This window comes from Nymphalis io, chromosome 25, assembly GCF_905147045.1.
Source record: "Nymphalis io chromosome 25, ilAglIoxx1.1, whole genome shotgun sequence".
Lineage (NCBI taxonomy): Eukaryota > Metazoa > Arthropoda > Insecta > Lepidoptera > Nymphalidae > Nymphalis > Nymphalis io.
Genome location: NC_065912.1, coordinates 2353372 through 2621056, shown reverse-complemented (window position 1 = coordinate 2621056; position 267685 = coordinate 2353372). Strand labels below are relative to the sequence as shown.

The 267685-nt window shown below is 33.4% G+C and overlaps 3 protein-coding genes across 4 annotated transcripts; all 3 read right to left on the bottom strand.

The window, feature by feature from the left end:
* Nucleotides 1-9289: 9289 nt before the first annotated feature.
* Nucleotides 9290-20287, bottom strand: LOC126778037 (uncharacterized). The gene is made up of 12 exons (XM_050501385.1): nucleotides 20159-20287; nucleotides 18434-18519; nucleotides 17222-17303; nucleotides 16376-16457; nucleotides 14774-14945; nucleotides 12472-12697; nucleotides 11799-12024; nucleotides 11311-11443; nucleotides 10836-10953; nucleotides 10175-10224; nucleotides 9818-9860; nucleotides 9290-9382 (listed from the first exon to the last, which is right to left on the bottom strand). Exons 1-12 carry the CDS (start codon nucleotides 20285-20287, stop codon nucleotides 9290-9292), a joined length of 1440 nt encoding a protein of 479 aa, XP_050357342.1.
* An 8605-nt stretch (nucleotides 20288-28892) lies between these two features.
* LOC126778330 (attractin-like protein 1) lies at nucleotides 28893-52364 on the bottom strand. The gene is made up of 26 exons (XM_050501839.1): nucleotides 52059-52364; nucleotides 49619-49831; nucleotides 48800-48966; nucleotides 46193-46273; nucleotides 45641-45896; nucleotides 45217-45360; nucleotides 44530-44675; nucleotides 43900-44018; nucleotides 43601-43750; nucleotides 42911-43019; nucleotides 42408-42522; nucleotides 42188-42295; nucleotides 41811-41958; nucleotides 41450-41519; nucleotides 41032-41156; nucleotides 40785-40889; nucleotides 40373-40458; nucleotides 40013-40133; nucleotides 39275-39507; nucleotides 39029-39192; nucleotides 38733-38879; nucleotides 34062-34287; nucleotides 33522-33732; nucleotides 32641-32746; nucleotides 32112-32307; nucleotides 28893-29881 (listed from the first exon to the last, which is right to left on the bottom strand). The coding sequence occupies exons 1-26, from the start codon at nucleotides 52289-52291 to the stop codon at nucleotides 29854-29856; spliced, it is 3807 nt and encodes a 1268-aa protein (XP_050357796.1). The 5' UTR covers nucleotides 52292-52364; the 3' UTR covers nucleotides 28893-29853.
* Nucleotides 52365-59316: 6952 nt separating this feature from the next.
* Nucleotides 59317-258399, bottom strand: LOC126778110 (mushroom body large-type Kenyon cell-specific protein 1). Of its 2 annotated transcripts, XM_050501497.1 has the most exons (7): nucleotides 257568-258399; nucleotides 182524-182635; nucleotides 98727-99109; nucleotides 84143-84259; nucleotides 83440-83552; nucleotides 72346-72486; nucleotides 59317-65164 (listed from the first exon to the last, which is right to left on the bottom strand). In XM_050501497.1, exons 2-7 carry the CDS (start codon nucleotides 182615-182617, stop codon nucleotides 63817-63819), a joined length of 2196 nt encoding a protein of 731 aa, XP_050357454.1. In that variant the 5' UTR covers nucleotides 182618-182635; nucleotides 257568-258399; the 3' UTR covers nucleotides 59317-63816. The 2 variants fall into 2 exon arrangements, with proteins under 2 accessions (XP_050357454.1, XP_050357455.1); XM_050501498.1 differs by lacking the exons at nucleotides 182524-182635; nucleotides 257568-258399 and adding an exon at nucleotides 166854-167829.
* Nucleotides 258400-267685: the final 9286 nt, after the last annotated feature.

The following is a 267685-nucleotide window of genomic DNA, read 5'->3' as shown; positions in this document are numbered from 1 at the left end:
CGTAAGGGAGGTGGTAGGTTATTCCAAATTTTTGCTGCAGCATATTTGAAAGAACCTTTAAATCCTACTGTCTTATGTTTAGGAATTAATAGTTTAATCTTCTCATTTTCTCGGACACTCCTATCTTTTCTATTCTCTAGCCAGTCTATATCACATCACATCTAATAACACATTTGCTAGTTTCAACTGTAGATCGGTGAAACGTTCCGTTGAAAATATTAGAGATCTCTGCGCTAACCTGGATTTAATAGCGCTTCAGGAAACATGGTTACTACCATACGACATCCCATATCTTGGAAAGATTCATAAGGATTTTGAGTATACGGGGAAATCAGCTGTCGACATATCTGCAGGTATCCTGAAAGGACGCCCGTATGGAGGTGTTGCAATTTTATGGCGTAAAGGACTTTTTCAATCTGTCTCTGTTGTTCAATGTGTGAGTGAACGTATTTGTGCTATACAGGGACAGCTTGGTAGCCGATCCATCCTGGTTATATGTGTCTATATGCCTACTAATAGCTATGAAAACTTGACGGACTTTACTCAGTGTTGTAGTGAAATTGTGTCGATAGTTGAAAGTAGTGACACGGAGGCGGTATATGTTCTAGGTGACTTTAATGCCCATCCTGGTAACCTATTTGGCAATGAACTTAACACATTGTGTAGTGACCAAAATTGGTTATGTGCTGACTTAGAAATATTAGGAGTGAGCTCTGACCATTATACATATGTAAGCGACGCACATAGCAGTAGGCGTTGGTTGGATCACTGTGTTGTAAGTGAGGCAGCATGGAGGACAGTGGTTAATGCTTTCATCGCATACGATGTTTATTTTTCAGACCATATGCCACTCATAATCGAATGCTGCTTAGATTATGTTAACCTAAGATCTGAGAAAATTATGAGAACGCAGAGCAAGGTCATTTGGGGAATGCGAAGTGATAATGAAATTCAAAAATATCATACCCTTGTACATAACGCCCTTAAGGATGTGCATCTTCCAAGTGAACTTGCCCCGTGTTCAAATACAAAATACTGTAACGACCTATCGCATAAGAAAATAATAGACAACATGTACAGTGATATTGTTGCCCTCTTGTCCAGTGTTGCTGTGAATAGCTATGTAACTCGTAAAACGTCACAGAGTGGAAGGAAATTGATTGGTTGGAATAAGCATGTACGAGACGCACACAGGGAAGCGAGGCTTAATTTTCAAACCTGGCTCCTATATAACAAGCCGAAAGCTGGCAGTATATACGAGTCTATGAATACCAGCCGTAGGATCTTTAAGTCCAAGCTGAAGTGGTGTCAAAATAATCAAGATCAAATCCGAATGGATATTATTGCTATGCATCGTGCTACGAAAAATTTTAAGAAGTTTTGGAATTCGACAAACAAACTAAATATTAAGCCTAGTTTTCCTGTGTGTGTCGATGGTTGTTCAGATCCCTCATCCATAGCCAATTTGTTTATGGAGCAATTTCGAACGAGCTCTTCATTAGGTCCATCACAGCGTTCTCTTGACATTAAGAACGATAACTATAAATCTGGTGATTTTATTACATTCACATCGAAACAAATCGCCTCCGTTATCAAAAATATGAAAAGAGGTAAGTCACCGGGATACGACGGTCTAAGTGTCGAGCACTTGAAGCATGCTGGTGTACATTTGCCGCGAGTATTGTCTTTGTTATTTTCGGTATGTTTGATCCACGCACACTTGCCCTCAGATCTGATGAAAACAGTTGTCGTTCCTATACTAAAAAATAAAACAGGTGACGCATCTGATAAAAATAATTACCGCCCTATATCTCTGGCCACAGTCATAGCAAAGGTACTGGATAGTTAGGACTTAATTAATAACGACCTGGATAAGTACCTTCATATAAATGATACCCAATTCGGTTTTAGACCAGGTCTGTCAACGGAGGCTGCTATAATGTGCCTAAAACATACGGTGCGATATTATACGGATAGGCAGACACCAGTTTATGCCTGCTTTCTCGATCTTTCCAAAGCCTTTGATTTGGTCTGTTATGATAAGCTATGGGGAAAGTTAGAGAGAGCTGGTGTACCTGGTAATATAATTAGTATATTTCGATACTGGTATGCTAATCAGCCTAATTTAGTTCGTTGGGGACAGGCATACTCTAAGGAATATATCCTTGAGTGTGGTGTTAGGCAGGGTGGGTTGTCATCTCCAAAGTTGTTCAATATATATATAAATGACTTAATTGTTGAACTAGGCAACAAATACCTTGGTTGTTATATAGATGGCACCGCCGTGAACAACATCAGTTACGCAGATGATATGGTGTTACTAACGCCATCTGTTAGTGCCCTTAGAAAACTGTTATCTGTATGTGAAACATATGCGCTTGAACACGGTTTAATATATAATGTTAAAAAAAGCCAATACATGATCTTTAAGGTTCCTGGTAAATGTACCGAAAACACACCCCCAATCACCCTGAATGGAAAAAATCTGTGTTCAGTAACAAAATTTAAATACTTAGGTCATTATATAACAGACGACCTCACGGATCATGTAGACATAGAACGCGAGCGAAGAGCGTTGGCGATTAGATGTAATATGTTGGCTAGAAGATTTGCACGCTGTAGTGAACTCGCCAAAATTACGCTATTTAAGGCGTACTGCCAAACTTTCTATTCATGCAGTCTGTGGACATCTTACACTAAAAAATCGCTCAACGCTCTTCGTGTTCAATATAATAATGGGTTTAGGATACTGTTGGGTCTGCCTCGATTCTGTAGTGCTTCAGAAATGTTTGCACAAGCACGCACAGATGATTTCTATGCGATCATGAGAAAAAGATCTGCATCTCTGATACGTAGAATCAGAGACAGTACCAACACTATCCTAATGATGATTGCAAATGACGTTATTGGCTATATGATGAGGCGGATGATCCAGAAGTCATTGTAATCATCTGGTTTATGCGCCTCGTACATAAACAATTATTTTTACTTAATTTCTAGTCGTATATATATATAAAATTGTATTTGTTATGTGTTTAATTAATCTATAATTCTTATATATTTTAATTGTAATTTTTATGATTCTAATTTTAATTTTAATTATTAATGAATATTCTGTAATTATAAATATGTAATCTGTAGACAGTTGTGGGCCTCGATGCCTGAATAATAAAGTTATTATTATTATTATATCGCTTATTTATTTAGTTTCTCCATTTAGGTATATGGTATATAACTGAACGCCGCGACCCTATAGAGAGAGCCATTAATATCAATCATTATTACACGAACAACTGTAGCTATATCCAAACAGCGGGTCTCTTTTCGCCGCCGATGCAATTTTCGCTTTAAAGTTTTTTTTAAATACCTTGATAATTTAGATTGTATAATTATATATTTAACGTGTTGCATTTATTTTATCTAGTACATGTTGTAGCTTTAGCTATATCGCTGGTTATATATATATGTGGCGTCTGTTATGTCGCTTGGCGTTGAAAGATCAAAGGAGATATTGTACAAGACTCTCCCCAAAAGCAATCCGGTACTCCTCTTTTTTCACGCAGTGGAAACCTTCAAAAAGGTACCTAGCTCCCATGGGGGGGGGGGGAACTGGGTTATGTGGGATTCTTACCCACTAAAACCACTGCGATGGCCGTCCTCGGCACAGATCGGAGAGGCTACGGGATCGTGTTGATATAACGCATTCGCGGCCCCATGGTTACGCCCTATCTTTTAAGCCCCGGGCGTCGGGGCTGTCAATCCGGTACTCCTGTATCAACCCTGTACAATAATATATCTATTGTGTCCCATTTGGCCTTGAAGTAATAATTATGCTAGATAAGGTATTATTTCCCACCAATAAATAATAAATTAATGCATTGAATTCTTTTATGGATTTCTTAATTAGAAGAATTTTAATCAGTACTTAACGTTTTTTTTTAATCTTTTTAAACTATAGTCTGCGGCAACAGATTTCAGAATGATTATTATGTGTCGTCTAGTTCATTTTTCAATTGGATGACTTCTTCTTACATCCTGATTACATTATAGTTAATATTCCGTTTACTCAAACATATATCGTATAAAAAATCGTGTTGATAACAAATTTTAACATGATAAAAAATGAGTCAATGTAGGAGCGTCGCCTTTTATATTAGCTAACATACTGCCATTTATATTCAAGGTAAGTAAATTAATATTCTATGACACTCGGTGTATATCATATCAGGGTAATAAAACTATGAAATGAAATTGAAATCGTTTGATCAACGTATGATACGTACGGCGGAATATTTGTTCAAAATAAAGTCTTAGATTTTCATTATCTGAATATGACTTATCAATTTATGTCGCTTATTATGTTAATGTTATTATATAGACGACTGCCTCGTTGGTCCAGTGGCTTGATATTAGGCCACTGCCCGGGAGGTCTTGGATTCAATTCCCAGGTCGGGCCAATAGAAAGTTATTGGGTTTTTCCTATCAGAAAATTCTCATTAGCAGCCCGGAGTCTAGAAGTTGGAAGTGTGTACACTCCCGTGCCTCGGAAAGCACGTAAAGCACTTTAGTAGAACAGAGACTGCACCTGTGTTAGCGCACATCCTTGTGCACTATAATATCTCCTGCGCAGTTGGCTAATCTCTCTTGAGATTGGCATTTGAAAAATATATTCTACTTTTTTTGAAAAAAATTCTTATCGTTAGTAATCTAGAGTTCAAAACTTTGTTAAGCACATAAAGTCGAGGGGTCCATCGCCTGATCTCTCTCTGGACGAACGGGAGTATACATATAAGATTTAGTGGTGGTTGTATTATTAGTAGTAATAACTTAGCAAAATAACAATACATGATTCAATGATTACTTTCGAATACTGACATTTTCTATACAATTAAAATTTAAAGAAATTATAGTATGTCTTACGCACATGAATTCTACTCACAACTCAGATTAAACACAATTGTTTTATTCCAAACCATAAAATAAACACGGAGAGGAATTAAAAAAAAAACATTTTTTTTTTTATATAAAAAATATTTATTACATATAATTATCAATTACTGTTCATCATCACCACCACAGCAGTGTTCGTCCACTTCAACGCCGCAACACCTCAACAATTGCACACAGAGCCCCACGCAGAGAAGGCATCTCAGAATCTTGCAACAGGGCTCGCAGCAGCACATATTGATTACTTTATATCAATTTGAATAACTTCGTAAACAGATAGAGTACACTTTACAATTCAACAGAACGCTCTCACTATTTAACTTTGTTTATTGCACGAACAATTCGAATACAATGGGCTGTTTATTGTCCGTGATTGTCACACTTAACGCTTGAATGGTAGTGATGTAATAATAGAATGTCCCTTGATATATAAAGAAGTACCTTACATAGAATAGTTTTGTAAAGATGGACGATGGTTCAGCTTGATTTAAATATATGGAATGAGTGTTCTCAGCTATGACTGCATATTTGATTTCGTCTTATCAACGCTGATAAGATCGACATGGTTTTGCGAGTTTATTTCGTCGGTGTCGTAATAACGATTTGGGAATGACTAATGCTGTGTATAATAAAATCGTTTTTTTTTTCAATTATCTGTCTGTATTAGTAGAAACATGATATTTTCCTAATGTTTTCTCTTTACCGATTTTGGGCAGATATTCTTCTAATTTCTACCTCCATTGAGGAGGATATATTGCAGACCACATAAGCTCAGGACGACTTCACGTGCATTTATATTCTAGGCTGTTGATGAGAAGTCATTGACAGACCCAATATTAAAAATTAACTTACAAGCTTTGTATAGAGATAAATAGCTACACATTGATTTCTCTTGTCTTGTTGATTGTCTTTCTGACAACAGTAATTTTACATTCGAAAGAAAAAACAAATCTGGATTACGTAACTATACAATCGCTATATAATTCTTATTAATAAGGCCATTACAGTAATAGATATTAACGATATGATTGATGAGGTAATTAGGAGGAGTGTATTTAGTATACGTAGAACTTTGATTTTTTAAATAATATACATAGGTAACGGACAGATGGTAAGTGGTCACCACTACCCATAGACATTAGGAATTGGCGTTGTAAGAAATATAATGGGTACTAAGTTGTTGTCGCTTGTGCCCAGTTACACTGGTAACATTAATTAAATATGTCACCAACGTTTAAGCATATGGGAGTTTTGGGACGATGAAACATGGTTCCATAGTTGTCCGGCTGTTTGATCTGCCGAACCAGTTGCTGTACCCTAAAACCGCAACACGACGTAATCTATCGATCTTTATCACTGTTTATGGCCAAACAGTAATCTTTTCATGGTTCAATTGTCAAAATGTTACTCACTATTAAGCCCGCTACTCAACAGTTATCTTACCGCAATATACTTTTTGTTGTTGCTTCTGATTTAATAAGTAAGCCAGTGGAAGACATATAATATTTAAGTCCCATCTCGTTGGTGGCGATGGTTACTGTCAACGCAACAACTAAACTTAAACGTACTTAATTAATTAATAATAGCAAAAGCCGTGTCTTCACCAGCTTAGAATTCATTTTGTGACGTAAATCCTGCAAAATCTGCCATTTTAACGTACTTAATGCCTATTAATATTAAACATATACGTATTTTAATTATTAGACAACAGCGGTATTTAAAAAAAATTATTGTTCAGGTTTTGATAACTCACGAATAGTCACATTAACTTACAAAAGAGGCAATTATTTTGAAATAACCGACAGACACTTCAACTTTAATTATGTGTATAAATTTATATATTATCTTTATCGCTGAGTGTATATACAATTTGTTTGTATGTATAATGTCTAAATTTAAAGATGTATATGGTATGAAAATATGATAAGGAATAACTATATATTATAAATAATTTCCGCATCGGCACAATAATGATAAAAATATTGATGATCTAAATCTGACAGTATATTAAAAGTCATATCAACAGTCACGTATTTATGCCTAGGCCTACAAGGCCTTCCCCAGCCAAAAATAACTCTAACCGCTTTGGAAAAAAGAGGCTTCAAATGCTTAACTAACCAGTAGAGGTGGCCTTGGATCTCTTAGTCCGGGTCTTGGACCATTAGAAAAAAAAGTGTATATATTTTTAATCGATTCAATCACATTGCTTACAATATTATCACAAATCTCAGATAATTACCAACTGCGCAGGATATATTACAGTACAGACGCACTAGCGAGATTAAATATGTGCATTATTAGCTACGTTGATTACAACAGAACAACTAAAAACAAATTGGAATTTTATTTCATTCATTTATTAAGTCTATTTATATAATATAAAAGGAAAACAGATTATAAAGTCTGAAGAGGCGGCCTTATCACTAACAGCGATCTCTAGCGCCGGTGGGGCCCCACGGGTGACCGGCGCCATGTAGGCCTAGGCATAAATCCGGGGTTGAAATGGCCACATGACTGTAACTAATCAGCTTCGCCCATTGAAACTTGATTATATAACACTGCAACTATAGATACAGCCGCGGAACCTAAGCAGTAGCATAGCTAGGCGGATAAAGGCCCCGGTGCAGCATTGCATTGATTGCTACAGATATCGCAAAGTATATAAATGTTAGATGACATTTTTTCCCTTTTTTATATTTAATAAAGAAGTTGGAATAAGAATGAAAGAGACGCAAAACATATATAAAATGTTGTATTGCTAGTATAGAAAATAATCTAATTCATATTTGGCTTCTAGGTTCCCCCTCACCTTAGGAGCCCTGCACCCCACTATCTAGGCCTATGATAGCTACCACTGGACCTAAATCATTAGGTGTTTCGTACCTGTTATTACACTGGCATCGGCGCTTCAAGCCGCAAAACAATAATACACACACTCTCTGAAGAATAATTAGTGAGTCGGTGCACCGATACACCTGCACAAAGTCCTATCACTGGTTGTTATATGTTTATATTATACACACGATATTAAACTTTATGAACTTGACAACATTTATTTTTAAAAATATTGAACTATTCATGATTTAAAACATTAAAATATACATGTCTCAGAAAGTAAAGATCAATCGTCTGCCACCGTACATTCCTCGCAGCATTCATCACACCCGCACAAGTGCAGTAGCCAGATGCAGCACGACAAGCAGCACACCACTCGTGCACAGCGCCAGCACCAATCGCAGCAGCAACAGCACATTATCGATTTTCACATCAATTTTATAAAACTTTTAAATATGTACATTTTATTCTTTCTATTCTTTATGAAAGTAAAAGTTAAAATTGAATAAAAACATATTTTCAACGACGATACAAAATGCGTATAAAACTGTAAGTTATTGCTTTACGTATATAATATGTCAAAAAGTATATAAGCACGTCTGTCATATGATATATGACAAGTATATTTCAAGCATTGGATTGAAAGAATATTTAAGTATAAGGCTGAGACGCACTTTTCTTTTATTATTATTTCATTATTTTTTCCACAGACAAAAGTCCGTGTCACTTTTTGAGTGGTCGTTTTTTTTCCTTTTCGCTCTATTAGTAATTCGTTTCTAACACATTATATTACATCTATTAATCCTTATTATATTACGTTTTAAACATTTCCGCCCTTTGCTTAATTAAAAACTGTCTCTTTTGTCATTATTGACTGGACATACGAAAGAAGACATATTGTTGAACTAACCATTCGCAAAAAAAAGTTTATAAGTAAGATTTTATTGCGTATTTTTATTGACAGTCTTCGATCCCGCTAGAAGTATCATTGTACAGTATCACACCCAGCAGTTTTTCGATTGCCATGATGTTTCTGTTTTTTTTACATTTTTGTCGTTATAATCCGTTAACGCGTAACTTGGAACAGTCTAGTCTAGACCTTCCGGCTGAAGGCTGAACACACTTACGAATTTGTATTTCATAATTTACTTATTTTTTCGTTTTATATTATTTAATATGATTCCAATTAATAATAATCACTTCCTCGCATTTTGTGCTTAGTTCAGTAAAACATTTAGGTATGTGTTATATTAATATGAGAAATATAATAAGAAGATATGTCCCTTATATCTACAATTTTATATATTGTTAATTGTTACATAGCGATCTAACCACGAATAATTTTATAATATTTATCTATGTCAATTTCATTACAATCAGTTCGGTGGTTTTGTCGTGATAAAAACATACAGGTTATTACTGCGTTTGTGACATAAGTCTGATTACAAAAATGTGTGAATGATGCTTGAATTAATTAAAAGAGATTGAATTAAAAACAAATGTTTATTTATCGAGGTGAGGACTGGTGCCTCCAATTGACATTGAATCCAGTGTCGCGGTATAGTTGGTCCACATCGTCTTGATCCAGCTTCAAAGAACCCTACATTGTTTGAAAATTATAATAAATATTTTATTAATAAAAAGTCGATGATAGACCTGTGGGTGCAACCACCACCCATAGACGTTGGCGCCGTAAGAGATACTATCCCTTGCATCGCCAATGCGTAATCAACCTTGGGAGTAAAGAAGATATGTCCCTTATGTCTACAATTTTACTAGCTTCCTTACTTTTCAAATCATTAAACAGCAATTATATTAGTATAGCTGTTTCACGGTAGAATAACATGAGGTGATGTGGGTGGGACCACATTTTAATATTGTGACTACTTCAATGTTGCATGTCGCTTTCTGATATTTTCCGACCGTTGCCCATTGTTAATCTAAATTAACAACACAGCCGTAGTCATGACCATCCACATAAAAACGGCACATCTCAAAGATAAATGAAAACACTTGCCACTGATGATCGACTTACAGATTTCTCTGGCGGTCTTTTTATAAGCGCGTTCACACCAGGCCTAGAAAAATAGCACATTATATATATCTTTTAATCATTAATGTCCTGATCGAACTTCGGCCACAACAGCTACTAAGTTTGGAAACAAAGATGTTACGTCTTCGTGCCTGGCTCACTCACCCTTCGAACCGGAGTATATTCTACCGCCACATACCAATACTAAATATTGCTATGTGGCGGTAGAATATGTGACGGGTGGTACCTACCTTAACGGGCTTGCATAAAGCCCTACCAGCACGTTAAGCTCAACAGTATCTCCGTATCGTTATATATAATTAATATAAATAGGTGATATTTTCTCAAATATAAACCAACCTTTGAGGTCTTAATCTTGTCTGTCTCCACCTTTGCCTCAAAATTGAACTCTATAACATACACTTATATTAATTACAATATTAATAGGTTAAATATAATAATTAATATATATATATATTTATCATGATCAGAATCTAATCTAATTTAAAGCAATTTCATTTTACGTATCTTTTTTACATAGTATAAAACAAAGTCGCGTCTTTATATTTGTCCGCTAATTTCTGCTAAAGTACATTGTTCATTTCAATGCAATTTTCAGATTTTTTCAAGATAATTTCCTTGGAAAGGTTTAGATATATAATAATTTTATATTTAATTTGATAATATAAGAAACATTTGATGTTTTTTAATCAAATCGTTTAAAGTTTCTTTTAAGTTCGTAACTTATTACGCTGAGCTGATAAGCAATTTACAGGACTACTGAAAATTCGATGACGGCATATATCTATCTTTTATAGTTAAGTCACAGTAATTATTTTTGGATTTAAAAAAAGGCCAAAAATAAATGGTAAGTAACTTAAGCTATTTACTAGCTTTTGTAAATAGAATTCACCATTCGCGTTTTGTATCTACGTTTGCACTAATCTCAGGAAATATTGCGCCCGCACATTACGTTTTTGGGTTGGTTAGGTCGCTATTAGAAATATTAAAGACATCATACCTGTTTCGTCATAAAGATTAGTGCTGTTGTAAACTTCTTGTAGTATATACGGCTAGGTTGTTCTTCTTCATCAGTTTCGTAGGTATTTAGCGTATTTCTTACATTTTCTTGATCTTCTCTAACATGGAATTATTTATATAAATTTAACTATTGGGTTTGTTTACCATTCAATAAACAAACTATTTTTATTTCTTTATTCACCAAAAAGAAACAAAGACAAAAAATGTTTTTGTAAATTTCTATCTGCTTTTGTAAATTTATTTCTCAAACGCAATGGTTTCTGGGCCGTCTAGCGATGTAAAAATCGCAGATTCAAATCTGACCACGTGCACTAACACAAGCTGTACACTTAATTGGATGGGTAAATAGGAATATTAGTAATTCCTTAAACAAAAAAGGGAAATTACTAATATTTCAAAAAAAGTCTTAATCCCACAGATATACACAAAAATCTAATATTATAAGTTATGAATACCTCAGTCTTCCAAAATAAGGCCTCTTTGTTACCCACTCCTGGTATTTAGTCATCGGAACTACCTGCTTCTCATTGTTGCTTAATTCTAACTCGTCTTGTAATTTTTCTAATATACGTCGACTCGTTGGTCCTTCTGAATTAGATTCGAAAAAAAATGTCAGGGTACCAGCCTGAGCAGGTTGAACAAATACCCCCTCGCGTAGCGAAAAATGCTTGTAACCTTTTTCGCCATGCTACTCCACATGTGACAGAACTCCAAGTTACATGTGTTGATTTCCTCGCGACGTTTGCCTTCATGGCAGAGCACGAGATAATTTATAAACAAAAATTAACCACATGAAAAGTTAACGGTGCTTGCAAAAATTTAGAGCCACAATCAATACTATTCTAGTCTCCGAAATAATATACAATTTTTCTTACAACAAGATTACTTGAACTACGTTAATTTTAGAAAGGGAATATAAATATAATTTTAGAAAGGTTTTTACCTAAATAATTTATTCTAGTGTTAAGATTCATAGATTCATTGTTATATCCCGATAGTGTTACTTTCAAATATTTATAAGACATAGCTGTCTCCACAATTTTGATACGAGACGTGGCTTCTGATTGTTCAGTTGTAACCGAATATTCATGACCAAAATCGTCATCGTAATCATCTTTATATTTTTCTTTTTCGTAATTATCGTTTTCCGATGATATTTGTCGTCTTACCTATAAAGAATGATTGTAAATAAATTATTGGCAACATTCACGTGATCGCCTAAAATGCCTTACTGCCTTGATATTTATCAAGAAGAAGACGTCTCATTCTATCTTGTCAAAGTTAATTTCAGTATTGCATTAAACACAGAGTCAAACATAATAAAACAGGTAATCTTACATGTATGTATGTACCTGTATGTATATGATAAAAGTACCTGGAGTTATTAATGGTAGATTGTATACTTATGTATATATTTAAAAAAATAATTGATTATGATTATTACATGTATATAATTGATGACAAAGAGGAACTAGGGAACGATTTCCGAGTTTTTTGCCAGTTTTCTCTGTAGAATCTACATAATATTGCACCTACAACAATCTATATCTACAAAATATACCTAATAACTTCATTCAAAGATTTCAAAGATCTTGAAATAAAACTTCAAGACTCACTGGTGCACAAAGTAACGGATAAGCGGTTCTTGGCCGTCTCATTGTGTGTGCCGGACACGGTGCTAGTGGGCCAGGAATGAGCGTTCTTTGACCAAGCATGTTGGTGTGGGAGAAATCACAGACCAAGAGCATTTTAGTGTGTTCTAATCCGTGGCGCACTGCCCCGCAACCCACCGCGCGGAGAGTCCACACTGCCAGCTGACTGAAGTGACCCCAAACTGATCCTCTATGGAAATTTTTAAAGTGTTATCGTGACAAAAACATTTTTAATTGATGTATTCATTCATAAGTCAAGGTGCGACCAAACGCACCGTGACTTATGTTAAAACTACATATTTCTAATGCAAAAATGTTGTCACATTATTTAGAGTTGTCCAATATTACTTTTTAGTATTTTAATACCTAATATCGAGTCAAATCCTTTTTTGGTGATTACTATTATTTTTTTACAGTAACAGCCTCTGAATGTCCCACTGCTGGGCTAAGGCCTCCCTTTTTGAGGAGAAGGTTTGGAGCTTGTTCCACCACGCTGCTCCAGTGCAGTCGGATTGCAGGACACATACACATGTGGCACAATTTCAGTGAAATTAGATACATGCAGGTTTCCTCACGATGTTTTCCTTCACCGTAAAGCACGAGATGAATTATAATTACAAATTAAGCACATGAAAATTCAGTGGTGCTTGCCCGGGTTTGAACCCACGATCATCGGTTAAGATTCACGGGTTCTTACCACTGGGCCATCCCGGCTTCCGGCATTATTATTTTTTTACCGTAGGTAAAAAAGTAGTAGATTCGATGGTTTCTCTAAATTTATAAAAATAAAAAATATATTAAACTTTCAGTGTTAGGCACAATCTCTTCTCTTAAGGAGAGGGTTTGGAGGTTTCCTTAAGTTGTTCCAGAGTGATGTTTGTTCTACCGGGAGGCGGCCTATCGCGCCACGGCTGGGGTGGCGCACGTGGTCCACCGAATCCGCGCGTTGGGCCTTGAGATGGCCCTACACAAATCCGAGGCCCTCGTTTTTCGCGGGCCTCGGAACGCGCCACCTCCGGGGGCAGCGATAACGGTGGGCGGAACTTCCATCGCCGTCGGGTCAACGATGAAGTCCCTGGGACTCGTCCTCGACGGCAGGTGGAAGTTCGAAGAGCACTTCCGGCGCTTGGCCCCAAAGTTGGTGGCTGCAGCCGGGGTGCTGGGGAGGATCCTCCCGAACGTGGGTGGGCCAGGAGGCTCTTGCAGGCGCCTGTGCACCGGCGTCGTGCGCTCGATGGCACTCTACGGGGCGCCGATATAGGCGGACGCTCTGAGCACCCGTAACGTCGCCTCGCTGCGACGTCCGCAGCGAGCGATGGCGCTCAGAGCGGCTCGGGTGTACCGCACGGTGTCGTATACCGCGACGTGCCTGCTCGCCGGAAGTCCGCCATGGGACCTCGAGGCCGAGGCTAACTCGAGGATCTATTGGTGGATCAACGCGGCAGTGAGAGCGGAGGAGAACCGGCCCAACCCACGTGAGGTTCGGATGTGGCGGGAGGAGGCCCGCGAGAGGGTATTCGCCGAGTGGTCGGAGAGACTGGGTGTCCCGGGTGCTAGCCGGGACCTCGTTGCGGCCATTCGGCCGGTGCTGAAGAAGTGGGTCGAGCGCAAGCACGGCCCACCCACGTATCACCTCACACAGCTTTTGACCGGCCACGGTTGCTTTGGCCGGTACCTGTGTGAGGTGGTCGGTAGAGAACCGACAGTGGAGTGCCGCCATTGTTGCGGAGGAGCCGTGGATACGGCGGAACACACGCGCGTAGAGTGCCCGGCTTGGGCGGAGCCTCGCGCGGTCCTATCCACGGCTGTAGGTGGAGACCTGTCGTCGAGAAGACGGCCGGAACGGCACGGTACGGGATGGAGGTAGAGAGGAAGAAGGCGCGCCCTACCATCCTGGCGCGCTTTCGAGTTAGGTCGCTTCAGGAATAGCGACGACCGCTGGCGGGGTTGCGGTTGTAAGTTACAAAGTTCCCGTGACCCCGTCGCCTTACGGAGAGGCGGAATTCCGGGGAGGTTTTAGTAGGTAGGACGGGGCCTTCTGCCCCGTGAGTCCCACATACCCGTCCCGGTCCCCCTGGACCGGGCGGGAGGCGTAAATGCCTATCCTCCTCGATAAAAAAAAGGGTGATGTTTGTTGTTAACTCACGAAGGAAAGGGAACAAATTCAATCGGGCAACCTTTTTTCTACTTCTATTATATTTTATTATTTATACTCTTAGAATCAATCTTTATAATTATATAATGATAATGACTTAGATTTACAAACTTCGGCTTAAGTCTGAAAGGTGCAACCAGTTGTTGGATCTGCACACGTCTCCGCTCGCCCCACCACGCGTCCAACACGCGTCGTATAACACGCTGTGTACTCAGCTTGTCCGAGTCGCTCGAACGACGCCAGCGAACCTCGCCGACGCTTTGGCCAGCGTACGGAAAACGTACTAAAGTATAATTCATACAAGTTATTTAAAATATTTGTCTTTTATACAATAAATAAAATTATAACCAATTTGTCTACACTAAATATTTGTACATAACTTCATTTCTTATATAAAAATCAAAAAGGGTAGCGATCCGAATGCATGATCTAATGGTAAGTAAGTGGTCACCATCACCATCGATATTGCAACTAAGAAATGTTAAGCATTCCAAGAGGAGCGAATTTGATCAGGGAACTTCCCCGAAGAGTGGGTTATACATATATTTAGTAATTAAGTTAAACAACGGCACGGGCGCCCAAGTCTGTGACGATTTAATACAAAAAATATGAAAAAAAATATTAACAGCTCATCTTCATATAAATAAAAATAAATCTGTTGGCAATTGGTAATATGCCTTTAACTGTGGGAACTAAAATATTATTTTCCTTGTGCCTGTAATTATATTTTCTCCTCAAACCGAATTCTATTACTGTTCGGTGATAGAATAAGCGAATGGTCTTATATATATGATAGAGGAGGTAAAACAAAGTTCCTGTTTGGCTATCAGCATTTATTTCATATAAATCACCTTTTTGTTTTTAATTTAAAATAGATAAGTAAAATAGCAAATATGGTAAATGCTCACATACATCCGTTATATTTTCAACGTATTAGCAATCTTTGGAAATGAGATTAAAAATTAAGATTTAGTATCATGATAGTTTATTTTTTTAGTATTTTTTTATTCAGTTACGTCTCGTCCCGTTGTTTTTATACAATTCGAAAGATTAAATAATTCATATCTTTGCCTCCTTAACATATTTTGTTTAAAAAAATTACATCATAACTATATTTGTGATATGTTTATAATATGAATGTATTTGTTATCATATGACCTCATTCAATGATTGCGTTATAGATTATCGTTCTGATAAACAGTTTTGGTAAACAAATGGGTGAGCGTATTCTATGAAACGAAAGATAATTTGTAAATCAATAGTTTTTTGACCAAACGAGTGATGTTTCACGTGCGTGCAGTATCAATTAATATTAATTGTGCACCAAATAATAAAAAAGAAATGGCACAAACATTTATTTGTTATTAGTCGATACGAAATATTGCTCAATAAACATAACGAAAGATATAATATATTTAAACACATACAAACATACTGATATGTGAAAAATAATTATATATGTACCTACATATTATATACTGGCATTGAGACAGCTAATCAATTTATGTTTTTATTTGCTCTATAAAATATGAAATAAAATATCGACTAACGATAAGTAATAAAAATGTCAGATAAACCGAGAATTTTTTATGGGTCGACCAGGATCAAATCCAGGACCTTCGGACCTGCAACTTTATAAGGCATCTATAACACAAACGAAGTAATTATAAAACAAGCAAAACGATAGACTTCATATAAAAACTACCACCTTACCAGTAGCTCGACAACCATCGTGCACGAATTCACACTGGTCTGCCAATCGTTGGGCCAGATAAGCCAACTCCCTGTCCCAACTCTGAAAGAAGTTCATAAGATAAGAAGCTGTCACGACATGACTGGTGGTAGGGTTTTGTGCAAGCTCGTCTGGGTAGGTACAACCCACTCATCAGATATTCTACCGCAAAACAGCACTTGATATTGTTGTGTTCCGGTGCACTTACCCTTCAAGGGTGAGTGAGCCAGTGTAATTACAGGCATAAAATCTTAGTTCCGAAGGTTGGTGGCGCATTGGCTATGTAAGCGATGGTTGACATTTCTTACAATGCCAATGTGTAAGGGCGTTTGGTGATCACTTACCATCAGGTGGCCCATATGCTCGTCCGCCTTCCTATTCTATAAAAAAAAAGCTTACCGGGTGCGTCATAGTTAAGAATACCTGGCGATTATGAATACCTTATCTACACAAGAACTTTATAAATGGACATAAAAACGCGCGCTCACATTTAATTCTATAAGCACCATTATAATTTATTGTTTTATTACTTAGCGCATTAGTATCAATTTTTTAATATGAGTTTTGCATTATTTGTTCGAAGATGAGTTTTGCATTATCTGTTGGATTACCTACGTTATCAAAAAGAATAGAAAGGTCTGCATTACGGAGGATACCGTAACACCGTAACAGCCTGTGAATGTCCCACTGCTGGGCTAAAGGCCTCCTCTGTCTTTTTGAGGAGAAGGTTTGGAGCTTATTCCATTTCTTATTATCTTATGGAGGATAAAAAGAAGCAATTATGAATATGGCTGAAGTCTGTGATTAATTTGATATATTAAACTTACAACTAACATCATAATTTCAGGTCTCGGGAGTTGCGCGCCGCCGCGCACGCGCTCATTTCCTGACGCTACCCGCTGACGACGCCTTAAAACACTCTATTTAAATTATATATATTATACGTGAGATTATAAGGGAGAGCCATGGCCCAGTGGTTAGAACATTTGAAGTTAAGTCAAAGATTCTGGATTCGATAAGCACCGCTTAATTTTCACGTGATCGTGAGGAAACCTGCATGTGTTCGATGAAATCTATCACATGTGTATCTATTGAACTACATTGGAGTTGCGTGGTGATACTTTGACCTCCTCCTCGATCAAAGAAGTCCAGCAGCCCAGATATATACAGGCTGTGACTTTATGAGATTTGTTCCGAACTGGAATAAACTTCTAATTAATTTCTTATCCGAATTTATACTAAAAATATAATTATTAATTTCTAAGACAACAATCTTTAAAAACAAGATGAAAAACTAGAGTTTTTTTTCCTTTTTGGGAATGAGTTTGAGTACTTTCTCCATTAATAATAGAGGAAACCGAACAACGTTAAACGTTCTTATTAGTTAGACGCGCGACTACAGAGCCACATACGTTGAACTACCCTGCTGATGAGGGTAGGTGCTTAGGCTGTTGTGTTGTGTTCCGGTTTGAAGGGTGAGTGAGCCAGTGTAATTACAGGCACAAGGGACAAACCATCATAGTTCCCGAGGTTGGTGGCGCATTGGTGGTGTAGGCGATGGATAACATTTCTTACAATGCCAATGTCTATGGGCGTTGGTGACCACTTACCATCAGGTGGCCCATATACTCGTCCACCTTCCTATTCTATAAAAAAAGGTTTTAATTTCCTATTATACGTTACAAGATAAAGATAAAAATACAATGATTTTTGTTCTAGAACTGGACTACGTATGCCGTATTGTTTGGAAATAATAGCCTTGCAATCCTATTCTGCATTTGAGCATTAATGATGAACTCATACCATTTTGTAATGTGTAATATTAATCTTTATACATATATATAAGCGAAATACCACTCATCACGAAATCTCCTAAGCTATCCGCCCGATTGACTTGAAATTTGTCACAGTTACTTCCCCGACTGAGACGAGTACTTAGAAAGGACTTTACGCAGATCCTATCAAAAATACATGATTTTTCCTACCTATCCGTGTAAAGCCGGGACGATTAGCTAGTATAATAATAAAATATAAGTTACCTGTTAATATAATTAATGACAAAATGCCTTAAGTCACTTTTGAATTCAATTTTAGTGTAATTCTGGCACAAGTTGCCTGGTCCGGGCTGAAAACATCAGTATCACATTTATTGTAACACAGTCATGTCTTGAATGTTTAATTCATGTGAAACAATAGCCGAGAATGGCTATGCGGATAAAACACGTGGATCTTTAAAGAAGGTCACAGGTTCAAATCGGATCAAGCACCATAGACTTTTTTGTGCTAATTTGTTTATAATTCATCTTGGCTGAAAAGGAAAACGTTATGAGGAAGCCTGTATGTAACGGAAAAACTAGTCACCACATCTGTACCAATGCATATTGGACTAGCGTAAATCATATAAATCAATAAAGCTCAGCAGTGGGACATATACAGAGATAGTGGGTGAATATAAAATACATATATTCAATGTTTTATGCAAATTCTAAACTAAATAATTAAATCGAATTCAATCAAATTATATTAGGACCTTATATATGAAATTGTCGAAAATTCCAGTACGAAAACGTTGAAACCAAAAACGTACCGTGCTTTCTTTTGCGGCACCAGCGCCGTACACATCATTAATCCTTCGTTGCTGTTTCTGCAGCACTGGTGCCACGGTAGAACTCGTACTCGTAAATGTACCGATATTTCAAGTTTTCCGTTGTGCGGTAATAAGCGACGCCAAAGAAAATAATAATGAGGAAAAAACAAATGGATGACTGTTTTCAAAACTCAAATGTACCAGCTAAATGAATTTATAAATTTGTATTTGGAAATCTTAACCAAAGAGGAGATATTTCAGATCAAAGTGGTCAGTACGACAAAACGCTAATTTCATATGTGAGGACCTACTATTTCATTCACGAGTAATTATTATTAGTCGTTTTACAAGATTAATTTTAATTGAAAGGTACCAAAACCAAGGACCAAAATCTCTGTCTTATCTTTGCTATCCTTTTAAATTCCATACATGATGAAACAGTAGCAATATTTTCGTCAGTACAATCATAGGAGCAATTGTACTAATCTATAACGATAACGATACGTTCCCGATTCAATTTCAATCTAACTTTGACTATTATATATTTATTCGGATCGAAACCGAAATGATATGATTTTAACAAATACCGTTACGTCAAAACCTATTAATTTTATAACAATAGTCGATAATTGAATTACAAAATAGAAAAACGGATAAACGGCAACGATCAGATTGCGATAGAGTGACAATTTGTTAATAGAATTGGCCTCCTATGTTCTTAGTGGTGTATTTACTTTATGACAAAGGGGGCGCGTGCCCGGGGCCGAAAGCCTTGTATTGTTATTGCAATTTGTGTTTTTTTTTATTCAAACTTGAAGAAATAACCTAATCACAATCGCACAAATAATCTTAAGCTAATTATTACATACTCTTGATTAACTATAAATAAAAATTAACTCTATAAACTGTCTTTTTTCTTAATTTTTTTTTCGCATGTTCTCTAAATTGTATGTTCTGAAATGGTATGGTAATGGTAAATACGCCATAACCATATAATAGCCATTACGCCTGTGACTCAATGGCATTGTCACAGACTCGGACTCAGAGGTCCAAGGCCCCTAGGCATTTTGACATTAAGATTTTTTGATAAGCCAAGTTAGGCAAGTTACATCTTTGTGAGGCTGACTGTACCTCGAGCTTAACTGAACGGTATGTATATAAAGTTTTATCAACGTACTGATGAAAATTGGCAGGCGACATGCTGTCTTTTCCCCTGACACAGGCGCTGGTATCGTAGAGCACAGTACTGCTGGTCGTCCACTTCAGATGCGGTTAAATCCAAAAGTATCAGGATTAGTAGCAACATGAATGTTAAACTGGAAATATTTTAATTTTTTTTTATATTAAAGGAAGGCGGACGAGCATGGCCACCAACGTCCAGACAGACATTGGCATTGTAAGAATTTTAACCATCGCTTACATCACCAATGCACCACCAACCTTAGGAACGAAGATGTCATGTCCCTTGTGCTTTAATTACACTGGCTCACCCACCCTTCAAACCGTAACACAACAATACCCAGTATAGCTGTTTTGCGGTAGGATATCTAATGAGTGGGTGGTACCTGCCCAGACGACCTTGCACAAATCCCTACCACCAGTATATGTTTCATGTATAAAAATTCATCAGCTTTTTATTATGAAATCCTTATTAATATTATTTGCGAAAGTGAGTTTGTTTGTTTGTTACGTTTTCACGTCTTAACTGCTTAACAGATCATAGAATTTTGCATATACGTTGTTAGGGATACAGAGGACATAGGGCACCTCGCTCAAATCCCCTCTCTCATACAAGCTGAAGCTGCGGTAACTAATTATTGTATATTGGTTGATTCAATACTGTTTAAAGTCTTTCTTTTCATCTGTTTGTATGAGGATATCATTCAAAACGAATAATAATAACAATTAATGCTAATTATTGCAATATCATAGAGCGAAATGACCCACATGTATGTCTCAACATTGCGGGTTCAAACTCGGGGCAAACCACTAAATTTTCATGTGTTTAATTTGTATTTTTTTTTTATAGAATAGAAAGGCGGACGAGCATATGGACCACCTGATGGTAAGTGGTTACCAACGCCTATAAACAATGGCATTGCAAGAAATGTTAACCATCGCTTACATAGTCAATGCGCCACTAACCTTGCGAACTAAGATGTTATGTCCCTTGTGCCTGTAGTTACACTGGCTAACTCACCCTTCAAACCGGAACACAACAATACCCAGTATTGCTGTTAGAATATCTGATGAGTGGGTGATACCTACCCAGGCGAGCTTGCACAAGCCCTACTACCAGTAGTATATTTGTATAAAAGGTAAATATTGAAATGAAAAAGTTACTTACTTTCATGAAATTAATTTATATTTGAAAAACATGACGTACGCACACAAACTTTTCACAAATAAATTGTTATAATGTTTACATAAATTTTATAAAAATGAATAAAATACGAAACGGTGGTCAGATACATAATACTTCTATCGTTGACATGATTGTCAAACTTATGTTTTTTTTTTAACAAATAAAAACAGATCTACACAATAATATATTTTTCGCCCAGCGATTGCAACTTCAATGAGAAAATTGCTACTATTCCTGTCAAGATTTAAGGAAAACTATAAAAAGTATTAAAAAATGTCTATGATATCATCTCGATATCTTTCATATTGACAGTCCGTCAGCAAGGTATATGTCAGTCAACTTATTGACTAGTAATACGTTACTAGTACATAGGTGTATATACACAGTTTAAATACCAATTATAACAATAATACAAGTGGTTCGGTATAAAAAGCCTATCTAACGAAATGGTCGTGTTGTGGTTTAAACTTGCTTCATATTAAATTTCATCAAAATCGGTTCAGTGATTTAGCCGTGAAAGCGTAACGGATATATAGACCTTTACGTTTACGCGTATATTAGCATAGATTATATTGATGACATGATGCTATCTTGCCGTTACGATATCAGCATTCAAAATTATAAATTCCCAAAACGGCATTGCTATTCTGTAAGAATTCATTTCATCACTAACCCGTGAAGTGTTAACAACCATACCATTGCGTGTATTCTTGAAATGTTATTATTATTATGGTCAATATCGCATATCACTTTCTGATATTTCACGACCGATTTCTGCGGTGAGTTTCGAGTCTGCTCTTAGAGGAAAGCCCTACTGGTAATTGATTAAATTCACTCAAGGCGCAAAAGGCAAGGTTTACCTACCTTAAGCCTGCCTTTTTTATTTTTTTTATCGCTGGAAAAACGCGTTACGCGTTTCCCCCACGGGAACAGTGGGGGGAGGGGGGAGGTGTCCCCCTGTGTGGGCCTCGCCGGTGTCCAAGGCGCCGAGTGGGCCCCGAACATCGGAATACCCACTAAAAGACCAGCGGTACCTTTTCCGTCTTAACGAGGAGCGCCACGGGATCGCTTTCGCATGCTACCGTGACGCTCTGACGTAGGTAAGCCTGCCTAGCCTAGCCTCATGTGTTAATTCTTCGAGTAGGATTTAGGATTTAGAAGATAAAAAAATCACAGATTTATAGTTAAATTTTATTATGAAATACAATAATTTATATGTCAGGATATTTACATCGTTCGTTACGCCTTAAGCTACTTATGTAGTTACCTACTCCGACTTTACATTTATATATATAGATATATATGTATATATACTGAGGTGTGGACAAAGTATTATAATTTCATAGGCATTGAAAACAGTCAAATGATTTATTTTTTAATATATATATAAAAAAAATACCTTTAAATACTTTTCAAAGCTATTTTTCGGACTTTATTCTGACTCATTGTTATCGTTCGTTTCTAAGGTCTATTAAAATAAATAATATGAATTTATAGACAATTTCATTGTCTGAGTTGAGATAAACCAACAACTTCGAACTTGAAACCATTGGTCGAGATATAAATAATCTGTGGTATTTTCATTATAGATTCGTGATGTCGGCGAAGTTTTTATCTTTTGAAGTAAAATTAAAATTGATATTTAAGTGGAATGGTTTTTTATTATAAGTAATTATATATTAAACATATATTTATAGCAGACAAATTAAATAATGTTGTAGTTCTCGTTTAGTAGCATTTTATCTTAAAACCCGACACCGATACATTTTATAAATATATTTGTTCAAAGTAACGATTAGCTGGCTTCTGTCATGTCTATGTACATTTTGCCTAAAGCTATTTGTTTTTAATTACAATCAATATGTATCCAAACGAGTCAAATTATTTTTTCACGTATTTTGTCCATATCTAGTCTTTGAGGTTTAGTCTTAATATGATAACAAACAGCCAGAGTTACTTTCACATTTATATTTTAATTGGATTAGTAGGACTGTTTCATTATTATTATTTTTTAAACTTCATGATAAAAGACAATATGCCCTTCATACTTTACAATTTTATTTATTTGGTCATATATATAAATATACTTTTCAAAGTTGTCGAAGAAAATTTATTAATTTTATAATGTTTTTAATACATGAAACTATAACAACTATGCCCACAGTGTTGCCAGGGTCAACAATTGTATATTTAACTCGTGACAATTATTAACTGTAATTATTTAATCTGTATTTACACTTTTATAATGTAATTACATAAATCAATAGTTCAATGTCTCTATAAAAATTATAGATGTTTAATTAAGAAACAACATTAAAAATATACAAATTGCGACCCTAACATACCCCTTAATATATTTATATATGTCTTGATATCATTCATTTAATACAAATAATAGTTTATTGTTACAATATTCCGATAAAATTATTATTAGTCTTGTTGAATTCAGGTCGTATTAAAACTTTTATAACGCGTGCAACACCAACAAGTGAAACTTTGCGTCAGAAACGTTACGTGACGCACGTTGCACTCGGATTCGAAATTCTAAGCACACTCTCGCTCAAAGAAGTTTCACTTCGAAAATTATTTTGCTAATTTTGAACTTTCCTTCATTAAACACGTCTTTCATATGAAATGGCATTCAAGTCACGTTTGATTTTATATTTAAACAGATAATAGAAGAATACGACACCAATATATATTGCTTTGAACTGAGCACGAAGATTGAGGTAGCTATTGAACTACAGAATAATAAAAAATAATATATATTACGTATGAAAAACAATACTTCTGAAATTTTGAATACACAATACATAGCCGATTCCAATGGCAGGAGCAGAGACAACTTGATAATGAACTGTCATTATATCATTGGTCGAGATTGTCTGTGGTATTCATTGTGGCTTCGTAATAAAATGGCGCTTTGGATGTCGGCAAGTTATTCGAACTTTGGAAAAAGTTCAGTGGAGTGGATCATGAAATATATATATAACGAGAACTGTTTAGTGCACAATAAAGAGCTTTTAATTATCAAATCGCACGTAGAAGAAAATCTTAGGTTTGTCTATCTTTACTCCTGCTATTGGAATATAATAGTACATTATTGTGATTTTATTTATTATTCAAAAAAATCATAATTAAATGCTATTATTTCATAGGAATTTCGGTATAAAATCAGATTAAGATTTTTTTAAACTGATTTCTATAATTAGATAAGGTAAAAAGCGATTAATTATTACAATTATTGTTTTACGTATTTCTCCTAAAAGAATAAATTTACACTTGCAACGAGAAATTTTAAAACACATAAAAAACGAAATTTTGGCTAATCACTTATCCATGCAGATGAAAAAGATAATAATAACATTGTAAGTAATATTAGCTTGCCATGAGCATCTTAATTTACATATAGCCGTCTCTTTTCCGCTTATCAACACAACTTGTGAAAAAGAAGATGACAATACATAGCTACAATATCATACTAATAATTTGACGTTCTATTGCTATCCTTCTCTGTCATAGGTCACGTTAACACGCCAGAAAGAGACAAACGATTCAATAAAAGTGAGATAGTTTTACATTATTTTTTAATACAATATCATCGTGTCTTTCATGAACATATATATTAAACATGATTATTAATAAAACAATATATTTTTTTAATATTATTAAATATATACTAAATTGTCATTAGACTAATAATCATCACCATGATCATTATTCCTGAGATATCGCACGTTAAACGTTTTCAATCGATTCATATTTTAATCGTTTGAAGAACATAACTAAATGTTCTAAACAACTAACGAAATAATCGATTCAAAGAGAGAAAAAGTAATAGCTGCCTGGATTTTGGGTATTGGCACTTTTTACTATCCCTTGCCTCGGAGAGCACGTAAAGCCGTTTGTCCTGTGCGTGAACTCTTTTCGATCCGGAGTAGCTGCCCTATAGGTTTATGGAAATGACCTGAGAGAGTTCACCTATGTTTGCACACACTTGTGCACTATACTGACCTGGGCACAGGTCTAGACTATCTTGAGCTACTATGGCCGAAATCAGTCAGGAATACATCATCATCATGTTTACTATGTTACTATATTCACTTCGTAATGCCATGTATTTCTTAAAAAGGCTGTAGCCATATCCACATGGTGGTAGATGGTCACCTAACCAGAAAGGAGTTGGTCCGTTGTTTAACCGTTGCGCTAGCAGCCATGGGAACTAAGATATTACGTTCCTAATCGTATGTTCTTTACTAATACTACAATTTTTTTATATTAAGACCAAAATGTCCTAACCGTAATAATTAAGAAACGCTTCAATTTGAAAATTTGAATTTAGTAACAATTAAAATATCAATCGATTATGAAAACAATGTGCGTATTATATGAATGTAATAATTACACGACTTACATTTAACGAGGACATATTGCCATGTATATATACCACTTAATTTTTAATTAAATTAATTGTAATGACGCAAATATTTCTATATAGGCACTTATATATTGGAATTAAACAATTTGAAAAAAAAATTACATTTTGTAACACATTTGAAATAATATTTGATTGAAAAAAAAAATATAGATTATATAATATAAAAGAAAAAACAAAGAGATCATAAAGGATTAAAAACGTGATGTCATAGATAAAGTTTATAATATAATTTACAAAGTCTTTACATAACTTTATTTAGCTTACTTCCTTACTTGGAAGCAAATTTTGACACATCGGATTTTTTTTTATTAATTGAATTAAAAATAAACACGCTAGCAACATTACCAGTACACGCTCGAACATCGTCAAAATTTGCTCATCTATTAATAATGATCAAACATGCAAACACGACCACATAAGTTTCAGTGTCAGCAATAAAGCTAGGGCTAGACCTGTGTTAAAATGTACCAAAAAAAAAAAACTTGTTAGCATACTTCGGGATTTAGCTGTACAGCTAATCTCGAAGTTTCGCATTCGCTTAGCTTGGTCGTGCATGTGTGTCGAATCCCTTATATAATAAAATACTCATAAAATTATATTTTAGCTAGATATACAGGTTATTGGCAGTAGGTTTAAAAATATTATACCATTCGATATATAAAAAAAAATTACGTAAAGCTAACGTCTTCTAATAATTGATATTTATCTTCTCCGTTACAATACTTTTTATTACTATGACTATACAATATAATATCTATACTAACGATGCTGTGTTCGAATCGATTAAACTTTTGTGGAACAAGTATATCGTGAAAAAACTTTAGGAACACTTTTAATTGATAAACTGTATTTTGAAATTATTCATAGCTAGAAAAGAATACGATTTAGTCGGTATTTCATTTAAATATATAATACATATATAATAAATAAAGAAAATGTTATTGAAATGAGATGAAATTGAGATTTAAGCAATAATATATAAAAAAAGGAAAAATAAAATATTTGTTACCGATTCTGTGTAGACAATGTCGAAACTAAAACAGGTCGACAGGAATAAAAATATTTCTAATTTTTGTGAACGGTGTGGGTTTGACTTAAAAGTACAGCAGTGCTATTCCGTAAGAACTCACTTCATTACTCACCCTTGAAATATTGACAGCCGTCTTATGGTGATATACCGTTTTGATAAGTGTATTTTTGTAATTATAAGGTAATAATGGTCAATATCGCATTTCACGACCGTTTTCTGCGGCGAATCTCGAGTTTGTTTTTACAAAATAGCCCTACAAACCGTATGTTATATATTATTTATTTTTGTTGTAAAATTGTATTATATAATACTAACCACGAATAAACATTGCGGACGGCCATTTGCATGCTTCATCTTTCATTAAACAAGGTTACGTAATTTTTATCTGAAGGTGAAATAGCAGAAAAAACACGACAAATGAGATAAATTACTGATAATAGGCAGGGGGGGGGGGGTTGGAAATGTTTTGATATGCGATGACGACGATGATGGAAGTTAGAGGAAGCTGAAAGAAGCTACGAGTATCATGTCAGAAGAGAAAATCGAATGTCATGAAGATGTTCAGGATACCATCAAAAAAATTAAGCAATTGTATGCGAATAAAGATTAATAGTTCGTTTTAACGCGTTTATCTCAAGATCTTAAAGTACGATTTGAAGAAAATCTTATTGCGTTTGATAGCCCCTTCATTGAGAATGATAACATCTATACTAATATTATAAATGCGAAATAACTGCCTTTTACGCTTTCACGGTTAAACTACTGAGCAGATTTTAATAAAAAATTTGTTATGAAGCAAGCTTGAACCAAAAGGAAGGACTTTTTAATACCTAACACCTGACAATAAGACCACCCGAAACACGCGGACAAAGACTATTTAATATGATAAAATCAAGCTACAAGCCTATGGGGCGCAAGAGTAATGTTTAACACGGGAAAAACTACTATAATATACAAAATGAATACTACGATGAATTGTCGAGGACAGCGATTCCTCGACAATTCATCGTATCTAATAGTACAATTTATATTAGTTTCGGAGTCAAGAGGTCCACCACCAGTGTTGCTAATGTAAAAAAAAAACCTAGATCTAGATAATACTGCAAACAAATTGTGTATATGATTATTTTTGGTGTAAATAAAATTTTATCATTTTTATTATTATTATAATATAACAATTGAGTTACATTTATTTTTTTGTGGGCTATTCGTTATCAGGTACTTTAAAAGCTTATATTCTTGAAATGCGAACGAACGAATGATATATTGCAATTATTAGGCATGAATGTTAATAGATTCAAGGCAACGATGAAGAAAAGTGTGCGATGACGTGTACAGCGGGGGGGGGTGGTGTTAGTGAATGAGAGTATGACTAGAGATAGAGATGAGTGGAAGAGGTAAAGCGGATGATTATAATGATGACTTGAGATTACTTTCCTATAAAAACATCTTAGTTAAGAGGTCACAACAGATTCGACAGCAATATAAAATTGAGAACAAGAGAGAAAAGAAATGTCTTTAAAAATATTTAATGCAATTCGACACAACATCGATAAATTAAATGCCTTCACGATAAAGACTTTATACACGATTTTTTTTTTTTACACTTCAGTCGTATGAAAAAATATAATAGTTTTGTCTGAACCGCCTTATATACAATTTAATATAAGTCCTAGCGACGTATTGTGATATAGGCTATATGTACACAATACAATAGCCCCGCACGTCCATCTTGTATACAATATCGATAGAACCGTACGTATATAAAGTTAATTTGTGATGTTTCATATCACATCGTTGTTGTTACAGACGAAACAGTTACAATTAGTCGGAATAATATTCTAAATTTAAATTCAAATTTGTTTTATAAGTGTGTGTTTGTGTGCAATGAAATGTGTATGTGTTGAACTTAATCTATAGATTTGCTGTTTTTTTTTTAATTTAAATAAATTTTTATATTTAGAATTTCGTGTATGTGGCTAATAAAAATGTGTGCATTATTTTTATTATATCTATTTCGATTGTTAAAAATAACATTCTAAATTCAAATTCAATATTCTTATATTGGGTAAGTATAAAATTGCATGTGTGTTCAACAACTTACATAGTTTATTTTTTCATATGGTTTACGCTGATTGATAAAAAATTAAAATATAAATGTGACATAAGCTTCCGACTAAGAGGGAACTATTTCATTTATATATTTTAATATCTATTAAATAGGCGCTGAAAAAGAACATTGTTTTAACAAGCACCTTATGTAGTAGAGCCTAAATAAAAAAAAAAAATAGATAATAATTTGCAACTGTCTATATATTTCTCGGGAGAAAACAATTTCAGTCAAACATTTTAAATGAGATTAATATTTAATGTATAAAAAAAATGTCATTTTATTGGCATAAATGCATTTGGCAATCTCTCGAACGGAAGTTTTCATAATAAACTATATCCTATTATTATTTCGCGTATTTAATATTTAATGAATAAAAAAACACGTTGTTTTACAATGTAGATTTTGTTTGTAAATAAAAAAAAATACTAAATACATTCGAATTTAAATCTTACGACGCTTTAATTATAGCTCATTTTTAAAATTTCCGATTCAAGCGTTATATAAGCGCATTTGAAAAATCACTTGTATATATTTAACGATTTTACAAAACATTAAGCGTTCTTTATTACCATAGACCAGAGAATATTTTAGAAGTGTCATTTATTTTTATGAACAATTAATTTGTAAAACCGCAAAACAAACATATTCTATGTCTATTTAAATCTTTAATTTTTTTTTAATTAATGCAAATAATTATATTCAATGATATTAACGTACGTCATATTTATTACATGTCAGCTCTATTACATTCCCTTTTCTATGGTCATGTTACAGTTCGTTATAAAATATCGTTTATTTTCGTAAACGTCCATTTTAAAACTTATCCGTATTAATTACATTACACGCACGAAGCGATTGAGTATTATGGTCCTAACTCCATTGAGCAATGCACTAGAATGTCCTATGTACACTTACTTCATACAATCCTATTTACATTGGTTATCTCTTCGCCATCTGAAACAATAATTTCGATTATCACCACTTTATTTATTTATGTAAAAACATTCAAAAACAAATGCTTAATAAGAATTAACAAGTCAAAATCATATGAAGAAAAATCAATCACCAATCTTATAAATTTATATTATTATAAAGCGCCATCTAGCGGCCGAAAAATTCAAAACACTTTCTACGCAAAAAGATGCCATATGAGCTATGTATGTATGGTATTAATCTTTCATTGTCGTATGACATATTTAATAAACCGTATTATATTATAATCAAAATATTCATTATTCAAGTAAACTGTTATAAGCATTTTTGATAATGATAAACTAATAAGCTTATGATTTGGTTACAGGATTAAATTGATAGTAAAGCTATCACCGGTTCGGAACATATATTCTACTGAGAAGACCAGGCAAGCGAGACAGTAGTTACCCTTTTCCACCAATAAAATGACATGGAATACCGTTAGTGCAGTTGGTGCGCTTGGTGCGATGGATAGTTTATGTGGAGTTAGCTGTTAGCTTACCTGTTAGTATAAGGGTTCGGCTAGTGCGCGAAGGGCTGAGGTTGGAGCGCGGGGACCTGAGACTCCGAGCGGTGTTGCGTATTTTAAAACGCCTTAGGACCAACCAAAATTAGTTTATTACCATGCGCACTAATGACGCTGCTAGGTGAGGATATGCGTTTGGTGCGCATAGTGCTACTGAATGTTAATGTTCAAAATATTTTAAATAGAAATGGACTACGGTTGTTTTGTTATAAATTAGTGCATTTTGTAAATATCGATATATTTTAATAAGCTTCAATTGCTTCATTGGTATAACATTTTGTGATTAATTGTTATGTTTATTTAGGATGTGGTCAAAATCTGGGAAGCAAGTAATGTGTTTGCAAATACACACATTGTTCTGGATGACGTGTGATCGACAGGTTAGTTCAATGGTTATGAGAATATGAATAGCCTATCTGCAAGCATTTGATGCACATAGCAGAGTTAGTGGAAGAGATGTGAAAAAAAAATTGGGTCGCCTATTGATTAATAGTATTTTATCTCAATTACAGCGAATATGTTGCTAAGGCCTTGTAGTTCCTTATGTCTGCCGACTTCACACATCTTTACCTTGTGTGAAAATTAAAGACCGTATCTAAGCTAAACATCGACGGAGTTCTACTAGCGTTTAACTACATAACTTGACCGGTGTGCACATAGTTGACTAGCGACTTGTTGATATGAGGCAATCGGTGCAAGTTAATCTATGATTGCGTGCAAGTGGTGTGCGCGGTGCATGCTTACCTGTCAGCGAAGACACAGTGCGGTGTTTGCGCGTGCGCACGTGCGGTCCCAGTGTACCCATCGCACTCAAGTGCGCGAAGGAGTTCTCACCTGTCAGTGTGCGTGCGTCGCGTGCGTCACGTGTTGCTGGTGGCCGAGCGTGACGTACGCGCAGGCGTGCTCACCTGTCAGAGTGTGCGTGCGTCGCGTGCGTCGCGTGCGTCACGTGGTGCTGGTGGCCGAGCGTGACGTACGCGCAGGCGTGCTCACCTGTCAGAGTGTGCGTGCGTCGCGTGCGTCGCGTGCGTCACGTGGTGCTGGTGGCCGAGCGTGACGTACGCGCAGGCGTGCTCACCTGTCAGAGTGTGCGTGCGTCGCGTGCGTCACGCGGTGCTGGTGGCCGAGCGTGACGTACGCGCAGGCGTGCTCACCTGTCAGAGTGTGCGTGCGTCGCGTGCGTCACGCGGTGCTGGTGGCCGAGCGTGACGTACGCGCAGGCGTGCTCACCTGTCAGAGTGTGCGTGCGTCGCGTGCGTCACGCGGTGCTGGTGGCCGAGCGTGACGTACGCGCAGGCGTGCTCACCTGTCAGAGTGTGCGTGCGTCACGTGGTGCTGGTGGCCGAGCGTGACGTACGCGCAGGCGTGCTCACCTGTCAGAGTGTGCGTGCGTCGCGTGCGTCACGCGGTGCTGGTGGCCGAGCGTGACGTACGCGCAGGCGTGCTCACCTGTCAGAGTGTGCGTGCGTCGCGTGCGTCACGTGTTGCTGGTGGCCGAGCGTGACGTACGCGCAGGCGTGCTCACCTGTCAGAGTGTGCGTGCGTCGCGTGCGTCACGTGGTGCTGGTGGCCGAGCGTGACGTACGCGCAGGCGTGCTCACCTGTCAGAGTGTGCGTGCGTCGCGTGCGTCGCGTGCGTCACGTGGTGCTGGTGGCCGAGCGTGACGTACGCGCAGGCGTGCTCACCTGTCAGAGTGTGCGTGCGTCGCATGCGTCACGTGGTGCTGGTGACCGAGCGTGACGAGTGCGGAGGCGAGCGCCAGCCCGCCGAGCGGTGGCGCGCGGCCCGTCCCACCGGTGGGCAGGCGCACGAGCAGCGACAGCACGGCGGCGCGGCCCGAGCGGCACGGCTCCAGTGCGACCGGTGCGGGGACTCCGCTGCCTGGGGGCGGGTCAGGACATTCAGTTAAAATCTATACTATGGTTACTTTAAATATAAAAGCTACCTTTTATTAATCTCAAGCAGATTATAACAACACCCATTTTTAAATATAATATAGATGAGACGAATATATAACGAAAGTTTTTTTTAAATATGTAAATTCGAACTGAAATCAAAATAAAATAAAATCACGAAATTCGTTTCGATAATCTTATTTTTGTCTGTTTTACTATTTATTGTTTTGTGTTTATGATCCCTGTTTGGCCGAAATAAATGATTTTATTATTATTAATACTAACTTATTGCTTCTAAGTAAAAAGTTCATTCACTCACCCCCACCTCCCTTCTCCAGTTCGATACTGACTTGACTAAAAGGTCTAGATGCCATTTGTTCCATTTCTACAAACAATCGCTGCCTTCTTCTGTACAAATCGTATTTCTGAAAGACATTCATTCTAAATAAAATCAACATAGAATATATATATTTTAATGTGAACATGATTGTGTTGTATATTATATTACTTATGAGATTTCCTCAATGGTCTAGTGGCTTGATGTAAGGTCGCCGACACGGAGGTCCTGGGTTCAATTCCCAGGTCGGGCTAATAAAAAGTTATTGGGTTTTTCTGTCAGAAAATTCTCAGTAGCAGCCAGGAGTCTGGAAGTTAGTTGTGTGTACACTCCCGTGCCTCGGAAAGCACGTGAAACCTTTGGTCCTGCGCCTGAACTCTTTCTGGTCGTGCCGGATTGCTGTCCCATCGGATTATGAGAGTTAGGAGAGAGTGCACTTGAGTTTGCACACTATAATATCTCCTGCGTATTTGGCTAATCTCTCTTGAAATTGGCCGCCGTGGCCGAAATCGTTCTGGTGGACATTATTACTTATGAGATCATAATGCTCAGTTGCTTAATTTGTGTTTATAATTATTCTCGTGCTCAGCTGTAATTTTTTTTTCACATCATGATGAACCTTCTGCTATAAGTGTACAATGCTATTGCCTGCTATATATAGCTATATATATATATATATATATATATATATAGCTATATATATATATATATATATATATATAGCTGCGGTGACCTCTTGACATCCCACTTGATACTCAAGAGCATACTTGAATAAGTCACTTATATTTTTTATTATTCAATTTGATTTAATATCTCAACTCTTTTGTCTTATTATTCGTTTATTAAATTCTTTATTAAAATACCTGTTTTATTTTCCACAAAGCGGCAGCGACCAGCAACAAAAGTAAGAAACACGATGAGAACGTAATGAAAAACTGTTGTAAATTCAACTTCGGGTATTGCGAGAACGATATCTGTATCCACAATGGCGGCCGGAAGTCGTACACGTACACGAAGAACGTGGTCAGGGTCACATTGTCCTCGACGCCGAAAGCGTGTTCCGACTTAGCGAACCTGTATAGGAAAGGCCTTTGCGTCATTATATCAAAGTTTTATTTGTTGTACAATAATTTAACAAAAAAAAAACACATTTTGAATCAAAAAAGTAATGCGGGTAATTATGTAGAAAGAAAAAGTAAATTAAATATTCGGAATAACTTACATTCCGAAAATTTAAAGTGTACAACTAACCTATACTTATATCTATTGTGTTACTACCCAAATAATACAGAGAAAGCAGGATATTTTGTACTCAAACTAGCTACCCGTCCCGTCTTCGCACTAGTAGACTAAGGGTCAATATAAAGCACCGCAACCAGTAATATAGTATTGAGTGGACTCACTTGTATCGGAAGTTGGTGCAGTTGACGTCGCTGAACAGCGTCCGCTCGGCGACGTCGCTGCGCGTGCGCACGGTGAGGTTCATGCGCGCGTGCGCGGAGCACGTGATGCTGAAGTCGGCGTCCACGTCCGGCTTCACGGGCGCGTTCCGGAAGTTGATCGCGGACAGGTGCCGGTCCTCCTTCTTTGATAGATTGAACGTGAACTGGTAGTCGACTGCTAGATCGTCTGTTATGTACGAAATTACTATTTAAACACATAAAGTATTCTTGTTAATAAATATAAATAAAAAATTAAATCGAATTTGAAAACTAATAATATTAGGTCCGTATATGTCATATTGGCGTTTTGTACGGGAGGAATATAAAGTCTTTTTTTTTTTTGTAAAATATATTTAATTAATCAAAGTATGCACCGTTGTTATCTATGCACTTTTGCCATCTCAGATAGTTAGTTAGTAGGTAGTTCACTGATCCCTTTACTAAAAAAAACCATGTGGGCGAGAATCAATAAATTCTTTGAAGGTGGTTTGGACTGCCGCATCGGAGTTGAATTTTTTTCCTTGTAAGAAGTTGTCCAAATTCCGGAAAAAATGGTAATTATCCGTGCAGTGACGGAGAAAGAATACATTTCACTGCCCCTCTCTTTCCCATGGGTGTCGTAAGAGGCGACTAAGGGATATCTGAGCGACCATCTGCTCATCTGGTGGTAGGATGCTAACATCCTCCTGGCTTGTTACCACCGTACGCATGGTGAAAAACTCGTGAAGTGGCTTGCAGCCGCGTTTCGAGGTCAGCCAGCGTACAGCCAGAGCCCGAGCGAGTATTGCCGCGATGGGTGTTGGTCCAATTGGAGACGGCTGTTGAACCAATGCCGGGGGAAACTGTATTGACCTGCCGGTCAGGGAGACCCGAAGAAACGGCTGTTCCGCTGGCCGCCCGTGGCATAGTACAGGGGCCCGAGCGTGCCTAACCAGCTTGTGAGGCTGCCCCACCAGGCCACGCATAATCTCGGGGTGGACCGTCGTGCCGGTTGGTGACCGGTAGGTGGGGTCCCGGCGGCCACTTCCGGGGGGGTTCGGGGGCCCTTCCGTCCGGCGGGTCAGTGTATTTTTCCTTTTGGCAACCACTTGGGGAAACACGCCTCCACACTTTGCCCATCCCTATCGTGGCAATACATCGCTCGCTTCACGTCTCTTTTCCATTTCATTTTTCCCAAATGGCGCAACAAATAAGAAATAACGGTCGTACAACGGTGCACACCCCCACCATACCCTCGCTGTTTGAGGTCGAGTTCCCTAACATCCGAGGACTCCACACTAACCTCAACGCTGTCCACCACCATCTCGAGACAGCACGGCCAGCAATGTTGTTTCTCACGGAGACACAAATACTCCGTCCTGCCGATACCAGCTACCTTAATTATCCCGGCTACACGCTTGAAGAATCCTTCAAAGCGAAAGCCGGAGTATGCTTGTTCGTCAGGACGGATGTTTGCTGTCACCGACTGCGCTGCTTGGAGGACCCCTCCTTCTCCATGTTGGAGGTACGTGTGGACCTGGTTCGTCAGAGCCGAGTCTACGTGTGCCTCTACAGATCCCACAATGGTGACTTGGAGACAAGCCGATTATTTGACCATCTTAGTCGGGTGGCAGATGCTGCGCAAGAGCAATTTCCTAACGCGGAATTGGTGTTTTTGGGGGATTTTAATGCTCACCACGAATCCTGGTTAAAATCCCTTAAAACTGACCATGCTGGAAGGACTGCTCATGCTTTTGCTCTCACACATGACTTGACCCAACTGGTTGATCAGCCCACCAGGATCCCAGACATTGATGGGCAAGCACCTTCTCTACTGGACCTTCTGCTGACTTCTCACCCGGTGGAATATCAGGTTGTGGTTCAGGCTCCTCTTGGCTTTTGGATTTGGACACAGCCTTATTTCTACCAGAGTGCCACAGGCCAAGCTGCCGCCACTAGCGGTATGCAAACGTCGCGTTTGGCACTATAAGTCGGCGGATTGGGACGGTATGCGCGATTACTATGCGTCGGTCCCTTGGAAGGAACGTTGCTTCAGTGGGAATGACCCGACAGCTAGTGCCGCTGCTGTTGCTGGCGAGATCATGCTGGGAATGGAATACTACATTCCTAGCTCAGATCTCGTCAATAGGAGTATGCGTAACCGTTGGTTCACTCGTGAATGTGCCGATGCTGTATCATCTAAGCAGGTGGCATATCGCAAGTGGATCAACGGCTGTATTAGCGGGGCATCTAACATTGACTCACTGAAAGCAAACTATAATAAAAATTCCAAGTCCTGTAGAAAGGCATACACGAGAGCGGATGCACAGCGCATTGTACAGATTGGTTCGCATCCTAGGGGCTCCCGTAGCTTCTGGCGTCTGACCAAGTCTGTGCAAAACAATTTCTGCCAACCTTCGCTGCCACCGCTCAGAAATCCGGACGGATCGCTAGCTCACAGTCCGCAAGAGCTAGCTGATCTCCTGGCTAAACTCTTTGCCGACAATTCCGTCATCGATGATTGTAGTGCACTGCCACCTACAATACCTGCATGTGGCCATACGATGCCTGACATTAAAATCAGGCAACGTGATGTGCGTGCGGAGCTGCAATCACTTGATGTACGGAAAGCTAGCGGTCCCGATGGAATACCACCCATAGTGCTGAAGAAGTGCGCAGCGGAGCTGTCTCCTGTGTTAACGCGCCTGTTCCAACTTTCTCTCTCTTCGGGAAGTGTGCCGGAGGCTTGGAGAAGAGCTAATGTGCAAGCGGTTCCCAAAAAAGGGGATCGGTCTGACCCAGCAAATTATCGGCCAATAGCTATCACCTCAGTACTTTGTAAGGTGATGGAACGGATTTTAAACAACCAACTGATCCATTACCTAGAAGATCACTGTCTGATTAATGATCGTCAGTACGGGTTTCGACCAAAACGGTCCACAGGTGATCTTCTAGCGTACGTAACACACCTTTGGGGTGAAGCTATCGACAAGCATGGAGAATCGTTGGCTGTCAGCCTCGATATCTCCAAGGCTTTCGACAGGGTCTGGCACAGAAGTCTTCTCTCCAGGCTACCGGCATATGGTCTGCCTGCTCAGCTATGCATCTGGATTGCCAGCTTCCTACACAAGCGTAGCCTTCGTGTTTTAGTAGATGGTTGCGCTTCACAATTCTATGTAGTGAATGCTGGAGTCCCCCAGGGATCTGTGCTATCTCCCACACTCTTTCTTTTGCATATCAATGATATGCTCTCCCTTGGGAACATACATTGCTATGCAGATGATAGTACAGTGCATGGTGGATACCACGGACGCGCAGTGGCTGGGCGGGCGGAAACTGAGGAGAGGCGGGAGAATCTTGTCATTGAACTCGATAGGACGTTAGATCTCATCGCCAAATGGGGCTCTGATAATCTTGTTGAGTTTAATGCCAAGAAAACACAGGTATGCGCTCTCACGGCGCTGTCAACATTTTCCCCTCTTCCCTCCCTCTGTGGTACTCCGCTGGTGATGCATAGCAAAATCGCCATGCTGGGGATTGACGTTCGCTGCGACCTTAGTCCAAGGGATTACATTGAGGCTGTTATAAAAACAGCTTCACGGAAAATCGGAGTTCTGAACAAGGTGCGGCGCTTTTTCACGCCACAACAACTGTGCCTGCTGTACAAAACACAGGTACGGTCTTGCGTGGAATATTGCTCGCACCTTTGGGATGGCTCCGCTAAGTACCTACTTGAGGCCTTGGACCGGTTGCAGCGACGTGCCGTACGCATTATTGGCGACGTAAAGGTCACAAACACCCTTGAACCTTTACAATTGCGTCGTGAGATAGCAGCACTGAGCGCTTTCTATCGACTGTATCACGGCGAGTGCTCTGAGGAATTATTCTCTCTAATTCCTGCTTCCCCCTTCCTTCTTAAGTCCACGCGAGCTGGTTCTCGATGTCACCGCCTAACTGTGACATAAATTCCATCGCGAACAAAGAAATTTGGCAACTCCTTTCTTTGTCGCACTTCCAAAAAATGGAATTCCTTACCAGCTCACGTGTTCCCCTCCTCTTACAACCCGGGTTCCTTCAAACGAGGAGTGAAGAGGCATCTTGCGGGCCGGCAAGGCGAAGGCGGCTAGTGCAGAACGTTTTTCCCGTCTGTACTGGCCGTCGTCGCGTTTGAACTCTACTACCACTTACCATCAGGTGGAGTAGAGTCATTTGCCCTCCCGGCGAATATAAAAAAAAAAAAAATCTGTTGGAACAAGGTCCGGGAGTACTCTGGATGTCGCAGACATTCCAATTGTAGCTCATCTAACTTAGTGTAATATATAATAATAAAATAAACGTATTTCGATTAGAATAAAAATGTGTAATATTTGAAGAGAAGAACAGCCCGGGTAGGGTGTAAAATTAATTTGCAAGATTTGATTACAGGTACCAAGACAGACGAAACGAGAGAAAGAGTCAAATCAGTTGCAGAAGTTTTTGCGTATGTAGTAGTGAACCGTCAGCATTTAAATATTAAATATATTTGTGTGTGTGTGTGTGTGTGTGTGTGTGTGTGTGAAGGTTTTTTTTAAAGTTACCATAACTATTTTTTAGAGTCAATACATAGTAAATATAAAATGTCGTTGTAAAATGTAATGGTGTGGAGTAACTCACAGTAGCAGCCCTTATTGAAGAGGTCGGCGTGGTAGTGGTTGGTGTTGTCGCACTTGTCGCAGCGGTCGCCCGCCAGCCCCTTCGTGCTGCAGTAGCAGCGCCCCGTGTCCACGGCGCACGACACCGCCTGCGCGTTGCACTCGCACGCTGCGCACGCGTAACACGTCGTATATTGTGATACACAGTATTTTATTCTAAATCATTATAGTGCACAGTCGACACGTGACACATAGAAAACAAATTTGTCGAAAATTTAACTGGGGGTGGTCATTCTAATAGAGTTAAGCAGGACTCACGTTGACAGAGGCCACCGTTGAGCGGCGACCCCCAGTGCGCGGGCGCGCACGTGTCGCAGTGCGCGCCCACCGCGCGCGCGCCGCACGGCTGCACGCAGCGCGCCGCGCCGTCGCACACCGCGTGCCCGTTGCACTGGCACGCCGGGCAGCGCGTGAAATGCCACCTGGCAATTATTAAGCACGTTATTAGTATGATATAGTTTTCTGTAAAACGTCGAATGTGCGCTCGCGTGGCGCGGCCCCCACCTGCGGTGCGGGCACACGTGCGGGTGGTGCGGGCGCCGCTCGCCGCCCGGCAGGCAGGCGCCGCGGCCGCCGCCCGCGCCGTCGTCGCACCAGCCGCACGCCGGCTCCGCCAGGCACGCCGCGCACGACGCGTGCGCGCCGCAGCCCGCGCCCGCGCCGCCCGCGCCGCCCGCGCAGCCGTTGGTGGACCACGCGCGGCAGCCGCCCATGGGGAACGACGCGCCGTATGCGTTCTGGGGGACGAGACGTGGCTCAGTAAAAGACTATATTTATGCATTCTACTACACATTACTGTAGCCACTTATAGTGCTTCTTCTAGTAACAGCCTGTTAATGTCCCACTGCTGGGCTAAGGCCTCCTCTCCCTTTTGAGGAGAAGGTTTGGAGCTTATTCCACCACGCTGCTCCAATGCGGGTTGGTAGAATACACATGTGGCAGAATTTCAATGAAATTAGACACATGCAGGTTTCCTCACGATGTTTTCCTTCACCGTTAAGCACGAGATGAATTATAAACACAAATTAAGCACATGAAAATTCAGTGGTGCTTGCCCGGGTTTGAACCCACGATCATCGGTTAAGATTCACGCGTTCTTACCACTAGGCCATCTCGGCTTTGCTTCTAATAAATGACAAATATTAATCGTTCCATGACCGACTCCTACACCATCTTCCGTGGAAATAAATATCAAGGGCAAATAGTAAATTTATTATACTGTAAGGAACATAAGATGCATACCTTATCGACACATCGACCAGCCGAAGCGCACCAAATACACTCCTCTGCGGTACAGTTCGTACATGAGCGGAACGTGGCACACGCTGCACTACACACTCCAGTCGCCGTCGCGGCCACACTTCTGAATGATAACAACAAAATTATCATGACATAGCAGTCTTGAAAATTGGGCATCATTTAAGGCAATTTGCATACAATTTTGATTTGCAATACAACTTTTCATTTATTTTCTAGAATGTCTTTATTAATGACACTATTAATTGTTTTAGTTTTCATCAAAATCAGATTGGAGTATAAAAAATCAGCCTGTACAAGATTATTTGTTTTATCAATTATTCTTTAAGAATATATGATACTCACCTAATGTCGGTGGAAGAATTAGCAGGTCTACATTTAACTGTGTCGTAATCCCAGTAACACGCTCGTTGACTCAACTCTTCTGAACCCTGTAAATTAAATAATTATATAATAAGCCCATTCATAAATGAAACAACTTTTCTTACATTGAGAATGTTTATAAGAGGTGGTGAGCACTTATCATCAGACTCATTTGAGAGTATGCTCTACTTGAAACAATAAATTAAAAAAAAATATTAATTTGCGCTTTTCCAATTTTTCCAATTCGAAAACAAATTCCATGATTATATTCATGACGTTTTACAATTAGCTTATAAAAATAATAATAAAATCAAACATTCGATCAGCTGACGTTAATAACTTTACAAAGAAATCTAAATTTGAAATCAGACGGAAAACTAGAAGTAATACTTACGTGCGGGTGTCGGTGCAGGTGCGCGTGGCACGCCGCGCACGAGTGGTACCGCCCACACACCTCGCCGCCGCCACCGGACTCGCACTCCTCCACCGACAGCGACAACTGCCCACACAAAATCATCGATACATTAAATATGTTTCATTTTCCTGATGTATATCATATAATGTTTGCAAGTTGGAAGCTTTTCATGGCAAAAAAAAATGTGGGCGTCGTGTTGTGTATCGGCAGTCGGGCTTCGCCGTACCAGCGCGTGCTGCGCGTGCGCGCGGCGCAGGCAGTGCTGCGCGGACGGCAGGCAGGCGCCGCACCACGCGCAGCCGCTCGCCACGCACGCCGAGCAGTACTCCGCCAGCGCGCAGCGACGCTCGTCTGCGGGGACGTCATGCGTCTTAATCAACTATCAAAGATAATCAGGAAGAAATATCAAGTGATCCCCCTGTAGTTGTTGTTAAGACGTTATATTGAACCATGTCGTGATTGCATGGCGGGAAGTAAAAAAATAGTATAAGGCCTATTCCATTAGCAAAAACCATTTGTATCCACTTTATTTTTACTTCCAAATTTCCGATAATAACAACATTCAAGACGCCTATGAATTACATATTTTGATTTAATTTAATTTGATAATAATGTAAGTAATAAATGAATATAACTAAACTAACCAAACACCGGATCATCCAAACACGCCTTGAGACTTTCATTGAACGATTGCTTCCACCCGATCTCTTCTATCTGCAATTAAATTATTATTAAATGCATTAAAACTTTTTGTATGGTCATCGCGCTTTAAAAATAACAGTATTAACTATTTGTCGCGTATATAACCGGACAGAAACGTGTTTACGTTTAAAAATCATAATATTTGTCACAATATCAAATGCTATTTTAATAGGATTATGGAAAAAATATAACCAAGGATATTTATGTATATGAAGCCACACTATTTGATTAGGATTCAGGTGTTCTGATCTCCACCTCGACTCGTACTACACTCAAGCAGAGCCCGGCCCCCCCAATACGTACGGCGACGCACGTGCGGTCGGCCGCGCGCCACACGCACGCGGTGGCGGCTCGCTGCGCGCTCTCCACGCACGACAGCTCGTCGCGCCGCGTCGAGCACTTGTCGCCCGTCTCGAACAGCAGCGCGTCCGAACGGAGCCGCCCGTCGAACCTGAAATATACCGACAATGATCCGTTCAAAAACACTTCTATCGCTCTTAGTAATATTAATTTTAGAAATTTCATGGATTTTAAAAATAATTTATTAAAAAAGTGACAAATTAGTAATTTCAAGTCACTTATCTATGCAGAGGTAAAATTAAGACTACCCAATGGCTACCTAGTGCTTAGCCTACAATACAACAGCACCAACAGTCGCCGCTGTGCGCGCCCACACTCACCCCGCGTGCACGAGGGCGGAGGCGCGCGCCGCCAGCGGCAGCAGCGCCGCCGCGTGCGCCGCGCGAGCCGAGCCCGCCAGCCCCGGCAGCGAGTACCACGTCCTGCATCTGCTCAACAAATTTATATTCAAAGCATAACTTCTCTCCACTCTCGACTCTCTTCTATTCGTCATTGAGGTAATAGAAACGGCGACAATAAACGGCAGGAGGTACCACTGACCGAGCGTGGTAGAGGTGCGCGGCGGCGGCGTAGCAGCGCGCCGAGGCCGCGATCGCCACCGGACCCGCGCTCGCACTGTCGTTGTGGGTGTTGCCACCGAACACTAGCATTATGCCTGAAAGATAACACTTGTTAATAACTACACTTCATCAATCTGTGTAATGTCGAGCTACGCTTTTTATATAATTTATATAATGTATCTTATTATAAATAATCGTTTAAAAAATGCACTCATTGTCTCATTAGAAACAATTCAGAAATTCATCTTATTTCAAAAAAGGAACGTTCAATTAGTGATTTGAACACATATATATTCTAAATTAATTTTATTTTCATTACTAAATAATATAATATTCACATAGATGTTTTCGATCTACGAATAGAATTAACAAAACAATAACTTTAACAAGTAAGGTTAGCAAAACAAAACTATTTCGAAAAAAATATTAATGATTATTTTTCAATATGTGTTCTTATTATAGTAAAAAATTCAACCAGCTCACCGGGCGATACAAAGAGCGCCGTGTGTAGATACCTCGGCGTCGGCGCGGACGGCAGCGGACGCCAGATTCTCGTCTCTATCTCGTACTCGTACAGTGCAGCGGACGGCGCCTGCAATACACTACAACTCACTTTCTGAAGCCACACACCTATAACCACATATCTATAGATTCCCGTATTTAATACCAATATAGACGTAAAAAGGTTACGTACCCGTATATTTGCGTGACTAGAACAGGTTATAAGATTGATTGAGTAGATTTGGCTAGTGTATTTACATCAATACATCGATCACACTTATTATACGGAAAAAACTATCCCCTCTCCTTACTGTCACACGCGAGTATTGTCCTATATTAAAAATGCCATTTGTATTTCAATTACATAATTATGAATTTAATTTAAATTGTTTAGATTCGTTTATTTTTAATTTTAACTTATGAAATGATTTAACTATTTATGTTGAATTTAAATGAATATATTTTTTAACTGCTATAAAATTGTGTTTTGGATTCTATATAATAGTTTTTATTAAATGTATACAGTACCGAGGTGACATTATAAGGTGGGAAACAATTTTACAAATATTTATAATTATTAAAATATAATGAATTTAGTTATTATTAAAGATGGCGGTCCAATAGATGACGTCATCGTTAAATCTGTGTAGTCTGCGTTGTACGCGCACGCACCTGCGTGGCCTCCGACTCGGACACGAGGCCGGCGTGCACGTAGACGCGCGCCGACAGCGCGTCGTAGGCGGCCGAGTGCGCGAACCCGCCGCGCGCCGCCGCGCCGCGCGTGCCCGCCGCGCCCCACCACCCCTCCTCCACGTAGTACTCCTGCAACGCCCCCGACGCTATTAATACTGTGCCTCGCTAATACTATATAGCTTTTTAATTCAACAAAAAATATCTAGCTTCTGCAAAAGTTCAGATGAGCTGATGTCGTGGGCGACCCAAAAACTAAACAAAAAAATAAATAAACAGACCTGGACGAGATGGAGGTATCCATAATACGGAGAATGTCCAAAAAACACTAACATGACCGGTTTCTTCGTCGGACCCATCTGTACCATGACTGCCGTGTGACCGGACAAATGGAGACCGCCTGCGAACAAATCGACTTTAATTATATAAAATAAAACTTTTCTTTACTAAAACCATAACTAAAATTGCTTTTGACTTTTAATCTATGTCATTAGATAGCCTTACGATAAATTATAAAATAGGTTATATTTGTTTGAGGAATCCAATATAAATAGGTCAAAGTCAATTGATTGAAATAGAATCCGCGACCTTAAAATTAGCTATTTGCTGAGTTGAAACTGTAAAGTTGAAACTAAAAACCTGGTTGTTAAGTTAATTAAGTAAAGTAACGGCGCATAACCTAACACTACTCAATTTCTCAGCTGAAAAAAATCTGGAACTAACTACACGGAGTTTTGTAGATATATGTACATACATGACGTTACTTGACATATGCAAGTCACGATGGAAATAAAATAAAATATAAACTCAAAAAAAAAAATTAAATCTGCGGTTATCGGTAAACGATTCACCAGTTTCATTTTGTAAACAAAGTATGATTCAGAATATGTCCCGTAAATCGAGAATCTAACCGCAATGCTTCAGCGGCGCCGGTCGGTGCGGCGAGCACGCGGTGGGCGTGGCGTTCCGCCAGTCCGCGTGCGTCACGTCCAGGCGCGCGCGCCACACCTCGTTCGTCACCTCCCCCGCGCGCCCCTCCAGCCCCGCCAGCCCGCCCCTGGGGACGCTCAGCTATCAGTGACGTCACACGGTGCAACGCACCAATATAATCGTTATTCAAGTGGGCTCTCATGAGCATTATTGAATTGTCATGTTTAATTTAATTGAATGTTGCGAATGGAGATTCTATCTCCATTCGCAACATTCTGTGAATTATTTAATTACATAAATAACCTTGAATTCTATTGACTGTTATTTGGTACCACAATTATTTGACGATCGCACGTCAACCATTTATATTACTGTGATCCGATTTGTTAAGTGAGTGAGTCAGTGTAATTAGGCACCAGGGACATCTTAGATGTCCTGTTTGGCAGCGCATTTAACGTCCAAACTTCCTGCAATATCAGTATTTATGGGTGAAGATGACTTACTATAAAATGGAACATTTGCGTACATATTTTTGATTTGATTGCCAAAATACACTAAGAAATAAATTATAGTAATTACATCAGCCCAAAAGTGCAAAAGCCGTGGTTTTACTTCTTTCACTCTCAATATATTTGGGCGAGGGACTACCGTTTAACATATATGCTCACCCCCTCTCTGGCTCGTCCGAGGCTACAACACCTCCATATACTATTAACTCATTGCCGTAGATCACAGCAGAGTGCGCGAAACGTGGCAACGGGGCTTCTCCTCTCGCTTCCATGGCTATCCATTCGTTTTCCACTGTTTTATATCTGAAAAAAAAAGAAAGAAACTTTAAATTGTGTAATGAGACATATTGGTGATAAAATGAGTTCCCTTTTCACGAATCGAGTAAGATGAACGACCAGTTTTATTTTATTGAAAAGTAAATATTATTGAAAGAGCTTATTGGGTGTCGCTATGAACAAAATGTACAACAGATACGAACAATAGCAGTCAATAAAACAAATCAATATTCTATAGGCACCGCAGGCACTTTATTTTAGAGGTCAGACATTCGAAATCTCTTCTAGTAACTAGAGCCCGGCGCACCTGTGGAGGAAGGGCGCCTCGGCGAAGGTCTCCCCGCCGACGCGCAACAAGTCGTCCCCGTGCGCGACGAGCGCGTGTCCGGCGGCGGGCGGCGGCGCCCCCCGCGGCCGCGCGCCCCCCTCCCCCTCCTCCCGCCACGCCCACCGCCAGCCCGCCGCGCCGCCCGCCACGTCGCACGCCGCGCCCGCGCGCCCCGCCGCGCACACGCAGCCGCCCGCCGTGCACAGCCCGCCGCCCGTTTCCGCGTTGCAGTCGTCTGAAATTCGATTTACTTTCTTATTTGGAGTAGAATCACTTAACATTACTTTTGCTACCAATATAGAATAAAAATGAATTTAAAAAAAAAACATTAAAATTAATAACGTGTTATTTAATAAACACAAGCTAAGTGGCACGTGAAATTGAATAAAACTTTTACTATAAAAACAATGGTCCTCTGTTAATATAATATAATTATTCTATTTAGTCGTTTTAGCCATTAAATACAAGTTTACTTTTCAAAATAGGAAGGCAAATGTGCAAATGAATTTTCAGATGATTACACACACTCACTTGGGCATAAAGGCTGGTCACACGCAACACCGACCCAGTTCGGTTCACATCTACACGAGCCCTCGTCACACTCGCCATGATCTGGAATTAACGTATCGATCCAATTAAACTCAATAACCAACAATATACGTGAATGACATTTTAATGTGAATTTTTGAATTGAACTTTTATTTATTATATGTGTCGGTAGCATGATTTGGCTATTAATAATAATTCATCTCGTGCTTGCCGGTGAAGGAAAACATCGTAAGGAAACCCGCTTGTGTCTAATTTCATTGAAATTATGTCACTTGTGCATTCTACCAACCCGCATTGGAGCAGCGTCGTGGAATAAGCTCTAAACCTTCTCCTCAAAAAGGGAGAGGAGGCCTCAGCCCAGCAGTGAGACATTTACACGCGGTTACTGTATGATTAATCAAAATTTTAATTTAACTTGTAAAGTTAATATTTAATACTGCTTGTAAGAACCCATTAAAATAATGTATAATTTATATTTGGAATATAAAAACTATGTTTACATAAACATATATTTTACACCTTGCTTCTCATCATGGTAAGCATCCATCCAATCTAATGCAAAAGAATGATTAAATTGTAGTCCCTGAGATTATCGCATTTAATCAACAACCATACAAACTCACTCACTTTATAATAGCCTATAATTTTTCTCAATAAATGGCCTATCTAACGCTAAACGTTTATTTCAAATCGGTTCAGCAGATAGACAAACGAACCCTTTATAACAATATTATATAGATACAAAAATAACACAATCTATAAATTAATGCACCGAAAAATTTAACTATACACTGCTGTATAAAATAATATTATTTTTATATAATATTGAACAGGGTAAGTAGTGTTTAAAATTTGTGTAATGCAAACCCTTGAAGACAGTTCGATTATTTTATCAAAGGGGTTGACGTGGAGTTATTGAAACCTCACAAGCGCACGATGTCTGTCGAAAGCTACATAATCCACAGTTTACGAATTCAACACATTCTATAACTGGCTTTTCTTTATTTTATATTTGACACAGAAAACAGTCAACGATATATAATATAAATAAGTATGTAAGTAATCCAATTTTTATTATTATTATTATATATATGCAGACATGAAAATGAGCAAACTGATAGTAAATGTCGCACAGCCCTTAGACACTAAGAAATATTACCAACAATCCCTTACATCGTCAAGCGCCACCAACCTTGGGAATTAAGGTGTTATCAACCTTGTAGCTGTAATTACACTGGCTCACTCACCCTTTCATAGGAAAGTAACAGCAGCATTGCTGTTTGGCCGTAGAAAATCGTACCTACTCAGACGGGCTTGCCCAAAGCCTACCTTCTACACTAAGATGCCGCAAATATTTTTAACTCGACTAATTAATAAATTTAAATCATTAGATTTAAATTTATTAATTAGTCGATAAAAAAGTAACTTCAAATAAGGTCGAAAAACATACTAAATAGATGACAAAAATGAGTGAAGTTATTATATAAATAATAATAATTTAATTGTATCCAATTAGCATAATTAAGTAAATTATTGGATAAGTGAGTTCCTTGCCGGTTCTTATCGGTAGAATTCTTTTGGGGAACCGGTTAAAACTATCATGACGTAATATTCACAAGTACGTATAAATTAAAAGCCTGTTTAAATAAAGAATATTATTGTAACACCGTATTCGTTTGTAAATCAATTCTTATGAAAAGGTTTTTGATGACGTAGACGATCTTTTATTAAGTAGATAAATAACCTCTTTGGTGATTTAAATGTATACACACACACACACACACATCTTTTGTTGTTGCTATTGCCTATTGTTTTGTCAATTACATAAATAAATAGATACAGTAGTGATTTTCATTAATAATAATCGCCGATTTTTGTTGGTGTTTTAATCGCTCAACCAAATATGTGTTGATCAAGAACAAAAGGTAAAAGTAAAGTATGTTGATGTCCCACAGCTGGGCTGTGACTCATCATTTTCATCACATCTTTTTGAGTGTGTGTGGAGCTCATTTCACCACGCTACTCCGACGCGAATTGGTGGATACAGATTTCATCACGGTGTTTTCCTTTACCACCGAACACGCAAAAATTAAGCACATGAATATTCAATGGTTTTGCCAGGGTTTAAACCAGAAGTCTACGGTTAAAATTCACGTGTTTGAACCATTGGGCCATCTCAGTTCTTGTATTTATTTCCTACAAGTCATTTGGATATAGTTCCGCAACATACTTCATTGGTCGAGATCATGAATTTTTTTTTTTATAGAGCATATGGGCCACTTGATGATAAGTGGTCACCAACGCCCTTAGACATTGGCATTGTAAGAAATGTCAACCATCGCTTACAAAGCCAATGCGCCACCAATCTTGGGAACTAAGATTTTATGATCCTTGTGCCTGTAATTACACTGGCACACTCACCCTTCAAACCGGAACACAACAATACCAAGTACTTCTGTTTTGCGGTAGAATATCTTATGAGTGGGTGGTACCTACCCAGACGAGCTTGCACAAAGCTCTACCACCAGTATTAATAATTTGTGGTATACATTATATCGCTAATTAAAAAGGAAGTGATATATTACTCACCTGAACAATTCGTACGATGATCGTTCGACGGGCACGAGTACGCCGCGTACGTTACGTTGAACCCCTCCATTGCGTACGCGTCATCCGAAAAGAAATGTAAAAGTACGCTCCCAGAACGAGCTATCACTTGTCGAGTCCAACCGGAATCCTTATTATCTAGCACACCACTGAAATTATTAAAAAAAAAAAACATTATTTCATTTTTAACTTTATTTCTTATATTTATGATTATATAGTCAAATCTTAATTAAAGCTCTGTTCGTGTATTGAGTGTATATTTATATTATTATTATTTATTTCAGTTATTATTTATGTAGCCTGCCTTCTAGTATACGAAAGAATATGTAATAAAAAAAGGACAACGGTCTACTATCCTCTCGACGAGAACGTTCTTGGAGATTATTCCACCACGCTGCTCCAACACGATTTAATGATAGATACAAATATGACAATTTTGTCATCTGACACATACACATTTTCTCGTTTCCTTCACCGTCGAGTAGATCATGAATTATAAACACAAATAAAGCATATGAAAATTTTAGCGGTGCTCGCCTGATTTTGAAAAGTCTTCGATTCACCTGTTCTATAAAGATACACAATTATACATTTTAATATAATGTAGACCTTTACCACGTATGTACATCATTTATTTATTACTGGTATAGCAATTACAACATTACGCCATAGTTTAAAGAACGCTAAGGTACTGTAAATGCACATACATACAAAGAAGCGTACGTTTCTAATATAGTACCAAATAGCAACAATCGCGTTTTATTACATATGTAAATATATATATATACGAAATAGACATACCTAAAAACAGCCAACAAACGCTCCGCTCGTACACTGTCACCGTCGTACACGTACAAATGGTCCCAACCACATTCCGTGGCGAAGCTTTCGAGTCGTACACGCAGCGCGGGTGGGTTCGGCCCGAGCCGCGGCGGAACTATCAGCCACGAACATTGTGTGCTGACGCTGTAGTTACCCGGACCGTCGGTTATTATACCCGTTGGTTCGGTTAATCTGATGATGACAAAAAAAAACACACTTAAAACACTTCTTATTATTTTACAGCAATCAGCGATGATTCAATATTATTTAGTAACGAATTATTAGATGGTACGACTACAGTCAGAAAATAAAACGCCTTGTGACTTCCACTTTAAAATTTTACATAAGGACAATGCCAGTTATCTGAGGTCAAAATCAAAATTTGAAAAAAGAACCTACAAGTCAGTAGTTACTCATTTCTACAAATTAAATAACATACATATGAAATACCAATTATATTTATATATCCAGCAATGAGAAAATCTGAAAATACTAATTGTTTATTATCATCGATATAATCTTGATTAGAGTAAATAATTAACGGTGACCACTTGCCACCCTAATTTAGTTCTCCAGATTTGCTATACAATATAAAAGTCTAAACAATTCTATCTAATACATTCAAAAATTTCAACTATTTAATAAAACATAAAGTAAAACAGAAACACTAAGAATTATATTTAAGAACAATATGTACGAAACAGCTAACAAAATGAAAAATAATTACAAACAAAAGTTGTTCTTTAGTCCTATTATATACTAATTATATTAGTATACTAATTATATTAGTATATAATAGGACTAAAGATATAATATTAGACATAACAATAAAGTTACAATACATCATGTTAATATAGACATAAATAAAACAACTGTATCTATACAATATCTGTTTGACAATGAATCACTTTTATTATGTTGTCGACAATCATTGTGTTATAAAAAAAAAGATGTTATCCTAAAATCACGAACCATTAATGTGGAAGCTTTTATATCAATCCTGTTCCAAAAAAGATACATTTTATCGAACATATTATATTGCATTTCACGATATCATAATTCAAATTGCATTTGATTGATTCAACTACATATATTAATAATAAGAATGTAAATAGGATTATGCATCTTGACAATTGATCACCTTGAACGTGAAACAACGTGACAGTGCTCTATTTTTAATTTACAGAATGTGTATATTATTGTGGGCACTTGTATTATAATGATGATTTCCTCTACGACTAACCAACTGCGTAGATTTTATAGTTTACAAGTGTACGAACAGAGGTGCAACTTCTATATCTTCTCTTTAATAATTCAATGAATCTGCAACCCTGTTGGGTTGCAGATTTATTGAGATTTTGTGCCTGAACTGTCACAATAGTGTTCTATTGTGACAGTTCAAGCACAGGATCAATTGTGTTACATCAGTTAATGGCCCAACCCGGGATTAAAACCCTGACAACTAAATCAATTGTATCATAAGGTATTTGTTTTTTGGTGTTAAATTCTCACATAGTAATAGCAATTTTATTTATATATCATGGCTTCTCTTGAAAAATGGCTTTTCTTTTTCTTTTTTTTATTGCATTTGTATTTTCTTTTTTCCTTGTGTGTGCGATAAATTTGTTTAATAATAATAATAGTAAACTTTGAAAGACACAAAAAAATATAACTTGGGTTGGCAAAATTATGTTAATTGGAAAATAACTGATCAAAGGTGTAATCCATATCTAATGCATTAATGAAATTAATATTATTATATAATCTTTAAAGTTTCTTAATGTGAATACTTTTTTGTTTATTCTTAAAATAGTTTATCATCAAATACCAAACAGTACTTATTATATTGTAGAATTTTTGATTAATTTGTATCACATATATAAAATAATATACTTCATTTACAAGATTTTCATAATTTATCCAATAATCCAATAAGACAAAAGGTGAATATAGCAGATAAAATTATTATCTCAACCATAAGAAATAGTTTTACTACATGTAAATACACAAAACAAGTGGACACATCAACAATGATTTTACAACATTTTATTCAAAATTACTCCTTTCTACCTGATAACATTTTCTTTATATTTTTATTTACCTTTATGAATTAATCGTATAATCAGTGTATTATGTATACTCCAGGTTTACTGATTAATTATTTGTGGTCTTCCAATGTTACTTAGAGAACATATAAAGACATACATATATTTCCTTTACAAATGTTCATAATAGTTTTATAGATAGATGCGACCTTCAAGCAGAATGTCAGGATGAAATAAAGAAGCCAAAGAAGATAATTGGATAATCCTGCATCGATGTTTTCGCGAAATCTACCTAGATGACATGACGTCTGACAATTAGGTCACTGAACTAGCAATGTGAATTCGTAAGTAAAAATCACAAAAGATACACTCACTTTATTTTCCCGCCGCAATGCTGGCATTGGGGACCTTGCCAGCCCTCGTAGCACACGCAAGTATCATTTTTACACACACCATTTAAGCAGTTATGATCACTACACTTAGCTAGAACTCCGTGACAAAACAATAACACTATGAGCACTGAACATAAGAACGGAGAGAACCATGACCATTTTCGTCTGTATTTAGATTTGAAAAGAAATAAAAACATTTGCAGAGATTCTACCATTTTGATGTATGCATTTTCAACGAGTTTTGTTAACTTATCGCGGACGTTAAAAGCGGTCGTGCGTCGTGTAGAATCCGACAATTCGTACGGTACTAAACGCGGTGTTGTTATACTCTTAAAAATAATTACCCTGTTTATATTATGACGTTAACAACTATATAAAATGAACTTAGTAATAAACAAAAAATTAAAAACTTGGTGAAGCACGCAAATGTATATTTGCGTTTATCATAAAAAAAAAAACAAAATTGTACGTAACTTATTACGTTAATTTTAGTAAAATTAAATGTAAAATTTGTTAATATTATAATTTTAAAACTTTTTGGAAAGTATTTTTTTTTTATTTCTGTTAAAACCGTAAAAGTGTATATGAAATTTTAAATTTATTCCAAACCTTTAATAGTGGTAAATGGCAAATAATAGTAGCACTTATTTGACATTAAGCTATTGCCATTAGTAAAATCATTATTATATGTTGTACATATATTTTTTCTATCGTCGTTAGGATAAAGCTACAAATATTGTTAAAAAATGAGTTAATTGCAAATTAAATTATTAAATATTATTGACTATGATATCCAAAAGTCAATATTCAAAAAAATTGTATTATCATAGTGATGACATCTGTTGTATGGCTGATGAACCTGTACAAAGTAGCTTGTGTTATTGTTTTACTAGATGGCGCACTATGACACTATTAAGAAGGTTTTTATGCAAATTCAAGTTTATTACGGACAAGAGAGGTCACTAGCGTATCATTATAAAAATATAAACTTTAACCCGTAGGTCTAGTGGTTAGCTTATATGGCTGCGGATCGTAAGGTCTAGAAATCGTAATAAAATGTCTATCTTGTCTATTGTTTTTTTTAAGTAAAGATTTTATAGCATGTCGTCGAGTTCTCATTCGTCCCAATATTATTTTTATTCAATGGTAATATTCTTATATTTGATGTTTATAAAAATTTTAAAATGTTACGTTCGCGAAATTTAATTAACGTATTTTCTTATTATGTTTTATAGTATGTTTTATTTCAACGTCAGTCCATCTGTAACAACCTTAATTTAAAACGAGGGTCGAGGGGAGTTGGTCTCGGCAAAAAAAATATTTTCCCTAACAAAAGAAAATTGCAGTACCTAATTTACGTGATGTTTCGTTTTCTTAAAACAATGTTTTGTTTTAGTATAACAAAAAAAAAACAACGGGGTTGTTCTCAATTACCCCTTTTTATCATCAACTTTTGTTAGTTTTCAGTTTACATTTTAGGTACACTATTGTTTCTTTAACTTAGGAGTAGGAATTCTTAAATTTAACAAAAAAAAACGCTCCTAGGCTTTTGCTTGACTAATGAATAGCGAAGAATACCTAAGCTTCGTTCTTTTTACGACATTTTCTAGGTCTTTGGACTTCGCACATGTGTATTTTAAGTTTTTTTTTTTATAACATAGGTAGGCGGACGTGCATATGGGCCATCTGATGGTAAGTGGTCACCAACGCCCATAGAAATTGGCATCGTAAGAAATGTTAAACATCGCTTACATCGTCAATACGATGCAACCTTGGGAACTAAGATGTTATCTCCCTTGTGCCTGTAATTAATTAATTAAGTTTTAAATCATCTCGGGCTCATCTTGTTTAACTACAATCACTGCTAACGATCTTTTACCTTCTGAATCAAGGGCTTCCTGCATCTTTAGATCGTCAGTCCATGTAGTCAATACATACTGTGTTCATTTTTCCTCCGTGGCCTCTTTCCAGGGCTTGTCTACACCAATTTTTATGTAAGTTCAACTTTTAGAATGTCTCATACAATTATCCCATAATCTTGCAACATCGTTTTTTTTCAGCTTTTCACCGTCCACTGCTGGATGAAAGCCTCCCCATAGAATGCTAAACATCCCGTTCTTGGGCAGCCCGCAACCATCCCATACCTGCCACCTTTTTCAAATCGTCGGTCCACCTTGCCGCAAGGTGTCCTACACTACGTTTGCCTAAGCGAGGTCTCTAGCACGCGTCTGCTCCATCGGCCATCAATGCACCTAGAGACATGACCATGACATGACATATTATTTGTACAACGTAGTTGGTACAAAGTAAAAGCCAAACAGACAATCAAGCTTAAAATTTATTTCCGGCTTTTAGATAATGCAATATGATGTGTGATTACTTAGTTCACAGATTAAATAAAAGTTTGTTAAAAGATTAAATAAAAGATTGCAATGCTAAAAAAAATAGATTGTGGCAATATATAATATACATATGCAAGCACATTAAAAAAACGTGAATCAATTCACAAACAAGATACTCTACAGACAACACGTCTGTGAAGATATAATAATAATAAAAAAAATGTCTTCTGTTGAGCTAAGGTCTCACCTCCCATTGTGAAGGTTAGAGCTCACTCCACCCAGCTCCAGTACGTGTTGGTGGATACAAATGTGGTAATTTGTCTTTGACATGCAGTTTTCGAGATTGTGTTTTTCATCGCCAAGCACGAGTGGAGATGGAGATGTGCTTATCAAAGTGAAAATGCTTTGCTTACCTGACCTTGGATGCTCAATCTTCGGTTCAGACCCACGTCTTCTAACCACTGAATCATCTCGGCTCATAAAATAAATATGGTTAAGTTTCATTCATTACAATATAGAATATATAAATTAATTATCTAGGTACGAGTATAATTATTAAGAAGGTATGTTGAAGTTCTCAAATTAATAAATAATGTATGAAGTAAGTTTATTTTCATTTTGATTTTAATTAAAGCATTAGTTACCTATTACATCAAATCTATTTAAAGTTAACAAAAAATACACGAACAGACAAAAGAGCGAAGCATCGCGTGACTTACGTGACATTTAACGGTAATTATTTTAAGCTATTTTTATATACGTAATTACGTTAGAATTGTATATAAAACATTTCACATTATATTTAATAAAATGTGATTTCTTCGTCTTATGTATTTAAGTCAATATTAACCTAGATACACTTTAGATTTTGAGACTCTAGACCCCTAAGCAGTGACATTTGAGGCCCCTTTCTGAAGCTTAGAGTAAAATTATATTAGTTTTGGTAGTAAAACCTCGGCTGACGAGGCCTCGACGCCTTGTTGGCCTAGTCATAAATCTGAAGCTGCCTAGAAATCAAATCCGGGTAAGCACCACAGAGCATAGAAAAGAGAAAGAAAAACATCGTGAGGAAACCTGCATGTGCAAACGGATGAAATTTTGTTACATGTTGGGATTGAAGCCGAATCTTCTAGCGAGTAATAAGCCTTATTTATTTATGTTTTTTTAAAAATGATGTTTATTGATATGCCAAGGCCGTAACATATCCACCTATGTGTCAACGCGTTGTTTTTTTTTATATTATCAAGTATTTCACCAAGCATAAAACTAGCCTCTGTTTGATGATGGTTTGAAATGGTTTACCTTATTATTTAAATAAAATCTTATATCAATTAACATTGATAAATAAGGTTTATTACTAAATAAAACTAGATAATAAAAAAGCGTTTAGTTGGTTTTATTTGATTTTCATACATGGTAAATAATAATTGAATTGTGTAATTAATTAACATTGGTTACGTGGTGGAAAAGAGATCTAGTGACCTTCTTGTCGGATCATCTAGAAAGATTGACGGGCCGGTTTGCGTGGTTGGTAGATATGCCTTTCACACCAAGGTTGTGGATTCGATTCCAATCCAGGACAGACATTTGTGTGCATTAACATGTCTGTTTGTCCTGAGTCCTGGTAGTAATTATCTATATAAGTATGTATTTACAAAAGAAAAGTAGTATATGTAGTATGTCAGTCGTCAGGTTTCCATAATACAAGCTCTGCTTAGCTAGGGATCTGATGGCCGTGTCTGAATAATGTCCCACGATATTATTTATTTATATAGATATTTATATTCTACATTCATTCTACATACTGGTGGTAGCTTGTCTGGGTAGGTACCACCCACTCATCAAATATTTTACACCAAAACAGCAGTAGGTACTTGGTATTGTTAAGTTCCGGTTTGAAGGGTGAGTGAGCCAGTGTAATTGCAGGCACAAGGGACATAACATCTTAGTTCCCAAGGTTGGTGGTGCATTGGCGATGTAAGCGATGGTTAACATTTCTTGTATTGCCAATGTCTATGGGCGTTGGTGACCACTTACCATCAGGTGGCTCATATGCTCGTCCGCCTACCTATACTATAAAAAAAACCAGATCAGTGGTAGCTTTAAATTTTATTAAATCCTGTAACGTGACGATTCATCGCTGTTTATTATATATTTGTGCCTTCTTGAATAATATTTTGATTTTGATAATTGTAGTCACCAGTGTCTAAAGGTGACCATTTACCATGTCTGTATTTCTAACATAAATTAAATAATAATAATACGCTATGAAAAATACAGACAATGGAAATCATGTATGTATGAAACTTAATTAAATATCCTATAAAAGTGCATAAGTGATCATAAAATGTTATGATTTTAATAACTTTACACTTCAAGTTTCAAAATGTTAAGGACACACTAAATTATATACATTTTAGTGTATTTTTGGACGAATTCCGGCCAACGCCCAACGTTGGCACAGCTGCGTGACCAAGGTCAGTATCGTTGAGTGCAACGTCCACTGACTCACACAGACATCCTTAAATGTATACATAAACATACAAGTAACCGAAATATATGTGAAAGATAAAAGATTAAGCGATTATATTACGAAGAGTCATATATGGATACGGTTCCTGTTTATTTACTCTAGCGTTGGTTCAACGTAATAAGATATATAATTTATTTACGTCTTGTTTGATGTATTAGACTATTTATATATTTGAGATGAAAAATACTATTATGGAAAATTGGTTATATATTTAAGAGATATCTTCCAGCCCCCTTAAAGAGCCGAGATGCCCCAAGTGGATAGGAAACGCAAATATCGTCTTTTTTATAAAAGTTAATAATTGAGTTTGGTTTAGTCATAACGGTATATGTTAACATCATATCGGTCCGGTTACCATCTAAATAGTTACAAAATAGTCAAAGTTGGATTATATCGTAATTGTTATAGACTAATAAAATTGGACCCCTGCCACCGACAAATACTACTGAATTTTCATTTGCGTTTATAACTGTTTCCGTGTTCAGTGATGAAGGAAGACATTGAGGAAACTTACATTTGACAGAAAATCTGTCTCATATGTTTGTACCGATCCGCATTGGAACAAAGGCCCAGCAGTGAGACATTAACAGACTGTTTACTTTTTTTACCGTAGAGTGTAAGTAATATTAGGTACATTATTGCAAAGGTAGGACCACTAAATGGCTCGTGTTTGTCTCCTTTGCTCTTATAAAGTGATAATCGCTAAGGATCTTGCTCATTATATTATAGTGCACAGATGTACTTCACCTTCCTCACTCTTATAATCCGATGAAAAGACTGGCAGGCTTTACGTGCTTTCAGACTTCGAAACGGAACATCCTATCTGGATATCCTATAAATTGCTGCTAAAAACTTAATTATAAATGTTACTCATTTATAACAATGTCCTTAAATGATTGATATACTCTACGTTAATTTATTCAACATAATTTCATACTTATTTTTTTTAATTTAACATTATAATATAACAAACGCTAGACAACCAATTCAACGTACAAAAAATACATGAGAAAATTATGAATTAAAAGTTTACTTACTACACAGATAAAATCAAGATTTCAAGAGTCAAAGTACCCGAATTACATCGATACACTTCATGCACACTATCAAGTAAGGTTTAAGTAAGGTCATGGTCATTGACGGCGATTCGGCCCTTTTCGGACGATCGTCGCCTGTTTGTTCTTTTCTTTTTGAGGCGTGCCATTTTTTTTTAAATTTGCGAATGCACATTATATTTTAAAATATACAAGGCGGGTCTAAATTTAAAACGAACCCGTATTGAGTTATGTACAAAGAAATTAATTCTTATTCAAATCAGCTTAATATCTTTCCATATGAAACAGAGTTAGGTTGTTTTTAAAATAAGAGTGATAGTATTAATTATTAAGCAGGTAAGTATATTATAAATATTGCATATACAAATGGACTCGTTTCCTACTTTTTGTAATTATATTACTTCTCAGCTAACTTGTTCCAACAAAAAATGATCATAATAAACCATTCTTCTATCGAATGAAAAAATAGAAAGTCTTTAAAACAATCGCCACCAATAACTATTTATAGAATAACAAATAAATAAGTAGCTAGTCAACGTATAACAAGCCTTTATATGGAAACAAGATTTAAGAAATTTCACTCTCGACGAAAATATGTACAAAATTGTACCGCTTCGAGAACTGGTTATTTTTTCTCATTTCGACGGCTTGTAACGAATTTACTTGCGGCCATGTTGTTTATTGTTTATTTTTTAAACGGCCTTGTGACCAAGTGGCATCGGCCTGCGGGCTGTACGAAAATTTTTTTTACAATTCTCACAAACGGATCTGCTAAACCAAAAAATTATTTTACTTGTGTAATTTGCGGTTACAAATAATATTTTTCGGTTTTGTTACAAATAAAAATTTGTAAGACATTTCTTTCGTAACAGTTTCTGAACGAGATTAACATATGGCCGATGTTAAAGGAGTTTTTTTAAATTGGGTTTCGAGGTTATGACATAAATTATTTATGTCCTGGTTTGTACATGGATATTGCGGTTAATATTTTTTGTAAATGAGTATTTGCCATATACTTAATTTGAAATATTATAGTGAATGATTTTTTGTTTAATACATTTTATTATCTGTTATGATTGTAGGTATGACAATTAGTCTTGTTAAGTATTGTATTGAAGTCATTATGGCTTTATACTTATTATAATATTTTTATAGGTGAAACAAAAAATATTTAACCTCATTTAAAATAAAGAGTAATAAGATAAATTCATTGATTTTTTAGAATTTATTGGGCATTACACATAATATTTTTTTTTATAGAATATTAAAAACTTAACCTAAAAATTATGTGATAAATAAAACAAAATAAATTTCAACAAATGAAAGAAATTTATTGTATACAGGTTTTAAATACCCTTGCATATTCTTACACCTGCCTAATCAGCCACTTCATTAAGATAACGTAAGATATAAAGATCTTATAGATAAAAGGTCATTACATAATATGAAAAAAAAAATATTTCCACTTCAAATGATGCTACGTAACATTATAGTAGTTATACGTAAGAAACAGTTACAAACATACACGTGTACAATTCCACAATTTCAAATCAACTTTTTATGTCGCCAAGCGACGTTTTTTGGACGTTAATTCTTTTTTACAAAAATGTCAGTCGAATCGCCGTAAGCTTAGCTTTCCAATTATTTTTTTCTCATCTAAAAATTTGACTAGATTCAATACAATAGTGTTGTGCCAATCACTTTTACCGCCAAACTTTACTTGTTTTTTTAATTTCCGCAACAGGTGTGAGTCAATGTAGAAATAGTGTAAAAACATCACTTTACTACTGAGGAAGTGAATAATATACGTCTATAATAAAAAAAATAATTATTGAGTCGCTTAAATTAACGAATCCATCAATCTGTAAACTAAACAATATCAATAAAAACTAAAGGAACAAAATAACAAAAAAAAAATTAAAGAGGCGAGTAATGTATATTGAAAAAAAAAATATTCCATTAAACTTGTACTCAATAATTAAATAACAATATTATAATTTGATCTCGTTAGCTCCTTTCAGTTAATATAATATCAAAAAAAAAAAAAACATGAGCTGTTCAATTGATTATTTAGGAAATAACAGTGTCTATCTTATACATTGGTCCATTACCTAAATCATTATAATTTTCTTATCCAATCACAAATAAAAAATATTTCTTTTTTTTTACGCTGACAACATTCATAAAAGCAATGTTCCCCAGTATGTGATGTGAATTTCGTAAGCGTTAATCTTTCACAAATAAATACACCATGAAAATATTTCGAATAACACTATCATTTTCAATAAAGATAACATTATATTTAATATGTCTAAAATTAAATGCTTTGTGTTGTACATATTTTTAACGTGGCAACCCACGTCCGAGAACTGCTTCTAGCTTTGTTTAAAACAAAATCTCCCGTCCGTTCCATAATTATAATGTAATAAGGAATTATTGTTAAAAAAGTACAATAATTATTTTTTTTTTTTCGTTTAAAATTAATCTTCTAGACATAAATATCGATATAGAAGGAAAACAATTAGGTGAAGCTTACATTAAGATCATCCTATCCGCTCTACGACCGGAGGCACAAGGGACACGATGTCACTCTGTGTCATAGTTTACATAGCGTGATACACGTGCCGTGTCGCTTTGCCTGCAGTTGGAAAACGGCTATATACAAAGATACAGTCACACAAACGAACAACATGTGTTTACGAATGCTTAGAAATAAGATCTGGCAATGTCTTTTAAGGTATATAACGACCAAATTAATATTTTGACTACAAAATCCGTCTAATATGAAAAAATAACGTGATTTTTTGATTCTGATAGCGTCAGGCATTTTATTATGTATTTCGTTTATCTATTCGTTTATCTTACGGATTGTGCAGTCTATATTATATTGGTATGATAAAGGTATTCGCCTTTGATTAGCGAATAAAAAGCGATATTGAGCGACGATTTCGTTCAGAAACGCGTGTTAAGATTAGATTGCACTCTAGATCACGTCGTCTCGCGGAATCCTAAAGAATGTTTTTTTTTTTTTATTTAAAAAAAATGCAACTTCCCTTCATTGTCTTTTTGTTCCTAGACCAGTCGAGGACCGTTCAAGTTTAACCTAACCCTTAAGAAATTCATTACAAATACGAAAAAAAATTAACAAAATATTAAAGAATTACTACCGCCTACCTATTAATTCAAAATTACACTACATTATTAACTAAAATTCTTAAAACTATGTGGAAAAAATGATTGAACAATATACAATAAAAACGATTCACTAATAAACCAGTGATCTCATCGAAAAGCGATTAATTTAATAGTATAGCAACACTCAAGACCGGTTGAGTTGCCAGTGGAAAAAAGTCTGAAGGCAAAGGCATGATATCTGATTTTTATTTAAAGTATACAAAAAATCCTTTGCAAGTTAAAATGGCGTGTATTCGTTACATTGTCTCGTGTAGGAAAGCTGATATTTGCGGAGATCACTGTTCATAACATTAAAATGTTAAGGTGACGTATACGATTTGTACAGACCGACCGAGCGCGTCCAATCGGCATTTTTCTACTACATATCAGTCGCAACTCTCTTTTAAACCGGGAATCGAACCCCAAACACTTCGCACAAAACAATGACATGTATAACATCTCAATATAATATTATAATCATATATAGGGTTATTTTAAAAATAAAGCCACTTAAAAATTAACTAACGTTACAAAATAAGATTAAACAACATAATGATTTGTTCCCGATGTGAAAAATATTTATATTATTATTTAAAAAAATCTAGTAACATTCTAAACGGAATGTTTTATTAACATCTAAATTATCTTTGCAAATTGTCCCATCCTATTATTTCTGTACAAACTAACACAAAATAACTTTTTTTAAGCTATCAACAAATGTCAGGCATAACACACAGATTTGTGTACGTATTAAAAAAAGTTGTTCGATTATTTAAAAAATTTGAATTTGGAAACGTTTGAAATGCGGTCTGGTGGGCTCTCGCCGACGCGACAATCTTTTGTCTTTTATATACTTCTTACAAGTCTTTTACTAATATAAATGCATATAACAGTTATTATAGATTTTTGAGGATTAAACGCTAAAAAGACATCAAAAATTATACACAGAGAAAACGAAATGAAGGTGAAAACATGCTATCGACTAGTTTAAATTTCGAATATAAAAATTTTTGTTTATTTTTTTTTTAATTTTCGTAGAGTAAGTGTTCGACATCTCGGCTTTGGATATGTATGAGAATTTCGATACTTACAGATTATATAAACATTTATATTTTTTTTATAATAAATTACAATTTTCGGGTCCTTTTGAAATTATGATATTTTACGTCGAAATGTCGAAGTCAGACTCTATAGTATTTCTATTTTCACATCATTCGTGGTCTCCGAAGAAAAATGTACGACAATATTTATTTCTTTAACTTGTATATAATATATGTATATTTTAATTACATACACAATACAAAGACTTCTTAAATTTTCATGAGGCGCACATTTACACGTAACTTACTAAGTAATCGTATGATAATTTTTATATCCAAATATTTTACCTAAATTTATTCTGTGAGAGCGTATACATTATTTACCTTCGTACCTCCGTTATATACTTCGATTGAACACCAAAAAATGTCACAAATGTGGAGATATCAATTTTTTTTGAGGAATTTTTTTTTGGGCTAGTTAAAGTTGACGAGAATATAATATTGATTATCCATATTTTTGTATAGTCGATAAAACATTTAAAACTTGGACCATGAAAAATAAGAATATATTTTCTTAAGATACAATAATAGTACATAAAATATATAAGTTCACTAGATGTATGTACGTCGGTGTAAACACCACGCCACGCAAACCGCACTCGTAATACCTAAATATCACATTTAGTAATATGGAAATCCACGTGTCAGCACACACACACATTAAATTACTATTTTTTACAAAATAATAATTGCACAAGTCCGATTTAGGCTTCGTGAAGCCACGGAAATACGCCTGTCCCTCTCTCTCACATATCTAGCCCACGCGACAGAAAGAGATGGTGTGACCGATCCCGCCATAGCTAATAATTTCATTCAATATATTACCTATCTAATTATAAAAACACCGCACAAAATCTGCGTTTATTCACTTAAAAATCGATAACATTTACACTCATAGCTAGCTTTATAATTAATTTGTTACATTGTTTTTTATTTACTTAAAAATATTTAAATAGTTGATTTCATAACATTAACTTTTGGTTGTCTTTTACTTAAAACAAGGTCAAAACGTGAGGCTTCCGGATTTAGGAAAATAATTTTGGACAACCTGGTGGTGGGGGGGGATTCAGCGTTACCATGGAATTATACGACACGACCGGTCGAGGTCGTTCGGACCCACGGAAATGAAGTAAACATTCGTCGAACGGAGACGTCGTCCATCTAAATGTTCATCGTCGGGCGAGCGAGTAGTCGCACTAAATAATATAACTACGGTTCGAGGAGTTGAAATAAATCCAGAATAACCCTGAATCCCCTAGGAGTACAGAATGCGAACGGTCTACTTATCACGGGCGTCTAAACACTATTTAATTGTGATATTGCATTAGTAAAGCTGTGTTATATTGAATTGGTTGTGACTTTAGGTAACTATTGTGATATTTGGTGATACATCGTGTCACGGTGAACGTTCGGGGAAGCGGAACCGAGGACTACTCGCGGGAGCGCGTAAACGCACGAGCCCGGGGAGGGGCGGCGGGCGCGCGGGGAGCGGCGACGCGGAATGTACTGTACATTATCACAAGCGGGCGGCGGAGGCTAGGCGCGCTCCCCCGCGCCCGCCCCCGCCGGCGACGCCGCGGGCGGCGGCGTGGGCGTGCCGTTGCGCGGCCGCAGCTTGTCGGCGCGCAGCCGCTGCACCGCCTCGCGCATGTCGGCCGCCAGCTGGTGGTCCGAGTCGAGGCGCGGGCGGCGCGCGGCCGGCTCGTCGCCGGGCTCGCCGCGGCGCCGCAGCGCGCCCGCGCCCGGCGGAGACGCGGGCGCACCGCTCAGCCGCTGCAGCAGCGCCGCGCCTGGCCGCTCGAGGCTCGAGCGGATGATGCCCTCGAGGAACGAGCCGTTGGCCGGCGGCGGGGCTTCCTCGCGCAGGCGCCGCATCATGTGCGACGCATACAGGTCGGGCGTCGGCGGCGGTGCGAAGCCGGCACCCGGCCAGAACGGGTAACCGGCCGGGTAGCCGCCGCTCTCGGGGCCGTTGAGCCCGTTCGTGAAGGGTTTCGTCGGGGGTTTCGGGGCAGGCTTCGGTGGCTGCGGCTTGATGTCTTGCTGCGGCTTCGGCTCCCTTTTCCTGGGTCGCATGAGATGTCGCTCCTTTACCTTGTACTCCAGTGTAGAGTGAGGTACTCCGTAGTAGGAGCCGGCGCGGTGTACCGACATTTCGCCTCGCTGCACCGCTTTCACGGCCTCCACCAAACTGTCTCTGTCGTAGTTGCGATACTTTCCTCGCTTGGGCCTCGTGCCCTTACCACCAGTCGCCGGCTGCCCGTTGTTATTGGGCGTCGCCTTGGAATTGCTTGGCATCGCGTAGTTCCTCTGGTTATCGGGTGGAGTTTTTATCACGGATACGTGTCTGTCGGGCGCTCGCATGAATTGCAGGTCCGAGGCCTGCGGCGGTCTATCGAGAGGCTGCTGGAACTTTTGGCTGATACTTTTCGCTATTACGTCACTCAGTGACGTAAAAAGATGCTGACTGGAGGGTGCATCAGCGTAGACCGATGGTGGAAGTAGCAGCGAGGTTGCATTGAGCGGTGGCTGTGGCGGTAGGATCGGCGTGATAGGCGTGACCGGCGTTGTGACGGGGGTTGCCGGTGAGGGGCTCTTCTCGTCGGGGGGCGGGAATGTCGGTATCTTGAGGATAACGGACGGGGGTGACTCCGGTTTATCGGGCTCGCTGTCCGGGTCTGACTCCTGGCCAGTGTCGGACATGAGCCCAAACTTGTTGACCTTGTTGCGAAGCGTGGAGCGCGGGATGCCGTAGACGACAGCGGCACGGCGGGTGCCCAGTCGGCCAGATTGGATATCCCGCAGAGCTGATTGCAACTCATCTTCCGTGTAGGCACGTCTCGTAGTGCTATTACTGGTTCCTTCGAGGACTGCACGTTTTAATCTGCAACAACATCAAATTTTCGAAATCATTTAAAATTTCATGATTTAAATTGCGAATTGTTTAATAACCTTTTTAGATATCACAACATGAGACAATTATTGAATTATTAACGTGAGCAAATAGACCTAACATATTATAGCTTAGTAGACAGTCGTACGAATATAAGAGAACAAACTCATAAAACAAATAATTCTCTGCAATTCTTTGCACATTAAGATAAACAGAGGCTCGTATTTACCCCCACAAGTCAGACTTGCGTGAATCATTAAACAATATGGGTCAACAGCTGGTCAACAACCGGCAATCGGTCGAAAACTCTTCTAAATTCAACATTTCAAAACGGCCGCTGTATTAATTCCAGATAACGCGAAATGCGAAATATTTACTCGTGGACTCACCGATAACGGACTACTATGAATACGTCTTTATCTTTTTCCCTTCGTCTTTTATTTCCTGGCGTCCGTATCGCGAAATTGAACTTTATATATTCGTTTTACGGCGCGATTTGCAATGAATCGAAACGGTCGTCTTTAGTTTCATCTTGGGTTTTACTTTCTTATTTTTCGATATCGTTGACAGGGAATATCGGACCTTATTATTCAGTGGGAGGGGGGTATATCGCTTGGTGTTTTTCGCGTTCGGAGCGAGGATGCAAGGTCGATGCACTGTCGACTATCGCTGCATTTTTATTTGTTTTGGCGAGTCGTGCGACCCACATCGCGGTCCCAGAATGAATTTATTCTGTTATCGATTGTATATCGCGCATAATATCGGTGCTGAAATCGAGACTGTGTCTTATTCCTTTCTGGTACGCGCTTTGAGCTTAGTTCATGCGAACATTTCGAGTAACGAGGGTCCGTTTGCTGGTTCAATGAAGCGGGGGACATAACAATATGGATTTTATTTTGCTATTTTATTCGTAACGTAAAATGACCGTTGAGAAAACGTCGATCGACATACGAGTCATTAAGTTACAAGTTGCAGTTTATAGTCCTATATATTATATAATTGAATTGTACAAGACATCGCAGCCATTTCTTTAAATCGAATTGTTATACATATCACAATATATATTAGGGGAATTATATGCTTCTTATAATAATATCCTGGGACATTATTCACACACGGCCATCTGATTCCAAACTAAGCAGAGCTTGTACTATGTAAACGAGACAACTGATATACTACCTTTCTTTTGTAAATACATACTTATATAGATAATTACACCCAGACTCAGGACAAACAGACATATTCATGCACACAAATATCTGTCCTGGGTGGGAATCGAACCCACAACTTTCGGCGTGAAAGGCAAGTATCTACTAACCACGCCAACCGGTCCATAAAGTTATATCATCGATGTATATAATATGCATTGATGTATGTGTTTGTTTGTTTAAGCTTTAACATATTATGATCTCCAAAACAAGAGCTTAGACACGAACCAACAACAAAATCAAAATTCCAATCCAATCGTCAAATGCTCTGAAATAATTCTTACTAGAGTATATAATGATTTATATGTATTACTAGCATGTAAACTATAGAAAAAGAATAAAAAAAAAAACAATACGTTATCATAAAATATACGAAAATACTTAGATGTTCAGAAAACATTGAATTAAATTAAATCCGAATTTTACAGAACATTATATCAAATTACAGCAAGCGAAATCGATTCAATAAAAGTTTTCTAGTTTTCAACTTTTATTGATTTTTTAATTGATGGGCAATTATTCTCATGCTATGGTAATATATGTAACGTAGTTAATTAGAGTAATATATGTACTGAGCGTTGTTTCTAAGCGGCTTTCAATGAAAGGGTTCCTCTACTCTTGAGGATGTTTGAAGTAATGCACCACGCTACTCCAATGCCGATTGGTGGATGAAAGCTCAGTGGTGTAAGTCTAAGTTTGCTTCTAAGTTTCACGTAGCCGCTCTGCTATCACGGCTGTGTAATACGTTATATATAATTTCAACTGACATAAGACTCGTAAAATTATTTAATAATTCTTGTCAAATATTTCATTTTAACCCACCTATAAATATTTATTTAATGCTAAATAAGATCTCCAATTTGTTCCCTATCGAGAATATATACATATATGGGTATATAGGGACGTCAATTCACAACTTTATGTAATTAACGGTAGAAGTATTGAATATATCTTGCTATCCCTCCGGGCCCTTCATCGTGGGAGATTAAATAAAAGCAAATAAATAAAAAATACTCTCGATTAAATCTCATCTCCGTATTTGAGGGGTTTATACAGCAATGTAAAGGGCAATCGCTATTGTAGGATTACTCCTGAATATAGGTCAAATGAAATGGACGCGTGGTCTCTCGATCGTGTAATTTATCGTGTTGTCTAATAGATGGCGCTATCTGTCTTTTAAATCGCGCTTATAAATTGTCGATTTGATTTCTTGTTACATTGATTTAATGTAAATCGATTTATGATAATGCTTTGCACGTCTGTCCGGCTAGATACAAACCACTCAATTATTCTGCCACCTATTGCTGTGTTCTGGTTTGAAGGATGAGTGAGCCAGTTATGAAGTACAACTTATTTCTTTTTTTCTGATTTTTTTTCTGATTTCGGTACGATTTAAAATCCGAACCGATGGTAGACATTTCAATTAATATAATCCTAAATGACGATTGAAAAGCGCTTGTATGATTTTATTTTGTTGGCGTTTTTTATAGTGTAAGGCTTAAGAATGATTTATACTTACAGTGACAATGTCTATGGATAGAGGTGACAATTGACTATGAGATAAACAAAGGCGTTACTTAATAAAAAAAAATCATACTAATATTCCTAATCTAGTCTATGTAATGTCTAATATGTATAAATGTCTAGTATCAAAATTTTGAATTTCGATACATTTAGTTTTACACATGTTAAAAATAGGTCGCATTAAAGAATTATATATAAATACATAGTTTAAACTCGAGCGGCCGTTGCGTTATTTAAATCAAACGAGTATACTTGAATTTCATATGCGGATGACTCACTAATAATAAAATTGTTTGTCCGTAAGTAAACAACTTTCTTTCGTAATCTTAATATTATGACGATGGAGGGCGTTGTCGTGTGATATGAGTTCTTTGACACGAATATATTCATTTGTATATATATATATTTGCTGGCTTTTACGGTTTCATATGTATTTTTAATAGAAATAAAATATAATTGTTATATATAGCCATAGATGGCTGTCCTATTGATAAAAATCGCCGTTTTTTGGGTTCAGGCACATAAATTGATTTGCGGGATTTTGCGCGATTTACGGGACTCAATAAGGGACGTTTTTCAATCATAAAACTGAAATAAACTCTTAAAACCCCCTTAACTACATACCCTTCAAACTGAACACAGATCAATATAAATTATTGCTTTTCGAAAGTTATGATGAATCCAACCTCCATAGGAGCGGTGTCATGGAGCTCCAAGCCTTATCATCAAGAGCGGGCAGCGTTCAGCAATGAGATATTTACCGGAACATTACCCCGATATAATGGCAAAGTGGCATCGATGAAATCTTTAATTTTAGGATGCCTTTATATAATAAAAAGTAGCCTACTTAATTTGGCCCAATAACTATATACAGTTCATTATGCTTATGTGTCGAAAGAACGATTTACCAACACAAAGCTCCTTTTATATTATTACTATGGCTTGTATTCGATTATATATTTTTAAATGTGTTCATAGGTATCGAGCACACGTATATAAAATAGTGCACATTTTATTATTTATAAAATCAAATACCCACAATGGCTAAGTTCATTGACCGGTTGTTTTGTTACAAAAGTTAATGGGTGCGTTCACATAAGCCATTGTTTGTGTAATCCAGAGCTATATTTCAATAGGAAGTGAACGCTATGAATGTTATGGGCAGTATACCCCATAACGAATCGACTTTTCCTTAAACTTATCCACTTTAATCATAAAAGTCGTTAAATGTTAGTCGATTCCATTTGCCTCAATGTTTTACACTTGATATGAAAGTACTATAAGTACGCATTTTTAATAAAATTCCGCAGTCTATACTTGAGTCGCTACAAAGCAGGCTTCAATTAGTTATACAAAAATGATCTTATTAGTAAAGCCTATTACTATGTTACTGAGTATATGTCTGACAAAAATGCGCGCATTGAATGATAGCTGGATCTCGTGCAGGAATTAAGTGTATGTAATTGATACAAATTTGTCTTTTTGTAAAAAAAAAGAGTACCTACTGAGTTTCTTGCCGGTTCTTATCGATAGAATCTACATTCCGAACCGGGGGTAGCGCTTGACAATTCATAAGAAATTGTAAAAGTCTATTTGAATAAAAAATATTTTGATTGATTTGACTGTATTAACTTCTGAATTATATTGACGTTTGGTGTGGTCGGTAGACACTTGCTTTTCACGCCGAAGGTTATGGGTTCGATTCCAACCCAAACCCACATCCAACATCTCTGTTTGTCTTTAATCTGGGTCTAATTATCTATATAAGTATGTATTTACAAAAGAAAAGTAGTATATGTAGTATATCAGTTGTCTGGTTTCCATAGTCCATTTCCGTGTGTGAATAATGTCCCAGGATATTATTATATAAAGAATATCCTTTCTTTTAAACGTTTAACGAATATTATGTTAGACGCTCATTTATCTCTTTTCGTCATCATTGATTTGACATTCGAAAGAAGAAGATACAGCGTTGTTTCTAACTTTCTAATCACCCTCTAAAACAATAAATTTACGTAAATTTTTATCTTCATCGTTTAAGATTTTAAAAGTTAAGCGTTTTATTTTTAATCTGTGTATAATGTGGTGCAGTGCGTGCATATAATGTATGAAATCGTGTACATAAGGCTGTCATGTCACATCGTAGGTATATTTATAGGTATAATTTTAGAAGAATTTTATTATCCAACGCTTGATATTAGATCAACTGGTTTTATAAAGATATGGAAATTAAATCGACTTCATATATATAATTTAATAAAGGAATTAAAACTGAAGTTATGCTCAGTTGTTTTAAAGCTGTTTAATAATAACGTCCATGTAACTAGAACAATTAAATAGGCAAAATCAATTTAGCAATACGCGTTGTTGACTAAATGTTTGAAGACGAACTTCGAAATCAAAACGTCTACTAATCGTAACTTTCTATGAGCAGAGCCGAGTGTATACATACAGCTATATTGTAATTGAATTTCTGCTAAACTAGCTCATATTTATGTATTAGAAAATTGATATTTAAGAGAGTGCGTATGGATGTTTATTAAACCTCTTTAAACAATCTCGGTGTTGAGGTTTATCCCGAGAGTCTGAGTGCAAACCCGGCCCAGTGAAAAGTTTATGAAATTTTCTGCTGATATAAAATTTTGTAGTCAAAGTCTTGAAGTCGGATAGTGTAAAGTCACTTACAGCCTTGCGCTTTCTGATCGTGTCAGATTTGCTGTCCCATTGCGTTATAAGAATAACCGAAAAGAGACATCTCTGTTTTCACACGCACATGTGCGCTACGATATGTCCTGGGGGACTTATCGCAATCGAATCGGAACGTTATCGTTGCCGTTTATCCATTTTCCTATTCTTTAATTTTATTATACACCATGGAAATAAAAGTTTATCGTATAGTATATACTATATGGTAACCATAATATACCATATGTAACGTCATATCGGTTTGCTTCAGATCCGAATGGATATAGAACAGGCAAAGTTGGACTGGAATTCAATCGGGAACGTATCGTAAGAAGATACCAATATATGATATATGTATGAGAAATAATGAACAAAAATCAATATTTCTTTCGTATGATATCTTAAGTTATTTATCCCATATAATACAATCAACTTATGTATTGAGGACGTACGAGTCGTATCGAATATTATTCTTAAAAATCTAAACAGTTATTCCATTTCCATCAAGTATTTGTAGCAAAAAAGAACCTTATTATTAACTAAATAGCTACTAAAATTTGTAATGCGAACGAGGTAACATAGCTAGATAGAAATCGATAATATTTTTTAAATAGATTAAGAAAACATGACATAATCTATTTTAAAAGATCATACATTCAACTACATCCCCTACAGGGGATTCTTCTTCCCACTTCTCTTATCGGAACTACTCCTCAGGGTTTCGCTCTAATCTTAATTAGGTTATATACATATATCATTAACACGTTTCCGCTCGCAATTTCGCATATGTTATATACAATATGTCCTATTCTGTTTCCTGGCATAAATACAAAATTTCAACATACAATAACAAACAAACCCACATTCACATTTATAATATTAGTTAGGATTATATTTATAGATACCTAATGATATTTTAGTATTGAAAACGTACTTCGATGTAATTTATGCATTACTCAAGGATAATCGTTGCAGAACATTTTGAACACGGTAAATGGATTAGAAAAAAGTGTCTGACCTTAATTTGATGCAAATTTTCTAACCCGTATCTGAATCGGCCATCGAGTACACTTTGCAAATAGTCTATTTCGTCAGGTGAAAATACTACCCCTTGGGGAATGTGCGATCCATTATTTTAATTGGTCTTTTTCAAGCTCTTTTTACGAGCTATTTTCAGGAACATTAGCACTTTGTTTTACAAGGAATAGTATTTATTTTAAAAATAAAGAAAAGATCTCAAAACATTTCGGGGATGGTTTACAAACATCTTTGCAAGAAGTGCCTGGGGTTATACTCTAGTGTGATATATCACACGCTAAGTGCATTTATTTAAAGAGATTTTCATTGAAATGTGATTTGAAATTTTAACTTTAATTATTTAGTTTTTTAATAAATATTACCAATATCATCTCTACGCGGTTTTTACCGCGTTGAACGACACTGATACGCGTCTATAATTTTTCCTTTTATTTAAAGAAAACAAACAAAATCTTATTTATATATACAATATAATAATCCCTTATAACTTCATTCATTTTAAAGCGGTTTTCTTCAAATATAAATGCTTCTAGTTTATGATTAGTTCACCGGAAATATTAATGAAGGTATAATTTGAAGTTTTTTAAAAGTAATTATACACATTTGCTCCACATATAATAAAAATGGCATCTAATGATGCATTTGTTGTTTGGGGTAAATTTTAGAATCTATATAGTTTTTTTTGCTTAAAATATTCGGTAATGAGTGCTAGCTCACCTGGCGTTATCCAGATTCTTGGCGTCGGGAGGCGGTGTACCGCTGGTGCTGGACGTAGACTTGGCACTCAGATCCAGGGGCTGTTCCGCGACGGTGGGGGACGAGCTGGGGGCTGCTACCTTGTCGCTTTCTGATAGCCTGCTGTAATTATATACTTTCATTATCACATTTTTTCATTATATTAAATTTATGTAACCATTGCAATCAAAGAATGGGCAATATATAAATAACTATTATTATAACTAAATATATTACACAAATTATACTTTGATTGTTTTTACATAAGTTTTATGAACAAAATACATTCCGAAACAGCCTGTGAATGTCCCACTGCTGGGCTAAAGGCCTCCTCTCCTCTTTTTGAGGAGAAGGTTTGGAGCTTATTCCACCACGCTGCTCCAATGCGGGTTGGTGGAATACACTATAACTATTTAAAGCTTTCTTCAAGGTGGATATCGTTCTATATTCAAATTTCACAAGTCAACTGCGCAGGAGATCTTACTGTGCAGCTGTGTGCGTCAACACAGAAGCATTATTTCCTTCTCTCTCGTAATCTATTGTCAAAATAAGTATCACAATATAATCCAATGTTTCTAAATGTTTCAAAATATCCCCGATATTTCATATTTTGCCTGCGTCATTTTTGTATCGGAGTTAGCAATATGATTGTTTTTACTTTTAACTATGTGAATATTTTTATATTCTACGTTAGTTTTGTAAATCGTGATTGCTTAAACATAGTTTAGATATTTTTATAATTATAAGAATGCAATCTAAACAAGGAAAAAAGAAATAAATCCATCATGGAAAACTAAAAACAAATCGCGGACGCAGAACATCCATATTAACCAATCATCTACAAGTTCTCTCATTATAGTATTCCATTTCCATATTGTATCGTGTTTTTTTAAAAATAAACAATAAAAACTTCATTTTCTATGATAAAACTCATCAAACTCATCTTAGCCGGGGGCCGAATTCTACTAACTTATAACGATTACGTTATGTTCCCGATTCAATTCCGATCCAACTTTGAATCATCTGTATTTATTCGATAATATATTAAAATATACTGTTATGTCGAAACCAAACGTAATTGTAAACTTTTATGGCAATAGTCGATAATTAAATTAAAGAAGGAAAACGGAAAAAACGGCAACGATCACGCTTCGATTCGATTGCGATAAAGTGACAATTTGTTAGTAGAATTTGCCTCCTGTTAAATTTCATGATAAAAACTTTGATTAATAAGGCATTCCTGGATTTAAAATTATATACAGATAGAAAAGTATGGAGTTAGCATTCATATATTTCGATGGAAGATAAATAATAATTGAATTGTATTTAATTATCGTAAAAGAATAACAATTGAATTCTTTGTACTTTGGAGTAATATTGCAAACTTTAAAAAAAAAAAAAACTACTCGTCGTTTTGCCTCTAATGGCGACAGAAGGAATGATTAATATTTATTTGTAAGTAAGTAATTCTTAATGAATTTATTATCTGTTTTTTTCAGAATCTAAATTCAAAAGCTGGGTAACATTAATTTAATTTTATTCTTTTAAAATAACGATTCAAAAGTGCTTGTAGAAAATATATTTTTATTGATTGGTCATTGAACATTATGATTATTGACCATGGTTTTAACACAGTCCTAACTTTAAAGCTGAAACATGAACAATTCCAAATAGTTACTCAAAAACCCCACCAAGAAAATAACGAAGCGAAAACGAATATTAGACATCAAACTACACCACAATTTTCGACTTGAAAATTTAAAGTTCTTCAATAACGCACACAAACAAAGCGACACGTACACACAAAGGGCCGTGTTTGTATTTGTAAAGATAATGATGCGATCTGAAGAATGCTGTGATTACACGATGGATCATAACGTATATAGGGAATCGCGTTTGCCGCCCTTTGTTATCGCTCCCTCGTAAAAACCTAAGTGCCTCGGAAAGATTTAATGTTTTCTGACTGACAACCAATGAACTGCAAGCCCGTGAGGTTAAATGAAAATTGGAAAATACGCTGTCTTTTTCTTAATGGACTAGTCGTTTCTTTTGGATTCGTTTGACACAGCTCTCTGTATAATTATAGTTGCTATACCGACGGACACAAAATTCTATGTAAATATTGTATGAGTTTTTGCCCGTATGTTTTATAATGATTATTTGTACGTTCGATTTTTTCACTCGCTGGAATCTATGACTTTCAAAAGGTTTTATAACGACAAAATTGTGTTTGTATTTAATCACAAAAACAAAATTATATTCTTTGAACTGTATTATTATATACATACTGTATACAGACTTTTCAATACATTTTTTAAGAGTTTTAAAATGTATGAATTTCGTTTTTATCATAAAGTACATCCGACGGTGTCTTATAATAATAGTGGCCGAAATTATATCTAGAAAGCTTTATAAAAAATGTAACGTTTAATAAAAGAAAACCCACCCATGTAAGATAATTCTAGCAGCCCTAAATCGTAAGTAATGTAAGTTTATAGTTAAATAGTTATACATAAAACATACTACATAACTACCACTGATCTTGTTACTATATACTATGTAAAAGCAAAAGTTTTATCGCAATCGCATCAGCAGTTGTATTTACATAATAAATGTCTCAAGATAATTTGTTTGATAGATTTATAGCTTTAAAATACGCGCAATTGAAATATATCGCAATTAGACTTATTTATTTGAAATTGAAATGTTTATAAGGAAATTAAAAAAAAAAGCTTGTTAAATTATAAATGGAAAAAAACTACCATTACATGAGCCGTGAATATGAGTAACGACGTGACGTAACCGTCGGCATGTCCATTTTTGGGATTGTTTTACAATAAACCATTGCTAATGGGTTTTCCAATGGTTTAAGACTTCAAATTAATCGCTATTTTTTTATAAACCGTCATAGTTTATGGACGTATCACTCACCAGTAATGCATTTAAAAAGTTAATTCATTTTTATGTTGCAATATTATTATGTTTATGGAATTATTATGTTTGAACGCGATAACACTGGCCACTAACAGTCCCATTAAACATATATTTATATACCTTATATGGGATATATTAGATAGTTATTAAGAAAGTTTATATATTGACTCTATGACATTACACATCATGAAATCGCGCAGAGCATCTAGTTGAGTTAATTTATTTTAACATGTATTTTTCTCATTTTTTAGTTATACTTGGTAGGCAGACTGGCAAATGCGTCAACTGAAGGCAAGTGGTCACCACAACGCATAGATGTTGGCACTGTACGTAATTAACCATCCCTTACATCGTCATTGCACCACAAACCTTGGGAACTAAGGGCCTCAACTTATTTTTGAATCAGACGAATAATATATATATTTTTTATTTTTTATTAAGTAACAGTGGTTTTTGTTAATTCAAAATATTGTTAAGACCTTTTGTGAGCACTGAGCTGATGCATCACTGATGAGCCTAAATCTAGCATCTTAAACATTTTTTATTAATTATTCCATTGCTAAACTTAACTACACCCTATTCACTTCACTATAACTCTGCCCTTCTGAAACAAGAAGCTTTCATATATATTACATTCGTATTAAATTTTTATTATTATAAATAAGTGTTAACGTTTTATAAACAAGTTGTTAAAAGGCACTTACATAACTTACGCTAACAAAATCATATGACATGAAAAGAACGTACAGCAGTGCTATTCTGAACGCACTTCGTATCTCACTCGTGGAATGTTGAAAACCGACTTACAGTAATACGCTATTTTGATGCTTGTATCCTTTAAATGCTATTATTATTACAGTCAATGTCGTATATCAAATTCTGGCAGTTTTTGATTTTGGATTTCGCGTTCTGCAGTTTCAAGTTTGTTACAGAAAATTCTACTGAATCTCTACTGAAGCTCACTGAATCGTGAGCCTTGAAAAGCCTACAGAAAACCATACGTGCATACTCGTCGCAGTAATACATTTTTCTAGTAATAATAAAGTCGTTAATTTTGAAATTAATATTATTTAATTCAAATAATCGACAACACACAGATACAATAACAGATATCAACAGCGACATGAATACAAGATTTTAATATTTGAATAAACGCATGTGAAAATAAATTATATTGACATTATTATATACTTAATAAATACATGAAGTATATTGTGTGAACAAGGATATAACCCTATGTATCCCAGAACCAAAGGTTAGATACCACTTAGCTTAGCTATCTACAAATCTTAGTCTTACATTACAATTTTCCTGTTTGAAAACTTCATTCTATTCACTCTAAGGAAATATCTCAAACATGAAAAAAACGACGCTTAAAAATCAATGAAAATTATTTTTCTCCGAATCTATCTTCGGCTTGAACACGTCACATTTGTTTAATCCATTAAGCTGCGTAATCTTATACACATATCATGATCAATAATAATTAATATATATTAATTTATTCATTTCAAACGTAAGAAAAAACAGCAATAATTGATTACGTAACAACAATGTAAGTACGTACACAATTTAAATATAATAAGACCTTTTTTTTGATTCGATTCAGTGTAATGTAAAAAAGAAAAATTCATTGTTCTATCTATAAGGAAATCGGATTCGAAACACGAAGTCGTTACAGATCAGGAAATTGAGTTGAAATTCAACAGACAAGGTTATTACATCTTACGTATAAAAGGTTTTCCATATAAAATTTTCCATATAATAGGAGGTTTAATAGTTAAACAATGCTGTTTCTTCTTTTGAACGTCAAATCAATGATGACAGAAAGAGATAAATATATATGTGTTATTTTACATAACATATCTACTCCATAGTATTAATTTCCAAAGGAAGGTTTTTCCTCTCCTTGTTAATATTGGTAAATTAATAATTTTCGCACGCAAGCCCGAAAAAAGAAAAAAAACATAAGATACAAAGTAAAATTCTGCACTACTCGAAATATGAAATGATATATTATCAGCTAGCAGTACCGCGCCCGCATACAGCCGTAATTAAATATACCAACTTTTTTGAAATAAAAAAACAAAACCTTTTCAATAACGATACTCTTTTGTTACATAAGAATCCATCCAGTACATAAATATAACAATATACACAAGATTTAAGAATCTTGATATTTAAAACCGTTAAACCAGAATACAGTTTCAGTATCGTTCCCGAACGGATGTGACACAGGCGGTTCCGCGGAGGCTCTGACGTGGTGCCACAAAAGGCCTCTGACGGTATTGTCGTCTTGAGTATTGAAATTATTTGATACAACTTCAGGTATTGTGTTCATTCGAACGTTCTACATTTTCATGTTAGGAAATGTGTTTTGATTGACGTGACGTTATAATGTATTGGCTGCGTTAAGTCATGTTTAATACTACTAGCAGCATCATGTAACTAGCATGCTTATTTAGTTATAAGACGTTCAAAGTTACTGCTACTTGGGACTGCTACTTTACCGTAGCATTAATTTATACATAATCTTATATATACAATAATCTTCTTAAGAAATTAATTGTCTTTTAATTCGATACTTTTAATTCGATTTGTAGTTTAGATTAGTGCATTAAAACATAAAATCTCTACATATTTAATAAAAAATAATGATTCTCAAGATTTAACAAGCGTTCAATCTAGAATATATATCTTAGTTTCATTATATTGTCATATAAAAATGTTATTATATGAACTTTATTTATAAGCAATCGAATGTAAAATAATTATTCATTTGGATTTCTAGTTTCTGGACTTGTGCATACAATCACATGGACTTACACATTAATATATTCTGTTAAGCAGTACTGTAGTATTTTTATGGGCTGTAAGAGGTTTTCCCTTATTCAAAGTGAGAACAAATTTATTTTTTATATATTTGAATCCATTGTTAATATTTATAGATATACAGTACAGTAACAGCCTGTGAATGTCCCCCTGCTGGGCTAATGCCTTTTCTCCTTTTTTGAGGAGAAGGTTTGGAGCTTATTCCACCACGCTCTCCAATGTGGGTTGGTGGAACACACATGTGAGAGAATTTCAGTGAAATTCGACACATGCAGGTTTCCTCACGATATTTTCGTTCACCGTCAAGCACGAGATGAATTATAAACACAAATTTAGCACATGAAAATTCAGTGGTGCTTGCCTGGGTTTGAATCCACCAAGCCATCTCGGCATATTATCTACAGACATTAATAAATATGTTAGATTCAATATGGTGATGTGTATTGGAGTATAAGAATAATTTTATAAATGCTCGACGTATCCCCGCAGTATTAAATAAAAGTCTGCCATGTAATACATAATCGAAGTTCATTATTATATATTTATATATACTTTTTTTATTCGTTTTTAAACAACATATGTTATATTGCAATATCAAATTTTACAACGAATATCGTTGTAAAATTTGAAAAGATTTGTTAAATTTTAAAGATAATTTAAAAAATAAATACTCAAAACTATAAAAAAATATTTTTTTCTTATCAATTATCGTTCATTTATATTATTTATATATATTAATTAATATGTTATATAACGTAACAATGTTACAATGTTGCATACTTTTAAAGCTGTACGTTTCCTACATAAATAAATAAATAATATGTAAACATCATCTATATACTACTTAAATACATAAACGATTCGTATAGTTGTTCATAAATACAAGAAAATAGTCAGGTAAGTTCTGGAAGAATCGTGATTAAAATTCCGTTAAACTCCAAAGCCATCTCCGCGTGAAAGGAACGAAAGATTGTCGGCGCAGCATCCGTTGAGATAAAGACGATTGGATGCACATGTATACGGGTTTCGATGCTGAAGTTTAACAATCTGTCGAACGTTTCCATATTTCGTCTCGAGTATAACTGTTCATTTTTCTAGGCTGTTTTTTTTATAAAGACCGTCGTACGTTCGAAATTGTTACAACGGAAAAAAAACCATACGGATTATATTTAAAAGATATTTTTCTTTATAATTGCTATAAGTACTTATAACCTTTTATCAGTTTGATGAAATGTTTGGTTAGATTACGTCATCGCTTAATTTTATTGGATAAATCCTTATCATATATTCAATCGTTCTCAAAATACATCACGAAAAATATATGAAAATGTTAAATTTATATTTATAATAATAATAATATCCTAGGACATTTTTCACACACGGCCATCTGATCCCAAATTAAGCTTGTACAAAGCTTGTGCTATGGAAACCAGACAACTGATATACTACATATACTAATTTTCTTTTTGTAAATACATATTTATATAGATAATTACACCCAGACTCAGGACAAACAGACATGTTCATGCACACAAATGTCTGTCCTGGGTGGGAATCGAACCCACAACCTTCGGCGTGAAAGGCAAGTGTTCTACCAACTACGCCAACCGGCTCGTCTATTTGAATATTTGAATATTTACTTTATATCGCTTCAGCTTTTTAATAAAACAAGTACGAATTATTTACACACTTTACATCGAGATAAGTTATATAATGACGAACTAGCTGTGCCTCGTTCGTTCATTTAAATTTGGTTTACGCTTGTGTCAAACGGTTAGCCATATGTTGACATTTGTGTTTTCTGCTCCACTCCTTAAAGTCGTATCGTGATAAATAGTTTATACATAAGTATATAATCTTCCTAAGTAAATGGACTATATAGTACACAAATGATTATTCAAATCGAATATGTAGTCCTTGAAATAAGCGCGTTCAAACATACCGACTCTTCAGATTTACCGTTATCATCAGAACTGCTATTCGTTTCATTTGAATATTTTCAAAACACACAAAGTAGCCTTTGCTAATATAAAAAAAATCGACATCGTAACGCTACGTTTAAATTTAAAAGAATCAAACGTAATTAGTTACAATACCATTCAATGTATTCCTAAATAACATTATAAATCAGCACTTACGCTATAATAGATACCAAAAGTATAATAACATGACCTAAAAACACGTACCTGAAGTAAATTCACTGTCATTCTAATTACTGCCCTAGTTGCAATCCAAACAATAGCCGATACCAACTGATCGCATTTAAAATTCAAATTTAAGTAAATATTCAACCTTGTAGCACCCCGCTTTAAATTTTTCGATATGCTATGGATCTGTGGTCGTTAACTGTCTTACTGTCCTTTAGTATTCTAAATGACATTAGGTTTTATATATATATAATACAAAACTAAAACACACAACAAACAAAATAACACAAATTAATTGAATGATGTTGAAACGAATCGTTTATTAAAAACTTTTTAAAATGTCTTGTAATTTATACCGATATAAAAAGTAATTTGTTTTATCGTCTTATTTAAATATAAATTAATTAAAATCTACTAAAACCATATTGAAAGGTTAAATTAAAATATTTAATTTATATGTTACAATTGTTCACACGACGCCACCATGTTTTTCCGATCGAAATATTAATAAGTATATTTAAAAAACATATTAATATGTGCGTGCATGAACGTGTTACGTGTTACGTGACAATGCTTTTGACACATATATAAATGTTTTATGTATATTAAAAGTACTTTAACGTATATTAATAAGAAATACGAGTATGTAAGTTTTTGTGAATCTTTAAATAATTTTCGTTCATAAGTAGGTATCTATGCTTGTGACATAAGTAGTATATAATATGCTAACGATTATGTATTTTAAAATGACAAACGGTGATTCAGACGCTTTTAACATTCTAGAAAAAAATTGTCAACGAATTTCACACGAAAATTTGTCGATACATTTTTTCTGTTTAAAGTAATAATTTAAGTGTGACATTATATAATATACATTTTTATCGCATCGATTTAAACTACAACTATAATCGTCTAGTAATATAATATTAATATTAAAGAAAAATAAAAACACTAATTATGTAATTAACTCTTGAAATAGTTAATGTTCTGTCATCGAATAACATATATATATATATTATAGTGTAGGTAGGTGGACGAGCATACGGGCCACCTGATGGTAAGTGGTCACCAACGCCCGTAGACATTGGCATTGTAAGAAATGTTAACCATCGCTTACATCGCCAATGCGCCACCAACATAAAGACCTAAGATGTTATGTCCCTTGTGCCTGTAATTACACTGGCTCACTCACCCTTCAAATCGGAACACAACAATACAAAGTACTGCTGTTTTGCGGTAGAATATCCGATGAGTGGGTGGTACCTACCCAAACGAGTCATATTATTAATGTTACTTATATATAGAATCATCTAGTATGAAAAATCAACGCCATCGAATAACATCAATTTGTATCACATAAGAAAGCAATTCATGTTAATGTTTGTGTATGTGATACAGTTCGATTTGATAGGAGTATCACAAGCATCTCCGAGTCTCGCTGATCGAAGGTTATTAGAGCTCGTGAAAATCAACGTTTGTCTATTTGTTGTAACACACAACCGATTTGCAATTTTATATCTCCATATATTATACGTGTTCTTTTCAAATAATATGCAATATCATGACTTATATACTCTTATTATGTAATCCTAGCAGTTTTATATTATATATATTAAATCACATAACTTGATCTATATAAGAGTATGATACAATGAACAATTATAATTACTCATTTTAAATGAGGTAGTGATTTGATCTGGGACCAGTTAAAACCGGTTTACCGAGTAAAACCGCGTATCTGAGCTAGTTCCGTATTGAGTAACGATTCATTGCACGTCTCAAGGATTCATCTTTATTTATAGGGACACACGGTTACCTACATGCCGGTGAGGTCGATAATGAACCTTGGGAGCTCGGGGATAGAGTTCTTTTTTATTCAACGGAAATGTTACATTAATCGTAATGACACTGATACCAAAGGCATTAAATTTGCTGTGACGATCTTCATATGATTTACTTATTCCTTCGCAGCAACAGGTCGTGTTATGGCAGTTGTTTTAAACGTCATTCTTATTCATTTATTTTCTTATATAACACTTTAATATATGTAACGGAAATATGTCCTCGTCCTCATCCAAATACGTCAAATAAGACTGAAGTAGAAGTCGTTGAAGAAATATTATCCAGCAAAAAATGATAGACGGGAAACTAATATGGAAACTAGTTAGATAATTTGGACTCTACATTTGCTCTCGTGATATTTAAAGAATGTATTAATTATTATACAATTGTAATGTAATACGGTTGATTATTATACAGTTGAACTAAGAATCGATTACTATTTAGATGCCACTCCTATGTTTAACCGACATTTTTATTTCTTACTTAAATTATTCTTCGAATGAAACCTTAAGTTAACCTTATCAAAGGTTATAAACAGTTTAAAATGTCCCTTATATAAGTCATCAGAGCTTGATAGTATCTTCGTGATATGGTATTTGAAAATTCAATGCCATTAGAATGGCGTTCTGAATAGTTGTTTTCGAACTATTTTGTTATTTCATCAATAAATAACGTCTGAACCTGTGATTTTGTTGCATTGCAAATTAACTGAGCTATCGTTTAATTTATGTGTATTGATTTTACAATTCTAGCTCGTTTATTACAGTACAGTATCTAGCTTCATCTAGAATATTCAAATGTGATTTGAAATAAGAACTTTTGTGTGTTTCAAGTAAGTTTTTATTAGGTAAATAGCGTTATTTAATAGCAATTTAAATGCATTTACCTTATAAGTATATCTGACGATGTCGTATTGTATCATGTTTGTTTTTTCGCGCGAGCGATATTTTTTTTTACATCCTTTTAAGTTTATACCGTCATACATTTGGCATTTACTTGTTTACCTTGGATTATTGCGTTGTCGATTATTTAACTAATATGAGATTTTATTTGAATGATAAGTTAGATAATGATTATATTATTAATTAACAAATTGCTATGAGAACTTAACTTCCAATAAATTTTACTAGGTTTAACTTTTTTTTTTATTTTTACAAAAACTACCTGTAAATAACAATTTCGTTTACATTTTATTTTATTATTTCAACGTTAAATAGGAATCATTAATTTGCTTAATATATTTAATGTTAATTTAATCATAGTTTACTAATTTCTCTGTTTTTTTAAAAAAAGTTTGGTTCGCTTTTTCGCTTTTACTCACCTCTCAGTCTGCGGTCTTGCCGTCGCCAGCCGCTGCATCATCCAGGCCTGCGACAGCGCCGGCGGTATCAGCCCCGTCCCCAGCGCCGTCAGAGCAGCAATCATCTGCTGGAACTGCACACACATCTCCGTGTACGCCTGCTGTTTTATCAACCAACTTATATAGCTAGTTGATTAGCAATTGTACTCGACCAATATATTTATGATGAAAGAAAGTGGTAGGTTGGATGGCTATGAAGAAATAGACTGAAATATTGAATGGTCTGTGTGAGGGATGACGTTTACAAGGGAGTAGCTTCGCAGAGATAAAAAAAAACAATTAACGCCTCAATCAAAGAAATAGGATGGTAGCAAATTGATGATGATCGCGAAATGGAATCGAAAGATCGATTTTGACGAAATCGTTAACTTTAAGATTATTTCAATATGATCGACAAGATAATTATTTTATTCAAATATAGTATTTTCCCATGTCATCGTTTTCTTTCTATTGAATTGTATTAGTCCAATATTTTTTATATGTTTATTATAAGGAAACGTTTGATTTATACTGAAGAAGAAGAAATAATATGGATCACTTTTCTGTGTCTTCCGTCTCGTTTTTCTAAAGATTACTTTGTAGTGACAGTTTTTGTAACCGATGGTATCAATTTTTTAATTTAACAAATAATTCTCTTCATCTTTTACATATGTCAACTGCAAACCTGTGCGATCGCTTGGGGATTCTGGTTCTGTAGTTGCAGAAGGTGATGCAGCAGCGGTGGTCCAGCTGGACTCTTCGCCCCCGACACAGAACTGCTGTCTGATTCTGACGCGGGACTCTAGAACAAGAAATAAATTGAATGAATTGAACATTTATTTTGGTATCTATTTAGTTGTCACGTAAATCAAATATTTTATTAACAAAATACATAGTTTTAAGAAGCTTACAACATTTCTGTTTAACATTTGATTCATTTCAATTCAAAATGAGACTATAACAAAACAAATGAGAAAATAGAAGCCTTTACCATATGTATATATATATTATATGTATATATATTTACCAAAAAATGTTGACTTTTATATATTTTATAAATCGTTAAAGTGGTAAGTAGATAAGTGGTAAGAAGTTAGGCTATGAAGAGGCAGAATATTAAATGATATTTTTTTTTATTTTAATGTAAAGTTAGCCTATAATTGGTATATATCTTGTAACACTTTTTTTATATACGCAATAAGAAAATGTATTTCTTAAAATCTGTGTGTATAACGTTGGCTCCCTAATTAACCAAATAAAATAAATCTATGTATTAAAGATGTTATTGATTTCATGAAGTACATGTATCAAATAAATACGTTAAGAAATATAACAAATGAATGAGTTTTAATTAGATACAGATAATTTGCTGTTAAATTTTATTGAGTAATAAACAAATATTCAGTTTAATCATTATATTAAGATATCTACACTAGTGTAAAGAAGCTGCTCGTTTTGTTTCGACGCGCTAATCTTAATACCGATGTGAACAAATTTTATTGCAATAGCCCATTTATTGAGAAAGGTCTAGACTATAAAGTCCAGGAATTATAGCACCAAAAATGCGTTTGATCTGCAAAAAATCCCCCTACTCGATTTTTCCATTGGATTATGTTAAAAGGTGTCTAAGTATAAAACCGAGTTTTTGTCATCCCAGACCATAAATACGTATTTTTGCAAATATCTCGAAAACGGAAAGATCTAAGTTAAAAACAATAGCGACCTTTTTTATTTTATTTTATTTTATTTGGGAAACAAACAGTAACATAATACACAAATATATGATTGAAAAAGATAATACAGATACCAATTAAGTTTCCACTTACAAATAATACAGAATTAGAGCAATTTGAATACAATGATATGAATTTAATTAAATATATTAATATATCTAACCTAATATAAAATCTGAAGAGAAATTTTTTTGTAGAAGATAAAATTTCCCATCTTTCTTATTCTTAACCTAGAAATAGGCTATTGTTAATATTTTCCGAGATATGTTTAATTAAAAAAAACAAATTTTGGTGTTCGCAAAATATCACGTCACACAGAATATGCGAAGCAGTGATGTTTAAGATTTGTGAGATTACAAGCAGCTAGTCCTATATATTTTTTGATTTTTTATCTTAAAATACTTATTTTATGCGTTCACGCATTATTTATATGATTACGTTAAATCTTGGCACAGTAATTGTTGGCTCTAGCGTGGAGGTTACCTACCATATTACCAACGAAACATTCATAAAAAATTAGAAGGATTGAAACGTGTACAAGATATGAGACGTAAATATTATTCAATAATGTATATTACGTGGACAGCTATAGCTATTGTTGGTAGATATATATATGAAATATTAATGGCTGTCAAAAGAACGACTTTGATCCAATCCGATTTTCCTGTGAGCAATTGAGGCGTCAACTTTCCGCTAATTTAGCATCAAGCGTTTAATAAATAAGGATAAACATACATTTAATGTATAACCTTGTTTTTTGCACTCAATTTACTTTAGTATATAACGTTTTATGTATGATTTCCTTGTTGAAGCCAAGAAGACATTGTTATTATTGGGTTAATTCAAGTTTGCAATAAAAATAAAAGCTTACTAAGGCTACAAGCTATAAGCTACAGGGCTTAGGTTATAGGACTTTAATATAATAATAATAAGTAGGTATAGGTTCACATTTTTTTTGTTTTTATACAAATATTATATACCAGCTTATTATAATGGGTATAAATTAAAGTATGTTTGGAAATAATTTTAACAAATAAATAAATAAAAAACATTATTAAGGACATTTTTAATGTTTGAATCAGATTTTATTTTTCTACCATTATATTTACTTTTGATTGAGACAATATAATTGCAATACATAAATTCTAGTGCTAAGTACACAGAAATCAGTCAAAAAACCACCAGCCTATTACAATATTACCATATTAAAAAACTAAATATTCTTGGAAAATTACAAAAAATAAAGCTATTATATATGCACGTATTTTAAGTTTTAATAGAAAAATATAGGAAATTATTTTGACTAAAAAGAATATCTAAAGGCTTTGCTTTTATTCTTATGTAGAGTTCAGACAAATTAAAAAATGACTGTACAAAAGAGGTCTTTGTTACTCAGGAACATGAAGCAGTAATAATATATATTATATGGCACATGCAATAACCCATCTAATTCTTCATGTAATAAATTAGGTAAAAAAACCATTGTTCTCGTAACGTAACGAACTCGTTAATAAAAAATGCTATTCTAAATTCAAACGGCCCATTAACCGGTTCCCACGACCGCCATGTTTGCTCGTCCTCGGCCGCCATTGGTCGAGGCCGCAAGTTTAGAATTAGAATGTGTAGACCCCACCATTTGGCGAGCGGTAAATTATGTGTAGTTTTTTTTTTCAAGTTCAAATAATGGGAGCAAGGGAGCAGCTGTGTTCTGCCGGCCTGGCTCACGTCTGTCATCAGCAACAATGGAGTTAGAAAAAAAAATAGAAGCATTGATTGTTACATACAACGTCCAATTAGATGGCCGTTAGTTATTATTTATTTATCAAAGTGCTGGTCGTCGAAGCGGTTTGTGCGTCGTAGTCGGTCATTTGGCGTGCATTAACCAGCCAGTGAACTGTTTATCGATGCGATTATTACATTGACTTAATGTCAAAAAAAATGTCAAAATTAAATGTTCCATGAATATAAACTACAATTGGTTTTAAATATACATAATACAACCACATATGTAGCTATAAAAAGTGATAATAGCATTTTTAATTGACGCGATGTATTTATGTACAAATATTAACTATTCATTTACATTTTGACATAATTTATGGGTATTATATACATAAATAAATATTTAAATATACAGTCCATATGATAAAGGTTAGTTGGGTATATACTTAGCTTTTTTTTTAAATATGTAAGCGAAATGAGTCACCTAATGGTAAGCGGTCACCACCCATAGACTTAAGAAATGGTAACAATTCCTTACATCGCTAATCCGCCACTAATCTTGGAAACTAAAATTTTATGTCAGCTATATTAAAATATACCATATTTTAAAATATATCAAAAAGAACTGGCAACACCGTAGTTAGTATCCACCAAAGATATATAGAATATGTTTAAGTTTTATTGCGAAACGACTCATTTTCAATTTTGTCTATTTTATATTTATCATATAAGGAATATAATATATATTATCCTACTAGTAAGCTAGTAGTCCAGGCTTCGCAAAATGTATTTTGGATAGGATTTGCGTAAAAACCGTTTTTATTGAGCGTCTACGTCGGGGAAGGAGTAACTGTGACTTCCAATTCAATCGGGTGGATAGTTTAGATCTGGTGATGAGTGGTATTTCGTTTATATATATTTTATAGGCCTTAAGGGTACTAGTTTTCTGGCTTTGGAAAGGCTAAAAAGAAAAAACCAACGCAACGACTGTTGTAACAATTTGTGGGATTTATTTATTTCAATAACATTTATCAGCTTTAATTGAAAATTATAAAAGTTTCATAAGACATAACGTATGTATGTATATATGTTTTAATATATAATAAATTATTTACTTGAATTAAACTTGTAAAAATAAGGTAAGATTTGTCGACTTATTTCGTGATTATAAGTTTCTATTTGATTCGAGTGATCCTTCTTACGACAGTGAGTGTGCTGTTCGCTGGTAGATTAAGGTCTAGTGTAATCGTACGGTACCGTTGACCATATATTCGACGGTTATACATCAAAGCTACGCTTAAAGATGAGCTAGTGTAATTCGATATAAACATTAGATTCGTAAGAAGTATTTAATTGTGAATTTTAAAAGAATCTTTGAGGAACGCTTGTGAGCTAAAGTATACCAATGACTTTCGAGATGATTGCACAACTCAGGAATGAAACGATCGCTTCAAGACATTTGAAATAAAACATAAAATTCTTGTATTGTATATTACCTAATATTGTAAAATACCAGATAAAAAACCAGCTGTTATTTCTTAGTCGGTTCTTCTCATGTCCGAGTTTTTTATTTCCGAACCAGTGGCTTGGGATCAATAAGTAAGTGTAACGCTTGTATATAGAATAAAATTTTTTGACATTTTTACCAATTAACTATTCCTGATATTGTCAATGTGACAGCCATAGGAACTAAGACGCTAAATCCCCGGGGCATTTAATGTTTTGCCTTATATTGTTTGTTTCATTAGACGAGATACGTAAGACTATGGTTATGTAAGTCACGTGTAGAATTATTAGATTCTGGATAAAATGGCCGGTTCAATATGTATGGTTTTTAAAAAAAAATCACCTTCAATAAATTCCATTTAGCGAAGATACTGGGTTAAAATTTTATTCGATAATCTAGTTGTTGACGAAAATTTACAGTCGATCCATTTTGTTTATATATTCTTTATTTATCTTACTTAATATATAATATATGTTTAACCGGATTTGAATACCTGTCCACTGGACTTATATACAACGAAAATTAATTCAAAGTCAACACACATAGACAGTTTTCCTCAAGGAAGTTCGGTGGCTAGGCCAGCCTAATACCTCATACACAGGTCTCACGTGGCTAAACAATCGAGTTAACATTCAAGGTGGACGTGATTAGCGAATAGTCAAGGTGAACCGAACTGGTCGGTTTGGACGCCATATTTGTTATGTGATGTTTATCATATATAATACGATTCAGTTTGAATTATTTAATTATCGTTATCGTTATTATTGAAGACTGCGACTTATCGGGGGGACAGGAATCAGGTAAAAAAACAGGCGTATATCCTTCACTGAGGCTTAAACTTGTTCCATATCAAATTTCATCACAATCGACTCAGTGGTTTAGCAGTGAAAGCGTAACATACAGACAGAGTTACTTTAGTATAGATGTTATTGTATGTTTGATCGTTAATTAAATAAAATTTTGTACAAGACGTTATTATAGAATTTTTTTTAAAAGAAAAACAATGTCTTTTAGCTCTAGATTTGCAAAATAAAATGTAGTGTGATGTTTTCGTATCTCAATACAATCGTATGTCAAGCGTTCTAACGAAAAAGTTTCAATTACAAGTCATTGAAACGAGTCCAGAAGAAATAAAGTTTTACATAGATAACGTTATTAATTTTATTTATCAGTTACTTAATATGAAAAAAGCTATTATTGGTTTTTAAAACGGGAGCAGTATGTTATCAATTTTTTTTTATTAATTTTTTTTATTAATAAAAAAAAATTGATAACATACTGTTCCCTCCCTCCGCAAATTAGCTCCTTATAATATGGAATGCTTTTTATTTTTAAATAAGAGAGTAGCCAGTAATGGTCGGTTCGGGTATTGATATTAATATTTAAAAAAAGTGAAAAATTGATGAAGACAGTCTTGCTTAATATGAAAAAAAAAATTATAAATTTGATTAATATATTGTTATCATCAAGTCTTGATTTCTACATTTATCATATCATTATGTTCCTGTCATTAGTAGTAAAAAAGCACGTATTTTTTTTGTCAAACGAAATTAAAGAACAAGGTCTGAATTTTTTCATCCTAAATAGATTTTTGTAAATAACATTACATCGGTTGGAATTACACGAGTACCAAATAATTACAGTGAAAATGTCCTCGTGGAATGTACAGACGTTAAGTCTTTTGTTCATATTTTTTTGTATTACACAATAAAGCATTTTGAAATAAGTTTCCTGGTAAAAAAGCGCTTTATTTGTTTAGTATGAATTTTATTTTTAAACTTTTTATAATCTGTAAATTAAAACTAATTGTATAATATATTTATCATGTAGTTTATAATTGTTATGTATTTATTTATTCGTAGTTTATGTACTTTTCACCATTGTATTTGTTTTTCGTTTAATTAAATTAGAAGTAGGAGCATACTGATTATCTCTTATGTGTCGTTTAAATTTTTATTTAACATTTTTTTTCATTAAAATGTTTGATTATTAAAAAAAATATATTATAAGTATTTAAATAAGATAATAACTATAAATTAAAAACATACCTTTATCAGTAAATAGAATTAAGTTTTAATTAATTATATTGTATTTATATAATAATAAGTTTAATGGAAATAATTTATAGAAATGATCAATGAATTTTAAAAGTAAATAAGCAACATATGTTCTTATTATATAAAATATAAACCAAAAAATTATCGTATGTAAAATTAAATGAATTCGTACTTGTAATGAAATAAGATGTGAAACACACATTTCTAGTCCATTAAGCAGCAAAGGACACTCGAAATAAGAGGCTTTTGAGTTGAACTTCCTTTTTAACTCATTCTGCTCACTATTTATTAAAGTGTATTAATAGTTTATTAAAAAACGCTGTGTTATCTGTGGCAGATAAATGTGATCATAAGTCATGTCATAAATTTAAAAAAGTAAATCCAATGATCGAATTCCGAGCACAATAAATTCAACTAACCATGAAATCGCCTCATGTTCTGTTCCCTTCCATTTCACACTTTAAAAAAAAACAAAGAACACTCAAACCGTAAAAGCCGGTTCTCATTTACAACATTTCCGCCACTTTTAAAACGCGATCAAAAAATAAAAAATTCCCGCCAACCGAAACCAATGCGCGCTATTTTCGAAAATGGAATCGAAATGTCAAAAGCGCTCGCTCATTTTTCTTTTTTTTTTACGAGCGGCAATGATTAGTAAAGGCGTTCGTACACTGAGGCTATTTGGCCGCACGTGTTTCGCTAAGGGGTGGGTCTAGCACGTGAATTTTCCGAGGTTTCCACCCTCTGCGGACCGCCCCTATAGGCTTTTCTGTCCGGCCTATGCTGTTTAACCGATCGGCTTCGGCGCGGAATGGAGTCGCTTCAAATTTTTTACTTCTTTTTTTTTCGGATCACAAAACTAAATGATATAGTTAAGTGGATAAATAATGCGTTTTAAAATAAGTTATACTGTTTCATAAGACGCATTAATGCGAAGTATTTAATAACGACTTAAAAATTAATTCCACGATGGTTTATTTCGCTAGAAAAAGTAAAATATTCAAACAATAACTATACTTAATTGCTACAATTTCGCAGTATCCATGGCTATAAATTCTGGGGCCAATTAGCTATATGCACTCTTTGGAATTTTCAAGTGTTTTTAGACAGTTAAATTCCATAGATGGCGATGTATTTCAATTTTTAGTTGAAAGAAATAACGTATAATTACAGTTGGGCGCAGTCAATCATTAAGGTAACATTGCATTTTGTGTAATAATATGAAAAATTTAAAACATTACAACGTACAAATAGCATGAATTTATTTTACGCTTGGAGTAGTTTTCAACTCATAATTATAGCTTAGCTGTACTCTAAGTTTTATATCAAATGCTTTATAATTCTGATTTATACTAAGTGATTTTATAACTGTGAACAGGATCACAATTTATTGTTTTTTTTTTTTTATATTTTAAATAATTAAATAAAGTTTATTAATAAACAGAGTGAAGCAGTAAACTTTGATCTTTAACGGCTGAAGATACATTTCGAAATATATCTCTCGCGTCACAATGGAATTAGCTTACAACGTTAGTTAAAATTTATTCACACAATTTTATTGTTTATAATTACTAAATAGCATCATAACTCATTTCCCTCTAGTGGTTCTTGTAGCTCATTCTCTCAAATTAACTATTATATAAAACAACACTTGAGTTTAAAAAGCACAATTATACAATCGCCACTCCGCGCCACTCTCTGTTCAAACACTGCCTACTTTTCATGCTCTACGCCTACACGCTCACTATTTCAGTAACAAAACCATCCGATGAGCGAATATGAACTCTAAAACGAGAACAACAGAGTCGATATTCGAGCGTAATTAAAAAAAACGCACGCACCCCATCTCTTTCTCGCGTATTAATCAAAATACTAGTTTTCTACTTTGACGTGGAATCCTAGCAAATGGATAAGGCATTGTTTCGTAAATTGAAACTATGGTTAGCCGTATCGCCAGCCAACTAAGACCCTTCCTAGTCCCCCGGGTGAGGAGAGCGCCGTACGTTTAGACGGTTCGTACGGTGTCCCGGGGGTCAAGACGGGTGGTCGCTCTAAAGCTTGGTTTAGACAAGGTACATAATTGCTATTGTAAGCTAAAGGGTTTACAATATACTGCAATTATGGGCAAACAATGATTAGAAACGTTGATACGGATGCAACGGTCTTATTAATTAGTGGAGAACGGTTATATTTTATCATGAATGGCCTTTGTTGAGCTACCCAATTGTTGAAACTTAACCGCTTGCCCGATAATGGGTTAAATGCATTACAAGAACCCATTAAGTCGATTAAAAAAAACCAAATGCATTAAAAATAATTTATTTAATTACTGTCGATAATTTAAGACGAAGTATTTTTTGTGTTTTTAATTTAACCGTAAATAATGTCAACTCATAGTTTTATAATAATTTATACACTTGATAAAATAATGTTTAAGTTAATTATATATAATGAAAATATATATTAATTTAATTATTTGGTACATTTAGCATATATTGAAGTTGTCTGTGCGTTGAAATTATGAATAATATGAATAAAAATATATTTGATGTGATTTTAAAGTGGATTCATTCATCGAAATGAATTGTGGAATACAAATGTGGTCTTACTTAACTTAATAAAATTATGTTTATAGAAATATTGCATGCAATCAAAGAGGGTATTTTCAAATCACATAGAGAAACTATAGATTACCTATAAAAAAAAAATTATATTCAATTTTTTTTCATTATTATCATTATATTTTAATTATGAAATTCATACAAATATATATATATATATATTACTGTAACTGCTATATGTAAATACGGCGCATGTTTAAATGATTTTCGTATGAAAAAAATAAATGTTCGCGTGTTCAAAATTCTTACACAATAAATAATAAAATGTAGGGCTTATTTTGATGAGTCAAGATATAACTGTATTTATTACTTGCATTTTATTTACATGTTAAATAAATTTAATATTAAAATAATGTATAGCATACGAAGTGTAACATTTTTTAATTATTATTAAATATTAAATGTTGCTACGCATTATATTGAACTATATATATATTTTTTATATAGTAAAGTTCATAAAAAAGCATCCTAAGTTATTCCAGAACATTCTCGACCTAAGTATCAATTTTGGCTTAAGTTAACTGTAATTGAGTAAGTAACGCGATAAAATATTTTTTTATAAAAGTCCAACGCTTAAATTAAATTAAAAAATTAAGAACTGTCTGGTAATGTCTTTATATTTATTAACAATTAAATATATAATATTATGCATGTGAAATCTGAATAAATAATTACAATCTTTGAATTATGTATTATAAATACATATATACACACAAAATAAAAGAGTTATTACATAATTAGATTAATTATTTATAAGGATTTTTTTTTAAATATCATTAATTGTTAATTTCACATCAATTCCGAATCAAGCTTCAGCAATGCTTCTATTAGAACTGACTTCTTTACTTCCCCGTGAAATGTCGACAACCGTCTTATCGTGATATACTATTTTGATGCGTGTATTCTTAAAATGTTATGATTATTACGCTCAATTTCGCGTATCGCTTTTTGACATTTCACGACCTTTTTCTGCGGTGAGTTTCGATTTTGCTCTTACGGAATAGCCCTAATGATTTGAGCCAAAAAAATAACAGAAAGTCAGTTTTTTACAAATAAATTTATATTTAAGGTTCTATTTATGTAGGTATAACTACATTTTTTTACATAATAACTTAATGTCTCAATCTACTAAAACAACAAAATAAGATGTATTAAAAAAAACTTAAGTGTTGCCATTAAATAAAAGTTCTTGAGTTCTAAACAATTCTGTGTAGCGGTAAAATGAATAATAACCGCCACTTTTAAAGAAAATAATTCGTATGTGAATGCATCGTGAGAAACAATGACAATGAGAACGAGTGATTCGGTTTTTTATTCACATTTTTGAACTAATTTATAAATTATAGCGTTATTTATATCTTTATTATTAATTTACGAGATGCACGATTTTTTTTCTTTTGAAGTCAAATTATATAAGTGTTGCCAGATTAAATAAAAAAAGCAAAACGTGTTTATTTTTTAATTACGCACGTAATAGTAGTTTTGTAGAGACATCTAGAATGTACCATCAAATGATCAGTCGTTTTGCCGCCAGCATTAATGTCGTGTTTCGGTTTGAAGGGTGAGTGAGCCAGTGTAATTACAGGCACAAGGGACATATCCTAAGTACCGGTGAGCGTCGTTTTAACTGTAGAAGTTAAACCTCTTTTAATTGTAATGTCCATGTATGTAATCTTTTAGCGTCATCTCCTCTCCCTTCTTACTATTCATAACAAATAATAACTTTGTAATGCAACGTAAAGTAAAAAAGTAAAGTCTATGTGTCCCACTGGTAAGCTAAGCTTCTCAATAATTTATATTTAAATTATAATATTCTGAAAGAAATCGCTAGTTTCTTTTTATTGCCTTTTTTAATACTAAAATATTTAAATAAATAAAATAAACAATCTTCGTTTCGAGTATTTAAATTCAAGAAAATATTCATATAGTAAACCTTATATATATATACTTATACATACTACAATGGCTACAAGTAAATATTAAATAATCCACTAAACTATTTTTTTTTTTTAAATCTGACGCTAAACTTACCGTCATCCAAAAAACGTTTATTAAGTAGGTAACGTTAGTAAAATTTCCTAGATGATGGTTGATATAAATAAAATTTTTACATTTGAATATATAATATATTATAATATTTCATATAACATTTTAGAAGACTAGAAGATGTCTAAAAGGTACATAAAATAAAATCTCTTCTCTATGGCCATAAAGGCATAGATCGCCTGATACATATCGATAATACTTCGATAAATAACTTACATATGAGAAACCAGATAAATAATACAATATCAAAAATCATTCGTGAAATTAGCTTAACTCGCTATAAAAACGACTAGCTCTTAAACCGACCTATATAAAGTTATACCTATATTTATATTATATGACTATGTATTTCATTTGAGAAAAAGAATAATTATCCAATATCTTGCCGGTTTATATCGATATTTTTTTAATTAAAAACTATTTATTTCATTAAAATAATAAGGTCTTATCTTCCTATATATGATAATATGTTAATTTATATCATAATATAAATAATACTAATACATACGATTTTTTTTAAAATTCGATATAGTTATGAAACATCACGATTCAAAAGTGCTTATAAGATCCTACTTGGTTAAGTAATTGAAATCAAAGTTATAATTAAAAATAAAATCAAACAAAATTGATCTTTGATATTAATAATAATATTATAAATGCGAAAGTCTGTCTGTGTGTCTTTACACTTTCATGGTTACAAGTGAACCGATTTTAATAAAATTAAACAATATTAAACACCAATGAGGCACCAATGAAACATAGGCTTTTATATACCTAACACGGATGAACTAATATACAATCAATTTATGATTACAAAGAGCAAGGATATTTTTGACTCATCATTTAAGATGACGTGATTTACACCTGCTCACTGAGAAATATTTAACGTCGATCTAATAGACAGCTATTGACAAAGGTGATCAATTACATGACTGAATAATTTTATATCTAGAATACTAGAATTCGATATACAGCATTATAATAATATACTTAGAAGTTTACTCGAATAACATTGTAATAAAAATCATATTTAATCCTTAACCTTTCTGTTTAATAGGTTTGTAGTTTACAATAAAGTATAATATGTACATGTAATAATTAATTTTGTTTAACTTAAATTAAAAAAAACTGTTTAACTTGTTTTTGATGAAAATCTCTTTAGATTTGACGAGCCGGTTGGCATGGTTGGTAGATACTTGCCTTTCACGCCAAAGGTTGTGGGTTCGATTCCCATCCAGGACAGACATTTGTGTGCATGAACATGTCTGTTTGTCTTGAGTCTGGGTATAATCTATATAAGTATGTATTTACAAAAGAAAAGTAGTATATGTAGTTTATCAGTTGTCTGGTTTCCATAGCTCAAGCTTTGTACAAGCTTAATTTGGGATCAGATGGCCGTGTGTGAAAAATGTCCTGATATTATTATATTATTATAGATATATAAATACCAGCAGTTGCAATTAGGCAAAGATCATTTAGGTTTTTTTTTTCTTGATTAAAATGTTAAATGTATTGATAAAAGCGGTATTCTTTCTGAAGAATTTTCTGTATTGTAAAAAAAACACCTCTTATAAGAAAACTGTTTAATTTTTTAATATGGCACTGTTGACATACGATTAAGTGGCGTCATATTTATTACACTTTTATACACGTTTTTCTTCGTAAATTTCAGAACTGATCCAATTATTTTCTCAATGGTGGAAGGCAAGCGATCTAGGGTAGCCACCCATTGCCTTTAGGAATCTACAGCGAATCGTTATCAGCTCGAAAATTCCCCTCTACTGATGAAGATAAGGTACAGCTACTTGGAGGAAGAGCTTTGTGCAAGTTAATCTGAGTAGGTATCCATCACACATTACCACCAAAGAGTAATTCTTAGTATGGTTGTGATCCGGTTTAAAGGGTGAGTGAGCCAGTTAGCTAAAGGCACCAGGGGACATAACATCTTATCTGGATGGCCCATTTGCCCGTCCGCCTACTTATTTTATTAGGAAAAGCTTATTCCAAGTTACTTCAGTAAAATTTGTGATGAAACCAACCTTCGTTTAGGATGGTATTTTGCATTGCGATTGCATTTGTTTTATCCACTGAATCAAAAGTAAAATAATTTAAAAAAGTAGATTAACAGCCTGTTAATGGCTCACTGCTGAACTAAGGCCTCCTTCCCTTTGTGAGGAGAATGTTTGGTTTGGTGGAACCATACATACAGTTTGTTAATTACTATACGAGAAAGGGAAACCGTAAGACAAATAAATAATATTCTAATATGTAAACTTCACTTGTATAATTTATAATAATGTTTTTAAATTTATAACTGCCATTTCAAACATAGATTGTGAAATTAAAAATACTAATTAATATTAAAAACGATTTAGCATTCTTGCACTCAATTTTGCGTCAATTTTTGAAATGTTATAAAATTATGGGTGATGAAATAAATAGCGAGTGGTACCACGATTGTCTGATTAAAGAGATAAATCGTATTATTGGCAAAATTATTTGTCTTAATATTTTCACTAACTTTTTCTAATCACAGATTATTATAAAATACAAAATAATGATCGTATATGATTTAATTTGAATTAAAATATTGTTACAATCATATTTTAATAAAAAAATATAAAATTATATCACCATTTTCGCATTAAATTTCGTTTAGAAAGAGAGAACTCATTTTTCAGTTAAATACTTATTTTCTCTTTCTGTCATTATTGATTTGACATTCAAAAGAAAAAGACAAAACATTTATATATATAAATATATAGTTTATAAGCAAGGCATTTAGTTATTTATATATTTAATTTTAATAAGTTTTAGTTTATATAGATAAATTCTCACATACATAAATTCTGAATAAATAAGTAATTCCTTGTTTTTTTTAATTATTCCAAGTTTGTATTAAGCTCTCAGTTCACATATAAATAAATATAGTTATATATAAATAAATGAAGTTGTCTGTTGATGCGCGATATATAAGTATATATATACAATTAACAAGTAATGTGTGCTGAGCGAAACATCTGGCAAATAATCACTTGAAATCCGGTTCTGGAAGAGTACAGTCAGCAGCTGACTCGGATAAATGTATTAATTATAAAAAAAAAGTATATTTTTATTTGTATATGTAAATGTTTTGCTATCATTAGTTATTATGTGTTTTTTTTGTAATTAATTAAAAAAAAAACTTTTTACAAAAAATTACGGCTATTGAGATACCAAGCCGCTTAAATAAAACTTAAAATACTTGTGTATATAAATGAAATATGTTATTTGATATAGTGTGAAAATTTAAAGGGGTTATTCTTAAAATCAAATTCTGAATATAGTTTTTTTTTTTATTTCTATAAAACAAATTTAAAGGCACTGACAATAAAGCTTAAGAAAGGTCACCACCGTCATCATCTGAATGATCTCAGAAGGTTCAACAAGTAATGCAAAGTCACAATACCTAGATAATTAAATGAAAAACTGTAACATCAATAAAAGCAGGTCGAATCATCAATCTGTCACGGGGCCCTCAACGCCGACCTAAATAAACTGATAATATCTATGGCATATTGCCAAATATAAGGGCGTTACTTACCGTCGCGCCGCCCGCCGCCCTCCCCTCCGCCTCACCCCTCTCCCCGTCCACGCAGAAGTAGCACCTCTCCGCCGGCTTCCAGTCTGCTGGTTCCTCTTGGACCTCCACTTTGGGTTGTGTGGCGGGCCTCTTTATCAAACTCTCCAGTATCGTCTCCGGCCGCCGGGGTTTCTCCTCTCCCTCCTCTTTGTCTAGCTTCTCCGGTCTCTCCGGGGCGTTGATCTGTTCGATCGTCTTGATCTTCAGCGCGGGAGGGGGGTCGGAGGCAGCAATGGAGTCTTCGTCGCTCGACTGTTCGCCCTCTATGCGCTTTGGTATTAATCCGTCTTGATATAGTTTCCATTTTCTGCGACCCATCAACTCCTCTGCCACCCGTTCTAGACCTGGAATAAGAAATTATTCTTATTGTTAAATAGAAACTAAAACATTTATTAATAATAATAAATTTTGGATTTTGTTACAAATCCTTTTCGAAACGAAAACGCTCACCACTGAAGACGTTATTAATATAAATCGAATTTAAATAATTTATTTTAATTAATATTCATAAATAATCACATTTCCATTATTAATTTGATTTCAAGGATTTTATGTTGAAATATTTAAAAATATAATTAATATTCCATTCATGAAAAACTGTCTTCTAAATTTAAATAACAAAGCGATAAATTGAAATTATTTATTATTGAATCAAGTGACAGCGAAAACTGTCTCTGACGAAAATGTCGTCGAACTCAATCGTCATAAATTATTGTTTTCGTCCGTCATATAATATAATTATCGAATATTAATTGTCGATATTTAATGTCCACGATAAATGTGCATGTGTTGATTGCTATTTGAGCATGTGTGAGTGTTCAAACTTATTCTATTTTTGAATTATTCTATATCTAAAATTTGAAATATGAAATAAAATGCATGTTCTTTTTAATTAAAATAGAATTTATTGTGTAATTTGAAAATGTTTACAATTGAATAAGTAAAAATTTGAAATTGTATTTTAAAAATAAGATAATTTTATAAACAAACTCACTGAAACTGTACTAATGAATAGTTCCGAATTTAATATAATTTTGTATGTGTGTGTGTGTCTGTGTGTTATTAAACAGAATAAGTCAGCGTGTCTACGTGTGAGTGAGCGATAGTGGTTCGACGGCCAAGGCTGGTATTACTAAAATTTATTTTTCTGCCGATATCGATTGTCAAGCGAATGATGAATGGTATCAGAGTTCATTGTATTGATGTTTCGTTTACCCAACGCTATTTATATAACAGTTTATTTGTTCGATTATAACTGAATTAAAGTTGATATTAATGTCAGGATATATCAATTTAGGCAGAAATGAGGTATAAAAATGTCAAAGCCTGACCTTACTTGAGTGCCTAAACTTGCTTTATAACAAAATTTTATCAAATTCGTTTCAGTCGTTTAGCCGTAACACAGAGACAAAGTAACTTTTGAATTTATAATATTAAGATAGATTAAGCAGTTAGCTTAATAAAAAAAATGGTACGAATTTAGCAAATATATAAGAGTATTACTTTGTGATATATATTGATATTGTTAATGAAAAATGTTGTTTGTTTGTTTAGATTCCACGTCTTAAACTAAAGTAATAATTGAAATTAAATAAAGTAAAAACGAATGCTATTTACTAGGTTTCAATTGAACGTAATATTATACATATATAAAATAATTAAACATGACTTATCTTTATAATAAGATTATTAATGCTAGTGTTTTAGTAATTATTAATTAATAATTCAATTGTGATAAAAACACAATCTATTAAAATCAACGTCTAATTAACATACTAAGATGTATATTATATATGTCGAAAAAAACAAAAACATACTATGAAAAAAAAAACGGCACACGCGTAACAGTAGCGCCGGGGAACTGAGCGTGAAGTCCGGTGATTAAGACCAACAGAAACAAACACAAACATTCAATAATTCAAGAGTAAAAAACGACCACAGAATATATCTCCATATTCCACTAGTTATGCTGATCGTCCATCACTATATAGCACAACAAAGCGCTATGTCCAGCGATTTTTATGTGAAATGTCTATTGAAACGCTTTTGAGGACCGCCTCGCTATCTTATGCTAATCAATCAAATAATATATAAAAAAAAATTTTTTTTATAAAGCGATAAATATATAGATTTTGTTTTTAAATCGTTAATAAATAATAAAGTATATTACATAACATAAGACAAAAAAAGCGTGGATATTTATTGATTTTCAGGTAGAATATATAATAATTAAATTATATTTAAATAATATAAATATGTAATTTATGAGGATGAGAGTAACTTATGAGTTTTCGGTAGAATCAATCCGAAAAGCTACCAGCTTTGTACGTTTTGATTTAAAGCGCTGTACAGCCACTGAATTATCAGCCTAAGTCAATACCATTTAGAAATCACATGGAAAACCAATGACCGCTGATGTTCGTATCGGCATTAAATCATTCGTATTAACATAAAATATCGCGCAAAAAACGGCAAACGTTAAATAATCAACTACCTTTTCAAATGAATACATTTAAACTGTAAATTTGAACGCACTTTTTATCTCTATTTAAAAAAAAGAAAAATAATCCTTTGACGTGCAAACGTCAAAAGAAATTTGGATCACTTTTTTTTAAAAGCAATTTCGTAGTTATTTTCGTATTGAAACAGATTTCGAGTAAAAGTTCACACAAAAAAGCGTATGCTTATTTATAGACATATTTTTTTTAATTTATTTTCAATTTAGTTATAATTTTAATTATTTTACAAGTAAAAAAAAATTACTAAGTTTAATGAAAAGTTTATAACCTCGTGGTCAATGAAGAAGGTCGTGAGGAAACCTGCATGAACATTTGTCACGTGTATATCAAACATCCCAGGCTGGAAATGTGTGGTCGAAATAACTTTAAAACTTTGAGAGGAGAACCTTTGCCCAGCGATGGGACGCAATTATCCGATAATCATTAATATTACCATCGACTGCAGGTTCATACTAGAACAGATTCACGCTCTGTACCCAACACAACGGTTTAAAGTAGCAACTCAAACGTTGTGCGAATTCATAGAATACGAGCAGAAATAGACTTGATGGTAGGGCAAGTCCACCTGGGTAGGTACCACTCACTCATCATATATTCTACCAAACTGCAATACTTTGAATTGTGTTACGATTTGAAGGGCGAGTGAGCCAGTGTCTACAGACACAAGGGACATAACATCTTCATTCTCCAGGTTGGTGGCGCATTGCCGATATAAGGTAGTTTGTGTTAATGTTTCTTACAGCGCCAAACTCTATGGGCGGTGGTGACAACTTGTAATACTATCTGCTCATCCACTATTATACATAAATACACAGAACAGGCACAGGCAGGAAATCTGCCGGAATTTGTTATACATAAGTTTTTTTTTTTTTTTTAATTATTTTTCATCATCATTGCTTGATCTAATCTAACCTAATCGCTTAATAAGATAAATATATAATTAATGTATATTATATACAAATGATAATCATAAACGAAACGTGTATTTGACCTTTATTATATTATTATATAAAGATGAGCTTACTTATTATGTAATGGTAATACATTATATAATGACTTTTACTCGCATCAGCGTGATCTTAGATTTCTTATCGTAGTAGTGATTGATTGTAAAATAAAATATATTTATAGATAATTATAATTGTATATTTCAATTAAACGAAGACAAAAAATATTGTCTTGGACTAGAACTTTAAACGGGTTTTTTGAATCGAGCATGTGTATTTTTTTATTTCTCAGTTTTATAAATTTAAATTTATATATTAATTCACTTCGTTTTTTTTTTTTCAAATTGTAATAATTTTGATTTTGCATCGAAGGTAGAAAAATGATTTTGTTCTTGTTATTAATGAGAAATAAATTATTTAAGCTATAATATTTATTTCGCTTATTTAATTTCACTTTGTGAACAAAAATCGCCTTAAACGATTAAGTTATGCGGAATATGGTCAGTGTTTTTAAGATTAATTCGAATAAGCAAAATAATATAAACGCTATGTTGAAATGTAATAAAATCATTGATAGTAATAGTTCGTTTAGGATCTATATTTTATTACCCAATAAATTTTTCGTTAAGACTTAATTGATATTTAATTTTTTTTCCAAACAAGTAAGTAAAGTTCATAAATTTATTCGTTTGGATTATAAGTTTAATCGACTTTAATATTAGTGTTTCGACTTTTTATTTCATTTTTCAGACAAAAAACTTTTTATTTTTCGAACATATTAAATTGTTTAAAATTGGAATATTAAATATCGAATTACATTTTTTATTAATCAACGTAGTTTTTTTATGTCGTAAGTACACGCGAGTGTTGTCGTGTGTACAGCTCGTTGATATTATAAAAAAAAATAACGAATTTTGGTTTTATAGTTTTGGATAATTTTATAAAATTAAGATACTTTTTTAAGCATTCGTGTTATTTTAAAGTTATAATAATTTTTAATAAAGCTCTTCTATTCGTTCATTAATATTTATTTTAAGATTATATTAATTGCTGTTTTCTGTATAATTTTTTTGGAACACATATTATTTAAGCCGATGTATGAACCTAATATCTACATTTTGCTGAGTTTCAGTTAAATTATTGAAACAAAAAGTTAATATATAATGTTGGAAATTACGATTTGTGATGATGATAAAGACGCTAAGATGCCAATTGAATAGTTCGAGAACCACAAACCTTGGAAACTAAGATGTTATGTCCCTAGTGCCTGTAGACACTGGCTCACTCACCCTTCACTACTAAGCATTGCTGCTTAATAGATTATCTGATGGTCTCACTAGGTGCTACCAAGTACAATTTATAATAAAGCTGTTAACTTTGACATTCAAATATTGCGAATAACAATGACCGGTGTCTAATTGAATTATAATGACCGTAAAGTTAATAATTTGTACCGTTACCATATAATTAAAATAACGAATCGCTTTTTGCTAAGCATTTTTATTACTAACTCCACAAACTGAAATGCTAAATCATTTTTATAACATAATATATCATATATGTTTCATATAGGCCCCTTGTTGCCTGGGGGCCTAGTTTTTTAGAAAATATAACACAAAGTTTAGCTGCGAAGTTTTATTGATTATAGGAAGTACATAAACAGTAAGGTCACTAAATATGTTTAACATATTATTAAAAGTGTTTCTTTGTTTTTTTTGTATTATATAATGTATATCAGCGTAAATCGTCTCGATGTCGTGTCGTGGTCGTATGTATTTAAACGGTCTATAGAGCCAACTGGGCGTTACAATGCGACACTGACGAATTAGTATCACAATTAATTATTAAGATATAAATCTTTATCGTTTCATGTTAAATGTTATTTTTTTTATTAATGCATTCATTTTATATATTTTATTATATAATGCAACGTATTTTTATTATTTAAAATACATAATGTCGGTTATAATGTAATTTTTGTGTTTAGCGTTTGTTGATAGAATTATTCATGAGGGATTTTTTTCGTGTTTAATGTGGTGTTCAATGACTTCGAATTACTTTGAAGTAATATTTATACAATAAATTAAGAATATTTGTAAAAAGTTTTTAATCTATATTCAAGTTATCTGTACTGTGTGATAACATATTACAGTACAAAAAAATATCTATGGTTATTTTTTTTATTGAGATTATATTGTATCATTTATGATTTGTGTAGAATCAAATGATACTCATAAAGTTTCCTTCAAAGTAACACGCCATTACGATGATGTTGAGCTTCCTGAATGATTACAGAAACTGACAAATCAGGACATACTATTAGTGCAAGTACAAGTCTCATAATGATGGGATGGCAATCCAACACGACCGGAAATAGTTCAGCCGCAAGATGGCGTAACGTGCTGAGCGTTTTCTTTCTCAACACTAAAACTCGATATATTTTTAATTGTTCCAAACCCGGATAGTAATCATGGCATCGAAATCTGCTTTATAAACTTGCTTATATACCAACACAGCAATTTATTTATCTAAGTAAAGTGAAGTATACATCATAAACATTTAACTTTACGACAGTGTGTCCCACGAAGTTATAACTACTCATAATTAAAAAAAATCTTTTAACATTATCAAACAAAAACGAATTCTATTACTTCGTAAATAAGTAAAATAATCAAATGACCATGACTAGAAAGCATATTCCCTATAATTTCCATTTTCATAGAATTTTGTGCCAAGACAGTAATCAACGAGCTTGGCCAACTGAAGCGGTACCTCCAACAATTAAGAGTCAACGGCCTGCCAAGCTTGGCGTAATAAAAAAATAATTATCTATACGGAGTATTATTGTGTTAACGTATGGATTTTTATTTTTGTTTATTGTTTTTTGTAATTTGAAATTTTGATTTGGCTTATATTTGGATTTCCTTTCGTGCTATAATGTGAATGCCGCCTTATTGTCCATGTTGTTATTGCCTGTAATTGAGGTACCACTTCTCATTGTCTTTATTTTGTCAATTGTGTGCTTTCATGTATTTATGTGTGTGTACCTTGTTAGTGATAAATAAAAAAAAAACATGAATACACAATACAATAGACTTCATAATTTTTTAACTTAAACTTATTTCGATAATAAATTGTATTGGAAGTGAAATTCTAATTATTTATTTTTTTTAGACGGTTGTTGTATTTAAAACTTGAGGAAATGTAATATTAATTTATATGTTTCAAAATAATTATTTTCCCACGATTACATCTGATTTTTTTTACTGACAACACTGAAGCTCGTCAATACCAACCAAAAAAAAAGAAAATCGTTTGACAAACAGAAGAGAAGTTACTGAACTGTTCTTTGCCTTTTTAATTATCAACTAAAATCTTGGACAATAACATATATTGTATCAGTTTTATTGACATATATATTTATATTTATTTAAATTAAGATATATTTTTTTAAAATATCCTGGTACATTTTTCACATACGGACATTTGATCCCAAATTAAGCTTGTACAGAGCTTGTGCTATGGAAACCAGACTACTGATATACTACATATACCATTTTTCTTTTGTAAATACAAACTTATATAGATAATTACACCCAGACTCAGAACAAACAGACATGTTCATGCAAACAAATATCTGTACTGGGTGGAAATCGAACCCACAACCTTCGGCTTGAAAGGCAAGCATCCACCAACCTATTAGATTAGTAATAAGTTTGTCATTTACAATCAGAAAATATAATATTAGCAGAAAATATAATATTTTACATGGAAATACTCGTACTTTTTATCGTATATATCAATCGTTTTCTTTCTACGTACTACTCATCAATTTTGTTCGGGTTATATCGAAGCTGTCTTCTTCTTTCGATTGTCAAATCAATGATGTCAGAAAGAGATAAAACAGTGTTTAACTAAATACACGCTAAACGTTTATAATGCTTTATATTTTAATATAACATATTGCTGAAATAAAATTAACAGCCATTTATCAATTGCAATATAAGTTAACGATTAATTAAAGTGTAACAAAAAGCGACTTTTATTTACTTAGTCCAAAGCGTACAATGTAATAGTTTATGATACAGCGGCTGCGATCAAGTTCTGCCGCGCTTTAAGTGGTAAATTTTAATGTACCACCAATTACTATTTAATGACCACAATATGGTAGCTTTGTTTGATTTAAAGCGCTCATTTATTACGCGGTATAGTATTTTATGATAATTATGTTTTGTTAAAATGATACACCGTTATTTGATAAGAAATATATGTTTTCTTTATTATATTCAAAACAAAGCTATTTATTTCTAACAAAATTATTTACCTTCGAAGTATGTCGAGGTAGGTCCTGTTATGTTTTAACATATATTTATATGTTTAATTTTTATTTCAAAGAAATTTTAATTTAAATTATATTAACATCATTGCGAATTTTAAGCCAGGCTAATTATAGGATCGATTTTGATAGAACTTATTGAATTTATAAGGCTTTGGATTTTAACTACTAAACTAAGCTTGTATTTAATTTTTATGACAGCAGAAATCGTGAATGAACACTACATATTATAAAACAAAGGCCCCCGCTGTGTTTGTCCGTCTATCAGAATGCGATAACCACCATAACCAAGCCAACAGGGACCGAGTTCTACTAATTTATAAAGATTACGATTCGTTCGAGATTCAATTCCGATCCAACTTTGAATCATCTGTATTCATTCGAATCGGAACCGAACCGATAATATGTTAACATATACCGTTATGTCAAAATCAAACGTAATTGTTAACTTTTATGGCAATAGTCGATAGTTAAATGAAAGAAGGAAAACGGAAAAAACGGTAACGATCACGCTTCGATTCGTTTGCGATAAAGTGACAACTTGTTAGTAGAATTGGCACCAGGTTATTTAATATATTTTAAAGTTTACCACGACGATCAACGACAGAACGAATGAATGATTTAAACCTACCAATTATGATTATTCTTTATAATAATGAATTGGATGTAAGAAGTAATGTAAGCATATTGAAGCAAACATATATTATCCTAAGGCAATGTTAACGAAATAACAGCTGTATAACAAACAAAGCTTGCGCGTGCGCTGACTGCTGATTGGCTAAAACTGCGAAATAGACTCGTCTATTCCAAGGTCACGCTGAGTCAGTGCGTTTGTGTGTGTATGTAAGTGTGGAGTATGTTTCAAGCTGCAGCGAGGCATACAATTATTATTGTTATTATTTGGAATAGAGGAAATGATTATTTTTCTAATATTTGAGATAAATAATTTAAAAAAAACAAAAGTCCTTACATTGTATTTGTTAAACATTATATTTAGTTTTTATATATGATAAATAGTCAGTGAGCGTCAAAGTATTAAGAAAAGTTCGCGAGCGCTAATATATATTGAAAAAATATAACTCTTAAACTACAAACCGAGTACCATTAGTTATTTTTAAATAACATTTTTAGAATACACAATCGTATAAAAAGGATGTTTTTGTTTCAATCCAATTCCGGGAAACACAACAACCCTCAAACAACTACGGTACTAGACTAAAATTAATACAATATTTTTTTGTTAGTTCATTCTGCTAATAATACTCAACAATGGCATTGTTTCGTGTTTAATTAAGCCCATCTATATATATTGACTAAATTCCACTTAATGAATCATTATTGTATATCTAAATAATATAAATATATATAATAGGCATCCAGTGCAGAACTGATCAGCAACAATTATTGTGAATACAAACCGGATTATAAATCTGGTTTAAAAAGAGAGAACTACGCGAGTTTCCTACCATTTCTTTTCGCTGGTAACGTTCTAGAAACTGTAGTAGTTGAAGTAGTGACAATACAAAAACGCTTTATTGTAAAGCTTTGAATAAAAATACATTTGATTTGATTTGGGGAATATTATGGAATTAAGGATGTATTAAGTATATAATTTTACTGGTAGAACTTTGTGCAAGCTCGTCTGGGTAGGTACCACCCACTCATCAGATATTTTACCGCAAAACAGTAGTACTTGGTATTGTTGTGTTCCGGTTTGAAGGGTGAGTGAGCCAGTGTAATTACAAGCACAAGAGACATTACGTCTTAGTTCCCAAGCTTAGTGGTGCATTGGTGATGTAAGCGATGGTTAACATTTCTTACAATGTCAATGCCTATGGGCGTTGGTGACCACTTACCATCAGGTGGCATATGTTCGTCCGCCTTCCTATTCTATAAAAAAAGTCATTATTTAACAAGAGGCCTTCGGCTTATAATCAGAAATTAACGGATTGTCACGAGCTTTTGAAACTTCTAGAACAATCTAGAAACTATGGATATGTGATAATTAATATTAAGCTAGCCAGCACATCCGAATGAAAGTCAGTTTAATAACGATATATTAAAAATATACATTTTCGTGATCTGTTGTTCTTTTTTTATACACGCTCATTTTATGATAAATTTAGTTAATTTACGGAATTGTTCTATCGCTTTATTATATCAAAGTTTTCATCATTTCACCATCAGGTCTAGCGTCAATCTCTTACAGAATAGCTGCGGTTTGAATATGAAACCATTCGCCAACGTTCTTCAACCCGCTCTCCGCCCATGACACGTACATATCCGAGTGATTCAACGCGGAAACGCACTCTGCCCTTGTTTGGTACATCTCGAATATGCGCATAGAATTGCCCACATATTCGCTCATAATTATCATTATTAAATAATACCCTTCTCTGAATTGTTTTTCTAAACTTATAGTCAGACACCATTCCTCGCGTGCCTGCGAAATTGTCCGGGGAGTTGCGTGAGACGAAATTACGTAATACAACCGTTTGTTTGTTACACCGACCGTAAACCAATGTCAAGTGATTAAATGGGATAAGGATACCGACGGCCATATTGCCTGAACTTGAAAATCGAACATGTTTTAACTGTCTCATTGGGGTTATTCTTAGACATTCTAAAAACGAATACTTTTTGACGATATTTAACAATCATACATATTATTAAAAAAATATTAACAATAGATGAAGTTTAAATGTAACTGCCTCATTGGTCCAGTGGCTTGATGTAAAGCCGCAGACCCGGAGGCCCTGGGTTCGATTCCCTATCGGGGCAATAAAAAGTTATTAGGTTTTTCTGTCAGAAAAATTCTCAGTAGCAGCCCGGAGTCTAGAAGTTGGAAGTGTGTACACTCCCGTGCCTCGGAAAGCACATAAAGCCGTTGGTCCTGCGCCTGAACTCTTTACGCTCGTGTCGGATTGCCGTCCCATTGGATTATGAGAGTTAGGGAATAGAGAGTGCACCTGTGTTTGCGCACACACTTGCGCACTATAATATCTCCTGCGTAGTTGGCTAATCTCTCTTGAGATTGGCCGCCGTGGCCGAAATCGGACATTATTATTAACAATAGGCAAGAAATTCGACAGAAGATTAAAAATTATTCGCTGATAAAAACATGGACTCGCGTTTTTTTTTATATCATTAATTGTAAATTAGTTTAGCTGTTAGTACCTAAGTAATTAAAACGGTCACTTGACATTGAACTATCTCGTAATTCTATCATCTAGATTGTAACGCTGCAGATTATGAGGTTGAAATTCGGTTTTGATCAAAATAAGTTATTAGGTGATTCTCAGTAGCAGATTTGAGAAGTGTGACACTTCCGTGCCTTCCAAAACGCGTGAAACTGTTTCATCCGGCGAATAAAGTGCTCTATAACAGAGCACTATAGTTTGTACGTCTCCGTAATTAGATTGGTAATGTCAATTGAGGAAACGAAATTGAAAAAATAATGATGGTATTTGTAAGGGCTAAGTCTACTTTAATAAAGTATTTCATCCCTTTTTAATTTAAATCGATTTGGCCTTATATGCAAGACTACGTTCGAAATTTAAAAATTCGAATTTTAAAAATTAAAAATAAAACAAATCGATCGGTAATAAAATAATTCAAAATTTTTGATATTATTAAATTCATTATAAATAAATAATTATTTTACAATATTTTTAAAATACGGTTATTTGAAAAAACAAACAATCGACAATTTCAATTTCAGACAATCGAGTCTTATGTATTCTAATTGGACGCCACTTTGACAAGAATGTTTTCAGAGACAGTCGTGTAAACAAATGTGTGGAACTTGGAAGTACACTCGCGAGAGGTGAGACAAATCTGTCTTGAGAGGTGAGAGTTGAGACGTGCCGGTAATATCGCGTGCGTAAGTTTTTTACTTTATGTCATTTTTAATGTCACTGACTCAATATTATATAATTTATGTAACTATGATAAAAAAATAAACTTAAAGATTTTAAATAATATTGTGTCGTTTCACACGCAATTTATTCATTTTAAAATATATTTGGTAATATAAAACACGTAAAATTATTTGGCATCTCGACGTAAGTCCAAAGTCAATTTTAAAATTTAAAAAAAATGTTAGCAACAGGAAAGCACAGTCATTTGAAAAATAATTATGTTCATGATTGTACATCTACGATTTTCGCACCGGTACAATCGCGGAGACAAGTGACGCAACACAAATCTGAGCGGATGCGTACATCCTACGACCTCCACCCGAGGCCCGGCTCAGCTGATAGCGTCTTTAATTCCAAATATAAATACGACATAATACAGGGGTCGACAACCGGTTTCACTTTTATTACTTTATATTTGCATTTTTTTTTATAAAGTTCGCAAGATTTTATAAACACTACACTTCTTAAATTACATTGTTATTTTGTTATTACAATTTATAAATATAATGCAATTAATTATTTTATAATTTAATGTTTTTTCGAATTGTAGAATGGTGTGTTTTAATTATAAACAAAGTAAAGTCATTTTGTATAATTATAATTTTATGGAAATATTCAAAGGTACAAAAATATCAAGTTAATTTAAGTAACATGTTTTGCATAAACTAGTACGCTTGAGTGCAAAAAAAAGCGACAACAGCAAAAATATAAAAACAATTTACTTATAGACATAAATATTACCGGTATCTATATTCCCATCGCGCCGTAATGCATGCAACCACGCGTAGCCGTGACCGCGGAAAAAATTACCAACATCAATCGTTTCAAACGAATAATATAATTGCTTTAGCCGAAATCATTACCGACCTTACCGTTCTCAAAGAGCGGCACTATTACGGAATACCTTACCTTAGACGTGGTGAGTAAAAATGTAATTAAGAGTCCTACAGCAGAAAGGTTACGCGCCTCTGGAATCCGATGCGAGCCATTTGAATGAGGAATTAGAATAAGATGGCAAAAAATATGAGCATTAGAAAGAGCGGTGCGGTGGTTACGAGAAAGGGACGGGTGATCGGGGTGGGACGCGATTGGCTGACCGCTTTTTATGCCTTAGTTCCCCTAATCTTCGTTTCGAACAACATCTGCTGTGCTAATGTTTATTCGAAATAGTTCTTTAAATTTATCGCGTTACGATCTCGTTTGCGACCGGCCGGTTCGGTGTTCTATAATTTTTCTCTATCTAAACGGTCGATGCACGCAACTTGTTATTTCAATTTTTAATACATCTCCCATCGAATGGCTTCCTTTTAAGGTCAGCTGGGCCAGGTTCGATTTTTAAATTATGATTATTCGTTTTTTTATTGGCAATCGGTCATTGGACGAGGATAGTGTTTAACTTTGTTGCATTTATCGTTCTTGTTATGTTTTTATAGTATTCGGGTGAGATCGTTTTATGGCGGCGATGAATCGAGTTAATCGATTTAAATTGACAGTTGAAAGCTATAAACATCGATTTTGAATTATCATTTATGGTCTGCAATGGATCATTTGTTGTTACGGCTGAATTATATTAATATTAATAAGTTTTTATTTAGTGCGATTAATTAATTTGAAATTATTTATGGCGGATACTTTTGTTCTTTTTATGGATTTTTAAGTTGTTCGGTTAATGTTTAATTAATAATTATAAAATGCATTTTAAGGTTATGCTAAAATTCAATTACAAATACATTAAGTAATATAAAGTTCAATGTACTTAGATCAAGATATTATAAGCAGCTGTCAGTTTATATTTAATAAGGAATATTTTTTATAGAACAAATGTATGCGCTTTTAAAATAGGAACACAGATAACGTTCGAAAAAAATTTAAAATTTGAAAAAAGTTTAGTAACGAGAATAATATCCTTATAATTATTAAATAAAAACTTTTTGACAAACGAGCACTTGTTTAATTTATATACTTTCTATAATGTATATTATGTAATAGCACTAGTATAACTATTATATTGTAACCATTATATATATACTGGTGGTAGAGCTTTGTGCAAGCCCGTCTGGGTAGGTACCACCCACCCATCAGATATTCTACCGCAAAACAGCAGTACTTATTATTATTATGTTCCGATTTGAACATAACATCTTACTTCCCAAGGTTGGTGGTCATTGTGAGTAGATTAGGCAAAACGGTTAAACGGTAACGATAACGTTTCGATACGATTGCGATATGACTGTTTTTTTAAAGGTTTATGAATCTTATAATAAATACATTTAAGTGTCTTTCGCTTGTTCTTCTTTGTTCTTCACGAACTAATGTTTTTGACGATCGTTAAGAAAGCGTAACCCATTTTTAAAATATTACAAGTAACAGTTTGATAGCGGTCATTTAATGATCTAACAATGTATTAAAAAAGGTAATACAAGTCCACAGTATCCTTGAACTTGGGTGTTATGGACAAGTCACGTGATACGTTTAGTTAATATAATTAAAAAGGAATTTAAACAGTGCCATTCATATGTAATTGAAATATCAAATTTATATAAAGTTTGTAAAAAAGTAAAGTAACTGTGAAAGTCTCACGGGGTTAAGGCCTCTCCTATTGAGAATGTTTGGAGCATATTCCACCACGCTCCAACACATTGGTGGATACACGTGTGACAGAAATTCAGTGAAATTAGACACATACTAAATTAAAGTATATAATATATATACTGATCAGTAAACATGAATAGATCAATAGTTGGATTTGGTTCATAAAGATAAATAATTAAATTTTTGTTTAAAAAATAAATCGATATATATAAGAATCGTCTGTACGTTCGTATCATTCTCAACATTTCTTGTGTCGTTTCCACGGCGTACCATTGAGCCGTGACCGCCATATTTGGTTCAGCATTCTCAGTTCTGCTCAGTTAACTGTTATAATCTATATTTAAATTTTATATATTTCCTCTATATACTTATTTATTTATATAGTCTGTTCTTATGATTTATATAACATTAATGTTTTTATAGTTAAGAAAATTAAAACGTTAGCTTAAGTTAATTATATTAACAGTATTAGTATAAATATTTATAATTTCAATAAAACGATAAGCCATTATATAAAGTCACCATAATGTTCTATATTGTACTATTGAATGGATTCCAAAACACGATTTTGTTTAAAATCTATACCGGAATTTCATAACAGCCTATTTCAATAACCTAAAACACTAGAAAAATTATAAACAATATAATGAATGGGTGACTCGTAGCCAGGTGTTCGTTACGCAATCTTGTTTAATGGGAACTAACTTTAAACACTTCACTTACAAAAATATTAATTTAATTTTTCAAATGTAGCATGATGTTTTATTCTGTCGATACACAAATCACATCAAAATTGTATGTCATGGTATCCGTACAGTTCGAATTTTAATTCGCTTTCAATTACCATTAAACGTTGTAGAAAAACTAAAGCTATTAATATATCGAATGTATAAAAAGTATTGTAATTAAAATTGTTAAAGTTATAAAATGTTCTATATAATATATAACATCTGCCCGTGGATCGGAACTCATTTATTTTATAGAGTCTAATCGTTCGAGTATCGGCCGAACTATTTCAATATGGCGACCACCTGGCCGCTGTCAACTTCAAAACTATCCTGATTGAAATTGTTATTTACTTTCTTCTATTTATCGGGAAATACTTAAAAATCTTATCCGTTCTCAATTTAAATCTGGAATTCTTTGGAATATATTGCATAACTAATTTAAATATCGAATGCACAGATTAAATTTATTCGTTTAATTCGATTGTATTCCTCACTGAGGCAGAATTTAAAATGTAATTAAAATTCGTGTTTCGGAACGTTAAAAAATATTTTTACGAGACATGTAATTTAAGATTATCGTAACTACGTATCTTTTTTATGTTCTTTTTATTATAATTATTACGTTTTATATGCTGTTTAAGTGTAATATATGACTTCGGTATTGCTTGGCAATTGTTATTCTTATTAATCTATCATAATTAAGTTTTTTTTTATTTTTTAATAAAATGAAAATAAATTTATAATTAATTATTCATTAAGTATGTTGACTTATTTCCGCTACACACTATTAATAAAACCGATATCAATCATTTGCAGTAAAGTCTCATTTCGTACGATTCACACAGCCCAAATTACTTTTTAAACGATACAATCATACGAAACAAGCCTGTAATAACAAGAACCAGTAATTTAATAGTTCGACCATAGATAACTCGTAATTTTAAAATAGCAACACTGCCTAATGACAGCTGCGAGCGCGCGAATTCCTAGCGCAAAAATGGCGGCAAAATAACGCGTTACGAATCTTCATTTCATACAATTTTGTAATAACGCGAGTATAAAATTGTGCGGTGACTTTCATCTGTCCTTTTTTCGTAAATAACATTTGTCAATATTCGTCTTTGTCTAGCAAAAAAACATGTGTGGGTTCGTTTCTTGTGTGTGTGCGTGTATTCATTTTCCTACGACAGTATGACGACCTATTATAAAGTGGCATTGTTACCAAACACACAAATAAACTTTTGTTAGTCGCTTTGTAAACTCAGGAAAATTTTATCAGCTCATTAGCGTATTATATATATTTTTTTAATAAGAACGTAGCAATAACATGGTTGTACTTTAATTGTTTTCGAACAATCGTTATTTTGAATACGAATTGTACAACTATAATAGAGTCGGCATAATTTCGTAGGGTGTCCATACATTTTATCATTATGATATTTTCTTTCATAATGTTTTTATTGGTGGTAGAGCTTTGTGCAAGCTCGTCTGGGTAGGTACCACTCACTCATCAGATATTCTACCGCAAAACAGCAGTACTTGGTAGTGTTGTGTTCCTGTTTAAAGGGTGAGTGAGCCAGTGTAATAACAGGCACAAAGGACACAACATCTTAGTTCCCAAGGTTGGTGGTGCATTTGCGATGTAAGCGATGATTAACAAGCCAATGTCTATGGGCGTTGGTGACAACTCACCATCAGATGGCCCATTTGCTGGTCCTAATAGAAAAGACTTATACTATAAAAAAAGTCATAAAATACCCTTTTAAAATATTACGAAGCAAAGACACCAATTTTTTAAGTCATATTGAAAATTTTAAATAAAATATATTTCTAAACGCTCACATAAAATAAACTTTCTGCTGGACACACCGTTCTCACACCGTATTACAGTAAAAGCTTTTAAATTAAAATTTCAACACGTATGCCTAAACGAAAAACACATCATAGCACTTAAAATTCTTAGATGTTCCACGCCAAGTGTAAACATCGTGACCTATGATAAGACATCACGCCAAATGATGATGACTCAGTGATTACATCACCTTGTATCTATTGAAATTTTTAAATATGTTAACAATAGAATAATTTACGTTTTACATCCGTGAGTTTTTAAATTTTATACATAATTTTTTTTTTCATCAACTCGTTATGTAGGTAATGAAATTCTTTGCTGTGCGTTGAGAAGTTTAATGGCGTACCATTATTATAATGAAATAAAGATAAAGTTCGAGCGAACTGCACTACTGTTTAGATTTATTTGAAGAATTTGAGTTTTATAATTGATTTATATATATATTTTTATAGTTTACGGTTTTATTTAATTATTAAGTAATATATATATATATATCATTGATCCGAGTAACAAATAATGTAACAATAAAGTTTATTAGTTACTACTAAGAACATATATCAGATTGAGTCGAGCATGTATTTATTTTATGTCGAATTAAATACCATGTTGATTTTTTGATTGTAAGCCCGAAATGATACAAAACGTCAAGATATAAATGTGCTCAATATATGAGATGCCATAGTGGTAAGAACGCGTGAATCTTAACCGATGATCGTGAGTTCAAACCCGGGCAAGCATAACTGAGTTTTCATGTGCTTAATTTGAGTTTATAATTCATTTCGTGCTTGATGGTGAAATAAAACATCGTGAGGAAACCTGCATGTGTCTAATTTCACTGAAATTCTGCCACATGTGTATTCCACCGACCCGCACTGGAGCAGCGTGGTGGAATAAGCTCCATACCTTCTCCTCAAAAAGAAGAGAAGGCCTTAGACCAGCAGTGGGACATTCACAGGCTGTTACTAACTACTAACTAACAATATATGAGGCTTTCTAATTTATACTTACGAGTCGCGTGGCTTGTTCTGTTCTCTACATCTGTCAATTTTGTCATGTTTTCTTAAAAGGCAAGGTTTACAGCTAAATTATTCGTATACGATAATGTGGTAGATAGTCAGCGATTACGGGTCGTCGGGGTCAACTTTCTACCTAAATAGAGAAATTACTGAGGCACAGTTATTGTGAATAAGGAAGGCGTCAGCGAATGCTAATGCTCCGTCTATACAATTTCTTATCTTAATCTTTATGCGTTTTATGAAAATACAAACATAATTTTAATCTTCGTTAACTTTTCTAAGTTAAATAATAAAAAAAAAACCTATAATTCCATATTCAAATAGCTATTGACATGTATAGAGTAAGAAAATTTTCATTCGTACATTGTATTTTAAATTGCCGTCAATCTTAACAAACAGGGAAAATGTCCACGAGTTATTGAATAAAATATTAGTGTATTACATATGTAAAGTGGCTTCTAATGTTATTATTATCAAACATCAGCTGCCCAAGGTTACATAAATACACATACACTAGGTATCGCATTTCGCACACATGTGTGGCGCGACCCTGGCACACAATTGCACACAATTGCACGAAAACATGTAGCTGTCTAGTTTTTACATCTATATTTAGGTGTTTTATTAAATTGCATGCCTTGCTGCGACATTGAACGAATTATCACTGTACATTCGTATACAATAGCGGAATATTATTTATAAATTTTGTCAATTGTTTTTAATGTTCATCGTAATTACCGATAATTCTCGAACGAAGTTTTTAGGTAGGTACGCTTTGGAAATTTTATATGACAAATCAAACCACTTTATAAACAAAGACGGAAATTAGTATATTCATTTGTCATCCACCTATTTCATCATTTAAATACATAATTTGCAATAATTTAAATTCCTTTGAATAATTAAGAAACCTGCGTCATACGATGTGTATTCAGTTAATATATAAAAGGAATTAAATAAAAAAAAAACTACTGTTATTTTGACTTTGTCCTATTGTAAATGCAGTTTTTATTAAAGCATTGCTCTATCCTGGGATAAAAGTTTTACCATATATGATGCAATATCACCATACGAAGTTTTATCAAGAGTTTCAACTAGTATTTGTATAGTTGAAAACGGGTTGCTTATTAGCGAATATATCAACAATAACGATTTTGTGCGTCAGTTTATCACGACCTCGACGGGAATTTAGCTGAGTAGCCTCGCCTATTTACCCAGTTGTCGGCTTACGCTGAAACCTGTTAGGTGACTAAATTCTGAGAAGTGTTGAATTTATGTTTATACTCCTGAAAGGCTTAGAACTCCGTCTTATCATATACCTTTATTTAATTATATATAAAAACCGCATAGTAATATGCTACAAGATTAGTAACTGCTTGGATTTTTTTAATACTTATTTTTAAATATACTTCGCTACCTAATAGCAAATAAATCGTATGACGCATCTTTCGAATAATATTTGCGGTTTCACGTACACGCCCAATGATAAATCATCCTCACCTAATTACGCCATTGGTCCGAAATCAACGGCGTTATGTTAAAATAATACCTCTCAAGTTAATGTTCATTACAGTTACAAACACACCCATAATTTATATTTAGAAAATCATAATTGATGATACTGGCCAGTACATATCTATTTTAAAATTAAAATATATTTACCGCAATCAACTTCTATGTTTGAATTTCGAATGCTACGTATTACATAGTCAGATAAATTGACGTGACCTTGTTTCGCGCTCTAATCCTAAAAGGACTTGTTTAGGTCTCGAAGTTGCTAACCTTGATCTAAATCACTAATTCAAAAGCCTTGTTTTTAAGTTCATTTTATAAATTGATTCGAACTCGATACTCTAAAATAACAAATCATTTCAAACGTTCAAACTATTATAGTAACGCCCATTTTATCATACGAAAACCAACCAATGCCATGTCAACTTAGATACAAATTACGATTTAACAGCGTCCGTTTTAAAGTAATCTCTACCACTAATTGTTAAGGTCGAAAGTGCAATAGCGTTTTGGATGTAATACGTCATAGTTGTGTTTATGTGTGTTGGTACAACAAACACAGTCGTGAATGGATAGGCACACACGCATAAGCCTCGAATGTCACGAAATCCAGCCTGTTTCTAGGTTAGAATATGCGCGGGCGCATTTAGGCTTACCATGAGTTTACATAATGTTATTATTATTATTTATATATAATAATGAATTTATACATATTAAATCTGTTTACAATATAAAAACAACAATGTTAAATTGCTTACGTATTTGGAATTAATTATTAACATATATAAAAACGGAGTCAAATGCGTGTTTATTCCAGAATGTTTAACTGGAGTACATTTATATTAAATTGTGTAGCGACTATATCAATATATTGTAAAAATTGTTACAGTAACTGCCTGTGAATGTCCCACTGCTCGGCTAAGGGCTCTTCTCCCTTTTGAGGAGAAGGTTTTGGAGCTTATTCCACCATGCTGCTCAGCGAAATTAGATACATGCAGGTTTCCTCGCGATGTTTTCCTTCACCGTCAAGCACGTGATGAATTATAATCACAAATTAAGCACATGAAAATTGATTGGTGCTTGCCCGGGTTTGAACCCACGATCATCGGTAAAGATTGACGCGCTCTTACCACTGGGCCATCTCGGCTTTATTAAATTGTTGTGTGCGACAAATTATAATTTGAATTACATAAATACTACTGCTAAATGATATTATATATTACATTTTAAGACTCGTCCGCTGTAGTCAAACATCATGGAGTTCCGACCAACGACCTTGCGCGCAGATCGGCTCGCCGATTCACTATTTATTTGATACGAACCTGTTATTCGCTTTCAAGTTGCTTTGTAACTGGTAACACTGGCTTACTAGTCGACTGTTGCGAGTAACTGGCAACACTATGTGAGTTATAGCTTTGTAAACAGCTATTAATGATCAAATTATTAAAATAAAAAAGTTTTTATATAATTAGCGTTATATTAAGTTTATAAAAGGCGTTTCCTAATTGACTGTTATTAATGATGTTTTTATAACGGTTGCAGGTTTGATTCTCGGTCATTAAGTTTTCCTAGACCACGTGTTTGATGAACTTTTTGAAATTATAATGATTGTATGTATATTATATGTACCTACGGTATTTAAATATTATTTGAGCTTAGATAATATGATAAGCTAAGTTTCGTCCGAGGCATCCCCCGTGTGTTAAAGGATTTAAGCTTAAAATAAATTTTCAGTTATTTGTTATGTTTTTTAATATTAAATCTCGTGGATTCATGTTAAAATCTGTATGTAAAATCATATATGTAATATTAAATACGCTTCATGTGAAAGTTTCGCACGTATACCATAAAGTCCATGGTTTAATTTTTGAATTGACTTTTATTAATGACACTTCAACAGTGGTAGTTAGGAAACTTTAGACTTAGACTCATTCGCTTAGTTCCATAGTACTTCTAAACTTAGTACCTTGAGAGTACTTAGGTAAGGTTATTACATTTTTAATTTTAAACTAGGTAGCATCCTTACTTACAGCCTTCTGGCTTGCCTTGTAACTGGTGAATAATTTAAAAAATTTTTGTATTCTATAAAAATAGAAAATTAATTTAAATTTTACACCTTCGACTAGTATTAATTAAAAAAAAAACCGCCATATTGTCTTTTTAAAAATGATTGTTTGAAAGTGAATAAATTAGTACATTAGCGACGAAGTCACACGTGTTGCTCAACTATTAACAGAACAAACACGTATGACAAACAGTTGGTGCCAACGTGTGGACACATCGTTAAATTTAAAAAAACAACACCTTTAAAAAGTTTACTCGGCACACGTCACACATTCATACGTAATATATTAAAATACAACATTGATTCATACAATACATAAATAAAATTTTAATTTTGGAATTTTTTCAAGTTAATAATATTTTTGCAATTCTGAGGTTAAAGTTATACTCAAACAGTAAAACAAAAGGTTATCACTGACCCATTGCTGGGTAAGACCTATAAATTTAAGAAGGTTTGAATCTTATTTCACCGCGCTACTCCAATGCTTGTTAGTGCCGTACAAATGATTTTCATCTGATACAAGTAGGTTCCTCTCGATGTTTCCATTCGCTGCCTAGCACGAGATGAATTATAAACACAAATTAAGCACATGACAATTTAATGGTGCTCGGTTTGAACCCGGAATCTTGGATTGAGATTTGCGTGTTCAAACCGCTGGATCATGTCGGCTTTAATTTCTTATAGAAAAATCAAATTAGTTCTTCATTCAAATATCGCCTATGTACGCGAAACTATTGAGTTAAAGTTATTTGTAGTAAATATGTTAAAACCCATATTGCTATTATATGTGTAAGATAAAAATTAATTAAAGATCTTACATTATCAATGGATATTCAAACCTAACCAAACCTAACCATGTGATAAAAAGAGTATTAAAATTGATCGAGAAGGACAAATAAAGCAATTTATTTTTGTAGTAGAATTTTTTTTTATAGAAACGAAGTAAATTTATTTGTAATTTTCTCCGGACCAACTTTCGGCCAAGTTATTCAATATCAAATACAAGCCAATTGCACAGAAGATATTATAGCGCAAACGTGTGTGCGCAAGCGCAGGTGCACTCTCTATTTTCTTACTCCCATAGTTCGATGGGCCGGTAGCCGAAACGACCGGAGATATCAGGCGTAGGACCTTTATTATACCGTACTGAACTATACATACATCCTCCAAGATCAACGGTTCACGAGTCGTTGATATGATGTATATACAAGGTTCGATGGCAATTCTTTATCGTATGCCGTCTTATTAATTAAACGCTTAATTGAAGTAGAAAATAAGGGTATTAATAATAGCATTATTAATATCATAAAAAAGGATAAATTTGCACAAGACTAGATCACTTTTTCCATCACACTTAAGCTTTGCGCAGATCACGGCGGAACTCACACGCGCGTAAAATTTGTTTTTTTTTTTTAATATTTATTTTAGGAAAGCAAACAACCAAAGATACTATTGCCAATAGACAATGTAAGAAGTTTAAACCACTTATTACACTATCAATACGCCATTTTGCTTCTAAGATGTTCCTTTGTAAATTACAATAGCTCACTGACCATTTAAATAAAAGCACAAGACCTTTACTCATTAAAGAAGCATTACATTTTACATTTACTTAGTTATGGCAAAAAAACGGCTACCGGTTCAGCACCGGCAAGAAATTACTCAGAACTGAGAAGAACGGGCGAAAGACAGCAAGATTTTTCCTTTTTTCTTCAATAAATAATCGTTATTCACAATGGCTTTTTATATTCGTATTTGTAACGACCTCAAGACATTTCATCCCTTGTGTGTGTTTTATCATTATTATATATATGAAACGTTATTAATTGTATAATACACACAAAAAACGTTTCTTAGCATATATTAAAATTACAATTGAAATAAAAACAAATGAAAACCGTAATTAAAAAGTCAAAACAAAATAACGAGGAGCGATTATTTCTATCAGAGGTTCAACGATAAATCAATGGCATTTTTCTCCAATTATCGTGATTGATGACGCGATCAGCTCGTTATATCTAAATCATTCAACGTCCAGCACTTGTGTCCTTCAACCTTGTGTTTGTTGTATTTAGGACTATGATCGATGAATTTGAGCTTGATTACTTCTGCCAGATGGACGGCTTTTTTTTTATTTTGAACTCCAAGTTAGAAACGTCAAATTTAGCCGCGTTTTTGAGTTTATTTTGTATTGGAAAAATGAATTCTTGTACAAAAACGTTTTGTTATATATTTTTTATTCTTTTGTATGTATTTTATTTTAATTATTGTGTAATTTTTACGTTTATTTACATTTCTACACTAATGGTTAAATCTGACAATAGAAACTCATTTAGATGTACGAACTTACCAATTATATATTATTTTATTGTCAACTGCCTCACTGGTCGATAGTACGAGCCAGGTCTTTTATTTTTATTTTTATAGAATAGGAATGCGGATGAGCAAATGGGCCACCTGATGGTAAGTCGTCACCAACGCCCATAGACATTGGCATTGTAAGAAATGTTAACCATAGCTTACATCACCAATGCGTTACCAACTTTGGAACTAAGATGTTATGTCACTTGTGGCTCACTCACCCTTCAAACCGGAACACAACAATACCAAGTACTGCTGTTTTGCAGTAAAATATGTGATGAGTGGGTGGTACCTACCCAGACGAGCTTGCACAAAACTCTACCACCAGTAAAAAATCGGACCGATAAAAGCCTTACTGCCCTGGGTTGAAACCCCAGGTCGGGCCGATAAAAGATTATTGGGTTTTCCTGTCGAAGACTCAGTAGCAGATCGGATTCTGGAGGCTGGAAGTGTTTATACTCCAGTCTCCCGAAAAGCACATTAAGCCATTGGTCCTTGCCATTGCCAATGAAATATAATAAGATTCACAAAAGATATTTTATATTAAGTAAAGTTGGAGTTTATTGTTTGTTTTAATCTCATTGATAATGAAGGTTTATGTAATTAATCTGTAATTACATACTTAGGGTGATATTATTGTCATTCGGTGTTACTAATATTGAGACAAGGTTCTTCGCAGGTTCGTATTACATTTACAATGTTAAAATAAATCATGCGTAATTAAATAAAAATAAAAAATACAGTAAAAACTCTTTCGTGTTTAAGATAAATGGTATATATAGAATTATGTTTTGTGATTAGCTTGACCAAAAAATATAAAGGCAATTAATTCTACTGACCGGGGTGGTCAAATTAGTTGCCTGTTGATTAGTGGTCAGTGGTTTCTGTCCACTAAGTGGTAAGGTTAGTCAAACATTGTATCTATGTGTATGTGTACTAGTTACCGCCCGCCGCTTTGTTCGCCTCTAGGGGTTGGTGATAGGTATCTTTTTCAGTACCCTAACGTAAAATATAATCCGTATAAAAGAGTGAATTACTGAGATACTTTTCGGTTCTTAATGTAGAATCTACTGGACTAGTGGTAATGAACTTTAAATTAAGATCTCAAATAACGATTAATTATCAATAAAGTTAATTAAAGATATGCAAATTATAATTGTATAGATTAAAAACTAGATAATTAAACGAAGTATAAAATTAATAAAAAAAAAATGAAATATATATAGACATAATGAAATCATATAAAACATACTATTAACAAAAATATAACGTATAAAAATAAATGAACGTCGCGTTGGACCCGATGGCCGGCGGCGGAAGCAGGTGCTTATAATTACAATCTGTATGTATGTACGTATGTATGAATAATCCCATGAACTACGCCGTGGTAATGAGTTTTTCTAATACGCTTAAGATAATAACACAGGCTTAATGATAAGCCTGATATTTAATTACTAAATTTAACTATTTGCTACACTAACAATAATAGCTATAAAATTTAATGATTTAATCGTTTGCTGCCAAAAGTATCATTTACTTTTGGCATTTTACAGCCAAATCAATGATGACAGAATGAGATGAATCTTTGTTTAACAACTGCGCTAACCATTCATAAGTAAGGCCGATTAATTAAGTCGAATATAAAAAAAAATACTTTTGTATGAACATTCATATTTACTTGGTATAAAATTAAATAATGATAATTATACTCGAGCACAATCATACCGCATTATTCCGTAATAAATGACTGTTATCAACGAATCAACGGACAGACGTAACTATTTAAAACATGCTATTATATATATTGTTATATCTAAAGAAGTAATTATTTAAAAACATATATTAAGAAAATGTAATTGTGTCGGATTATTTCTTACAATTTTTTTTATAAATGGTTACTTTTCGTCATTTTATCGAAAAATTGTAAGTTTTTAATAATAAATAATAACAGATTATAAACTTTCGAATAACTTATGAACGGCGTGTATTGTTTTATACATCGTGACAATTTGAGTTGTAAGCCCCCTAACCTAACCTAGAAGATTATTAACTTCGAAATTAAAGGCATGCGTTTTATTAAAAACGAATGATCCGTTCACAATCTCCTTACTACTTTACGGTACATCACATATTAAGAATACAAAGTCTAAATTCCATGATTCTTTATTAGTTTCTCCCGGGCCTTGATAAGATCATTTCAATAATTATTTATTATTAAAGATAATTACAGTATAAAGTAGTAGGCATATAGATACTTTTTTAATAAATTGCACTTTCAGCTGAATCAAGTTTTCATTGTCAAGAAATATTTAAAAAAAAAAACACTTTTTAATGGAATGTTTTAATTTAGGTTAATGTAAATGAAATTACTAAATGGATATAACGTAACTATTAAATTATAAAAACGCAACGGATTTTGAATTTTGATCCCATTTAAATTGTAAAAATTAAAAAGTATTTAAAATACGGTTTTCATTTTTGTATTATAATCTATCAAAAATTTTCTAACGAAGCTATCAATGGTTCGAAATTCAAATATTACTTACACGGATTCATTTATATGACCAACATTATAATTGTTGATCATGAAAATGTTAAGGTTGGCAAACATTTATTGAATCGATGTTTATTGTTTCAATTTGATAATCTTTCAGACAATTAAAATCGCGAGTAGTATAAAGTTATAAACGAAGTTTTAATAGTAACTAATTAACTCGTTTTAAGACTTTTTAACTAATCATAAGAGAAGGTAACAATTCTATGCGCTTACGCGTGCGAAACTGTGATATATATATAATGTTATATGTTATTTAACGTTATATATCACTTTGTAAATAAATGTAGTTTACATAAACTTCACGACATTATTGTATGTTATAAAACTCTAGACGATATCCAGATAATCTACTCTTGTGGTTATAGAGCTGAGAAAATAGAAGCGGCATCGGCGAAATATTTGTTTTACAAGAAAATGCTTGTATACTTAACAACTTGTATACTGTTAAGTGTTTAGGTATTATTATTAATTATTAAGTATTCCGTTTACATAGATTTATCGATAATTGCTTTACAAATCGGGAAGATACCTTTAGCATAGTTTATGTCATCTCTAGATATTTATAGGTTCAATAAATAACTCAAGCGCATATTGTGTATATATAGTAAAGTGCACAAATGTGTTCGAAAGCACAAGTGCACTTATGTTCATAGTACCGGGTGGCAATCCGACACAACCGAAGAGAGTACACAACGCAATGTACTTTACGTGCTTTGCATGATGCGAGAGTGTGTAACTACCAACTTTGAGTTTCTGGGCTTTTATTGAAAATTTCTTAACAAAAAAAATTTTTTTTTGGTTATTGGGGATTCACTGTCTAATAACATTTATTTATTATTATAGCACCACCTACCTCATATCCTATGAGTTATTACTTACACCGTTGTTTGCCTGGAAGAGATCGCTATGTAGCGATAAGGGCGCCAAAATTGTACGCTACTTTTATTTAGGCTGTAGGCTGTGTAAAGTACAATACACAATACAAAATATGTCGAGGCGAATAAAAATAATGATAACGACCATTACATATCAAGAGCGGTATATACCTCTAGATACCTTTTGATTCACTTCTGAATCGTTATTCTACAGGACTAATTAAAAGTAAAACATTACGGGCTCTGAACTTGTATATTATATAGATTATATATTATATAGACCGCAGACCCGTAGGCACTGGGTTCAATTCCCATGTCGGGCCAATAAAAAGCTATTGGGTTTTTCTGTCAGAAAATTCTCAGTAGCATCTCGGAATCTGGAAGTCGGAAAATTGTAAACTCCCGTGCCTCGGAAAGCACGTAGAGCCGTTGGTCCTTTGCTTGAACTCTTTCCGGTCGTTTCGGATTAATGTCCCATCGAATTATGAGAGTTAGGGAATAGAGAGTGCACCTGTGTTTGCGCACACACTTGCGCACTATAATATCTCCTGCTTAGTTGGCTAATCTCTCTTGAGATTGGCCGCCATGGCCGAAATCGGTCTGGAGGACATTATTATTATATAGATTATTGATTATATAGAAAACCGACTGGAAGGTCAGTATCTAGTTGGTTATTTTTATAATAATACACGAAAAGTCTACTACTAATATCACGTGTTATAAATAACAATCTACATACTTTATATCAAATAAATATTCTTGTCTGTTATTGAAATAATTATTTATAATTATTACTAATATTTAAGTCTTTTTTATTTACACGTTTCTAGAAAACTTTAAAACCAATTAACGTTTGTATTGTTTATTTTTAAAATAAAACAAATGAATTCTTCCTTAATAATGCGGAAACGACCAGACCTTGCCTAGACCTAACCTTGGGCCCGCGTTGAATACTAGATTTGTTAGAATTTCCTTAAACTATAAAATTTATCGCGTAAATAACGCTTAAACCTGCTTAGAATTATAATTAATTTGTGACGGATATGTCTAAACATGTTGACATAAAAAGCAATATGGTCGCGACTTTGACATATTAAGAGAACACGATGCTAGCACAAACAGCCTTAAAAAAAGAAAAAGAAACTTATTTTGAAATTTAAAAAATACAATTTTGTAATATAACCATCTTAATTAGAATTATAAAATATTATATTTGAATTATCTTAAAAAAATAGAAAAAGAAAAGAGAATTAATACAATTAGTATTTACTTAAAATGTTCTTATAATAAGCCAAGTTAAGAAAGAGCAACAATACGGTAGACTAATTAAGTGGCCAAGGTGTTGTAGATAACATCTGATGTGATGATAAGCGGGCGACGGCTTAATTCGTTACTTTTTTTATTCTTTTTCAACTATTCATTTAATATGGGTCCTTTGCCTTGATCGTTGGATTTAAAAAAAAATGCTTTGAATGTGTTGTCTCATAATATTTAGTGTGCTGAATAAGTTTTCTATCAATTCTCTTGGCAGAATGAGTTATACCTATGTCTTGGTAATTAGTGATGTCATGTTTCGTTCAAATCCTTCTAGCAATTTCTATGTGATAAAATATTGTGATAATCTTTTGAGTTTTTAAATATCATACTTACTTTATTTATCAAATTGTTCAATATTTCATATCATCATCATCATCATCATCAGCCGAAAGACGTCCACTGCTGGACAAAGGCCTCCCCCAAGGATTTCCACGTTGGCCGATCTTGCGCTGCCCGCATCCAACGGCTTCCCGCGACTCGTTCTAAGTCGTCGGTCCACCTTGTAGGGGGCCTGCCCACGCTGCGTCTTCCGGTTCGTGGTCGCCACTCGAGAACCTTTCTGCCCCAGCGGCCGTCGGTTCTGCGAGCAATGTGCCCCGCCCACTGCCACTTCAATTTAGCAATTCTTCGGGCTATGTCGGTTACTTTGGTTCGCCTGCGGATTTCATCATTTCTGATTCGATCTCGCAGAGAAACTCCGAGCATAGCCCTCTCCATTGCCCTTTGAGTGACCTTGAGCCTTCTTATGAGGCCCATTGTGAGCGACCACGTCTCTGATCCATAAGTCATCACTGGCAACACACACTGGTCGAAGACTTTCGACTTGAGACACTGCGGTATTTGGGATGAGAAGATATCGTGTAGCTTCCCGAACGTTGCCCAGCCGAGTTGAATTCGACGATTGACCTCTTTCTCGAAGTTGGACCTACCTAGTTGGATGGTCTGACCTAGGTAGACATAGTTGTCTACAACTTCGAGTGCAGAATTTCCAACCTTGACTTGAGTGGGTGCAACATGGATGTTCGACATGATTTTCGTCTTGTCCATGTTCATTTTTAGACCCACTTGTTGGGAAACCCTGCTGAGGTCATCGAGCATAGTGCCGAGGTCTTCCAAGGTCTCAGCCATAATTACAATGTCATCGGCAAATCGAAGATGAGTGATGTACTCGCCGTTAATATTGATGCCAAGTCCGTTCCAGTCCAGAAGCTTGAAAACATCTTCCAATGCAGCGGTAAACAGTTTCGGAGATATCACGTCTCCCTGTCTTACACCTCTCTGCAGTTGGATAGGTTTTGAGTTCTGATCCTGGAGTCGGATCGACATGGTGGCGTTCTCGTACAAGCACTTTAACACCCTGATATACCGATAATCAATTTGGCACCTTTGAAGAGAATTCAGCACGGCCCAGGTTTCGATCGAATCAAAGGCTTTCTCATAGTCCACAAACGCTAAGCAAAGTGGCTGGTTATACTCCTCAGTCTTCTGTATAACTTGCCGCAGCGTATGTATGTGGTCTATGGTGCTAAAGCCTTTCCGGAATCCGGCTTGTTCGGGTGGCTGGAAGTCGTCAAGCCTTTGCTCGAGACGATTCGTATTCGTATTTCATATATGTTGCAATAATTACAATATATTTTCACAATTTCTTGTATTGTTTATGAACTTCGCAACTTGTGTGAATTTGAAAATGTTTATTTTTCGAATATTTAAATGTAACTTAAAACGTATCTTATAATGGACGGAGGCTACATATATTTATTATTATAAGTTTTTTTAATCGACGAGTGATTTTCATGTATTATTTTTATGTAAGTATAGATAGGTATTTACATTTTTTATACTTCATACAACTTTGTTTTAACTACACGTAGGTAAATAAGTAAGAAATAAATTAATAATAGGAATAAGAAACATAAATTTTATAATTTTAAAATTATAATTATGCTTAAGTCTATAATTTCATTAATTTATTATGAAAAAAGTAAGTTTCGCTTTAGTTAGCTACAATCGCTTTATCTTAACTATTTGCACAAATTATAAATAAGTAGTTTTGCGGTTAGCCGTAAAGTTATATTACCACAAAAATATTTTTTATTTGTGTAATAATTTAATATGATCACATTATATTATGTAAAATAAATTGCGTTGTGTTTATATTTTACAATATATAGGTAAGTCTAGGGTTTCTAATATATTTAGTCCACGTTATCTTATCATTAAAGTTATCACTACAAGCGTTTATCAATATTCGTGTCCAAACACAATGCGTATCGACTAAAAATTCGCGCCATATTTTGCATAAAAAAGTCAGGAGGTTCTTGATAGTGTCGCCAAAAGTCAACATCGTTATGCGGGAAGTTAGATGCGAACCGTTTGGGCCGTTATCTAACCGTGAAAAAATAACCACCGCGCCCGCCCACCGTACCTCTCGCTTACGGTATTTCGATCGTGCGAGAGAGATAGATATTAAGCTTTGCACGTGTCACGCGAAACAACTATATTTTCGTGCTTCGTCGTCAAACAGTCGGTTTGGCCTAAATGAATGTTTTATTATATTAATTGCTTCTAACTCGCTGTCTTTGGATTGTAATCGTTTGACCTTTGAAAGTCAATTAAACACTAATGGTACGTTTTCGAATTGTGAGAATGTGGCTTTTTTACGTTTCTAAGTAATAAATGCTTGGATTTATAAATAAATTACTCGTTGCCTTTGCAGCGTAAGAAGTAGCAACTTCATGCGATTTAAAAATTGAAGCGGTCAATTCTTAATTAATTAAATTAAAAAATTTAATTAAACGAAAAAAGAAATACTTTAAAAACTGCGCAAAAAAAATTATAGCTAAACTAACCTAGATATAAATTAAATCATGTTTAAAATGTAAATCACACAAAACCAGTCATCGAAATTCCAAAACGTTAACCATCAAATTGCAGCGCCATCTAGAGATTAAAAGCGGAACAAGCACTATTCAACGCCATCTACCGTTGAATAGATTCAACAAGCCCTAAGCAGAGTAATTAGTATGCCGTATTAAGCACTTGTAACGGCTCATTGGTTCAAATCCCGGGCCAGGCAAGCGTGTTTAAGTTTATAGACGTGCTAAATGATTGCTTTTTAGTTTATTGGTTCGGTTAAAGGGGTCTTCTACGTTAATTAATCAATTACAGGGATATTACAATGTTACACGATTCATATTGTGAGCAAACATCACAAAGGTATTTCGTATTCACTACGTAAAGTTGCACCTCCACACTCGATCAACGTCAATTATTTTGATATTCAGCTAAAATAAATTCACATCCAATAATTAAATAGATATGTTTTTTTAGTCACAAAACTATCTATGAATTTTCTAATAAAATTTTATAAAATCCTCGTAGTAAGTGTTAGCATATTATGTTTATATTGAGTAAATTGATATTCTTAGAATCAACGAGTTATGAATAACATTACCGGACGAGGTACTCGATCACGCTTGACAGAGTCCGATGCCACAGACCATTGAAACTAAAATTATAATAGTACAGATTATAAAAAATAATTTATTTTGACATTCTAGACGTATTTATCTACTATCAAATATTAAAAATCAAATAGGTATATGTATTTTCGTAAAGTAACTTAAATTGAATTTCGGATACTTATTTAAAGTTCTTAAAAATGTAAGTTTCATATTTGAAGAGAAACGAAGTTTTTATAAATTTAATCGCGCGGTTATATTATTATTAAACAGTTATTTTATAGTTATATAGTTCTTAGAATGTAATTACTTTATTTTAGCGAATTAAATAAAATTAAGTTATATCAACCTCTACATAATTTATGTTTTAAAGAAATATTTTGGAGTAAAACCTTTTTTAATTTGATTTATGTTAATATAAATATCAATACGCAATTCGTTTGATTTAATTAAAATTATACTTAACAATTTGATTAAGTTTTACAGATAACAAATATTTTTTATTAGACATATATTTCTGTTGGTCGTTGTTGTTTTTTTTTTATGAAAGTCTTGGATTTTGGAATTGGAAAGTTTTAAATGTAGAACAAATATAGGTACCAAAGTTGATAATTTGATATGTAATGACAAGATGGTACATTTATCAGCGGCCTTGAAGCTAAACACCCAATTAGAAGTGAGTGATAGCGGCACTGCGACTTGGTATCGGATTAAAATTGTTTTATCATTCAAAATTATCTCTTGTCAGCCATTTTGTTATTTGAATTAAGTATGTTAGTCAGACTTGTATTTACAATGTTGTTCAAATAATTTTCAATTAATTTATTAGTCTAATATTACACGATTACTGATATTATAAAATTTAATTGTTTTGTTTCTCTGTTTAATTATTTACCTATGTATAATTTTATTATATACAAATAAAACAATTTTAGTAAAAATCGAAGATTGATTTTAAAGATTAAATGATTAAAGAAATTATATTATATACTTAATATAATTAAATTAAATTAAAATCAATAGGTTCTAGAAATTGTCTTGTGTTGGACTTTATTTAGATAAACACGCATCGAAGCCACAGTGTCATGCTTCAAACACCTTTTCTTTGAAATAAGAGGCCTTAGCCCAGCTGTGGGACATATGCAGGCTGTTAATTTTTAGTTCTTTTAATACTTAACAGAAGCCAATTTACAAAAATCTAATTATAGATTGACATGTTACAATATCCATTATTTATTTGTTTAAAGTCAAGTCAATCCCAGTGAACATGATATGGTAGTCGATTGCGACAGTATCAGCGGCCAGTGTCGAGGCCCTAGGTCATTACTAGAGCTCGAGGCCCCACAACGAGCACAGCGGTTGAGTAAAGGTCTTGGACTAGCGGTTACATTCTATACTTGTTAAATATTCTAAATAATTACTATCAATGTTCGAGAAGTGATAAACGATAATGTACATTATATTGTTTAAGATACATAATAAGTAACTTATAATTTTCAGTCAAAATGTCAATCCAATTTTTTTAACACTAGCTGTCTATCCCGACTTCATACGCGTATTCATACATAGATAAGGTTTCATTCAAAAATTGTTTCTTATTCGCTCAGGTTATAAAATAAATCTATGTTCCACATAACAGCTTTCAAATTATTTCATTATGGGTCTCGAGCGAATTCCCCTGTGGTGGTACGTGGTCACCTTTGTCCATAAACACTGGTACCTTACAACAATAGCCGATCCTTATAACACCAACACCAACCTTGACAAAGATTTTATATATTTATTTACTTGGTTTTTTTACAGTATATACAGTAACAGCCTGTTAATGTCCCACTGCTGGGCTGAGGCCTTCTCTCCCTTTTTGAGTAGAAGGTTTGGAGCTTATTCCACCACGCTGCTCCAATGCAAGTTGGTAGAATACACATGTGACATAATTTCAATGAAATTGGGCACATGCAGGTTTCCTCACGATGTTTTCCGTCACCGTCAAGCACGATATGAATTATAATTACAGGTTAAGCACATGAAAATTCAGTGGTGCTCGCCCGGGTTTGCCGCCCGGTCATCGGTTAAGATTCACGCGTTCTAACCACTAGGGCATCTCGGCTTTTTACAAGTAAATAAATAAAATTTCCTCGTTTGTTGTTAGAAATGTGTTGTTTGAAATTTTATATTAATTTATCCGTTAGTTTTCATTTGAAATGTGTACGATACGAGGGAGTTATTGGAGCGTATTGTGTCGCGAAGAAATGGATAGACACCAGTACACCTATATTTCTTAGTTAATATATATATTTAAAATATTATAAGAAAGATGCTTTGTAATGCTGTATATATAGTAGTTAATGATTTTCATCCAATAATTGATAAGTTTTATTTTACATATCGTAAGGTATCGATAAATTAATTTTTACGAAATATATTCATGTTATTTTAATATAAACATTACAAGTATATCACGATCACATTTTGAGCGGGAAATTTAAATAAAGAACTAGAAGCGTTTCGTTTTGTCAGAGAGACTCGAAACATTCTCCTCAAAAAGGGAGAGGCGGCCTTTAACCCAGCAGTGGGACATTCACAGGCTGTTACGAAATAAGCTCAATCAGATGCAAGCAGTTCTAATTGCAGTTCAAGCGAACCGCAACCGGACCGTATCAGTAAACGGTTAAACAAAGATTAGGATTTCAATTCGATAAAGTGACAATTTATGAGTAGAATTGGTCTTCATCCTGAAATTGATTTATAGGTACATAAATCAGATCAATTGAATAAGACGTGGAAGTCTTGGCACACTCGCCACAATTCAAAGCGGTCATATTTCGGGCAGTAATTTAATTTTCCGTACCAATAAAAAAAATCAAGCTGCCTGCAATATTTGATTTATTTGATGGCCCGGTGGTCTGTTACACCAGATTTGTAGACTTGATAAGATTAGGTTTTGAGGAACAATAAAGCATTATTGATCACAAACTGTACCCGCTAAGATTATTAATGGTCTGATGATAGATCAGATCATGTTTAAACTTCTGAATGTTAAGCGGTAGATAATTTCAATAAACAGAGTATTGAAACACTCTAAATGAATTTTGGAAAACTAACTATGTCTCTTCTATCACGACACGAGTGTGCGCGCAACCGTACGTACACTCTATACCCACCAACATCACCAACGCCCATAGACATTGGCATTGTAAGAAATGTTAACCATCGCTTACATCGCCAATGCGCCACCAACCTTGGGAACTAAGATGTTATGTCCCTTGTGCTTGTAGATACTGGCTCACCGTTTAAACCGGAACACAACACTACCAAGTACTGCTGTTTTGCGGTAGAATATCTGATGGGTGGTACCTACCCAGACGAGCTTGCACGAAACCCTACCACCAGTAACTTATTTCTAACTCTACGTTAGTTCGTATGTACACACAGTTCTAGATTTAAGATCTAGGCTATAGCAAACAGACCTTGACTTTGTACGAGATGAAATTACAAGCCAGAAGGTCTAATTTTCTGTCAATTTATAACGTATCGAACACTCACTCTAGCTCATTAATATGTTTGTAACAGCACACCCCGCTGTCGGATTTAGGTTCCGTGTACACTAAACCGCAATTACTGTGGTTAATTCTGATATAGTTATACATTACAATATTTATTTATGTATATACTTAATGCATTAACTAATAAACTTATTATTATGTAATTGTTTTTTATAATGAACCATAAAAAATGGTCGAAACGGTGTCCTTCTGTGAAAGTTGGTTGTCGCAGAAGGAGGCCGCGGAGCGAGAGCGGGAAGAGGACGACACTACCTCCTTCCTGCTCCGCTGAAGAGGATTTTTTTCTCAAAAAAAGGTTCAATTTGAGTGCAACGTTTTGATGTGTAAATTATGAGACGGTTGTTTAAGCAAGTGCAACTTAATTGAACATAGCGAGTTCAAATCCAGAGAAAGTTAAATTTTCATGTGACTAAGTAAAATCAAAGCGTTTAAGGAAAACCCCGTGAGGTATTCTGAATATTGGTTTGGAGTTCAACGATATGTATATGGTATTAGTAGCATGGTTGAATAAGCTACAAAACTTGTCAAAAGAGAGGGAGGCAGCAGGTACTTGTAGCATATTGTATTACTTATAAATAAATAAATAGCAACATTGTTAGTACCTGTTGTTGTTCTTGGCATTTGAAGTTTTCTAGCAACACCATCAAAGAAGGTGGCGCGCGTTGTATATTAACAAATGCATTGCAATATATAACGGACATTAGTATATTATATTATATGTTTATAATAGCGGATATAATTAACATATAGAATGATAAGAACGATCAAATTGTGGAACCTTGCGCTCCGACCCGTCGTGTTATCAGTTAAAGAGTGCATAGCTGTTATCTTATCTGGAGGGTGGCTGTGTCTCGCGCCAGACCCGGAAGGACACGCTCCGAGGACCAACTATGTAATATAATAATATATATATGTTTTATTATATGTTGCTTTGATTAAGTAAAATAATATTACATGTCGTGGTTCTGGGTTCAATGTTCCGGCCGCGTAGGATTGCTTTCCCATCGGACAATGAGTGAAGGAATAGAGAAATGTGCTCTTTAATATTTCCTGTGTAAATGGCCTGCGATATCCTTGGGATTGGTGGACACACTTTTTACAATGTTAGACAATTTTTTTTAATAATTATTAATATAATATTAATAAAATAATAGCTAGTAATTATTATGAAAAATATTCGAATATTAAGAAACTTCAGGTTGTTTATAATTTCGTAACGTACCTAGGTAGGTAAATAAACACGTAATTTTGAATATTATTATTCTGTGAAAAAACGAATAACAAATATTTTTTAAATATTTTTATTTTTTATTTTATAATTAAACCAGCAACTCTCATAATTCATAATATGATAATATTAATATTATTTAAAATGTTGTATAACAATAAAATATTACTTATGTTTATAATTTATATTAACTTAACATAAATATTTGGGTTTATTAATTTTGGTTCATAATTTTCATTGCCACCAATTGCTGCAATTTAAAATGAATGTTAGTTTTTTTTTTTAATTTACATTCGAATTTTAAGATAATTTTAATATTGGAGGTGAACGGCTTTGAAGAATGTTATTTGAATAAATCATTCACGAGAACGCAAGTCCCGGATTTCCGAATTCGAATCCGACGGGATTTCGACTGACGCAATTAATTATTGTCACGTGATACAATAATTAATTAAATTATTTAATTTATACACAAAACAATACCTACACGAGTAGTAGAGTTTATCAAAGACAGGCAGATGAATCTTTGAAACGCTAAGCTATCTTGTTCCATTTTTATTCAACGGTGGTAGGGCTTTGTGCATGCTCGTCTAAGTAGGTACCACCCGCTCATGAGATATTCTACCGCAAAACAGCAGAACTTGGTATTGTTGTGTTCCGGTTTGACGGGTGAGTGAGCTAGTGTAATTACAGGCACAAGGGACATAACATCTTAGTTCCCAAGGTTGGGGGCGCATTGGCTATGTAAGCGATGGTTAACATTTCTTACAAAATCAACGTCTATGGGCGTTAGTGACCACTTACCATCAGGTGGCCCATATGCTCGTCTGCCTATAGTATAAAAAAAATAAATAAAATGAAAACACCAAGAGGCCCAAACGTGTGAGATACTGGTATCAAGTATAGCTTATTTAACGACCAATAAAAATTTCTGACCTGAAATAAAGCGATATCATTGGTCGAGAATAATTTATGAAATTCATTATGGATTTGCCGTTTTACTGTCGGCTTAGTCGTTATAAGAGCTTTGGAAGTAAAATGAAAGTGTTTGTTAATAGTGAATTTTAATAGTATTTATTCTAATAATAAACGTGGATGTTTGTTTGTCTGATACGCTATATTTAACTACTCAAGTGGTCATTAGGAAATTTTGCGTACATTTTATCAGGGGTACAGAAGAGGTCATGGGATACTTTCCACACAAGCGAGTTGGAACTATTTTTATTATATATATATTTGTATATAAGGTTTGTATATTTTTAATTTTCCGATTGTAATATATTTATGGTGTTTCAAGGCTACCCGCCTCATGGCCGCCCTACTCATTGTGTTGTAATTTCGGCTCAGACAAAACTGCACACAAGCTGCACTTGACTCGCTTATCACGCTGATAACAAGTCGTTAGTGCTATCTCCATAACTAACACTAATCTGTGCTCTAAACTAATGTGATAAAATTGCGATATTACTCAAATGATACAGTTTTATGGAGCCATGTTTGTATTTTTAGAACCGATTGCGTCGGAAAATATGACAGTTATTTTGTAGAAAATTAAAATTACGTTTAATATCTTAAAAATAGATTATAACCCACTATTTATTCCCGCGTGTTTGTTTGTTTGGTATTAAATAGTAGCCTATGTAATTTCTCGATGTTCAAGCTTGCTTCATATCAAATTTTATCAAAATCGCTTCAGTTTTTCATCCGTAGAAGCGTAACAGACGTTACTTTCGCATTTATAATATTAGTATAGACTTCATAAAAATATTTACAATTAATATTTATTACTTTATACAAAATATCATAATGATCGGTCGAGTAGTTAAAACGTTAAATCGGAACAAACAAACGCACTTACACATTTATATAATATTCGATAATGAGCCCACTAATAAAAAAAATACATAGCAACATTTAAATATATACACGTAATTTTTACAAAAATGTATGAATGATTCAAAGACAAAATCCAAGGGATTGCATAATTTCATCTCATTCACAAAACAAACGTATGGACGGTCAGACAAAAAACGAGGATTGGTTTCAATACATACGAAATGAGAACGAAACGCGCTCAAGTTGAGACGAGGTGAGCCACTGACGCTGCGGAGCGAGGCTTGAGATATTAGACGCTTCGATTTGTATTGAAATATAATTACTCTTGATAATATTTTAGTGTTTTATACTAGAAATCTTTCTTCTTTGTAATATTAGTATAAATATACAAGTTTAGATGGTACGTGGCACCACAGGCTATACGCATTGGCGCCGTTAGAAATATTAACCATCCCTTACGCCAATGCGCCACCACCACCAACTAGGATCCGTTGTGCCTGTTACACTGGGTCATTCGACCTTCAAATGAGCGGGTGGTACCCAGACGGGCTCGCACACAGTCCTACCACCATGTAAAAATTGTTTAAATATAAACTATGTCACTCTATATATAATTTGATGACACCATTTCTGATATAACTAATGTAGTTCCTGCTTCGATTCGCCGTAATGTATGTTTACTTGTTACAGTTTATCTCCTAAATATTGATTGATTTTTATAATAATTTATTTATTTATGTTGAGGTAAGCAATGAGAGCTACGAGCTATTAATATTATAAATGCGAAAGTAACTCAGTATATCTGTTACGCTTTCACGGTTAAACCGTTGAACCGATTTTGATGTAATTTGGTATGAATGCCAAGGAAACAAGGTTATTGATGTAATATTATTATTAGAGGTAGGTAGGTGGCCTGCCCTGAAGCAAATATATCCAGATAAAATTAGTATATAAAGTAACGCGACTGGATTACACGACTAGTATCCGTTAGTTGGTATTTGCTCCACAAAGGGTTTCTCGTGGGGCTTCATCTTTACAAATGTAAATTGCCTTATTAGCTTCAAATTGTTTCAAAATAACTATTTAAATAGCTTCAAATATTCTACATAGTGAATATTATAATAGTATTTTTTTTTGTCGATCTATTCTTGCAATCAATGATGAAGCGACAAACGAATTTTCATTTTCTAATACATTCATGTTATGAAAAGTGTAATAATATGAATTGTGAATAATTAATTTTTAATTTAAATGTAAAAAAAATAATAATTAAATAATTGTAATTTAATTTATTTTAAAAATAAATTCTATTTGATTTATATATTTTTATTGTTTTAATTTTATTCATTAATAATGATAATACAGTGAATTATTTATTTAACAAATAAATACGTTAATCTTTAGTGTATTTTAGAAATACACATTATACTCATAACGGGAATATGAGGCGTTATTGCGTATTCTACTGAATCGATTTTGATTGTTTTTTCTCAAACTTACAATTGATGTCATTATTTTAAAATATATTTCTCTGTCAGGAATAAATTGATTATAAATTTTAATTATATAATTTATATTATACATGAGCTCGTACAGTGCAGTGTAGCGTGACCACGTGACCGGTCCGTGAACCCGTCAAGGGCGAGTGAGAAAAGTTCAATTCCTATAATATGACAAGTTTATCGATATACATATATTATATGACATATAAAATACAATATTTAAATGTCATATGTTTATATTTTAAGCTGTCAACCGGAACTTATCCTTTATATTTACGATTTAAAAGCCTTTTTTATATATTTGTATAATATTAATTATTCATTTTGCTTCTGTATAAGTTTTATTTTATTTTTTTATAGTCCATTAAAAATATTAAAAATGAAAACTTGCATCAAAATCGATCGATTATTTGTAAATTAATAATAAAATAAATGAAATATAAATAGAATAAGAAAACTAATTCTTTACTCAATATGCGTAAGATTTAAAAAAAATATTGTATGTACATTAAATAGTATAATTATATATTTAACGCGTTATATAATATATATTAATTATATCTAATATCAAAATAAGGAAAGCGACCTTCAAGACCACATGATCAAAGTTATTTGGATACAATAATAATAATAATATCCTGGGACATTATTCACACACGGCCATCTGATCCCAAGCTGAGCAGAGCTTGTGCTATGGAAACCAAACAACTGATATACTATACATACTACCTTTCTTTTGTAAATACATACTTATATAGATAATTACACCCAGACTCAGGACAAACAGACATGTTCATGCACACAAATATCTGTCCTGGGTGGAAATCGAACCCACAACCTACTGCGTGAAAGGCATGTGTCTACCAACCACATCTAAAGACATATAATATACAGGATTATGTATATTTGCAGTTACTTTGTATTTTTATTATGTTATTGTTTAAAAATAACAATGGATACTGTGCTAAATGAAATATTAAAAACGAATGCACTGCGTTCGATTTTTAAATTACATTTACATAAAGAAAATGTCTTAAAAACTAAAATTGAATTAAGATTTAAATTTTATAATTTTTATATTCCAAATTTAAATTTCAATCGAAATAAATTTAATATTATGAATAGTAATTACATCATTAAAATATAATAAAGAGATAAAGTTCGATATATTTATATAATATTTTCATTATTAAAAACAAATATTATCGAATTCATAAAGTTTAAATTGCATTCATTTAAACTCGAGAAAATAAGTTGTTTGAACTAAATTTGTTTTATACAATTTTCAAATCCAATTCTGAAACTCAGTTAAAACGCGAAGTTAGCGAAGTAACACCTAGATTGGGAAAAAGTCTAGAAAAATGTCTGTGGGGGTAAATGAAGTTTCTTAAAAACTAAAAGTCGGACCTACGAAATTACTTCCTTCGGCCGGAGCAATAAAACTCTTTGGTGGTAAGGCGCGGTGCGTGTGATAGCGAATTATTTTATAACAAATACACACTATAGCTAACTCGACTCTGTGTTTGTTAATTAAAACAATATTTAATCAATTTATGTTTCAAGATTGTTAACCACAAATAAAGATTAAAAAGTACTGAGTAAAAAAAAGTTACAGCCTCTTAATGTCCTCTTGTTAGTACTTATTATTTTGTACCTTATTAAAAACTGCAAAATCTGATATTGCTGTTTTCACTGTCTTGGCCTACATCACCACAATCATACCTGATGGTCATTCTTTAGGCAGTCTAAGACTCTTGTCTTTAAGGTATCCGGATTGTAATGCTCAGAAAACACCGATCTTGATACATTAAATTAGACGTCATTATTATACGGTTCCATTATCGTCAAGGGTAGTTTTAAAAGATATATAACCGTACGCAAACTATGACGTAACTACTTTTGTTATATTGTTTTTGTGTTGCCCAACCTGAAACTTGATGCAGCACAAGGAAATTTGCCTTTAATGATTTCTCACGTTCTCTCTAATTTATATTTTATGAGTGTTATTAAATATGTTTCGATTATTTTTTTTAAATTGAATTCGAAATTTAAAATAATTTCATTAAAATATAAATGGAACGTTGTTCATTAATCGTTTGGAATAAAAAAATAAAAAAAAATTAAATGTATTGTAAAAGTTATAGCAGAGAACAATACAGCTTTTTATGTATATTCTTGTAGAATGTTCTTAGTTTTGTAATCTCCGCTGCGAGTGACACTGGACCTGGAGGGAGATAAGCAGCGATCCGGGGAGGGTGACTTGGGAACGTAATTGGGACTTTTTCTTTGGACTTTAGCCTTTTGTTTTGCAGAGTGACTTCTTTCTCGTTTCAGCACAATCGATTGGAGCTTCTTTGATTTGAAAGTCTTCATTATTCAACAATTAACTTTTATGTTTTCATCTTTGACTATTGTTTCATTTTTTATAGTTTAATGCAGTATTTTAATTTAGTGTAATTTCTCAAATATATTGATTATAATACAATCTGAACTGTAATTGGTAGAAAGCAGCTGATGACGTCATAAGCGGCCAATTAGCGATCAGTATTTAGTTAGATTAATAATAGCAGTTAGTTAGAATTTTGTAAATGTATATTTGTATTTTAATATCAATAAGAACAGTTTCTTAATTCGAAATATAATCGAATTATTCCATATTCAAATTAACACTCACACAAAGAACATAAATACTATATCAACTAAACCTGATACGCTAGTATCACGTTTAGTTCAGATGTTTTGAATTTAGAACAAAATAACATTATTTTTAACATTTGAAACAACGAATTTCACAATGCATATTTCGCGCTGTTATCGGACACACGATGTCGGGGCAAGAATGAATTCCATAAACAGAACTTTATTTTTAATAAAATAAATTTTCATATTTAAATTTATTTATTAGCGATTGATTGATTAATGAAATAATATTATTTTAGTTCAAAGTCAATGAATATAACAAAATATAAATCACTGTCCGTGTAAGATAACCTTTATAGAACGAATGCAAATCCAATTTAGTGTTGCCGTAATCAAGGAATAATCAGACCATTTAAATGCAAAATTCGTAGCAGACGCTTTTAACCTTCATAATGACAATACAAGTTAATAATATTGGTCGCCCATTGTTTTTATAAGCGAATTGACCTTGAATATCATATTCTTATGAAATATTTTTGAATTTACCAAAAGCTTCGATATTTAAATTAAAATTTGAAAATCGAACTTTTATGAGCCGTATGTTTTATCTATGTAACGAATGACTGAAATAATAATATAATCAATATATTAAGTAATTCCAATTTCAAATTTTGCAATCAAGATTTTGAAGAATAAAAATATTTTTAAAAATAGAATATAATTACAAATAAATTACAGATGATTCAAAATCAAATGTATTTCTTATTTCAGAATAATTTTATATATAATTCTTAATTTGTTATTAATAAAAGTACAATAATCGCAGAATATCACTCTATGAGTGGGTCCAAAATTCGAAGACTATTATTCCTTGAACAATTGGTCGTCTACATATTATAAAACACCCAGCCGTGTATCTGAACGCGGTAAACTCAAAAGCTACCGAACGGATTTTCATAGAGTTTTCACCAACGGCGCCTGCATTTCAAGTGTTGGAATAAGCTTCAAGCGAGCTCTGTGAAATTTCTGAATAGCTTAAATATATTTAAAGTTACATCGACAAATACATTTCGTGTGTACCATATTGATTAGCAATCAGGTATTTAAGAATTACGATTGTCATTGTTGTCGTAAATAAATAATAAAGAATAAATTGTTATTGTGTTTTAATAAAAAAATTATATATAACCTATATTTCAAATGTATTCGAACAACGAAAAATGTGTTACACGAAATAATCCGAGCGGAGCGAGATAGATCACGCGCGTTACGTAAACATCACCCAATCTCAAGGTTTAACAGATATCGGGGACAAACGGGCCATTGGTGTAAATATTAACGAAAATACATTCAATTATTGATATGAATATATTTTCAACACAAAATAAATAATTACAGCGACATGAACTGACAACAATGAAAGTAAACCCGTTACCTCTGGCTAAAATTCACGTTTTATCACTCGGCTTCCTGATTTGTGTGTAAAATAAAAAATAATAATAATCAAAAATAAAAATTATTCAAATAGACTTTTCCTTTTTGAATCGTCAAGCGCTAGCACCGGTTCGGAATGTCGATTCTACCGATAAGAACCGGCAAGAAACTTAGTAAAAAAAACTCTTTTTTTTTTTACAAAAATATGATACTTTATTAATGTGAAAGAGATTGTTAATATTTCTTACAATATATGTGGGCGTCGTTGACCAACACTTGGGATACTGGTCAATTTGTCTGCCTATTTTAAATTTAAAAAAGGCTAATAGTTAACCTGCATTTAGTTTCTAAGCACCGACGCCACAATGTAACACAATTTTTGCACAAATGCACACACAAACCTTCAGCATCCCTTATCCCTACAGAAGGACTATGTCTTATTCTCTATTGTCTATGTTTCCTCCGTAACTCTTAATAGAATACATTTATTCGAAACAGAAATTGTTTTTTTTTTTAACATAGCAAGTAATTCTGAGTGATATTATTTTATTATCAAAGATATACCTTTGTTCAACCCTCTTCCTCATTAGTGGGAATGTTCCGGAGGGACACTAATAGGCTGATACCGTTTCATAGACAATGGACGAGGGTGGGACGATCGGAATTGTCATAGACGAATTTATTTTTAATTAAGAACTACGACCGACTTTGTTTGTACTTTGGACATGTACACATGGGATTCGATGCAAGCTTTGATTTACCGCCACTCCATGTTATATACATATATAAAGCATATTTACATACTCTGTTTAAAAGAAAAAAAAACTCATGTAACTAATAAGGCAAAGTCAATTTCGACTTCTATCGGTTTTCTTTTATATATTTACAATAAATATTACATCTATCTACAGAGCAATTTTAAGTTAATTTTAATATATATTATTATATACCACAAACATTTAATTCGGGAAATTCTTAGGACAAAAAAACTGTTTACTAATGTATTGTTTTCTTCAATACAATATGAGTTAACAAAAATATCCAAAAGAAAATAAAACTAATAAAAAAATATTATCCAGCGAAAGTCGAAGCAAAAAACTAGTTTCATAGTTAAATAAAAGACCAATATCATATAAAACCTCTCTACAATTTTACAGATTAAAAATATAAAAAGACTAATAATGAACGCAACACAAACATCAAGAATGTGTGGGTTCACGCACACCATTGTGTTAAATACGTTATCAATGATAGGACACCCTTGCAATTTTTCGCCTAGGTCCCTGTCTAGGCTTGTAACGAGTCTAGGGAATAGGGTGCCTAGATAAGGTAGTGGTTACAGAAAAATGTAATTTTTTTTTTTTATTTATTTCGTGAAATTTTAATTATAGTTTTTTAGTTGAATTTTCATAATTTAAAAAAAATAAGAGGTTATACAAGTGAAGAAGAAAAAAAAATCTAAGATAATTAAATGTATTTGGTTAATTGTAATGTTACGATTAAATTATTTATACATTATCTAAGCAACTATGAAGCTGTATAATATTTCCTTAAAAATATAGAGGTAATGTTTGTTAACTCTTTTCTCAAGTGTTTGATAATAATGGAGACTAAAGTTTACATTACAACTAAGATATAAAAGCCTGATTAAGGAGTCAGAATGAAATCTATAAAATAAAAAAAATCAATGAAATCTTTGTTCTTCCAGTTCTATAATGGCATAGAGAACACAGTATCAATAGACAATAAATAAATAAATAATGAGAATAGAGAGTCTTACGGAAGAGGTGAAAGAGAAGGAGTAGTAGTAGGTGAGTGGAATTGTTTTTTTTTTAAAATTAGTTTTTATTAAATTAATTAATATAATAAAATAAACTAGAACTAATGTAAATTAAAGTCAATTAATATACTATATACATTATGGTCAATTAATTTATAAAAAATAATAATATAAATAAAAAAAAATTTTTTTTTGCTGTCCATATTAAAACCGAACCCTCTCTACCAACGATTTGTTTTAGAGGTCATCGCCCTCATTCCGTCCCCCTCCCGCACTAACTTACGCACATCTTCCGTCTCATTCCCACACGGATGGGGAAACGCCTACGGAAAGTAAGGCTTTTGATTTTTTTTCTGAAATAACCGGAAGTTGGGTTTTCGGAGACATTTCGATTTAAATTGGTATAATGTGGTATTTATAATGAACAGGGGCGAGGAATGAGGTATATTTATGTATTATATTTAAATATTTCTCTAATACTTGAAACTTCAAACTTTTCTAACTTATTCGAACTTAACGACAAACGATAAGACATCGTGTCGCCATTTTTAAATCAACCCTACATTATTTAATTAATTTTCAATTAATTTAAATAAACCTTAAGAATACCGAATTGTATAAAAAATTAAGTTATTAGCAAAGATATTATTATAAAATAAGAAATAGTTTATTTTATTTATTGGACAGTTAAAAATTATAAAAAAGTATAATTATTTATATCCGTAATCCGTAACAGCCTGTGAATGTCCCACTGCTGGGCTAAAGGCCTCCTCTCCTCTTTTTGAGGAGAAGGTTTGGAGCTTATTCCACCACGCTGCTCCAATGCGGGTTGGTAGAAATTATTTATATATAGTGTAGTATATTATTTCCAGTTATAATATAATTTAATGTTAATTTTTTTTTATAATAGCATTAATAAGGACTATTATTATGACAATGAACTGCAAGAAAAAGTGTTTACTTTTGTACAAATATTTTATATATAGTTTTATAGGTTTTGAGTTATTCCACGACGCTTCTTCAATAACAATTGTTAAATGAATTTGTGAAAATTTCATCCGGCACATGCAGGTTATCTCAAGATGATATCAACAGCGAAACATTAAATGAATTATGAACACGAATTAAGCTCGTGAAAAGTGTTGTCGCCCGGGTTTGGACCCACAACCTCCTATGGGCGTGTTCTAATAAAAAAAATAATTATTGATTATACAAGAAAACTTTTTCAAAGTCTATTGGATAAGTGGAGTAGTGAGTGAAAACGAATGAATAAAAAACAACAAAACAAAACCGAACAACAAATATGAAAACAAAACGAAATTTAAAAAATATATTTCGAATGCGTTCTTTTATTATTATTAAATCATTATACAACAAAGTGAATAAAAATTAAAAGTTATTTTTATGTTACATAATTAAATTTTCTTTTAAAAGACAATCGACGGCATTTTAAAGTTTTGTAACCAAAAGAACAAGTAATGCGAGAATTGTAAAAGATTTTCGTTAAAATTTTATTCAAAAGTTTTTTACGTATTTCGCATTTTGATAAGTGGAATTGATTAGTCGCGGGAAGCCGTTGGATGCGGGCAGCGCAAGATCGGCCAACGTGGAAATCCTTGGGGGAGGCCTTTGTCCAGCAGTGGACGTCTTTCGGCTGATATGATGATGATGATGATGAAGTGAAATTCAAATTACATCGGAATTTTAAAATTAATTGTTTTAGTATTATTAATTTTTATGATATTAATTATCATTATCAAATATTTTTATTTTATTTATTTAACAATAGAACATTAACAATTTTACTGTTTTATTTTTTTTCATTAGAAATGTAGTATTAAAAACATTTCTTATGTTAAGGAACTTCTGGATAATCATTTGCCAATAGATTTTAAGATAAGACAGTATTTATTTAACAGAACAAACTGTTTGGATACAATTTGCAGCCCGCCCCTAGTTGTTAGATATAGACCAAAATTGCTAAACTCAAATCAAATTTAACATGCGATAAATCAATTTCATGAAAACGGATATATCGATTTTGATACGATTCATAGTTGAAGTAACTATACCTTGATGTATGTTTTATTGCCAGTAACAAAAACAAAATTAAATCAACAATAGTTGAAGAGGCGCTTCCTATTTCGTGTGATTGATTAAAATCGACTACAATCGAGAATGTGTTTACTATGAATCAGTATCGATACGATTCAAAGTGCCCACCAAAGCCCACTTGCACGAATGTATTATTTCAAATAGACATCTAAAGTTGGCATATTGGCAATATAAACAACGCCGATCTATGCCAGTAAGCAGAGAAAGATAGTAACAAATTATTTATTTAAAAAAAGTGTTCGCTGCTTATAAATATATTGATAAAATTTAAATAATACTTAATACAAATTTTACCGTATTTGAAATGAATAAAAAAAAATTAAGACTAAAAATCGAATAAAGGTACGAAATATGAATACCTTGTCAAACCGAATGTACAGACTAAAAAATATTTATTCTAAAGGATTGACTTAGGTCAGTGACCCAGCCGTCATTCATTCCAATTTCAAACTTGGAATTCCGCGCGAAGAAGCCACGCACACACTCGCCACGTACGCACACGGATTGAACACTAATTTGTATTTGTATTTATGTGGGGCACGCACACATGCACCTTTATATGGGTCGAGTCACAAACACAAAGCATGGTTTATGAGGTATTTTAATATACTTAGATACTGTATATTTTAAATATATTTATATATTATGTGAATATTTTTTTTAATAAATTTTTTTATTTTAATTTTAATGATTAAGTATCAGTATCCATTTATTTACTAAAATAAAAAAATAAAAAATCTATATATTTTACTTGTTGTTGAATATTGTAAATATATCCCCGTCTTTGTAAAGATGACTGACATTATGCATTGGGAATAATATAACAATACAAACATTTCAAATAACTAATACTACTTAATTAATTCTAACTAATTAAGTCGCCAAGTTCTAAATCCATTAAACAAACAAGATCATTTGGAAAAAAAACTTTAGTAGGTAACTAAAATACCCTTGTCTCATTTCGCGAAAGATTGAATTCATATAACAATAAATTATTCTTCCCATAAGTAAACTCCGCCTTTCAAAGACTCCTTAAATATTTGAAATTAGAACGCATCAAAATGTACGGTGCCGCCTTTATGTAGGGTCTGCAAAAAATCAAAATTAGAACAACTAAACAATACCCAGCCCCGCCTCTTTTAGGGTCTTTGGATTTGAAATTAGAACAATCACACAAAAAGATGTAGTCCCGCCTTTAAATTTAAAATTAGAATTAAAAAAGTAAGCGAGTAAAAGAACCAACGAATCGAACGTCTCAATCCGTACGCACACATAAACCTCAAGGTTTACACAGACGCAACGTGCGTCAGCTTGGGGTAGGTTCAGGACGGAATTGGGGTGGCTCGCCGAATGTTGGGCTAGGTCCGGAACAATATACTTGGGGAGCAGAGAATTGGCTCGTGTTTATACTTTTCTTTTGTTAATTTTTTTTTTGTAATGAATAATATCGAGGTTTTGCGTACGTGTATTAATTAAAAGTTTGTATAATAAATGCTTTTGTACGAATTATTTTTTTTGTGTTTTTTTTTACTGAATCGTGATATTGTATACAGTCGACTACAACACAATGCTAATCTTGACATTCGTGCTGCGGTGACTCATTATGGTGTCGTAACGTCAATAACATTTTACAAAGAGTCAGATTCGACTAAGACATTCGTTTGGTCTTGCATGAAAAGCCAATGTTATTAAACTTTCTAAACTTCGATATGCACATACGAACTAGTGCCTATTTCTAATTGCAATGTAGTTGAGACCACAGACTTCCAACTGTTACGATCTCAATTTAGCAATCACAAAGTTTACTTGGACGTACGACTTAAATAGGCCAAGTCGACTATATTAGAGAAATCCTATTCGAATTGAAGCAATTTGTTTTCATGTTAAACTTATAACGATAAAACTGCTAAACTAACTAATTGTACGACTTTCGATATCGAAAACTATCTCAGAAGAAAACATTGCAATTAAAAAGAAACTTCTGGTTACGAGCACAACTATTAAGCGCTTCCGATCGTAAAATTTGCAGCAACTGAGATGTTTACAAGTATTATTACTACAAGTATAAACTACGCTTTGTCGGACGATTCCATTCTTGGTTCGTATTCAGATGTTGCTCTCTTTACATTTATACAAGTAGCGGTACTATATAAAAAGTAGCCGTTACCAGTTTTAACTGGTTTAAACGGAACAAGGTTGAACCTAAAGCGTTAGATGGCATTGGTTCGAGATTAATGTTATACGAAATAACCCGCTTGAAATTGTCGTCTGTTATGATAATTGAATAGTGAGTCATTTAATATGGGCTTAAGGCTTCCAAAGTATTAGCTTTATATAGTAGCTGCGTCGCTGTGAAAAAATAAATTCAACTAGCAAAGCTGCTAACAGAAATTATCTGTAATCTAAATAAACGGTATAAAGGCAAGTGGAACCGGTTAGTAAAAAAATAACACTGACATCATATCCCTATTCCCACAGAGCGTAGCTCGAATATCAACTGACGCGATCGAGTGAACGATCTTTCGGAGATGGCGAAAAAAATAAAAAATAAACGCAACGGCCAATGTACGGCGAGAGCAGTACGCGGTGCGGCTGCGTTCGCTCGCAAAAAACTCGGGGTTAACGACCTCGCCGCGTGTCCTTCGAGCTTACGCTTATGTGTAAGTGCGTACTTGCACACAGATACAGTTCGCATTTTTCGTACGGGCGAGGTTGTGTGGGTAACGGATGCCTTCGAGTGCGTTAACTTGCACGCAAAAAAGCATGCGTTTCGTATCGATGTGTGCGTGCGCGGGTTACGCATTTTGCTCTTAATTTTGTGATTACTTTGTGGACAAAATTCCTGTAATTTTGTTCGCATCGTGATTGCAGTTTTTGCCGTTCTATTTATAAAATTGTTCAGTAATTCGATTTAATGATGCCCCTTAGACATGCTTCGTAATTTCGCCGTCGCCCGTGTCTCCTTGATAGATTATAGTTTATTTTTTTATCGTCCAATATTGCATTTTATAACAGGAATAGTAGCTTTCTATAATGTTATACTATTTATAAGGGTTAAGAAATTTTATTACTGAATAAAAGCTGAAATCTAAGGCTTAAAAATTTTCCGTCGGCAAATAAACTTTGACAACCTATTCACTAATATTTTAATATTCTGCCAAAGTTTTCTGTACTACTTCTATTATAATAAAAATTAAGTGTAGAAGTATTTAATTTTAAATAATAGTTATTCAATACTTATTTACTTTTATGAATTATTACTTAAAGAAACAAACGCCATCAAAAACTTACATCGAAAGCCAACAACCTACGATATATCTTTTAAACAATTTAGTTTAAAAATAGAATGATTTCAAAAATAAAAATTATAAATTCGAAAACATTTTATTTTGGAACGCATCAATTACGATAAAGGCGAGCGCACACAGCGCAAACATGGCTCGCAAATAAAGGTGGTTCAAACACATGGGCGCGGTCTATTGCGCTTCTGATATTGCGTTTATTGCTACCGATAACGATATGACAGGGAACATTTTAAACCTATTAGATTTTATAGAAGTAAGGAATGAATGTATGAAAAAGAGAATGATTGATTTCCTGCATTTGATTTTTTTTTAAATCTATACGAATGATTTTTTAACTTTAGCGTGAGTGTATTGTTTATTTAAAGATATTATAGAAAAGGTACTGAGATACATTATTTATTGTATTGGCATAGAAAATAATTTCGTAGAATCTTTTTGTTGATAAATAAACATGACGAAAGTTAATTCCGTTTTTATACAAGTCTTCTATATAAGTATCTACATGTTGTTTATCGGAATATTACCATTGATTTTAGAAACAATTAGATTTTTTATCGTTTGTAAAATCCCATTTCTTTTATTTGTTTTTAGTAAGTGAAAATCAATATTAACGTAGACTTGGCTTGAAAGTTGTTTTTTAAACCTCGCGAACTTTATCACCGAATAACACGAAAACACTTCGGCAATTGTGCTGGAACACAAATGCTACAAGTACGTCAGTGATAATGGTATTTGTGTTATGTTTACGTTCTTATGTAAAACAAAACTACATATATAATTAAAATTTACATCAAGTTTCTACAATTTAAATTGAAAACAGGAAAACCTTGCAAATGATATTCGTATAATTTAATCATTAATGAAATACCATTGTTTTCACAGTATAAAAGTAAATGTAAATATTTTTAATAAGACTATATTTTTTTTGTTATAATACTTAGGTACTAAAACGGTGCATATAAACGGAGTTTCAAGCTTAGGAAATATATATTACCTCTCTACTAATCATGTGAGTATTTTAATGTGTTTGACAAAAAGTTATAGGTACATATTGAAAACTTATAGAGCTATAAAAACATTTGATTAAAATACTAATAAAATTTACTACTGAATAAATTGGTCCCTTCATTATATAACATCGTTACATTTTTTAAATAAATAACAACAATTCAAAGTAAATAATAGGTAGGTACTAATCTTAAAATAAATTAATATTGCGAGCCAGTATCAAACCTAATTAGTAGATAATTATCTAATGGAATTGAAACTTATAATAAAATAGTTAAAAGATAAAATTAGCAATATTCCGACATCCGACCGCGCCTGCGACACAATCCAATCAAACTAAAAGCAGCTGAGCGCAGTGTACGTTGCACCTTTTGCCAAGAAATTGGCGCGAACATAATGTTGTTAGTTTAAAAAAAAGTAGTTCCATTTGTAAAACATAAAAGTTTGTAATCATTTTTAAATATTTTCAATTTGCATTTTTAATTACATATTTATTATTTCCATTGTGTTATCGACATTTTTGTATGCAATGAATTATATTCTCGATATAAAATATAATAAGTACCTATGTGAAAAATAATATAATAATTTTAAATGTTTGACAGGAAAATGATTCATGCGTCTGTAATGTAAGCGATAAGAAAAAACAGTTACAAATATACGATTTTATATTAATATGAGGAACTGGCCACTTATAATTTAGGTGGATAGATGTTAAACATGGCGTCATATTGCTAGTTTTATCTACTGATAAATTTTCACTTCCACGTTACAACTCGACGTGGGCACAAATAACTGAACATGATTGGTTCAACCCTGAAGCTATTTGTGTGTTATCTAATATTCACACACACATATATACATGCACTATCTAGCGGTAACGTTTCAATATTAAAAAAAGTCAACAATGGAGTCGATAAATTAAAATTCGAATTTCGAACGTGCCATTTAATTTAAATGCGAACATCGAAACAATGAGCGCGCGGGTCTAGCGTTCTATAAACAAATAGAGCGGTCGGCCATTTTGGTTCGTTAAAAACATTTTAGAAGGCGGAACTAGGTTGGGGTTTTTTGTACAAATTTCGAAGCGGCCCTCCAATGGCGTGCGCGGGCGGGGCCTGTCAATTCGACTGACTTCATGTAGACAATGACCTTTTATTTTTTTTTCATTTGATGATTTGGACACGTTAGAGGTTTTTCGGGCAAGCTCGATGTTTACGCTTCTCGTTTGTTCGCTTTGTGACGAGTTTTTGTTTTTGTCGTTCTTCGCGTATTTGTCGAGCCGGGCTTTACGTGTTTTTCGTAATGTACGCCGAAAACAAAAGGATTAAAAAATAGTGAGCTATTATCATAATATAAGGAAAAAATATTTTTTTTCTCTCATCATTGAAATGCAGAAAACAATTAGGGACTATTATTCGTATTGGATTTTCCCTTTTGTTATCGAACAAAGCTCTTTATAATTCGGGTATTTTGTAAGCAATTCATCTATTTTAATGAATATTGGAAATTCTAAATGAAACAATACTCTACTTTATACAATAAATAAATCTACTATTGCCTTCCACTATTAAATAAGTAATTGACATTGCTAAATAAATAAATTTAAAGAATGTATGAATCGATAAACAAAAAAAATATATAGGTGTATTATTTTAATTTCTTGTCAGATAAAATATTAATAAGCCAATTCGTATTCACAATTAAATTTAATAAAAAAAAATAAACATATAAATTATTAAATATAATATATCTCTGATATTGAAATATGTTTTTTTGAAAATATAATATTCGAAATTCTATTTATAAATTCAAAATGTAAATTAATAAATTAAAAACATGTAATGTAGTTCGAATTTAAAAATGGAATTAACACCGACATTTAATTTATTTATCGAGGAAATATACTCACACAAACAAGCGCATATGTGTGCAATATGACGCTTACTAGAAAGCACACTTTCATTAGATAAATATTAGGGTAAGGTTCGCTATTTTGGACTTAATTATAAAATAGCAAGACGTTTTATATGTTGAGAAACAGATATATGATGATTATATCAATAGGCTTTGTATTTACGTAGCTGCTATCACTGATTTATTGTATTGGAGATTTTGTCACAATGAATGGAGCACTGTTTTTGAAGCAAAAGTTTCACTATCTTCCTACTGGTTCCCTGGTGCGTGTGGAAATTTCAAAATCAATTATGAAAATAAAATAAATTATTAGGCAGGTACTTATTGTTTATTAAAATTATTCTTACTCTTTTTAATAAGTCAATTACTAATATTCCATAGCAATTATTTTGAATACAAATATTATGCTTTTGGCATTTCATACATATACATATGCTTTTATTGAGTTTGTTATATTTCCTACAGAGGTAGATCGTTCCTGGAATAATTGTGACATATTTTATTTAAAGTTCTTGGTAATTAAAGATAAGGTTAGTACATCGAGTCATTTGGCACTTTGTAGTAATTCATAAATAACAATAATAACAAATTTATATCAACATATTAAATACTAGTTTTCATCCGGAGCTATGCGTGTACAGGAGGTCCTTGGCTCGTTTTATAGCAAATTTCATCAAAATCGTTTCAGTAATTTAGCCGTGAAAGCTTAATAGATAGAAAGGCAACAAACTGACGGTTACTTTCGCATTTATAATATTAGTATCGATTTGCTAATTAGAATTTATCAATAAATATATACTAAACGGGAACATATTAGGGTACTTAACAAAGGTAACTGTAGAGGTACTTAGGTATATAATATATTATGGGTAACTTACTATTATAATTCATCTCGTGCTTAACGATGAAGGAAAACATCGTGAGGAAACCTGTATGTGTCTTACTTCACCGAAATTCTGCCACCTGTTTATTCCACCAACACGCATTGGAGCAGCGTGGTGTAATAAGCTCCAAACGTACTCAAAAAGGGAGAGGAGGCCTTAGCCTAGCCGTGGGACATTCACAGGTTACTTACTATTCATTTGAAAACTTGTTTGTTGAAAAACACTGACATATCTTAGTACTCAACGAAACCTTGAAATATAACATAGAATTGATATTTGAATGTAACGAAAGATTTTCAAAATTAATTCCAATCAAAGCACTGGTCCAATATTCGCAACCTTACCCTAATTAGTTAAGCAAAATATTCATCCCATATAACATTTACATTTGATAGATTAAATAAGTAATAAAGCTGTAAATAATAAAGTTTTTGTTCCTTTAAACATTATACGCTCACATCATACTTTTATTTATTCTAAAAAGAAAAAAACGAACACGTTCTATATTTGAAATATATAATTTAAATTTCAACGTAAAACTTTCCTTGAAATCAATCGTCAATATAATATAACAATGGATTCAAAACAAACGGACAGACGTGTTAATAGTTACAAATGTAGCTGGCAACACGCCAACTGTGGCATTGAGAGTGAATTCTTAAGATGTATTAAAGTTGGAATAATTTTGCATCTCGATGTAACATTCAATTTTGTACTTTATCTCAAGGTCGTAGGAATTAAAATTATTATTTCGAAATTGGTATACGAAATTATCATTGAAAAAAAAAATACAGTTTGCTGTTTTCGTATTTCGAATAAAATAATTTAAAAGTATGACTTTTTTTTTCGAACAATTTTCAAAATGAAACGTTATTTTAAATGTAAGTAATAATTATATATTCTTAAAATGAAGGTACGAAACGGAAACTTTATTAAAATGTTGTTTTATTACCTATAGAAAATTTTGGAATTAAAATAACCTATTATTTTTCGTAATTTCAAATAATTGTAATTTCATGAGAAATTTTAAATGAATGTTGTCTATTGTATGTGATCTATAATGTTTTTTATTATAAATAAGTGTATTTTTGCAAATGAAAAATTTATTTTTACTAAATATGCCATAAAATAAATAAATAATTTTACTCGTCTCTCGATTCAACTATGAACAAATAACAATGTAAAATTTTCAATATTTTATTAACCTTCAGTTAACATTCAATACCTCCTAATTACAATAACTAATTAAAAAACACGATGCTCTGCCAACAAACGAATTACCTAAAATGTACAGCTAGGATGCCGATTATATAAGTATTCTATCGACACCCCATACATCCGAATCCGTTCAAGCATTTTAAAGTTATAATAGAATAAAGAAACTCAAATGCATATATAAATATTGAAAACATTACACTCCTTTTTTGAGCAGTCGTGTAATAACAATATTTTAACAAATAAACGGCCTTGTTTATAAACGTTGCTTAGCGACTGAATTAAACACTGATTTATCTCTTTCTGTCATTATTGATTTGACATTCATAAGAAAAAGACAGCATTTTCTAACATTTGTCGACAAAAACAAAAGTTGTACAAAATTTCAAGTCAACTAGTTTTATCGAAATACTTTAAAAAACTTCAATATTTGACATACAAGCAGGTGTAGTTAAATAAAAGTTTTAAAAAACACACGATCAGATCCGTATGATTGAAATATAAGAAATGATTACCTGGTATTACTGCTCAATGTTTTCGTATTTTAAAAGTTTCCTATTGCATTAGTATGCAGAAAGAACGCTTTTAAAATTCGATTTTTAAATTAGACTCAATGCATATTTATTTTGTTCTTATGTTCGAAAATTTAAAAAATTTTATGAGGAAAATGTTATTCATAATGTTTTTTATTATTGTTTCATATTTTTATTATAATTATAAAAAGTTTGAAAATGGAATACTGTCAAAACTGGCTCCATTTAATAGTTTTAAAGTTAACATCAGCGCCTTATCCCTAGACTCCCCCGGGACCTTTGACCGTCTCGGCTCGTTGATGTTCTAGCAAAATTTATTACATGTGGACGCGGTATTATATTATAAGAAGTTTATATTGAAAATGTAATATAAAATGTATTTTCATTGAATTATATTACATACGTATTCTATATGGAATACTTTATTTACAAAGTTGTTGCATGTATCTCATGTTAACTTAACGTCGATTATAATATATAAGTTGTGTGATATGTCGAATGAAAGTTGCTTTTTTTTTAAATAACTGTTCGAAACATATCTATATTCAACCAAGATGTACCGACAAGAAACTCAAGTTAAGTTTTTGTATACAATATAAATATATTTGATTATATATAATATATATTGTGTAATTTAAATTATACCTATCTTTTATTAAGTACTATAAATAGAGCACCAAAATAATAAAAGTACAACTGAATTTGTAAATATAATTGCATGCACAGAAATACACGCACATGCATTTCTGCAATTCAAACTGTTAATACATTAAATACTTATTTGTATGTTAAATATAATTTCTAAGATAAGCACATCTATAGTTTCGTGCGTCTCAGTGCCGTCTTCAGTTCTGTGGGTCGTCGATTCGTCCACTCCACGCTATCGATCGCCTCACGCCGAACCCGGCTTTGTCTCTTAAAAACCGACCGTTTTATCATAAGCTAACTGAAGCACGCTATATTACACTTAACTTTACGACTTTATATATGTATAAAAACGTATGTGTATGTTTGTTTTGCGAATCGAACTACGGGTTCGATTTTGATCGCAGTATATAACATATAAGAGATGCTATTGTTATAATGAAATGTAATCAAATAACTTTTTATCAATCAATATTATCAGCCATATATGATTAAAATACATTTTCGGTATAAATGGTAACAAACATACATATACAGACTTATTAATTTAATCATATGACTATATTCATTCGATAATAAAATAATATTTTGTCAAATATTAATTAAGGCTAGACGTAGAAAGCGTGTCTTGTATGAGCGGTCAACGCCTAGTTCCGACTATGGCGAAGGATTGTGTTTCCATCTCAATAATGAACTTTAAACCAACACTAGACAATTAATATCTATGGTCGTACGTTCCAATCTAGACCGAGAACTCGAAATAATAATCAGACCTTAGCTTGTAAACAAATTAAAAAAAAACATTATTCAAATCAATAAGTTCTCATTAGAATGTAGATTTTACAAAAAAAATCGTTAAAAACGTTTCAGAATATATTATTAAATATACTGCTTTTATACTGTTCTTAATAATAAAAAAATAATCCATATTTATTATGAGAAACACTAAAATATCAACAGATTTAATATTTAGAAAAATTATCAATTAAAAATAACTTACAAAACTATTACTAATATTTAAAATAAATACGCGTTTGGAATTTACATGGATAATAATCGCATTATTAATGTGTACATCCGCGCTCAGCCAGACGTTACGTTTGCAAAGATTCGTAACCTGCGTCGAAAACTAAGAAAACTTGAATTTTCAATTATATTGGCTTCCCGTTCGATACTCATTAATAAAACTTTCCTTGGCTACAAACTTTTACATAAGTATTCAATATTTTTAACTGACTTAAACGGAATTCCACTAGACTTCTCTTTTCAAATTTCGAATGACGCATTAAAAGAATATTTCAATTTTGAAATAAAAAATAATCTTTTTTTAATAAGTAATTTGTAATTCTATTTTTAAAAATCTTACAGGATACATGTCAACTAATCATTTTAAAATAATGTAAAAGAAAATTAAGCGTTTTATGTTCAAATTTAAGTTAATTTTTCATTAAAAATATTAAAAGGAGGTCGTAATAAATTATAATTTTTTTTTATTATATTTCAAGAAACAAATGTAAAATAGTATGTATTATTAGTAGTATAATAATGAGTGTGCGAGACATAACATCTTAGTTCCCATGGTTGGCAGCTCATTGACAATATAAGGAATGGAAATTGTTTCTTACAATGCTAATGTCTGTGGGCAAAGGTGACGATCAGATGGCCTATTTGCCTGACTTTGTCTTATTAATAATGTTACGTATATTATAGAAATATATACATTAATAAAATTTCTGTACTTTGACGTTATAAATATTTAATATGAGAATGTCTTCACCAAAACGAAATAATTTATAAACTCAATTAATTGGGAATATTTTAAAACTCACTGTTTATGTATGCATTCTAGATTCTAGTTATTGAATTCTTTTTTAAAATGTATTTTAAATCGAATTCCACTTGATTTTAGAATGTATTACTCATAGAAGAGCTAACGCAACACATTCGGAAATAATATAAGAAATGAGGCACAACATACGAGTAATCGTAACAATTATCGGTAATTAGTAGCCTTAATGTAAATATTTATTCCACGATATATTGCACTGTGACATTTTTTTAAATATAAAAATAGTAATAATGAATAATGTTTACCTAAAATTTTAATTATCTGTAGACTTTTTTCGTATCATATTTATTGTGTTTATTAATTACTGTCTCATAGTTCAACGTTCGCAATTATTCTGTGTTAAGTGTCAATGATCTATTAGTCTGTAGATTTTATTTCATATTAAGTGTTTAGAGAAATGTACTCCTTAATGTAATTTTCTTAGAGGCGAAAATTCCGTTTCATATAATATTGGCTATCAAAAGTTCAATTCTCTTGTATTGACTCATAAAAAGTGTGGTGAACTGATAAAAACAAGAATATTATCCCCGAACGACATACAATGAAAAATTATAAACAACATTATAGATATTAAGATTTATTGATTTATTTGTAAATTAAAAATAAATTAAACTCTTTAATGGATAAAAAAATACATCAGAAATGTTGAATTAAAATGTTTGTATTTATTTTTATTTTTAAACATTGACATTATCGATAATGATATCTCGGCTTTAAATGTTAAGTTTTTAGCTCGGTTATAAATAATTTAATAGTTATAAATAATTAACTGCCGTGTCTGCGATTTTCATTTATTTTATCGTTAAAATTGTGACATACACAATGTTTAATTAATTTAGATAAACTTTTATAAGCGATATATTTTTTGAAATGTTATAATTTTTTTTAAATAAATTTAAAAACACTTAACACGTTCCTTTAGAACATGGCCGTATAACATTATCCGAAGCCATGATACAAGATCTAACAATAAAAAAATGACAATTCAAAAAGAGAACGCCAAAGCTGTCAAACTGCCCGCGCTGACGTCCTGAAACCTGCCCTGCCTCAACCGCGGCCGCGGTCATTCACCGACGACTTATTTCGTTTTTTACCCGCATACAAACTAAATGCACACGTATATACACGTAATAAGTGCGTTCATATAAATATAAAGGTACATATCCATTGTCCGTAGCTCCGAAGCTATGAGCGCTTTAAGGTATCGCTTTTGAAGCACTCATCAGCGCTTTAAATATCTAACGGCGTGAATGACATAGCTCGAGACAGCGCTGCCCGCGGATGCGTCCGTGGTGAGCGAGACTAAATTATATAAGGCATAACTTTTGTATCTGACGTAGAAACTGGTTCGTAACTGGATACTTCTCGGTAGCTTTGGGCGAGTTAGAATCTATATAAAAAGTCGTCCGGTTAGAATGTTCTTTTTAAATTCGGCGAACCGAACTCGTTCTCGGTGGATTTTCTCACGATTAGACATTTGTTTGTCCTTTTATTGGACGAGGCGGGTCCATTTATGTACATAGCATTGTATGCTAAATGAGATATTACCTTAAACGAAATCGTTATTTAACAAATATTCTTATATTGATTTTTACTATGAAACTTTTCATTATATTATCAGCGAAAATTATTTGAATATTCATCAAGTACTCCATTAGGCGATCCTAAAAAGCGCGCCATAGACAAAACCAGATGGTGCTCACAAATTGCGTCTTAGAACGAGCGCGAATAGCGCGGCTGGTTTTTGTCACGTCTTATTTCTCGTTTTAAGATCTCGGCGGATGAGTTGCATCAGTTTTTACTAGCAGGAATTTATTTTGCAGCCAACGATGGATAACCTGATCCTTTGCCCACGGCCGCCATTTTGATTTTAATCTGTGCTACTCGAAATTATTGGTTGCTAGGAAAGTTTTAGTTATGGCGCGTATTTATTCATGTAATATGAAAATTATTCCGTTCAAAATTTGTTTAAAATTGTTTGTTATATACTTTCGAAAGGCAAATGAAACTTAATCTAACTTACATCCTTTATCCGGTATATCTAGACTATTATTATAAAGAGATAGAATTTGATTTTTTGTACGTTTCTTTATTATGGATAAACAGAAAAACTACTAAGCCGAAAAATTCTTTCAATTTGTAAAATTTCAATAATGTAACCCAAGGTTTAAATTTCTTTTTAAATATCCACTAAGATAACTCTTTAAACCGAACGAAGTTGGGGCGGGCGGGTAGTACTTTATATAAATACGCCTTTAAAAACACTCTTATATCGTTTTTTTACAAGTTACTTACCTCTTTTATTTATTTACGACTATCAATATTAGCTACATGAAAAACATTTATAAACAAATACATTAATTATATTTAAAAAGTTTCGTTTGTGGCTTGAAACAAACATATAAAACAATGATATAGATTTATTATAATATTAACACAATGTCATGACCATCCATCTTAATTTACATATGAATATACTAGAAATTATATATATGTATGTATGTATGGATGTGTGTGTGTGAATGTGTGAAGGAGAGTTTATAAATATAATATTACGTAGCTCTTTCAACATTAATAAAAAATTGTCAATAAGTTTAAATAATTTGTTTTGTTTCATAATAAAAATAATAATTGCTGTTATTATAAATTTCATCAGCAAGGAATCGTGCATCTTAATTATATTTATATAAACAAACAAACACGGAAGCGTATAATTTTTAGCAAACAACTGACGAATGATAACAAGTCTATAACGTGTGTTTTGAATTCCTTTATACGTTAATTGCTATCAATCAATCATTCTTATTCGATCTTCAAGAATGTGATTATAATTGTTATAATATTGAAATGAAAAATTGCAATCATTCTACATGTTACTAATTTATAAAATTAATAAAGCTATTAAATAAGACATTCAGTTGAGGTTTAATTTAAATGAGGTTCATCTTTAAAATAACAAAATAAATATTATTTAAAAATAATTATAATACTTTTTATTATTTCACAATGCAAAGATTGAAATATTTTATCGATTAAATATTTCTTAGCTTGTAAATATAATGTTGAGGTGGTAATTTAGAAATATGAATTCAAAGACTAATTCTAATTTTAAATATTTTTTTATAGAATATAACAATTGCATATTGACTTATAAAAATATTTAGGAATGTTCAAAACAATAACGTTATTAAATTAATAAATTTTATAAATTTCGCAAATTATCATATCGAGCATCACAATAATTTTGAAATATATAAAATATCACAATTCACTATCGTATACACTTTCAACGCCAGACGACAAAAGGTAGTCGATTATAATCATATTTCCTTTACTAAATTGTTCGGCCATAATAATTATTTTTTAAATTTTATATAAAACTGAGCACCACTTATTTTAATGTAATATTGACATGAAAAAACTATTAATAAGCATTGTGCAATGTATTTTTAAACCACGATATTTTACGAACACAAAAAACTAAGATTTATTTTTACTTTAAGAAAACTTTAATCGAAATCTTTATTAAATAAAACTTTTAAACGAATTCCATCGATTATATTAAGTAATTATATATACATTTAAAGCTATAAATATTTAATACCTCAAGGATCAATAAATCGTTACCCCTGACATTACTCAGGAAATATGGAATAATAACCGATATTACCACAGACAATAAAACACGTTGGAAACACACAAAAAAAATAAAAAATAACGAACGAAATGAGGTCATTCAATTTCGGGCCGAGCGAAAGTGTGTATTTTTTTTTCTTTTTTACTCATTGCTTTCGTCTGGAGGCCGGTCATTGCGTACTTATTGTTACTGGCAAGGCTGAGCATACAGAGAAGTTTTCGTTCGAAAATTTATTGTGTTCCATTTTTAAAAACAGTTTATTTTGATAGTGTGATTTGTGTATTTACTATTATTATTATAAGGTTTTTTATTATATGAATACGCGGATTTCATTGTTTTAAGCGACATTTGGTTAAAAATTTAATATCGTGTTATTATATATATATATATATACTTTGCATTTGATTGTTTTTGAATTATAATTCACAGGTTATTTAGTTCAATTTCTTAATAATAAAATTTAATAGCAGAAACATATATGGCGTATTGGTGTGATATCCATGGGGATATTTTGGTAATTTCAAGATAAATTGAAATATATATAATTATAGTACAACCGGTCAGAATAAGCTTAGCCGTTGTTACATATCTTCGTATTACGAATATTAAGCAAATCCACGACAAATGCGATATTTTATATTCCCACATAATAATTATACTAATATTTAGTTCTTTAAATATTGCATACTTTGTAACGTTGCAATGCAATCAGCTAAGATAACAATCGTCCGTGTGTGAACATCCTAACAAGATGTATTTTCATAGCAATAAATCAGCATAAGAATAAAAAAATAAAAGATATAAATCGAAAAAAAAAAATTCTTCGACGACGAACGTTCCTATGTAAGCAGCCTAACGGGATGTTGGTTAGCAGATGTTTTCGCATAAATTGAGTTATGACTCAACTATTCACTCATTCTCTGTCCTTTTCCAACGAAAGCGAATTTAATTTTGATTTCGTTCCAAAACTTGTGAATCGTTTAAAAGTAATGAATTTTAATTAAGCACTTACAAGGATAAATGACTAAGCTTTAAGTTGTTATTATGTTACGAATTACAACTTGAATAACTTTTTAATAAATTTCATCCAAAATTTATTTTTATTTTTTTAAACTGATCATTGCCCTGTCAGTGTCTGATTTCACTGCAAAATTAATGATACATTTATTACATATTTCATTAATATAATTATTAAAACATTATCATAAGCGAAATACATAATTAATATTAATTTAAATTTCAATAAAACGCTACTGACATAATTTAAAAAAACAATTTTCTGATAAAGTTTAATTCAATTCATAATGTTAAAAAAATGATTTCGGTTTCAAATTGTTTTAAAATATATTTTTATTTGGTGCTATTAAAAATGTATCACGTGATTATATGATGACTAGGTGGTGGTCTGTGCAAGCCCGTTGGGTGAGTATTTCCACTAGTAATTTGTGATACATACCTAACCGAGTCTTTATAAGCTTTCTAACGCCACAACATTACCAATTCACTACACAGCGCTATAAAATTATAAATAAGTAAAAATTTTACTAAATAATAATAAAATCATTTAATCATTAATATCAAAGTAATGTATATAAAGGCTACTGAATATAAAATCGATTTAAATAAACAATTAGCCGATACGAAGATACACACGCAAACATCTTTACAAATGTCCCTCACAGAACAGGTGTACTAAACCGCCTACGTAGCATTTGATTGCGCTAGACCTAGACATAGACCGGAATAGAAATGTAATGGTGTAACATTGACCGTTCCTGATTCAGGTTTCTGTTGACCTTTCTATAATATAATTGATCTGTTTCATCTCGATTTACACTTGCCCAGCTGTGGGACGAAACGATTCACATTGTATATATACAACTCGAGATAGGTTAGTCTAATAATGTTTTAAATGTTGCTATAGTCAAAATCACTAATAGTCTTCTCTTTTGAATTGATTTTAACAAACAAAGTTTAATTTTGTATTATCATTATAACTTACATTTATATTCAACAATAAAAATATTAATAACAAGAAATACGCATAATTCTATATTTATTATCTGTGCACCGTTTGTTGGTATATATTTACTGTGGAACAAAAAATTTATTATTTATCTGTTATTATATTATTATTTTAGTGGCTCTGTGTTTCTTGAGCCGAAATAGGAACGTAGTAACATTGACCGAACGTTCCCAATTCCGGTTTGACTCGACCTCTCACAACTTCACTTAATCTGTGGTCTATTGGATTGCTTATATCTATAATTCAAAATTGAACTTTAAATTTAGAACACTGAATAATACGTAAATGAAATATGGTTTATTTAAATTAAGAACGCCTTTTGATTAAGAATACGTCGATGAAATATGAAAATAAATAATTTTAAATTTAGAATACATATTTTGTATATGTAATCTTCACTGAGTGTTATATTAATCTCCGTTCTTAGCACAACTGAAAGTTATTATAAAAAGTATTGAATTGATTTAGATGGTTCAGATTCTTTTCAGTTTTAATTAACATTTGACATTTAACGAGTAATTTAATATGATAAATAAATTACAAGCTTATAATGAAATTATTTATAATAACAAAATATTCTTTTCTATTTTTTATGGATTATAAAGTTAGTTATTTGGTTTATTTTAATGTGTTTTAAAATAAAAATTTAATTAAAGTTTTTTTTTATTCGTCATTAGTAACGATTCACTTTATTTATCACAAAATGAAATAACTATCTACAAATAACGTATAATAATTCTTATTAACATACGAAAATAAGTGCGTGTTTTTTTTAATATCAGGAAAAAAACATTGTTTCACAATATTATGCCGTAATAAAAGGATAATGACCTTAAAGCAAATATATTTTAATATTTGTCAACATTCAAGACTATTATCAATCTTGATATTTATTGTTTCTTAAAATATACCGCCTTTTTAAATATGATAAAAAAGGTGTTTTAAATAAATTACTACATTATTACACTCATTTAAAGCATATTTTTAAATGGAAATCATGAAGTTGAAATTTTGAACCTTTTCGTCAAACAAATATTCTTTCAAAAAAACTCTTGACATTTCTTCAAGTTCGTCATGACATTTGACGTTGATTCCTTGTCGATTATCAAGATTATTTATCGCATTACAATTTAAACGTATATAATTCGCGGGGTCAAATGCGATTTATATAAATATTTAAATAAGAACTTGCTGCCAAAATAATTCAATTATATTTTTAATATTTCTTTATGAGGTTTATTTTCGTATAAATTGTTTCAGTAATTGTTTGACTCGAATAAATTAATTCATCGAATCAAGTAAAAAATAAATAAAACTAATAACTTTATAGATTATATTCTATATGCCAATATTATATTTTTGTACAGTTTCTATCTTTTATACGATGCTTTCTAAAATGCGCCGGCACAATGAACTTGCAATTATATCAATTTGATTAATCTTTGTTAATAAAGAATTTATTTAAATGTACAATTAAAATAAATTTACATCACTTTAAGACTAAATCGTAAAACAATAAAAACGTGACGTCATATAAAAAGTCTTTGTTTAAATCGATAGTCGTTTTCCCGCAAAGGCGAAGGATATTGAGACATAAGTAAATACATTATCTGTACGTATTTCTAAACGCAAGATGGCCGCCGATCGAGTGACTAGTTGTAACATTGACAGTTGTGTCAGCGTTCGCCTTGGCCGAGCGCGTGCGCAAGGACTCGCGCGCATTCGAGGGCGCGAACTTGAACTTTGAATTTCGAATGCCCTTAATTTTTCTTATATATTTAATGACGTTATTTTATTTTAAATATTCGTGCTTCTATATATCATCTACTTATTATCTTTAAAATATAAAGTTTTATTTTAAGTTTAATGTTTTAAGCAACATCTTTATAAATATTTTGCTATATAATATAGCTTGAATGTTGTAGTATTACATTTTCTGTTATCAAATATGTACGGAGTAGATTTGGCGCTGTACGTTTTGTTAAAACAATAATTTTGAGGTCAAAACTGCAAGTGCATTTATCAAATATCCTCAACGCTCGTGACCTGGTTCCATTTTTAAAAATACAACTCAAGGACGACTTCTCGACTTAATTTATCAATTTCTGCACATACATATACGTATTATAAGTTTTATATTAAAAATTGCAAATTTTAGTATGTTAGACGTTTCAATTATAATAAATATTATGGATTTATAATTTTGATCAACGTTATATTATAAGTTTTTATATAGCTTTATTGTACAAGATGGAAAACGCATTATGATTTTTGGGGCGCCAAAAAGTTCCGACGGCTGAGTTTTAGCCTACGACCCCGCGTAGCTTCGTAGCGTTATTAAGAAAGTTACTCTAAAACTTACTTAAACTCTACGTTTTCGATATATTATTAATAGAAAAATAATTAAAATTAATCTCGTAGAAGTTTTACCTGTTTTTGAAAAGTTAAATGTAATAAAAGGTATGCTGTTACGAAGTTACGTTCCTTCAGCGCGCGTCAACTTACAATCGAATCGAAGTTATGACCGTTAATATTATAAGAAAAATTTGAATATTTAAATATGGAATAGAAATCTAGAATGGCATTTTCTATGCCGTCATTGGCCTTCGATCAAAATATAGGTTGCAATTTATTAACGCACACACGCGTACACACGCACACGGGGGTGACGCGTTGTCATAGAAAAAAGAGTGGGACAGATAAACGTTAACGAGTATAGGTGGGGCGCGATGGAGGGGGTCGAAAGAAAAACACAAAAAAATGTGCGTGAACCCCACGCACACGTACGCGTTCGATTACATTACGCACACCGTGACACCGAGTCAAGGAGACGGTAAGATTAAGGGCGCTATCGAAAAGCAGAAACGCAAAAGTTTTCTTTGTCCGCGGAGGTTTAAATTCAACTGTACTCACATGCGCCAGAGGTGGCCTGTTCCTCCTCGGTCCAGTTTGACACTTCGGTGGTAATTTTTGAAAAAATAATAATAGAAAAACAACGAAAAAGTTCCAAGCACGTATCGGCGTCACCTGGTCATCAACACTCGCTCAGCCGTACTTCGCGACACTGTCACATATGATATACAAGCACATCACGCTCGTCACTTACACAAAAATATTCTTTAGCCTAATAATATATAGTTCGGGTCCTAAGTTTCCATTTGATATGTGTGCATCGCAGCGTAATAATATTTTTTTTGTTCAACGTTACGACGAAAAAATTCACTAAATCCCAAAAATATTTATTTTGTATCACGAGAATGCACTACGCGAATGATATGAATATATATTTTTTTAATTATTTTATAAAATATAGTCTGTTTTAAATATTATTATTTTTTTAGTTTTTTTCTCTTAATTTGGATTCCTGTTTTTTTGGAGGTTTTTAGCGGTTGTCGCGTGTCGTGGTCCTGAATGGGAGCGGAAATGCGACTCTCTACTGATTGTGCATAGGCGGCACTGCACCGACGGCGCACACTGTACTAGACCGCGTGCGTACTTAGCCATTACCTTGTATTTACTGCGACCGAGAATGCCCGGCGATGCGCTCTTGATACTTGCTGCACCCACAATCGCATTAAAAATATACAATTTTTCCTCGAGCTTTTGAGTTCAATATATGTTTTTATATTATATTAAATATTAAAAATAATAAAATAAGCTTAGATAACAGTAAAATATATCACATTATTATTATTTTTTTCAAAAGTTTATGTCGAGTTTCGGACATCGAAAACATGATTTAAGTAGCTTAGAAAGTTTTTAAAATGGGCTTAAAAAATTATTAAATTCTATCATATTAGTTTTTTATTGTTTCAAAAAGTTTTTAATAAACATTTAAATATTTAATGTTAGTGTGATATCAAATACATAAATAAAAGTACGTTACCCATCTCAAAGCTGCTCCGTCGCTCTACACGGCACACATGCGCAGAATGCACCGTCGTTCATGAAGTCTGCACGAGTGTGAGTGCCGCGCTTGTATTCGAACCTTGGGTATTTGAGTTATACTTACTTATCTTATCTTTCGTATAAACACCGAAGACTTTTGAATTCGGCCGTGTACATTTTATTTAAACTCGTAGCGAATCCGCGAAGCGAAATTTCGAAAAAATTCGAAACTTCAAAATAGAACGCCATCCTTTGCTCGCTAGTGTGCAAAGTAAATTCGAATAGATGTTTGTGTGCACTTTTTTATCGTTTTTTTCTCGGAGTGTGGGTGCGTTCGATTGTGTAGTCATTGTTGCGGGTGTGTGGGTTAGTGCATACGTATTTATGTATGTGTGCTCAGTTCTTGTAAGAAATGGTTCGGTGAAAAATTTTGTCGGAATCCGTATAGATGGCGCTGTAACTATGATGCAAATAGCACCATCAAAAATTATGTATCGATACGTTCACAGCGATACCGCTTCTATTTCAAACGACATAGAGACCTGATTAGTTTGTAGATACTTTTAAAAAATTTCGAGTCTAGCATGACTATATTCATTTTCCAATCGCGGTGGGAAGCCATTTTATTTCGTGACGCGTTGAAGGTTATTAAAGATAATCGTTAGTTTGTTAATGGCACTTAATAATAATGATTGCAGCAGGATGTGATCGGAATATTTTATCTATTATTGTCCTATTTAGTTTCGTCAGATACATCGTTTTAATGAAACTTTTTCGATTGTTTGAACAATTCTTAATTAATTTGAAATAAGTATTTATATATTAAAATTTGAATATCGAACATTGTTGTACATTTGAGTATTTATTAGTATAATACGAAGGGCATTAAACATATCATAAAGGTACCATAGATGAGCAAATAATTAAAAATTAAGTAGATTATTGTTAAAAAATGGCGGTATTTTCTATCATTTGTATTGATATTACTTTTATAGAACTTTCTAGATATTTTTATATATATCAACTTGGTGGTAGGACTTTGTGCAAGCTCTTTGGGTAAGTACCACATACTCATCAGGTATTCTATTACTAGACAGCAATGGTATTGTTGTATTCCGGTTGGTAGGGTGAGTGAGCCAGAGTCTACAGGCACAAGGGACATAACACCATAGTTCCCAAGGTTGGTGGCACTTTGGTGATGTAAGGAATGGTTAATATTTCTCACAGTAACAATGTCTATGGCTGTGGTGACCACTAACGGTAAGGCCAATTTGCACGTCCGCCTAATTATTTTATAAAAAAACACGAATTATAAATTGTATACAATAACAGTTTCTTAATTTTTTTTTTTTTTTTATAGAATAGGAAGGTGGACGAGCATATGGGCCACCTGATGGTAAGTGGTCACCAAACGCCCTTAGACATTGGCATTGTAAGAAATGTCAACCATCGCTTATAGCCAATGCGCCACCAACCTTGGGAACTAAGATTTTATGTCCCTTGTGCCTGTAATTACACTGGCTCACTCACCCTTCAAACCGGAACACAACAATATCAAGTATTGCTGTTTTGCGGTAGAATATCTGATGAGTGGGTGGTACCTACCCAGACGAGCTTGCACAAAGCCCTACCACCAGTAATGTCCCACTAGTGGGCTAAGGGCTCCTCTCCCTATTGAGGAGAACGTTTAGAGTTTATTCCACCACGCTGCTCCAATGCGGGTTGGTGGAATACACATGTGGCAGAATTTCAATGAAATTAGACACATGCAGGTTCCCTCACGATGTTTTCCTTCACCGTCAAGCACGAGATGAATTATAAACACAAATTAAGCACATGAAAATTCAGTGGTGCTTTCCGGAGTTTGAACCCACGATCATCGGTTAAGATTCACGCGTTCTAACCACTCTCCATCTCGGGTTTTTTATAAATTGTATGTAAAGATATAATAAGCTATATCGGTTTTAGTGAAACTTTTATACAGTAGTCATATTTACTCTACACACACACATTGAAGAAGAGGTGGTAATTTTCACACTTAAGAGCCAATATGTATGTAACAAACATATTTTACTAGTTCAAACTAGTTTTTAACAATATATGTATTTCATATGTGGATTGGCTCGTTGGTCTTGTGGCTTGAGTGGCTTGATGTAAGGTCGCAGACGCGGAGGTCCGGGGTTCAATTCCCAGGTCGGGCCAATAAAAAGTTATTGGGTTTTACAGTCAGAAAATTCTCAGTAGCAGCCCGGAGTCTGGAAGTTGGAAGTGTACACTCCCGTGCCTCGGAAAGCACATAAAGCCGTTGGTCCCGCGCCTGAACTCTTTCCGGTCGTGTCGGATTGCCGTCCCATCGGATCATGAGAGTTAGGGAATAGAGAGTGCACCTGTGTTTGCGCACACACTTGTGCACTATAATATCTCCTGCGTATTTGACTAATCAATCTTGAGATTGGCCGCCGTAGCCGAAATAAGCCTGGAGGACATTATTATTATTAATATTTCATATGTAACTAAGTGGGCACATTATAGTATGGATTGTAAAAACAACGAAAAATAAAATTATTTTCATCTAAAAAAAGTTCTATAAAAATCGATTCAGCGTTTTTGATAATGTTTAAATTTGCTTTTAAAGTATTTCGATTGTCTGTTTCTGAATTAATATTTGATGTTTAGTTATATGAAAATCGATACAGCATTTTTTGCACTTTTGCTTTTTATAAGGTTTTTAATTGACATTTTATTTTATTAATAATTTTAAGTGTATTCTCATAATTAGTAATGAAGTTTTTTTATAAAATTTTAGTTTTTATCAAATTTCGATATACATGTAAAGGTATGTACGTACATGTAATCGTATATAATTTAATAAACATTACATAAAACCTACTCATTTAAAAAGCGTTATGACTTAATATATTTTTACATCAATAATTGATCTTTGTTTATATTTAATCATTATTAGAGATGAGAAGATGTTGATGCTGTATAAAGTGTGTTCCAGACATACTAACACACTTTTTTAATTAGTTTAAAATCTGATAGTAGTAGCTGCTGCAATCATTTGAGAATACATTACGTATTGTAGAATATTGATTCGTATTTATATATGTATACATGGGGATCGTTGGTTCAAATCTGGAAATGCAGGGTGCAAATGTAAATACAGGCATAAGGGACATGACATAGGTTGATGGTGCATTAGTGACTTAAGGAATTGTTAATATTTCTTATATCGCTAATATGTATGGTTTTTTGTTACCACATACCACCAAGTGGCCCATATTCTTATTTATATTATTATATAAAAAATATCTACCTCACACGAGGCATCAACTTGTATTAAAAGTTGGATTTATTATTTTAATGCGAATAGCTCAGCCCAACAGTGGGCCATTTAAAGGATGTACTTCTACACTCGATTGAGATATTTGAACTATTTATTCCAACCATCAACCATTCATAATACGTATTGCTTTGTTAATTAGATGTTCAGTGTGCCGGTGTTATTACACTCGAGCAATTAAAAAACGAAACGAATAACATCAACGAGCTGTCTGTCCGTTGAAAATATATATTTCATAAAAATCGTTACATTTAGGGTGTCACCGTGAATATAACGGTCCAGCGGTTACCGGGTGCGTCTGGCGCTGACGGGCCTTCGATTCCCGTGTCGATATGACAAACACACAAAAATATACAATTATAAAACTGATATTCGGGTTAAGTGAGGCTAAGTCATAAACACCAGCGCTTATTGACTTCAAGCTAAGTAAGCTATTTACAATTTTGAACATAAAAAGCCGATCATCTTGTATTTCTCTAACTTGGTGACTAATTCTGTGTTAACTTTGCAAAGTACAAAACAACCCTTTGTATATTATATTATGCTTGATGTAAGGCTGCAGACCCGGAGGTGTTGTGTTCAGTTGCCAGGTCGGACTAATGAAAAGTTATGGTTTTTTTTGTCAGAAAATTCTCAGTAGCATCCCGGAGTCTGGAAGTTGGAAGTGTGTAAACTCCCATGCCTCGGAAAGCACGTAAAGCCGTTGATCCTGCACCTGAACTCTTTCCGCTCGTGTCGGATTGCCGTCCCATCGGATTATGAGAGTTAGGGAATAGAGAGTGCACCTGTGTTTGCGCACACACTTGTGCACTATAATATCTCCTGCGCAGTTGGCTAATCTCTCATGACATTGGCCGCCGTGGCCGAAATCGGTCCGGAAGACATTATTATTATTATATAAAAATTAAATATTTTAATCTAAACCTTTGTATCAGTTTAATTTGAATATATATGTACATAGTACCTATGCGCTTCATTTTTTTTATATAATTTATTATATTTAGAAATACACAATAAATAATATATATCACAATGAAAGGGAAAGAGGATAAACCCGTCTCATATATTCGAGCTGTCTCGCAATCCTGCGACCGTTTTTTGTTTTTAATTTTTCTTAACGTTTAAAACGAAAACAATTGACTTCTGGATAGTTTCGTAGTGTTCTCGTGTACAGTTTTAGCAGTAAGATTTGATACACTGAAGTTATATAAAAAATTATTATGCAGTATATAAATAAGTGAGTTAATACAAAGAATTTAAAGATAAAATATTATATTGCAAATGCACGTGGATAACTAGCTCAAAGTCTTTGCTGGATTTATAACAGGAGGTACAAGGTTCAAATCCTATAGCGTAGTATTGCAATCTTTATTTTTGTTTTCAATATTAATAAATAAAGCTATTTATTTAAACCCATTAGAATATATATAATAGTAAAGAAGTGACATTTTTTTTTATAGAATAGGAAGGCGGACGAGCATATGGGCCACCCGATGGCAAGTGGTCACCAAACGCCCTTAGACATTGGCATTGTAAGAAATGTCAACCATCGCTTATAGCCAATGCGCCACCAACCTTGGGAACTAAGATTTTATGTCCCTCGTGCCAGTAATTGCACTGGCTCACTCACCCTTCAAACCGGAACACAACAATAACAAGTACTGCTGTTTTGCGGTAGAATATCTGATGAGTGGGTGGTACCTACCCAGACGAGCTTGATTTAATTTTACTAACAAATATATACGGTCTCCCGGAACAAGAGTTGAATAGAGTAAACGTGTATGAAAGTAATTAAAAATTAAAATACCTCATAGTTTCGAAGAGAATATTTCAACACATAACATAAAGTATGAATAACAAAAAAAAAACGAACGAAAAGAAACAACCGCTTTAAAAACATCCTGTATATTTAAGTTAGTTTAATAAAAGCACAATCAATGCGTTCAATAAAGCACGTGTATTATCCAATCAAAATGAAGCAAATAAAAAAAAAAAACAACGATTCGGCAATTTTGAGACTGAAACCGTGTGGGCTTTACGCTGTTTACACAGAGTACACTCACTTGCCGGAAAACGGCCCAGCGACAAAATTAAAAAAAAGCACTTTTTTATATAAAATTGGAACAACATGATGGTATGTGGTCACCACCGCTCGGTGATATTGGCGCTGTAATAAGTATTAACCATTACATATACTGTTAAAGAAATATAACAAACGCGTATACAGATCTCACGCAAGTAAAGAAATTAACATTTATATATATACTAATATTATAAATGCGATAGTCTGTGTGTCTGTTACGCTTTCATAAACCAATGAACCGATTTTGATGAAATTTTGTATAAAGCAAACCTAAGCCCCAAGGAAGGACGTAGACTACTTTTAAGTATAATCTATAAGATATTAATTACTGTGTGAATAATGCTAACGTGATTACAAAAGATATTAAGCGCTGCGTCAGTTGAAAAAGCGCTGCATCATGACGTCAAGGAGCCTGCGTAATTGGAAGTCTGTTCAATATATATCATAGATCAATCATAATTGAATAATTCTGTTAAATAGTATTTGAATATGGTGATAATACGTCTTGGTTTAAAGCACTAAATTTACGATCAAGGGTTAATATTTTCATACGCTTAAAATAGGGCTAAATGTAGCGATGAAAGCGCTGAAATAGTGATACGGACATTTTACTTGAAATACATATGTATAGTGTAAGTTTATATACTAATAAGTACGACTGGTGACTCGCAATGGTCTATACTAATTACAGTTATAAAAAACGCAAAGCAAACACACAAAGATGACAATCGATGGTCGACCGTATCGTGAAGTTGAAACTTCAAATCTGACATATACAATGTCACTTTGTTTCTTTTTTAATATGTCGGTAGGGTTACGAACGCCACATGGTGAGAGGTCACCGTCGTCCATAGAATTACTATTTCCTTAAATCATCGATGCGCCAACACTGGGAGCAAAATATTACGTCCCTTGTGCCTGTAGTTGCTCACTCACTCTTAAAAAACAACAATACTAACTATTGCTGGTAACAATTCTAAATTATGACAGATGGTATCTATCTAGACAGGATCGCACAAAGCCCTACCACGTATGTTAACTGAGTGTGTCATATACCTTTCTGACATCCAACGCTTAAGTGATAAGTCGAAATTCTAATTCTTGCGGAAGCTTAATTAAAAACTATTCTGTATGTTACGCTTTCACGACTAAACTACTGAAGCGATTTTGATAAAATTTGGTAGGAAGCAAGCTTGTAAGAAAGGACATAGTCTACTACTGCATAGCGAAAACTAGTTTTACCTATATATAAATGGAATTGTCCTAACTATCAACGCACAGCCTAAACTAAAGACAAAGGAAATTTAGCAGAGCTTCGTTTAGTAATCACAAATATTTGATTAAATAATATGAATTGCTAATTAAATTATCAAATTCATCTAATCGACTGCTTTAAAATATCATTTTTTATATACATGGGCGCAATTAATATGATCATTTACATTTTTGAAATTAAAAAAACGTAACGCTTCGGAGAACTTAAACGTTTTAAGAAAGACGTAAGGTATTATATAAGATAGATAACGATTGTGATTATATTTATGTATAATTATAATCAATATTACGATTGAAAGCGGTTTATAATTTACATTAATATACATAAGGTGATAATTAATTTCGAGAAAGCGTTTTCAAGCTATTTAATATAATCATATTGTGTAGGATATTTGTAATGACAATTCATTCCTGCATTAAGATCTTTCCACGCACAGGTTTCCTCACGTTTTTAACCGAGCACAAATTAAGCACAGGAAACCGCTACTCGGTCGAGCTAGAATCAGTAATATTATTAATATTCACGTATTCAAATACTGGGTGATGATTTTTTTTTTAAATTAAACAAACGCTCACTTTTATTCATCGGTTTTGTATTATTTTAAAATTGCTGCTATCTGTAGCGTTTTTTAACGGGTTACTGTAATCTACGGAATATCGGCCGTGGGTATATTTTTCAACCTTTTTCAGCTTAAGTGAGTTTAAAACTGTACACTGTGCTATTGTGTAACACTTGTCGATAAATTTCTTTGTCATTTTTATTTTTGTTGCTATTAAAGTTTATTAAAGTTTGTTGTTTTTTGTTGTAATGTAAAATTTTGGTATTTAATTGGATTTTTATTTGGATTTATTTGAATAATTCAGATTTATTATCAATACGACGTACCTGGTATAACTGCAATTTGTTTATTTTAATCTGTACCGTAAAACAGAAACCTTTTTTCATAAACAAAAAAAACGTTAAGTTCAAATTTGAAATTAAAAAAAATAAGCAATGCCTTCTAAATTTGAATTTGTTAAGATTTATGATTAAATTGTTCACATAACTTGTCAAGACTCAAAGCAGCGTTAAGAACTTAAATGGGCAAGTAAAAACTGGAGCAAATTTCTTTTATAGAAGTCGCCATGACACTTTTTTTGTCGCCGACCTAAGATGGCGCGTCACGTCTAAAACAAAAGAAGTATCGACCCCACCCACACATACACAAAAATTAAAATATATTTAAAAAAATTCAAAATTTCGAATTTCAAATGAAAACGAAGCAAGTTAACCTTAACTAGAAAATAGTGTTTGCAAAATCAACAACGGGATAAAGAGAAAATAAAAATTCGGTATTCTAGATCCCGAGATCGGGACACGTAGCTACGTAATCCCGTAAAGCGGGCATGCAAAGTCGTATAACAGTGGCACAGTTACCGGGAAATGCATCAGGCGACCACTTGTTGCTAGCACCAACTCTCGCTTCCACGACGCTGCTAAACTTCGGATATTCACCCCGACTTGCTCCAATTACCCGCACTCGCTGCCGACTCGTGATCTCGGGACCGAAATTTAAATCCCGGAATGTATATTAACGATTTTTAATACAATTACAAACTATTTATCAACTATATATCCTACTTAACGCTATTTGAAGCACGTTTCACTACGCGAAGCCTAATTAAGCCAACTTATGGAACTTGTAACAGGAACTGCGATATAAATTACAATAGTTCACTTTTAATAAAACTTTTTTTTTTAAACAAACCGAACAATACTATTTACAAAATATAATATCGATCTTAAACACCTATGGCAATCAACTCACAGCACTTCACCACCGTCTTAGAACTCGCGGAGACACTTGGACCGCACTTACAAGAAATGTGACGTTACGGAAAATAGACACGGGACTAATAGTCAGGACTCCGGGATCGTGTCGTTAACGCGGGATTGTTATTTTTCTGCCGTAACGCGTTAATTCGATTATTAATGTGGTCGAAATGTTTTAGAATTTAGATTGTGATTACGGAGCGGCGAAGTTGCATTAGTGCACGCCGGCCTGGTTGCAACAGGTTGTTTGGCGGAGGAACTACAGGACGCATGCGCACTGCGGACGAGCGATGCAACGCGCCACAGTGGCAGCTAAACCTTCAACTTTATATTTCCTTTTACTTAACACATATCTCGTTACACCATGAAGGTTTTCATATCTGTTTTTTTTTATATAATCAATTTTTTTATTGACAAATATATGATAAATTATTTATTTTAAAATATAATACCTATATGTAATACATTATGAAAAGTTATAATTAAAAAATATATTTATTGTTTTTTTTTTTGGTCATTTTTTTATATTTATTTACATATTCAAAGATTTAAGTTATCGTTGTAAAAAAAACGAAACTATAAAAGAAACTTAATAATAATAATGATTTTAATGATGTTTTCTTCAATTGAAATTGGTTTTCAATACTAAAAACGTATAAATAAATATTTATATATATGTATATCGCGTATATAAAACGCGACCACTGCTGACCGTCCCCTGCATTCGCTCCTAGCTCTATAGCCGCATGTAGAATTAGGTGGAATCCTTTATCTCTGAATACCCATACGCTTAGATACCGTCTCACCACCCCAGGGTGGTGCGTCCCACGCTATAATACACCACCACTCAGACGGTACCTGATTAGTTTAGAATTCTGAATATTATACATCCGAATAATGTTCGTATATTTGTTAAATAAATACTGAAGAAGTAAATTAAGATCCTGCAAATTGTTACTGCGCTGAGGCTCCCTCTCCTTTTAAGGGGAACGTTTTTAGCTTATTTTTTAAGCTGCTTCAACGCTGTAGCAGATTTTCATTCGACACATGTATACTTCATCACAAGTACATGTTTTCCTTCACGGTTGACACAAGAGAAAATATTATTAAGCAATTTGACTTTATATTTTGCGGACATATATAATATATATGTGCTAGCTAATGCATAAAGAAAATGTATTTTGGATAGGATTTGCGTAGAATCCGTTCTTAGCGAGCGTCTACGTCGGGGAACTGTTACAAATTACAAGTCAATCGGACGCAAAGCTTTAGATCTCGTGATAAGTGGTATCTCGCTTATGTATATATTTATATAATGTCATAATTATGATACCCGATATAACTTCTTCATGATCTTAATGTTTATTATCAATTTCATCATAGATATCGTGAGAAAACTTGCGTCGGATGAAATGCCAAATGTGTATTAACTAACGCGTAGATTTTTTGTAAGACAGATATATAGAGATAAGGATGTCAAATGTCCTTTTGCCCGTATTCGGCTACCGTACCCAACGGAGGCTGGACGTGTCCGTGTGTCAGACACTCCATTCCCTCACAGAGTGTAAAGTGACGGCAACGACCGGAGTGTTATCAGACAGAGGCTTTCGCGCTTTCCGAAATCCAAGAAAGTAACAACAGCCTCCGGTTGCTGATGAGAATTTCTTAATAGGAAGATATCAATTACGTATATCCTAACTAATAAAAATGTGAAAGTGCGTTTGTTTGTTTGTTTGTTACGCTTTCACTTCTTAACTGCTTAACTGATAGTTATGAAATTTTCCATACACGTCAGGGTACTCCGCATTTCCACACGTCACACGCTGGAAACGCTGCGAGCGAAAACTAGCTTAACATAATCTTGTCAGATGATGATTTAGAACTACTCGAACAAAGCTTATTTTGATTTTGATTTTATAATCTCGTAATCCGTAAGCCAAGAGATTAATGAGGCAGACTGACTTACTATCAGTCTAATCGAAGTTCGTATAGAGGTTATAATTAAATATACAAGTTTTTTTTTTATGTTGCCATAATTTTGGAACAAATTAATTTTATATCAAAAATGTACAAATACATTTGACATAGTGATTAGAGTGTTATATATAATGATTGACTATATATATGGAGAGGTTAAAAGTATACTAATATTAGACGAAATCTCATTAGCCATATACAGGTAGACGGACTGCCGAACTTCAAAATGCCCTTAAACGAATTATTTGTCGCTCTTTCACGCTTCCGTATTAGATTACGGCGAGCCACCCTCGCGCGTATGTACGGAGTACTTTATATATTTGTAGCATTATGTACATATAGCTACACTAAAGTACATTGTGTATGTAAATTAATTTATTTAAATTATCAAAGCTTTTTTGGATATATATCTAGATCTACAGTAACAGCCTGTTAATGTCCCACTGCTGGGCTAAATCCTCCTCTCACTTTTGAGGAGAAGGTTTGGAGCTTATTCCACCACGCTGCTCCAATGCGGGTTGGTAGAATACACGTGGGGCAGAATTTCAATGGAATTAGACACATTCTGGATTTCTTATATGTTTTTCTTCAGCGTTAAGCACGAGATGAATTATAAACACAAATTAAGCACATGACAATTCTTTGCTTGCCTGGGTTTGAATCAGGATCGTTGGTTAAGGTTCACTCGTTCTAACCTCTGGGCTATTACTGGCTTCTATATAATTGTTAATAATAAAATCGAAATTAAAAATAAGTAGTCATTTGTATGTTTGTAATAATCTTAAGTAATCGGACCGAGATAGACCAGTGGTTAGAACTACTCTTAACCGAAGCGGGTTCAAATACCAAAAAAGCTACTTCTGTGCTTATAATTTATTTCCTTGATGATGATGTGTCGGATAAAATTCTTCCAAAAGTATATCCACTATAACATATTGGAGCAGCGTGATGGAATAAGCTCCTAAGCCTTCTACTACAGGAGAGGAGGCCTTTCCTTATTTACTAATTCTATGTAATGAAACCAATTTTGGAGATATTTAAAAATTTTTACTTAACGTTTCAGAGCGTGGCCGTAAAATAATCCCCTTGTCACAGCGACCGTCTGGCGCGCTGGTTAGCGAACTTTGTAATGAAGGCACTGTCCCGACATGAGAAATTATCTTATACTTAGCTTAGTTATTTTTTTTTAATCAATAAAAAATGATTAAAAAAGAGTGCAGTAACAGAGTGGAGACCACGCCTCGGTAAGCGTAGCATAGGACACCCTCCAGCTAGGTGGAGTGACGATATACGCCTGGAAATTGAGAGCTGATCAAGCTCAGTGACGTGCCATTGGAGAGGACTATGTCCAGAAGTGGACGGCAAAGGGATGATAATGATGATGAACAGCTAGAAAATCTCCCATTGCTGTGCTAAAGTCTCTTCTCTCACTTACAACTGAATTTCAAACCAAATGCACAGATTACATTACTTAGTGGTAGAGCTTTGAGCAAACTAGGTTCTGGATGAGGTAGTAGGTTCCACTACCTCATCAGGTATTCTACCGCCAAATACCAATAATTAGTATAGTTGTGTTCCGGTTTAAAGTCTGAGTGAGCCAGTGTCTTCAGATACAAGGGACATAATATCTTAGTTCCCAATGTTAGTGGCGCATTGGCGATGTACGGAATCGTTTATATCGAAATGGCCGTGGTGATCACTTACCATCACGTGGCCCGTTAGCCAGTCTGCCTATTCATAACATATAAAATAGGCAAGTGGCCTCGGTCATCTTTGTTTCTACCATCAATACAAAATAAACAGGCTTTTATTGAAGCTAAACGGTTTGTAGTGAAGTTGTGTGTATGTGTGCGTGTATGTACGTGTGTGTGTGTATGTGTGCGAGTCGGTGTACAAAACAAAATCAATCTCACGTGAAGTTTGAACTCTCCAAAATGTTTAGTAGCAACTTTGCGTAATAACCCTTTCCTTCATAATATGACTTCTATGGCCGTGACCGAGGAACAGCGGGAGCGGATTTAGAAGCGAAAGCGTTTTATACAGATAGCCATAGATACGATTATATTTTACATATTACATTGGTAATTTGTGCATTTTAGTACCTTCCTACGCTAATGATAAATTTAATTTAAAATAAGAATATTGTATTATATATAAAACCTCTATGTAAAAAAAGGAATTAATGTTTGCTTGTCATAAGTTAAGAAAAGACAAAAAAACAATACTGCAATATATAAGCTGATAAAAAAACATACATAAGACATATCTGTGTACATTATAATTAATTACAGATCTATAAGTTCGAACCGATCAACCGCTAATCGCTCCCGCGTCCGCCCGCACCGTGACAGCGGAATCTAAAACTCCCTTGCGAACAGCAAACAGAATTTCACACAAGTACAGTAAAATGAGTAGAGTATGGAGTATGATATTAACCAGCTAACGTCCGCCCGACAGTTTTAATTTGAAAATTTCGAGTCCCGCTAAATGTCTAGAAAATTCCAAACTTAGTCTGTGTGTATTTTTGTTCTATTTATGCACTAAAATTGTAAACTTTCAGGTATACAACTACCTGTTCCATAATAGGGTATAAACATTCATTCCGAAATTCAAATCGAATCAAAATTCCATATTCGTGTACTAGTTTTTGCCCCCGCGTTAGGGAGAAGGGGCAGCTATTAGGTAAAAAAGTAGCCTTTGTACTTCCTTGGTGCTTAAACTAGCTCCACACCAAATTTCATCAAAATCGGTTCAGTGGCTCAGCCGTGAAAGCGCGACAAACAGACAAAGTTACATTCGCATTTATAATATTAGTATAGATAGATTCAATATATTTTTTTATTTTTTACAAATTTTCAGTATAAAAAATAGCCAGGAAGCCGTTCCCAGGGTGTGCTATCATCCATAAACTCACTAATTGTACAATAACTTTTTGCACACAAGCGTTCCTTGAAATTATTTTTTTAATTTATATTCAATAGACATCGGCTATCTAAGAAATATTAGCCATTACTTTCATCACCAACGGGCCACCAACCTTGGGAACTAAGATGTTATGTCCCTTGTGCTTGTAGACACTGGCTCACTCACCGTTTAAACCGGAACACAACAATACTAATTACTGCTGTTTGTCGATAGAATATCTAATGAGTAGGTGGTACCTACCCAGAAGAGCTGGCTCAAATCTCTACCACTAAGTAATGTAATCTGTGCAATTGGTTTGAAATTCAGTTGTAAGTGATGCACACACACACAGTGACACATACTAACAGCTGTAGTTAAGCCGTTTATCTATATACCTGGGTTAAATACTTTTTTAAATTCAGTTCATACTTACTTAAGTAATCTGAATAAGACAAGGCGTCCTCTTCTTTTGAAAACGTTGAGAGTTTATTATAAGCTGGTCCATGTAGATTCGGGTTTTAAGCAATGGATCATCCCAACTCATGAAAACAAACCTGTTCTCAATTTGAAACATACAACATATTGTATTATTGCTAGATGTAAAAATTTAGACATGACTTAAAAATACGCTTCCAATTTAATATTCTTTCAGAAACACCGACATTACATTGGCAACACGCGTTGAGGTGAGACGCTTTAAAGCCTATTCGAATAAAGAACGTTCTTTCGCCTCGATAATGATCATAATTAAAAATGAATTAAGCTCAGAGGAGCAGATGAGTTATTGAGTTTCAATGAGTCAAGAACAATTATTTAAAATGAACTCAAATATTGTATTACAAAATGACATCATGCATACAAGTAATAATTTCTTATCAAATAATTCTAGTGTATTTGGTCACAAAGCGCTTTTAGCGGCTTTAAAATAGAGGTAAAAGTTAGTCGTTCATTTTTGTTGTAGTCATTCACGCGTTAGTTTTGCAGAGCTAATATTTCAAAGCGAATTTGTGCTTGTTTCGCGTGGTTTTATTTTAAAATTGTATTGCTATTTGGTGTATTGAATAAATAATAAATTAGAATTTAATTGTAATACATAATCTGTTTGTAAAATATGTGAAATATTTTTTAACTTTATTTTTTTTATTTAAAATTCGAATGACCTGTAATCGAATGAGAGATTAGCTATTTTTTTTCACTTTGTATATTTACATTCGAACGTATTCGAAATTCAAATAATTCGTACAGCGAATCTGAAATGTTGTCTTATAGTGCCAATTATTAACCAATAAACACTAACCTAGTATATAGACCATATTTTTCGTCCAACGCTGCAACTCCTTCCGTATAGCTCTGCGTTCCTGCTGACAGCGCGCGAATGAGCACTCCGCCATTGCACACGTGCGACAACCCTGAAAATATTACTTTTATTAGTAATTAGCTAATGCCTGACACGTGTTGCTATTTAAAATGCCTAATTATTATTTTTGTAAACAATTATCGAAGTAGGTCAACACCACCTGTCATCATTTTTTATACACATTTCAACTTAATTCGATAAATAGTTAAGGCAAACAAAATCACACTACAATCTTTGTACAGATACAATAAAACAAAACTATTTTTTATCATCCAAAAATACTCTTTTATAATATTTGGTAAATATTTTAATTCCTTATATATAACTTATATAGTTGCTCAAGCATTTTATCGTTTACTGTCTGATGGTCGATGGCTAGTGACCCCGTTCACCCAAAGACAGCTGTAAGAAACTCCTCACACCGTCGATGCGCTGTCAAGTATTAATACACTGATAGACCCGTCAGACCGAAATACAGATAAATAATAAAAAAATAATAAAACTCTACAACCGGTGGGATGCGAGTTTATTTTTGTATTTGTCGTGAAAAGGAAAGCGGGACATTCAGTGAAAAAGCCAGCCAGAGACGACAACACATACTTACGAATTTGAAATGCTTTACGTTGCCTATTGTACCAGGTTCAAATCAAAGAAGATGAAAAATATAATATAATAATTAAATAGAGAAATTCGATCGAGTTAATAATTTTATTAATATTAAATGTATGTAAATATTTTATTCATATTTAAGTTAATCAACAACAAAGGTCAAATGAAAATATCTAAAAGTTACTAAACGATTTTAAATAATAAAAAAAAGAATACCATTTAAAAAAAAACATAAAAATTTGACTATTTATAACATAAAAAACATCCACTAAACTAATATAAAAAAGTCGTCTACTGTTCTTATTTTCAAACTATAATTCATTAACATAACGGAATAATAAAAACTAAATAAATACGAATTCGAAATAGTACCCCGTTACTAATACTAAGCTTCACAATCCGTTAGCAGATCCGATTACTATAACATCGTATCGAGTGCGCCGGTGAATGACCCCTGGATGGATTCTTCGAAAAACCTTCTCATCAAGGAGCTCCCTAGCACCCGAATATACCCTAACCACCCGATTTTAGCCCCCGAATTCTTATAGACGCGTTTAAACTTCAAATTTACTTGAACGAGTAAAATTAATTGTGAAAATAGACCCGCTATGTGCTCTAAAGGCTGAATTTTAGGCGGGAAATTTCTCGTTAAAACCGATTTAGACTAATTTGTATTCTTCTGTATATAATTTTAAAATTGGAACGTTCTCTATATCGTTTTATATTTCGAATTTGTGTTTGTAGTGATATGTTGTTATTAAGCTTTTGTCGAGTGATTGAAATATGTAATTTTTTATTTTTATTTTCGGTTAATATTTTAATTGATTAAATATTGCCAGTTATTGGTGAGACTGAACGCGTCGTTATTTCGAACTCCAGACGAACGGGGTGGTAGGGGGTATCGCGAAACTATTCTTATTTTAAAATCTCTCCACGGAATATGCCACGAAGAGGTTCTTATTTTAAAAATATCACGCTCCACCGAAATTTTCTTTTTAAAACCCGAGGGGGGTGAGTTCTTCCGAAATCCACCCGCGCCAGCGGGCAGTGATAATTTTCTTATTTTATTCAAGACGCCATTACGCTCGAGTGGGTAAGCGGGATACCAAGGGTGAGATCGATACTAATATTCTTGTGTTATTGTTTCATTCGACGAAACCTTCACATTATATATGTACTATCATTAACTCTCTTGTAGAATATTTAGTTATTCACTTGAATAAACATCCAGATAAATAAACTTTTCAAAATAAATACTTTTAGGGATCTTTTTTGTTTTGTTTCACAATAAATTATACTTAGTTGTTTAATTTTAACAAAGCAGTTTAATTTAACAGGCCACGTTTTTAAAAATCTCAAATTGTTAGCCCCGAAAAATAAACAATTTAAATAACGAAACAAAGACAATCCAGACATTATAATAACAGCCAAGCGACAAATAAAACTTGAAACTGGCCGAAAAGAATATGACGCTTCACCGAAAATCTTTTTTTAAAAACCCAAGGAGGTGGAGGTACCAAGTCCACCCCCTGGCCAGTTATGATATTCTTATTTCAGGTTAACCAGCCATTAGATGATAAAGCTATGCAGCTCTATGGTTTACTGACTCTTTTTGTCAATGGTAAATATCTACAGGTCTTAAAAAAATAATACTTTAATTTAGAAGAAAAAACTGACATTTGTGGCATTTTTTATCTTTATATTGCTGCCAATACACAAACAATTATATTTAAAAGTGTTTAAGGTTCGTAGTCTTGGCAAGGCATTTTTAAAATGTTATCAAGATAACTATTTAAAATAATTTCTAATCTGCTTATATTATTATAATTTATTTTATTTATTTTAATGTAATGCTACTAAAGCTATGCATAGCGATGTTTTCGTGAACGATTAGCATTAAAATTGCTCGCAGCGTTCCGATTTTGTTATTAAGATTGTGTGTGTGGCTTTATGTCCCAAGACGGCACAAAGACAGTCTTTGCCATGTTCACTTTTTTAAAATGTTAATTACTTTTTTAAGAACACTGTGTGAAGAAAAATTTTCGCTTTGAGAATAAGGAGTTTTTTATACAAAAGAATTTTGTCAAATAATTTTTTCTCATTTTTAAATTAAGAACTATGTCGATGTCACTGTAAATTATATTATTATTTATGGCGGGATTAATAAATTTGAAAAAGTTTGCCTCGCAGCGTGTATAGAATTGTAAGCGCTTTAATTTTTCATTAGAGAGATCAAAGTAAACTCGTTTTTAATTTATTAACTGAACAATTAATACTAAGTAATATTTAAATCCATATATTGTTGAGATAAGTTATTCAAATACCTTTCTATTTAATCTCTTACATTTAATATGGAACGTTCTACTGAGGAATATTAGGTGCATTGAAAATTAAGTCGTATGATGTTTGAAATAAGTGTTATATTCGAATAAAACTTCGGACCCTACCCTTCCAAGGTCCTAACCTAGTCAGTAAAGAGAGATTGTGTCACTGTACCATTGTGACTTCTGTTTCGACGTAAAGTCAATATATTTCTATGAGATTTTGAGATTTGTATGTACTTAAAGTTATTTTACTTCGATTATATTGTTACTTATATTGTATTATCCATTTGTTATTATGTAATTAAAAAAAATATTTTTATAGTACATGTTGATATTTTATAAGTTACTGGTGGTAGAGCTTTGTGCAAGCTCGTCTGGGTAGGTACCACCCACTCATCAGATGTTCTACCGCAAAACAGCTGTGTTTGGTATTGTTGTGTTCCGGTTTGAAGGGTGAGTGAGCCAGTGTCTACAGGCACAAGGGACATAACATCTTAGTTCCCAAGGTTGGTGGCGCATTGGTGATGTAAGCGATGGTTAACATTTCTTACAACGCCATTGTCTTGGGCGTTGGTGACCACTTACCATCAGGAGGCCCATATGATCGTCCGCCTTCCTATTCTATAAAAAAAAAAGTTCTTTAACGCTTAGCACATCGCCAATCAAGACAAAGAATGTAAAAAACGGTTATAAGATAATTATATCATTTAATTATTATATAAAGATATTGTGTTCGTAATTAGTAACAAAACGTAGCAACGTAATTGATTAAACCAAACAAATAAATTAATAAAAAAAACCGATGACACAATACACAAAGGGGGGTAACGTCTACACACCGATAGGGGTAAAACGCATGTAATTTATTCATAACATGCAAATTCCGATACGAACAAATGCATGCTAATTTCGCATAAAAAAGCCAATAATCTTCCCGCCAATTTCAATCGCTGTCAAATTTGGGTTCCCCCCTACCCCCCCAGATCAATTTACGATAACTCGGTTTCGCCGTCTCTCTCCTCCTTAAGACACCCGGCTATCCCCGTCCCCCCGGATAACTTCTAGAATCGTAACGGGGATGGGGTAGAACTCGGTATGTAGTATAAATTGATATACGGTATGTGTCGGCGTTTGATTGATTTTTATATTCATATAAATATTGAATTGTTACAGTACTTTTATCTAAAGCAATGGGAATTTGAATCCGGGTACAGTAAGGTTTAGTATATTTCGATTTGTGTTAACCTATTAAATGTCTAAAACAAAGACTGTGGTAGATTTTTTTTTTCATAATTGTATTACGCCCCGTATACTCGTTAAAAAATCTTTTACCCAGTAGTGGGAATTGATGGGAGAACACTATTAAAGTGATATAGCAACATTTGAACCACATTGTAATAAGTGATAATAGTCATTAAGCGTTAGTTTAGAATTATTATAAAGAGAGTGTATGTTGGTTTGTCCTTTTAAGCAGTTACAAAACAATGCATCGACGGTTTTATAGAAAAAGTTTGTCGACTCGGAGTGTTTAATAATTTTTTTTTTTAATAATTTTGCCTATTATGATTAATATATTGTCAGATATAAATTTCTCCACGTTACACAGCCTTAGCATTCTCTCACGCGGGTATGGCCCGGGTCTTATTTTTAACTGTTGTGTGCGTCACGTCCGTGTGTGCACGGGGGTGGGGTGTGCGTGTGTGCGTGTGTTTGAAATATACCCCCGTACCGTGGCTCGGAATTGATGTTTTTAATTAGTTTCCAACGCTTTTCGTCGGTCGCCACCGTCGCGTTTTTATTATTTATTAAATTACTTTATTTATCCATTTGTTATTTGTGATTCTGCGGCATATCTGCTTAGAACTAATGTTAGGTCCTTGATTATTATTATATTTAAGTAAGGAACAGCCTGTGAATGCCCCACTGCTGGGCTAAGACCTCCTCTCCTTTTTTGAGGAGAAGGTTTGGAGCTTATTCCACCGCGCTGCTCCGTAGCGGGTTTATGGAATACACATGTGGCAAAATTTCACGGACATTAGACAGATGCAGGCTTCGTCACGGCTTCAGTGGAGCTTGCCCGAGTAGGAATCCGCGATCATCGGTAAAGATTCACGCGTTCTACTCGGCCATCTTGGCTTTTTTAATTATATTTAATAAATTCGTTTAAATACAGATGATATTATAATTAATAACAATTAATTTAAAAATAGATTGTTTTTTTTAATAATAAAAAACTATATGAAATCGCATGTTCGCAGGAAAAACGTTACATTGAGACGTTACGTATAAAAACGTAGTCGTAGCTCAATCGTGAAGTTTTATAATAGTAGTCATATAGCTTCGCTTTACTTTATAAGCGACTATCGCTTATATATTATAAAATCTCACCTAAGAAAACATTTAAAAACAAATATATGAATGTGTACTAATAAATATGACAGATTACGTATTAAAAAAAATATGGTTGATATGTTTTCACTCTGCAAGCCTATCTTCATACCTATATATAAATCATTATTTTACTCGATCTAATCGCAAGTCAGGCCATCAATCCTAAACCACGACCGATATCAACAAAACTTTAATTGAATAAACATCGCGTGAAACAATTTTCGTCAAAGTTTTTAATGTAAAACGAAACGGTAACCCGGCCGCTTCCTGAAAACTTGCCATTGTTCAAATTTCAATGGATGGAACTTTCTCGACGCTGCCACGCTTTGATCTAACAAGTGATTTTGGTACATTGATGTTGGTAGTTACTCGGTTTTGCATCGGCTATGTTAGTTCTAAATTTAATCTGTGGTTCATTTTATTAATGCCGTAATTTAGTTTTATGGTTTTATTGTTTGAAATTGGAACGATTATCTTTGTATTAATTTATGCAATATTAAAAAAAATGAATTCGGTTCCATTATGTAAAAATTGTGGACATCATAATAACATTTTTTTTAATTAATAAATTAAAGGCAAAGGCGTCATCTGATGCTTACCCTTGAAATAAGTTCTTACTATAAGAAATATTAAAAATTCCTTAAACCATCAGGCGTCTATGTTCCACCCATCATGGCAAATAAGATATTATATTCTCTGTCTCTAATTACAATATGAAAAAGGACACGTCAATATATGTCTTTTATTAAAATGAGCATGTATTGTATTAAAAATATGGTTACGGGCCGCATTTTGTGTAGAAGCACTCGATGGATTTTAATTTTGTGATAGTGTTTCTCTAATCTCCTAAGGGTAAATAATAAATTTCGATTTCCCTTCCAACTGCAGTCGAACAAACTTTGAACTTATCTTAATGGAATTTAAATAATTTATAAAACCTTATGTACTTTTATGGCTTTTCTAATACAAAATTACCATTTTTCTCTTTGTTTTGTCATATTTGCAAATAAGTAGCTTATACTAGTTTTAAACCTATAAAAATAGATAATGTATTTGTGAAGCTCAGAATTACATAACTTTATTACAAATTTTGAATATATTTATATTTATAGTAAATTCTTATTATCCCATAAGTCATAATACACGGGAGATGGCAAGACTGCTATGAAATTCAAATATAGAACGCGCAAGCATTTTTAAAATTTAAATCAAACATATTTTTAAAAAAAAATACGCTGCATCACGAGTTTGAATATAAATTTGGAATTTCTTCCGAATCGTTTGAACATTTGAATGTGACCCACAAATATTCTTCCATCGTAACGGATTTACTTTTTTTGCTGTTACGCGAACAGCGTTCGAGATTTAAAATAGATAAAAACAGTTTTTGTATTTCAAACAATATATTTCATTTGAATAAATTTATATTAATAACAATTGAATTCTTAATTTGAATTTAATTTATTTCAAATCAATAAAGTTATTTTATTATAAATTAAAATTAGTTACATTTAATTTTTATAAGCAGTTTGTCAAAAAACAACCAGCAACTCGAACAGTTATTGCATTTGAGAATAGTTTCCATTAGTTCGCGGCGGCGTATTTACTGGCTGTGCCAGTAGGTTGAATACCTGTTGCTGCCATTGTTTTCGTCTGCTAGTTTTGGCTCACGCCGCCAACAAGTTTATTATGAAAGCCGTGCCACGAATAAAAAACGCACCATGTTGTATTTTCGACTTTTAAAGTTGTGCTGGAAAATAGTTGGATTTTTAGTACGAATATATTTTCCTACGAGTTGTTATTTTGAGCGCTGGAATGTTTTTTTTTTTATTATACAATTCTTGAATACATACATATATTATAGAAGTTGTTTGTGAAAATAATTTTATTTAGTAATATCATTCTATTTTTTATAACTATTCCAATTTTGAAATGTCTCAATTACAAAGGACTAATATCAAGTAAAATAATGTTATAAAGAATAAAAACCAATTATTACTTCTTAATATGTTCAATAACTTATAATTTTCCAATCCGAAGCGCCGGGGAGCCGAAAAAAATCTTATCCCCCGTTTATCCCAACTTGTGGGGGGAAAGAGGGGGTGGCTTCCTCCGCGCCTGTGTGAAAGAATGCAGGAATCAATACAGCGGGCACTTTAAATTGCCCTGTTACTTGACCCCCTTATTTGGGGTAGGGATAATTATAATATGATTAAGTTATGTGATATGGGGTAGGGGGTTTTGTAAGATAATGTGTGGAAATATATAATTATCTTAAGATAGTCTAATTAACTTAGCTTTAGAAAAGTTTATTATATTTTGATATCTATAGTACTTTGTAAGTAATATATATCATACACATTGAGCTTAAATGGTCCAGAGGATAGAACACAAGGATCGCGAATGTACTTACTCACAAAACATATTGGGCGTTAGAACGAAAAAATGAAGAGGAATTGCATAGATACATGAAAAAGTTTTATAAATATGTGTGAGTTATGTTAACTGACGACTTCATAACCCAAGAGAATGTCGTTATATTATAAATAATATGTCGGAAAAAGTAATTTATTTTTTGTGCAATCAATCTTCAAAACCAATCTTATATCAAAATACTCTAGGGTCAACCGAGGTTAAATTGAAATTGATCGAAATGGAAAAATTATATTTCAACATATTTTTGAAATATAAATTTATATTTTATTGTAATAAAGAATTCGATATTTAAAAAGTGTGAATTACGTTTCCACATACAAACTATATTTTTGTTCTAAATTCTACTAAAACGTTCTATATTTAAAAATTAAGAGTTCCGTTAATCAAATATCCGTATTTGTTATTCTTAATTATAGAATATTATTTCAACATACTTTGAAACATAAATTTAAATCCTAATAAAGTATTCGGTGTTAATTAAAAATGAGAATAATTACGTTTTCCCACACAAACTAAGACAATACTAAATTCTACTAAAACGTTCTATATTTAAAAAATAAGTACAACCGATGAGAATCCCGTTATCGGATACATGCTACATATCGTTCCAAATACAAACCAAAAACGGTTAAACCGATCAGCCATTTAAACCTTCAACTTAATTGTCAAGGAGGAAAAATTAAAAGAAACAAAAATAAACAAACATAAGTCGCCGTTGAATCTTAACAAAAACCCGAATGAAAGACAGAAATGAGCCATCACAGTTAAAACAATGCTAGGAAAAATAGTGGGGGGAAAATTGGTCATAATGAGTGTCTCCCCCTCCTACCCCCTTCGGGTCAAGCGAGGAAATAAAATTTTAAATTGAAGCCGTGAAAAAGACAAAACGGGGTAAGTTAGGGGATGAGCACACGGGTCGTTTGTTACTTTTATTATTTAATTTTTCACGTGAAAGTATTGTGTGGTTTTGTGAAGGAGCTTCTTTGTTTATGATACTTTGAAGTTTGATAAAGGAACGCTTGCCATCAAGACACGAGTGGGAGCAGCAGTGACTCCGACTGGACAACTGTCACGCGATAAATACGGTCAACTGGAAATTATTTTGCGCGCTAAAGTTTTGTAAGGCATATTGATTTTCTGTATTTTTTTCCATTTAGAACATAATATCGCCTCGAATACGCCATTTTATTGCTTTTAATTTTAAGCGACTATATATGTCCGGTGCATATAATCATAGAGAGGTATTGTTTATTTGATATATTTACTTTTTAATCTGTATTTTATTTTATAAATTATTTTACAACAATGTTATCACAATATGACTGATCATTCATCGTCACTCATTAATTTATTTTAGTACAATAGTCACTATTTGAACGTTTTTTTTTTTATTATAGTTATCTTACATGAATAATTTTATAAATGATTATACATTATCGGTCAGTGTGAAACGGGCTTTGTCGTAAGTCGTCTGGCGCAAGTAAAATTAAAATTATAACTATAAATTAAATGTGAACTTTAATATTTTAGGAATTCTTTAAATTTAACGACATTTCATATCATAATCTTAAATTTCGTTCAATATTTCAATTATAATTTTACAGTCACTAATATTATACCGCTTAATTTAATTCTTACCAAGAATATCGATTTAAAGGAATATTTCAAAACCAATTATTATAGAACACCGAATTAAAATAACATTTCATTGTAAATACTTATCTATCTATAATTAATTATTTTATTTAAAAAGATGATGTTTAACACATAATGTGAAAGAAAGAATATGAAAACATAAATATCAAACAAAATCTCATGATATTATAATGTTATTAATGAAATATGAAAAAAATATTGTTTTTATTAATATATTAATATACGGAACATGACGCCTTGCGGGCGAGACCGACTCGTATGCCGTAGCGGCAAGCTGCATGTCGTTTGTTTTCTTTATTATTTATAAATTACTAGTTTTTCCCGGCTTAGCCCATCTGTTAGGGAAGGGGGAGGTATAAAAATGCTTTATACCAAATTTCATCAAAATCGGTTAAGTGCCTTAGCCGTGAAAGCGGAACAGACAAACAGTTAATTTCGCATTTGTAATATTAGTAGAGCTACAGTATTCGAGGTTTCACACATTTTTAATGAAAGCATGTTAAAATAGCAAACGTAATTGTAATCCGAGACTGAGCAGTTAGGAATTATATAATATATATTATATAATTCCTATACTATTACAGACAGCCAGACAGACGCAGACTGTAACTGTATCACATAAGTTTTGCAACGACAGACAATTTCACACAACTAACTTTAAATATAATGAATCGTATGATACATTTCAATTTATATTAAAAACTTATTTATTAACGCTATAAAAAAACTAAGAATGAATTCGAATTAAGAATATTTTTTTAAATAATTCGAATTCGAAAAACATAATTCGAATAACTTACAAAGTAATTATTGCAAATTTAAAAAATAGAACAGTTCAAATTTCTATTTTCAAAAAATTTAATTTGTAATAAAAAATATCGTTCTAATTATGTGTTTACTGAATTAAGTTTTCGATAAATTTTCAAAAACATATAAACTCGAAGTTACCTTGTGAAGCTAATCTGATCTACGAAGTCGGGGCGGGTTATACGGTTACCGAGTTACCGGGACAAACGACACATGTATAATATACGTAACATCTCGTTATAAAGGTTTATAAGTTTAATAAATATAAAATTACTCAATTAATTCTTACAATTTATTAATGTTTAATAATACGTTCATTTTAAGATATTTTGTTCTAATTTCAAAAAAATCAAATTTTGTTTTTACAAGCCTGTTGAACCATTTACATGATTTTTATAAGGGAGCTAGCTCATTCCGATTCATTTTCTTTATTACAAAATCAACCAATAGAAAATAGTTAGTTCTAAAAAGAAATTCTTAGTAATAAAGGAAGCGCCGTAAATCAGACATGAAAAAAAGGCGGGGAAATTAAAACAAACAGCGAAGGAAAACCACCCGATATATTCTATACCGTCTAAAATATTCCGAGTGACCACAAAATTCAATTTGCACGTTCAGAAAATACTTCTTATACTCCCAGACGTACAAAATGAAAACATGCTACGGAAAAAAGTAGGGGTGAAGCAGGAATTAAACTTGGGTGGGGAGTGGGAGAGGGGGGCAAAGACGTTGGATGATTAATTATTAGTTTGTGTGTGTTCGAAAGATAGCGTTCTATCGCTGTGAGCTGTGGGAGGGCATGTTTTATTAATTACGTCAGTAATTAAATATACGTTCCTTTTTTTGTTTTCGATGTGCGGAATATATGATTATAATATATTAATTAGATGGTAATATTTAATATATATACGTTGTATGTGTGTGATTTGTGTTCCACAGATAATAGTGATATTTAGAAGTGTCATTGAATTTTCGATTAAGTTTTTTTTTTAAATAATATGACAAAGGTATTACTATATGAGCTAATAGTTTTAATAGCCGAGATGGCTTAGTGGTTAGAACGCGTGAATCTTAACCGATGATCGTTGGTTCACACCGGGCAAGCACTACTAAATTTTCATGTGCTTAATTTGTGTTTATAATTCATCTCGTGCTTGACGGTGAAGGAAAACATCGTGAGGAAACCTGCATGTGTCTAATGTCATTGAAATCATGCTATATGTGTATTCTACAAACCCGCATTGGAGCAGCGTGGTAGAATAAGCTCCAAGCCTTCTCCTCAAAAGGGAGAGGAGGCCTTAGCCCAGCAGTGGGACATTAACAGGCTGTTTCTGTTACTGTACTGTGTCAATGATGATTAAAAATTCTGATATATGTTTTATATTGATCTATGGATTTTGATTTAGTCGAAACTTTAAAAAAAAACCTGCTCATTCAGCTTCCCTTCGCAGTCATAAACAGATTAAAAAACATTAATAACTAGGTCATGTATTAGCAACTAATTAGGGACTTGAGACAGTTCACCAGGCTTAAAGTTGTAATTACCACTTAAACACAATAGTGATATATGTAAATAATATATATATATTAATTATGTATCTTTGATAAATCGTTACTGAATTATATAACTACTACGGCTGTACATATAAATATACATAAAGATATATAAAACTCATATATCTGTACAATATTATAAACGCGAAAGTAACGCGTTCACGGCTAAACCACTGAACCGATTTTGATGAAGTTCGGTATAAAGAAAACTCGACTTAAGCATAGACTACTTTTTTATACCTCCACTTTATCGAAGAGGAAGTCGCGGGTGGATACTAGTATATTATAATTGGGGTTTAATGGCGTTTATACTGTTTAAATATGTACACTATAAACTATAACCACTGTATATTGCGAAGGACTTCATATACTTAAATGCTCTCGTAACTACCATTACGATTTCTATGTATTTTATGTCAGATATAAAATTTAAGAAATCTCCACAAGGGATAAAAATGCCTTCTAAAACTCTTTCGATTTTTTTATCGTACGCATTATATTTCTGGTATGTATAATTAAGTACAGTAACAGCCTGTGAATGTCCCACAGCTGGGCTAAGGCCTCCTCTCCCTTTTTGAGGAGAAGGTTTGGAGCTTATTTCACTACGCTGCTCCAATGCGGGTTGGTGGTAATTAAGTGTTAAATAGAATTACTATGAAGCTGCTTTCGAACAGGAACGGAGAAGTAACTATATATCAACTACACAGCTTTGCATATTGATAAAACAAAATTTCGTGAGAAGAATTATTATTCACGAATAAGACATATATATTACTCGATAAATATTACGTATTTACATTAATTTTTTTTTAACAAGGCAAACTGCGTGTAACTGGCTTGAACGTAGGTGTATACCGCAGAGAGCATCTCGTTATAGAACAAGCCAATCCAAAATTAGATATGATGGAAGGATCAATAAATTAATTCCTTTTTCAAATAATGATAAATTCCAAGATGTGTTCTTAAAAAAAAATGTTCCAAAATCAAATCTCAATTTCGAAATGCATATCGGTTCATGTTTCAATAACACCGTTTTGTACTCCTCTATTCAAAAGTATCACGCCTGTCGCATGGCTATCATAATTTTACTTGATATTCTATAAAAGTATTGCTTAACTGGAATTCGAACTCTATTACAAATGATAGAGAGTTGAATTTTCCTCGTCGTTCGTCCGCATTATTAGGATCGTGACCAAGTTGACCCAGTGGCTCAGTCGCTGTATTCTGTACTATCGACAAAACTCAAGACTGAAGAATATACGAAAAAATTCATTATTACTTTCTTTCGAAATTCGTTTCGCTATCTTTAGATTAATGGTTGGAAATATTATGATAAAGTTTATAGTTTCAACATGGTTTCTTAAATTTTATTAAAAATATCAATTTACTTGAAATTTTCTTACGGAATTTAAAAAAAACAGCTGATTTATCTTTTGACTAGCAATGTAGTCTAGACATATATAACTTTAATTAACTGTTGCATGAATAATTTAAAAAAAAATTAAATTTTTATGAATATAATTTGATCAAACAGAAAGAAGACAGCGGCGTTCTTCTTCGTCTAATGTCTCATTATGGATAAAATTGATCCAATCTTCATCTAATTATCCTAACCGAAGGCCAGACAAAGAACGCCATAACGTCCGTCGCCGCTCACAAAAGAGACGCCGAAAAACTGCATATCCAAAATCTAATTAACTGGTCCACCAACAAAGAATCCTTTGTAACATCTTACGTCCGAGAGAGAGCGGGACCGCGAGAAAAATGCACCCCCCTAACCCCCATTTGGGGGGGACGACCCACTCCCTAGCGAAAGGGTGGCTGTATACATTTTTTCTTTTCCTTTTCTTAAGACGAAAATTTGTTACGCTTTTTATACCTATACACTTGGGGAGTTGGCGCCGATCAATAGTACAGTTACCCCCTTATCACGCCACCCTTTATCAATATTTCGAGCTTCAGTTTTTATGCGATGCGTCTAAATAAATAATTAGGTTTCAACTTCGGGATCTGTATGTATGTCTTCCCTCGTGCTGCGTGCTGGATTCTTTTCGAAAGTCGACGCCTTTTTGTTTCTTTGATTCATTGCCAAAAATTATTCATTTCGGTCCATTTGTGAAAATGGAGGAATGGAGATAAAAGAAAAGCAAACAATACGGTTTATAATGACTCTCTGTCATCTAAAGTCGAATTCAATTAAAGTCGGTTTTAATTTTAACCGAATCGCACCAAAAAAATTACAAATTTTGACAAAGTATTGTCGCGTATGTGGCAGTTTTTGGTATGTTTTCTGAGAATTATAAGTTCGTTCGAGTACTTATTTAGTCGGTAACCGGGGAGGCTTATAAAATTAGGTCAAGGGTTTTGGGCCACATCAATGTTAGTTTGGCTTCTCGCTAGACATATGTAACTCCTTGCTCTTAGCTATTATATACATATAAACACAATCTTCTGATATTCGCAAATTGCGTTACATTAAATTTTATTAAGTCAAATTTTTAATTAAATAAACTGTTTTCAATATTTTAAACATCAACATTTCAGCGAAATTTAAGAAAAAGAATATAGGAGACAATCTTCACAAGACAAATTTATGGAACTTAATTATTGTTTTAATCTTAATTAAAATTTATTAATTACTTAAAATTGTTATAGAAGAAGGTAATTGGTATAGACGAAGGCAAATTATGATAATTGTCGTTTCTATATAAGTAGAATACTGTCTGTATATTTTTCAGCAAGTTTAGCATGAACTGATTTCGTCAAGGCTTGGAGCTTACCACGCTGCTCTGCGGGTTGGTGGAATACACATGTGGCAGAATTTCAGTGAATTTCGGCACATACAGGTTTCCTCACGACGAAGGAGAACTTCATCGTCAAGCACGAGATGAAATATAAATACAACAATTGAGATTTATGATTATCCAATTTAGAGCGATTCAATAAAGAAGCCAAATATGAAGTTTGTTGTTTTAAAAAAAAACTTGTACATTGCGTATCGTAATGTCTATGTGATTTACTAATACGTTTTATCGTTGAATTATTTGATACTTATACCCTTAGATTTCTATCAATGGTTATCAAGTATTATCTCAACTTTAGGTAAGCTTTCAGAGCAAAGTGGCGTACCTGAAGTCCTGGTTGTAGTTTTTTACGTTTTCGCCCGATCCTTCGGCAGCGCTATTAAAAAGTTCCTGAGGTGAATTATAAGATATTCCACTCCATGGCATTTAAATGGTACTATTTTATTCATTTATTGGACGTCTTCGACTTTGATCATGTTTTTATTATATATATATATATATATATTAATGATAATATCTATTCTATATACCTGTTATAGAATTTTAAGTTTTGTGTGAATTATGTTGACAATATTGCATTTGATTTTTGTATTTAATTTAAACTGTATATAATCCTTTTGCACAATTATTTATTAACTTCATACTTTTAAAAACAGAGTGTGTTCCTTGTATTTTGTATACAATTAAGTATCTTAATAATAATTATAAATAGTTAAATCGATTTATATGATATATAAATATATGAAACATTTTCATAGCATTTTTATCTAGAGATGGAAAACGAATCATTTGAATGATGTCAAGTGTTACATTTTCAATTTAATCAAATTTGATTATCTATAATTACATCTGTTTTTACGATGTCTTCTTTTGAAAGTTTCTCATTAATTAGAGGATTTTTATCGAAAACTTCTATTTCATTTATTTTTATATTTCGTCGTTATTTTTTTCTGCAATTGGTAAATTTTGCCTTTCTTCAGTTATTGTGCACAAAATAGAATTTTTAAGAAGAAATTAAATTATTGTCGAATTTAGATCATAACAGACACGTGCACAATTAATGCTCGCTTAACAATATCAGCGTGCTTTTTTATAAGCAAGTAATTAATTTGACACAAAGGTCAAGTCAAGCTCGTCCAATATATCAAATGTAACAATAAAAAATATAGCAGTTTAGTCTTACATGAAAACGGATATAATTAACTGACATATTATATTATTAATACTAATTAGTAAAAAAATTATTATTGAATTTAGAATATATAGCTAGCTATATTTAACGATTGTTTTGAGCTTGCAACAAAATTCATGGTCCACCAGTAAGAATAAATATTAGTCAAGCTTAGAATAATATAAAATAAAAGGGTATCAGATTCGCACGCTGCGAATTCAACCCGGAAACATAGCAAGAAAAAAAAATATTAACATTAATTAAGTCGTTAGACTCCAAATAGGGGAATATGAAAAAGTTGATAATAACAGACAGCCATAATAAGAATGCCCTTTAGAATGTACATTAGAATGTTCCAGGCTACATTGTAGATCGATACATTTTACCGTCTATATTATTAGAGCCGTTATGGCTCAGTGGATAAACATGTAGAAATTTAAGATTAACGTTCAGTTCAGTTAAGCTAATATCTTTTTAGCCCCTGATGCAAAAAAAAAAATAGCATTGTAACTCTTAAACGTGACGTTTCAGCTGTTTGCACATCATCAGCTCTTTTAGTGTTTGAAGGGATACGAGCAACTTCACTTGGTCTATAAAGTGAGATGTCCAAAATTGGCCACTTGGTAGTAATACCACCATCCCCCCAGAGACATTGGCAATGTAAGAATAGGATTGCTAACAAAGTTCCATCAAACATCTGACCTTACCTCTTATGTCCCTTGATTCGCTCACCAATGCGAGTGACCAGAGTGTCATGACCAGAATGACCAGACGAGCTTTCAAAAAGCCCCGAGTCAGTTATCCCTTAAGTGTTATCATCTTCTGATCCTCTTAGGCTTAATCGTGCTCACTTTTAGCCAAACTTTTACACTTAGTTGGAGAAAATGTTAATATTAGTAGCATCTATAAAAAAGACACCGTAAGTTTTATTTTAAAATATCCCATGATTTCCCCATGAACGTGAGGAGACTAAGATCTTTCTAAGAATTTTTAAACGAGTATATTATACCATGTAACGTGCTAGCCGGATTATGTAAGTTTTAACAAGAAAAGGATTATAGAGAAGACGTATCATATTATGTGGCATATATCTCTGTATGGAGGGAATATCAATTTTTTTTTATCACTATCATTATTAATGTCATAAATGCGAAAGTAGGTTTGTTCGTTTGTTACGTTTTCACGACCTAATTACTGAACTCATCGTCATGAAATTTTGCATACACGTTGTCAGGAATACAGAAAAGGAGATAGGGTACCTGACACCTACCCCCATCCATTCACTAGCAGGCAAAGCCGCGGACTTTGCCTAAAGGTCACAACCTACGCACAACCAACCAACTCAACCACCAACCTAAGCACAAAGGTCACAACGATGTGCTTTTAAAAAAAAATGTCTTTATTTTTCTCAGCGATTGTTTTACATTAATATGAATATTCAAAGTAAATAATTCGTTTACCACTACACATATTTAACCACCCATATGTAATGTTACTTTTATAGATATAGTAGATGAAGTTCCACTGACACACTAAGCTGACTTCTACTTACGTCACAACTCATCTTAGATAATACTTATACTAATTGCGTTATATAATTGATTGTGACATCATCAAGGTCACGACACACTCAAACACGATGGATGTATGTGTTTTCATCTTAATATTAATCTGTAACAAGTACGTGTATGAATACTACTTTTTTTAGAAGAGTTAAAAATATTTCTTAGGGAACATATAAAGACTTCATGTACATAATGTTTTCTTAATAAGCTCAGGCGAAGTCACGGGTTCGTGTAATGATTGTGTAAATGCTCAAAATCGTTTTAAAAATATATTTTTGAAAAGAATAATTAAACTTCAACACAAAACGATAATGAGATCTTTGTTAAGAAACAGACTACTTATTTAAAATTGATGTATTTATGGAGGCAGATATATAATATATCTGGGAACGCATTTCAGTTAGACATATATCGTTGTGCCATTCTGTAAGAACTTTTGACAACCAGCTTATGGTGATATACTATTTTAATGCGTGTATTCTTGTAATCTTATAATTATTATGGCCAATGTCGCATATCACCTTCTGACATTTCACGACCGTTTTCTGCTGTGAGTTCCGAGTTTGTTCTTACAGAATAGCCCTACTGTTTATGTTTTGTAATAATAAAGCTTTCATTTTCGTTCCTTTGGCTTTATTACGACCATCAATGCTTTTCAGTAATAACTCACCTCGTATTTCACTCGTAAAATGTTATAAAACGTCCTACATTGATACGCGATTTTGATCCGTGTATCCTTTAAATTTTTATAATCATTACGGCCAATGTTGCATATCACTTTTTGACATTTCATGATCGTCTGCGGTGAATTATTAGTTTATTCTTACGGAGTAGTTGTAATTCAAACTGAAATTTAATGTCAGCATATTTAATTTGTTAGAAAAGCGTCAAATATATATATTAATAAATTAAAAACTAGAGTAAATTATTAGAATCCTACCTATACTTATATAATGTTAAAAATTGATTTTTTTTAATATAAAATTCGACAAATTAGAATAATATATATATATATATATATAATCGTAAATAAATATTTATACAGTAAAATAAAGTACATAGTTTAATTTAATTAAACATTCCTAACAAGGCACTATGCGACATGTGTATTAATGATATTCAAACTTGTAGGTGCGTTTTAAATAATGGCAGTCTAAGTATAATTGAATTAATAAACAACGCATTATCACCGCGAGACTAAAAAGCAAATATCTTTTAAAACGATCTATTGACAAACGTTTGAAAAACACACCAAACCGGTCATCTAATTAGTAGAAACAATGACGCCGGTTGCGTAGGCGCACCCGCCATTTTGAATTTTCGTCCAATCACGCGCCGAGCTGCAAGGTCGCGCCCAATGTCAAAACGACGCTTCCTAGTAAATTGTTCTAGGTCACTTGTTACTATGATAGATAGCAGTTTGGCAGCCATTTTGTTTTGATACGCCCGTATTTATCTTTGCGTGCGGGCTCTGATAAGGCGTCGCATCGCAAAGTTAAGGTTAAAATAGTGTTTGGTTTTATTTAAAATTACAATTGCATTGAGCTACAGTTTCTATTTAATTGTAAAGTTTTAATACGTACCGACACCCATTACGGCTAGCTTTATATACCCACCTATATACATTTGATCGTCAGTCTTTAAATAGATACCTACTAATTAGCGTTAAGTATATAGTTTAGTTATTTTTGTATTACAAAAGGTATTTTATTGGTTTTAATAAGCGTATACCTACATTTCTAAGTCAGATATTTGCTATAATATAAGATATAATCTTTACCAACTGGTATTTATTTCTATCAACATTATCCTGCAGTCAGGTTTTGTATATGTATGTTATATATGTTAAATATTTGTTAAAAATATGTTAGCAAAGAAATATAATATTATAACAGTCTAGCAACGCAGGTCATAAGTTTTAGATTTCTTGTTATTCTTCTTTTCTAATCCTAGCTGTTCCTGTCCGATCTGGGAGCTCTTCAGGTTTGCCCAGCTTACCAGGTGGACTAATTAGATAGTCGATGACGTAAAAAATTAACGAATTTCTCTTTTATTTAAATATCTCCAAACGTTACACTATTTATATCTATATACATTAAGATACTGAAATTGTAATTACAGGCACAAGGGACATAACATCTTAATTCCCAAGGTTGGTGGCGCATTGGTGATGTAAGCGATGGTTAACATTTCTTACAATGCCAATGTCTATGAGCGTTGGTGACCACTTATCAACAGGTGGCACATATGATCGTCCGCCTACCTATTCTACAAAAAAAATTAAAGCTGTGGTTTCAATATACTTATATAATATAAATATTAAATATTTTTGGTTGGTACAACTGCTTAAAAAGGATTATTATCCTTCAAAATTAAATCGTAAAACTCTTAAGTAAAATTCTTTAAACACTTTAGCTTTGAAAATTAATAAATTGAAATCATATGTTAAGTAAGAACACTTTGAATTATATGTCGTATTACTTGAAAAAGGATTATATATGTAGATGATAAAAAAATATTGAGTTCCTATTCGTTTTCCATAATTCACTTGTATTTAAATAATAATGTCCTCCAGACCGATTTAGACCAACGAGGCAGTCAATTCGGTTCAAATTCGGTGTATTTAAATATGTTATATATTTTACTTGATTTTCGGAAAAAAGTAACTACTGAACATCTTGTCGGTTTATCGGTAGAATCTATATTCCGACCCGTTACTAGGTTCTATGTAAATTTATTTAATCTTGACAAATTACTCAAACGTGTTTGCAAAAACCGACTTGAACAAAGTATATTACGTTTTTATTGATTTGGTTTGTTTAAAAATATTTTAACTAGTGTCTTGTTAGATGTATAAAGCCTATCAAAATTCGGACAACCCGGATGCCGTCTAATTTGGGTATTGATTATATGACATCACGACGCTTGGCAATCCTATGACGTATTGCCATTTCGGTGTGCGTTGTTTTATAAATTTCACTGTAATTTACGGTACATGATGGTCTCATAGAGGTCTGACAAAACAAATAAGTAACTTTCAAAGAGAAAGTGTGACTTATGACCTTAGAAAATGAGCCGACGGCGGAATCTTCAATAAATATTATGTAACGAAATTGTTTGTCTGTATTTTTTATTTTAGTAATTGAATATTTCTTGGTTTAAGATGATGAACACAATTGGCGCTTGACAGTACATTCTTTCCTGGTGCAGACATCACTGGTGGAAAATCGTGCAAGTTCGTCTGGGTAGGTTTCGCTGATCAATTGTCCTATCGTCTAAAAGCAACATGAGTCGGTTTGAAGGGTTAATAAACCAACGTATAATAGGCAAAAGGTACATGAGATCTGGTTCTCATTGTTGAAAATCCTATGTGTGAGGTAATCTCTTATGGTGTATAGGTTGTTGGTTTACAAGTACTAATAAGTAGAAAATTTGCTCGGCAGCCTTTGTAATGTAAATTAAAAAAACATTGATAAGTGGGTGGCTCTAAAAACTTTTAGAAATAGTGTGATGTATCTTCATTTAGAACTATAGATAATTAACAATTAATGTACTAAGTTACAATCGTTTCTAAAACATGTATGGATTTGTGATTCGATTAAAATATATGTTAGATATTAAATGTATAATATGCACGATATAATATGTTTATAGTAATTTTCTTGTACGCCAAAATACAGAAATAAAAGTCAGAACTGAAACGACAAAGCTACAATGTTGCATAAGACGCAACAGGCTTATTGCACTTCCTAAACCACTTTACAGGCTAATTGTAAAATATATGGGAAATCAGTTCTTATTATAAAGACATATAATATAAAAATAAATTGTCAAAGCTTTATGAATTCAGACAAATGTAAATATGCCCCGATTTGTTGAACGTTACCCCCAACGCTTGTAACGACCGCGAAACATTGCTCGTAAGCCAAAAATGGCTCACTCATAGAAAATTCTAGAGCATTATTTTCCCAACGATAAACAAACAGACGAAATGAAGTAAATAACCCGACCGAGGTAAAAAGTAGCCGACATTACTTTACACTCTCGGTGTTAAACTTAAGTGTGAATTTTCGCGCTTAATAAGAGAATTTCGCAAGAATTTTGGCGATTAAGCGAAACAATGGAGACAACGGAGCATAAATTCGTAACCAGTTTGTAAACGGGTGTGTTACACCGCTAACCGGGTAGTGATGTTCGTTTTGTCGACTAGTGATATGAGTTTTTATCGACTATAACTATTTAGATGAATTTCGAAATAATTTACTTTAGAATTATTTTTAGTGGTAGATTTTGTACAATCTAAGCAGTTTAAAAAAATTACAGCTTGTGATTGTCCCACTGCTGGGCTAAGGCCTCCTTTCCCTTTGATGATATGGGTTGGATTTTATTCCATCCCGCTGCTCCAGTATGCGTTAGTGAATACACCTTCTATTCACCGCCGAGCATGAGAAGAATTACAATAAACATATGAAAATTTAGTAGTGCTTGCCTAGTTCAAACCCACAGTCCAGTCAGTTCAGTCCCACAATATTCGCTTAAGATTCACGCGCTTCAACCACTGAGCCATCTCGGCTCAAGAAGGTATAATACTTCGATATTGAATAATAATTTAAATAAATAATGTATGTATAAATTGGTTTATGTGCTTTCCAATGCACCATGTATACAAACTTCCAAATATCGATCAATTTTAGTTCCTTGGCCGACTTGGTTTGAACCAAGTAGCTCAACCTTAAGCTAACCACTCGACCATCGAGGTAATCAAATAGACTAATCATAAAATATACATAATATTTATATGTATATGATTCTTTTTTTATTATAATAGGAAGACAGACTCGTAAATGGGCCACTTGATGGTAATGGTGACCTTGGTGATGTAAGAACTATTAAACAATCCTTATATTGCCGTGCATTGGCACTGACCTTCAGCATTAAAATGTTATGACTCTTGTGCCTAGACTAACTCTGGTTCACTCACCCTTTAAACCGTAATACAACAATATTAAGTATTATTGTTTTTCCGTAGAATATCTGAGGAGGTACATACCCGGGGATTACCCTACAACTAAAGGGGGAGCACATTATTTTGCACAAACATAGACAAAACTTCACAATTGATTAAAAATAGATTTTAGGAAATCAGACCATAAAATTCCATTGATCATTGAATGTTAATAATTGTTGTTATGTAATGCTAAATATCTCTTTATAGTATAACCTTGTATGACCTTTGTTAGATATAATGGTAGAAGTGGCTTGTATCATACCCTGATCTAGTTATCTTATTTCCATTTAATAATTGTACCAATAATTCAGTGTAAATGGTGAGTGAGCTAATGTAATAACAGGCTTTAATGTAGGTAGTGGAATTGTTATTAGAAAAAACGAAGTTGTCTTGCAATGTTACGTACTTACGTACAATGTTATACGAAAAACTAATTCAGAAAAAAAGTCTATTAATCCATGGATGTTTTGCGAGCTACGTAATATAGACTAGGGATACCCCGGATAGGTTTAGTAGACTCTATTTATCGATAACTTCGTCTCGTCTCATTGACATCACTATTTATTTTAAATCGCATTATATTACAATCAGAGAATGCAATGTGGCTGTGTATTTCCTACCCTGAAACTTTCAGTAAAGGCTAACAAAGAGTTTTCAACTCGCACACAGCCAATGGAAAATCGGCTTTAATACATGCTATATACAGTACATATTCCACTGTAAAACCAGGAAGGTTTTCTATGTTGTTTTCGGATGCAACTTATTTGTGAAAACATGCTAGACTGAAACGGGTATAGCAATTTGCTTTGCGACAGAAAAGGAGAGCAATATGCTAAATTTACGAAGCCACAGGTGGTGCACCTCGTGTACAGGCGCAGGGCTCATTGGACTTGAGATTTTAAATTTGTAATAAAAATATATTTGCAACGATTATATTTACGAATAGCTTTGACACATCTGACACTCATTTTGACAACTGAGTACTGCATCAAATTAAAAAAAAAAACTTCATTTGTAATCTGTGCATTAGAAAATTTGACAAAATGACGAGAACTAACAGTTAAATTATTATAAATAACATATATGTATCACTACAAACACTGACAGCTGAAAAACATATAATTTCAAAACGTTCATTCTTAAAGAAAATTCGTGACGTTTTCCAATTTGACATAATAGTCTATATTAGCCTCACTCATAAACATTGCTGAGCGGGTGTTTAGTTAAATTCTCTCTCTCCCCCGAAGCACAATTATAGATAAAACCGTTCCTTGTAATAAAAGTTATAATAAAATAAATATGCACTAAATGTAAAACTCATAACCTTTCAATTATAACAAATTTCAGTCAGTTATTTACAAACAAAACTGCCCTATAATTGATATTCGATCGATACATTGAAATAATTTAACGAACACATGCTTATTCCCATAGACAAAAGAAAAAATGAGCGGCGACTTTGATGGTACATAAAGAAACGGTTAAATAGTTCAATTAAAAGTCGATTCGAAAATACATGATAAAATACAAGCGCAGACAGAATACGTAATTAGTTAATTAAAATTCATATAGATTCCATTTTTTTTTCAAAATCTCTTTTAATGGAATTAAATTTACTATACAACAAAGATCGTCTCTCAATATGATTGATCCAATATATAAATGTAAAAATATATACTTTGAATGAACCATATTCCAAAGAAAAGTAATCTAAACGAAGTATCACAGATAATTCACAATTTGAAGGACGAAACTTATTAAAAGGTATTATGTCCTGAAGCAGTTCAGGATGATGATAATGTATTCAAGATTCAGTGACGTCATTTATTCTCAAAAGACGCTTCTCAGTTGCACAAGCGATATACGTACAAGAACACTCTCTGTTTCTCCAATTCGATGAAAGAACAATCCCATACAACACGGAGTTTTGAGAATTAAACACAAAACTTTATACCATTTTGCTGACCAAATAGCTAGATAAACTGGACTGCAATAAGAGAATAAGATGTTTTGTTCTTCTATATTATGCCATTTACATAATACTTTTATGTATAGCAAAAAATATAATATAAAATAGGCTGAGGCGTTAAGCTCTCAAATATGAACCTGTTTGGCAACGACGACCATTTATAGAGAGTTTTTGCATCATAAACATTTATATTTCATTCGTATCTAAACTACAGACTAAAACAAAACACCTGTCGCACCTGCCCCGTATGAAAAAACGTTTTGAATATGTTTTGAATATTTAATTGCTGGCTTGAGACAAAATGTCGAACTGTCAACTCTTTTAACGTTATAATCAACAAAATCTTGGTTTATGTTCTTTAATTTTTTCATGGCGTACAATTCATTGGCTTAATGGTAAATGTCAAATTCGTGGCATCACAGGTGGCAGACGTTATGGGAGACGTCCCAGATTGTGTTAATAGAAAACTAGGTTTTTCAAGAAAATCTCAGTAGCAGCTCAGTCTCAAGTTGGCATAGCTTACCATGCCTCGAAAAGAAGGTAAAACCTGACCTACGCTTGAGCTATTTCCAGTCGTAATGGATTTGTCCCATAAAACAATAACCGGTGAACTTTTTTGTGGACTGTAACGTGTTCTATGCAGTTGGCTAGGAGAGCATTATTATCGTTCCTTGTGCCTCAAGATTCTTTAGAAGCGGTTTCCATCCATCCAGCTTGTTGCGTCATACTTAACTTAAGATGAGATATTCAGTCATTTCAACATCTGCCTTATGTTGTATCTGATTGTCGAATTACTTACAGTTTCAAATACTTCTTTTTTCTGTCTCTTATTTCTTAGCTGACATCTTTATCTCGAGACTAAAATTGAGTCTAATGTTATAAATGCATCTTTTTATAAGTTGTTCTTAGAAACCATATACTCAGTCACAATTACCACATATATTATTATATTATAAATTATATAAAATAATTAAAGTGATACAAAATACACATAACTATTGCTTAACAGACAAACTATTTTATTAAAATATTTTATTTTAAATCAATTAAAAATATTATTTATTTATTATATAAATAATAGGCACAAGGAACTGCACCGGACGTAGCTTATAACCTAGTTGTTTCACAAAAGTGGAATATAATACACAATAAATAATTTCTATTAAAACAATTATTATCACAATACAAAAATATACTTCAATTAAATATTTAATTTTTCAAATATAAATAATATAACTTTATTATTTTCTTGACATGATAACTGAAATTATATTAATAATTATATTATTTCATTATTTTTAAAAATGGATTTGTTAAAAATTTATTCAATTTATTTAACGTAATACAATTACCGAGGCTTCACAATTTAATTTATCATTAAAATATATTGAACTTATTTCATCGCAAGACAGCTGTTCGTGAATTATAAATGTTTCAATTATTTTGATATGTAGATCGGTATTATTTACTTATTTATTTTTAATGAATTTTATGTACCCATTACATATAATATGTGAACAATTTTTCCTATATATTAAAATAATCCTTATAATATTGTTAAGCGACAGAAATTCGATTCTAAAATAAACTCACAAAAATCATTATTTATTGACCAAAAAAATGGTCTTTGAAAAAATTCGTGGCTGGATGGCAATGGAATTATCAAGACATATATATGGTTTTGTGCAAGCCCTGAAGGACTGATCTGATTTGAAGGGTGACTGAGCATGTATAAGTTCCCAAGATTGGTGGCGCATTAGCGTATGGAATTATCTTTAATGTTATAATTATACTGTCTTACTCAACTTACTGGCTTACAGTGTTTACAACGCCCGTTCATCGATTGCTTTGTTAAATGAACGACGAAAAAATTGACAAAATAAACAACCTCTCGTACTTCTAATATTAGTAGGGACTTGCAATTATATACATTGAAAACCTTGGACTCTTTCGCTGTACCTTTTATTTATGAAAAATTGTTTTGTAAATCCGGTGACTTATTGATGTTGAATATAATGAAAACGTTACAATCAAAACGGACAGTTTTATTAATATCTTCGTGACCAGTCAGCCTTCAGCTGCCGTAGCTATTCTCAAGGAAGACTAGCTAACAGCTTGGTCTATTATGCACAAATATGTGCGCAAACACTGTTGCACTCTCAATCTAATGGGACGGCAATCCGACACGTCCTGAGCTTCATAAATGACTTTACGTGCTTTCCGAGGCATGGGAGTGTAAACACTGACGACCTCTACACACTGAACTGCTCCCGAGAATGTCTCGATAGACTCGATACATTTTTACTGTCCCACCCAGGTCTTATAATCAGGATCTCTGGATCAGGCCTCATAAGCTAGCAAGTTACATTCAGACAAAACATGATATTTTTGTATGTAAAACTTATTTTGATGTAAAACGCCTTATATCAGTCGATTATTATCTTAATCTAGGTTGAAAATATATCCTATCTGCTCTTGTTTATTCGTAAAGCTCTTATTTCTCAATCATAATCCAATGGGACGGCATCAGGCGACCGAATGCTTTACGAAGCGTAGGAGTGTACCACTTGTAACGTATTATTATCTAGTAACTTTTTTTGGTCAACCCCAGAATTTGGACATTGGACTTTAATACTTGCAGCCTTTAGACAAGCTACTCGATTAACGAGACAGTTAAAATAATAATAATATTAACAATTTATAACATATTTAACTTTAAAATTATAAATGCTTTGCTTGCGTTCCGGTTTGAAGCGTGAGTGAGCCAGTGTAACTACAGGCACAAGATAAATAACATCTTAGTTCCCAAGGTGCATTAGCGGTGTAAGGAATGAATTTGCCCGTTTGCCTAGGTATTTTACATTAAAAAAAAATTATAATTAAAAAATCATTAGGAGAAGGATTAATGTAATTCGAAAGAAAAAAAAATTTAAAAATAGAACGCGGCTTAATATGATTGCTCGCAAACGTAACTTTTAACGATATACCATTACTATAAATGATATGAAGGCCTTCACCCGTAAGTCCTTGCTCTAATAAAATCGCTTCTCAAACTTCACAATTTAAATTCAAAGGACGATAATAAGGACAATTTTTGCATTATTCCAAACGTTCTAACTTGTAAGGATAGATTATTGTAATGAACTTGCTTTTTCCTTTTGCGAAACAATAATTAACACTTTGAGAAACTGTTTGTGTCTTTTATAATTCAATGAAATATGAATTTAAATCAATGGAATTTTAAATTGGATTGAATTTATTTATCATATTTTTTTATTATTAATAAAAAGTGGAATAATTTCAAATAAATATTTTGTTGCTCTGAAATCTTACATTTTTTTAATGAAATATTAAAAGTGTTATTCGGTGTTTCGTAATAGAATGTTTTAAAATTGAAAATGGAAACACAACAATGATTTGAATGTAGAATTGGATATATCAAATATATGTGTTTTGTATAACGATCTAGTTTGTTATTAAGGCCCGTCAGACACAAACACGCCAACCTTGACGCATGCGCCATTGGCTCGATGCAAATGCCGCGAAACTAGGACTAATTAAATTTCAATGCGTCCATGCGTTGAGGACAAGCCTGACCTATGGAGATTCATTCCAGATATGTAACTGTATGCCCATCTTATGTTTTTTTTAACATCTTTACTTATAATCAGTATTATTACAGTTATACGCATTTATTCCTAGCACTCGGCAAACAACACAATATTTTTAGGGTCATTTATGTATATGAGAAATAAAATTGGACCTAAAATTGTTCCTTGTGAAACATCTATTTTGGTTCATGTTTATGAAAAATACATTTCTGAACTAAACTAAATGATATATATGATAGAATAGCTTGTATATAGTATTTGTTTATTTTTAATAGATATTTTAATTTAAGCCTAGACTTGGTCGGCCGAATTCAATGTCATGGTTTTTAGAAGCCGCCTGTTTGTAAGTGGTCACCGCCTAGACTTTAAAAAATATTACCAATTCCTTACATCGCCCAAACGCCAACAACCTTGGGAACTAAGATGTTATATACTGTAGTTGTTACACTGGCTCACTCAAGATTCCACTGCATATGATGAGTCTACCACCAAGTAAGTTCATCTAGCGTCTCTCAAATACAGATTATTATATTGATATGTTAATAACATTATAGTACGCGATTAATGAAAAAAAAGTAAGTTGTTTTTTAATATTTATTTGTTTGGTTCAACAGTATTACTTCTGCAAACATTGTCAGCGATGTGCAAGCAGTAATTATAGTTGTACTTAAAACAAATTGTAAAATATTCACTATATATTAAATTTAGTAGTAATTCATGTAATTTTCAAAATCCGATCATATCGATTTAGAATTGAAGTCAACAAAACAATGTTAAAATAATTAAGGAATGTCGGTAATCGAACCGAGGTCCCCTGCGGGTGTACGTAACTGTTGCGCCCGGTTCCGTAGCTACGGCGGCAGACAGACGTGACGCTGAAACACTTCTATCGTATTGATTTTGTTCGATCCGAGTGAGACGCTCGGAAAGTTTTCGCCGGACAAACATCCTACTTTCGTAAGTTAAGAACGCAATTACGACGATCACGACCCCATAAGGTCCTAAGTCATCCATTGAAAGGCCCAATTTAATCCTTATGTAATACAGTTGGTTACTATGATATAAGTGAAATAAATAACAATTAAGTCCAATGCGAGTTGATGACACATGAGCCAGATTTTCATGATTTTTCCTTCATCGCTGAGCATAAAATACACGAACTTATAAACACAATCTAAGCACGTAAAAATTGAGTAATGTTTACCTGGATTCGAGCACGAAATCACCAGTTAGATTCACGCTTTATAATCACTAGGCCATCGGTTACCCCTTCCTCTTCTTTTTCATTATTTTTTATTTTAACTTTTGTCGTTCGAATCCAAGATTTCGCGATTGGGCCAATTTATGCACGCCACATATAGAACAATTAAAAAAAAAATTCGGAACGCTCATTTACATCCCGGGATGTTACTGAGAATTTTCTGACAGAAAAACCCAATAACTTTTTTAATGGCCCGACCTGAGAATTGAACCCAGGACCTCTGGTTCTGCGGCCTTACATCAAGCCACTAGACCAACGAGGCAGTCAAAGGTTAATATCTCGAAATACTAATGACTATTTATTTCATTGTATTTAAATATAATACAAAAAATACTATATTATTGAATATCATAGTGTTAAAAATATCTCCTCTCCTATTAAAGAGAAGGTTTGGAGTTTATTTCACCGTGCTGCTCCACTGTGGGCTGGTGGATATAGCACAATTTCATCCGACTCAAGTAACGTAACACGAGATGAATATAATAAACACGAATGAGATCAAGAAAACTTAGTTGTTTGTCCGGATTCGAACCCCCGATTCTTGGTTAAGATCGGCATATAACATATTGTATGTTTTTAAAAACCTTTATCGGTATTAGTATAGAAAAGTTTAAAAAATCAAGCGGACAAAAAAATACCCTAAATGTAAACGTCGATACAATGTCTGGTAGTTGAAAAACGAGACCCTAGCTACGTCACTAGTGTAATTACACCGGCCCACTCCCCCTTAGCACCGGAATCTGACGCTCGAATATATGGTAAGTGTTTAATTTGCAGAAGTCTGAAAGATTTGAACTGTCTAATATTTCATCTCAGTTTCACGGAATTGTGTTGTTCGAACCGGCGATCCTCGGTTAAGTTACACGTGTTAACAACTGAGCCATCTAGTTACGCCTTAACTACTCAATCGATCTTCGTGAAATTTCACATACAGATGGTCAGTGGTAGAAAAAAACAGCAGCTGGTACTTAAAATCTTATCTTAAATTAATAAAACGATAAAACATCAAGTTAATTATTAAGTTCCTAGTCGAAATAATTTATTAAAATATATATATATATTTTTTTATAGAAAAGGAAGGTGGACGATATGGGCATACGTCGTCTCGTCAATGCGCCACCAACCTTGGGAACTAAGATGTTAGGTCCCTTGTGCCTGTAATTACACTGGCTCACTCACCCTTCAAACCGGTGTTTTGCGGTACCTACCCAGACGAGCTTGCACAAAGCTCTACCACCAGTAAATATACTTTTGAACCGTTGAGCTCATAACCATTCTATGAACAACTGTAAATTAATTTTGAAATATTTTTACTTGGTGGTTTTGTGCAAGCCTGCCTGGGTTCCACCACTCAACATATATTTTACCGCCAAACAGCAATGCTTAGTATTGTCGAGTTCCGGTTTAACAGGCACAAGGGACATAACATCTTAGTTCCCAAGGATGGTGGCGCATTGACGATAAAAGCGATGGTTAATATTTCTTACAATGCCAAAGTCTATAGGCGGTGGTGACCACTTAACATAAAAATAACTATATACATTTTAATATATATCTTATGTTTGTTACAAGTTTTTATTTAATTTATATATAAGCTTAATCTTGCAATATTAAAATACTTCAAGTGACTCATACAAGTGGCTGATACGGTATTTCGCACGCAATTATCGCGACTATAAGATTGTGTGGCGATAAAAGATTAATTGTAATACATTAAATAAAATACGAGCTTTTTTTAAATGTAAAAAATATGTAACTGTGACAAGTATAAAGAAAATAATTAAAAACAAAAAATAACACTGGCCATGAAGAGCGATTTAATAAAAAAAATTTATTAATCATTTCAAAGTATCATAATATATATTAATAACTTAAAGAGATATTGATATATAATATACGTTATAGTTATTTTTAAAAACGTTTTCAAGATATTAAGAAACGTTAACGACAGATGAACGCACCAAATGTGCCAATAAGTAATTTAGTCTAGACAACACCAAGTAAAGCATGAAAAATTCGCCAAACCTTTGTCTGGTCGTTTTAAAAAGGGGGTAAGGGGTGAACAAAATCAATAGGGGTGGAATGGATCCCACAGCTTAAGTGGACGTCGCCCCGCTGTCACTGTTTGCGTTTTTAAACCGATGGAAAATAATTAATATTTACTATTAATGGTTGATTGTGCTTGGTTTTGGCCATTTAAATACTTCCTGATGACCATCATTGACCACTATGTATTGATATGATATTTGATTCTCTATGGCTCAGTGGTTGGAACGCATGAATCTTAATTGAAGATTGCCGGTTGAAATCCAAGTTCTGGTGAATTTAATGTGCTTTATTTGTCTTTATAATGCATCTCGATGATACATGAAAACTTCGTGAGGAATCCTGCGTGTGATAAATGAAAATATGCTACCAATAGTAGTAGCGTCCCACCAGGAGTAGCGTGGTGGAATTAGCTCCAAACCTTCTCCACAATAGGAGATGAACTTAGTAAGATAAACTAATAATATTGAAACGATTTTATTTGGACACATATATAGAATTTTAATTATATGTACATTAATTAATTACATATAATAAATAATTACATTGATGCCTTCGTAATGAATTAGCCATATAACTATAAGATAGTTCGGTAGCCGTAAAGTGGATGAAAATGAGACTTTGATCGAATATAGTGGATTCAAATCCGGATATATATATTTTTTTAATTTGATTTTTGGACTGTAAAGGAATCTTACCCAAGTGAAAAGCTTACTAATGGTAACTTAAGTTAAAATTTCATTTGTGTTCATTACTATATTATTGATATAATATCCATATGAAAATGGTACCAATCGTCCTCCCAAAATTAATAGTACTCGTAATTGGGATTGGCCTTATATTATGTCCATCACTGGCTTCTCCTTAATAGGTTTGTATTTGCCCACCATTAACACAATTACAATCTGTACTTACATGTCATGAAAATATTTCTTATTACTTATTATTAATACATATAACACAATAATATAATTAATATATAATACTAATTATCTAAACAATAAAATATATTTGTACTCCTAAATAGGGGGTACTAATCTCAATAACATATATTTATATATTTACTAGATTCCTTGATCCATACAACGGCGTTGATTAAAAAAAACGCGCGCTAATTTCATTCGTCATTTGGTTAGTGGACAGAAAAATAAAGTAATTAATTAATTATTGACGCGACTTGTGATTTGTTGATTGTGTTCAAATGTGCTATTTTGATTTTTAAGAGTTATTGAGTTATTTACATAAATTTATATGATTTAGTGTTCTATTTTTAAAAATTCTATCCATTCGACGTACCCGCTAAGCTATTGTGAAACAAATTTTATAATAATCTGTAAGTGTAGTATAATATTTTAAAAACGGTTTTGTATTTTAATTCTATCAATTAAAAATCGAAATATTTTTAAATTCTTTGTAATATTACTTCCGAAATATAAAATCAATTTTTCATCATCCGACATTTGAATTTGGAACATAAGTTTTGTATTAAAATAAAAAATAAAATAGGTTACTCCGTATGAATTATCTGTACGAGGCCGTAGCGAGTTCTAAGATCTAATTCCAAAACAATATTTCATTCAAACTAGTTCATCGCTCTGAATGTTTTCATTCTATTTCAAAATCCATTTAAATACAATATTCGTCGAACAATCTAGAAACTTGGTAATTTCTGCCTTCCTAAGCTGGTCACGTAGGACGTTAATCACGGCGCTTTTAGCTATCCCCGCGGAACCCTAAATGAGATTAATCTAATGACGTCATGCATTAGTATGATAGCTTAACTTTAAAATTAGAAATGTAATTATTATTTTTATTCCACAATAGCTATGTAGATAGAATATATAGATAGAAAAGTAGAAACTACAGCTTGCCTTAGCGGTGGGGACGACAATAGACCAAGAGGTCCAGATCGAACCTGCGACTTTTAGAACGAACCGTAAACCATTGCGCTATTGACGCTTCAAGTAATGCGTCTTTTCTCATAAAGAATAAAATTTTCATTTTTTTTGTTCACCCTACCACTGCGCCATTAGTATATATAAATATGCATGTATGTGTGTACGCTCCGAATATAGGTTACATGACATGTGCTGCCGATCTGAATCAACAAGTACAGATCTCGACTCCAGCTATAGTAGCATCTACTTTTTGTTTTAATATTTTATTTGAAACATCATATTTCAAAATACATATTCATATTTTAATTAAAATTAAGAATTTACAATTCAATTATCGAACAAAATTAGTAAGGGATTCATCAATCAGAAATTTACATAAATCGATTTTCAAATGTGTTCGCGAATTGAATTTGAAATTAAATTATTTATTTTGTCTTTTAAAAGAATTTTGCGCGGATTATTTTTATACGCGGGTCGGCGAAGACTTTGAAGAGAGACCATTATAATAATAATTATTAAAGACATTATTGAATTAAATAATATCAGTTCTGGCCAAATTAGTTTTCAATTTAAAAAAGGAAAGTTTATTGTTATTTTGAAGAAAGAACGTCGAAACAAAACCTTACTAATCAAATGATCTTACGATGTTCGATTATTATTATATGAGTCGCTTCAATCGAAGATGCAATTAACCGTGTAGTCTTTATAGTCTACATGTCTGCACGCTTATAACATTGATTTTCATTATATATAAATGTTTAACTAACTGGTTTGTTATTTTTTTGAATTCTACTTTCTTTTTTTGTAGCTATTTTAGTGAAAAATTGTTGTCTTCATAAAGTGAAAACGTCATTCAGGGGCCTGTTGTTAGGTATGTGTTAAGTCAGAGTGAAAGCTAACTCTATTCCAAATTTCATTCAAATACGTTCAGTTTGTGCGCGAAAGAGTAACAAGATTAATCCATCACACAAACTCATAAACTTTTGCATTTCTTATGTTAGTAGGATTACACATTGAAACCTTCTCCGAAAAATATGTATATTGGTTAAGTACTCGTATTTTTATCAACTAGGCATTATAAAACAACGGGCCCTCATATAGTATACACAATAAAATAAAATAAAATGTAATAAGAAACAGACTGTTAATGTCACTGACACTTCACTCTTTATCATTATTCATTAATATGGTAAATTAAAATAAATCGGAATAGCGCCAAATTAAACTCCCTGACTACATAAGAAGTTATGAAATTAAATATAATGTTTTAAAACAACAAAATGTAATTGAATATTGCAATTTATACATAAACAAATTTATCATAAAGTTATAATTAAAGCTATTCTAATGTCACAACATTATAATATCCTAATTAAAATACAATGTGGATTAAAATATATCAAGTTCTAAATCTTTCTTCGTCAGTTTATTTTAGCCAAAAAAAAAACAAAGTGGTAGGGCAAGCACGTCTGAACTCTGAGTATCAGTAACTAGACACATGCAGGTTTCCTCACGATGTTTTCATCATAATCATCCACCCGTCTGTATGTTTATATTTATTAATAAAATTCAGCTTCAAGTCTATGACTACCGCCCTCGACATCTCGTTCAGAAACAAACTCACACGAGCTCTATATTGGATTTTGTTTGTACAAAATGGCTTCCTTTTGGCCCTTACTCGATGTGAGGATTTGTAACACCTCGCTTTTATAAATTTAATATACATTTTGTGTCAAATTTTTATATAAATACAGTGTAACATTTCCGTATTTATAAAGAGAAACAAATTAATATATTATGCACGGATATGACAGGCATTCATTAAATTTTAAATGGTAATATGTTTTTTTTAATATTTAAATTATAGAAGATTATTCCAAATTTAAATAATCCTTCTACAACACAATATTAAACATGTTTAACGAACGATAGTTATCCGCGTGTATATTTTTAAGTTTAAGTTTTTAAATAATCATTTTATGAATTTAGTAAAAAATATGTTCACTAATTTGAAATTTATAGTATTGATTGTACAGTTATGTTAAATATTTTAAATAAAGAACGCTTTGATTTTATTTGTTTTATATCATAATTATTCTTGCTATTCAAATTAGTCAAAATTAGAAACACTTCTAATACGTTCCAAATATTAAATTAAAATCGAAATGTCATAGTTTGAACTGTAAATGTTTTTTTATTTATTTATAAAATAATTAAATTTATGATAAAAATAAATTACTCAAATGTTTATTTTTAATTTTTATTGAAAAGACTATACTAAACGTTAAAAACGCCTAAATCATATGAAAAATAAAGAGTTGTGTTATGTAATTACAAACTACACGCGCTAATTGAGCAGCGATCAAAGAAATTAATTAAAAAGTTCTCTTTTATTGTTCTATCTCGTCTCTAAAATACTAAATAAAGTTTCAATAGAAACATTAAATTTATATTAGTGCGTAAAATTATTCTTTGATTTAGACACGTGTTACAGCGTCAATACGGGTGAATTGGACAGCCATTTACGATCAGGTGATGTATACAAATTTTAAAACATATTATTTTAATTAATTAGATATAAAGGGAAATTGCAACAATAACTTCTTTTTTTTTTAAATAGTGCAAACGGGGCTCACCTCACTATGGGCTCACCATACACCGGAGGACGTGCAGGTGTGTCGCCGGCCTTTTCACCCTATCATAACAACCCGTGAAACATTCACAATTATAACCCAGGCAAATTAAGTAAGTATTTAAATAAAATATATATCAAGTAATACATCTCATTTCTATTGTATAGTTTTCACCACAATGCCTAGGAATGTAGTATTCAAAACAAAACTCATTCACTATTATACAGAAGGTCATATGACAAAGCGTGTTTTAAAATCTAGCCTCGTGCGAATCGCCTAGGCATTGTACAGTCAAAAGTCTAGTATTATGATAACTGTTTTAAATTCTACATCCGTTCTGATGTCACGGTTTTTTTATATATATATATATTTACATCGATTGTTTTTACGTTATTAAATGGTAATGGTGGTACCATTAACTATGAAATATATTTTTTTAATATAGTTTAGTCATTATTTAATGTGTTTGGTCTAGTATAATTGAAGGAGCATTTATATTTTAAAACATTATTCCACGATCTTATGTATTCGTTGATTTGTATTGTTGGAGAACATAGTAAGTACAGCTTAAAATCGGAGCCGAAAATGTTCCATGACATCAGGAAAATGCTATATGCTCTGACAGTTATTATATCATATCCTCGTCATATTGCCTCGACTAGTGACAGGAGAGCTGGTTCATATTTCGCCCAGAGAATCGGAATTGCGATTCAAAGGGGAAATACTGCTGGCATTCTTGCTACCATTACATGTGTTACGATTTGTGCATTAGTTATTTTTAATTTTTATTCTATTTTTAAGTTAAGTATATACATATTAGGAAAATGTCATGAGCAATGGATGAATTAAGTACGAGACCTTGGGAATTGGCGCATCAAAGTTGCAAATGTGCTTTGATATAGAGTGGAAATGAATGAAAACGAAAGCTAATGGAGATCAGAAATCATATTGCGAACAAAATTTCTACACTCGGCCTCTAAGTCAGTATTTACAATAAAAATCATATTTAGCGAAGGCCATATTATAATATATGTATGTCTGTATTAGGCTAGGTTAGGACATAAGTTTACGCAAATATGTTTTTTTCTGGAATAAATTCGTTCGTCCATAATGCGATTTTATTATTCGTCTAGACAAAACTGCATTTGACCGAGGTCACTGCATTTACCATGTAGGGTTGCCATACGTTATAATTTCAGGATTAAGTTACCAATGCTACCAGTTATTAAGTTTACCCCCTCGTCAAGTATTCTATCGCTAAGCATTAATATTTTGTATAACTGTTTATTAATTTGAAGGGTGAGTTAAAGTTATTAATAACACGAATGACATACTAACAGAGTTCTCAAGATTAGTAAAGCTTTGACGGAATACGCAGTTATTATTTTTAGCAATGTTTTTTATTAAATCTTTTATTTATTATATCTTGCAACACAAAACAATGATTTAAGAAAACAATCACGAATTATTTCAAAATTAAAAGATTAGCGTGTCATTAACTGCAAATATGTTACAGAATGTTGTGGCTCTACTCGGATAGCCTCAATGATTGTTAGTCAAAAATAAAAATAAAGAAATTAAATAATTTTCATAAATGTCATGTAAGTGAACGGCCGAAATTTAAAATTTTGATTTGAATTTCGAATGTTTCGAAGAAATGACTAGATTGTTTCAATAATTTATTATAAAATAATAAAAATTACAGTTAAATGAATTTAAATAAAATTACGATGTTTATTATTTCTTCCAAGCTATTTTTTTAAAATAATATGTGATGTTACAAGAAATCACTGGTCACCCTTTTGAAATGTGTTTAAATAAAATACGTAGAATATAAAATTATAATGCGTATAGAAACAGTTTATTTTTGAAACATGGATTTTTTTTATCAAGACTTGACCTAAGGCATGAGTAATACGAATATTTGATATTAAGTATATTCAATAAGGCCACGTGATGTGACAATTGTTTTTGAGTTGGAATTCATTTTTTTATGTATATATATAAATAGACGATACAGTTCAGTAACTTTTTCTCCTGTTTGTTAAGCGATTTTTTTAAATGTTTAAAATATGCAAATTCATTGGCTGTACGTTATCGTAAATTTTCAATAATAATAAAATTATGATCGAATTTCAGCCAACGGGCGAATTCTAGTCAAAGGAAAAAAACAACTAAGTAATAGAAACGAAACGTATTTTAGTAAATGTTTCACTTTTGAGATTCCCATTATGTCATTCTAAAAGCAAAGTGAAAGAGAACGCGTCGCTGCCGCTACGCACGTTTGAAATGCCTGACTTGTGGCGGAACCGACGCTCCGCTACGGACTAGTCTGCGGTGCGGGCTGGTCTGCATTTGTTCCTAATATCAAGCAACGTGGAAAGCCTAAGAATAAATTATATGTTTTAGGCCAATAAAGAATAATTTCGTCAATTTCGACCTTGCCAAATTCAATCAATCTTAGCCAACTGCGCAGAACATATAATGAAAATGTGTGTGCGCAAACACAGAAGTTCTTAATATTCCCACACACTCATAATGACGGACGGCAATCTGAGACGACCGAAAAGAGTTCAGGCGCAGGACCAACGGCTTTACGTGCTTTCCGAGGCACGGGAGTGTACACACTTCCAACTTCCAGACCCGGGCTACTACTGAGAATCTTCGCAATAAAAATCCAATAACTTTTTATTGGCCCGACCTGGGGCTTGAATCTAGGACCTCGGGAACTGCTGCTTAAATCTAGCCACTAGATCAAGAAAGTAATACGTATACCGACCGATGCATACACTTTAGTACCAATAGTTCGTAAATGCGCATTGAAAATAAAACATACGAAGATACCATCGGTTGATATTGTCGCGGCCGTTAGATTGACTGGTATCTCGACTGTACTGTCCGCGTGTGTCGGGGCTTTGATTTATTTGTGAAGGTACATGAATTAGACTGTATTCCACGAAAGCATAGGTGTCTTATTACTATAGAAATAAAATAATAGCTTATTTTATTCCTGAATAAATTATTATCTTTCTAATAGCGAAAGAATTATTGAAATTAGTTCTATAGTCTCATAGTTCATTGATTATAATTAAATAAATTTTTCCTCTTCATAATATTATTATATCAGTATATATTTAAAACACAGTGAAGTTCTGCTCACATTGTTCTGTTCATCTAACAGACGACATTCCAACAGGTGGCAGGCAGCTAAGCTAAATAAAGTTACATATTCGCATCTGTCATATAGCTTACATCGCATGCCATCATTCCAGATTTGAAACTTATAACATTTTTACAGTAACAGCCTGTTAATGTCCCACTGCTGGGCTAAGGCCTCCTCTCCCTTTTGAGGGGAAGGTTTTGGAGCTTATTCCACCACGCTGCTCCAATGCGGGTTGGTAGAATACACATGTGGCAGGATTTCAATGAAATTAGACACATGCAGGTTTCTTCACGATGTTTTCCTTCACCCTCAAGCACGAGATGAATTATAAACAAAAATTAAGCACATGAAAATTCAGTGGTGCTTGCCCGGGTTTGAACCCACGATCATCGGTTAAGATTCACGCGTTCGAACCACCATCTCGGCTTTTAAAATATTTTAATATACTCTAATAATATTTTTTAATTCAAATATGACAATTTTAAAATAGATTATAAAAAAATGTTGAAATATATTATTTAAATCATATGTATTTATTTTTTCAATGTTGTAAAATACATTTCAAATTTTTTTTTCTTATTGAACTTTATGCGTTCCAAATTTAAATAATATTTTTATTGCAATGTATTGTAATTTGAAATGTGAAATAAATTTTCAAATTGTAATAGTATCTGCTTAAATAATTATTACGTTATAGCTATTAAAATAACAAGCGAGCGAATTCTCGGAACTTGCATCAAAACAAGACATTTGAAACATTCTTAAATACATTTGAAATGTCATATTAGCTGTCAAGAGAAGAACGAATTAACTATTTTTTACATTCTAATTTATAAATACACAATAGAATTTAGCTTTACGGTATACAAACAGATGAGCCTGATGTAAACGGTCAATGTTGCATAGTTGGTAAGTTATTTTTAACTTGGCATATTAATAAATTAAAATATAATTTCAATAGAACATTAGGCATCTTACTCAACAAAAAATTATTTAAATGTTAAAAACGTTAAGTTAGTGTTTGTTGATATCCAAGCAGGATATATATAAATTTAATTTTATTTGACTGATTCTATAATTGAAACTAAAAAAACCTATTGACTTTCTTGCCGGTTCTTCTCGGTAGTCAATATTCCGAACCGGTGGTAGCTTTGTGTTTATTTCAATACTGTAATATGACCATTCAAAAGTGTCCATGCCTACTTGACTAAAGTTTAATATGTGAATATATTTGATGACAGGAATTGCTTATTTATTTTAAAACTCATTATGATCAGTAATATAGTATTTTTGCTCATAGGTGTACCACTCAAGTAAGTAAGTGCAAAAAGTGCAAAAAAGTCAATTAAATTATAATAAAATAAACACGTTATTATTGCTTAAGAGCCAAAAATTTATAATCTATTACAGAAGTTACTAAGTAAATAATATTCTTGTAGGCATTATGTCTGTGGACATTTGCATATTTATACAAAAAAAAAGTAACATAACAGGTGTAAATAAATGTATCATAATTAAACGTGTCACAGCTATTAAAATGTTCGCAATCATCAAAATATTAAATAACCTACTGACATAGCCTCCGAAAAACGCTGATATAATGATAGAATTAGGTTTAGTTATATTTAATAAAAAATAATGCCTCTTTTTATACGTATTTTGTACACAGTTACACTAATATAGCCATTGTTTTCGAGCAACTTTTTTTAATTTAATCTCCACAGACTAAACGTCTTTATCCTTGTTTAATATACATGCATATAATTATATGTAATTATTCTCACTATAACTATTACATAATAATAAACCAATTGTTTCAATGTGTAAGTATTCAGTGCATTGCAAGTATATAAAGAATGACGTCTTTTGCATTTAAATTGCTTAAAATTTTAAGTAAGAAGTAAAAGTAAGTAAAATAAAGGAGAAATTAAGTAAATATGATAGCAACCCGAGAAAGCATAATTGTATTTTCATGTGTTTTTTTTTAAATTGTGCACGTGTCGAATGGAAATCTGCCATGTGTTGGTTTTCGCCAAAGCACTGGTGAAACCAAAACCAAAAAGCCGAGATGGTCTAGTGGTTAGAACGCGTGAATCTTAACTGACGATCGTGGGTTCAAACCCGGGCAAGCACCACTGAATTTTCATGTTCTTAATTTGTGATTATTATTCATCTCGTGCTTGACGGTGAAGGAAAACATCGTGAGGAAACCTGCATGTGTCTAATTTCATTGAAATTATGCCACATGTGTATTCTACCAACCCGCATTGGAGCAGCGTGGTGGAATAAGCTCCAAACCTTCTCCTCAAAAGGGAGAGGAGGCCTTAGCCCAGCAGTGAAAAAAGAAACTCACACACATAAAGGAGAGCAAAAATGTGTTTTTTCAAATAGCAACACTTCCGTAGTATTTGAAATACAACATGTTTTTAAAGATATTTTCGACTAAAATTTAATCTCAATACAGCGAATTATTTTTAGCGTTCGTGTTTAATGAGGCGTGATTACAAAACAATAATTGTATGTATTCAGCTCGCATTTTAAGTTTTGGTATTTGTTAATTGTGATCACCTAAATTATTATCCATGGCTTATGGTATACTTGAGTTGCTACTAGGCAGACTTTTTAATTCAATCTAACTAGATTTATGTAATTTATACAATAAAAAAAAGAGTAAGTACTCAATATTTGCCGGTTCTTTTCGGTGGAAACCCCATTCTAATCAATCATAATAAGCGGTCACCTCCACCCATAGACATTAGGACTGTAAGAAATATTAATCACTTCTTACATCATCAATTCGTCACCAACATTGGAAACTAAGATGTTATGTCCCTTGTGATACTGATTACTGTCTGGCGGTGTATCTGATACGCAGACGAGGTACTGGGAGACCAGCACAAAGCCCTACTACCAAGTGTTTATTAAGTGTGTATATTATTATGCCTCGTTGGTCCAGTAGCTAGATGTAAGGCTGCAGATCTGAAGGTCCTTGGTTCAATTCCCAGGTCGGGTCAATAATAAAGCATAGCATTCTCAGTAGCAGCCCGGAGTCTGGAAGTTGGAAGTGTGTAAACTCCCGTGCCTCAGAAAGCACGTTAAGCCGTTGGTCCGGCGCCTGAAATCTTTCCGGTCGTATCGGATTCCTCGTCCCATCGGATTAAGAGAGATAAGGAATAGAGAGTGCACCTGTGTTTGCGCACACATTTGTGCACAATAATATCTCCTGCGTAGTTGGCTCACTCTCTTGAGATTGGCCGCCGACAAAAGCTATATTTAAAAAAAAATATAGCTTAGTCCAGTATTTCAGTATTACCTGAAACCAAATAGTACAAATAATTTTTCGTTTAAAAAGTTAACTGTAAGCCTTCTTTCTATTCCCACTCAAATATCATGCGAAATATTTAAGTGCGGTTTCACACGGCTCTGCCAGCGAGCGTTATTCGACGCTTGTCGTTATATTTTGTTTGTCTAGCAGAGTTGATTGTACACTCGACTAAAATATGTGAGCTAGTTGAAAAGCTGTTGTTAAACATCCAGCGTCTGTTTTTAAATATGTTTTTTTTTTAACCTAGTAATATATATACATATATATGAATACTTACTAATAATAAGTTAATATTTTTCTCTTTATTACTTTAAATGTATAGTAAACTAGTTTTCACTCGCGATTCGCCCGCGTATTGGGGGGGGGACGTATAAAAAAGTAGCCTATGTCCTTTGTTAAAGTCAAGCTTCCTCTATATCAAATTTCATCAAAATCGGTTCAGACATAGTTTTTTTTTCACATTTATAATATTAGTATATATTTTAATGTAATCTTGCGAGAACAAATCATCAAGTTGTTAAATTACTTTTCTTATTGCGGCAAATGTATATTCAAATCTGATATAAAAACATCATATACAAAAAACATTCACAAAGAGAGATTAGGTTTCAAATTTGAATTAACAATTATTCAAAGTTATTGATTTGAAAATGAAGTAAATTCGTATAAAAATATATTTAAGTATTTTATTTCGATTTAATGACATAAGATATGCATACATATATATATAAAGGTTGGTTACGTATTATCGAGATTAACTGTATCTACGACATTTCAAACCTTTCATAACAAAGTTTTTACATTAATTGATTATAATTAATATTTCATTATTTATTAAAATAAATTGCTGAATAAACATAATTATGAAGCATTGCAGTTCTATTGAAATAATCAATTATCCTTATTGATTACCATTTCTGCGCCCAGTGACGGCTTTACTTCAGGATGATTTAGATTGCTTAAATTCATGGTGTGGAGATAACGCACGAGTCTCATGTTGATAAGTGTAGCTTGGTGTGCTTCAATAGACTCAAAATGATTTCGCAGAGATCATATCAATTAATATGACCACTACATGATAATATGATATGGAATAAGCTCCAAACCTTCTCCTCAAATGGGAGAGGAGGCCTTAGCCCAGCAGTGGGACATTAACAGGCTGTTACATATCAATTAAAAAATTCAACGCTTCGAGAACATAGGTTGAGAACATAAGGTTCGAGATCTCGGAGTCATTCTCGATGATAAATTACCTTTCCATTTGCATGTCGACACAATCTGTGGGAGGGCTTTTAAAAAATTGAGGTTTTTTATTGCGTAATGTAAGGACTTAAAAAACCCAACCACCCTAATTACTTTATCTTCGTTCTGCGTTCTGGAGTACTGCATCGTTGTATGGAATCCCTTTTATGATGTTTATTCCGAGAGATTAGAAAGCGTTCAAAAACGTTTCTTGGGGCATCTATGTTTTAAAAACGGGTTGGATAAAAAAATACCAAACTATAAAGATAGCTTAATATATTTTTTAAATAAAATCGCTTGCTGATCGAAGATGCTTGCTTTTATGCATAAACTCATTAATGGCATTTTGGACTGTCCAAAACTACTGTCACTTATTTGTATTTCCACGCCCACAAAATGCTTACGCTTGAACAGGCGTAAATTGTTTAAAACTAAAGCTTCAAAATCGAACCTAGGACATAGTTCACCTATAAATAGAATTATAAGGACCTATAATTGCGTAGATATGGGCAAGGATGTAAACATCTTTTTTTTTTTCAGCCTTTTGCCGTCCACTGCTGGACGAAAGCCTCCCCCATAGAACGCCAACCATCCCGATCTTGGGCAGTCCGCATCCATCCCGAACCTGCCACCTTTTTTAAATCGTCGGACCATCTTGTCACAGGGCGTTCTACACTACGTTTGCCTAAGCGTGGTCTCCACTCCAACACGTGTCGTTTAAATAAACATCTTTACCAACAATATACTTAAATTTAGAAGGTCCATAATGCCATTAATAAGTAATACTTAATTATCCATATTAGTTTTCATTATTATTTTTATTTTAGTTTATTAATTATTATTTTTTGTTTTTTTTTTTTTTTTTTTGTTTTGTAACTGGAAATTTTGATTTGTCTTTTATTTGTTTTTTTTTTTGTGCTATAATGTATAAGTTACCTAATTGTTCATGCAGTTATCACCTGCAATTGAGGTACCACTTCTTTTATTTTTTGTTTTATGAACTGCGTGCTATCATGTGTGTGTGTACTTTGTCGGTGATCTAATAAATAAATAATTAAATAACTAAGATTGTCTCGTTGCTCTGTGGCTAGACATAAGGCGATAGATCACAATGTCCTGGGTTCAAATTCCAGGTCGGATGCAAGTCTTATTTATAAGGAACGCGTCGTTTAAAACTATTCGGTACATTACATTACATACTAAAGTTATTCTAAGCAATATATCCTAAAACTAAACTACTACTAATAAATAAGTTAAAAAGTAACTGTAAATATCCCACTGGTTAGGCGAAGGCCTATCCTCTTGATGAGTGGAATCGGAGATTATTCGGACAAGCTGCTTAAATATTATAAAATAATATTATGTAATAATATAATATACTTCTTGCAAATAGATATCCAATGTCATCAGTTCTATAGAAAAATTCTAACAAACAAACGGACATCTAAGTACATATCACCTGTTGTATGACGTCACTGAAAACAATTGAAACATCATGGAACGAATTCATTGAAATCAGATCGAGATCAAGGGCGCGCTGTTACGAATAACTACCTACCTACACGATCTACGTATACAGTAGGTAGGTTTGTCGACCTCATTTGTCCAGTGGCTAGATTATAAGACCGCAGGTTACGAGGTCCTGGGTTCAAGAATAAACAACTTATTGTTGCTGTCGAGTAACAGCCGTTGGCTCTGCGTTGAATGATTGAAATAGTGTGGGATTTACTGTACCGGATTATGAGGCCGATGGGGGAATAGAGTACAATTGTGCTCGCGCACACACTTGTGCACTTTAATGTCCCGAGCCGGTGTCTGGTCTCTCTTCCAAATAGCTAGGTTCATTAGGACAGTCATAATCATTATAGATAGGTATATATATAAAAGCAGTAAGTTACATATGTTATACATAAAACAATATTTTCAATTTTTATAATGTACCAGTTCGACTTACGTCATACATCAAGGAATGGAATTAAATTTCAACACACTATGTTGATGGGTCTCATAGTGTTCGTAACGTTTGAAAAAAAAGTCAGTAACGTTGCACTCAAACGTTACATAAGCGTTGCACTGAAATTCGATCTCAAAAATTCACTCGCAATGCGTTAACAGAGGTTTAATTTTATTGAAAAAAAAAATAAATTCAAATAAGTATGAAAACTAAACATTTTAAGATATTTTTCCAAGTTACTAAAGGTATTTATAAACAGCAAAACAATTTAAAGATTATTTCTAAATCATTTGATTCAACGAATCAAAGCCTTTACATCGATACATGCAAATTCAATTTAAGTCCTTATATCTATAGATATAATGACTGTATTGCTATAAATGTATAAATACGTGTGGTCCACGGTACAGAATAACAGATACGAACGATTGGGTACAAGGTTACTGGGATCTGGGTTAAACAATGTTTTGGTACCTAGTGCTAGGGCTGAAACACGCGAACATATGTATATAAATATATAATAAGTAACAGCCTGTCAAAGTCCACTGCTAGGCACCTCCACCTCTCCGTTTTATGAAAATTATTCCACCACGCTCCAATGCTGGTCTGTGAGAAAATTCTCAGTAGCAGCCCGGGGTCTGGAAGTTGGAAGTGTGTACACTCCTGTGCCTGAACTCTTTCCGGTCGTGTCGGATTGTCGTCCCATCGAGTTATGAGAGTTAGGGAATAGAGAGTGCACCTGTGTTTGCGCACACACTTGTGCACTATAATATCTCCTGCGTAGTTGGCTAATCTCTCTTTAGACTGACCACCGTGGCCGATATCGGTCTGGAGGACCTTAATATTTGTCATATTATTCATTTATCTTGTAATATTTAATTGGATTCTTATAAGCACTTCTGAATGGTTAAATTGAATGTGATGCAATATACGGTTCGAAATGTAGATACCGAGAAGAACCGGCCAGCAGATCGGTTGTTAATCTTTTCCAGCAATTAAATAACATAGATATATTAATCACTACATATAATAAAACAAAGAGTCGTCTGTCTGTTTGGCCGTGGTTAACTCAAAAACTATTGACCGGATTTTTAAACGGTTTTCACCACAAAGCGGAGTGATTCATCAGGAAGGTATTGGTTTATAATTCATTAAGGTTTTGTGTATATTGGCTAAAATATAACGATATTAAGGACATCATAAAGGATCAAGCACACAAGCTTTACTGTTGTGCGCCGCGTAAACTAATAGAATTATAAGTATCACGATATAACGTACTATGCTTATTCAACCCGTGCAAAGCCGGGCCGGTAGCTAGTTTAACAATATATTATAGGCATCGGCGACTTTTCGGAACCGATATGACATAGAAACATTCAAGAAAAAAACCTCATCATTCATTGAAGACCGGCAGCGCACCTACAAACCCTCCGGTGTTACAGATGTCCATAGGCGGTGGTAGGTAACATAGGTGAACCTAATGACCGTTTGCCCTCTTACATAAAAAATGTAAGATTAGCATTGAAAACATTTCATACATTCATATGAGCCTTACTTGCAATCATTTTGGATTAATTTATAACAAAAACTTATTAACTCATTAACGCTGCAGTTTAACTGAATCATATTCAAATTAAGCGTATTACAATTAGAATTCTTATTAAGCCCCCGTCTTTTTATACAGACTTAGCAACCCTGAGTTTATCTAGACTGCGGCCGACATCTAACCTAGGTTTTCGGTGAGCGGTTACTTTGCAAGGTTAAATCTTAGCCCTGATTAACACAAAACTGTGGGACGGTTGGTCTTATGTATATATATCTTGGTTGGTTAACATTCTTAGCTCAAATCGCGTTAAATGACTACATAACTTAGTAGGATTATCTTTTGACGTGATAATCTAAGTTGTATAGACTATTGTGATAAATGTTCGTTTGTTTGTTACGCATACACGCCTTAATTTATCAAGCGATCATCATTAAATTTTGTATACACGTTGTCATGGTTACAGATAAGGATACCTAACACCTCTCCTTACACACGGGCGAAGAATTATAAGGATTATCCGAGTACCACATACCTACATATATATAGAACCGTGACAGCCCAATGGTTAGAACAAGTGAATCTCAAAGCACACAGATTCAAAGCCGGGCAAGCGCTTAAATTTTCATGTGTTTAATATTTATCCCGTGCTCGGCGTTGAAGGTAATAATGTGAGCCTACTTGTGATAGACGATATTCTGTCATATGTGTACTACCAACTATATAGATAAATTAATTAACCGCCTTTGTGAAGGTAACAATCAAATATTAAATATACAACACCAACCTAATCTTTAAAATTCACTTAAACATTTCTTTATACTTTTATAAAGAAATGCTTTATTTGAAATTCGATTCCTTACACCAAAGTTTACAAGGCAATTTGACTGTGAGCACCCTGTATATATACATGTATGCGTGGATACATCGTCCCAAGAAAATTACTTTGTCTGAGAGACGCAATCTGTATGGTGATGACCAGCTCAAAGCAAGTGGCGATCATTTTGCATCTTAAATTAAAGAAAAATTACAAGACTTTACTCCTTACCTCACCTCTGGACTTCATATAGGAATTTGTATTTTTGGGAGGTTTTTATTAGGTAGGTAGAAATCCACTTACCTGATGGTAAGTGGTTACCACTGTTTATAAATATTGGCATGATAACGAAACGATTTCATAAGTACTTATAGATTATTGTAGCCGAACACACGTCTGACCTGATGGTATGTGGTTACCATAGGCCTTGGCTGTGTCGTCACGGTAGCAAACTGTATATTATTTTCAAAAAAATTAGAGATCCCTACGAAAATTGTAACAACTCAAAGTAGCAATTTCTTCTTATAAAAGTCATTATTGACGACAATCGCTTAACCCGGACGAAGTCGGGGCGCGCATCTAGTAATATATAAGCAAAGATTGTATAAGTAATCCCGTTTATATTTTCGTAATAAATACTCAACATTGCGCTACAAGTGTAACTTTTGCGTGCATACGTTTGCGTTTGTTGTTTTTTTTTTTTAATTTTTTCGTCTATTTTCGCGGCGGGCGATTGTTTTTTTTAAACGTTTTACGTATTAGCCGGGTCTCGTTTTTGTTTTCCACGAAATTCACTCACTTTCAGCCCCAATACGATTTAGTAAAAAGAGTTGAGAACATAGACAGACGTGGAGTTGTCTATTTGTTATGAGTTTCATTTATCTTAATTGCTTCTTTTTCACTTGTGCGAAACTCACTTTCATATGCACTTTCATACTCTTACAAATAAAATTATTTGTGATGTTATTCTTTGTGGGCTATTTAATATAGAAAAGATCTTTCTAATTTGCTTTTTCCTGCAATAAAATACAATTGATTACTTATATAACTTTCTTAAACTATATAATTGTCGGTAAGTACAAAAGTATTAAAAACACAAATGTTTAAAATCGTCTCCATATATTTATCTGTTCCTATCCATTTCGGCTAACTAGTTATTACGAGCGATCGACAGACAGTGTCCGGTGTCGTGACGGCGACGACACGACAACGGGACGCGTTCGATTTTTCCACGAAATAATCTTTTGTTTCCCCTCTGACGTCACTATATCGTTACTCGTGTCTGTCCGTCTGTTTCGACAACAAAAGAGCTTTTATGATGAACGTTTTAAAGCGACAACATTATGAAATGGAAGATTTTTCGATGTGGTTATGCATTACTGTGAAAACGCTTTTATTATTTGAGAAATAGACAAACAAATACATGTATATAATATGCTTATATATAATTTTATATTATACATAAGTTATATTGTATTGTATAATAGCAATTGTCCTGTTTTTTTGTGTTTATTCAAATATATAAATATATAGTTACATCTTTTCCAGGTATAGACTCGAGTTTTTGCCTTCTTATTTAGATTCCACAAAAAATAGCTTTTACAGGTCGCGTGTGTAGTGAAAAGGATGGAGGAAAAATCATTGGTAAGGTCTTAAGACTTTTTTCATGGTCACGCTGCCTTTGTTGTAACAAAAATAATTTAAATTTATATATAAAATATATCCATAATTTAGTCGCCGCTGTCAATTACTGTGTCTAAGAGTCATCTGCCATGTTATGTAGCCCTTTTGTTTGCCTCGGATTTATGCCTACGAGGCAGTACTACAGGCTTCAAATTTGATTAATTAAAAATTTGTTTAATAGATTTTGCGTGAGAGAATAACAAAGACCAACGACCAATCGTCACAAGCTTTCGCGTTTGTAATATTAGTAGGATAAAGGTTGGGGTGGCGTTGGTTGGAACTACCAAATATTTGAACGAAATAAGTCCAACAATAACCACACCTCGGATATGATCTAGGATCCCATTACCCGCAGATAAACTATCTATGTACTTAATACAGTAAACGTAAACAGACGTCATAATATGTTTATTATTTTTTAATATCGTTACGTCACAGATGTCTTAGTCTTAAAGTCTTAATGTCATAGTGGAACGGTAACGAGCTGCAGCGTGCGCGACTATCCTGCAATTTAGTCTTTTTCGGAAACTACGCGTTTAAATCTGCAGTCCACGTGGAAAATTGCACTATCCGTAATTATCCTGCGAATTTTCAACTGAATCGTTACACTTTTCGACGTCACGAACAAGCCGTGAAAGTCGAGTTTTTACGACGCCGAAATTACATGATATAGCTCGCTTTTATTTTGTGTCTCGATTTAAATACGGTTTTATGTATAGTCACAATGTTATGTGGTACTGTGTAACTTTTGTTTTGTTTTTTTTTTTTGTTTTAGTTAATATGCATAAATTATTCAGCCAATGTCGTGATGGAGAAAACACGAATGATTATATATCGAATTAGATAATTCTAGAAGTTTTGTCACGTTAGGCTTAATCACGACGTTTTTCTGACTGACGGACAGAGTCGTAATTTTTTTTAATTTAATTACAATTTACTGACAACTGAAATTCTTGCAGTATATAAATAATTTAAAAAAATCCCATTGGCTTTAAGTGGCAGTTGACCAGCGTTAGCGGTGTCACCACCGCCAGATGAAATAATTAAAAAAAAAACTTAACAAAAATTATTTTCATTAATAAATTAATAGATCATATAAACATATAAATATCATCATATACATAATACATCCAGTACATGTTAAAAAAACCCTTAATAGTCTTCCAGTTTACGAGTTAGCGTTACAATTCTTATTCGCACCGCGATATACTAAAGCACAATAAAATCAGCGGCTATTAAGTGAAACTGCATTTAGCGCGCCGTCGCCAATGCCGTTAAACGTTTAGTTTCGGTTCGATTCCGGGTAATCTCGTCAGATTTCGCCGACGCCGGCTGCATATCCGACTAGTACAGTCGGCAGAATATAATTATCGATTTATTTTTAAATTTATTTTGGGAAAGATTGGCAAGTGCCTGGTTAGACAGAGGCCCATCCATCCTAATGGTTCAAACCAACCCTTAGAATATTCAATGCGCCTACCCTGGGGTCTAAACTTGACCCTTGTGTTGACATTTAATTCAAAGCTGACATACAGCAATACAGCTTATGATTGAAAATATTATGTGTTAGTTATGATATTAGTACGAGATGGCCCAGTGGTAAGAACGCGTGAATCTTAACCGATGAATGCGGGTTCAAACCCGGGCAAGCACCACTGAATTTTCATGTGCTTAATTTCTGTTTATAATTCATCTCGTGCTTTTCGGTGAAGGAAACATCGTGAGGAAACCTGTATGTGTCTAATTTCATCGAAATTCTGCCACACGTGTATTCCACTAACCGGCATTGGAGCAGCGTGGTGGAATAAGCTCCAACCTTCTCCTCAAAAAAAGGAGCAGTCATCTCCATTCCTTTCAACAATTTCGATCTAGTCCGACAAAGGACTTAACCCTTAAGCTAATATTTCATTAAATTAAAACACTAATTACGATAGTGTTTTTTTTAAATATTTAATATCATTTTTAAATATACTATATGTGTATATAAATATATATATATATATATATATATATATATATATATATATTAACAAATCGAAATTTTTGCTGTCGTAATAATTTAATTTAAAAAAAATTGCGGACGGGAAAATTGGCCACCTGGTGTTAAGTGGTCACCAACGCCCATGGACATTAGCAATATAAGAAATATAAATAATTCCTTACATCGCCAATTCACCACCAACCTTGGGAATTTAGGTGTTATGTCCCTTATGCCTTAGTCACACTGGCTCACAACAATACTAATTACTGCTGTTTAGCGGAAGAATATCTGATGAGTGGGTGGTGCACAGATGGGTTTGCACAAAGCCCTACTACCATATAGAAATTTAGTTAATTCAAATCTAAATTTCATTGAAATTCTACCACATGTATATTCCACTAAACCGCATTGGAGCAGCGTGGTGGAATTAGTTTCAAAACTGCTCAAAAAAGGTAAGGAGGCCTTAGCCCAGCAGTGGGACATTCACAGGCCTTTACTTTATTTTATATTGTTATGAATGCTATGTACACTTGTAATTGTTAAGCATGTTTTTTTTCCGTTGACTTTATTTGTATTGAATACTTTAACATGTGTATTGTAAGTGCGTTTAATAATAAATAAATAATGTAATGTAAGTATAAATGTAATTTTAAGACTATAATTACTTTCGTGTAATATTTGTCGCCAACTGTACATAGTTTCCGATCTTTCTCGATTGTATTTCGAGGCTCGGAGCGTCTGTTCGTACTTTTGAAATCGTTGATACGCAAGCCAAGCATCTGAAATTCGTGTATTATCATAACAATAAAACTACAAGTAAGTTTTAGTCAAGGGTCGCAGGTTTGAATCCTTACTACGTTACAATACCGAATGTGTATTTTTAAATTTAAATATTATTTTCTTAAGCGTTAAAGATGGTTCGAGAAGTGATTTTATATCTAAGATATATAGAAAATAAATAAGCGGATTGGTATCTCATATATATAAAGGTAATGAAATAGTTATGTAGTTAGTTCATTAGCCATATATACATAGGTATTACATTGCCTTGTTGGTTTAGTGGCTAGATTTAAGGCCGCAGGTCCCGAGGTTCTTGGTTCAAGCCCCAGGTCGGACCAATAATAAATAGTTATTAGGTTTTTCTGTCGAATATTCTCAATAGCAGCCTGGAAAGAGTCCTGAGTCTGGAAGTTGGAAGTATGAACACTCCCGAGCTCGGAAAGCACGTAAAGCCGATGGTCCTACGCCTGAACTCTTACCGGTCGTGTCTGATTATGAACGGATTATGAACGTGAGGGAATAGAGTGCACACACTTGTGCGCTGGACTGCATTCCACTACAAAATGTAAAAACCGACTTGCACAAAATCGCCTCCTTAATAACACTTAACAACTAAAATCTTTCTTTTACTTTGATATGGTAGGCGAAAGAAATAAATGTAAGGACAATATTGTTTTCCAATATTTACCTAAAATTATTTTCGAAGTCGGTTTCTTCAAAAGTAAAGTTTTATTTAATTTCACCTGTTACTATAGCCGTGAATATTTAACTGTGGAAATTGATTTCTAATGAAACAAGTCTGAATTAAAATGCAGAGTCAATGCAGTAGTTTTTAATAAATAAATAGTAAAATATAAAGTACTTCAAACAACAGCCTAACCAGACTTCATTTCCTAGTGTCCGAAGCTGACGTAGGAACAATGTATGAATATTGTCGTTTTCATTTTCATAACTTGCTATATGATTTAAAAAATATATATATCACATACTGTTGTTACAATTTTATGTCCGTTAGAATAAACAATATGCTTTTTTAAGTTTAGATAGGAGTGCTGTCTGATGAGTGGTCGTCTCTGCTTATACACGTGGTCACCACCCAGAGACATTACCACAGAAAAATATATTATATCTACACCTCACAAGATCACCGTCTCCAACCATCGGAAGATACTATATACCTTATGCCTGTTATTACACTGGCTCACTTCAGAAAAGAACACAGTAATACAAAATACTGATTTTAATCGTAGAATAACTTATTATTAGTAATTTACAAAAGCTTAAAAAAAGTTAAAATATTAGTTAAGTATATTTAATAATCGCTCGCCAACACGCCTGCCCAGCGCGGCGAGTATGGGCAAACCACCTCCCTAAATGGCAGATGCGCCCAAAAAAAGGCCCCCAGTTACCGGCAAGCCCGCTAGGCCCGACCAAGGTAGCGGTCGCGGTATCGGCAGGGCAGGGGGTGCTAAGAATCACCGGTTCACGGCAGGCTACCGTATAAAACGACTGAAAATGGCAACGTATAATGGACGCTCGATGAGGCTGGACCATCACCTCGCCGAATTAGAAGTAGAGTTAAGTCATATAAACTGGCATATACTGGGGTTATCTGAAGTCCGAAGACAGGGGGAGGACACGATAACTCTAGAGTCCGGTAACTTACTCTACTTCCGCGAAGGTGATAACCTCTCCCAGGGTGGTGTCGGTTTTCTAGTCAAAAAGGATCTCATTAGCAGCATTGTGGAAATCAGTAGTGTGTCGAACCGGGTAGCGTACCTTGTCCTAAAACTTTCCGACAGGTACTCCCTGAAGGTTGTACAGGTATATGCGCCGACTTCGACATACTCTGATGATGTGGTCGAAGCGATGTACGAGGACATCGCAAAGGCCCTCAACGACACCTCGAGGGCCCACTACAATGTTGTTATGGGAGACTTTAATGCTAAAGTGGGAGTACAAGATAGCGGTGAATCGAAAGTCGGACCTTACGGCTTGGGCTGCAGAAATCACAGGGGGCAAATGCTGGTAAACTTTCTCGAAGCGCAGGGGCTTTTTTTGATGAATTCTTTCTTTCAAAAGAAGCCTCAGAGGAGGTGGACCTGGCGAAGCCCCGATAACGTGACAAGGAACGAGATAGACTTTATCATTTCGAATAAAAGGCACATATTTAGAGATGTTTCAGTGATCAACAGGTTTAATACCGGAAGTGATCACCGCTTGGTTCGAGGCACTCTAAATATCAACTTAAAAGCCGAAAGATCGAGAATGATGAGGTCTACTCTCCGACCTACCATGCTCCAAGCTGCTCAAGGCTCCGAAAAGTTCCAAATGGAACTTCAAAATCAATTCACCGCGTTGGAAACCATAAGCAGCATTGATGAGAGAACCGACACGCTGGTCAAAATACTGCAAAACACATCCCGCAAGTGTTTTCCGCCACAGAGAAGAGACAACGCACCAAAACTCTCTGCTGAGACACTCGAGCTCATGAGAAAACGACGAGAACTACCATCGTTTTTGTCAGATAAGGCCTTAAACCGAACAATAAAAACGCTGACGCGACGCGATCTCCGACGCTCCAATACCCGTGCCATCAAGGCTGCGATTGAGCAAAATCGGGGATCGAAAGTGTTCGCTCGCAAGTTTGGGAGGCCGCGTCTGACAAAACTTAAAACTGAAAATGGTGGGGTCGTTACCTCTAGGCCTGAGATTATCGGAGAAGTAGAGAGGTTTTATGGGCAGTTGTTCTCTTCAAGATCGGATAAACCCATGGGAATCAGTATTGATGACCAGCGCGCCCCTCTTATGCGCCATTACTCCGAGGAGCTCCCGGTCGTTGACCAAGGAGAGATTAGGGCGGCTCTAGAACAGCTTAAAAACAACAAATCTCCGGGAGATGACGGAATCACAACAGAGTTGCTTAAGGCAGGCGGGACTCCGGTCCTGAAAGAGCTAGCAAGCCTCTTTAATTCCGTCATCCAACATGGCAAGACCCCGGAAACGTGGAGCGGGAGTGAGGTGGTACTGTTTTTCAAGAAAGGTGATAAAACCCTCTTGAAAAACTACAGACCAATCTCCCTCCTGAGTCACGTGTATAAGCTGTTCTCAAGAGTCGTCACGAACCGTCTCGCCAGACGACTTGACGAGTTCCAGCCCCCAGAGCAAGCCGGCTTTCGATCAGGCTACAGCACCGTGGACCACATCCATACTGTTCGGCAGATTGTGCAGAAGACCGAAGAGTACAATCAGCCGCTGTGTATGGCATTTGTGGACTACGAGAAAGCCTTCGACTCCATCGAAACCTGGGCAGTGCTCGACTCATTGCAGAGATGTCATATCGATTGGAGATATATCGAGGTACTGAGATGTCTGTACAACGCCGCTACAATGACTGTCCACATCCAGGACTGTAAGACGAAGGCGATCCAATTGCGCAGAGGGGTGAGACAGGGGGATGTAATATCCCCGAAACTGTTCACCAACGCGTTGGAAGACGTTTTCAAAACGCTGGATTGGACTAGGTATGGAGTCAATGTAAACGGCGAGTACATCTCACACCTTCGATTTGCCGACGATATCGTCATCATAGCAGAGTCGCTGGAACAACTCACCGAAATGCTGCGTAGCCTAGGCGAGTCTTCCCGGTGTGTCGGTCTCGGCATGAACTTGGACAAGACCAAGGTCATGTTCAATAGGCATGTCGTGCCGGGACCGATATACGTCGAGGGCAAACCTCTCGAAGTTGTTAGTGAATATACCTACCTAGGACAGATTATACAAATCGGTAGGAACAACTTCGAGAAGGAAGCCGATCGAAGAATTCGCTTGGGATGGGCAGCATTTGGCAACCTTCGTCAAGTCCTCAAGTCGTCTATACCGCAATGTTTGAAGACGAAAGTCTTCAACCAATGCGTCTTACCTGCCATGACATACGGTGCCGAAACGTGGACACTAACTGCGGGACTAGTCCACAAATTCAAAGTCGCTCAGCGTGCTATGGAGCGAGCTATGCTCGGAGTATCTTTGAAGGATAAGATCAGAAATGAGATTATCCGGAAAAGAACCGGAGTCACCGACATAGCTTGCAAAATTAGCAGGCTGAAGTGGCAGTGGGCTGGTCACGTATGTCGTAGGACCGATGGCCGTTGGAGCAGACGAGTCCTAGAGTGGAGACCGCGAATCGGCAAGCGCAGCGTAGGGCGCCCTCCAGCCAGGTGGACCGACGACCTTAAGAAGGTGGCGGGCACCAACTGGATGCGGAAGGCGGAGGACAGGGAGCTTTGGCGCACCTTGGGAGAGGCCTATGTTCAGCAGTGGACAACGATTGGTTGATTGATATTTAATAGTACATTGAAAAAAAATCTTAAAAAATTTAAAAAAAAAAACTCGAACGCGCCGACAGCTACCGAGTGCATGTAACGTCACAATTTGTTTTTTTTTTGTTTTCGTTTAACATTATGACGTTTTGTAGCCACGTGATATTTGATTAATTTTAATTATATTATAACATAATTATAAATATGCTTATTTTTTTGTATGTTTCATGTAAAGTGTCATATTGTTACCGTTTTTTTTAAATATATAATAATATGTAATGTCCTTTGAACCTGCAGTTGCACTGTCTCGCTCACCTTTCAAACTGGAACTCTGCAACACAGCTATACTAAATTGCTACTCAGCGGTAGAATATCTGATGCGTGGGTGGTACCTACCCAGACTTGGACAAAAATCTACCACCAAGTGCTTAGTTTAAGGTTACCATCATCGTTAATGAATAAACGAGAGTTCTTAACTTCTCTGAACTTCGCAAGTTCGCTCAAAACACATTATACTTTATTGTACACCACAAAGAAAAAAAAACAAAACATGGATACAGCCTAAATATGAGAAGCATACAACTTTGGCGACCTTATCGCTAAATAGCGAACTCTTCCAGGCAACCAACGGTGTAAGGAATAACTCATAGAGTATGAGGTAGCTGGTACTGTAATAATAAATAAAATTACATAAATCTAATAAATATAAAATACGCATATATCAATAAATAAACTATATTATCAATACATACTAAAATTACAAGTATATAATATAAATACATATATAAAATAAATACGATAATTCCTCAAACAAATCGAGAATAAAAAAATATACAAAAAAAAAATCACGTTACTAAATGTTCCACGCATAAAATTGTATCGACACGTCAAAAATATTGAATTATTTTAAACCCGAACTCATAGATTTTAAAATCGTTTCCGATCATCATAGAAAGTAACAGCTTGTTAAGGTCTCACTGCTGGGCCTTCTCTCCACCACGCTGCTCCAATACGGGTTGGATACACGTAGCACATTTTCATATACCACATGCAGGTTCAATGTTTACCGCCGAGCACGAGATGAATTATAAACACAGATGAAGTTAGAATCCGTGAGTCTTAAGTGCCCGGGCCGACGTCTTTAAACCTCATACAATGTTCTACCCATCGGATCAACTTAAAATGAAATACGTCATACTTATCTTTTTATTATTAAAATAAGCAATAAAAAAATAACAATTAAACTTTGGCTGTTGTTATACGAATTATCGAGATTGTAACAATACTGTTTAATTTTAAACGAACAAATTTTCCGCTCATATTTCGCTCTAAATATAAATATATTCACGGAAGTTTTATAACGAATCTGTCAAAAATTCGAATGTTGGTTGAAAATAAACGAATATGATTTTATAGGTTAAAATAGTTTAAATTTGGAACGCAATGAGTAAAATGAAATGTCACTTCGCCGAAAGCATTCTCAATTCAAACAATAGCTCGAGTGTCCTTCCCCGGAATTGGCGCGGAAATTTTTGTTATCTTTTCGTGTTCCCCGAACGGATTTTAAATTGAGAACACAAATGTTGCGCCGCTAAAATGATGTTTTATTTTGACCAAAAGTTCTTTAACTGTTTTGACATTTGTCCTTAAATACAAATGGAATAAAAATGTACTCATAACTTGTTAAATTAATTACGACTAGCTGCAAGAACATAATCAATACGGAACCTGTTAACAAGTAGGTATAGAAACACAACAAATATGTCAACACTCTAGTAACGTAATAATCTGAAGACGTACATGTTTGGCTGTGGGTTCTGATCGGCGGGGCTTCGTTTGCTTACACTACACGATTTAAATATTTAATTATTTTTTCAGTATGTAGATGTTAGCGTGGCATTTAAAATTTTATATGTATATGTTTTAGATTTACATAATGTCGTAATACAGGAATAAACGATATTAAATGTTTTATTTAACAAAAAAGGAAAATATATTTGTTTGGTTTGATCCAAACCGATTGGTACTAAGTGATCTTTAAATATATTTTAACAATCGATTATTTACTATTAAAGCTAAATTATTAAGATTATTATGTTTTGACCACGTGTGTTTAAATCTGCAATAAATACTTGTATAACACAATAAATAAGCGTTGAGTTCGCAGTATCGACTAAGCAGTTTAAGTTTTGACCGTTTATAAGACTAGCTGTTTCCTATGCATTCCCTTATGTCATTTAACCGTTTCAAGATAAATAAGTCTAGAATATTACACTTCCATCTCAATCGATATTTAAAAAAATGCTTACATTTTTCAAATTAGTTTATATTAATTTTATATATATTTCTTTATAAATACAATTCATCTTTACGTGTGTATGTCACGGAACTTTTAATCTTTAAGCGGCTGAAATGATTTTGATAAAAGATTTGTGTATGTTTGATTTTGGTGTCGAGCTTGACTATGGATGGTTTAAGTTAGACCCAGTAGGTGGCGCTACGGTTAGATTCCAGGATTTATTTTTTAACAAAAAAAAAAATATAATTCTTATATCACCCGTGAGAAGCCGCAACGGGCAATTAGGGTAAACAATTATAAATATAGAATAGCATCATACGTTAGGTACGTGATATATTTATGATATGTCAGCGAATATTTATAATCGATTTGACATAGTAATATACCTTCATCAGTAGATTAAATTATAATTACCGTTTAATAATTGCACACATTCTCACAATTTGTATGTCACGGATTTCCGCAAATTAGCATAAAATTAGTTTATTTAAACTGATTTATTACGTATTTCACGATTAATAGGTATGTAAAGGGTCGCTAGTTTATCAAGGATTATGAAACGATAATTAATAATCTACATAACGGCAGGTCATGTAGCCTATGTGATTGATAACCGCTTCAAAATTAAATCATTGCATGACAACACATTGCATGATCTGCGTACAAATGTGCTATTTATATATCCTTAAATCATTTTTTTTATGCAATAGGTAGGCGGACGGGCAAAAGGGGCTACCTGGTGTTAAGTGGTCACCACCGCCCATAGACATTGGCGATGTAAGAAGGATTAACCATTCCTTAAATCACCTATGCGCCACTATCCTTTGAAACAGAAATGTTATGTCCTTTGTACTTGTAGTTACATTGGCTCACTCATCCTTCAAACCAGAACGCAACAATACTAAGTATTGCTGTTTGGCGGTAGAATATCTAAATAATATATCAATTGATTCAACTCAACTCTCACTTAGTGGTTGAACTTTATAAAAACCCGTAGGGACTACCCACAAATAAGCAGTTTTGTTTTCCAGTGAAGCCGAGATGGCCTAGTGGTAAGAACGCGTGAATCTTAACCGATGATCGTGGGTTCAAACCCGGGCAAGCACCACTGAATTTTCATGTGCTTAATTTGTGTTTATAATTCATCTCGTGCTTAAAGGTGAAGGAAAACATCGTGAGGAAACCTGCATGTGTCTAATTTCATTGAAATTCTGCCACATGTGTATTCTACCAACCCGCATTGGAGCAGCGTGGTGGAATAAGCTCCAAACCTTCTCCTCAAAAGGGAGAGGAGGCCTTAGCCCAGCAGTGGGACATTAACAGGCTGTTACTGTTACTGTACTGTTACTGTTTTCCAGTTTGAAAGGTGAGTGAGCCAGTATAACTATAGGTGAAGGACATAACATCTTAGTTAGAAGTTTTAGAACCAATATCCATGTGTAGTATCTATGGCGGCGGTGACAACTTACCATCATAACTCATGTACCAATAAATATATATATATGTTAAGTGTAGTAAAATTATGATATTTGAAAAGAAAATATCACCAGTATAAGAATAATGTTTAAGTGTTATCGTTTTTATTAAAAAAATTATCACATAAAATCTGTCTATATATTTGTATCACTACTAGTGAAACGCAGTTGATTGCAACAATCCTATACATTATGTTATAATATATAATCTGAATGAACTCTGGATGCGTTATGAGACATTTAAATTATTTACAAAGACCATCTACTAACGTGAACGCAGGCGCAGTATGTGAATAACATACGCTCTGTGGTTAAGAAAAAAATTATCGTAATGTAAATTGACTATATTAAGCACAGGAAAGCTCTGAGGTAAAGACTTTACGTACAATTAATAAATAATTATCGTGTCTTCGAGCTAGGATTTATAATAAATCTTCTAGTTAAGTATCTTGCTGTTAGACCTATAGGTACAACTTCAATGCATGTTTTTTTCCCATCACATAAACTTATTTATTATATCAAATGAAATCTCATAGTCAGCGCATCGGCTATGCAAAACAGGCGTATTATCTTCTACACTGTCAATCTTCATTGGCAGGGGCAATCAATCACCATCCTGTTAGCTGTTGAAGCAAAAAACGCTTTTTGCGATATACCGGTTTATTTTCACCGACCAAACGTGCAGACTAATTTTTTTTTTTTACAAAACCAACGAAAATATAATAATGCAACATTTTAGCGCTACAGTTTCGTATTGCCGCCATAATCGCTAGTGATAAGAGTGCATTGTTTTATAATACGTTTCCATTCGCGAGGTCTCTCTACGTGATCGTTTTAAATTTTGTCTATGGATAAACATTTCACGAATGTATAAGTGTAGTAATAAATTAATTAATTTCGTAATTGGAATTTTAACATACAAGCCGTATTATATAGAATAGGAATTCTTAGTTTAATTAATGAAAAACAGAAGCCATAAAAACAGACCAAAGACAAATTCTAAATACCGCAATCATATAAAACAGTAATAATAACCGAACGCAGCCGTGGGAACACGCATAGTTAAATAATATTGCAAAACATCGGGAGCGCGAATTCAATGTAAAGATCAAGACCCTTTACTCGCGTAAGAAAATGACAAACGTCTACGCGCCATTTACGTGACGGCATTAATAAAACATCCGTGTCAAGCGAATATCAATTCTATATCATTGTAATAAAGCCGTGTACACGTGTTAAGTTATATTAGCGATGACAACGGCTGGAAATTTCAAACCTTAACCTCAAAACCGTGACGCGTAAGACGCCATGTTGGTTACGCTCGGCTATTTTCGTGTTGCGTCGTAACGACAAATATAGATTGGCCCCTCTCTCATTGTATCGCTTGTAATATTTATGACATAATAAGCGTTAATTTCAGTATTTGAAGGGTCACATTGGAATGGACAATTGTTGTGTAGATCAGTGTCATTTTATAAGTTTTGTGGCATCCAGTGTAGTTAATTTCTTTGTCTAATTTTACGTTACGTTAAGTTAAAAAGTAATTTAGTTCAACCTCGAAACAGCCCCTAGATTGTAGGTTAATTGGTAATTTTGTAAGTTGTCCGAATTCCGACTAAATGCAGCTCAGCGACAAATCGTAAGGGTCGGCGAGTCGTTTGGGGTTCGTCAGACTTTTAGGCTAAAATGAGTTTTATTCAATAGTTTTCCTTAAATATGCAAATATTTTCAAAAAAATACCATTTAACTGAAGTTCACAATGTATCTTCTATCTATCTATAAATAAAAAATAATGTTGGTATGTTTGTTCCCTGTACGTACGTTCCTAAGCTATCCGATTTTGGTGAAATTTTAGTGAGTTGTTCTCCGTACGATTTTTTTTTCTTTTTAAGATGATCAGAACGTGTATATGTTTAATATAAGTACTGAAACCTAATTAGACAATGTTTTAAGTATTTTAATTAAAATTAGGTCACTGCATACCTAGGTACCTAGGTGTGAAATACCTATTCAATTGACTAAGTATAATATGCGTCGAAAGGAGGTATGTTAAAATAGTTTTTATTTATCGCACAAAGCGTATTAGTCATCGGAATTTATTATTTACCCATATAAGTAATATAATGTATATTACAAAAAACATTATACACACAGATGCTTATGAATAGCTTCGAAACAATTCGAATTAGACATTTTACGTTTACGGTAATTTACTCTATGTAAACTTGTTTAGTTCGTAAATGGAAATACAGTTTTTCAATTACATAAAGACAAAAAGTCTTTATGTAATTGAAAAAGTGAATCTTACTATTTTCGTACTTTTGAGATAAAAATATCACGGTCGACGGGATTGCAACGTAACAAATTCGAATTCAACATATTTTATTCAATATAGAAGCTTTACACTCACTTATTGATTGTCAAATTTGATCACTTTGAAATGAAAGGATGTTTTTTTTTAAATATTCCTAATATAAACCTTCTCAAGAGAACTACGCTCAACATTTGAAGGCTGTTACGTTTTAACTGGTTTATATTTCGAAACCGGCGAAAGAAACTTGAGAAAATCTTAGTGTGACGTTACTAACATATGGAAGCTATATTTCTGTCACTGATATATTAAATGTGTTATCAGGTACTGTGAAATTAAGAGAATTGGAGTTTATTTCACCTAGCTACTCCAATCTAGGTTAGTGGAGACTAGACTCAACTCATCAATCTCTATTTCATTAAAATTCGTATAGCTATAATAATAATAATAATAATAATAATAATATCCTGGGACATTTTTCACACACGGCCATCTGATCCCAAATTAAGCTTGTACAAAGCTTGTGCTATGGAAACCAGACAACTGATATACTACATATACTACTTTTTTTTTTTTTTTGTAAATACATACTTATATAGATAATTACACCCAGACTCAGGACAAACATTCATGTTCATGCACACAAATGTCTGTCCTGGGTGGGAATCGAACCCACAACCTTCGGCGTGAAAGGCAAGTGTTCTACCAACCACGCCAACCGGCTCGTCAAAGCTGTTTCATGACATGGTTATATAGAAAACAAATCTTCAAAAAATCTATAAATTCTTCTCCTCCGGTTACAGACGAGATATTGCATAAAATTACTATTAAACATTTAGAAAGAGTTCGTTATAAAGTTTGGGTAACAAAATGGGCTTTTCATACGAGTGCCATGTCTTTTTGTTGTTATTTTTCGCAGAATAAATTAAAAATCGTATAAACAATGTCACGATGCATTACACTACGTATACAAGGAGTATTTACTCTGTCACGAGTAGAGAGTACATTAGATAATAACTCGGTATATTATATGTCATAAGATAATTAAATTTAATTTTATATATTTCATAATAATATTACCAAGCCAATTATGGGCGTATATTTTTTGACATTTTCTAATTTACTATTTTTATATTCGCAACCAACACCTTATTGATAATTTGCACGAATTTGCATAGCAACGGTAAGTTTATCACCACGCACTCTCGTGTTAAGATCATGACAGCTAACGGCTTAAGATTCTATCAGATTTCTGAACAAGACCAGAAGAAGCTGCTACAATCGGCACTGTTAATAAAATAAGGCTTTACTTATAAACGCTGCTTAGCGGGTGATTAGTTAAACATTGATTCCTCTCTATCTCTCTTGTTATCTTTGACATTCGAGAGAAGAGGACGGCATTGTTCACCGTCAACAACATGCTTTCATATTTTTATTTCCAGGTACGTTGTTGTCATAATCAACATTTCAGGCTTCGTGTAATAAACGATGTTCTTCGAGTGACGCGTTCTTGCAATGCTTAAAAAATATATTTTATACTTATGATATAGTCATAATAAATTATCGTTATATACAAAGTTGCATTGGATATAACAAGCCCAAGCCAAGGCCTCATTGCTAAAGCAACGATCTCTTAGAGGCAACCTTTGGGCAGAAGAGTAATTGTAAAGTATTTGGGTAGAAGCACAATAAATATATATGTATGGTTTAATTATAATTAAAATACTAATAAATAAATACATAAAATCATCTATATGTCATCTATACTTAATATTATAAATACGAAAGTAACTCTGTCTATCTGTTACAGTCAGTTAAGCCACAAAACCAATTTTGATGAAATTTAGTATGAAGCAAACATAGTCTCCAAGAGAGGACATACATAGGCTACATTTCACATCTTAATCCGGAGACCAAGACGAGATTGGGGGGACTAGAATTATATAAACTTGACTATATATGTTAAATAAATGTGGTGTATTGGTAAATGGTAGTCCATTGTGACAGAATGGCTTATCTATTTCCCAGATAAATGAAACTGAATATTACGTATGTAAAAATAAATGTTAAAAAGGTAATTTGTGCATATATATATATATATATATAGGAAAAAAAAAAAAAAAAAAAAAAAAAAAAAAAATATATATATATATATATATATAGGAGTATATTTCGTTACTATATCTAGGATCAAGTATTGATCGTGTTTCGATACAGAACTAATTAAACATTTACCAGCCACGCGACACTCGTAATATTTTAAATTATATAAGTCAATTTACACAAGGGACATTACATCTTAGTTTTCAAAGTTGGCGCGATGACGGATGCCGTCCATCCAAACATTGTTAATATTTCTTATAGCTTCAGTCTAAGGGCGATTCACCATTAGGCCCAATCGGCCCAACCATCCGCTTTCCTATTTTATATAAAAAAAATCTTAGTCTGATTGACTCCGCTTTTTGGCTGGACATCATCAGTGACAACATAACTATCACCTGTGTTCTATTCACTCCCAATCGCAATAAGTGACGATTATGCTTACAAGTTATTTATCTTATAATTTAAAAAATAAATAAAATATACAAATTACAATTGCACTAATAAAATGTGAAGGGATTTCGGGGGTAAATAGATATATGTGACCACATCATATGTACTGAATGATATCTTCCATAGCTTCTTTGAAATAAATTAAAAAAAAATGTAATACGTAATTCGCTTCTGTTTTTAAAAACGTAATATAAGCGATTGTACTTAAAGCGATCATCAAAATCCTTTAAGAATAGCAATCGTCATCGTTATATAATAAACAATTCACAACTTATCCATTCTCACATTAAGATAAAAACAATTATTTTAAAATTAACCAACAAACGAGTAAAATAATAGTCTGTACTTTCGCGTCATGTCATCGCTCTTAGCTATCTATGGAAGGAGAATGTAGTGCTGTGACGAAAATTCTCATATTCCAATCAGCAAATGTAATAAATCCACACGATTGCAAGCTAATTTCTACCATATATACAAACTATAAAGCTCATATTGGATTGTAGATGTGAAAAAGTTATGGCGGCTCGATTCGAAATTCAAAAATGACTAGTCGAGCCTAATGACAAGGTTAAGTGTATGAAACGCAAAGAAACTCGTTCTAAAACATTCGCTGGCCGTTAGCGCATAGACAAAAAAATGCGACGCCATCTTGGACATCGGGTGATGACTTCTCCCGCTTAAATTACGGAACTTATATAAGTTTTCTCTTCGTCATTTTGTTATTATCGCGTTTAGATGTATTGTCTTATTGTCCACGTTTTAAATTATATTTATAAAGTATATTTTGATATGTAACATATCTTACATTTGGGTTTTCCTTTTACGTAACTGTCTTAAATTATTGTTATTTATAATTTGATAAATATGTTATGTAGCATTTCTATAAATGTCCGTTCCTCTATTATGCTAAAACAAATAATTTTCGAATGAAACTTGGTACATTTTTTTTACCGTACCGTAACAGCCTGTGAATGTCCCACTGCTGGGTTAAAGGCCTCCTCTCCTCTTTTTGAGGAGAAGGTTTGGAGCTTATTCCACCACGCTGCTCCAATGCGGGTTGGTAGAATTCACATGTGGCAGAACTTCAGTGAAATTAGACACATGCAGGTTTCCTCACGATGTTTTCCTTCACCGTAAAGCACGAGATGAATTATAATCACAAATTAAGCACATGAAAATTCAGTGGTGCTTTCTAGGGTTTGAACCCACGATCATCGGTTAAGATTCACGCGTTCTTACCACAGGGCCATCTCGGCTTTTTTAAATAAAGTATAATAACTAGCTGGCTTCTTTAAAAATATAATTAATTTAATATAGGATGTTTGTTTTATATCTCCTATATATCAGAAATCAACGCACAGACCTAACTTCTAGGTCTAGCATGGGTTCTTTTTGCACAGTAAGTTTGCACTAACCAAGGATTTTGAAAATTTAACCCTTATATATAGTTAGATAAGTTTGTATGAAAATCTTTTATTCTTGCAAAAAAGCTATGAAATTCTTAATTAGCAATTCTGATTTATATCGCGATCGTAGTCGCGAGTAAAGCACTGTATTTTAATTGTATTATTAAATTTACTGTAACCTAAGTAATATTTGATTAGGTTGTTATCGGACTAAAATTTCATCGTATTTTCAGAACAGCCCTACCGTAATAAAAATAATGAAAACTACTTCCGAATTAGTTCTATCATAAAAAAATAAGTCCAAATCATTTGTTAGTTAGTGGAAATAACACACGGTGTCAATTCTACTAACAAATTGTCACTTTATCGCAATCGAATCGAAGCGTGACCGTTGCCGCTTATCCGTTTTCCTATTCTTTAATTTAATTATTGACTATCGGCATAGAAGTAAACAATTAAGTTTGATATCCACACAACGGTGTATGTGACGTCATATCGGTTCGGTTCCAATCCGAATAAGTATAGAACAATCAAAGTTGGATTGGAATTGAATCGGGAATGCATCGTTATCGTTATAGGTTAGAAGAATTGGCATCTTTGGAGAAAAGAAGAAAAGAAAAGTCCTAACATTAGCCACTGGACATACACGGCATGTTTAGCTAAGTAAATATTCGGCGATGTGTGTTCAAACAGTGAGTAATCGACCTGAATGTATACCATTACAAAGTAACCCAGGTTTCCGTGACAAAGACCAATAGAACACAAAAAAAAAGAAAAAAACCACTGACACGAATATAGCCGAATCGCTAACGATAATGCCCGACGTGCATGCCCGAATTGTTTTTCCGTGAATAAATTTCAGCTTAAAATACTGAAAAATCGGTCGGTGAGAGTTTTATTATTTCGAATGGGTTCCTTATATATATTATTAACTGTATTTTTATTTTTTAAATTAATTTTTCGCTTCCGTTTATTGGATTGAATTATTCTATTGACCCAAATACGTTACACATTTAAGCCATAGATAGATAAATAATGTAATTACTATCAATGTAGGTGTAAATACATCACCGACACGCACACATGGATATACTCACGTCACTGTACATATAAACGACAGCACAGCTTTATTAAAATATAAAGATAAAAAGTAAATAAAAAATATATCTACTATTTTACTTTAGTTTTAAGTTACATATATTTGTCTTTTGAGTAATTCTCATTAATCCAGTAGCGCTGCGCAAGTCTTGGTACCATCAAATCATCAGGTCACAAGTTTCATAACTCTTTAAACAGTCCCAATGTCTATACTGTTATCACCTAGAACGTTTTTTTTTTTTAATTTATTTACAACAACGAAACCCTAAAACGAAAAGCGTTTACAGTTAATGGACATAGCTGAGTAAATACATATTGGTAAACATAGATAAAAAATGACTTCGAATCATAAATAATTTAGGTAACTAACGTTATTATTTATATTGTTGCATCGTAACTATAAACACACACTTCATATGTATATATTATAAACATATAAGCTCACAAAACAATATATTAAATTTAGATAGAATCTCGTTAAACAATCTCTATTTAAAAAAAAGAGGTTACCTACAAAAAGATTCTATAAAAAATACAGTCGACCGCAAAAACAGATATACGAGTACAAAGAACCATTATGTGTTAAGCTGATTAACGTTACACTTAAAAGTGTACATGTTTTAGAGTCTGACTGTACTGTACGGGGCATTGACCACTTTGACAGTTGATACTGCGACTATTCCAATGCATACTTAACACAAATAACGTCTGTAATTGGCTTAAAAGCGAAGCGTATTTTATCTACACTCATAGTTACTTTAAAATACTTTATAATGCATTTCAATGCACTTTGAGTTACATTTACAAAAATATATAAAAAAATTAAAACGAATTATTTTGTAGACCGTACAATAAGAAACATTTATTGAATCAATTATAAAAATATTTGTGTTTTTTGTACATTGGTATAATCTGGACACGAACACAGAATTACGTCTTATATATTTAGTACCTATATACGTACATACATGTGTGTGTGTTGGACATATACACTTTAGCTGTTTTTCAAAATGTTTCACGACACTGTTACTCGATATTACGTATTATAAAATGCAACCATTTAAAAAAACAACGATTATATATATACACGTGGTATATAAATGTTTGTTATGAGAGTAAAACCCGATACCTCATTGACAATTGCAGCCACTGCGCTAAAAAGCCGCGATATATTAACAAGTTACATTGTCACTTTGACTTGAAAGACAAATATTATTTAATTAAAAAAAAAACACATAACCAGTATGTGTACACACTAGGTACCTTATTAGGTACTATGTATATAGGTGAAATGTAGGTATTCCTAAAATTTTTTCAGTCTCAAGAAGCAATTTGTTTATCAAAAATCTGGTTTCCATCTAATTTATATATTTTTTTGTACACGTTCTTTGTTCCACAACCGTCGCTAAATAATCGACCGCGGCTTAAAATGCCCAAACTAGTTTTTTAATATTACATCGGGCGTAATTCGAAGGCGGAAATCGATACGAGTGCTATTCGTTCCTTTGTTTAGTTTAATGGTCTTTAAATACAAAATACAACTGTGACGTAATTGACCATGAGTGACCATTTCTGTCCAACCACCTATTTATACGAAGTTCGATAATACACATACCAATAAATATTTTATTCAAGTAGACTCTTGCGAGAAATTTTTAATTACATTTTACGATATTTAATTATAATTTAAATCTACCCTGGTTTGAATGTTTTTAGACAAGCCGGTTGGCGTGGTTGGTGGATGCTTACCTTTCACGCCGAAGGTTGTGGGTTCGATTCCCACCCAGGACAGATATTTGTGTACATGAACATGTCTGTTTGTCCTGAGTCTGGGTGTAATTATCTATATAAGTTTGTATTTACAAAAGAAAAATAGTATGTGTAGTATATCAGTTGTCTGGTTTCCATAGCACAAGCTTTGTACAAGCTTAATTTGGGATCGGATGGCAGTGTGTGAAAAATGTCCCAGGATATTATTATAATTTTAATGTAGATTCTTAAAGAACCGGTAAGATATTCAGTTGTTATCCTAATCGATAATCAAATTGTTTTCAATCAACTTATTACATAATAGAATGAAATTCGTTTTTCTTTGATTTTCAGGCATGTACAATTTAACTAGTTTCCGCCTCCGGTTGAAGGTACTGTACTCCTGAAAACGTGTATGCAAAGTTATATAATGAATGACAAACATACATATAAACAGACACATTTACAATATTAGTAAGGATTGTATTTAATGGATGGCCCAGTGGTTAGAACGCGTAAATCTTGATCGTGGACCGATGATCGTGGATTCAAGCCCGGGCAAGCACCTCTGAATTTTCATGTGCTTTGCTGTGACGGTAAAGAAAAACATCGTGCGGGAACATGCATGAGTCTAATTTCACTGAAATTCTGCTACATGTATACCACCAACCCGCATTGAAGCAGCGTGGTAAAATAAGCTCCAAACTTTTTCCTCAAAAAAGAAGGCCTTAGCCCAGCAGTGGGACATAACCAGGATGTTACTTAATTACCTACCTACTACTTACTTGTATTTAGTAAATAATCAAAGTAATTTACTTGGTGGACTTCCGGTTCTCTGCGGTAGTATCAACACCTAATCGGTAGCTTAACATTAAATGGCGATCCAAAAACGCTTGTTAAAGTTATTTTGGTTTTGAGTAAAGTATTAATTAGATATGTGTATAAATTGTTCTCGTTTATTAAAAAACAAATTCATATATTGTTTTGAGTCGAAATTTTTTAGCATGAATAATTAAACGTAAAACCTTTCGGAATGTAGATTCTAAAGAAACGACAAGACGCTCATTTATGCAGGTATGTATGAAAATAAATACTATATAATATATCTAAATTAAATAAGCAATAATAGTTGTATAGCAATAAATATATATAATATAATATACATTGAGCAAAAATTCAATTTGAATCAATATTTATTAAGATAAGATTTTGCTTTTCATGTTTATTTATAGATAAACTTTAATTTAGTATTTGAAATTTAACATGTAAATAAATAATACGTAATCTAAGCTAATATTATATATATTTTATAAATATAATTTATGAATGAATAAAGAATATTATGTGACTCGATCAGAATTTTTAATTTTATAAATTCAGATATCGAATGCACTACACCTACCCAGACAAGCATAAGGAACGCCGGTATAAATTCCAGTATCAAGCAAGGAAGCTCGTCTGGGTAGGTACCACCCACTCATCAGATATTCTACCGCAAAACAGCAGTACTTGGTATTGTTGTGTTCCGGTTTGAAGGGTGAGTGAGCCAGTGTAATTACAGGCACATGGGACATAACATCTTAGTACCCAAGGTTGGTGGCGCATTGGTGATGTAAGCGATGGTTAACATTTTTTACAATACCAATATCTATAGGCGTTGGTGACCACGTACCATCCGGTGGCCCATATGCTCGACCGCCTTCCTATTCTATAAAAAAAAAAAGTTAATATTTTTTTTTTTTTTTTTTTTTTTTTTTTTTTTTTTTTTTTTTTTTTTTTTTTTTATTATATTCAAACTTCCTAAATATAATTTGCAATGTTAACAGGAAAAACATACATAAATAACGGCCATTCATACATAGTCACACACACACACAGAAACAGTCAAACAGAAACGTAGTATCGTTAATTTATTTATATAAAATTTAACGTAATTATCTTTGTTATATATATAATATTCATAGTTTCCGTTTACACATACAAAACACTACACACAAAACGCACTTTGACATTGAGTACCCCATTCCTAAGCGGTTGAAATAAAATTATAACATATTCGGCTATAAAGCCCCCATCCTCCTTGTAGTAATCGTGAATCGTACAAGGAAACCATTTTCACGTGCTCAATTAGTGTTTATTTGTTTATACTGTAAAATTTCAACTCTTCCAAAGTAATATATGACAGTCCGAAAGAGCAAAGGTAACCCAGTGCCCGCTAAGTGCTTAACCTTACATAAGGCCGCGCTTACTGTTACACCAAGGAAACAAGGCAAATGAAACGGAACCACGAAGCAACGCGATTTTTAAATGATAAATTTATGTTTACGATTCGGTCCGTGTAAAGGATAACGACAAGGAAATTTGAACTTCTCGGAAGTATATTGGAATCCTAATATTGTTGCTAAGCTTGCCCAGCGGTGGAAAGATTGATTTATGATGATAATATTAACTGTATCGTGGGTTGTAAGTAAAGATTCCAAAGATCCTGAAATAAAATCAGCAAAATTTTACCTATTAAGTCTTTCGCTGAGTACTTTATCAAGAATTTTAAGTCGATTTTTTTTAAATGTACAATTTTTATATATCACATTGTATGTTAAATAAATTTTGAGAGAAAAACGATATAGTCTCGAATAAGAAATTATGATACTTGCTACGTTCTTCCAAATTGTTCCTCATTTGTGAGAAATTAACATATTATACTTACGACTGTAATTAATAATTAGCCTCCAATGTACTCGGAATGAGAATCACAATGGATGGAATTACATAATTATAAATTTATTTTATAAAACTACCTTCTAGAATTAAAATCGCAATTAGCAGTTTGACGGGCCGGTTGGCATGAAAGGCAAGTGTTAGTTACACACACGAAGGTTGTGGGTTCGATTCCCCCCAGGACAGATATTTGTGTGCCTGTCATGCCTGTTTGTCCTGAGTCTGGGTGTAATTATCTATATAAGTATGTATGTACAAAAGAAAAGTAGTATATGTAGTATATCAGTTGTCTTGTTTCCATAGTACAAGCTCTGCTTAGTCTGAGATGGCCGTGTGTGTATAACGTCCCAGTATATAACTATCATTATTATAAGAATAAAATAAAAGTTTCCAGTATCTTCCAATAGTTGATTCCGCATATTATTGAGGATTTATTTAATTAACTTCTACTCATTAGCATATAAGGAAAATACCTAGAAAATAGATAAAAATATCTATTACGTTATTATACACAAATATACCTACTCTGTTCAATTTGCCTGCTATTAAACTTGTAATGGTAAGAAAAATGTTTAACAGTAAACAGTTTTGAAAACTTTCGAAATGTTTGCGTGTTTAAATTTGGAAAAAGAAAAACAAGGTAGTCATTAAAAATATTTTAAGATAATAACGTTATTATTTAACAATCTGTATTTATGTATTATGAAGCTGAAGATCTACAAAAGACTACACAACAAAAATATTGTACAGCTTATAAAGCTGCAAACCCCGAAGTCATTAGTCAGGTTGGAACGTTATTGAGTTTTTATGGCGAAAAAAAATTTCATTCCCATGCCTCGTATAGCACGCTAAACCTTCGAACTGCACGTTCATAATCCCACACGCACATAACAATAACATCTTAATTTTCAACACGCGTGTCAACTTACAAACCAATAACGCGTTTTTTGTCAGGAGGTCGCCATGCTGAGCAGGATCCACCGAACTAAGTGTCATTTTTATATAAAATCAAATAAGTAAAAAAAAAACATATCAACTTTGTATATAAAGTTTCTAAACTGATGTCGAATTTAGTGACTTGCCAAAAATTAAATGCAATTGAAAACAACGGATCTTATAACACGAATAATATCAGGGTTCATTTTTATAAGAAATAAATTATGATCGAATTACGACCAATGGGCGATCACTAGTTAAATTGGAAAACGTGAAAGTCTGGGTAGGTACCACTCATCATATATTCTACCGCTAAACAGCAATTATTAATAATGTTGTGTTCCGGTTTGACGGACGAGTGGCGGGTACAAAAGACAACGTCTTAGTTCCCAGGTTTGGTGGCGCATTGGTTGTAATGAGCGGTTAATATTTCTTACAGTGTCAATGTCTATGAGCGGTGAAAATAAATTAAATCGCTTTTAAAATGTCGAAATTATATTTGCGAACATTTCGATAACGAATATAAGCGACCTGTTCAATGTCAACCATCGACCATCAGACTTCCACATTCCAGACAGCTATTCTTTAAGGACTCATTTCGTATCACTTGTGAAATGTTGACAACCGACACACGGTGACACGCTAATTTGATACGTGTATTCATTAAATTTTATAATTATTATGGTGAATTTCGTATATCACTTTCCGTTATTATAAGATCATATTTGTGATTACCGGTAGCTTCTCATTCAACTGACCGAACATTGGATGACGAACCAGGTACTTAATGGTGATACTTCTGACGAGTCTACTTGAATTATAGCGGTAAGTACTTCTTAATTATATTACACCGATGAGTACTAAGTAATATACAAACACATACATATATATATATATATATATATAGCTACTTGAAAAGTTTTAGTATTTATTAATTCGCTTTGAATGTACAATCGAGACATATTTTATTCTAAAAAATACTTATCTTTAACCAAGCGCATCTTATTCTTAAGCAATAATTAATTTTATGTATCATAATATATTCCTAGCCGTACCTAGTCATCCCCCTCTGACTTCGACTGTAACTATTCCATATTTCTTTGAGATTAATCTTGTAATAACTTTTACTTAAAAAGGTATATGACCTCTTTGTAGTAAAATGTATGAATTCATTTATTTTCTATGCTTTTTTTATTATTTCAAATGAATATAACCTATGCTTAAAGTTATTTCAAAGTCTAAGATAACTATCCACGCAAAACTATAAAAAAATACAGATATTTTATAAAAATAATAGATATAGTTTCTAGAACGTTCGTAACAAGTTCGTTTTTAATATACAAAAACTTATAATATAAAACATCTTATAGATACTTATGCCAAACGTACTATTTTCAAATACATTTTTGTTTATTTTAAATTAAAAAAAAACATGAATCAATTGAAGTAACATGTTGAGGAATTGAAGGAAATAAATAGGTAATTCAATCAAATCATAATAGTAACCTTAGGACATGTACGTCCATACGATAGCAAGTAGCCATGGTCATTAGACAGACTTCACGACCACGCGGTACAAGGAAAAAACAACCTAATACACACGAGAAAATACAAAACTATTTCCATGAAAAACCTGTTATTTTATAACGAAATCGGATCGAAAAAAATTATAATATTTCACGCTATAAAGTCGAAAATCGTTTGCATCTCAACAATCAGAAGTTAGCGGAGCACATGAGTGAATTTGCAAGCGCAACTAGGAATGCACTTGACTTGTAAGCAACTTCGCGTCAATGCAATCAAGTTCATAGATTAAGATTGGCGTTCCTACAACATAAATTACCTATAACTGTAATTAAAATGACTCGAAGTGGGAACGTATTACTTACCTTGTGCAGTCTATGCAGTAGTCCATAAGCACTTTAAAATAATCAGCAATGTTGCTCCAAAAATATAGTTCACTTACACTTTAAACTAGTTTCTAATTAATTTTGCACTATGACATCACAATTTAATCTATTAGTTTGTACGTAAGGCACTATGTGTACTGTGTAGGTCTACATCACAGAGTTGAGCAAAAAAAAAGTTTCACTCGCAAGATTCGAACGCGGTTTTTTCGCGTTCGAAATTTAAAAGTTCAGGTCGACACAAAGTTCGGAAAGCGATTTCGGCGGGATTCGGATCCGCTTCGGGGTCCATTCGGCGGTTTTTCGTAGTTTTTCGTTACGGATGCAGCGCGAGGCGCGTGCGGGGACAGCTCGCGCGCAACTGAAGTTTGTCGTAGGTTAAGTTTCGAAAAAAATTACACCGCTACTTCAATTTTCCAGCTCGTGGTCCCACGACGGTCTCATTGCGCCGAAAACTTCGGCACATCGCGTTTTCCTCGCACACGGGCCGATCGAGGTTATTGTTTTGACAGCTCCATGAATTACAACCGTGTGTGCTAGGTGTACGGGACGGCAGAGGGCGCCACGGGTGCAGCGCCGAGAAAGAAACGTAACCGAGCCAAACAAACTAGCAACGCGCGTAAACACAACGAAATTACTGAATGCCACTTTTCATTATATTATTTCACTATGCACCGGCGACGTCACCGAAATAGCGGTCGTGTGAAGATACGGCCGTCTCTTTTCAACATGCTAGTTCGCGCGGGAATTTATTTTGAAAAGTGACATTTATTGGTTTTTTTTTCTTAAATTGGGTTGTTTGTGACGTGCGTGTTTTGGTAGCGCGCGGTGCATGACACACGTACGCCGCACACAACTGCAGTAGTACTGAGGCTAGATGACATTCACAAAGGCTTAAACCCAAGTTCAGACGGATGCGGCGTCAATAAACTGCCCGATGGTACGTTTGTAACGCGAACTATGTAATATCATACCGCTTATCTATATGTACTTTTGCCTCTTGGTATAGATTCGTAACTAGGAAGATACTATAACTAAAAAAAAACCTAACTATAAAAATAAATTTCAAAGTATTATTATACTACCAACCTATTAAACTATTCAATATTATCAACAAAATTAATACATTTACCGATATTCGTAAAAAAAAAAACAATACAAATACAATTTTCAGAAATAGAACGCCATAATTTATACGAATATTTTATAGAAAATAATGTCAAGTCAACTAAGCAGAGTTCTGTAACAAAATAGCATTCACAACAAATAACGTTTTAATCTAGGTCATAATTTTGCTAAAATAACAAATCGTCATCAAAGATACACATTGATAGATTGTATTTAGTTGTGTGACACACTTCATGTTATACAGCACAATAACAGCACACCACTATTAAACATTTTTGTTCGTAGTTTCGTCCGGCGAAATTTCGAAAACTTTTTATTATTTAATATTAGAACAGTTTCGAAACAGTTCTTGAGATAAATCTGTGCGCACCTTTTGATTTTAATTCACTAGCGATAGTATTTATTATTTTTTTCAGAAGTTAAGACGTTGAGATTTTACATATTTTTAAAATAACGTCTTAAATGTTTTTTTAATATTTCAAGGCTATGATATACCAACATACAGCCAAGTATTTCAGCAGATTTCTCCTCCGTCTCGGTGAGGTATTCCATAAATTACAGTAAAAAGTACCTAGGACATTTATTAAACAAAAATTAAAAAAGGGCCGGTAGCCATATTGTAAAATAGTTTTGTTGATGAATAACTTTCACAAAGTATTTATTATATTTTAAATCACGATTCTATAACATTTACTGTAGAAATAAATGTGGTATATCAATTACTATCGAATACAATAGAATTTAAAAATTGATTAAAATGAAACGTAACGTAAATTATAATAGTAGTATAAGTTAAAAAATATGTAACTAACTTCATATTCAAGATTGATTTGCATGAAACAAAAAACGTAACCTATATTTATAAATCGCTTATTGCTTACAGGCTATATACATACTCGTATAAGGTATTAAGTACCAATGGCAAAGTCTTGGAACCTAATTACCATATAAACTTTTAAATGTTTTTATGTTTGAAATAATCATTCCACATTAATATATAAAAACTATTTTCACTTTACCTTTTAGCAAAATAAATTTGCGTACGTAAGTCCAAATAAAGATTAGATTTAAACAACACGTATTTTATTTTAATTACAAAAAGATTATACATTAATTTTAAAGTTAAATATTCTTTTAAATAATACGTAAAATATGTTTTACAATGAGATATTAAAAATCTAAAGAGCCGTTGCCTTGATGAAATGAACATACACTCAAAAATAATTATTATTGGCATCAGTGTTTAAAAATAGAATACAAAAAACAACTACAAAACAGTACAAATCAAATAATGTCTAACTACACTTTTGTGAGTAGTATCCATATGACGTATTAGTATAATGAAATACAAAAGTAAAAAATACAATCGTTCATTCATAAAGAATACAACAACGTTCCAAATTCAAATCGAGTACAAAATTTTAAAATCCAGCGAATTTCGTCCACGCTCCAGCGAAAGTATTCTTTTTTTAAACGAGTCCTGCCAAATGCATTGCATTCGGCCTCGGTGCAGTGCATGTGTCATTGGCCTCGAGTATTCGGCCAACGTACACTAAAGTTGGGTAAGGTTAGGTCTGTGTGTGTGTGCGTCGGCTTTTACTTTCGCTGTCATTTTGGATTCGCGTTCGAATTTTACTTTTTAAATCCTGTCTGGTTCATGTTCTTTTTTTAAATGCTTATCGATAGTAATTATTTTAAGTTGGATTTCGTAGTGTTATTTTTAGTATTACGTATATTTTTTCTTTATTCATGTAAATATATTCAGAACATTAAATTCAAATTATATTGTACGTTCTTTAATTTCGAATTTAATAAAAGAGGTACAGTATTTATATTAATACATTAATTGTTCTTTATACGTATGAAAGAACAAATTCCATAAGATTAAACCGACTTGTTTATTTAAACAATATTACAACGGTCCCGTTCACCCGAATTTCTTTATCTTATCAGCTGTATCGTGTCACTGACCTGCCAATTCTGCACATTTTGGCTAAGGTCATGGTACGATGCTATCGTCTCTCTCTAACTTTCCTTTATCACCTTTACCTTTCTCACTCGCGCACGTTATAATGCCCTATTGACGCAGGTGTGGTATGAAAGTTAGTATTATTTGAGACGAATATACTGTGAACTTAATGTATTGTATTTTGTCTTTGTGTGTGTGTGTTCATTACAATTAATTATTTGTAATTTAATATTTAATTCCGTTATTATTGTAAAATACATTTTTTCGTAATTATGTTGCAAATTTACGTTATTTATTGGATAACTTTTTCTTCCAAATATATTATTTGAAAAGGTGATGCAAGGATCAAAGTGTAGGTATTATCAGTTTGTTTAATGGCTTTAATCAATGATTGTTAATTTCATATTAATTCTAATTAATAGCCGTGTAATCGTCTGCATTTATTTGATATAACATGGCGGACTGGCAAAAGGGCCAACTGGTAAGGAGTCACCACCTCCCATAGACATGGGCACTGTTAGAAATAGACCATCCCTTATATGAGAATTAAGATGTTACATCCCTTGTGCCTGTAATTACACTGGGTCACTTCAAACACGGATACAATAACAATACTAAATATTGATGTTACTAAATTATGTTGTACTAAAATTTTGTGGATTAGAATATTATGAGTAAGTACTTAGGACCAGCCCAGGTGGGTTTGCAGAAAGCCCTACCATGTACGTTATATATTTTTTGTTTCCTGGACAATCTTAGTTCTTAAATAGGTTAAGTTTTTAATTAAAAAAAAGATAGATTTAGTTTTACAACAGCGGTACCCTCTCCGTCATAGATTCCTTGCGGCTCAGGGTATTGGGATCATCCTCAACCCTGACTTGCCTCTATGGCAGAATAGATGCGCAAAGCGTGTGCTTGTCACGGATACAATGCAGACGTAGAATCTGAAATAGAAAAATGTAATCTATGGGTAGGTACTTAAAATGAGACGTCATTGTCCAAAACGAACCGGCACTATTGTAGTTTTATTATTGATATAGATTTCCTCAATGGCCAAAGAAATAATTGGGAACAAGGCGGTGACGAAATTCTAACCGCAAACATGATAAACGGTACAAAACAAAGTTTTGACAATTTACAGAGCAGCGATTGCAGCAGCAATGACATACGGGACAATATTTAAAACAATAACACATTAAAGCATATCGAAATATATAATTTAATTTGATATACTTATCACCAAACTGAATTGTAATATTAATAGACCAGACAAGAATTGCTTATGCCCCCTATGCTCGACCTGACAACGACTCTTAATCTAGGTATATATATACCTCACGGTAGCATGCGAAAGCGATCCCGTGGCGCTCCTCGTTAAGACGGAAAGGGTACCGCTGCTTTTTTAGTAAGTATTCCGATGTTCGGGGCGCACTCGGTGCCGTGGACAACGGCGAGCCCCACATACCCCCCCCATTGTTCCCATGGGGGAAACGCGTAATGCGATTTTCCAGCGTAAAAACAGCGTTATATACGAAAATATATAATAGTAATCATTGTTAATTTTGAAAACAGACGGTATGTACTTCTTAATTATAAATTGTATTGATCTAAAGTTTTTTTGAGCTTAAGGGTTTTAAATGAAGCATACATAGTATATAATATATTAAATGTATCTTAATTCAAAGACGTATAAAATCCCACTGCTGGGCTAACGGCCTTTAGATAAATATCATATTTTCAACTATCCACATTATTATTATTATATATCCTTATATTGTTTTATATAAACTTTTAATGGAAATTGCAATTACAGAAAATTTTTGAATGTTATATAACATTACATAATAATATATTATATACAAATATTTACATATTTTAATCTTAAATTTGATTTGGATTTAAATGAGGCATGTTATAAGCCGAGATAGCCCAGTGGTAAGAATGCGCGAATCTTAAACGATGATCGTGGGTTCAAACCAGGGCAAGTACCACAGAATTTTCATGTGCTTAATTTGTGATTATAATTCATCTCGTGCTTAACGGTGAAGGAAAACATCGTGAGGAAACCTGCATGGTCTAATTTCACTGAAATTCTGCCACATGTGCATTCCACCAATCCGCATTGGAGCAGCGTGGTGGAATAAGCTCCAAAACCTTCTCCTCAAAAAGGGAGAAGAGGCCTTATCCCAGCAGTGGGACATTCACAGGCTGTTACTGAATCATGTTATTGCTAAATTGCATTTTATATAGATGATGATATAAAAACTCACGTCACTTCCAACACGAACAACGATCAACGATAATATATTTTTTGGAACAGGAAAATCCAACAGCAAATACGAGTAAAACTAAGCAAAGTTACCAAATTTAATTGTAAATACGTATAATGATACAAATTTTTTGTACATAAGCGTGTACACATATCTTGTGTTGTAACCGTTATTTCGGTTCTCGTTAATTGAGGGCTTGAGATGATAAGTTAATTAGTTCCTGTTAATTAACTCGGTTGGAATTTGGATTTTAAAGGACACCAAAGATACAACGATATATTTGTGTTCCGTTCGTGTTTTTACTTCCTGAATTTCAAATCATTATCGAAAACAATATAGCTTTAAATAGTTGCTCCGCGCGTATCCTTTAAGCTTTGGATCAGCCATCCCCGTGCGTCGTAATGTGATGTCTACATATCTGTATATATATATATTTATGCTATTGGATGGTGGGCGGGCAAATGTGACCTGAAGTGGTCACCATCGCCCATAGTCATTGGCGATAAAAGAAATATTAACCATTCCTTACATCGCCAATGCGCCACCAACCTTGGGAACGAATATGTTATGTGCCTTGTGCCTGTAGTTACACTGTCTCACTCACCTTTCAAACCTTGAACAAAGCTCTACCGCTAAATAAAATATATAAGAAATTTTAATATGGAAGCGTTAGGTACACTTCCTTATTTACTGTCATAAATCTACCATTGGTTCGGAATGAAACACATCAGTTCAGAGAACCGGCGAAAGAAACTCAGGGGAAATTCTTCTAATCAATAATAGTATCAAATAAATTATTATTTGATAAGTGTTTGGTGGCGGTATAAGTCCAACATTTCTTATATTGTTTTCACAAATACTATATACACAAGCAAATACATTAATTATAGTAATGGCGTGAATGTCCCGCTTTGGATACACACAGCTAGTGGAATACACATGTGGCAGAATTTAGTGAAATTAGACACAAACTGGACTCCCTACGATGTATTTTTTCACCGTCAAACACGAGATGAATTACGCAAATTAAACACATGAAAACTCAGTTAAGCTTGCCCTGGCTTGAACCCACGATCATCGGTTAAGATTCACGCGTTCTAACCACTGATCATCACGGCTTGTAATACATTAATACAGGCGAGCGTAACATAATAACTGCAACGTATATTAATAATATTTTAACGTAATGCTTTGTAAATATACTTACGAACGGTACGTTGAACTGCCGGCTGTTTATTTCAAAATTTTCGCCCAGACTGATAAGCGTTATCGGTAAACAATTTACTTTATCCGATCCCGTACGTTGCACTATTGCAAATGTCAAATTGTATTTTTAATAAATCTACTGACATAGTTAATATTATTATTAGATAAATTACAAAAACGCGGAAAAAAATGAATTGAATTGAAATTAACGCGTGTCGCCTCAATATTTTATATTTAAAGCGGGTGAAACTGCGAAGTGCGGCTATTTATATACTAATATTATATACTAAAGCCATCTAGGAAACGCGCTGTTCTAGTATAATTTTATACATACATACATTACAAAAAAAGGTTATATTGACATTTCAGTTTTAAGAAAATACTCGTTTCATTTCTTATGACAAAACACAGAGTGTGTTTTTTCAAGCTATGCACCATTTTTTTTTCGTTGAATGCTTTTAAATATTTTCACTATAAGCAGACTAACAGACAAAATATTATTCGTGAGAGTGAGACGTAAATATAATTTTCCAAAATGTTTTTGTACAGAACCATCTAGGCACCATCGTGGTGGAATAAGCTTCACGCCATCTCCTCAAAAAGACTTAACCCAACCACAAGACATTTGCAGTTTGTTACTCTTCTATACTTTTTTTCCTAATAGTATAAATGCGAAAGTGTGTTTGTTTGTTTGTTACGCTTCATGATTACTTAATCGATACTCATGAAATTTTACAAACACGTAAGTGGTACAGAAAAACATAAGTTAGCAGTAAATATTACAATGATTACGTCATTACCGTGCCGAGACATTTTACTGATGGTAGAGCTTTGTGCAAGCTCGTCTGGGTAGGTACCACCCACTCATCAGATATTCTACCGCAAAACAGCAGCACTTGGTATTGTTGTGTTCCGGTTTGAAGGGTGAGTGAGCCAGTGTAATTACAGGCACAAGGGACATAACATCTTAGTTCCCAAGGTTGGTGGCGCATTGGTGATGTAAGCGATGGTTAACATTTCTTACAAAGCCAATGTCTATGGGCGTTGGTGACCACTTAGCATCAGGTGGCCCATATGCTCGTCCGCCTTCCTATTCTATAAAAAAATCGACGTCACTTAAGAAGACTTGTGAATATGACTCAGATATAATAGAGAATTAATAAGAACTTGGACGCTGAACTCTGCTGGCTCTCAAAACCCGCATCGATAATAAATTCTGGGATGTTTCTATCATCTTAATTGTCGCACAGAATGACAATCACAATCGTAATCTAAGTGAAGATCCTGATTACAAGAGCTACGTCACCTTAATACATAAAGCAGTACTTGGCATTGTTGTGTTGCGGTTTGAAGGATGAGCCAGTGTAATTACAGGCACAAGGGACGTTTTGGTCGGTGGCGCATTGGTGATTGTAGGCGATGGTTAACATTTTTAACAATGCCAATGTCTATGGGCGTTGGTGACCACCTACCCTCAACTGCTCCATTGGTCGAGTAGCTTCCTTATCAGGGTTTTAGATCTCGATGTCCTTGGAAGCACCTCAATCTTCAGGTTACACATATAAATATTCTTAAGTTTTTCCTCATGAGCTAGTACGACATCCGTCGTTGATCCTGAGTCTAGTACCTCTCATGTCGTGAAGAGCTGCTCCCATCTAACTATCAGAGTTTAATTAACGTGGTGGTATTCTAACGCCGAACAGCGATTCATACCACCAACAATAACCTTAGAATTTATAGTGTGATGCTGTTTGGAAATCGAAACATGGCGGCACAACAACGTAAAAGCAAATAATAGAAAAGTTACAACAAAGTTCGCGGAGAACAGTTTTGTGGAGATATTATTGGAGAAAAAAAGTTCAGAAGTACGTGTTTGTGTGTGAGTGTGGTTCCGTATACATTTAACTTTCGGCCCGTCACAAAGGAAAGTGTTATACAAACACATATCTGCAAACATCGCAGTTGAGTAACGAGAGCAAATTAAAAAAGCCCCACAAAAGTTCTTTTAATAAGCGAAACGTCAACCTTGAACGCCGTATCAGTCATTGACCCCGGGTCATCGAACTCGTTATATTTTTCCTATATCCGTGAATATTATCAAATCGTCATTATTAATAGAATTTACTAATTAATTAGATAACGCGCGCCGCATTTCGTGTGCCATTGGAGTGGTCAGTGCCGTTTGATAGCAGACGGTGGTACCACGGGTTCTCATTTAACACTCGAATCGTCCTAATATTATATATGTAAAATTTGTATGTCTGGATGTTTGTTACTCAATCACGCAAAAACGGCTGGTCCGATTTGGATGAAATTTGGAATAGAGATAACAGATGTTACCTAACACCTACCACCTACCTAACTACATGCAGGCGAAGCCGTAGGCGAAAGCAAATTAGTTTATATGAAGTAACTTTTTTGTAAAGATAATTAAATGTTTGTTTTTATATAAGTTTAACCCAATATATTAATATTACTTGATGGTAGAGCTTTGTGTAAGCCCGCCATGTAGATACCACCTACTCATTACTTATTTCGCTAAATAGCAATATTTAGTTTGGGCTTAAAAGTTATTACATCTTAGCTCCCAAGGTTGGCGGCGCATGGCAATGCACGGAGTATGTCTTACAGTTCTATCTATGAGCACTTACCATCACGCCCATGTCTTACAGTGCTATCTATGAGCAGTGTGGAGCACTTACCATCACGCCCATTTGTCAGCTCGCCTACCTATATACCTATATATTCGACGGAAACTAACTCATAAATATCTTCTAACAAATGGTACCATCATTTTGACGGTAGGTACATCGACATTAATGTTTTGATTTTGCGGTTTCGTATATAGGTCAATATGAAGACGAGACATAATGCAATTTCCTTTATGTAAACATAAACAAACGAAACTATGTACATACATATATACCTACATAAATCGAACATCGAATAAACAAAAGTACTTTTTTTTTAATTTTGAACGAAAAAAAAAAAAAAATTTGTAAACTAACGAATGTTCTATAAGTTTTTTTAAATATTGTAAGTAAAATAAAAATTCAATGTTAAAGATGATATCAGTCATTTATTCATTTTCGGGGAGATCACAATGTATATAACAGTAACAGCCTGTAAATGTCCCACTGCTGGGCTAAGGCCTCCTCTCCCTTTTTTGAGGAGAAGGTTTGGAGCTTATTCCACCACGCTGCTCCAGTGCGGGTTGGTAGAATACACATGTGGCAGAATTTCGATGAAATTAGACACATGCAGGTTTCCTCACGATGTTTTCCTTCACCGAAAAGCACGAGATGAATTATAAACAGAAATTAAGCACATGTAAATTCAGAGGTGCTCGCCCGGGTTTGAACCCACGTTCATCGGTTAAGATTCACGCGTTCTTACCACTGGGCCATCTCGACAATGTATATGAGCGACTGTTATAGTATACAGGGTAAATAATGTGCTTCTTGTCATAAAATAGAAGCAAAGCCGCACTTAAACCGCTAGACACTTAATACTGACAAAATTAATTT

Coding starts and splice junctions, on each gene's coding strand:
- LOC126778330 (XM_050501839.1), bottom strand. CDS start 52,291: ATGGTAGAATCTCTGCAAATGTTTTTATTTCTTTTCAAATCTAAATAC. Junction 44,676..45,216: donor TCGGACGAGCCAGAGAGGGG/GTGAGCATATAT, acceptor GAGCGTCCCCAG/GGGCGGGCTGGCGGGGCTGG. Junction 34,288..38,732: donor CTTCAATAAGGGCTGCTACT/GTGAGTTACTCC, acceptor CGTACATAACAG/ACGATCTAGCAGTCGACTAC.
- LOC126778037 (XM_050501385.1), bottom strand. CDS start 20,287: ATGTTGCTACTAATCCTGATACTTTTGGATTTAACCGCATCTGAAGTG. Junction 18,520..20,158: donor TCGCCTGCCAATTTTCATCA/GTACGTTGATAA, acceptor TGATGTTTTCAG/CCCGGACCAGGCAACTTGTG. Junction 12,698..14,773: donor CCTTTCAGACTTAAGCCGAA/GTTTGTAAATCT, acceptor AAATTTCCATAG/AGGATCAGTTTGGGGTCACT.
- LOC126778110 (XM_050501497.1), bottom strand. CDS start 182,617: ATGGCGGAGTGCTCATTCGCGCGCTGTCAGCAGGAACGCAGAGCTATA. Junction 84,260..98,726: donor GGGCGGCGGGCGGCGCGACG/GTAAGTAACGCC, acceptor TTCTTGTTCTAG/AGTCCCGCGTCAGAATCAGA. Junction 72,487..83,439: donor GCAAGACCGCAGACTGAGAG/GTGAGTAAAAGC, acceptor ATATAATTACAG/CAGGCTATCAGAAAGCGACA.